Source organism: Podarcis pityusensis (genome assembly GCF_964106645.2).
Source record: "Podarcis pityusensis genome assembly, chromosome: 4".
Lineage (NCBI taxonomy): Eukaryota > Metazoa > Chordata > Lepidosauria > Squamata > Lacertidae > Podarcis > Podarcis pityusensis.
The window spans coordinates 50,546,074-50,825,408 of record NC_138027.1 but is presented as its reverse complement, the minus strand read 5'-3'; the positions used below and the strand labels follow the sequence as shown (position 1 = coordinate 50,825,408).

General features: G+C 41.9%; 5 protein-coding genes and 3 long non-coding RNA genes across 21 annotated transcripts; 3 read left to right on the top strand and 5 right to left on the bottom strand.

Moving 5' to 3' along the window:
• Positions 1-36,766: 36,766 nt before the first annotated feature.
• Positions 36,767-38,503, bottom strand: LOC308476212. The gene is made up of 2 exons (XR_013985803.1): positions 38,309-38,503; positions 36,767-36,833 (listed from the first exon to the last, which is right to left on the bottom strand). It is a non-coding gene; the product is annotated as an uncharacterized lncRNA (long non-coding RNA).
• Positions 38,504-45,991: 7,488 nt separating this feature from the next.
• Positions 45,992-199,939, top strand: APP (amyloid beta precursor protein). 4 transcript variants are annotated; one of them, XM_081003684.1, is made up of 17 exons: positions 45,993-46,231; positions 84,774-84,941; positions 109,114-109,243; positions 127,880-127,992; positions 129,771-129,964; positions 134,630-134,832; positions 142,865-143,032; positions 151,739-151,872; positions 164,249-164,323; positions 165,644-165,802; positions 171,796-171,924; positions 175,193-175,292; positions 182,731-182,952; positions 186,692-186,745; positions 192,393-192,493; positions 195,265-195,411; positions 198,662-199,939. In XM_081003684.1, the coding sequence occupies exons 1-17, from the start codon at positions 46,172-46,174 to the stop codon at positions 198,761-198,763; spliced, it is 2,259 nt and encodes a 752-aa protein (XP_080859810.1). In that variant the 5' UTR covers positions 45,993-46,171; the 3' UTR covers positions 198,764-199,939. The 4 variants fall into 4 exon arrangements, with proteins under 4 accessions (XP_080859811.1, XP_080859813.1, XP_080859810.1 ...); XM_081003685.1 differs by lacking the exon at positions 186,692-186,745 and having other exon boundaries at positions 45,992-46,231; XM_081003686.1 differs by lacking the exon at positions 142,865-143,032.
• LOC308476208 lies at positions 59,387-67,881 on the bottom strand. Of its 2 annotated transcripts, XR_013985798.1 has the most exons (5): positions 67,706-67,881; positions 66,181-66,296; positions 64,804-64,931; positions 60,421-60,579; positions 59,387-60,008 (listed from the first exon to the last, which is right to left on the bottom strand). It is a non-coding gene; the product is annotated as an uncharacterized lncRNA (long non-coding RNA). The 2 variants fall into 2 exon arrangements; XR_013985799.1 differs by lacking the exon at positions 64,804-64,931 and having other exon boundaries at positions 59,391-60,008.
• LOC308476210 lies at positions 128,154-134,097 on the bottom strand. Its single transcript, XR_013985801.1, has 2 exons — positions 133,997-134,097; positions 128,154-128,670 (listed from the first exon to the last, which is right to left on the bottom strand). It is a non-coding gene; the product is annotated as an uncharacterized lncRNA (long non-coding RNA).
• Positions 199,940-203,545: 3,606 nt separating the features above from the next.
• On the bottom strand, positions 203,546-219,764 carry GABPA (GA binding protein transcription factor subunit alpha). Of its 5 annotated transcripts, none has more exons than XM_081003689.1 (10): positions 219,594-219,764; positions 217,518-217,618; positions 215,708-215,852; positions 214,533-214,617; positions 212,769-213,014; positions 211,170-211,364; positions 210,484-210,540; positions 208,206-208,346; positions 207,364-207,556; positions 203,546-206,194 (listed from the first exon to the last, which is right to left on the bottom strand). In XM_081003689.1, the coding sequence occupies exons 2-10, from the start codon at positions 217,592-217,594 to the stop codon at positions 205,966-205,968; spliced, it is 1,368 nt and encodes a 455-aa protein (XP_080859815.1). In that variant the 5' UTR covers positions 217,595-217,618; positions 219,594-219,764; the 3' UTR covers positions 203,546-205,965. The 5 variants fall into 5 exon arrangements, with proteins under 5 accessions (XP_080859815.1, XP_080859818.1, XP_080859816.1 ...); XM_081003692.1 differs by lacking the exon at positions 219,594-219,764 and adding an exon at positions 218,937-219,484; XM_081003690.1 differs by lacking the exon at positions 219,594-219,764 and adding an exon at positions 218,910-219,483.
• A 159-nt stretch (positions 219,765-219,923) lies between these two features.
• ATP5PF (ATP synthase peripheral stalk subunit F6) lies at positions 219,924-226,001 on the top strand. 4 transcript variants are annotated; one of them, XM_081003701.1, is made up of 4 exons: positions 219,924-220,048; positions 221,875-222,066; positions 224,698-224,822; positions 225,852-226,001. In XM_081003701.1, exons 2-4 carry the CDS (start codon positions 221,897-221,899, stop codon positions 225,878-225,880), a joined length of 324 nt encoding a protein of 107 aa, XP_080859827.1. In that variant the 5' UTR covers positions 219,924-220,048; positions 221,875-221,896; the 3' UTR covers positions 225,881-226,001. The 4 variants fall into 4 exon arrangements, with proteins under 4 accessions (XP_080859827.1, XP_080859829.1, XP_080859826.1 ...); XM_081003703.1 differs by lacking the exon at positions 219,924-220,048 and adding an exon at positions 220,109-220,271; XM_081003700.1 differs by lacking the exon at positions 219,924-220,048 and adding an exon at positions 220,110-220,344.
• A 2,031-nt stretch (positions 226,002-228,032) lies between these two features.
• On the bottom strand, positions 228,033-254,873 carry JAM2 (junctional adhesion molecule 2). Of its 3 annotated transcripts, none has more exons than XM_081003697.1 (10): positions 254,629-254,866; positions 245,346-245,411; positions 240,510-240,620; positions 238,827-238,979; positions 237,882-238,087; positions 236,650-236,752; positions 235,812-235,919; positions 232,644-232,659; positions 230,954-230,981; positions 228,033-229,674 (listed from the first exon to the last, which is right to left on the bottom strand). In XM_081003697.1, the coding sequence occupies exons 1-10, from the start codon at positions 254,681-254,683 to the stop codon at positions 229,642-229,644; spliced, it is 879 nt and encodes a 292-aa protein (XP_080859823.1). In that variant the 5' UTR covers positions 254,684-254,866; the 3' UTR covers positions 228,033-229,641. The 3 variants fall into 3 exon arrangements, with proteins under 3 accessions (XP_080859823.1, XP_080859822.1, XP_080859821.1); XM_081003696.1 differs by having other exon boundaries at positions 230,954-230,984; positions 254,629-254,857; XM_081003695.1 differs by lacking the exon at positions 228,033-229,674 and having other exon boundaries at positions 229,688-230,981; positions 254,629-254,873.
• A 7,803-nt stretch (positions 254,874-262,676) lies between these two features.
• MRPL39 (mitochondrial ribosomal protein L39) lies at positions 262,677-275,228 on the top strand. The gene is made up of 10 exons (XM_081003694.1): positions 262,677-262,835; positions 264,293-264,499; positions 266,012-266,151; positions 267,030-267,129; positions 268,027-268,094; positions 270,615-270,727; positions 271,742-271,807; positions 272,809-272,962; positions 274,476-274,523; positions 275,103-275,228. The coding sequence occupies exons 1-10, from the start codon at positions 262,787-262,789 to the stop codon at positions 275,166-275,168; spliced, it is 1,011 nt and encodes a 336-aa protein (XP_080859820.1). The 5' UTR covers positions 262,677-262,786; the 3' UTR covers positions 275,169-275,228.
• The last annotated feature ends 4,107 nt before the right edge of the window (positions 275,229-279,335 follow it).

Genomic DNA, 279,335 nt, shown 5'->3' with positions numbered 1-279,335 from the left:
AAGTCAGACAGTTGTCAAGGAAATAAACATCTAACGGGAGGGTGCTCCTGACAGTGGGCACAACTACCAAGAAGGTCCTCTGTCTGGTTCCCTGCAACAACTTCTTGCAGTGAGGGAACTGCCAGAAGAAGTGTTTGGATTTGATATCCCACCTTTCACTCCCTTTAAGGAGTCTCAAAGCGGCTAACAATCTCCTTTCCCTTCCTCCCCCACAACAAACATTCTGTGAGGTGAGTGGAGCTGAGAGACTTCAGAGAAGTGTGACAAGCCCAAGGTCACCCAACAGCTGCATGTGAAGGAGCGGGGACACAAACCCGGTTCCCCAGATTATGAGACTACGGCTCTTAACCACTACACCACAGAAGGCCCTCAGTGTCTGGGTTGAACAATGCAGGTGGAGATGCTCTTTTGGGTATACAGGGCTGAAGCCATTTATATGTTCAGATCATCATAATATATGTTCATGTTTTATGCACTCTTAATATTTATGCCTCATTTTTTTATCAATGCATTCTTCTAAATAATAGCCTGTTATTATGAGTTGTTGTTCTAGCACAGTTAACACTGGTGTAAGTCACAATTGGTGACCTTGATCTTTCTAACTACTAGACAGTTGAGGAAGGGGGGACTACTCATTTGTTCTCTGGTACAGAGCCACTTCCTTTGTTACCTTAAAGGTCCATACTTAGAGGGCTGTTATCATGAAACTTGTCTGACCATTCTAGCAAACGAGTCCTTGCTGGATACAGGAATTGGAAGGGTCTTGGATATACAGCCTGCTCCCCCTCTCCACTCAGCACTGTGGAAGAAAATAGTGTGGCAAGAGGTTGATTATTTTTAACAGAATCTGCAATGGATCTTTGGTGAGGTAGACTTCAGTGAATTCAAAGTTCCCTCTCCTGAAATCACTTCAGCATTTCCTTCCATCACCATCAGAGTATGGTAAAGGAAGAAATCCTTGGGGAAGGGCCATAGCTCAGTGATAGAGTAGATTCTTTTATGCAGAAAGTCCTTGCTTCAATTCCTGGTATCACCAGGTAGGGCTAGGAAAGACTCCTGTCTGAAGTCTTGGAGAGCCAGTCAGCATGGACAACATGTGATGGACCAATGGTCTGGCTCTGTATAAAGCAGCTTCCAGTGTTCCTATCTGACCATGTTCAAAATAATGAGCAATCTAGCTTTACGGCACAAGACAATGACACAGGAAGTCCTTCCTCAGAACCCCACATGGGACAAATCTTCAGTTCATTGTTGTTGTTATTGTTTTACTATGTTCAGTTATAAAACTCTGAGTCACTTCAGAAATATGTTTAACAAGCAGTGACAGAGTGGCTCTCCTTTTGCCTTTTTTCATTGTCCCTCAGAGGTCACTGTTTCAAAACAAGCAGCTTGTAGATAAGAGTCCTGTAAAAAAACAAAGCAACACAATCCTGCCTTGTCTTGACTATGCATTTCCCTCGTGGCTACTGTGCCTTATCGCCTCTTCTTGTCACATTATATTGCTTTGTGCATGATATATATTCTAATTGACAGTGAGAAACATGCATTGCAATCTTACCGAAATGGCTGTTTATGGCTGCTGGTGGATGGGAGCCATAACTTGAGGTTGCATCGTTTAGTTGCTGAAGTATGAATAATTTACATTGAACATAATTCCTTTTTATGGGTCCTATTCATTAGGGGAAATTCAGTCAAAAAGCACACTCCTTTTTATGTTATTTGCTTTGAGGTAGGACTAAGCAATCCTTATGTGATTCTGGGCTTTTAGGAAGCCCTTTAATAGACACCATGGGGTTAGATCCTTAACAAATGGAAGTAAATATAGACTGTAAGAACATGCACAGAGGCACAACATATCTTAAGAGATCTTGAATTTAAAAGGCACCTTGATACTTTAAGCTCCCTTCTTTTTTTTAAGAGAGTCTCTTACAGTACTTGCAGATAGCTCATAAGGTTCCAGAGCTTGGGGAATGACCGGGGGCAGCAAGACAGGTCCAAGAGCAAAATATATAGCCACAGAAGTTGTCTGTTTGCTTATAACATTTCTATCCAGTCCTAGGAGTACATGGGTTTCCCTGGATCCATTTCTATTCTCAAAACAATCCTGTGAGGTAGGCTTAGGCTGAGATATACCATAGTAAGTGGCCCAATGATACCCATTGTGGAAGTAATGGAAGAAATGCAAGAATTGTCTGTCACCCATTTTGTTGCCTGCCGGCTACATGGAACAGTCAGCAGGAACCTGCTTGAGAAACTTTTTGAAAATGTGGAGGTGGGGGAGGAAGAAATGAGAATCTTCCCATTGCTGCTGTGTTGGTTTTGCTGCCTGCAAAACCAGTGGCCACCATTCTCTCACTATTAAAAAAAATGGGATATCCCAGTTTTTCTGGGACACTTGCAGCATATGATAATAGCCAAGATTTAACAGGGTCTGGAAAAGAATAAAGTTTTTCAAAAATCTTTTGTTATAAAAAAAATGGCTGGAATGGGTCCATGATAGTGCCTGCTTTTAAATTGAGACTTCAAAATAATGCTATGATGGGAAGCTGGGACACTGACATCTCTCCAGGGTGTAAGATGTGTATATTTATGCCTTTGATTTCCTAATGGACACCCTGTCAGGTCATTTACAATATGGATGAATCATATGTGAATATTTTATTTTATTTTGTCTTACCTACAAGGCAACCAGACAAAGCAGCCCAAAGCTTACTGAATACAGCATTCTAAAAGTGAGGTTTGCATTCTGTCACTTTGTGGCTTATTTACAGGGGGAGGAAGAGGAGAACTCCTGTGTTGCATTCAGGCAGAAAGAATTAACTTTAAGTACAACCAGTCTCCAGGCTTCCTCTGCTAGTAGAACCTAGGGATTTGATTCAGCTCTGTATGGGAGCTGAATAAGGCCAACTGGGGTGATCTGGTGTGGTATGTTGGTCATCTCCTAAATCAAAGCATGATGTCAATTAACACATACACACCAAAATCAATCAGGTATATTTCTAGGTCCATAGGCTTTTCAAGAAGTGAGACTGTCACCTGTGGAGCATTGATGAGCATTAAATTCTTATTTTATTTATGTTAAAGCACAGCAACATAGATTTTTTTTTAAAAAAAATTAAGTTTCCTTTTAATTTTTTTACATCCTTGTTGCTCTGTTTTAGCTGCACACACAAAACTCTTCAGAGCTCTTCATTACCTGCAAATAAATCTGCAAAATTTTCTTTCACAATCTGTTTTTATACCTTGCTATATGCTAAAGCCGTGGTCCATTATAACATTAACAAAGTGTCTTTCAAATGCCCCTCATTTTTTAATACAAAAAATAATCTTTATTGATCTATTCAGGTAGCACTTAGTCAATGTACACATTCAAAACAGAAAAAGCTTAATACTTTTAGTTATGTTTAGTCTTTCCCCATTCATGGTTACTTGTCTCGGCTTTTGAAAGGAATTGTACATTTCATCTGCCATTTCTTTCATGCAACACATATTAATTGCAGAATAGAAATGAAAGTATACCGTTGGCACCTTGATCAAATGAACAAAATGTGGATATTTAATAATGCATCTGTAATAATCATTATGCCACTAGAGCCTTTCCCTTTGGGACTGCCCACAATAACTCAATACAGCACTCTTGTGGGCAGACATAATTGCAGATTGCTTGCTGAGCTCTGCCCTGGGCCACATAATCTGTTTGTTTAGAAGCTGCCCTCTGTCTTCTCAGCTGTGATGCAGGAAAGCCTTAATAATACGACTTGAATTTCCTTTATTATGCCTCTCTAATAATTAATATTGCATTAGCACAATGTGGGACTGGCTGCTTATTTAGAACAGTATCTTATCATGCTTTCAGGGGATAAGACAGCATGCCATTTCAAATGCTCCGATCAGTGCTTACAGCCTGCCACTTTCATTGCCATATTACGATGGCTGCTTGGAATGAGGAAACTTGAGTACATAGTTGTTGCTGTTTTCCATCCTTCTCGCCAGAGAAATGTAAATGTGAAAAGGGAACAGAAATTATTTCAGCCATTATACTTTCTAAAGAAGAACTGGGGATTACGGAACATGTAATGTTTTCCCTCTATATGTATGCTCCCTCTTTGCAAAGGGACAGTTTTTGATCAGTGTCTTTGCTGAAGTGGCTGAACTACTGTACTTTAGATTCTGAGAAGCTTTAGATCTCAGAATCTAAAGCACAGAATCTCAGCTTTAAATGTTTTTTTTTTTTAATCCAATCTGTGTAGAGCTTGTTTTAGACCATCCACCTGGGCATGATACCCAGATTAGCACAATGAGTCTTGATTCATAAATGGTTCCAACATCTAGGTTTCCCAAAAGGTGGAGCAAGGAAGTGTACCTTATACTCATGCACCTTCTCTTAGGATGCCCAGAACCTCGAGTATGAACTACTATGGCATATGGAGTTAGATGCCACCCATGTGATCTCCTGCCTCTTTTTTGCAGCACACAGATTGTGTCAACTGGGCTTATGTGTAATTGGAGATACAGTGGAAGCTTGAGGCTTGTCCCTTCACACACATCCACTTGTAAGAAACCAGACTGAATTGAAACTGTGATGTCATGCATGCACATTTCCCTGCCACACATAATACATGGAGCTGAAGTGAGGTTGCATCTGATGGCCCTGCCCCCAATATTCTAGGCATTCAGGACTGGTGAAAAAGGGGTCTATGCACATCTAACACACTGCCCCATTCATGCTAATACACTAACCTCCACAGTTGATTACTTCATGCTTCCTGGTTGCATAATTTAAACTGACAGACAAGGATGCCAGCGAATCAGTCATGTATGAAGTCTGTCAGCTTGTTCATTCTCTACTTCATCTCTCTTGCCTGTGACTCTCCTCCTGTTATTATTTACTATGTATTTTGTCATATTTATATTGTAATTTTATGTTGAGAACCGCCCTGAGATCTGAGGATGAAAGGCGGTATACAAATTTAATTAATATAAATAAATGTTTGTGGGGAACTTAGATGATGATGCATAAAAGCAAGCGTCATGGCACAATTTCAGAGCATTTCCTTGCCACTTATTGCAAAAAGTCCAGTCTTTGAGGGCAATTGGCTTTTTGCACAACACCTCCCAATTTAATTGTGCCTCTGAATTTGCCAATATTTGATTGAATTCCAACCAAATTAGCAACAGCCCTGGGAGTGCCCTATGTTTTTCTTAATTCCTGCGAGACTTTATAAATCACATGGAGAATGAGTTGTCAGGGTACTGCTTTGCGCTAATCCTGCTTTATGTCCTAGCATCCTAGGTAACTGCCAGTTTTCATGATCCCCCTCCTTTCATATTTAGCTAACACTGCCCCATATGCAGATACATATCCCTCCACTATCTATGTCATTTATATTTTCCCAGTGTTTTTCAAGTTGGGGTTTTTAAAAGTAAGCATTTTTGTTATTTTTGCATGTTGCTATGCAGATATGACAAGCACTCCTAAAAGCCAAACTTGCAAATGTAGATTCACGAAATACTAAATATGCACAGGATATAGAGTTTGTAATATTTTATTAATGGCCATGAGATAAAACATCATTCTTCTGACTGGTGGATACAAATGATGCTGACCACATGATGCTGCCCTTGAAAGTACTTTTTAATGTTTCTTCTGCCTTCGGGTTATAACAATTGAAAGAACATTGGGGGGGGAGGGGGCATGGGTATTTCGTCCTTTGCCTGTTTAAGCTGGGTCTGACTGAATCAGGAATACAGCTTGTGAAGCTGTGAATAAAGGGAAGGTCATCTCTCAGAGGAAGCGGTAAGAAGATAGCCAAGATCTTTGTAAAAAACAAAACGAACAGAAAACCCAGATGATGAAAACCTAGTTCATACTAGCATTAAGATAAAAGATTTGGCCGGGATTCACTGTTTTGGGGTCACCAGTGCAAGGGCTTTTGCTCTAGCATAAGGACAAATAAAGGTTGTGAAATATGAAAGGCAGCACAACTGTTGCGCTAATGGGACCTTGTGCAACAGGAAGTACTGGGACCACAGAAGCAAGCTGTTGGACAACTGGTGATGAGAACCACAGTGGCTTCCTGTGGTTTCTCTTGCGCATAGTCATCCACTAGTGCAACTAATACACTGCTAAGCAATTTTAAATTAGTGTGACTTTGAATTCTTCCCTTTGTTTTCAATCTCTGGTTGTCCATATTTTCCAAAGCATTAATAGATATTATTTGGTCAGGTGCAAGACAATAGGCTTCTACTGTAGTCCTTGCTCAATTGTTATTGACATCCATCTATCTCAAGAGACAGTGGAGTGTGCCCCCAGGGTCAAGTCAAATTGCTGCATTAGCAGCACCGAAGTGGGGCACAAGCCTGGGCATTATGTATGGAAGGTCTGAACTGCCCAGATGACAAGACCCCCCTCTCAGTCTTGCTGATGTGGTACAAAGGAAAGCAGAGTAATATGTTGGGCACCAGCTTGGCTGCAAGAGTTGCTGGAAGGAGGTGTACAAGGCGCCATCCAACCATCTTGGGGACACCAATCCAGATTTGTTTATTCTTTATCCTTTTTTTTTCTCCCAGAGATATCCTGCAAGGCAGCTGGGGTTTAGGATCAGAGTTTTCCTTCTCCTGGATGAGCTGCTTTCTCAGGTTGACCAAGCCATCTGCCCCTCACTTTCCTTTACAGCATGTGCAGAAACTGCCTCCTTGACTGTTGGACCCACCATTGGTCTCATCCGCTCAATCCACTGGAGATCTCTTCTCATGCAGGGAAAGCCCCTAACTCACTGAGACTTTGAGACCCAGAGGCTACCCTCACCTGGTTTAGCCAGCCAGTTGAAGCCATTTCTAGGGTTTGGCCATTTTTGCATGCTGACAGCTTCCAGGAAATCTGAGTACAGGGTGTAGCCCAAAGGCGGACAAACTACCTTAGAAGGATGACAATGTATCTCCCTCCTCAAATACCTCCTATGATTTAACAAATCACATAGTCAAATAGTCTTCTCTTTAAGACCAAGATGCAGATAGTAAACACAATAAGTAAAACTGAATGGTCTACTGTTTAAATAGCAGGTGTGGGGGGATTTTTGGAAATGTAAGTGAAAATTTAATTTCTGCTTCTGTTTTGTGTGTGATCCTGATTGATGCTAAGCACATCAGTTAGTTACAATGGCTTTTTGTCTGAAAAAGTAGGACAAAAAACATTTATTTTGACATAACCTTTGGCACTCAAAGAATGCCTTTTTGAAATGACATTGTAAATGCACAGATAAGTTGCATAAATAAGAAAATGTTTTTCACATAATGTTTCCAGAGATGGAATTACAAACCACCTACAAGATCATTTCGGAAAGCCCACCTGGAGGCACACCAAAAATAGACCTGTAACTGCCCATTCTGCTCCTCCACCTTTGTGGAGAAGTAAAATATTAAGTTGTGTAAAGCTAGATACTGTCTTACCCTGAAGCAAAACTATACATATAAAGCTGCTCACCTGCTGACTCACTCAGAGGGCAGGTATTAAAATTATTGCACTATTTCTCTAACATATAGAAATATGAAATTTGGCATTCACATGGTGCAAGATACTAGGATGACTTATTATGTGTAATGGTAAAAAAGGGAATATCTATAAACCAGCCTTGAAACCTATGTGTGCATAAGATTGCTGTGTTAAACTGATATTCCAACAGAGCTGGGTAGACCCCTCTACCACAAAATCAGTGTGACACACATTTTCCCATCTCTTCAATAGAAGCCTCATCCCTGCTGGTGCACAAAGGACTGCTGATGCTGGTCCTCTACCATCAGTGCTTGGATGATGGAGAGAGAGAAATGCTTCTTAGATGTATGTCAAGAGTAGATCAGGGGCTGCATTGAAACCAAGCCCTCTCATTCAAATCAACACCTCAGTGGAGAAAAGTGTTCCTGCTACATAAGGTGGTATACTTCATTTCCCTACATCCATGCACACACAAACAACTTCATTGCGTTAGCTTCTTTTGGACATATAACAAATAGATCTTCCAGTAGAATAGTCTTCAAAATAGCCACAATAATTTCCAAGGTAAACTTCTGCTTTGGAACCAAACAGGTTTTTAAAATGACTTGGAGCCAATTAGAGATTTTTGTCAAACAAATGTTCAATATATTTATTTTAAGAAGCATGAAGCTCTAAAGTTAATACCAAAATAAGATCAATAGAGAGTATTTTTGGATTTAGGACATGTGGCATCCTTCCAAATAGTTTTGCTGTCAGAGAGAGAATAATATTTGCAAATTCTTCTCAAGTGTACACTTAAGGTAATTCATTTGTTAGAACTGGCCATAAACTGCCCGTAGGCTTTACTTGTGAACCACAAATTCTAAATCAGTCCAAAGCGTAATCGCCCAGATACTGTTTTTTGTATGAACTACAATGGCTGTTTACCCAGTCATGGGGTGAGCGGCTGTTGCAGCTCATCGTGGCAGGTTCAGATACCAAGGGAGCAATGCTGGGGCTAGGCGGACAGCAGCTGGGGAACCCCCAGGCCAGCAGCTTGGATTGGCAGGCTTTCCTACCATCCAACTATTTGAATCCTGGCTCATCCAGCTGGGGTGAGTGGGTGAGGCTTGGGAGTGGACTGGAGTGAAGCAGGCTTCACTCTGGTCTGCCTCCAGCCTGTAGACTAGAGTGGAAAAGTAAGCACCCCCTTATCATGCCCTACCTGCCTTTCCCATTTTTGCCAGTACCAATTCATCTTCGTATGCCATCCTTTTCTGTAGAAGTTCTGCACATACTAAATCTAGCATCGCAAGGCTCTTGAAGGGAAAGGAGAGGCAATGACTCTCTGCACAGAAACATGAATTTCTGTAGCTAGAGTTGGTAAGGACTTTATGGAGAGAGATGATGCAGCAAGGCTCTTCCATCTACCTTTCTCTGGGAAAATGCAGGATCTTTAATAAACGTTATTTAAGATACTGACTTCCGACCCATGCTTATGTTTGGTCTCACCAGGTTTAAATTCTCCTAAATGGGCATTTAGGAAGAAAAGGGTATTGAAATCCTCTGCAAATCATCCTGGTGGAACAAGAAAATGATTGCTGGTGACAACCTTGGCTCAAAATGTGAACTTACCTGTTCTCCAGACCACTATCATCGCATTGCCTTAATGTTCTGACAATCAAATAGAACTAGGCCTTCAATTACTTCCATGCACCATTAAACATAAATTAAAACCTTGATTTTTCCATGTTGCTTAAAAGCACATTGAATGCCTTTGGCGATAGAAGGGTAGGCAGATTGTTAACAATATTTGATGTGAACCTGCTAGACATCATCAGTGGCAGGGCTTGAATTTGAGAGTGGGGAGGATCTGGAGCCTTAATAAAACCCACTGGCCTCTTTTCCATGCCCCCCCCCCAATTTAGCAAAACCATGCCTCCCTTGTCACCTTTGGAAAACAGCTTAAAAGAGCTGCCATAAAAAAATCAGAACACAAATATGTGGGCTGTACATTATCCTGTGATTGAAACATTGCACTGTTGGTCACTAAGGATATATTTCTTTTTCATAGCACAAAATAGAGAATTATACCCAAACGGGTGGTGAAGGACTGCTGTTTTGCTTTTTAACTAGGGTTTTGTGTTTTGGGGGTTTTTTTGTCTTGTAACACTTTCCCCATTTATTAAAAAAAAAATTTTTTTACTGCAAATGCCATAACAAGGCCTGTTCAATAGGTGGATAGAAAGCCAACATAACCTGTCAAGCTGAGAGGGCAAAGACAGTCAACACCGTCTTGCTGCCCTGTCTAGCTCCAGAACACAATGATCCAAAACAACGAAAGCAGTCTCTGTGCCAAACCTCCCGTCTCCTATATCTCAGTGCCAACTCATCACAAGCCTCTTGGAGGAATGGCTGGTGTGGTGAGTTAGAGCCACAGATCATCTGCCTCACCCAGAACCAGCATTGCTACAGCTTAGCAGGGAAGAGCTAAGGGAAGGCAGGGTGGTGATGAGGTCAGAGTTAGCACATTGGACACTACTGGATTTCAGTCCATCAGACTGCGTATTCCTTGTACCATGGCACATATATGGAATTTCCAGTGTAGCAAAGATCCCGGTGGGAGGAAACTGTTTCAGAAACAGAAATGTCTGGCAACTGGCTCAAAGGTAAGAATGACCGTTTGCCTGCATCTCCCTCCTAATCAGTTGACAATGGGGGAAGGGGGGCAGGTACCACATATGATTAATGTAACAATGGGAAGGACCATAGCTCAGCAATGGAGTGTATGCAGGTCCCAAGTTCAAGGTAGAAGGTAATATGCAAGACCTTTGTGTCACAGGCTGCAGAACTGCTGTTGATCAGCATAGGCAATACTTGCCTTCATGGGTATGACCTGGTATCAAACAGCTTCTTAAGCTCTATGACAGAGGGAGAAGTTAAAAAGAAGATGGTGAACCAATGGCCCTCCAGATGTTGATGAACTACAACTCCCATCACCCCTGAATATTGACAATGGCAGCTGGGTCTTATGGGAGTTGGAGTCCAACAACAGTTGAAGGGTCACAGGCTCCTGACCTCTTGGTTAAAAGTGGTACTAAATCTTTCTGAGTTTGCATTCAGCTAAACGTCTCTTGTTAAGCTTAATAACTTTGAACTGACTTTTATATTTTTAAGACCAGGGGACCTACTTTCACATAGGAAAAAAAAAATCAAAGGAAACTTTTGCCATCTGCAGTCCCAGTTTGATAGCTGCTAATAGCAGGCATTTGAGCACATAGAAACTGTTTCTTTAATTCTCACCAACGTTATGGTATGCATTTCGTAATTCCTTGGTCTAGCAGCTATGACTGGAATGACTGCTTAATTGCCTTACGGAAAATATGAAGTCTGGCCTTCTGTTTCGGAAGCAAAGACTAAAATAAAATGGTCTCTGAGCTCTTAAACATTATGAGATAGTCAATGTAACACTCTGAAGTCTTAAGCAAATATCTGCCAAGATCACAAAAGCTCCTCATTAAAATATATGGAATTATTGTTATTGACTTGTTGCTGTGGAAAGTGTTCGCTCTGCTGCATCGGCAGGTAATAATGAAACCATTAAAACAAACTTTGTAGTCAGAACTTAGCACTAAATATTTAAGTGTTTGCTCTCAGGAGTAACTAGGATCTGTGTTTCAGTTTGGAAATATAAATTGATCTTGAAAAAAGAAGTCAGATGCTATTTCCTTTGTCATGCATGCCCCAAGGGAGATGCTGCTGCCTTCTCTTTATGGGCTATTTTCTAGATTACCATATGTTTGCTCCCTTCTATGACACAACTTGCTTGGTTGCCTGACCAGATGTCAGATAGCCAGATGTGTGTATAATTGCAGAGAGCAATGACGTTCACGTAGCTTATCTATAATACAATTACACATGTTTACTTACTAGTATACCCAGTAGTATAATACAATAGCACATGCTTACTTGCACACTTGTGTGCTTACACATAAGGACTGATACCTGTCACTGATAGAAATAAAACATCCAATTAACTCATGCAATAATTTCCTTAAATCTAGCAATAAGTTTTATCTACTCTCTGTGTAAAACTGCCAATGCATGTCAGACACAGCATTTTCAATCCTGCCAGGACATAAACATAATCCAAAGGGATACCCTGAAATCTTTATTGGAGTTGTACAGAAGGTAAAACACTGAACCTAGATAATGGGAAAGTAAGCCTATATTTGGGAAGATTTAACGCTTCTGAATGTTTTGTCACTTTAATTCCTCAACTGGGATTCACACCTATTAAAAATGGAGAACAGGTTTTCTTTGCTAGAGAGTGCATACTTTGATATCTAGCCCTCTGAAACAATAAACACATGGGCTGGTTAGCTCACACTGTCCTTCTTCCTAAGCAGTGGTCCAGCTGGAGTGGTTTCCAGGATCCAAGTCTGGACCCCACAGCCAAGGAGACCTCAAATGACTGCCCACCAGATACAATGACACTGGTACATAATGGGGGGGGGGCTTGTGGTGAGCAGTGTGTTGCTTAGAATTTTAGAGCTAGAGTTGATCAACATATTGGTTGATAAGCAAAATGAATTGATATAGCCTTTCACAACTTACCAAGCTTGCTCTGTGGATTTAGGGTTCAGTCTTCTTTCTAAATAGCTACAGTGTACTGATGATCCCAAAGCAAACATTCCAAATTGTTTATTTTATTTGCTAAATTTGTATATCACCCTACATCCAAAGATCACATGGTGGTTCACGACATAAACATGCAACATGAGAACACAAAATACAAAATACCAAAAAAACCACCCAACCGCAATATATTATCTAAAGCTAGACAACATTTTCCTGAAGCACCCTTAATGAATCAAAATGGAATGAGTAAGTGAAATGTGTGGTATTATTGTAAAATCTTAATCTCAATTTGGTGCAAGCTCACAGAAGAAATTCTTCCTCAAAGAAATGCTGCATGACATTGAAAAATGGAAATTACTAAAATAATCTTAAAAGCTGCAATCTCAGAGTATTAAGTTTATGCAAGGGGATGAAAGAAGATGATCCATGTAATGGCTTCCCTGCCCTGCTGGAATCTTTCCCTGAGAAAATTGAATCCACTGTTGCAAAGAGCTGGAGTCTTTTCTGTTTTGTTTAAATCTGTATCCTCTAAAGTACCAGTCATCACCTAAAATCGGCTTTCATAGACTCTAGTTAAAGGTTTTCCTTTGCAAGACAGTCTACTTTATGTTCAAGCTCTCAAGAGAGCAAACAGGCCTCATGCTCCTCCTTTTTAGGAAAACAAAATGCATGTATTTTTCTCCTAATTTATATCCCAAACAACACAGACCAGAAACTGAAATGTCAAATATAAGCCTCTTGATTTCATTAGATTAACGATCACCTTTTGTTTATTTCAAATATGACTAAAGGCTGTTTCTTGCTGCTGTCAGAATCAGATGAGCCTTGCCGACTGAGGGGGACAGCCAGCAACATTCCTGGAGATGATTGGTGCTGGAAAGGAAGGGTTCAGCAGGTCCCCAAGGTCCCTCGAACCTGGCTCAGTAGTATATGGGCAGCCAATGTGGACGGTGTAACAATAGAGCTGCAGGTTAGCATTCTGCACCAGTTGGAGTCTCCAGACAAGCTCCAAGGGCAGCTTCAAAGATTGCATGGTAGTAGTCCAGCCTCGGGGTTACTAGCACCTGGACTACAGTGGTTAGGCTGCACCTGTCCAGGAACAGCTATAGCTGGCAAGCCAGACAAAGCCAGTAAAAGGCATGCCATTGGCCTCTAGTGAAAAAGTGGTATCCAGGAATACCCCCAAGCTCCATCCTTGCTCCTTCAGAGGAGTGTGACCCTGTCTAAAACAGGCTAATCTCCCAGACATGGAAGTGACCAACCCAAAGAGCCCTTGTTTCCCAGGATTCAAGCACAATTTATTGTCCCTCATCCAATCCACCACTGAATTCGGATACCAGGCTGGCTTTATGCTTATGTTGAGACTCAGCTACATTAGTTATCTGTGATGGTGAGCTGCGCTCAGCACTGGTGATGTCACAGAACTGTGGCAGTTTAAATAATAAAAACAGTGGCTTGGCACAAGCACATGTTTGTTGATCCAGAGGTTTGGTTTTCTATTGCGCAAAAGTTGAGTGCTCAAGAAAGTCTAGTGTAGGAGAGCGATGCGACACTTAGTCCATTGACATGAAGGTGGCCCATGTTTGCTGAATAATCTCCCCCCCCCCAATGTTTGTTAACGTTTTCAAGATACATTCAAGATACCATCAGAAGGAATTAGTTGATCAATCAGGAAGAATTAGTTGACCAATATAGTTCCCAACACAAAATTGATTCATTGGAAAAATCCATACTGAGCCAATACTCTTTAGGAAAATTAGGTTTTCATGGATCACTTTGAGATGCATTTATTCCAGTTCATTGTCCAACACATACTGGTAAAAATCAATTCACAAATACTGTTATTGGAGAATAGCCTTGCCCAGATGTTATAAATCACTATGTGTGTGTGAGCATGCAGAAAATATAATAAAAACGGCTTTTAAAAGCCCTGTTAAAAACCACAGAATGTGAATTTGAAAAACAATTCAAAATGGACATCCAAGGCCTATTCGTCCTATTTGTCCATCTTGGAAAAGCTTGTCAGAACAAAAATGTCTTCAGTTGTTTCCAGAATGTGCAAATAGTAAATTAGGAAAGTTGGGGCCATTACTGTCACATCTCCTAACTTCCCACTGGTCATAGGAGTCAACTCCTAGGGACCGAGGGGGCTTTGCCGCCGCCCCCCATAAAATCTTTGATGGGCATTTACATTCAAAGGGTGTGCCTGCACCACATTATGTGATCGATTATGAGGGGCGGGGCTTACCTGCTCCCCATCCCCAGTATTTTATTCAAGTTGGCACCTCTGCCACTGTTTGCACTTTAGGGGGAGTCAGAAGCCGGGAGCCTACTCTACACACTTGAGTTCCCCACGACAATACAGTGGTACCTTGGTTTCCAAACATCTCCACTGACGAACATTTCGGTTTTCGAATGCCGTAAACCCGGAAGTAAATGCTTCGGTTTTCAAACACGCCTCGGAAGTTGAACATGCCACGTGGCTTCCACTGAGTGCAAGATCCTGAGGCCTGGCTGTTAGCTATTGAGTTTTCAGTTTTCGAACGTTTAAGAACTTGAACAGTCTTCCAGAACAGATTACGTTTGAAAATCGAGGTACCACTGTAATTTGGAATTGTGTGCAATGCAGATTCCAAGTCATCAGAGGGCGCTGTGGATGACAGGCAACCTCCCCTCTTCAGTGTGTGGGCAGTGGGAAGATGGGGGCAGCAGCCATGACCCCACTTTCCACTTCACACAGTTGTAATCTTGTGATTTAGGACCCTTGAATAGGGCAGAAGTGATAGATGTGAGAAAACAATAAAGGCAGGGGAAGAGAAGAGAGAGAGAAAACACAGAAAGGTTGCCTGGATTTGGACATCTGGCCAAATAGACTGAATAATTAAAACCATTATTATTGTAGCAATCCTCATTGGAGTCATATGGAAAACTCTGCCCTTCATAATCCATTGTGCAAACCTATAAGGAGTATTAACCCATGTTTTATGGGGGGAGCTGGGAAATATATATCATGCAACCATTCCACTCCCACAGTTATCTTGCTTTATGGTTTTGGGCTGAGAGATAAAACATACATTTCAAGAAACCATGTTTTTCTGTTCCAAACAGTAAGCAATCTTTTGGTAGAAGCATTTTCTAGTCCATTTGATAACAGGATAGAAGCAGAGTTCTTCCAATAATCATTTTAGCGGAAAGATTTCATGCTAGCAAGTGAGATTTTCAACTTGCTTTAGTTTATGGAAGGTAACTGTAGAGCACTTCAAATAGATTACATGGATGTAGTCCTACTAAGTCTGTTTATTCAAAAGCAAGACCCACTGAATTCAACAGGACTTACTCCCTGGTAAATGTATTTTGTATCACAGCCAAGTCGCTGGCTTTTCCAGTTAAAGCAACACACAAATTCCCCCAGCCCTGCCTTATGATTAGCATTTTCCAAGACATACATGTTGTTTCTATGTGTAAAAAAGCATTACTGCTAGTCATCTGACAGACTTAATAATGCCCTGTGGTTGCTTAGGCAATGTGTTCTTATACAGTGGTACCTCAGGTTACATACGCTTCAGGTTACATACGCTTCAGGTTACAGACTCCGCTAACCCAGAACTATTAAGAACTAACCCAGAACTATTAAGAACTTTGCTTCAGGATGAGAACAGAAATCGTGCTCCGGTGGTGCAGCAGCAGGAGGAGGCCCCATTAGCTAAAGTGGTGCTTCAGGTTAAGAACAGTTTCAGGTTAAGAACAGACCTCCGGAACGAATTAAGTACTTAACCTGAGGTACCACTGTATTCTTGAAAGTTTTTACATTTCCAAGATAATCGGTACCAAACTAAATGTGATGTGAAATTCTGCATTTCTGATGGTTTGGGTTTTGAAAGAGGGGAGTTGGTTGAGTTCCTGGAAAATAGCCTTAGAAGGCTGCATTTCAGTGTGAAAGAATTGTGGGAGGGGAATTGCTTAATTCTTTCCCTTCTGGCCATTTGTCTGGTAAAACTGCCGCCTCTCAGCTGATTTCTCAGCAATGGGGAAAAGGTATGGAGATGACAGAAGATCACAGAGAATCTAGAGTGCAAGGACTCAGCTACACAGCTGCAAATAAAACGTTTTAAATGTGTTGTAAAGTGCAATATACGAATGTGGCACAAGATGGCGACAATGAGCTATGCAAAATTCAATGCATTTTTCAAAACATTTTTTTAAAAAAGCATTTTCATAGCGTTTTTTATATTTGTGTAGATTCCACCCAAGAGATAAATGTAGATCTCTTTTTTGTGTGGCATCTTTCCATGGCAACAGGGAAAAGGTTATTGCTTCTTCTATTTGGCAGCAATAATTTCAGGCCCAGAAACCCTAACTAAGCATCACTTATAGTATATCTCAATGTGGGGAAATAAGTCAGGGAAACCTTGCAAGTCACCTTTGCAGCCAAAAAAAAATCAATAGTAAGACACCAAGATTAATGACTGTACTTAATCAGACAAAAATAAAATATATGAAATTCAGAAAACAATTCAAGCATTGACCTTTAGAATCTCACAGTTTTAAGAAGTTCTAGGTAGTTGTCCCCGTGTTCACATTACATTTGCACATATTTTGATTCACACACAGGAATTAACATGCAAGGGTGCAGTTGTATGTTTTAAATGTGAAGGGAGAGATAGGCCTGAGGCAACAGAGACATATTTAACAGATCTTGACCTTGGCATAGGACGTGAACATTTGGTTTTAACAGGAGCAAAAACTAACTCCAGGTGGCCAAAACAGTAAGAAAAAACTTATGGCTGGGATGGGAAGAAATTTGATTCCATTTGCATTTAAAGGTGAGCATATCTAATTCACACTTTGCAAAAGCATATGTGAACCAAAACACAGCTATCCTTCAAAATTCATGCTTCAACAAATTTTGTGGTGCAGTTCTGCAGCCACATAAGATACAAAAATGAATTATTTTAGGGGAAATTGCTGGAATCATTAAACAGCAGTCCTGCTGGCGAGCAGAAAGACCAAGGGCCCGCCCCCTAAACTGTCTTACTGAGGCATCTGATCAAGGCCTGTATTTTAAAATGAGCTTAAAGATATATTTGCAAATGTTTGTATGTTTCATGCCAGGCAGAAACCAGCTGGCTAAGTACTTTGGCAGTTGTTTATTTTCCTGTTCTCCTGAACAAGCCCCCCCCCCCCCCCCCCCGATTTATAGCAGTAGCAGGAGACAAGTTTCTCAAAGTTGTAAAAGGGAATTACAGGCTGGGAGCAAATGTTACACTGACCCTACATATTACAGAATACAATCAAGCTGCAAAAACACTAATTAAGAGTTGGTAAATAGTAAAATTTATTGTTTAACAGAAAATAATACCATGTGCCTCCCATCAGACTCTAGCCATATTTTCCTAAGCTTTAAGGTATACTGAGAGAGTTAAAGGGCAATAAATTTTGGGAAGAGCTAATGGGAAAAGCAGCTGGCTGGGAAAGGGGGGGGGAGAGGCTTCTTTTGAAGCTCTTTTTACTGAGTTCCTTTTTTACTTTGCAAAGGCCTTTTCTTCTAAAAAGCTATCTATGTTATGTATGAGATTTGTTGGCTTAATGTAATTATGCAAAGGATTTAGAAAGTAAGAAATGTTAGATTCTTATGTTAGATTCTTATTTCATTGATGGTGTGTGAGAATGTGAACCCAAGATCTCTGTTTAGACAGAATTTAATACCATGAGCCATTTGTTTTAGCCATTTGTTTTGGAATGCAGGGGCAACAGGGGCAAAAGGTGATCTGGTAATTAAGGTGCCTTATCGAGGCAAATGTAAGATATATGGCTACTTGTCTGCCATTTATGGATAGAAGGAAATATAGCTCTTTGTCTCCCATAAAAGGTAATAGGAAATGGGTGTATCTTTTATGATTGGTTCTAGCAAACAGCCAATAGGAATTTCAACCAGGCTGATTGGACAGAGGCAGCCAAAAGAGGAGCAAGGGGGCTGAGCTGAGGAAATATAAGTGCTGGCCATCAGGGCTGGAGGGGGCAGAGCTTTGGTAACCATATACCACTGTGCCTATCATTTATTTGTCTGACAAATTATTATTTTAATTTCTCTATTGCTGCGTTGAATATTTCATTCCAGCTAAGCGTTAACCACAAGCAGGGTGCTACATTACTTGGTGATCAAACTTGACATGGTGGCCCAGACCTCCTGGTTCATGGTTCTTGGTAGCTTTGCCCTTCATACAGTTTCCCACACGGGTGTTTCCAATGAAAATTCACACTTCAGTTCTCCAACTTAAATGACCGATCTTCTCTGAACTTTCTCCTAATGCTTCCTCAATAACACCTTCCCCCGCTCACCAAACCAGTGAGTTTTCTGACCATACCATTAGTCATACAACACAATTCTGCAGTAATTTTTATCCCACCACTGAGAATTTGTGTGGGTTTTTTTTTTTTAATTAAAGGTTTCATTAATATTAATGAAGGACACAGCACCAGGATTTTTGCCCTCAGGAAGACAAACTGACTATAAACGTTAACACAAGTGACCATTTATTGCAAACAGCGGTGTGGCTTTCCAATTACTTTCTCCTTCCTTTTGTTTGCTTATCCGTGGATTTATTTAACCACCTAGTTGGAAATAAGTCTCTGCAAATAACTATTTCATTTTACTTTATCAAAATGATACATATATTTAATATTAATAGACCTCTCTTTTCATTTATTTGGTTGTTTGAAAGAGAATGTGTGTCTTTCCTATCCATAAGTAAGTAGGCAAACTATTTCTGTCTTTTATACTGCAAACCTCTATAGTTACTCCCACTGAAATCAATTAGACTTAAGGGATCTGATTCCAAGACATCCTTAGTAGGAATGTACAGATTTCAACACACATAAGGAAACTTTTAAAAAAACTTTCATTCCAAAACTACAGGCTATCTCCTCTGTACACGGTGCATGAGGCTCCCCCCCCTTTTTTCTTAAGGCCCCTGGAGATTTGGGGTGGGTAGTCATTTCTGAAGTGTAGTTATATAGACAGCCCTGGTGGGTACCTGGAATTTGCCACACACTTATCTAGCTCATGTTCACTGTGTCACAGTGCTACAAGCAATTAGGTTCCATTAGCACAGGGACAGGGAACCTGTGCCCTCCTAGATGTCCAACTCCCATTAATCCCAGCCAGAATAACCAATGGTCAAAGATGGTGCCTAACAACATCTATAGGGCCACTACTTCCTCATCCCAGAACAAACACAGAAATGAGAGTTTAGTGTGCATAACATACAATCCTGCAGCATATTAGGGGCAATGGTTGCCTCCCCACTCCAAAAAAAAAATGCATGACGAAACTGTGTACCATTAGGGAAATTCACACAAAAATGCAAGCTGACTTTCATGTGGAGTTTTCAAATTGATACAGAAATGGGGCAAATTGTACATAAGATTGGAAAAATGAGAAACACAAACCATGGCTACTACTTTAACTTCCTTCTTCTCGCTGTGCCCTTTCCTATTACTTCCGTTTTTGTACAACACTGAACAACAACTGATATGGGCCCTACCCCTAGTTTCACTGCATTTCTGCCATTTAAAAGACAGCAGAAAATCTGCTAATACTCTCTCCTCCTTTTAGCAGGCTCTAGCAATGAAAATGCAATTTGGATACAGTCATTCAGTTCTGGCCTCATGCAGCTCTTAAAATGTATGAGACTTAATACTTTGGCAGGGGATGGGGGGGAGTAGCAGGAGAAAGTCTCCTGCTGCTATCTAACTTGAAAATGTGGCTGCAAGTTTTCCAGATAATAAAACCTTTACCAGCAGTCATGTCTCAGGTGATCGTGCTCAGTAGGCAATGAAGGCAGCACTCAGTTTGTTGATATTGTTACAAGCGATCTCAGTCTCTGAGCACTGAGATTCCAGGGGCCCAGGAGCTCACCCAGGGTTTGTGTTTCCTTTGGAAATGAGGCACAGCAGAGACTGTGGTGTCTTTCTGATATATGGTTTATTTACACATACAGTGGTGCCTCGCAAGACGAAATTAATCCATTCTGCGAGTCTCTTCGTCTTGCGGTTTTTTCGTCTTGCGAAGCACGGCTATTAGCGGCTTAGCGGCTATTAACGGCTTAGCGGCTTTAAGAAAAAGGAAACAAACTCGCAAGAACTCGCAAGATGTTTCGTCTTGCGAAGCAAGCCCATAGGGAAATTCGTCTTACGGAACGACTCAAAAAATGGAAAACTCTTTCGTCTAGCGAGTTTTTCGTCTTGCGAGGCATTCGTCTTGCGGGGCACCACTGTATATACAACATGAGCCTATGATGGAGGGTCTCACAGCATTGACACCCAAAGAGGTTCTTGCTTCTTCCATCATAGCAGCATTGGGTTTAAAAATTCACCAGCCATGGCTCAGCCTCTCTCCAGCTTGCTGCATTTTACAGACTGCAACTATTTTCCTCCAGCCCATATCATCCCCAACTGCAATCCTAAACTCTCCATTCTGCTTTAGTTCTGCTAACTATCTCAGATCTCAGGAATGGGCTCCACTCATTTGCCAGCTGCCACAGAGTCTGATGGCCCATTCCCCTGTCTTTGTTCTCTGTTAATGGGATGGCCCACCTCTCAGGCATCTTCTGAACACAGGAAGTTGAGTCCAGTTATTAAGATACATATATCTGACCTCCAGTTTAATTTTGCAAGCATTGGTTAAATTCTAACACTTACTAAATTCAGGAATTATGTGTGTCACTCTGGCACCCACAAACTCATAATAATATGAAGTTTGGAATGTAAGGTAATTTATCTCCTGCATCACATGATGCTCCTCCTTAAATCTGTTCATAGGCCTTGGCATGTAACCCAGGACCATGGTTTAGCCCAAACCATCCCCACCTCCCCATCACCTGATATTACATGACATCAGTCACAAAACAGGTAAAGCCAAGGTCAAAAGCAAGAATTCCTTTTGGAATTGAAGCCTAGGAAGATTTGGGCTTGAATTGCAAAGGAAGTATCTTTGGAACTCTGGCTTGAATTCTTTTAAATTTAAGCTGAGATTGCAAGGCACTTAGGAGTGCACTTAAAGTGGGCTTGCAGTTCTTCCTAGAGCTTGACAAGTTACAAGTGAATGGCCATACTCACCTGTAAAATTGCCCCATGGAGGATTGGCCACTTCTGGGTCTAGCCCTCTGTTGTTGTTTTGTTTTAATTTATTGCCTGCCTTTCAGCCCCAGGAAATCAAAAGAAATAGGGTGGGTCCTGAAAATATACATATTTGGTGTAAAAGATGAGAGTAAATAATAAAGTACTTGGCCTTGATGCAACTCAAGTTCTGTTACAAGGTACTGATCTTGACTTCATTATAGTTAAGGCTTGGATAAATGATAGTTAATAGTTAAGGCAGTAAAATAAATGATATTCTAAGTAGGATAAACAAAATAAACACAGGAGTAAAATCCTATTAAAGCAATATTAGGTAAAATAATGAAGTTTGGTCTAGAAAGTGTATTTCTTACAGTGATACTCCTGACAAAGAAAAAATCAATACAGTAATTTATCTGGAGTCTTATTTTAATTATTTAAGTTGCACAAAGCCCCACTTCTCATTTAGCTACTAAATAAAATGTGTTCAGAAGGCAATGAAACCAAACAAAAAATCCCAGTATAAGTGGGACTGAATTGTGTTGATTTAATATTGCTATCCAAAGATGTGTTCTGTTGCCTTCTTATATCTTTCTGGTCACAGGACATTTTATTCCATTTTTACTTCACATGTTCCACATACTCCCTAGAGAACCTTTCCCCCTTAAGGGGGAAGCCAAATCCTCATAGGATGTGAATGCTCTTCAATCCCTCCATCTAGGTTGGTTGGCATCTATCTTTCTCAGGAGACCCTGAAAGAGTGCACCTTCTGGCAGTCTATCCATCTAGGTGCAGGTTGCTTTGGTATATAAATAAAGCCATATATCATAGAGTACCTTTCCAAAGCTCTTGCCTGGCGTCTCCACCCCCATCCTTCATCCTGGACACTGAGGTCCTCCTCTGAGGGTCTTCTGCTGGTTCCCTCACTGCCAGACGCGAAGTTATAGGGAACCAGGCAGAGGGCCTTCTAGGTAGTGACACCCTCCCTATGGAACACAATCCCTTCAGATGTCAAGGAGATAAAGAACTATACAACTTTTAGAAGACACCTGAAGGCAGCCCTGTTTTGGGAAGGTTTAAATATTTGATGCTTTATTATGTTTCATATATGCTGTAAGATATTTAGAGTGGCTGGGGACCAAGTTCCCTTTGTGGAACAAAGTTATCTGCTGGAAACAAAAGGAAAAAGAGAACAATAATTGCAATACACATATTCAGACCAAACCTAAGGGTGATATGAGAAGTTGATGAATAGGGGTTTTCAGAGTTTTGAATAGCAGCTGTGAGGATCAACCAACATGGAACTTGAAAAGAAGAAATGGTTAATCCATTTGCTCCATGCCATTTTTGCAATTAAAATTCTCTCTCCAAACTTCTGCATGCCCCACAAGGGATGGGAAACATATGGGTATGTGGAACAAATAGCAGCTTGGGGTGTGTGTGACAATTTTAATGGTGGTCGCATGGGAGAATGGTTAACCTAATCTAACTTGGGCCACACACCACGGCTACTGTTAATACTTGTGGGAGATCCTGTTAGTAGATCTGTTGCATCATATTTAATTTGTTCATTATTCCTAACTTCTTTGCAAGTCCTTCGCAAGGGCTTAGGCAGAAGGAGATATAACAAATCAAGGGGAAGAATATATGCTTACCTTTTATTTTAAAAAATTATTGTGGCTTAAAAAATGCCTTAGAAAAGAAAAATAAGATATTTAGGTGATTCTCAAATATAATTTGTTTCTTCAAAAGATTCAGAAAGATAGACATCAATGATCTGAACTAGCTGAGAAATAATCAATACAGGGTTTCTTGATACCCCCGTCCCCCAGTTTTTGTGCCATGCTTTTTGTGTAGTAAACTCAAGCACCAAAGGTGGACTGCATGCACATAAGAAGTTGAAATACTCTTTCATTGGTGAATATTCTCCACTATCCCAAGCTAAATGAACCAAGAGGCCAACTCAGTGTAAAATAGCTTTCCATGCTCATATATCTTGTTATTGGACAACCAGAGCTACAGATTACCACATGATTGTGGCTCTTCTGCCCCATCTAACATTACTGGAAGAAACACAAGGGCTGCTTTGGGGATTGCTTGGTCTCCTAATTATTTGGTCAATTGCACAGATTATCTGAATGTAATGCAATTGAGCAGCTGTATACAAGTAGAGCCAGTGTGTGGGGGAAGACAAATCTACCCATATCCAGGAGGAAAAAAACTGCTTTTCCCAAAGGGAAAAGATAAGTAAACTTTTATTTATTTTTTATATTTACATACCACTTTTCAAGTGGACTCACAAAACAATTTACAATTATTCTCAATCTAGATAACTATATAATAAGATAGCATAGATAAACAACAAGGAAAAATGTTTTGAAAACTAAATCTATTGTCCCCTCAGTATATCTCTATCTATCTATCTATCTATCTATCTATCTATCTATACCCCACTTTTCCTTCAAGGAGCTCAAGGTGATGTGCATGTTTCCCCACTCTCCATTTTATCCTCACAATGATCCTGTGAGGTAGGTTAGGCTAAGTAACAGTGACTGGCTAGGGGGCACCCATTTATGACTGAGTGGGGATTTGAACCCTAGTCTCCCAGGTTCTACTTCTAACCACAAATTAGCTCTGTGGTGGCAGCTGAAAGGGAGAAGCGCACCTCAGTTGGGATGCTAGGAGCTAGATGATGGGCAGCTCTTCTGTCTCTCTCTCATCCCTTCACGGCTACATAGTTCCTAATTAGACTAGTGGAGGCAGTTGGATTAAGCCATGAAGATGGCTTCAAATTCTATTTCAGGAAGGAAAAGAACACTCAGGAGTCAAAACTGGCAATGCATTCTCAACATTTTCTTTAAGTACAGTGGTACCTTGGGTTAAGAACTTAATTCGTTCCGGAGGTCCGTTCTTAACCTGAAACTGTTCTTAACCTGAGGTACCACTTTAGCTAATGGGGCCTCCTGCTGCTCCGCCACCGTGCAATTTCTGTTCTCATCCTGAAGCAACGTTCTTAACCCGAGGTACTATTTCTGGGTTAGCGGAGTCTGTAACCTGAAGTGTTTGTAACCTAAGGTACCACTGTATAGGAAAGGTACAAAGAGATACTAGTATCAGAGGTGGAGCTAGCTGCTCCGGCACCCAGAACAGCACACGTGCTGTGTGCCCGGGGGCGGGGCCATGGGGGTGGGGCAAGCATCCCAGGGGGCACCGCCCACAGCTAGCATCCCAGGGGAGTGGAGCGAACCACTCATGGGGGTGGAGCAATCCCATGGCAGGCCGCTTCCCGGGGGGGGGGAGAGGGAGCCACGCCGCTTTGCCAGCAGCCTTCCTTACTTCCCTCTTCCTTTTGACAGCTCGGGAGAGGTCCCCCCCCCCAGGAAGCAGCCCGGGAGCGAGGGGCAATGGCACGCCACCCGCCCACAACTCCCAAGCCTCCCCTGAGCTGTCAAAACAAAGGGGGGAGGGGGGAAGTCTGCCGGCAAGGTGGCGCAGCTTTTCCCCTTCCCCAATGGCTTGGGGTAAGCTTGGGAGTCGCGGGTGGGCGGCACGCCAAATGTTACCCCCCTCAGTGATGACACCCAGGGCGGTCCGCCCCCACCACCCCTCTTCCTCAGCCGCTGCCTAGTATCCATTAGTGGGTGGCTGGGTGGGACGGAGGTGGTGATCTGGCCTCCAGTCTGTGTTGTCTGTTGCATTCCAGCATGGAGAGAGGGAGAGCCACGGCAAGGTCAGCACAAGACAAATGCACCCGCAGGTGACAAGAGGTCAGGTGAGAGTCACCATCTCAGCCTTGGTGTCCACTACTGCTTCAGTCTTCTCAGACCTATGAGCCATCTTTAGTTTCAAACATTATTTTGTGGACCCACTTCTTATTTTTACAGCTCAATTTGTATAGTCATAGTGCTGTGACCCAGTAGCTGGTCCTAAAGCACCAGCTGAAGTTCAGTGTTTTAGGTGAACAGTAAGTGCATCCAGTGTTCAGACTTTTATTCTACACATGGTGTGCTAATCATGTGCAAGCCAGCTCCAGCTCCAGAGGGCGGCAGTGTTGGGCATTTGGCGGTGCCCAAAGACCAGCAGAGGGCCCTCTGCTCAAGCAATGGTACCATTTCCAGTTTGCACAGAATATCCAAGAAGCAGTGCTTTTTTTTTCTTTAAAAAAATGTTTAGTGGTACTCTCATTTTCCTACTCGTATTGAAATGCTGCATCTCAATGAGGCCAAACTTAGATTCACAAAATGTTTAGGGGTATGTGTCCCCCTGCGTCCCCCCAGGAAAAAAGCACTGCTAAGAAGACTAGGGATGTGTTCACATGGGGGGTTTACTGTGCTAGTTTTATTGATTATAATGGTAGCACTTCTATTCTAATTTCTAAAGACCCTTTCACACTGCAATACCTGTTTTTTTACCACTAAACTTCTTCTTCAACTTCTTCTTCTTCTTCTTCTTCTTCTTCTTCTTCTTCTTCTTCTTCTTCTTCTCCTTCTCCTTCTCCTTCTCCTTCTCCTTCTTCTTTGATATCTCAGTGTGGTGCTGATAACACCTAGGTTGTGGGTTTTAATCCCCACACAGGACGTATTCCTGCATTGCAGAGGGTTGGGCCAGATGATCCTCAGGGTCCCTTCCAACTCTACAATTCTATGAGTCTACTTCGGGACAGGACATCTATGAAACATATGGAAGTAATTTTTATATATTAATTTTATATCCAGCTTTCCTTCCAACATAGCGCCTGGAAGCACTTACAGAGGTTTCCTTTGTTTTAGTTTTAATAAACGAGGTAAAAGGTGAGAGGTTGAGCCAGTGTACGTGGAAAGGCCTGATATCTATAGTGTTGAACTCTTGGTTTACTAGAGCAGTGAACTTCCATAAAATTTTAGCACTTGAATGGATGATTTGCTTATTTTACTCTGTATGCTAAATGAAAATAAAGGCTTGGTTTTAGAATCATGTGCTAATTGAATTGTGTTTTTATCTGCAGTAATAAAAGGTCCGTCTCGACTCAGTTTAAAATTATGACATGCCTCCAACATCTTGATTCAGAGTTGTCGGATACAGAAGTAAACATTCTTCAAAGTGAAAGGGAGATCTAGTATTTGAACCTTACACTGAATGCACAGAATAGTTGTTCTGAAAATTAAGGAATGCACATTCAAAATGAAATGAGAGCAAAATCATGTGCTTAAATTCCACTCACTGACTTAAGAAGCCATGCTACAGCATTACATTTTGAGACCTGAGACCAGGGACCAGTGTGCCTGGTAATGCTGAAGTAAGGGCAACCAATAGGAGACGGAGCGAGAGCCAATGTTTGGGAGAGCCAACTAATTCTAGTTTTGGCCTTATGCTCCTCCCTGCTGAATTCTACACAGCACCAAACTAACTGTAAGGAAGGAAGGAGGCAGGCAGGCAAGGAGGTAGGGGCTAGTTGAGGGCAGAATAGTCTTGGTGGGGCAGAACCCCATTGGTCCCAATGGACCAGCCTCCACTAATTTCACTGTAACATTTTGCTGTAATATTTGTGCCTTTTCTCAGCCACTTGTATTTTACAATCTCCTTAGAGGAAATGCTGGTTCATATTTTCTTTCTTTCTATCAACAAAAATAAGCAACATTTCCCTGTGTTTATCTCTCTGTGATCAGGCAGAAAACCAATAGTCACCTTCAAAAGATCTACATGTCAGAAGCTGACGGTAGCGTAATATGAACTCTCAACACACTTTGAACTTGTCTATTTGTCATGTTTTGAATAAGATGTTTGCCAAGTAATACCCTTGGACAACAATTCTCAGGGGGTTATTTTTATGCATGTCCCTTTTGTTCCCTTCATCTTTCCGATTGTCTTGAGATCAGGAACATGCTGCACTGTCCAGATGCTACTCCCCTCTTCTCATGCTGTTGTGTGGAGTTGGAATTTGATTTTGAGAGACTCTAACTGGGTATCAGAGTTTGATCACACTGGGCCCAGTACGGGCCTGATTGCTGCACCAGTTCCCAGCTGTAACAGCCTGCCCCCACCTTCCCCCCTGGCTGGCATGGGCCTGTGGGTGTGGTGGTAATTCTGCAGTTCCATTAAGGCCCATCCTTGGCTGACTGGGGTTTGGGTTGCAGTGCCAGCTTGATCTTGATGAGAACTAAGCAAAATATGCTCCAGTGGTTTTACATGCGGCACCCTGATATATGCATTTCATTATTCAGACCGTTAGTCTCAAAAATATTGCTGCATCTGTGAGTCATCTACTATGATGAAGCCTAGTTCCTTCCAGGACGCAATGAAATTAGTCTCTTACAAGCACAATATCATATTAACAGCACCACTTCTGAATTTTCTTTCTTTCTTTCTTTCTTTCTTTCTTTCTTTCTTTCTTTCTTTCTTGCAGGAATTAAGATTTAGAGCCGATTATTATCAAGGCAGAAGTATTTCTGCTCCTCCTCCTCCTCAATAGATGTTTTAATATTGTATTTTCAAGTAAGATACCACCTTCTCCATGGCAATATATTAGTACCTAAGGAAATACTGACTACTCATTCTCCAAGTGCGCAGGAGGAGAGTATGCACAGAACTAGCCACAAAATGGAACTCTTTTCTTAGAGATTCACTTGTACGTGAACCTAGTGGTGCAGATAGGTAACGTTAGACTCTTGATCTTACTGGAGGTCTCAATTTGGAGATGTGTATGACTTCCTTTACTTCAAAATGTGGCAAGACAGCTCTATTGTGCTTGGGGCCTTTCCTGCTCATTCAGCTGAGTGGTGCCTTGGATGTCTGCCCTAAAGTCCTGTCCTGGTGGCACTACTACTTGAGTCTAAACAATCTTGTAGCAGGTGGTCTGAGGTAGAGCTGTGATGGAGCAGGCAGGATCAGTGTGATTTGAACTCTTGTTGAGTTTTAAATTTTCTCATTGCACAGTGCAAAATCAGTGTCCTAAATTCAACTAACAAGAGCTACCCAAGAGAACATATTAATATGGATTGTTACACACCACCCCAATCTCTGAGTAGTGAGAAATTCCAGGGGTTCCAGGCACTTTTCCAGGGTTAGGTTTCATTGGAATGAGGGAAAGTGGAGACTGTGGCAGTTTTATTCACACACATATACAACCTGAGCCTAAGATGGAGCAGATCACAGCATTAGTGCCCCCAAAGGCATTGGAATCACACATTAATCAAGCATGGGCCTGCCTCTCAGCTTCTGCCTGCAGCCTGCTTCCAGCCCAGCTCTCTCTCACATACACCTTGCCATTGTCATCTAGGTCTCAGTCAGGTGAGGGTGGTGGTGAAAGGCCCACATAGTAGCCTGGGATTATGGTACTTAACCTTTGACCATACAGCCATTTTGCCTAAAGACAAGGTCAGTGCTTAGGTGGCATCTATGGCCATTATCTCACAAAGAAACTTGCCTGACGGGTTCAACAATGGAGTCCTCCAGTAGATTTTAATCCTTACTTGGGTACATGACTCCAAGACTTAGAGGGGCCTCGTGTAACGGAGGTGCTGTTTGTAAGGTGAAAAAAGCGGCCAGCTGGAAGAATGTTTAACGGCAAGTAAAGGATGTCAACTGGACTCTAAATAAGAAATGATGTGGCAATCTGAGGAAATGACGATGATCATATGTTCGGAACAGGAGCAGGAAACCTGATTTTAAGAAATTGTATTAAATTAATTTGGTTTGATTTGCAATACAGTAATTTGGAAAATTAATAAAAATAATTGGGGATAAAAGATGAGTTAGAGGGGCCTCAGGCACCAAGTGGACCGACCTTCCCCCCACCAAAACAAAACAACCAAAAAAACCCTCCAACTTACAACAATGAAACTGAACAGAATGAGCATTGGATGTTGTGTGAATTTCATTATCTCTGCACTGGACAAATTGGGAACTAACCTTGTAATGCGTCAAAGCAATCTGATTTTGTGCAAAGCAGAAGTCAACCCACTCTGCTTTTCTCCCCTTTTTATGGGCATCTCATCAACACTGGCAAGGAGAGATATTTCACTGTGAGCAAATCAAGCACATACTTCAGATGCTGATACTCCCCACCCACCACCCACCAGCTGTTGTGGTGAAATCCTGAACATTCAGTCTTCCTTGAGTTCACCTGGGAGACTAGGAATATTTTTTGATATTCAGAAGATGCCATATGTTTGCATTAATACAACTACAAATTATTCCTTCCTTGTTGATTTCAAGACATCCAAGGGAATACTGATTAATATTGCGAAATGTGAAGCATGTTCACTGTCTGAGGATGCTGCCGCCATTCTAAATAATTGCACACAAGGAAGCAGATTTGGAAGATAATTCATTAAAATTACCAGAAAAATCAAATAAGACAAATTCCATTTTGAATGTTCAAGAGGACACATCTTTTGGGATGCTGTTGAACATCTTCCAGTTATTGTGGGCATAAATGCAAATTGTGGATGCTGGATATTTCCTAAGAGGCCACAGCTATATTTTCCCCATTTATGCCTAACAACATAAATGGGGGGGGGGGGGATATTATAACTGCTTTGAGGTGGGGTTTTTTACAGTTGAGTGGTATATAAATTGTATTAAATAAATAAATAAATAAATAAACAAACAAGCCCAGCCCTGGAATGTGCCTTTCTACCCAGGAAATCTGTCCTTTGCTACCCCACCAAATTTCCCTTCCTTTGTCTCGAGGAGTCATCAAACATAGCTGGTAGACTGTTTAACTTGACAGGCCTAACCTAACCTCATAATGCCACTGGATAAACCACGTACTACAGTATTCCATTTAATGAAGTAAGCAGTTCCCTTAGGGGGGAAAGGGCAATTCATGATGAATACCAAAGTGGAAAACCTGATTTCTACGCCCTACCGCAACTTCCGCCCTCTGCAGCCTACTTGGTAAAGGGTAGAGGGGCATTTTAGGGATCGGCACAGATATAATTCTAGTCACAGGCTACTTGAAAAACAACTGCCCAGGGAACCACCTGGCTGCTGACAATGGCTCACCACATAGAGCAGCCTCCATAAAATGGTGTCTCTTGCAATTCCCTACACAGATGGTTGAATTTATGAACTGGTCCCTATCGATATCTTTCAGTGTGGATAGAAGTTTAGAGCAATTAAGTTATCTGTTTAACAGACAAGCCATGTGTCCATTGTGGTTAAAATGCATTAACTTAACATTAGAAATCAACACACCTTGCATTTTCTTGAATTTTAATTCTCATTTGCATTTCTACACAGCAATAATTAGATTTATGGCAAATCCACTGTGAGGCTCTCGTAACTATATTTGTATCTGCCTGTAAGGAGAAAGAGATATCACTCATGGTTATCACCAGATATTAATTTGATGGCAATTCTGTAGCGAAAAGGAATTTCCAGTATTCTCACTGAAGGTTTCAAAGTTCTTACCTGAAGTATTAAATGACCCCAAAATTGTCAGTTTTATTTTTAAATCAGAGCTGGAGCATTGTTCTGTGCAAACCAGTTATTATTTCACTGGATGTCTTTGTGATTTTTCCTCCCGCTTTGAAAACATTTCTTTTGGGGGGCCATGTGCTGGTTTGTTCAGATCTCTTTGCTTGTTTAATCATCTCAAAAGAATCTGAAGTCTGCTTATTTTTATAGCACTGAGGTGCTGGCTATTCTTAATACAACACATAAAAAGGCGTTTTGCACCCTTTTTGGCCATTGGCCTGTTTCCTTGTTTTTGCTGAGACACACTGCAAGCATTATGCTGTTCTTTGGCTAGAAAGCATGAAAACAGTTGGCTGGTAAATAAAGCTTGTTAGGCAAAGATATGCATGAATTTTGTGCCTGCCCATGCTGCCCCTTCCCTCCTCCTTTCTCAGTGTGCAGCAAAGTAAGTCCTCCTGCATGAATTTGTTCTGGACCCAGAACATATTATTTCCACATTCGGAACAAACCAGAATCTGAAATGAACCTCAACTTGTGCTTTCAGATTATTGTGTGTTCCTAATGTGTCAGTTGAGGTGACTCAGACACCGCCTTCTGTCACCAAAGAACCATTGCCTTCAGGGCATATCAATTTTGCCAAAATAATATGTCTGTTAATTTCACAGCATCTTGGAGCTTGTGCAAACATGGAAAGTCCTTAATACAACAAAAACTGAATCTTGTGTTGTTGCTGATTGAATTTATTATTGGTCAGACTTTTAAAAACCTCAGGTTGTTGAGCTTTTTCAATTGACTTGCCTGAGATCCCCCGAAACGTCAATTCCGCCTTTGAAATGTCCGGGAAAATCTGGGTGTTTGGCAGTCCTATTTTATCTTTTATGTTGGCTGTTGCCCATCTTGTCTTCTCTGAATCCCTTCATCCTGCCCTCTGCTACTCCTTAACTTTTTGTAACCCATACAAGATGCTGCTGTCAAGGTTACTTTACTCATCATTGTGACCATGTCATCATTCTCTGAAAAGCTCCACTCTTCTGTCACATCAAGTTACTGTTTCTGTCTCAGCCAGCAAAGGGGAATAATTTTGTTTATTCACACACAACAGCTACCGTCACTTGGCATGCTGTCTTCCTGATAGTTTTTTGTTGTTTGTTGTTGTTTCAAGAGGCTCTTTTGATGATTCATCATCTCATCATCAAGGCACTATATAAACCCAATTGTTTCACATTAATTGCAACATCATTGGGGTGCCACTAGCATTATTAGCTTGAGACATGAGTCCTTGCCTGACTTGGAATCACAATGATCTTAAGTACCGGTAGTGTGATAGTGAGAGTCTCAATACTTCTCTACCCTGATGCTTTTGCTGCATATTAATGCCTATTTAATGCACAGCATACCTGTGTGCATTCACAGCCAGGAACTGGTGCGGCTGCTCATTTATAGCACTAAAAGCTCTCCATATTCAAGATGAATTGTTTCCCTTGCTTGGTTGTTGCACAGTTTCATGTCTAATCATCTGAATGCTGTCATCTGATGGTTGTCACAATCATGCTGTTCCAGTATAGCAAACTACACAGCTATGAAACTGCTGTGAGGCATTCTAAAGCCACAATGTCAATCTAAGCTAGAACATATTAATCCAAACCTACAACGCATAGGATCTAGTCATGCAAAGTTGAAAACACACACAGAAGTGATCCTAGGAGGAAAGAGTGAAGAATGATTGAAAATCAAAGGGGTATGAGTGAGGGATAGGGGAGAAATTCAGTTTAGTTCACATTTTAATGAAATCTAATTTGCAGTTCCTGAAACAAGACACAAACTGAAGCGGAACTATCCTTCAAAATTCACTCTTCTCTGATTTTTTTGATGTAGTTCTCCAACCAAAACACGTGTATAGAAATTCATGTATTAGAGGAAAGTGTCCATTAAAATGGACTTATATGGACTTATAGATTACAAAATCTATCAATAAGGCAAAATTGCATGCAAGAATATGTATACTGTATTAGGGAAAATGGCACTAAAACACCGATTTTTATTTTTTAAAATCACACATTGATTGTGGAAATCTGGTCAATTGAATTTATGATTGAAAATATTAGAAGCTGATAGAAATTCAGTTGACAGCTTCATTCATCCTGAGTGTGAGCAAGATTCTCACTGATCTTACATCAACTTCCCTGGCTCCTAATCTATTTCGAGATCCAATTCAACATGTTCATGACCTTTAGAGCCCTGAATGGCTTAAGACTAAACTATCTCAATAATGACTTACTTCAATATAAACCTGATTTGGTTGTTAAGATCATCAGTGGAAGCATTTCCACAAGTCATGCTGCTATCTGAGGTGAGGTGGTGGCTTGTGACAGGTGACGCTTCCTCTTTGGGAGCTTGAACTGTTATGGGGGCCTCTCCGCATCCAGCAATCAGGCCTGGGTAACCACTGTTATCTTCTTCAATGGAGTTGTTCCATGACAGATCACCACATCTTTACAACATCTGTGCTACTTACTGTCAAACTTTGAAATTGTTTTATATATATAATATCAACAATCAATTTGAGTCATGCGACTCAAATTTGGTCTTCTAGAAGCAAAATGATTAAGCAATGTGGGCTAAAGTCACTTCTGGGCCCCTCTGAGATTAATTTAAGCTTCATTAGTTTCATAGCAGATCCGCCCGATTATACCTAAAAGAAGCCTGGAGATAATGGCCCCTATTGTAACCTGATACAGTGGTACCTTGGTTCTCGAACGTAATCCGTTCCAGAAGACCGTTCTATTTCCTAAATGTTCAGAAACCGAGGCGCAAAGGGCTGTCTGCAAATTCAACTGAGAAAATTGAAAAACACACAGCGGAAGCCGTTCAACTTCCAAGGTGTGTTTGAAAACGGAAGCATTTACTTCCGGGTTTTCGGTGTTCGGGTTCTGAAACGTTTGTCAACGGAGACATCTGGGAACTGAGGTACCACTCTAATAAAGTAACTACTATGATCAATTGTCATCCAACTTCCTGTCCCTAATAGTTATTAATCATTTATTTCCAAATACTTGCCAGTTTATGTTTCAAAAGTGCTTGGCAAAGTTGTTCTCTTCTGCATAAAAATAAGCCGGGACCAGGAATGCATAAAGGGCAGTAATAAATACAATATTATTTCTGATCAGCAATCATTATTTCCCTTTCAGACTTACTGACTTGTAAACAATGGATGCACTCATTTGAAAAGTAAGTACAGACCCTCCACTCTAACAGTGCAGCACCAAGAGCGATTCTCAGTGTGCATAATTGATTAATCTGCTTTTCTATTCTGAATTAATTTCTGGATGTGTTTTGATGTTCTGTTCCTGACTTTTAAAAGAGAGGGAATTAACAGGAAGTTGAAAGCAGCAGTGTAAACTGGTACGAGGGCAGTAGGCTTGCAATATTTCAAAAAGTAAAATTCCTGACACCCCCAACAGCTCACAGAATAAAATCAAGATATGAAATTACAAAACACCTAATAAAATAAAAACAGCAACCCAATACCCCCCCCCCACAAAACCCCCACACATTTTAAAAGGGCATAGGATGTAAATTGGATCAACCAATGGCCTGGTTAAAAAGGAACGTATTTGCCTGGCGCCTAAAGGTGTATAATGAAGGCACAGCCTCCCCTCCCCAAAAGCAAACAAACAGAAAATCAACACACACACACCCCCCCAGTGTCTCCAAGAGCCAATTCTTCTTCTACTACTAGCAGGGAAAGAAAGGGAGCTGCTTTGCTGATGTCCCCACCCCTCGCTTTGGGAGGGTGGGACTGAGGGGGTAAGTTCCTTTGGACCTGCTCTCAAGCAAGTAGCCACAGGCATCCTGTTCCTTTTTTAGCTGGGCTCCTCGCCTCCTGCTCTGCGTCCTGGAAAGGGAAGCAATTGTCCTCCTCGAGGCAGCAGCTGTGGCCGCTTCAAGAAGGTAACGCAGCGGCTCTTGAGCAGGGAGGAAGGTGGGGGCAGGATAACTGAGTTGTCTTTATTTTCCTCTCCGGGTGGCTGGTGGGCACTCAGGGCTGCTCTCGCCCTCTTGCCACCGTCCGCCACGCTTCTCTCTTCCTCCTCCTCAGTTGGGGCTGCTGAATGAGGGGAGGCACGAGCATGCTTTGGGTCTCCAATGGAAGGGTGGACATTCCTTCCGCTGCTCAGTGGGGGGCGGAGAGACAGAAAACCAGGGGGAAATCCTGGGTTGCCATATGTATGGGAAATTCCGGACATCTCTTATAATTCAAATTTTCCCTCAGGACGCCACTTTAGGTGACCAATTTCCTGACCTGTCCGGAATTTTCCAGATGTATGGCAAGCCTAGATAGATAAGCAGTTGCAGTGAGCTGGTGCTTCTGTCTAGACCAGTGGTTCTCAACCCTGTGTCCCCAGATGTTTTTTGGCCTACAACTCCCATGATCCCTAGCTCACAGGACCAGTGGTCAGGGATGATGGGAGTTGTAGGCCAAAAACATCTGGGGACACAAGGTTGAGAAAGGCTGGTCCTAGACCCTTCCTCTCACAACAGAGGAGAGGAGCCTACAGCTGAAAGCTATGTTGCCTGTATTCTATAAAGCTAGGATTGGCAGGTCAGGAGCATTCCAAGATCCTTGAGATTTGAGGGCCCAAACCCAAAAACTAGGGGCAGTTGGTGGTGATGTCACGGGGAAAGATTCCTAGTGATGTCATTGGGTGGGTCAATGAGACAGAGGTGAATAGGAAGAGAAGAATAGGGGAGGGGAGGGCATCCACTCCCTTAGCGTCTATCCTATAATTTGCATCCAGCTCCTGTCAGGCTAGAGTTTGCAAGCTGTGTGCATTTTCAATATATATTCTTTTAATTAAAGGCTTTCTTGCCCACCTGGAGATTCAAGTGCTCCACCTGCTATCTGGAAGAGGTGAGGAAAAGCTGGAGGCTTCAGATCAGACCTGGAGGTCTGGCAACCCTACACAAAGCCCACATTCAGGGCCCTATGCACATACTGTATAGTGAGGCAGCTGTATGTATACTGAGTAGGAGCATGGTGTTAGAGGACACAAAGCTGTGCGTGCTGCATGCACCCCTTAAAGCTAGCCTCCTGCCCTCAGATGGAGTAGAGAACATTGCCTGCCTCATCTCCCATTTGCAGTAAGATTTAGCTTCCAGTCTGGTTGGTTTCCACATGTGGACTGGTGGGGAAACCTGAGCTTAGGCTGTTAAGACTCTTTGTCTCAAACCAGCATCTTGATTTATCCCTGGAAAGCAATATGCAATCAGCATAGTTACCAGAACCATAATATAATATGCTTCCAATGCCAGTCATCTCAAGGAAATGGTCTGTCACATTCTGTACTAGCTGAAAATTCTGAACAATCATCCGCAGTAATGTACATGGAGTACATTGCAGCTGTCTAGTTGTGCAGTTATGAAGGTACAAATGACAATTGCTAGACAGGATTGCAGTGAGCGACGTATGTCAGGGAATCTCATGTCAATGGGAGTCTCTCTGCATGTTGCTGTGGTATGCAAAGCATACCAGGCCAATGCTGAAGGTCCATTAAAAGGCATGGGTGAGATCCTCATGGCCAAACTAGATATGATGTTGGTTATGTGAATGCAGGAAAGTCTGATCATCACTGATACCTTGAGGAGTGGGGCAGAGAAAGAGAAAATTTAACTTTCTCTGCCGTGGTCCAAAAGAAGAACTCTCTGTGAAGCTGCTATTTGCATTCTAACGAAAGCTCTCACTGACACCAATGGATGCTTCACTTGAAATGCAAATAGCAACTTTTCAGGGAGGAGATTTTTGTCAGGACTGTGGTAAAGAGAGAAATAGTTAAACTGTGCCTATCCAGCCCCACTCCACAATCCTGAGGCTACTTGGATATCACCAGGGCTGCTATTTACATAGGAAAAAATGTGCATGTCAATTGCATTCACCCAATTAATGTCACATCTACTTTGGCCCCTGTTGCTAGACATCAATAACAAGATTGACTTGCATGGAAAATAGTGTTTTACTTTTAATGCCTATTAAGATGCACAGATAATATTATATGTTTAAAGTACAAGATGATGCATTTATGTATCACATGTTTAACACAAGACATACCTTATAAAAGGCTTGCATAGTGCAGGACCAGATGCTGTTACTGGGCAGATTTTTATTACAGCTGGAGAGAGCAAGCTTTCCCATTGGCCTCATATGTGTCTGATGAAATAAAATGTAATGAGAACACTGCTTTATTAATCTGTGCACAACCAGGCTGCTGAAGAAACAGATCACTAGAATATCTGCCAAATGCAGTATTTTATTGGCACAAAGATCAATAAATCCAATGTGCTTTTCTTTTATGAAATTTTCATGAAAAGGAATAAATGAGCTATTTATGTCTACAGTATACATTTACGTCCTGCCATAGCTTAAGGTTACTTTCCCAGCCCTCTGAGATTATTATATTAACTAAGGTCTTCCCAAGTTTAGTAACAGGATTACGTTTCTAAGTTATAGCTCAGCCAATTGGCCATTATAGCACATAATGATTAAATCACAAAGGATCAAGATTCAAGCATAATGAAATATGGTCATTAATTATTATTATTATTAGTAGTAGTAGTAGTAGTAGTGACCAGTAAAAGCACCATAAAAGTCATCCACATAAGGTCACTTTGACAATATCAACGACTTCAGATAAGGTGCAAAATTTTCCACTCAGCTAGTTATGAAAGGTATCCTGTAACCTAGAAAGGCCAAACTGGTGAACCTAATCCAAAAACTAAGAAACCCCTTGATTTGACCTTCTAAAGAAGATACAGTTTATTTTGTTGCATCTTATCCAGAGGAACATGTGGGATGAACCATATCAATGTCGTCTCACCCTCTTGACTTGGTAATGACATGAGAAATTTTGAACATCCATTTTCCATATTTATTCATTTTATTAAAACATCTATGTTCTGCCCTTTTGGTGCAGAAACACCACTACATAGCAAAAGCACAACCAGTATCTCATATTGGAAAACCATGATGAATCTGGAATTATTGAGCAGGATGCCTCTAAGGACATGAAACTATGCATTAGTTTTCAGTACTAGAATTGAACTGTGGTCACAATCTTTTCACTTAAAATTCCACTTCTGGTTAGGGATGGGGAAGAAATTTGAGCCAGTTTGCATTTATAGGTGAATCTACCTAATTCACACATTCTGAAACAATGCATGTGAACAAAAACACAGCCAGCCTTTGAAATTCATATTTCTCTGAATTTTGCCAAGTAAGAGGTACAAAATGCATATACTAGGGTAGAGTTTTCATAAAAATGCATATTTTAAAGGAAATAACATAAAAATGCATTATATTAGGGGCAAACTGCTTTTGCAAAAACTTGTATATTGGGTAGACATGGACCAATATGTATTTTAGGAGGAATGCACACTAAAATGCTGCTAAATTTTGATGAGGACTTTAAAAAACATAATTTACAAACTGGTGTAGAAGCGTGGAGAACTGAAGGTTGTGGAAATGAAAAAGGCAGAGAAACTGAAATGCAGAAATTCACCATTCCCTACTCCTGGTTAGCTTTCTTCATTTCATCAGCCTAAATTTGATAGGAGGAGAATTGTTTTCCTGAACAATTGAGAGTCAGAACCTGTTGCCAATCTATAGCAAAACATCCACAGATCTACCTGTAGATCCCGGTCTACCTTCTGCCCACTCCTGAAGACATGAAGAACTATATGCACATTGTATTATTTGAGGCTATGACTATTTCAGCTTTTTCTGAAAGAGAACTTCTCTCTCTTGTTGCTATGACAACGTTACCTGTTTTTTCCCTACATTTCCTGGAACCAAACTATAAAGTTCTTTTGTAGAACTGAGGTCAGCATTCTCTGTTCTTTATACAGAACTCTATCCTTAATAAAAACAACTTTGATCCCCAAGCAAGAAAGTTTCATTTGTGGGATAAAGTACAGCATTGAGTTTTTCTCCATCCGTCGCAGTAAAGTTTGGAACACTTTACTCTTCCCAGTCCTCTGGCACCAAAGAGATAAATTGCTATTACCTGGTACGAGATTAGATTGATTTATAATTGCCATACTTCAAAATGCAGCACAATAAACTTGTGTTTTTTTATTTAAAGAAAAACTGTGTAGCGCTCCTGAAGTACAAGGCCGCTAAAACATCCTTTGTGGATGAGAAATAATAAGGGTATTATGGGTACATTTAAAATTAGTGGGAAATTGCTACTGGCTTCAATGAGATGTGGATTGCATTCTCTGTTGTTATAGCGTGTTTCCATTCTCTCAGTGCATTAGAAAAGGTGGATATGCATTTTCTTGTCCAATTATGAAGACGGGCTGAGAGCAGCTATTTGTCTGCTAACATGATATAACAGGTCTGTAATGCAGCAAGTCTCCACTTCGACTTCTTTTGAAAACAAATTATGCCTTCATTTGTCTGCCATGAATAAATGACATGCATACAACTGAATCTGGATGTGTATGTTATCCTGAAGATTCAGAGCACGCTGGGCTGTATTTAATCAACATGAATGCCCAGATTATAAAAGTTGCTAAACCAAGAGCAGAATGGCCTGCTGCTATATGGGGGTGGGTGCTTTCAACAGCCAGGACCAGCATCAGTCGGTAATAATATATAATAAATAATAATAATATATAATAAATAATAATAATAATAATAATAATAATAATAATTTATTTATACCCTGCTCATCTGGCTAGATTTCCCTAGCCACTCTGGGTGGCTTACAGCACATATAAAAAATTGTAAAACATCAGACATTAATAATAATAATAATAATAATAATAATAATAATAATTTTTATTTATACCCCGCCCTCCCCAGCCAAGACCGGGCTCAGGGCGGCTAACAACCAATAATAAAAACAAGTTGATTGAAATACAACTTAAAAATTTCCTGATACAGGGCTGCCTGTAGTAGGCATTGTCAGGTAACTGTCAAGGCAGGTGGCCCACTGTCAACCTCCAGAACATCCTGCTCTCCTCCTGGTTGCCACTGCCTGTCTGCTTCCCTCTCTGAACATGCAAGTGGAAACAAGGGAGAGGGGAATTGACTGGGCAACAGAGGTGAAGATGGTCCCATTCAGGGCATGTTGCCTAAGGTCCCTAAAACCTGGAGTCAGCCCTGGGAAGAACCACCCTCACCAGACGAATGGTGGCATGTCAAAAGACTGCACTGTACAGCAGAGAATTTGGTGGAGTGGGGATAGGCCAGGGCTCCGTCCAAGGCAGGATTCATTTACTGTGACATCCTAAAAGGCCAGCAAGACACATTGTTGATGAAAGCCTACTCTTGGATATGAAGCTCTGACAATAGCGGTTTTAATTCCAACTCTACAATTCTATGATTCTATGAAAAACAAAACAGCAGAATTATAAAATGGTGTTCCAGGTGTGCCCTGATCCACAAGCAAGATACCAAAGGAACCTCCCTCAGTGCAAGCTATGACAACAGCTTGTTTCTAGAGGCTTGGGGTGTAAGGCTGTAGTCCTGCAGATGTTTGCTCACAATTTCAACAAGTAGTAGTTGTGAGCAAGGGTGCATCTTTGAAATACCATATGTAAAAGAGTAAGAGCAACAGCCAGACTGGTTTAAAAATATCCTCCCACCCCCACCAGAACAGCAGTTGAAACCCAGCAACAAGTCAAGTCTCATAAGAAGGTTTTCCAAATGAGCTAACAAGCAAATAGGCTAAGTTTTCCAAAACAAATGCAAGAGACAAACAGGCAAACCACCCACCCGCCCATTCTTCAGGTTGGTTTTAGCTGCAATGGAGCAAGCAATAATATGCATTACTAAACTCAGAACACTATCTTCCCTGCTGTCCCCTATTTCCATTCATCAAGAAGGCCACCTTAGGATCACTGGAGGCTAATTTATTTGGGCAAATGGGGCATCTACCCCACCAAGCTGTTTGCTCTCGGCCAGTTTAAGAAGCCTACCTCTTTACTTACAGCCAGTCAAGGGATGGCCACTGGCTGTCAGCACCCATCTCAGTGCTGCCTTTGTATAATTCAGCAAGGATGAGGCCCTGTCATTGGCTCTCACTCCACCTACTGTTGGCCTGCCTGCCTTGCACCCTACCTATCCTATTGAACACCAGCCTCCACTGAAAGTTAGGATGGTCTCCAAGGTGCTGATGGCAACAAGCCCCTCTTTTGTCCCCTAAAGACCAGTGTAACTACTTCTGCATTGCCAAGAGAAAAACAAAATGGAGTAAAAAGACACAGAGAAGGACCTTCTAACTGCCCCTACAGTGGCAACAGCGTCAGGTCCAGTCCAAAGACAGTATTTCTTCTTTAGGTGCACAGAGGTATCCCTGCATGAATGAAAGGGGAGGAGTCTTCATTTGTGTAGGGAATAGCGGTGCTGGAAGCACCACCAAAACAGAGGCCCACCCACAACTTCCAGAAGAGTAGGCACTCCTGGAATTGTGCAGCTTGAGCCCAATAACTGATCTGATTGTAGAGCAGATCCAGCTCTGGTTCCTGGGCTAGAGTTATGACCACTAGCATCCTCATGCCAACACTGGGACCTTGCACTAAATTGTCTCAGTGAAGAAATTCATAGGATGGGAACATTTAAAAATATATATATTGGCCTCTTCCCTGTCATCAATGATCATAGAGCACTGACTTTCTACTGCCATACAATGATGTGACTAGAGCACTCTGGAAGTGCAGCAAGCCCTATCATGGCTATGTTTGCTGAAAACTTTTATTTCCCCTTACGCCTCGCCAAATTAGTCTGTCTTATTTCTGCAGCTTTGAATTCTTGTTAGTTTTATGGGGATTTTTTTTAAAACATTGCTCTATGATTTGTACTGTGTTTTCTATCCCGGCTTGGGTTTTCTTTTGCACAGTGTGGATTAGAAACTCTAGAATGAATGAATAACTAAATAGAAACTCACCCTTAGCTTAATGAGAGTAAACTATCTTCATTAGCAGAAGGAATGCATCATCATGTTCTTAAAATGACGCACAATGCAACTCTGCATATGTCAAGGTTGAAAAAGTATGTCTAAAGGTATTTTCAAGTGCCTCTAGGAAACAGGCACAGATACTCTATCTCGCTCCATCTATACACTCCATGGGAAGAAAGAGCCTTGGGAAGACATCAAAGGCACAACAAAGCCGATTAACTGAAACAGAAAAATCCAGCGTCTCTGAAAGATCTGAGCTCTTGTGCAGTATATGTTTTAACAGATGAGCAATCTTCCTTCAGTTACCATTTTATTCTTCCCTTTTACGGAAGCTTATCAGATCTCACTGCTTGATTCCCTCAAATCTATTCATCTTTAAGACATGCTGTTAAGAGTAGCAAGCAACTGAGAAGAACTGAGCTGGAGATACTGGGGTACTGGTTCTTCTATTGAATGTATAATGTGATCAGATATGGATAGGAAATGAGGCTAGCTATGTATCATGTATACCCAGACTGATCTCAAGGATCTGAGTGCGGGTTCCTTTGTAGCCAAAATGGCATTAACCATGCACAAGCAGGAAGTAACAGCTGGCTTGGGGGAACTACCAGATTTGCAGGTGCAATATTTTTGTGGGGCAAGGGCACCAGAAGTAGAGGGTGCAGGAGAGACCCAAGCACAGCTCAATAAAGACTTATCTTCCTCTGTGGCTACAGAATGCTGATTGATTGATTGGGCTGGCGGGGGGAGGGGCAGAAAAGTGAGTGGAAGGGAGAAGCAATGGAGTATTCAGAGCAGGCGAATTCCACACTGCAGCATTTTGTTGCATCTTCTACCAATACTTGCATAACTTTGCATATAGAGTGTAAGCAACCATCATGCTCTCAGAACATTCACATATTAGTTTAGAAAATGATGGCTCTGTTTCTGGCTAGCCAAATCAATCTACCAATTCATTTCGGAGATTTGCTGATAGGTGGCCACGGATCAGAACAGTCTATAAAATGTTACAAACTGGGAGGAATTTTAAAAGGAGCCCAGTGAGAGAGCCATGGTAAGACTTCTTGAAATCCTTGTAACATTTCAAACCTTAACAAGGGCTCCCATTGGTTGGGGTCCTAACTTATATTTTACATTATGGGAAAACCATTACAGACTGTAGCATGATGTCAGAAGATTCAGGACAGATGAAAGAAATCACTTCTTTACACAGTGCATAATTAAACTGTAAAATTTAATCCCACAAGATGGAGTGATGGCCACCAACTTGGGTGGCTTTTTAGAAGGATTAGACCAATTCATGGAGAATAAGACCATCAAGAGCTACTAGCAACAGAAGCCATGCTCTGCCTCCACTGTCAGAAGCAGAGCGCCCCTGAATACTATTTGCTGGAAATTACAAGTGCTGGGAGGGCAGCTGTACTCAAATCCTGCTTGTGGGTTTTTCACAGACATCTGGCTGGCCTTTGGGAGAACAGGATGTTGAGCTAGATAAGCCATTTGCCTGACTCAGCAGACTCGTCCTATGTTCTGACTTCCACATATTGTTCACGTGGAAAAGAAAGCACACCAGAGCCATTCTTAAAAGATTTCACAATCTACACTATCCATGGGCAACCTCACTTATGGGGCCACCTGGGCCCCTTTGTCCAGATCCCTTGATGGATGCTCAGACCACACTCCCTCCCCAAGCCATAGCTCTCATAGTCCCTGCTCCACGCTCTTGCCTGCCTGCAATGTGCCCTTGACCTGTGACCATGTCTCTTGCTTGCCTAGATGGAGGAAGCAGATACAGGTGTATAAATTCCTTCCTTCTGAATAGCAAGAATGTATCCTATGGTAAGAAGAGCCACATCTGTTGCACCATCCATTTTTGCCTCTGGCCACACCCATCACTGCCACGTCCCATGTTACTCAAGGCCATTGGAACGCATCCCTTGGGCTACCAAAGACTTCCCACCCCTGATTGAGGCAATGGAGATTTTGCATTTCTTACAAGTTCCTTCTGAGAACACTGCTGCTGACCGGACTATAAATATTTTAAACAAAGAACAAAATAACAAAAGCCAGAAATAGATACAAGTAAATAAATAAACAGATTTTAGTTTCTTTGGGGTTTTTTTAAACAATCAAGTGGTATATAAATTATATTAAATAAACAAAAGTCACTCATGAAAAAAACAGATTGTGCTCCTGCAAATATCTCTTGCACTTTGCTGCTGTTGTCTACTCCCTGGCTGTCTGTACTAGAGGCAAAATTACACAAGGCACAAGTGTGTGGTTGCATATGTACTGTAAATAATAGGTAAAGGACCCCTGGACAGTTAAGACCAGTCAAAGGAAACTATGGGGTGCGGTGCTCATCTCGCTTCAGGCCGAGGGAGCCTGCGTTTGTCCACAGATAGCTTTCCAGGTCATGCAGCCAGCATGACTAAACCGATTCTGGTGCATAGAGGACTGTGATGAGTGCCAGAGCGCAAAGAAACACCGTTTACCTTTCTGTGGCAGCAGTACCTATTTATCTACTTGCACTGGTATGCTTTTGAACTGCCAGCTTGGCAGAAGCTGGGGCAGAGAGCAATGGGAGCTCACCCCGTTGTGCGGACTCGATCTGCCGACCTTCCAATTGGCAAGCCCAAGAGGTTGTGGTTTAGACCACAGTGCCACCCGCCTTCCTACCTTTACCTATACTTACTGTAGCACACACTAAAACTGCACTAATACTTCTGGGTCTTGACTTCTGTGGCCTGCTTTTCAAGACGGCTGTAGCTGTCATTCTGCAAGATCAGACACAGCAGTCAAAGTCTTCTGGATACGTGAGAAATTCTCCTGGGGAATTAAATAGGATAACCTGCATCAAGCACTAAAATAAAAAAATCATACCCAGTAATTACATCTTGTCCTTTAAATACTCTTTCAAGTGAATAAAACATGACATTGACATGGTTCTAACACTTTTTGGCTGCATCTAGAGGGTTTTCACTTCAGAGACGGCAAACAATAGGGTTAATTAGAAACATCTAACTCTCAAAATGCTGTTCCACAAGTTCAAAGCACCATTTCCTCTTCCACATCAAATCCTGTCACTCCCACACATACAAGCATACGGATAGTGGCACAGATTTTCCTTAAGAAAGCTAGCTGTTAAAAAAAGTGGGGGGGGGGGGAATGGAAATATGGGGTAGGATGAAAGCCTTTCAAAGCAAACTATCTTGAAGAAATTGCATCCACTGCAACAACGCACATGCTGCAGGGTTTACCGGTATATTGTGGCATGCCACTCCAATCTCTGAGCGGTGATTCCAGGGGTTCCAGGCACTTACCCAGAGATCCATTGCCCTGGAATGAGGGGCAGAGGAGACTGTGGTGTCTTTATAGTATATGGTTTATCTACACATATGTACAATCTGAGCCTATGATGGAGGGGCTCACAGCATTAACAGCCCAGAAGGTCTTGCTTCTCCCACAGCCACAGCCTTGGATTCAAACAGAAATCAAGCATAGCTCTTACTCTCTGGCTTCTGCTTGCTTCTAGCCAAGCTCTCTCACACATTCTTGGCTTTTATCCATCTCGCCACCAGCCAGGTGAGGGAGGGGGCCCACCTCCATGTCCTCTGGCAGAGAGGAAATGCCTTTCTTCTATTAACGACCCATACTTAGGGGGCACTGTGTCCCTTGCCTGGCTACATGAACAATGAGATCATACATTTGACTTGCTGGATCCAGAGGTTTAGAAGGGCAGCGGGCATCATACAGTCTAACCCCACCCCACCCACGGCCGTAGCCAGGATTTTTGTTAGGGGGCAGGCTTTTGTTGGGAGGGGGCAGAACCTCAGATTTGTATTGATTTGGGGGGCAGTTCCCCCTGGGTTACTCCCATGACCCCACCCCCCAAAAACTCACAGCAATATTATTGTTACATTATTTCCTTTATTTATTTCCCAAGATTTATACCCCGCATGCCTGTAACCAAACCTCAACCGCATCTTACTCACAAAACGCTACCCCCCGCCATGTCCAACAAGAAAACAGACCACCTGGAAACCTGCAAAAGGCAGGAGAGACGCCAGGTCTGGACGCGAATCGACAGACAAGCTGCGTGGCTTCTAAAAATAGTTTTTTAAAAAAATAACCAAGGGAGAGCGAGGGATGAAACGGCCTTATCGGCGTTCCCGCCCCACCCAGACAGCCATCAGACAGCCACCGGGGCTCCTGCGCCCCTCCTTCGGCTTCCTTCCTTCCTCCCCCCGCCCCACATTCGCTCCCATTATTATCGCAGGCGCCTCGGGGGTGCGCGCGTGTGTGTTTGTGTGCGTGCGCGGAGGGCGGTTGTAGTTGCGCGGCGCTTCCGCTAGGGGTCTCTGCGGAGGGCCGGCCTTGCTGCCGCCGCCGCTGCTTTGGGTGGGCTGGGATATCATCAGCTGACTCGCCTTTTCCTCGGCGGAGCTCGGCTGGTGCCGCTGCTGCAGCTCCCTTCCATTCCTCAGCAGCGCAGAGGCGGGGACGAGGAAGCCGAGCCGCCGGCTGGATTTCGCCGCTCTCCCTTCTCCAGCGGGAGCTTCCGCTCCTTCCCCCGCCAACCGCGATGCTGCCGCATTTAGCCGGGCTGCTGCTCGCGGCCTCGTGGCTCGCCGACGCTTTGGAGGTAAGGCGGGCGCCGGGGGTGGGTGGGAGACACGGCATAATGAAGGGGCGCGGGGGTGGGGCTGCCCTCCCGGTTGCTGCTGCTGCCCTCCGGGATCTGTGCTCCGTGGGAGGGGGCCCGGCGAGGGGGCGTCCCCGGCCCCCCGCCTGGACGGGGGTCTTTCTCTCTCCCCGCCTGAACAATGGGCTCCGTCGAGAGGTGGGGCGGGGATGTGGGACGCGCCGACTTGGAGCCTTCTTGGAGGGAGGGGGTGCCCGGGTCGTGAGCCTCCTCGGTGCTGAATTTCGCGACCGACAGTCTCCGGGAAGCTGGGAGGAGGAGGAGGGCGCCGCCGCCCCCTCCCTCCCTCGAGGTGCGCCGTCTTGGCGATCCGCCTGCCGAGTGTTTGGCTTTGGCAGAGCCGCGATCGCGTCGCTTGGCCGCTGCGTGGCTTTTGTTGCCTTCCTGGAGAGAGAGATCCGGGTTGTCCGGTGTGGCGGACCTGGGGGTGGAGAACCGAACCGGGAAGATTGGGGGGAGGAGGAGGAGGAGGAGAGAGAGACCCACCGCTGGGAAGATCGGGAGAGGAGACGGCAGGCATCCTGCTGCTTTCCCGCCTCTCCTGGTAGCCAAGCCTCGTTTTTCTTCCTCCTCATCCTCTTTCTCTGCGCTCCAGTGCGGAAAACAAACGGCAGGCAGGCGGTTAAGGGCCATCCGTCTACCCAGCCGTCCATAGGGGAGAAGGGGGGGGTCAAGTTTTTGGATCAGGTGCCTCTGAGTAACTTGAGAGCGGACGGCGGCTCCTGCGGAATAGCCGCCCCGTTTGCACAAGGGAGCCCACCGCTTCCTAAAAAAGAAAGCAGAAGACAGCCTCCCCGCCCCGTCTGTTCCCACAACTGGCACGACCTGCTTCTGGGAGCGAGCACCTTCCACTCTCCCCCGTTTCATTGATCCGAGAGCTCCTTGCAGACTTTGTTTGGATTCGAGAGAGAGAGAGGGGTGGGTGTGTTTGTGTGTGTCCTGGGGGGTGGTGACTTCTCTCTCCCCCCACCCGCCGTTTTGCGGGAGGAAATCGCCTTGGCCGCGCGTGTTTTTCAGAGGCACCTCCACGCGTTACAAGGAGGGGGGTGGATTCCTCTTAGGATGGGCGTTTAGGGAGCCGATGGAAAGGAAATGGGTTGGCGGGGAAGATTAAGAGCAAGAAGATGGCGCCTCTGCAGTGCAGCAAGGCAGCGCTGTAATAATGCGAGCTGCAGCCTGGAGCAACCCTCTCACCGCTAGGTGTTGGAAACAACTCTCCCTTCCCATTCATCTCACTGCCCGTCAGGCAGCCACGGCTGGGTGCGACGTACTGGAGCCTGGGCACACGACTGGGCAGTGTAAAGGGGAGGGGGGGAGCTCTTCCCCTTCTTCCTTAAACTGGGGTCTGCCTTGTGCTTGGCTTGGCTGTCTGCTTTTCTTCTACTTGCGCTTTCAGAAATAATCTGTTAGGTCCAGATATCATTCAGTGGTCGAGGCTGCGGTTTTGACCAGCCTGCTCCCCTCTTATTTTAAAGGTGGGGGAGATTAGGGGAGTGGCAGAAGACGCTCTAAATATGCCACACCTCTTTTGGAGACTGTTGGGCAAAGAATCTAGGATTTAATTTTTTGTTCATTAAAAATAATGTGCAAATCTCTGTATACGACAGTCCTGAAGAGATAGGGAAAAGAAAAATACATTCACATAGAGTAAGGAGGAATACTGTTGCCTTTTTTTTTGGCAGGGAGGGATGTTAGCCATTATCTCTTGATCTTCTTTGCTTGTTTTTGCAAACCTTATTCCAGGCTAGCTGCCTCTCCTTCCTTGCAATTCACAGTGCAGTTCTGTCTGCTTCTGCTCAGAAGTGAGTCTCCTAGGGTTCGATTGGACTTACTCTCAGGGTGTAGTCTGTAATCCTATGCTACGCAAGCCAAGTCCAAGTGAAATTATTGAGACTTGCGGTGGAATCCTAAACGTGCCTACTCCTAAGTAAGTCCCACTGAGTTCAGTGAGGCAAGGATTGCATCCTCAGTTCTGAGTCATTGTAAGAGTATTGTCTGTTTGCTTAATTAGAAGCATTTCTAAACTGCTTAATTCTTAGAATTTCTCAGTGCCACACAGAAATGGAACATTAAAAACAATAAAATATACCCTAAAAACAGATACTGTGCAGCATAAAAAACCTTATCTTAAAGCAGGAATTCAGTACTAGCAGGGCCCACTCTTATGGGTTAGGGAAAGCCTGTGCAAACTGATGGATGATACTTCACTTGTGTGGAGTGGGTGGAACATCTAGACAAAATGCAATCTGCAAAAGAGCAGCTAGGCAGAAATCCACTGATCCCTTTTTTTAGCATTGGAGTCATAGCCTCATGTGTCACCTTTAAGATAGGAATGCCTTCAAGCATCTTCTGAATGCTATTTTTTTAAGGCGGGATGAGTTGCCTGCCTTTTCCAGGAGGAGTGCAATCCACCCCCAGGGCAACATGAGCAGTCACTGCAAGTCATTTGCCTAAACCTGCTTTCACAAACCTACAGTGAACCAGGCTTAAGTCAAGTCACTAAGCCACCAGAATAGTTCACAATTCAAATGTTTGTCTTACTCATAGAGTTGTAGGGTTGTAAGGCACCCTGAGGGTCATCTACTCCAACCCTCTCAAATAAATCGTATCCTTTGCAGAGTGTGTTTTATTTATTTAATTTACTGACTCCAAAGTAGGATCAATGCCATGCAGCAAAGTGCCACTTACCCTGCCGCAGTGCAAGCCACCTTTGTAAAAAGGACAAAATGGCGACTAGACTTTCTGTTTTTGTACCCATAGCCTAAGTTCCAGGAGCCATGTGGTGAATAGCTTTTCTATCCTAGTTTCTAGCACTGATTCTAGTCCAGGTCCTGTTCTTCCAGGACCCTGAAGCACAACAGCACTTTCCTCCACCTGTGGTTTTAGCAAATGGTATTCAGAAGTCACACTGCCTCCAAACAGTGAAGGTGGAACACAATATCAGGCTTTGAAAGCCTTATCCTTCATGAATCTGCTCCTCAAATCTAAGTTGGTGGCTGGTTGTGAGACACCCCCCGCCCAGCACAAAGGTGTGCTGGTGGGTTAGGTTACAGTGTCAGTCCCTGCTGGCCTCAGAAACAGAGAGAACTGTTTTTTGCCTGCCAGGGAGAACCCTATTTTTACCTGCCCCGGGATAAGCAGCTATTTACAATAAGGTTACCAGATTTTTTTCAATGAATCTGGGGACACTTTAAATAACTAAATACTACATGTTTGGGACACTACACGATGGCAGTGGCAGAGGGGTGGCTGCCACCTTGACCTCAACTGCTACATTTCCCCTTCCTCTGAGGCTTCTGTCTCCTTTCTCCATGAGCCTGGGCAGCCCCTGAGTTGTTGGTTCTTCAGTGGTGGTGGTGGTGGGGAAGCGGTGTGCAGTGGGTCAGGCATGGGAGGTGGAGAAGGAGGGCCGAGAGTGGCTGCAGCGAGGCCATCGGAGCAGCCCCAATCCCATTCCTACTTGTGTGCAAGCAGGAGGGGGTGGGGATCCCTCAGTTGGGAAGGGAGAGATCCCCGCCCCCTTCCTGCTTGTATGCAAGTAGGAGTTGGGAGGCTGCTCCGATAGGCAGCATGAAGCTTCCCTTCACAGCTTAGTTGCTGGGGTCAGAGAAGATGGAGGCAGCCCTGAAGCTGCATCTTAGAGCCCCTGCACTACCATCATATGGGGACTTCCGAGCAGCTCCTGAAGCCAGCCAGAGCCAACTGCTCCAGGCTGCTGAGATTGCGTTTCCCGGGGACATTAGATGAAATCCGGGGACATTCCGGGCATGGAATTTGTCCGGGGACTTATTCGCAAATCTGGGGACTGTCCCTGGGAAACGGGGATGCCTAGTAAGCCTAGTTTCCTTCATATATGACAGAGCCCATCTCTGGCATGTAAGGTCTGGCCCCAAGCATAACACTCTGTTGTACCTTGGTTCAAACTGAACCCTCAGCAATATTGTTACCCCTTTTCCATGGGTGGGTAGGAATTAAGACAAAGGACACATCAGTCCCTCTCATGGTGAACTTGATGCCCTTGTACCGAGAGAAATGGAGCAAAAATAATGCCATTTTGAAACAAAATCAGGCTCAAGGAAGCTCAGAGGTTTGCAGAAGTACCAGAGAAAAAAGTGAATTGGCTGGTTTGACCCTTTGACAGCTTATAGGATCCTGGAGGAAGGCATGGCTATCTGGATGTCAACTGGGACACAAGTAGTCCTGTTGGAGGAGGGTTTGGGAGTCTGTGTCCCTCTGGATATTATTGGACAACTCCCATCAGGACAGAAGGTAGCACAGCTACTGGTCAGGGATGATGGGAGATGTATTATTATTACTATTATTAGTATTACAATTTGTTACCCCCCTTCACCCCAGGCTCCAAGAGCGGCTCACAACAATTAAAACACAACATTGTACTACAACAACATCTGGAGAGCCACACCTTCCCCGCGGGAGAATTTACATTGCAATGTATTGTTGCGCATCCCACTTGCTTTTCGTTTTATAAAATGAAACCATCCTGCTGTACTGAACTAATTTACATGGCCTTGTTCTGAAGAATGTCAGATTCATTAGGATAGGATTGGTGTTGTGATGAACAATATTCTCTACAGTTGCAAAGCCGCCTCTGCTTTCAGTTATGGCCTTGGATAGATTTTCTTTTCACTCTCTCCCCCCACCCTCTGGCATCATTTGCTGCAAATTGTCAGATTTCAGTGTTAACCCATTTGGACATAATTAAATTGTCTTTGTGAAGCTCATTTTATAAAACAAAATTATGTGCTGAAGATGTTAATTACAGCCTTAACTGAAGATTTATTATTTCTATTGAATGTTGAAATCATTCCAAGGCTAATGTTTACAAAGGAAATTGTAACTCTTAGAATGTAAGCTTGTAGAAAATAAAGATGCTTATTTAATTTCCAAACCTGAGGCTTGAGTATGGGACTTTTGTATAGGTATTGCTGAGTGCTTTCTTTCAGCCAAAATAAAATGTATTGTCTGTGGAAGCTGCTCAGGTTTGAGTTTTGGTGAGACTCAGGATAAGGGATAAAGACCTTGTGGGCCTCCAGATTTTAATGGATTACAAATTCCCTACCTTGTTTGAAATTTGCCACTTGACATCTCCACCATCCAGTGGTGCATGCCTGGATCTTGCCTGTTTTCACATCCTGTAGAATTCTATGCGTTATATTTTATCTGCACAATCAGAATGAATTTCAGGAACCAACAAGTTGTACTGAAAAAATAAGACTTTTGAGCTGTCTGGCTCCCAAATGGCAACTAGGCCTTGCATTTTGGCGACTGTGACCCTGGTTTAAGGAGACATTTGGCACCTAGCTTATAAATCTGAGTTTCTAACACTGCTTCCCTAGCTCCCAGCCAGCATGGCCAGTGGTCAGGGATGATATGAGCTGTAGTCCAACAACGTATGGGGAGCTGCAGGTTCCCTCCAGTGACTGAGAGTAGCTTGCTGCAGGAATGCCTCTTAAAATGCCTTTGGTGTTCATACAAGATATGTTATGCAGTGGTGTGCATTAGGTGATTATTTTTAAGATGCAGGATAGAATGATTTAAGTCACCAAGAGATAAAGGCCTTGGCCATTCTTTCTGCTACTCATGTGCCTGCACTTTATTTCCCAAATAAAATGTTTCTCGCTTATATGGTATAAGTATTCAAACATGTTGACTAAGTAGAACTTTCGTACTAGCTAGCGGAGTGTTCTTTGTTACACATTTAAACAAACTGAATACATGACCATATTTCTTACAGTTTTATGAAATGGTGCCTTGTACTTTGCTTATTAAATAGGAAAGTTACAGGTTGACACAACAAATAAACTTGGCTACAGACGTGAAGTGCATCAGTTTTATTTGATCAGCAACAATAGCTGTAGTATAGCAATATTTTGCCTGTTGGGTGTTTAATGTTTTTTTGATGAGCCTGATGGTTTTAAAATTGTAATATAAAACCAGACTCAATATCCAAATATGCAGCTAGTCATCAGTATTGTGACTGTGTGCAACTGTTTGTGTCCAAATGATACACTTTCTTTTGTTTACTACAAAATTGGTGGTTTCTATTTTCAGCTTTTAATTTTTCCTGCTTCTCGGATGTCAGAAACTAAAATACATGTTCTTTGGTAGTATAGGGTTGCAGAAGTCCAAAGTGTGCTATTTCTAGCACTGGGTATGTTTGCTGGCAGAATGCTAAATACAGTTTTTTGTGGTCTAAAACTAAAATCCCATGGCCAACAATCAGGAATTTGTACTCCTTTCTCTTACCCTTTTATATGTGACTTCCTACTCCAGTTCATTTTTATATATCCCAGGTCACAAAGGCTATAGTTACTGACCTGAACTGACCTGAACGTTTCAGCAAACTAAGCAGGAAGCAGGAGGAAGTTGCATGTGAGGGGAAGAGGGAACAGACAAACCTTTGCTTGTTTCCAATTTTGCAAACCATGGTTTGGACGATTGCTTAAATAGAGCCCATAACATAGCCATAATCCTCAGGACAGCTTGGTTGTATTCAGCAGAACTGACTGATTTAAAGATGGACCAGAGACATTGCTGGTTTGTTTTTACTTCTTGTTCAGCATGTGCAAAAGTCACTCTTCCCTATCTTTCACTATCTGTTCCTAATTGTATAATTTGCACTCTGAATAATCTTGCCATCTATGGGTCTTGATCTTAAGTTGACTCTGAGGACCTGTGTATGTGGTCATGTTCCTCATAGTATTCCCCATGAAATACTTTGCGTACGTTTACTACTGCCTCAGGTTGCAGGACTATATCGTTAACATCTGAGGACATGTTGATACAGGTCTATGTTATGTGGTCATCAGTTGTGGTTTCCTTGATTCCTATTTGCCCTGACTGAAGCCTGGTGCCCAGACCCTGATTCCACATGTTGATATCCCAGACCCCAGAGGTCAGGCGTAGGCTGAGAATCTGCTGTGTGTTTGGGAACTAGCTGTCTGTGCCAGTCAAGTCTGTGTGGTGACTTGTTAACATTCAGAGATGGCAGTGTGATTCATTGGTTACGTTCAAAGGCTGGGTAGCCAGTGCTCAGCTTATTTCTTTTCTTCAGAACAATACCTAGAAAAAAGAGTTTTGTATAACATTAAAATCCACATCCTTGATTTTTAAGATAAATTGGCCTAATAAAGGCATTGTCCCACTAATTCCGAGTCTGTTTTTGCATAGTTACTAAAAAAATAATGGCAATCTCCTTTCATGGTCTGAAATATTTGAGCTGCCAAAGTGATTGATTAAAACAAATTCAGACCCTGCTTGGTTCAAACCTGCAGGCATGACCTGTCTTAAGTGACCCATAAGGCTGTATTCCACCTGCTGTTTGGTGTCTTCCAACGCCCCTTCTAATTAAATACTGAGAATGTAGGATTGCCATTAATTTCCAAAGCTTCAAAAGAGGGACTCTTGGGAGCTGGGTTAATGTGTCCGACGACAGTTTTACATGCTCCCTGTTGGTGGTCTGATTGCAGACGAAGAGTGATAACTCAGTGATAGAGCATGTGCTTTGCATGCAGAAGCTCTTAGGTTCAATCTCCCTGGAGAGTTGAGAATGATCCTGGTCTAAATGAAACCTTCTCAGATGTTGCCCTCCCCACATTGTTAGAAGCCTTGTTATCCTTGACCATTGACTGTGCTAACTGAGGCTGATGGGAACCATGTATTCCTTGGAAAGAAAGGTGGGAGATAAATACAGTGAATAAGCTCTTCTGCTTACTTTCTTAAGAAAGCTGGAGGGGCCAGCCAGATGGAGATGTCAGTTGCCAACCTGGCATCCAGAGATCTCCATGTAGTTGCAGTTGGACCCGCACCAGTCGAAAAATGTGCCTGGCTTATCTTGAACACTGCTGGGACTCAGGGTTCAAATCCCCACTTGGGCATCTAGGTGACCTTGGGCCAGTCACTGCCCCTCAGCCTAACCTACTGCTCAGGGTTGTGGTAGGGATTGAATAAGGAGGGGAGAACCATAAATACCCTCTGGAGCTCCTGGGGCGGAGGGAAATTGCTGGGATAGAAATGCAGATAAAAATAAATAACCTTAGAGGTCCCAGGGAAGAAGGGAATGATATGAGAAATCTGCCCTACCATCCTTGGCAATGCTGTAAGATTGTGTTGAAGCACTGTTGGGAATGGCAAAGTGTTTTGGTTCAGCCCTGCCAGTTGTGCACTGTAATGTTGATTTTGGGGAGCGAAAAGTGTTCTGAAGAAAGGCAAGTCCCTTTCCTGTTGGGAGAGTCTCATGCTTCCTGCTGGAAGTGAGCCGGGTGACGCATGGCACAGCTGATGCCAGGCCTGGGCTTGTCCCAGTAAATGCATTTGGAATGATGGGGGCCGCTCGTGAAGCACCAGATCTGGGGAAGCTGAAACACCATGCACAGTCTTCAGAGTTGGAGCCATCTGACCACTCACTGGGTTTTATGGAGCTGTTAATACTCTGGGATAAGCATGCAGTCCTTTTAAAAACAAGGCATTCTGCCATGCTGGTCATAAAGAAACTCCTGAGGAAAATGTTTGTATAGTAGAGATAGTGAGTTTCTATATTGGCTTCAGTGTTATGCAATACTTTTAAATTGTTAAAATATCTTGAATGGGTACTTCCTTTTATTGGCCCTCTCCTGCTTAGTAGCAGTGTCCACTTACCAGTTATACATGAATATATGATATGAAGATAACTCGGTAAAGCATGAGACTCAATCTCACGGTTGTGGGTTTGAGCCCCATGCTGGGCAAAATGTCCCTGCATTGCAGGACTAAATGACCTACATGGTCCCTTCCAGCTCTACAGTTTTGTGTGTCTATGATTTTATGATTTGCCTAAGAGGACCGCTGTAGTTAGTTGGTTGGTTCTCTCGAATGTGGAGCAATTTCTGTATGCGTATTTTGAAAGGGCTTATGGATTGTTTGTTTCAAACCTCCATAGTCATAGCATGTGTGTTATGGATTCTTAAGTGTTTGGATAACTAGCTGTTTTGCATTTGTTAAATATTATTTATCTGAAGCTTTTGTTGGTCCCTTTGCTGTTAGCTTTGCTTGATTTTCTTTTGCTTATTTTCTTCTCCTGGGCCTGGTTCACACATGGAACAGAATCAGGTTGGTTGGGCGGACATGCTGGGTCAATTCATAAAGGGCTCCCAGCATAAAAAATATATACTTATCTGTAAGTAGAAACTTCGAACAACAAGGAGTGGCTGCTTTGTCTCTAATGTGCTAGTTTATACTTGTAGGCAGTTTTATGCAAGGGGGCATTAATGCCCCCTTTCACTTGGAATTGGAACAGTCTATATTATCACCTTTGAATTCTACAAGGTTGGACAGATTCATTGATGATGCAAAATGGAACGTTCAGTGTTTCAGTCTCCAAATACTGGTCGCGGACAGTGTTAGAAACTGGGAAATTGTTAATGCATGTTTTAATTTGCTGTTTACAATAAAAATATTTGTACCATACTTCAGTTTTCAAAACACTGTACTCTTTATTGTTAAACTCCTTAACATATAGTTTATCCTTAACATATACTTTGAGGCTTCATAGTACATACATTTCAGTAATTCTTGAGTTTAGCCCAGCACAAAAAATGGTACCCAGACCTGTTGAGGTGCTCACAAATGGAGAATTTTTAGGTGCAAATGCGCCTGCCCCCCTGCTAATTTCGAAGCCTTGTTGCTGAGTCAATCACAAGGGCATGGTTGTTGTCTTCACAATCTGTTTGTGGGCTTCTTAAAAACCACAGACTATTCACTTTTAGCAATAATGCAGCTGGACACTCTTGTAGAACTTTTACATTGAATTTTTGTATGCAAATAGCTCATGATAGCAATAACGGATTGCTAAAGATTTGCTTCTTTCTGTATTAATTCCTTATTTACTTCATTCTGTTGCAATTGCTATAACTATAAATATAATTGGAGGAACAGCTTGTGTGGATTCCACCCAGAGCTATATTTATATTTTAGTTAAATGTGTTACTGGGTCTTTAAAAGAAAATAGAATAAAGTATTGGGCAGAGTAAATTACCCAAGAGTGCATATCTTAATTTGGGATTTGAATGCAAATCATTTTGACTCTTCAATTTACACTTTCTAGCATTCTAAAGAAATACAATTACTTTGAATAGATTTGTATGAACCACATAACTGGCAAAAGTTGAAAATTTCTCAGACAAGGATCAAGAAAAATAGTTAAATACTCAGAATCAGAAAAGTTGCTTTGTCAGAGGCTTAGTGATTTTTACCTTGCAAAGGTTTGTTGGTTTTTTATCTTGACATGGAATATTTCTAATGCATATAGTTGTTACACAATTCTCAAAGTATCAGCAGCATTGCTGCAGTCATTCCCTTGATGTATGGATAGCTTGTGATAATTAGTTGTGTACTCCACATATCATAACCTAAGTTCCAACTGGTTGGGGTTTATAATAGATAGCAGTTCTGAACATCACCGCATATGGTAACGAAACATGCAGTTTTTTAGCACGCGTGTGCACACTAAGGAACAAAGAATTGTATTGACCGCTTTGCCATGTGAACATCTACTTTGAATTAAAAATCATTGGCAGGTTATATATGTACATTCATGTGTTCTAGAACTGAACATCTTCTTGAAATGTTTATTGTGAAATTAAGAAACCAGAATGTTCATATAGTCTTTACCAAAAGCAGATCTGGTGTACTGGTAGATCTATGGGCAGCCTGCAGTAGATTTATGATGTACAATTGTATAGCAGCAGCGGCCTGCTTATTATACTCCTGAAATGAAGAAAGCTTGGAGTAACAAAACATGTGGGGTCTGTTTTTTTTAATAGCACACATGAGTGGAAATTTCTGTGGGAAGACTGTATGCTCTGCTCAGTTCTTGTACTAAAGAAATATTCCCCAGCTTGGAATTCTTTAATGGTGGTTGCACTGATCCCTGATTGATGGATCTTGGGGTTTGAATAAAAGTAGATCCCACAAGCAAGAAGTCTTCCCACCTCTGGAACTATGTAGAAGGGATGAGGAACCTGTGGCCCATCAGAGGTTGTGGGACTACAACTACCATCATCCCTGACCATTGGCCATGCAGGGTGGGGCTGATGGGAATTGGAGCCCAATGCATCTGGGGACCGCAGGTTCAGTGCCCACCCCCCACATCATAGTCTTTATCAAGCTGGCCCTCATCTCAGCTGTTGATGTTACAACTGAGGTTGAGACGAGACAAGTTGTACTTTGGGAAGAATGCAGAGATATACCATTGCCTTGAACTACTGTGACTTTATTCTAATAGAGAACGGCCAACGAGGAAATGTCTCATACCACAGTTAGAGTTGTTTTTGTAAGAGAGTGTGACATAAACAGCACTTCTTGTTTGTCTGATCTGAACGCGCTCCCAACATATCTAACCTTGTTTACTCTATAATCGCTAAACTGTCTTGTCACCTTACATGCTGAAGTTATCCTTAGGCTAGTTCTGTTTTCAGCCGATCTGTACTCAGATGCTATATGTAGTTTTGCAGCCTAAATTGTCTTGATAGTAAGGTTTCGTTAGAGTCTAAAGCCACCGCACCTTCTGTCAAATCCATTATTTCCGTATTAGTGGCTCCTGCCTCCTGTTCAAAGAAAAGAATTCCATCTCTAATTGAATATCTGTTCTTGATTATTCCGGTAGCCAACTTCTGGTAGCATGAACAGGAATGAGGGTTGTGGAGGGTGTGAGGTATAGGCGCCTTTCTTTTGAAGTTCTCCGTAAAATGATCTCTGTGTTAAGTCTTATTGAATAGAGGAGGAGTTGAGCTGAGGATACACAGAGAGGGCTTTGTAAATGGTAGACTGTTAGAGTAAAGCAGCTGGCTTGGCCAAGGAGGGCAAGTATTGCCACACACAGGCAAGAATAATTCAAATTATTAAATGTTAAGCTGTTGATACAGAAAGAGACCACGCAGATGTGCGGCTCTTGGGAATCAAAAGGGGGGGGGAGCTATCGTGTCACAAATGACTTGTTTGGAGTTCTTCTGCCTCAATTCAATGAAGAAGCTTCCTGCCTAACCACGATGCAAGCACCATATGGCTCCTTCTGTGGAAAGCCTGGGCTGAGAGATGTTTGGCATGCGGGGGCCAGATGGACTTTGAACTCTACTGCTGAGCCTCTTGGATTTGCCAGTCGGAAGGTCGGCAGTTCAAATCCCCGCGATGAGCTCCCGTTGCTGTGTCACAGCTCTTGCCAACCTAGCAGTTCGAAAGCACGCCTGTGCAAGTAGATAAATAGGTACCTCTCCGGCGGGAAGGTAAACACCATTTTCGTGCGCTCTGGCTTTTATCACAGAAGCCGTTGTGCCAGAAGCGGTTTAGTCATGCTGGCCACATGACCCAGAAAGATGTCTGTGGACAAACACCAGCTCCCTCGGCCTAAAAGTGAGATGAGCGCAACCCCATAGTCGCCTTTGACTAGACTTAGCCATCCAGGGGTCCTTTACCTTTTTTTTTTTTTTACACATCTGGAGCCAACATTTTGTCCAAGCACAGCTTTCAAGGGGGACCTGGGCAGAGACCCTTCGGTCTAGTAGTTGGGGGAACGTCATTGAGTCTCTGCAAGTGGTGGTGGGGGGGGCAGGTGTAGCTGAAATAACTGGATTTTCCCCACCCTGTATTTTAGGTTATTTAAGTCAGCGGGACAGAAAAGCAGAACTATTGCCCTCATGGTTTGTTGTTTATTTTTGCTTCTTGCTTTGTTTCTAGCGGTTTGCTTCTCCTTTCTCCTGCATGACAAGAGGCTGAAACAGCCTTTCCGCAACCGGGTCCCTTCCACATGTTTTGGCCGTCAACTTCTCTCAGCCCCAGTGAGCATAGCTAGGGACAGGCTGGGTTTAAAAGGTTCTTGTGAAAGAGGAGCATCGAGACTGAGTGGCAATCGCTTTCATGCAAGTGGCCAAAAATGAGTGAGTTGTTTGCTATGGCAACCAAATTTGTTTCAGTGTGTGCCTCTGCCTCCTCCTCCCCCCCCCCCCCCATGCTCTGGAGCCCCAGTATGACCAAGAAACCTAAGAGCAAACTGCTGTTTTGCCCCCTCCCTCATCTTTCTTTCTGTTTATAGTGGAGTGTCTAGAGGACATTACCATCTTGAATAGTGTTAAGTGTCTGTGAGGGAATATTTCCAGATGCTTTGAGTTCCAGGCATCTTATCCCACGGCATAACTTGGCATTAGGAGACCGTCTCAGTTGACAAAGTGGCTTCTGAATGGAGCAGTTGAATGCTGAGGGGGAAGTGGGGGTGTGAGGACGCAAGACTGTAGAATAGAACAGTATTGTGGTTTTTTTAGGGTTTTTGAGGGATCTCTCTCCCTTTATCTGTTAAAGCGGTTTGAGTTGCCTCTGGGGAATGTTTGGCCAGCCCTGGAATGCTGGTTCTTTTGAAATTTGGGCTTCAATCTCAGGGTAATGTTGTGTAACTTAATATTCCTTTATAATTGTATCGACATAAGAACATGGCAGAGAGCTGCTTACAGATTTTCGAAAACCTTTTAGTGCTATGATCGTTTTAAATGAACTCCTTTATTACGAATACTGTGAACATAATGCAGCCATTGATTCCTTTGCTGCTGCAATGCATTTCTCAATTTTGCCGGTGCTATTGTCCGTCAGGTGGAGGGCTCAGAAACTGGCTAAAGGTCCAAAGCTATTAGAGCTGCTTCGACAGGGAATGTAGGGAGATTTGTCGTCTTCTTACCTGGGAGGCAGACAAAGAGAGCAAAGGACTCAGAGTAATAAAGCATTTGCCCCAGATGTGCATTGCTGGAAACTTGTTATTTGATGTTATTTGGAAGCATGTTTTTAATAAATGCCCTCCACTGGAAGCAGAACTGTGCTTTGCAGGGGGAAACAAATACATAACGTGACCATATGGCTGGTTTGCACAGCTTTGTTTTGTTACCTACCGATGCCTCAAGGTGCCATTTTATTTGAAAGCTGCAGCGTTGAAAGAAAAGTCCCCTGCAGTTTATGCACCTGCTCAGCTCTTAGCAGTCAGGCATCTTCCTTTTTTTTTTTTTTTTGGCATTTTCAGGTCAGATGCAGAGCTAGCAAAGACTGTGTTTCTCTTCTGCTCCCCCCATCTCCCCCCCCCCAAGCTCTTAACTCACATATAAATTCTCCTGGCGGTAAAATTACATTCCACTCCTTGTATGTACAATTGCTGCTTTCCCAAACTTAATAACTGCTCTTGAGTAGATTCCTCCTCCAGAAGAAAAAGGTTTCAGTGTTGTTACAGATGGTGCAGACCGGTAATTAGATGGTGTTATCTTGAAGAGGGAGAAAAATACAATTTGTAAGTCAGTGCTAATTATGTTTATAGGAAATACATGCATATATATATCCTATATATGCGCTGATTCTTTATGTTCTGGCATTTTAAATTTTGGCATCCAAGAATGCTCTCCACTTCTTAAAATCAGAAATAAGCACTGTCTAATCTGAGAGCAATTTAGCTGTTCTCCAGCCCACCCTCCCACCTCCTATCCTGGCTCCTGTAGTCATGTAGGTGGAGCAGGAGGTGCTGTGGTGAAATGTGCTTGCTTTATTTATATAAGAGTATTTACATGACACCATTTATGTGAGGTAACATCAACGTTGTTTACAGAAATAAAACATCATTTAAAAATAGTACAAGACGATCACTAGAACAGCTTTTTAAAATGAAATGAAGTCCTTCCTTAGGGAGAGGTGCCTTGTCAGTCTGGCTTGTTATGTACAGTCCCATTGAAATGATTGCGACAGGTTAGCCCATGGCTAAGCTAAGTTTGAGTCCTGAGCAGAGCAATCGTGTGGGGCTGGCGAGAACTGGTTCGGTTCCACTGGCGTGCCAAGCTCTGTTGGCTCCCTCTGGCCAGAGTGGAAGGTGCAATGGCAGCTCCATGCTGGTGTAGCTAAAGGGCCTGGAGATTTGGATCCACAACCCAGAAATGCCCCATTCTCTACCACTGGCAGGCAAACTGTCTGCATTAGCTTTCCATCCACCTGGTCACAGATCAGACCTTTGCTGCAGCTGAGTCCCACCCCCCCCCCATTGCACTTCTGGTGCAGTCCAGCAGAAAGGCACCTATTCACCCCCCCTTCCCCAGCCATCAGCATGGCAGAGAGGGGCATTGTTGCACACGTAGCCTGAATCCAACGCGTATGTAATTTACTGCCCTGAGTGATAATTATTTAGGGCTTTGGTCCTAGTGCATATATCACATTTCAGTTGTTCATTATTGAATAGGGGAAGTGTATTCACATAAACGAAGAGATTCCAGTGTTCGGTTCACATAGAGCCATTTATTCAGCTATTTTTAAGCAGGGGCTGTGCTCTCACAGTTAAGTGTGCATTGGAAAAGAGATGTTTGTTGCTTTGTGGCTAAGATAACAGGTTCTCGGTTTAGCAGTTTCTGGATGGGTGTCCCAGTGATATCTTTGGGTGTGCAGTCTTCGGTCTCCCTTCGTGCTTTCATTGAATTCTGAACTCAGCGAGTCAGGGCATAGCTGAGGTAATAGCAGGGTGTTATTTTCATAGCCATTTATCCTGTGTGGAAAACTAGTGTGCTAAGAATGCTGCTCCCCTGCGTCTGGTCATACCATTCCCTGTCATGTCACTTAGGTCCTGTATTAGTTTCTTCACCCTGCGCCGTATCCGTAGATAGATATGATTTCTGTACTCCCTCCGAAAATACCCCTTCCATCAGTGAGAATACAAGATGTGTGAAATGGTTTTAAAACTTCAATGTTGAATTCACTTTGACAACCGATGCATAAGTTATAATGTGCAGACTGTACTTCTGAAGTGACTGAATACCTACCAAAATCCACAGTCTTGTGGAATGACTTGGCAGGCATACAAGAGTGACTTAATATTGTGTTGTAGGAGGCGAATTCTTAGAACAGCGTCTATGCTTGGACAGCCGCATGGGTTCTCCCTCTGTCTTGAGACAGCTGACAAGGGAAAGTGTAGGAATTCTTTGATTTAATACTCATTTCCCTTGTTTTGATCCTATTTTGACTTGAATATTATTGTGTGCTATGTTTTATGCAGAACAAAGGTAGGTCACCTCTCAAAACTAAGTGTTTGTATGTAGAAGATCAGCAGTTATACATGTTTAAAGCAGGCAGTAAAAGAAAATTTGGAAATACATTAGACTAACAGTTTCCTTTTATTGGCTAATATCAACCACAATTTGTGGGGCAGTTTGCACAGTGATATTCAAATCTTGCAGTACACACTGCCCACCAGGGATTTAATATTTAGGAATTTGAATCCAGCTCAGTGCATCTCAATGGACACTTCTTCTTTTGATGTCTAATTTCTTCAGGAGCATATTGGTACTAAAGACAAATGGGCATTTCCGGTTCTCAGAGGTAGGGATGGAGAGGATAGAGGTAACCAGTGCTTATTTTCTGGGGGGGGGGGGGACTCAGGGGTACACATACCCCTAAACATTTTGTGAATCTAAGTTTGGCCTCATTGTGGGGCAGTATTTCAATATGAGTAGGAAAACGAGAGTAGCCCTAAACATTTTTTTAAAAGAAAAAAAAGCACTGGAGGTAACAAGTATTATCTACAACTCACCAAACTGTAATCCAGGGATTGTTTAATTTTTTGGGGGGGGGGGGGGCAGGGTGCTATAACAGACATAATGCCATACAACTGATGAAAACTTTGTAGTTTAGGCAAAACAGAAGAGTTGCCAACTAAAAATGCCATAAAACTGCTTGGGGCTGCAACCTTCCATCCCCATTGCCAGAAGCCATCTTGGCTTTCTGGCAAATTATGAATTGGGAAACATTTTTGAAAATGCTCCAGTAGTCCTAACTTGATTGGGATCTGATCTAGCATGTTTATTTGACAGAACTTTGCAGGGTGGAACAACTGTCAGCAGGGCCTCCTCTGTATCAGCACCTTGGGGGTGAGGTGCTCCTTCAGTTATTTGAGGTCCAAGTTGTTTAGGAATTTGTCGGTGTGAATTGATGCAGGCTGCGGTTATCAAGGCAGTGTTTAATGTCATCTGTTTAATCTAGTCCGGTAATGCAGAATAACTCACAATGCCTCTTTTCAGCAAGGCAACTCTGTGCTGAACCCTTGCATTTATAGTATTTTTCTGTGGCTGCTGTGTTCCATGCTGGGAAGCTTGCAGACCTCTTGGTGAACTCTGCATGGCTGTGTCCATATCAGATGTTGAGTTGTGTGATATTCTACTACTCACATCCTGTAGCTTGTTCCAAATATTTTGATGCCCATTTGATACCGGTAGGTTTAGCAGCTGCTCTCGTTAGTTTTGTTTGTGATAGATTACATTGAAAACTTGAAGTGGCGTGCAGTTTTCACAGAGGTGTTTTTTCCCTCTTCCTCCTTCCCCCATGCAGCATGCTTAGACATATTGGATTTGATCTGCACTTTAAAAAACAAAAAAGAGCGTACTGTGTTACTTTGAGCTTTCAGCTTATGAATAGCATATTCCTGTGTTAAATTAAGTGAATAGCTGAGTCCACAATTCACACACTGTCACTGGAGGAGTTTCATCATTTCAAAGCCGTTTTGCACATACACAACAAAAGGAGACTTGCTTATTATATTTTGCCATTCTGTGAGTGAGGTTCTCCCTTTCCATTACTTTGTTAAGAACGTAACCAGCATGAACCCCCCTCCCCCCACAGCTCTGACCATGTCTCTGACTACTGAAAACCAAGGCCAATGAAAGGCCATTGTGTGAAATAGTTCTGGTTTTAAGCAGTCAAATGTGAGGCAGGAGGAGGTAGGCAGAATGGGCTCACCTGTCCAAATAGCTCATCTCCCCACTCCCAAGTCTTCCAAGTTAGAATGGAAAATTCTCAGTGGGTCACTAATGGCTTTGATTGCAGCAAGGATACAAACTTATCAACCTGCTGTCTTATACTGAATCAAACTATTGATCCACCTATCTAAAAATTGTCACGCTAGGGTTCCCCAAACTTGGGTCTCCAGCTGTTTTTGGACTACAGTTCCCATCTTCCCGTCCAACAACGGCTAGTGACCCAAGTTTAGGAAACCCTGGCTTACACTGTTTGGAAGTGGTTCTTCAGGGTCTCAGGTGGAGCTCTTTGCCAGGCTTGCTGTCTGAGGTTGTGTTTTTTTTGGGGGGGGGGGTTGAGCAGGGGTTACAAACCTGTGGCTCTCCAGATGTTGTTGGACTCCAACTCTGTTAGCCCCAGCCAGCACAGGATGATAGGAGCTCAACATCTGGTTAGCCTGCTTTAAATACTGGGTTTGAACCCAGGCAGAGCCTATGTTATCCTTCTATTTGAGCTATGAACTCTGGAAGCATGCCAGGCTGCAGAATGACCAGGAAGAACCTTTACTGTATTCTCTCCTTTATAAGTTAAATTGAAGTGGAATTTTGGGTACTAGTCACTCATCTGAGCTAACTAATATTGTACTGTATTGTGACTGTTTTTTAAGCCTCTTCAGTGATCTTTGAGAAAGATAGGACAATAGAGAAGCTGAAAGGGCCTCTTACTTCCCTCTGGAAACAGTAAGCGTATTGTGGCCGAGGAAATATTTTGTTTCACTCAGTCTCACTCTTGAAAGCAGCAGAACTGAATTGCAATAGTAAAATGTCTCCAGAATGCATCCATGTAATCTGGTCTGTTGGAGGAAGGTGGGGAAAACTTGTATTACTTTTCAAAACAAGTCTCCCATCCCCACTTTGAAAAAGAAAAATGAGAGCAAAAGGACTCGACAGCACCCCCACCCCCCAATATTGACTTGCTAATATTTTGGAAGTTTCAAATAATAATAATAATTTAATAATAATTTATTATTTGTACCCCGCCCATCTGGCTGGGTTTCCCCAGCCACTCTGGGCGGCTTCCATAGAAACCAAAAAACACTAAAATACCACACATTAAAAACTTCCCTGAACAGGGCTGCCTTAAGATGTCTTCTGAATGTCAGGTAGTTGTTTATCACTTTGACATCTGGTGGGAGGGCGTTCCACAGGGTGGGCGCCACTACCGAGAAGGCCCTCTGCCTGGTTCCCTGTAAGTTTGCTTCTCGCAATGAGGGAACCGCCAGAAGGCCCTCGGCGCTGGACCTCAGCGTCCGGGCAGAACGATGGGGGTGGAGACGCTCCTTTAGATATACTGGACCGAGGCCGTTTAGGGCTTTAAAGGTCAACACCAGCATTTTGAATTGTGCTCGGAAACGTACTGGGAGCCAATGTAGGTCTTTCAAGACCAGTGTTAAGTGGTCTCGGCGGCCGCCCCCAGTCACCAGTCTAGCTGCCGCATTCTGAATTAGTTGTAGTTTCCGAGTCACCTTCAAAGGTAGCCCCACGTAGAGCGCATTGCAGTAGTCCAAGCGGGAGATAACTAGAGCATGCACCACTCTGGCGAGACAGTCAGCGGGCAGGTAGGGTCTCAGCCTGCGTACCAGGTGGAGTTGGTAGACAGCTGCCCTGGATACAGAATTGACCTGCGCCTCCATGGACAGCTGTGAGTCCAAAATGACTCCCAGGCTGCACACCTGGTCCTTCAGGGGCAAAGTTACCCCATTCAGGACCAGGGAGTCCTCCACACCAGCCCGCCCCCTATCCCCCAAAAACAGTACTTCTGTCTTGTCAGGATTCAACTTCAATTCAAATGTGTTGAGCTTTGTCTTGAGTTTCCTGGTAAATTTAATGGGTAATTTTGAGGTTGCATCAGAAAATATTTCAGTGCACTAGGACAGGAGTGGGAAACCTTTGGCCTGCCAGAATCATAATTGTAGTGTTGGAAGTGATTCCAAGGGTCATCTAGTCCAACCCTCTGCAATGCAGGAATTTCGGCTAAAGCATCCATGACAGATGGCCATTCATCCTCTGCTTAAAAACCTCCAATGAAGGAGAGTCCACCACCTTCTGAGGGAGTCCGCTCCACTGTTGAGCAGCTCTAACTGTTAAAAAGTTCTTCGTGATGTTTAGTCAGAATCTCCATTCTTGTGTCTTGAATCCATTGGTTCGAGTCCTAGCGTCTGGAGCAGGAAAAAAACAAGTTTCCATGTGGCAGTCCTTGAGCTACTTGAAGATGGCTATCATATCTTCACTCGCTCTCCTCTTTTCTAGGCTAAACGTACCCAAACTGTCGCTTAACTACAACTCCCATCGGCCCCAGCAAGCATGTACAGTGGTACCTCAGGTTACATACGCTTCAGGTTACAGACTCCGCTAACCCAGAAATAGTGCTTCAGGTTAAGAACTTTGCTTCAGGATAAGATCAGAAATCGGGCTCCGGCGGCATGGCGGCAGCAGGAGGCCCCATTAGTTAAAGTGGTGCTTCAGGTTAAGAACAGTTTCAGGTTAAGAACGGACCTCTGGAACGAATTAAATACTTAACCTGAGGTACCACTGTACTATGTCTGGGGTGATGGGAGCAGTAGTTCAGCAACATCTGTGGGAAACAAATTGGATTCCCACCCATGATAGTTATGTAGCTTTTCTTTAAACTTTCTTTTGGTGAACAAAGCAGAAGGCCTTGAAACCGCAAGCTCGCATAATGCTCTTTTTAAAGCAGTTGAATGGGATTTCTAATTTGACTGAAGCAGCAGTGCTTGGGGAGGAATAGTTTAATATGCTACACTATTTTTCATGATACTCATTGTAGGTGGCTAATCTGTGGCTGTTCACATGTTGAACAGAGCAGGTGAAGATGACTTAGACAGGAATTCTGTACACCTTGACCCAAGAGTAACTTCTGTTGAACTCAGTGGGGCTTGCTTCTGAGTAGACATGTATAGGCTTGCAGCGTGGGTAATTTTATTTTCCTTTTAGCAAACAATGATGAAAGAACAGCTTATAGACAGAAGAGTCCTGGGAAAGGATGAGGATTTTAAGATGTTTTTGATGCCGAAGGGAGAAGCTAATGGTGGATAGAGGAAGATGAGCTCATGTTTCATATTTGTAATAATTTTGGTAAATACACTTTGCTGCAACTTTATTAATAAATTCATATTTGTTTATCTGAGTGTTTATTTTTTTATGTAATAGTTGCATGCCATGTGCTTTAATGTAAAGAAAGATGTATCTTTGTTCAAACGTCACCAAGAAAAGGAGTTGACTTGAAAATAAGGATGTTATTGCAGGGATAGTCAATCTGAAGATGTATGTATGTATGTAAGTAAAACAATTAGGGATTAGAGAGAATTCAGTATTATAGGAGTGGGGAGCCTGTGGCCCTTTAGGCAATGCTGGACTACAAATCACATTATCCCTGACCATGGGCCATGCTGGCTTTGGTTGATGGGAATTGTAGTCTAACACCACCTGGAGGGATACACTCCCCCCACCATACTGGAGGCAATACTTTGACCTGAGGAAACAAAGTTTGTTTGTTTTTGTATTCACTTGTTCTGAATTTTTAAAAAATGAATGTATGAAAGGTGACGTTTTCTGTTTTTTGTAACAGCAGCCTTAAGCAGTTGGGGCAGAGGGAAGAGGAACTGTAGATTTATTTCTCTACCCTCAATCTCTCTCTCTCTCTCTCCTTCACATCAGTTTGAAGAATTTGTGCTTTTATATGACCGTTATTGGAAACTGTCATTCTGAGGAAGAACTGGTGCAGAATATCGTATCAACTTGTCTGTGCTTGAAATATTGGTATGTTGATAGTAAATGGTGTTATGGTGCTCCAGAGGGCTAGACTGTTTTGACAGTTTTCTTTTTGAATGAAAAGAACAAACGTATTAAGTCGATTTAAGTGAGTAATTTGCCCAATGCATGTCTTGGCAATCAAAATGAAGTCTAAACAAGCAATGAACCTTATGACATGAAAAGAATGTTTTTGTAAGCAGCACAACTGGGTCATGATCTTCCCCATTTTGGTTTTACCTTGTATGTTTTGGGCTACAACTCCCATCTCTCCTGACCAAGGGGCACAGTTGCTGAGCGATAGGGGTTGGAGAAGGGTGCCCTATCTAGTACAGTGGTACCTCGGGTTACATACGCTTCAGGTTACATACGCTTCAGGTTACACACTCCGCTAACCCAGAAATAGTGCTTCAGGTTAAGAACAGTTTCAGGTTAAGAACGGACGTCCGGAACGAATTAAGTACTTAACCCGAGGTACCACTGTAATAAAATATCCTCCAGTCATGAGTATTGCTTGGATTTGAAATGAAAACATTATTTAGTGCTTTACTTTAAGACTCTTCCTTCCTATTTTGTCTGCTTGGAGGTTCTTGCCAGACAACAGTGGCTGATCTACAATCTTGTTCATGTTTACTTAGAAGTAAGTTGCACTGTGATCAATGGGGCTTATTCCTAGTAAGTATGTATACACAGTTGTCAGGTCTATAAATGGCTTGCTTCTCATATAGTTTATGAAGAAATTACTGGCCATCAATTTTAGTTGCTTTGTTCTTTCACAAATGGAAGTAGGTAGAGGGAAGTTTTTAATGTTTGATCTTTTATCATGTTTTTAATATTCTGTTGGGAGCCACCCAGAGTGGCTGGGGAAACCCTGCCAGATGGGTGGCATGGAAATGTTGCTGCTGTTTTCATTTTCTCATTTTCGTAGAGTGCATACACACTTTGTTTCCACCTTATTCCGGACTAACAATGCCTCTTTGCTTCATGCAGTTACTGTTGTGTATTATAATATCAATGTCCATGGTTGAGACAGTGAAAGATCAGGGAAAAAACATTTTTAGCTACAGCATGAAAAAGTAATTAAAAAGAGGGAATATTCACCTGTGGTGATGCATATCTTTGAGTTTGGAATTCTCTAGCTAGTTTGTACATTGTACAGTGTCTGTACAAGCAGGTATACACTCAGTGTTCACATTCAGACAAGCCTTCAAGCACTCTTTTTGGGGATTGTGGTGATTGCTGTGCTCATGTGTTCCCTATTTCTCCTTTCCTTCTTATTTCTCACAAAGGACTTAATTCCCCTTCTTGTTGAGCCCAAGCCACAGTTCACCATGATTGACACGCTGTGTTTGAGTGATCCCCCCCAAAGCTGGATTGTAAAACAAGAACAAAACATGGTTTGCCTTCCTGACTGGGCTGGATGGCACAAATCTCTGTGTTGCTATATTTCAAACAGGATGTCAGGACTGGAGCCTTTTGCATGTGAATAGGAGGGGATGGGTAGAGGCCATCTGTTAACAGGTTCTACATCCTTGGCTTAGAAAATCACCTGAAATGCAGCCTCTGTGATTTAGAGTTCAGTAATGTTTTGGACAGTTTTGCATTGGCAATTTTTTTGAGGTCCCAGAGAGTGATTTAATTTTGCATGTTTATTTTATTTGTGTTTCCTAAGCAAACCAATGAAGCTGAAACTGCCAAGCTCGTCTGATTGTGTGTTAGCAGTTGGCATACACTTATCGTTGCTAAAGAGCTTATGCAATGGAGATTTTGTTCCTATGGAAGAATTCAGCATTGGAATTTTACCTGGGAAAGTGTTCTCTCCCCCATTGTTTGAATCTGTGCGGCGTTGGTGAGCTCCCATTGCTCTGCCTCAGCTTCTGCCAACCTAGCAGTTCAGAAGCATGCCAGGGCAAGTAGATAAATAGGTGCTGCAGTGGTGGGAAGGTAAACGGCATTTCCACGTGCTCCATGCATTCATCACGGTGTCCCGTTGTGCCAGAAGCAGTTTAGTCATGCTGGCCACGTGACCCGGAAATCTGTCTGTGGACAAACGCCGGCTCCCTTGGCCTGAAGTGCTGCACCCCATAGTTGCCTTTTGCTGGACTTAACCATCCTTGGGTCCTTTACCTTTTTTACCCTGATAGAGATGGAAACTTAGATTGCTTTTGAATGTGGAAAAGAATGTCGGATAACCTGAAATGAAATGGATGGATGGATTCAAAAATGGCACGAGCCCCTCTGCTTACAGTTTCTCTCCACCAGCTCATCATTAGTGAGTGATGCTCTGGCTGCTGCACTCTTGCTGTGTGGTGTCATTAGGGTTTTTTGGAATTCTACATAATGAAACATGAACTGCTGGAGACAAAATGGACTAGACATTTCCTTCCTGGCTGATAGTGGAATTCATGACCCCTTTCGCAATGTGACTGCATCTCATTAGGTCCTAATAAGAAAACAAAAAAAAGGGTATATATCAGGGAACTGTGGAGGGTTCTATTTATAATTTTGCTGCCAGAATGCCACAGCTGAACACTTTCACACAAATGAGCTGTGGTGTATGTATTATGCAGCTTTTCATGAACATACAAATCTCCTTCAAAAACAGCTTGTCATTAATCTCTGCTGTGAATCCTTTCCACCTGTCTGTCTTTGCTGTTCCAGCATATAATTGGGGGAAAAACCAATGTGTGGTTAATGGCACTATCTCAGACAAAGCCCACTTTCTCCCTAAGTCTGCAATCCCATTTTCACTTTTCTGGGAAGAAGCCTCATTAAGAGGACTAACTTCTGAGTAGATGTGCATCAGATTGCCTTGTCCTCACATGATGTCTCTGACTTGAGAAATAGTGGCTGAAATAGAAGTCTAACAAATAAGTGCCCTAGGGCAGGAATGTTGAAGGACAGGAATGAGAAAACTGTGACCCTCCAAACATTGCTGGACTCCAACTTCCATTGGTCGTATCTACCATGTCCAGTGGTCAGAAATGAAGGGAATTGAAAAAAAGGTGCTTTTTTTCTTCCTCCCTGGTCATAAAAAAACAAAGTGTTTTACAGTGAGAGAACAAAAACATACAAGAAAAACCATATTTAAAAACAGAAAACAGACGTCAGTTAACCATGGTGGAAAGATGTATTCCTAATTGCCTGGTGAAATATAAAAGTTTAGTGCTAACATGCAGAATTGCTAAATTTTAATTGTTGCTGACAATTCGGTGGTGTTGAAAAAGTAACTGAGCAAAATCCTCTAAAGTTAAGTACTCTTACATTGTTTTAATTTCAGTAGGAAACTTATGCCCATATGTTTAACATTCCCACTGAAACCAGTGATTCCTAAAAGGACTAAACTTTGCTTGGTTCATGCTCCGTTGTTTTAAAAAATAAAGGGAAATTAATCTAACCTCTTTATGATATATTTCTTTTAATTAAACCCCAATGGAAGAAAGCTGTACTCTGTAATAAAATGAAGTTAAACTTTTGCTTTCACAACTGCTAACAGATTATTGATCTTCACTTTGACAAGCTCATTCTCCTAAAGTTCTCTTCTTAAGCTTAATATTTGGTTCCTGGGAATATTCACTTGACTACTTGCAAAGGACCGTCTCTGTAATTTTATGCAAAGAGGGATAGACACCTAGTAATTTATTCCTGTCTTACACTTCTTAAGTAGAAAAAGGCAAGCTTTCTCTATTTTTCATTCAAGTTAGTGTGTGTCATGTTAGCTAGAAGTCTTCTGAGAAGAAATCTTAGCTTCGCTACTTTTTTTGTGCAAATTCCCAAGATTACGTTTCTATTCTTTGCTCTCTTTCAGGCTAACAATTCCAACTCTTGGAAATACTTTTTTCTCTTTCCTACACACCAAATGCTTCTTCTTTTCAAGCTATGTTTGGGTATTTCTAGTTCTGGAATCGGGGGAAGGTAGCTAGGATAGGGAGGGAGGGAGGGAGGGAGGGAGGGAGGGAGGGATAGCATTTTGTAGGGGAAAGTGATTAAAGGGATTTCCCCCCTCTTCTTAAAATAGTGGAACTTGGGGTTATCAGATGAAACTGATCGGCACAAATTTCAGGAAAAACAAAACAAAGGAAATACATATTCACAATGTGGCCTGTTTGTGCAATTATGCAAGGCTACGTAAAGCCATGAATAAACATTGGGGTTGACAGGTCCTCCTGTTGCTCCTCTTCTCACCTTTCCTATCATGCTTGGAGAAAGCTTGTATTAAACCAGAGTTCTCTGTTACGTCTGAACCAGGGAACTCTGACTTGATACGAGCCAGGATCTTTCACTGAAGCCAGTGTGTGACAGGAAAGGGAAGGACAAGAACAGAGCATTCTGTTCCAAAGCTTGTTAATGGCTTCCTGATGCCTCAAATATTGTCCAGACCTTTTGTAATTTAATTTATGGAATTGAATGTCACAAGGTGTCATGGTGGACATTGGTTAGATTGCTTTTAAGGGGAGCTGGACAAATTCAGGGAAAAGGCATCCTTCAATAACTATTAGCCATGATGGCTGTATGGAGCCTCCATGTTCATAGGCAGTAATGTCACTGAATAGTAGATGTTTGGGAACAGCAACAAGCAAGAGCTCTTGCCATCAGGTGGGCTTCCCATAGACTCCTGAATGACCAGTGTGAGTGACAGGGCTCTTGTAGATACACTGCTTGTCTCCAGATAGACAGACACTGCATAATATATGCAGTTGATTGTATGTGCATGCCTGCGCATGATTGCATATTGTCTGCATGAGAAAAGGTTAGCATGAACCAGGCTGCACCCACAGAATTAACTGGCAGTCTGCCACATAAATATGACTGCAAACAATTCTATCTATATATCTTTGCTATCTCTCCCCCCCCCCAATTTTAAAAATATATCTACCTATAAACTTTTAATCTGTCTGTCTGTCTATACATCTGTGACAAAATTGCCTTCTATTATGGCTGCTGAATAAGGTAAAGGTAAAGGGACCCCGGCTGTAAGGTCCACTCGCAGACGACTCTGGGGTTGCGGCGCTCATCTTGCTTTACTGGCCGAGGGAGCCGGCGTACAGCTTCCGGGTCATGTGGCCAGCATGACTAAGCCTCTTCTGGTGAACCAGAGCAGCGCACGGAAACGCCGTTTACCTTCCCCCCGGAGCGGTACCTATTTATCTACATGCACTTTGATGTGCTTTTGGACTGCTAGGTTGGCAGGAGCAGGGGCCGAGCAGCGGGAGCTCACCCTGTTGCAGGGATTCAAATTGCTGACCTTCTGATCACCAAGCCCTAGGCTCTGTGGTTTAGGCCACAGTGCCACCCACATCCTTCTAATACCCAAATGTTCACGATCAAATCCTGTTTGGCGGAAAGGCAAGCAAGTCCCAGTGATACTTATCATCAGCTAGCGGTTCACAGAGGCGCTCTGAGAAGGTGTGGTTTATTTCCCTGTGCCATGTCTTATTTGTTTCCCCAGCAGAGAGTGAGTAAACCCAGGTGCCTGAAACATGATGGCCCCTGCTGGGTATTCCAGGACTTGTAGGAGCTTCAAGATTTGGATCAGGGGTCAGCAGACTTTTTCAGCAGGGGGCTGGTCCACTGTCCCTCAGACCTTGTGGGGGGCCGGTCTGTATTTTGGAAAAAAAATGAACGAATTCCTATGCCCCACAAATAACCCAGAGATGCATTTTAAATAAAAGCACACATTCTACTCATGTAAAAACACCAGGCAGGTCCCACGAATCACCCAGAGATGCATTTTAAATCAAAGGACACATTCTACTCATGTAAAAACACGCTAATTCCCGGACCATCCACGGGCTGGATTAAGAAGGCGATTGGGCCAGATCCGGCCCCCGGGCCTTAGTTTGCCTATCCATGATTTGGATTGTTTCTTTGTGTTGTTTTTCCCTTCCGACTACAAGCAGTCAGATGAGGGAAATAGTCCCCAGCCATCTGCCACTGAATGGCCTGTCATGCGAATTGGTTTCTTTGTATATCTGCCAGCTAAATTGAGTTGCCATGTATCAAAAGACCTTTGAGCTACTGTGCTCGAAATTGTTTTGTTCCTTTAAACTAGCCTGCGCTTTGAAGTGCTCGTTTGTGTATCCCCTTCAGATAACTTTGCTTCCTAGCTACCCGGTTTGAGATTTCTGCCTTGAGGCATATGGTCACATCTCTAACTAGTGAGAGGATTTCTTCAATCCATTATATTCTTGTGTTTTCTTTTCAGTGTGAGGCTTTTGTGCTTACAGCAGATAACCTCTGTGTTATGCCTGCATGTTTATAGTAGCTGTTTAAACATTAAATACTGCTTTATGATCTCAGGTGAAACGAGGAGTCCACTGCTCCTGTGATTATTGTTGTTCTCAACACTGTTGTTGTATGTGACACTGTACTCCTGATGAGAAACTTGTGTAACCCTTGGTGAGAATTGTTCTAATGCCACACAACTTAGCAGGAAGAGAAAGCACCTTGTAATTGCATAATCAACTGCCTTTCTTTTTAGTGGGATTGAATTTTTGAGCATGAGAGAAACCAGTGTTTGTTTTAGGGTGTGGCTAAAACTGGTTTCTTGCCCACCACCATGGCTGCTGAATAAGGCACAGGCCCCTTCTCATACCCAAAGGTTATTCATTAAATCTTGTTTAGCAGGAAAATATTAAACGCTGCCTGACAGAAAGATGGAAAAGTGCTGGTGATGCTTATCACCAGATGGCCACTTCCCAGATCTGCAAAAATAACAGCCATCTCCCCCTCTCCCCACTTCCTTGAAAGTGTTTGCAGACTCTCTGGCAAATGTGAACTGGAAGATAATTGGCTGAAAGGTGCCAGCTACCAGTCAAATGCACTGTGACTGAAAGCCCATGAATGGGGACTGACCACCTATGCTACTCATGAGGAGACCAGACACTGGCTTTAAAGTACAGTGGTACCTCGGGTTACATACGCTTCAGGTTACGTAACCTCAGGTTACAGACTCCACTAACCCAGAAATATTACTTCGGATTAAGAACTTTGCTTCAGGATGAGAACAGAAATTGTGCTCCGGCGGCAGCAGGAGGCCCCATTAGCTAAAGTGGTGCTTCAGGTTAAGAACAGTTTCAGGTTAAGAACGGACCTCCGGAACGAATTAAGTACTTAACACGAGGTACCACTGTAGTAAGATCAGGATACAAAGACTTGAGCTAAAGAGCCCCTTTTATTTTCAATATTCTGCTTTGTCCCTTTGTTCTCTTCCTTGCCTTCTTTATTCCTAATAAACATTGCACAATTGAACAATTGAGTCTTGCATGCATTCTTGCCAAACTCACAATGCCCCCTGCCTTGAGCCTCAGCCACTTGGTTAATAGAAATATAGGATTGCAGTTGATAGGAAAAAGCAGGTTGCTGTGATCTCTGGAAGAGACGACGTATAATTATGGAGTTTGTAAACCTCACAGTAGCTTTTTTCAGGTAGAAGAGGGTTGATTGCTGAGCTATACAGGTGCAGCCCTATAATTTTGACTCTTTTCTGTTGAAGAAAAGAACTCTTAGCTGATAATAACTTTCTCTTAATGGGAACAAACAAAAGATCACCTGGTGCAGTGAAGATGGAAATGATCTGCCTCGCCTACCCCACTGATGCATGATTTTGCCTTTCTTCAAAGAGTCATTGTCCCTCTTGGTTGGGTTTTTATTTCTTTCGGGTAGGTGGGTTGCCATGCAAGCTTTTTTTGGTGGTTTCCTTTTATATATTCTAACTCTGTAGCTTTCTGAGGTACGGTCATATTCAGTTCCTGTGGGCTTTACACCTTCTTGCTTCAGCTGGTTTGAGGTACATCAGATGACAATTATTTTGTGGATGGAAACAGCATGGTGTGATTTGGAATGCATTTTTAAAAGGGCGTATTTGGGTTGAAACGATTGACATAAGGGCATCTGGAGTGCTTTGTGTGCTAATTTGAACCTCACTGTGTTGTGGCAAGTTCTTTTGAAATCCCTAGGATTTACAGCTTGCAATGAATTTATTGGAGGAAATTTGATTTGCCAGTTGGATCTTTTTAGGGCTAGTGCTAATACAGTCATACCTCGGGATAAATACGCTTCAGGTTGAGCGCTTTTGGGTTGCACTCCGTGGTGACCTGGAAGTAACGGAGCTCGTTACTTCTGAGTTTTGCCTCTCACGCATGTGCAGACGGTCAAAATGACGGCATACGCAGAAGCGGCGAAACGCGACACGCGCAGATGCGCTGTCATGTCTTACGTTCTGTTCGGAATGCAAACGGGGCTCCGGAACGGATCCCATTCGCATCCCGAGGTACCACTGTAGAAGGCTCATGAAGGCATAATGTCCACAAACCCTTAACGAGGGACAAAATATGATAAAGAGTCTGGGCTGCCAGATTGTGCGTTCCCACTCCTCTTATACATGGGAATTTGCACATGGCTTCCTCCAGAGATTCTTGGGAACTGTAATCTACTCCACACAGAACTACAATTCCCAGCACCCTTAGCAGTTCCAAGGATTCTTTGAGGGAAGCCATGTGTGTTTCATGTGCTTTAAATGTATGGTGTGACCCCAGTGCTCCTAAAATAAAAGCTTTGATGCATTTTCTGCTTATTAGTGCCACAGATTAAATAAATTGATTAAATAAATGAAATTGAGCTTTGATATACCTCCTTTTAAAACTGCATCAATTTGTATATAATCGCTGGTATATAACACCAAGGAAATTAGTGATAATGTACAAAAATAATTCAGACCGATGTTGGAAATGTAAGGAGGCGGTGGGTCGATGTACCATGTCTGGTGGACCTACAAAAGAATGAGGGAATTTTGGGATTCAGTCTATAACGAGGTGAAAAAGATGTTTAAAATTTCATTCCCCCCCAACCCCTGAGGCATTTCTTTTAGGTATTATTGGGAGGGAGATTCCAAGAAATTTAAAGAAATTATTTATGTACGCTACCACGGCAGCGAGAGTTTTGATTGCACAGAATTGGAAAAGTGAGATGATGCCATCAAAAAAAGAATGGCTGATTAAACTGATGGATAAACTGACAGGACAGAAAAGGGATCAAGTGAAACAAAAATTTAGTAAAGATTGGCATATATTTAAACAATTCCTGAAAGACCACTGCGGATAATTAAATTTTTTGACTTGTTTAGATTAACTCTTGTAATGAGAAACATCAACAAGTAGCAAAAAAATGGTTACCAATAAACTAGATTTATTATGATATACATTCAGCCAAGAACTCTAAAGGACCCAAGAAAGAAGGGGAGGGAAGTCAGAAGTGATTAGAATATTAATGAGTCGAATGATTAAGAATATATCTTGGTTCTTCTTTATTATGATTTAGAAACACATGTATATCAACAAGAAACTGAAACTTTATACTGTGATCTTACATTAAGAAAGCATCTCTGTTGTTAAAAACCAATAAAGATGAATTGCACAAAAACTGCACCAATTTGTATGTGACTAAAACAGTAGTTTTTCTTGTGCACCGCCCCGAAATCTTCCGATGAAGGGTGGTAAATAAATTTAATAATAATAATAATTTTTCCCCACATCAAGCCCTGAGTTTGAACACTGGTTAGCATTCACTATGGTTAGAGTTCTGGTTGAGCCAGTGTTACTTCTTAATCATTGTTAAGGCATTACAGGTTTCATTGGCTCTGTGGCATTGTCATGAAGCCAAATTTTGGTGAGGCTAATGTTTCCTGTCTTACTCTGGTGCCTGGGAATGTGGCAGCACAAGTGCCAACAGGGCCATGAACAGGCAGCAAAGAAAGTAAACATACACTTATTTAATTGATTCAACCTTTTGCTCCTTACCCAGCCTGTGTCCTCCTTTAAAGCTGACACTTTGCTTGGCATCCTTTGGCTCATCCATTGACACAACTGAACTTCATCTCTCTGGGCGTGGGGCATACATTTTATTTGTAGCAATTGCACATCTTCAAATCTTACTAGAGTTAGGGGGTCAAAACATAAAGCAACTGTTTTTCATTTAATACTTTCAAGTTTGGTAAGATGTGTTTTTAAACCTTGTCCCACATCCTACACTAATACATATTGGATTTGCCCTAAGCGAGTGCCATTCCAAGGTGTGAGTGTGATTTTCTTATAATAGGACAGACATGCAAATTAATTCTGTTGTGTGCTTGGTTTTATCAAATGGCTTTGCAGGAAAACCTCTGCAAGGCTCTCTGATAAGCAGAATAAATTAATCGTGAGAGAGAGAGAAAGAGTGAAAACGAACAGTGGCATTTTTAGTTTAGGTAAAGTATTGGTGGTTCAGGAAATTGTAAGCTGGTCTGTGAAATACTATAGATAATGCAAGGAAGAGGCAAGGTAAGTCCCCCTCTTTTCTGCTCCTCAACTTCCTCACATGTAAGAAATAATATGTGAGAGAGATAAAGGATGCATGGGGTGGGAAGCTTGGGAGAGGGGTTTAATATGGAGGGATTGACAGGTTGGTGAGAGTGGACTTAGCGGGGCATAAGCCCTTAGCAATTAAACAAGATACACATTATCTAGTCATTTTTTAAAACAGCTTTTTATTATAAAAAGAGAAATTTACACTCATAAGAAATGTAACGAGCTAAAAGTATTTACAAACAAAATATAAGATCTTATAAAAACTGCAAGTATGATGTATTTGATATAACCGTAATAAAACCCTAAACTAATATTGCAGCAAAGAAAAACACACATTAAGGCTTGATTTTTATATTGAGATGTGTTATAAAAATTAATAAACACACATTTTCAATGGATCTGTCTGTTTTTCTTGATCAGCTGCTAGAAAAACAAGTTAACTGGATTAACAATGTAGCATCCCATGTTTTTTCCATAGCCAGTCTACAATTGTGGGAATTTGTGGGGATACTTAGTCTTGCAATCCACGTGGTAGTACTTCTGATGATTCAGAGATGTGTAAAGTTTCTTGGTTAAAGAAAGTTATCTTTAGAAGTGATGGATGACACACGCTGAGGGATTATTTGCACGAAACCAAACAATACTGAGGCTTCAGAAAGCCCCAGAATATGCATAAAATTGCATCCGTGTTTATTTAAAGTTGCATGACTTAATGCTGTGGCTTTCAACCAAATGGTTTACCATTTGCAAACTTTCTGTTTCACCACTGCCACCATAAGCCCATGCCCTACTTTTTAAAAAAAACAACCAAAAAACCCCACACCCCTGGTTGTTACTGCTGCTGTTTCTTCCTCCCACCGCCTGGCTCTGAATTAAACTTTGTTGTTGTTTAGTCATTTAGTCGTGTTCGACTCTTCGTGACCCCATGGACCAGAGCATGCCAGGCAGTCCACTGCCTCCCGCAGTTTGGTCAGACTCATGTTTGTAGCTTCGAGAACACTGTCCAACCATCTCGTCCTCTATCGTCCCCTTCTTCTTGTGGCCTCAATCTTTCCCAACATCAGGGTCTTTTCCAGGGAGTCTTCTCTTCTCATGAGGTGGCCAAAGTATTGGAGCCTCAGCTTCACGATCTGTCCTTCCAGTGAGCACTCAGGGCTAATTTCCTTAAGAATGGATGCGTTTGATCTTCTTGCAGTCCATGGGACTCTCAAGAGTTTCCTCCAGCACCATAATTAAACTAGAGGCTCCAAACTAGAGTCCAAACTGAATTAAACTAGAGGCTCCAAAACATGGAGATACCTGAATAAACCCACTTCGCCTAAACATTTGGCAATGCTTGATAGATTCTTTTATAGACATACTGTATAGCATGGGTGGCCGCACAGGGAGGAAGTAATCACCCATTTGCATCTCTCTGTGGGTGCTTGGAAGTGGAGGGTGTGGCCATGCTCAGTCTCAGAAGACAGGTTGACCGCATGAGAAAGCTTCAAGTACCTACTGCAGGGAAGGGGGAACCTGTGACCCTTCAGATGCTATTGGACTCCAGCTTCCATCAGCACCAAGCAGCATGTTGAGTGGCGGGGAATTATGGAAGGTGTAATCCAGCAACATGTGGAAGGTCACAAATATTCTTCTGAGGAACTTTGCTTCAGAACTCTTACCTTGGGGACACTGGGATTCAGAATGGACTAGGTGCAAACAAAGTGGTAAGTAGGATGATACAGAAGGTCACAGGGTCAATCCCTAACATCTCCAGGTAGGGCTGGGAGAGAACTCTGGTCTGAAACCCTGGAGAGTAGCTGCTAGTCAGTGTGTAAACTGGTGGTCTGCCTTTGTATAAGGGGGCTTTCTATGTTTCTATGACTGCTATATGCTGTGTTTGTCTGGTGACCCTTTTAACTGATATTCAGGTAAGACACAGGTTTCCAAGCTTGTAGTGTTCTGGGGTGACAGATTTGAACTGTCGGAGAGAGGAGAGGACACCCCACAGAAATGTTTAGTTATCTGAGAACCACATTTTAAATATAACGTAAATCACCCACAATGGTAACCAATGGAGCTTCTTTAGCGCCTCATTTGGTGCTTTGGGGAAAACTCAGAAGTAGTACCTCCTATCCTTGTTGCAAGAATCAGATGACCTTTTCAAGGATTCCTTCCCTTTTACATTGCTGTCAGCATTTGGACATCAAGTGTTTTAGGGTTTTCAGGAGTAAAATGTTTCACCTTGACTAACTTTTCCCAAAGGTTCTTCGCTTTTCTGCTTCTTTAATTCTCAAGGGTCAGGTGACCGCTCAACACTGTGGTAGTCCTGTTAAATTTAATAGGGCTATATTAAGTGATCCATGATTAATCCCGTTTAAGGTAATGCTGCATATTGTATGCAGCAGGCAGAGTGCAAATTGATTCTCTGCTAAATAAATATGATCTGAGTCTGTATAAACTTTCATTAGAGGTGAATATCTACAGCCTGTGTTGGAATGATTAACTTTTAGCAACCTTGCACAGTAAGGGTGAGACTAACAATATGTGAAGGTGAGTTTTTCCACTGGGCCATCCTCTGTCCTATGAGTGAACAAGCTCCTAAAATATCGCCGGAGTGGTACCTATTTATCTACTTGTACTTTGACGTGCTTTCGAACTGCTAGGTTGGCAGGAGCTGGGACCGAGTAATGGGAGCTCACCCCGTCGCGGGGATTCGAACTGCCGACCTTCTGATCGGCAAACCCTAGGCTCAGTGGTTTCGACCACAGCGCCACCCGCGTCCCTTATATCTATCCATAACTATATGCATATCTTACTCTTAATCGTAAATTAGAACAGCTCTCTGTAGCTGCCATGTTCATCTAATTTATATACAGTAACTCTTTTGGGATAATCAGCACAAGAGCAGAGGGAGGAGGTTGGGTAGACAGTTTTGACTGCACACATCATGGTAAACCATTGTTAACGCTTCTCTGCAAATGTTGAGATCTCTCCAGCTTTTCTGCTCTAGTGAGAGCAACAATCCCTGGCTTAGCATTCTGTCTAACTGTGCCTTGTGGTTTGTTTCACTCCAAGCTAACCCAAGATTGGGAAGCCAACAATAAACCTTGGCTTTGCATTGTGGTTTGTTTGGAGGGCAATAACCCATGATGTCCAGTTCAGATGTCAGGCTGAGTCAGGAATCTTGGTTTGTTGCTCCTCTTCGTGCTGGGGGAGAAGCTAAGTGGAATCCATATGAGAAAATCAGTGCTTAGATTATTTAGATGGCAATCGTATACCACTTGGAATAAATACTAATGAATTCAGTGGCAGTTACTACTGAGTAGACATGTAAAGCATTGTACAGTTATTCTGCACTTTTATGCATGTTCCCCCAGCAGCAAGTCTCAATTTACTTCAGAGTAAATTGGGCTATTAGCCATTAAAGATTTAGTCATTGACTTAGTTATTAAATAGTCCATCGTCCATAATCATGGCAATATCATATTTTCTTTCCACTCCCTGGTTTATTGAATTATTAAGACAAGTCATGAGCACATTGAGACTTCTTCATAGCACTGGAGTTGACAGGCGTTTGCTAATTAAGCCTTCAGCATATTTAGTATTCCACATTACTTATTTGTTGAAGACAGTTTAATGTTTCTTGTCATATGGAGTTGTGGATGCAATTAAGGGACACTTTAAACAGTAAGAAAAGTTTAGATCATAATCATGATTAATATAGATGTATAATTTCCACAGTTGATGTGTTTTCTTATGCGACTCTTGTGTATTGGACAGGCAGCTAATGAATTTCCTATATTTACAGCTGTTGGTAGCAGATGTCAGTGTAACATTTCTGTTCTAATGAATTTAGGGCATCAGGCAGCACATTCTCATTCAGCATTTCTGTGTGATGCTGAAGAAAATACATTGGTTACTACCTTCAAAGGACTCCCAAATGTCATCCCTTCTGATGAACTGACAAAATAAACTAGAACAGTTTTCTCACATGCATGTCACATCTAAGTTGTGCTAAATGTGATATAAATTGAGCTGAGTTTGTGGTGCGTATGTGTTTATTGTACACTCTGTGTTTATGAGTACACTGTTGCTCGTGGTTTACCGTGATGTGTGTTTATTTGGTAGGCTTTCTCTTGGTTTATAAGAGACCTCCAAATTTTATTCTTTCCTTATGGCAGCATATTTCTGACTGAAATCTTTTCACCAGCCCTTGATTAAAAATTGGCAAGGCTGTTGAAAACCTAATGCGGTTTTGGGTATGTGGATTTTGGACTATGATATGATAGTTGTTCCATCCAGCCCTTGTCTGGGAAAACTGTCTTAAGTTGCCCAGGATGCTGCATGTTTTTGCCTTTATATGCTAAACTCATTCACGTGACTATTCTTTTACTCTTCTAACATATTCAGATGTTCTCTCTAAAGTTACATGGAACATCTTCCATGAGACATCCTAGCTTTCTCCTGGAAATGGATATTCTTTGACATACTGATGTATAACACATGTTCCCATTGTATTTATGCCAGTTGCAGTCAGAATCATTGTGGTTTCACGTATCTGCTGATGCTGTCACTTCAAGCAAATGAGTCTACTGTTACATGGCTTTATTGTTGCTCACTAAGCATCTTGAGGCTAATTTGATTTTTGAAGAGGATTAATATTAAGTTACCAAAAGCCTTTGTGTCAGATGGCAGCTCCTTTTAAGGCACCTGAAAGCAGATGCTGCTTTCTAAGATCCTTTGAAGATGTGACCAGTTTTAATAATCTGAGTGAATGTTGTCTGAGCCACCTGAACTGATTCATCCAAAAAAATGTAAGATATATGGAAACGTGGGGTTAGGTGGAATGAATGTGTTTTTTAGAGATGAAAATGTAAACAAAGCGATCTGTACCATCAGATAATATGTAAGGCTGTCCTAGCAAAGTGAGTGTGAAAAGTTATAACTAGTGGGTGAACTAGCTTGACCTTGCTGCTCTCCTCCTTGCACACCTTCAGAGTCTCTGCAGAGGATCTGGGGTGGGTGGGTGATTTCGAAGGTGTGTAGGGGTCTGCTGGAAGAAGAGGGGAGAAGGAGAAGGAGGTCAAGGCCTATTGCACAAGCATAAGTAAGTTCTGCTCATGCACAGACACAGCATAAGTCAAGTGTGTAAAAAAATGCGGCTATGGAAAGTTGGAAGCACGTGTTTCCTGTTCACATCACAAACTGATCCCATCAGATTTGCATGGACTTTGAAGCATTTTTATTCCTTCCTGACTTCTGAAGGAGGAATGCTGTTGTGATTGTAACTGCTCACATGTGAGAATAGCTGTGCAGACAGCTGTACTTGAAGTTGTGCAGTGGTATACCTGGGCCTGTATTCTATTTTTCACTGTTTGCTGTCAGTGGTGCACCCAAAATATAAGAAAGAACTTCTTTCCTGCTACCTGAGATTTTTAATTGGAGATATCAGGAACTGAAGTTGAGACCTTCTACATTCAAGTTGCATTCTTTGCCTTGGAACTGTGTAGTTCATAGAAACAGCAGCAGTGACTTTATGCTGAGTCAGATGAGTTTGCTCCATCTAGCTCAGTATTATCTTCACAGACTGGAAGTGACTTTCCTGGGCTTCTGATACAGGACATCCTCAGCCCCAACCTGGAGATGCTGAGGATGGAAAAACCTTTGATTCCCAAAGCAAATGCTCTACCACTGAGCTATGCCTCTTCCCTTCATGCCAAATATATGAAGGTTGTAGAACATGTATTGCATTGCATTTGAGAAAACATTCAGATGTGTTCAGGTGCTGAAAGCCTGTGAGTTTTTCCTTTCCAACCCTGAATAATGAGCACAAATTCTGCTAGCAGTACATTTCAAGGTCACTAAGCTCCTAGGCTTCCAAGATGCTTTTGCATATTCAGCGTATTCTACCTACACTTTGGTTTCAAAGTGCAGGCCAAAACATCAGCTGCTGTATCTGGAAAAAACTATCTGTGCATTTGGGAGTTCCTGGTAAAAAAAGAGCAGGCATCTCCCATTGCTATGTGAAGGCACAGGTAAGCTTTTTACTCAGTGTCAGCCAGCATGACAAATGGGTCTTGGAGAGGAGTAATACTGTCTTTTGGCTAGGAAACAACTGGCTATAGGTGCGGCCCTTCCCTATAGTATTGTAACTGCTAAGATACTGATAGCACCTTCCCAGGCGCTCTTTCTGTGCTTCTCCCTATGACACCAGAGTCAGCTGCTTGCCTTCTGAAATCTCTGGGTGACTGCCATATGCATATGAGTGGGTGGGTTCACAGCCAGATCCATGCTTTCTCTAGTCGCCATGTCACAAAAGGCCTATTGACAACAGCTGTAGCCCAAGCTGAGTAAATCTGAAATGCATGCTTTGCCAGCCTTAATGTGTGAAGTGATGCTTTGTTTTATGCTTTTTGAACTTTTGCAGGTGCTCTTAAGTGTGCATGTCTGTGCACACGCACGAACACAGAGAGAGGTTTGTTACTTTAGGTTGTTGTGGTTTCAATAATGAAGTAATACTGTCTGCCTTTTCTGTTTTAGGTGCCTACTGATGGAAATGCTGGCCTGTTGGCGGAGCCCCAAGTGGCCATGTTCTGTGGCAAGCTGAATATGCATATGAATGTTCAGAACGGAAAATGGGAATCTGACCCTTCTGGAACCAAGAGCTGCATTGCGACAAAAGAAGGGATTTTGCAGTACTGTCAGCATGTAAGTTTCTGCCTGAACATAAATAGTTTTTAACAACCACCAAGAATGCAAATCTTTCAGCTTCAAAGTGGAATCTTCTGTCATCTACTCTCCCCCCTCCCAATCCTCTGGATTGTCTTGTCCTTTTGTTCAGTTTAATGAAGGTTTCTCTAGCTTTCAAGTTGTGGCCAGTGAGTTCTGCCTGAAGCTAACAAAAGGCATTCAGTCTGTTCAGGCTAATAGTTTGCACAGCTCTCCTCAGGATAAGGAGTGTGCTTGTTTAATCAAGACCCTAGTTCATAAGTTGCTCCTCATGTCATAACAGGACGCAGTGTCAAGTCCTAGTTTGTTGCTTTCTCCCTTACAAAGAGCTTTGTGTTGGTTTTCTACAGCATGTTTGCCTTGCAAAGCAGGCCAAGAAAAATAATGGTTTATCATCCATATGTTCCTGCATTGCAGGGGGTTGGACTAGATTTCCCTCAGGGTCCCTTCCAACTCTCTAATTCTGTGATTCTATATCCTGTTAGAGCCCAGGTGGTTGATAATTTGGTTGTGGCAGTGAAGCAACAAAGGATGGATTTAGTCACTTTGACAGTTAGTTTTCATATGAAGGACTGTGATTTCCCAGTATAAGTATTAATAGCTATTTTGGTTTGTAATTGAATTTTGGAAATGAGTGATTTTTCCACAAGTCATTGTTTTAAGCCTCATCTTTTTTGTACTGCACGGCCAACCTCCTTCATGCTCTGTGTTGTTGTTGTTGTTGTTGTTGTTGTTGTTGTTGTTGTTTCTTTTCTATGTTTATGAAATTGTGTAAAAAGTTTGCGGACTTCTAAACAGAACCTTTCTTAAAAGTAATGGTAAGGCACCAATGAGGTTGAGAACCTATGTACAAATTATGGTAACATAACCAATCATCTGATGCTTTCCCTTGAATGGGCAGAAGTGAGCACAAGGGGGAAAAGGCAAAAACCGAGCTTAAGTTATGAGATGATAGGTAAGAGGGACTTTAATGAACTCCACAAGCATCATCCCCCAAGACTTCTCAGTTTTAACCACATTGTGGCCTTATAGCTGTATGAGTACAACACAAAAAAACTAAGGTTTTTAATTCATGGCAGTAGCATTACATTTAGTTGGCACAGTGCAAAAGCATAGTGTGTATATGTGTCAGGCAGGTTTGTGGCAGTAATGATTAGAAAGCCCTAGGAAATCCACTTCTTTTTCTGGTCTTTTCTGCTTCTGTCCATGGGGAACTGAAATCATGCATTCTTAACGTAGGCTTAAGTAAGAAAGGTACATCTCCTAAATTCAGCTACAAGCAATTCTCAGCAGGAGTGAATGGCAATGTGGTGGGCAATTTGTCTACAGCAGCCAAACAATGAATTATGAACAATGTTGTGAGAAATGGATAGTAGCTATACCAGTTTTTGCATCCCAGAGAGCCACATTCACACTAGACCTTTAAAGCACTAAGCAACCTCTTCAAATAGCCATGGCTCCCCCCCCCCCCCGCCCCGGCCAAATTCTCAGAGCTGTAGTTAGATAAAGGTGCTAGAGTTGTTAGAGGCCCCCTATTCCATTCACAACTACAATTCCCATAGTTCCCTGTGAAGAGGGATTGGTTGTTAGTATACTCTTGGAATTGTACCTTTTGGGAGGGGAATAGGGTCTGCTAGCAACTCTCAGCAACCTTTGCAGACAGTTAAAGAAGAAGAAAATAGTTTTTGTTGTAGATATGTTACATACTTTTAAAAATTAAATTTTGGTTTATAAGTATTTTTATACATAAAAATGGTTGGCACTGTAGCCTAACATCATTTGGATAGCCACAGATTCCCTATGCCTGCTGCAGATGGAACAGGCAACTATGTCTTAATTTGTGTCTTGCTTGTATGTTTCTGTAGTCAAAAGGTGTGAAAATCATAAATATGTTTAAAATGAAGTCCCAGATTATGGAACGATACTTTAAATTATATATATATATTGCTTTTCATTTAAGAATCACAAAGCCAGTGACCTGGTTTGCACACAATACTAAGCCAAGCATTTATTCCTCCCCTAGCCCTGCTGCTGCCCCTGGGTCTGAGGCTCCCCTTCCTTGATTTAAGGCTTTTGCAAATCTGTTTAAGAACTTTAAGCCTGGCCTGGAGGCGCACCAGTAGCTCGTGCAGCTCATTTAAGAGATGTGCCAGATGTGCGTGATAACATTCTCCATCCTGCACCATAGGAAGCTTCTGGACCAGCTGCAGTGATTGAGGGGAGGGCTCTGCCTCTGTGCATAGTCCCCTAAAAAGTAAAACTACCGTATTTTTCGCACCATAGGACACAGTTTTTCCGTCTTAAAAACTAAGGGAAAAAGTCTGTGCATCCTATGGAGCGAATGCAGGGGGGGGGGCAGGCAGGAAAAGCCCCCAAGAGCCACACACAAGCTTTGTGCGGCTCTTGCGGGTTTTTCCCGCAAGAGGGAGGGAGGGAGAAGGGACTGACGCGGTCAGTCAGTCCCTTCTCCCTCCTCTAGAAAAGCCTTGCGCAATCTCTCCAGCCGCGGGGAGGCTGTGCAAGGCTAAAGAGGAAGCCCGGGCAGCGAGCGCGATCCATCCCCTCGCTGCCCGGGCTTCCTCCTTAGCCTTGCGCGCCTCTCCAGCCACGGGAGGCTGAGCAAGGCTAAAGAGGAAGCCCAGGCAGCGAGCGCGATCCATCCCCTCGCTGCCCGGGCTTCCTCCTTAGCCTTTCGCCTCTCCAGTCGCGGGAGGCTGTGCAAGGCTAAAGAAGCCAACCTTTTAAAAATCTCTCGATCTCTACCTCTTTTTCTTTTTTCGTCTTTTCTCCACCCCCTTCTTTTCCTCTGGATCAGTGTTTTTATCTAGATTAACATTTTAGTTGGGGGGGGGGGGAATATTATAAAAAAGGAAACTTTGCAGCTTTTATTTTAGTATACAATAAAAACAGATTAAACAAAACACAAAAGAAGGAAATAGCACAGAAGAAGAAGAGAAAAGAATAGGGAAAGCCATTTACCAGAGGTAGATCTTAACCCTTGCCTCACCTGGGAGCTTCTCTGGGCAGGAATTCCCTCGGCTTAAGTGGGGTGGGGGGAGAGTGGCAGGTAGGGGGGTATCTTCCTAGACACTGAAGCCACATGTCTCTCCAATGAAAATTGGGAGTGGGCATTGTGTGAAGTGGCTGTGGATCTCCTGCCGCAGACGTGTAGGACTGTATAGAGTTGGGAGGGCCACCCAAGGGTCATCTAGCCCAGCCCCCTCACAATGTAGGAATTACAGCTAAAGAACACCAGGCAGATGGTCCCCCAACTGCTGCTTAAAAGCCTCTTGTGATGGAGACCCCCAACACCTTCCAAGGTCATAGAATTGCAGGGTTGGAAGGGAACCCCAGGAGTCATCTAGTCCAGCCCCGGTGGACAGCGGGCACGATCCATCCCGTTGCACAAGGCTAAAGATGCTGCTTAAGGCTAAAGAGGAAGCCAAGTCAGTGAGCGGGATGGATCCCGCTCGCTGTCTTGGCTTCTTTGCTCTTTGGGGCTGGGGGGGGGGAACCCAGGCTTCCCCCGCAGCCCTGAGAAGCTCTGGGAGAAGCGGACAGGCTGCACGCAGCCTGTCCCTTGCTCTTTGGGGCTGGGGGGGGATAATATTTTTTCCCTTGATTTCCCCCTCTAATCCCCCCTCTAGGTGCGTCCTGTGGTCCGGTGCGTCCAATAGAGCAAAAAATACGGTACATTTGAAGTAAAATAAAAGGACCCCTGGACGGTTACGTCCAGCCAAAGGTGATTATGGGGTGCGGCGCTCATCTCGCTTTCAGGCCGAGGGAGCCGGTGTTTGTCCACAGAAAGCTTTCTAGGTCATGTGGCCAGCATGACTAAACCGCTTCTGGAACAAAGGAACACCTTGACAGAAGCCAGAGCGCACGGAAACACCGTTTACCTTCCCGCTGCCTATTTATCTGCCGTATATACTCGAATATAAGCAGAGGCACCTCATTTTACCACAGAAAACTGGGAAAACTTATTGACTCGAGTATAAGCCGGTTCACCACACCAAAGGCTGGTGGCGGCAGAGGTGGAGGAAGAACAAGCAGCCCAAAGGGCTGCTTTTGGGCTGCTCGTTCCTCCGCCGCTGCCGCTGACAGCGGCAAAAGCGGAGGAGGAAGGAGCAGCCCGAAAGGACCATCACTCGAGTATAAGCCGAGGGGGGCTTTTTCAGCATAAAAAATGTGCTGGAAAAGTCGGCTTATACTCGAGTATATATGGTACTTGCACTGGCATGCTATTGAACTGCTAGGTTGGCAGGAGCTGGGACAGAGCAACAGGAGCTCACTCCATTGCAGGGATTCAAACCACTGGCCTTCCAAGAGGCTCAGTTTTTTAGACCACAGCGCCATTTACTGAAACATAGCACATGGTGTATTATTTGCTGTTTATTTTGTATGTAATTGGAGACAGCTGATTGAACATGGAAACTGATGGGTGCTTCTACTGAAAAGAATAGGAAGCCGGGAGCCTAAATGACAACATCAAAAAACCCACACTGATACCAACAAACAGGAACATTAAGGCAACCTATGTCTTCTTGTTCATTGCTTGACGCACATCATACATGCTTTGTATTCTGGAAAGTGGCGGGAGGGAGGGAGGAATGTTATATCCTGTCCCAGTTTTGTCCTTTTCATTCTGCCAATTATTATCTAGCTAGCAGGACTGTGCTGCAGATCAGAGATGGGGACATTTGTGCAAGTTTTCAAATTTCCTGTTAGCAGGGAGCGTGATAGCGTCAAAGCAGATGAGTAACTGTAGGCATAAAATGTATCTCCCGCCCCCAACTTTGTATTAACAAACAAAATCATCCCTCCTCACCTCAGTCACAATAATTTCTCACCAAGTCTCATCTCCTTTCTGTGACACGGATGGCTGCTGCTAATATAAATGAAAGATTGGCCAGACAGGCAGGTAGTGATTGTTTTCAGAGTGTCTATACCTTGCCCACACAAAGGTTGTTGGAGAAGATCGACTCATATGGCTCTGGGGGCCTCAGTATGTACAGCTCCGCATACCCAAAACTGCAATTCTAACTCTGCCAGTAGTTAACTCCATTGAAATGCATAGAATTTGCTTCTGAATAGGTATGGTTAGGATTGTGCTGTTAATAGACCAAGTAATAGTGGAATCTTAGATGTGTTTACTAAAAAGTAAGCATCATTAAGTTTAGTAGTGTATACGCCCAGCTGAATGGGCATGCACCAAACATGAAATTCCTGGCTGGTAATGGTTTTTTTACCATCTCTCTTTGTGCAGATCAGAACAGATTGAAGACATTATGCTCTATATTCTGTATTTTTGTAACTCGCTTGGGTATAGATTTTTTTTTTTTCCATTTCTGAATTTTCTAGGTCAGTCAGACAATTTTTTAATTAGATGATTGCTGGCCTGTGTAGTCAGGTTTGTTTCCTGTAGGGTAGGTTCATATGCACTAGCGGCAAGAAAGGTATGTGCTACTTTTCTGATCCCCCAAAAGTATAGAGAACAAGCAGATGGACAGACGAAGCAATATACAGTGGAACCTCGGGCTACATACGCTTCAGGTTACAGACTCCACTAACCCAGAAATAATACCTCAGGTTAAGAACTTTGCTTCAGGATGAGAACAGAAATCGCCCGGCGGTGGCGCAGCAGTAGCAGGAGGCCCCATTAGGTAAAGTGGTGCTTCAGGTTAAGAACAGTTTCAGGTTAAGAACAGACCTCCGGAACGAATTAAGTACGTAACCAGAGGTACCACTGTATGGTAGATGTCCATCAGCTATAAACAATTTGTGGCAGATATTATACTTAGAGTAAACCCACTGAAATCGGTCTGCTCTGAGTATAGCTTAGTTAGACATCGCCCAATAAAAGTGGACAGACTTGCTCAGAAGTACCTCCAATTAAGTTCGGGGGGGTAGGGTGAAATATACCGGGGGTAGCCATATAGTCTGTTGCAGCAATTGCAGCAGAGTGTTTTGGAGCGCTTGAAGACTAACAAAGCACTGATGGCCTAAGCTTTCATTTGCCACAACACATTTCACATTTAAAGCAATTAGAGGCATATAAATGCCCTGAGCATTGTGAGAAGGAGAAAATGTATTACACATACGTACATATGCATTAGGTGAGGTCAAAAAATCAAGCAATGCAACGCATAGCAGCGAGTGTTTCCCAGCACTAGGCAGAGTACAAATGCATGGAGAATCCAGTGGAAGAGCATTTCAACCTCACACCTTAAACTTGCCATACTTCTAAGCAAAGTGAAGCCACAGAATTGGAATTGATTATAGCAAATTAAGGGCTGTGGAATCAGGGTCTTGACAAATCCTTTGAATGCCTACATTACTAAAGAAAGCAATTACCCCTCCTTAGGTGTGTGATCTATACAATTGGTCTTGCTGTGCTTATTCATCAACAACCCCAGCTGAGAATAAGTCATGCCCAAAGCTGATTGTATCATGCTCATATGAACGCATTCTGTATTTATTTGTGTTGCTAGGATCACTTCCCTTTATACTGAGCCCAGACCATTGCTAGCTCTGAACTGTCTGCTGACTGGAATTTCTGACAGAGGTCTTTCTCAGCCTTAGCAGGACGTCACTTCTTGTGATGAATAAAGAAGTTGGTGAATATAGAAGCAGCTAGGCAGTAACAAACTCCAGTAAAGTGAATAATATATACCGTATTTTTCGTCCTATAGGGCGCACTGGCCCATAGGGCACATCTCATTTTTAGGGGGGGGAATGAATAAAAAAAAATTATTCCCCCCCCCAGCCGCGGGGCTGGGGCGGGGGAAGCCCAAGCTTACCCCAACCCCAGCCCCCAGAACAGGCTGCTATCCGCAAGCCTTGCGAGCCCGGGGTGAGTTCCCCCGGGCGCGCAGGGCTTGTGGACACCTGCGCGAAGCACAGGGCATCCTCTGGAGGGCGCCCAGTGCTCCGGGCTGCAGGCTGCCACCCGCAAGACTTCTGCACCCAGGGAAACTCCCCCCGGGTGTGCAAGGCTTGCGGACACCTGCGCGAAGCACGGGGTGTCCTCCGGAGGGCGCCCCGTGCTCCGGGCTGCAGGCTGCCGCCCGCAAACCTTGCGCGCCCGGGGGAACTCCCCCCGGGTGCGCAAGGCTTGCGGATAGCTTCCTGAAGCCTGGAGAGCGAGAGGGGTTGGTGCACACCGACGCCTCTCGCTCTCCAGGCTTCAGCGAAAGCCTGCATTCGCCCCATAGGACGCACACACATTTCCCCTTCATTTTTGGAGGGGGAAAAGTGCTTCCTATAGGGCGAAAAATACGGTATATATAAAATTTTGTCTAGTTGGAAGCTTGTTAGCTTGAGACTCATTTGTATACAGTGAAACCATAGTTTAGGACTTTCCGATACACATTGTGGGTTAATAAAGCACTGTCTGAACCCTGGAATACTCCGTTGTGATGTTTAGTTGATTGGAATATGTAATCGTTATAGCTTGTGCACCCTGAGGCATACTGTTCTGTTAAGGAAGCAAAACATGTAGAAGGGTAGTGACTTATATCACCACTTTTCTGATATTAGTAATCAAATTGCATCGGTGCATAGATGCTTAAAGCATTTCAGCTGCTGCCTTGTAAATTAAAAAACCTTAATACTGTATAATCTTAGAACTTATTTCTTCTTCCTGGCTCATTGAGATTAAACCAGTTACTCTCTAAACCATTAGTTCTCCAAAATGTGGGTCAGAATCCAAAGAGCTACCTCCGGCATGCCTAAGATAAATGAGCTTATAAATGGGTTTATACTTTAGAGGTCAGTTGTCAGAATGTGTGATTCCAAATGCACATTCTTAATGCGGTACATGTGTTTAGAAATCTTTGAGCAGTGTTTAAGAGCTGAAATTAAGACAGAATGTCAAGTTGATGTTAACCATGAACGTCAACATATTTCCCATCAAGACCGGGACTCCGAGCAAACTGTTAATGAATATGACAGCAACACTTAATTGCTTCAGGGATTCCAGACTCTTCACAGTTTGGATTAAAACACAACTTGAGATTTTGAGAGGCTGTGGTAAAACGATAGCTCATGGATTAAGTGACTGTCCACAGTGACTGTTTGCCCTCAGGCAGTTCTGTCTGACTGCACAGCCTGCAGTTTCTTGCAATGGATCCTAAGAGTTGTTGAAGCAATCTTGCATGTCCTGTGTTAATGCTTTGCCTTAGACAGATCAGTACAAGGGAACTGTAAGAGTGAGTCTCTACATGAACGGGACTGGGTTTGGATGGATTGTTGGAGGAGATCCAGAGAAAGTCGTATACTAAGTCAGAGTTGGTTGCAAATATGAGTTGGGAACTGGGTAAGTAGCCCAGTCAAGGTGACAAAATCAGAAGTAACTGAGCTTGCAGCCAAGTCAGTTATCTGAGTCCAGTAAAAACTGGGATCAGGACCAAAAGCTTTGTGGAAAGAAGTGGCAGGGAATGCTAACTGGGCAGCACAGAACAAGAACTCAAGGTGAGGTGAACAGTTAGGAGAAGATCAGGCATGGCCTGGGAACCAGTATAATGCAATGGCTGGAGTGCTAGAAAGATATGAACTCAAATTGCCACTCAGCAGTGAAACTCTTGGGGTGACCTTGGGCCAGTTACTATTTCTCAATCTACGTTTACTTTGTTTTTATATGTACTTTAAGCCGCCCAATGTGGGTGGGGAAACCCAGCCAGACGGACAGGGTATAAATAATAAAATTATTATTAATCTATCTCACAGGATTGTGTGAATTAAAACAAGGAATCATTCACACCATCCTGAGCTCTTCAAGGAAGGATGGGACACATGTGAACAAGTTTTATCTGGATCAGGGTCTGGTCACATGCTGAGTCCAATACAGATGTGTGTGGTTAAACCCAAATATTGTGACCCAGATGTGTTTAACACTGGTCTTAGCAGAGATTGGGACCAGAGGGAGTTGTCAAACCCTGAGGGATAGCCTGAGGTTGCAACTCTAGAAGGCAGAGTCTCCCTTTTGGTGGGAGGTTGCAGAATTAGGGGATGTATTACCCACCAACTTCTACACAACTCTGGACTCTTCACCATCCTCCACCAGGACCAGAGACAATTATGGACTCAGGATCAAATCCAGTCCTAGGAGGCTTACTTTGGTCAGAATCAAGTATACACTTCCAGAGTTAACAATACATTACTTCTCGTAAATGAGCCAGCATAGCTGCTAGAGGACTGCAAAAATGTGTGTACCAGGCTTTTTAGACTTATCTACCTGAGTACTATCTGAAATCAAAGGGGCACATTGGTTGCCAGATGTGAAATAAATTTTCAGCTCTCCTGCCCCACTAATAGAGAGACAGTCCATTTGGCAGCACGGAAGAGATAAGAGCTAATCGATGTTCTGGATCATGACCAAGCTATGCCCTTGGAAGGATGTGGGTTAGTAGGTCCGACTGTAAAACCATTCAGTTCCTGCCTAGTGGTTGCTGGTGCAACACCTTTTTATGCCCATCCTCTTTTGTTGCATTCTTTGGCTGGACAGCTCCCCTGCTCTTTTGGCCCACTTTGCCTATGATTTTCTCTTGCCAGGGTGGATAACTCTGTGCATTTCATGTTAGGTTATTTGCAACAGAAGACAAATACAGAATACAGCCTTGGTTTTGAATTTATCGATGCATTTTTTAATTATTTGGATCACCATTTCAAAGTCTGAGTGTTGCTACGTCTTGAAGCTTCATATTTTTTGATGTTAGACTCTAAAGTAGCTTTCAGAAGCAGGGGAAATCACAGCTGTTTCTGTTGCCTAGGTGACACTTTAAACTGAATCCAACTTCTTAGATTAGTGAATTGCCTTCGGCAACTTCTGTAGTAAAACCAGGATTGCATAAATTAATTAGATTATTATTATTATTATTATTATTATTATTATTAAAGAGCTCCCAGGCTTGTGCAGTTGTGACAGCTCACACAAGGCCCAGAGGGGAACGTTGACAAAAAGTAGGTCATTGTATAAAATGGTGATTTTGGAACAGCTGTTGAATTATCAAGTGACTGTTCTCTCTTTAGATGAAGATCTACCAAACGTCATTTAGGAGAGGGATATTTTAACTTCACTAACTTCTAACTTGATATATCAATAGTATGTGCTTTGAGGTTTGTTTGTTTTTAGGCTAAATACAGTGGTTCCTCAGGTTACATACGCTTCAGGTTACAGACTCCGCTAACCCAGAAATATTACCTTGGGTTAAGAACTTTGCTTTAGGATGAGAACAGAAATCGTGCAGCAGTGGCGCAGCGGCAGCAGGAGGACCCATTAGCTAAAGTGGTGCTTCAGGTTAAGAACGGACCTCCGGAACGAATTAAGCACTTAACCCGACTGTACATCTTGAATACTACACAGAATATATCTATTCACACAAAGGATATAATTCATAGATTGCAATAAATATCTGAGGGAAATGTAAAGGTAGCAGAAATGTAGAGAAAAAGTAGGAGAGAAAGTAAGTATGTGAAACTGCATGAAAATTATATATTGTTGTTGTTTAGTCGTTTAGTCATGTCTGACTCTTCGTGACCCCATGGACCAGAGCACGCCAGGCACTTCTGTCTTCCACTGCCTCCCGCAGTTTGGTCAGACTCATGTTTGTAGCTTCGAGAACACTGTCCAACCATCTCGTCCTCTGTCGTCCCCTTCTTCTTGTGCCCTCAATCTTTCCCAACATCAGGGTCTTTTCCAGGGAGTCTTCTCTTCTCATGAGGTGGCCAAAGTACTGGAGCCTCAGCTTCACAATCTGTCCTTCCAGTGAGCACTCAGGGCTGATTTCCTTAAGAATGGATACGTTTGATCTTCTTGCAGTCCATGGGACTCTCAAGAGTCTCCTCCAGCACCATAGTTCAAAAGCATCAATTCTTTGGCGATCAACCTTCTTTATGGTCCAGCTTTCACTTCCATACATCACTACTGGGAAAACCATGGCTTTAACTATATGGACCTTTGTTGGCAAGGTGATGTCTCTGCTTTTTAAGATGCTGTCTAGGTTTGCCATCGCCTTTCTCCCAAGGAGCAGGCGTCTTTTAATTTCGTGACTACTGTCACCATCTGCAGTGATCAGGGAGCCCAAGAAAGTAAAATCTCTCACTGCCTCCATTTCTTCCCCTTCTATTTGCCAGGAGGTGATGGGACCAGTGGCCATGATCTTCGTTTTTTTGATGTTGAGCTTCAGACCATATTTTGCGCTCTCCTCTTTCATCCATCCCCTCTAGGTATTTCAAGGGAGTCTTCACTGCTGAGGTGATAGTCAGCATCTTGCACCCATAGACCCTAGTGATCTTTATTATTTTAAAGAAATTGTTTTCACTGATAGAAGGTGCAGCATGCATTTTAACTTTTCTCCCTCTCCAGGAATAGGACATAGATGGGAAACCTGCAGTCATACATATCTTGCTGAACTTCCATGAGCCCCAGCCAGTATGGCCAATAGGCAGGGATGGTGGGAATTGTAATCCAATAATATCTGGAGGCTGCAGATTCCATATTCCTGAGATAGGTTTCCTCTTCTCAGCTAGAGATACATTAAAATCCCAGTATAATATTTTTAGATATTACAGTGTTTTTATTTATGTATGGTATTTAAAATAAAATCTACAATTTACAATGCAATTAATTAGTTTAAGTAATTAATCCAATCTGTTTGTTAAGTGTTATTTGTTTGCAAACTGTGGTTTAGGGAAACAGGCTAACTTCATACCATGGTTTCTGATTTCTTTTAACCAGGTGTGGCCCAATTTTTTTCCTTTTCAAAAAATGTCCCCCACCCCCCAACTGACTATTTTCATATGCATCCTGTTATGCTACACACAGAGAGATTGTGGCCTTCAAAACTACCACCATATTACTATTTTTCAAATATTGTTTTATTTATTGGCCTTTCCTGTTGGCCCAATAGGTTGTGATGCCACAAGCTGTTTTGTGACAGCCTTCCACCCAAACCTTTAAAATGTTCTCCTTCTTTCTTTCTTTTTTTAAATGGCCACACCCACTTAGACATGAGGGTTGACCATGGATCAGTGTGTCCCTGTATAAGAAAAAGGTTAGCCACTCCTACCATGAAGAACTATAGCTCACATTAGCCATTGTTACTCTGAGCTCAGATATATTCTGCCGGGGAGAGGGGGAACACGTGTGCTTAAGAACTGTGCACATAGTATTAAACTACGGTTTAACATTATGTGCAGAGTCAGCCGTGGGGTAATCAAATTCTGATTGGGAGACAGGGTGTTAAGACTTAGTAAATGCATAAAGTGTATTAGGAAGTAAAAGTGAAGGAAAAAATGGAAGGTTATTTGTTTCTTGTAAATAATTTTCTTTTTCCCCGTTATTAGATGAGCAATTTATTTTTATGAAAACAAGAAAGTGAGAAAATGTTCATATGGTTAACATATTAATAGAAAGCGGTGCATATGATGGTGCTTAGGAGGAGTTTAAAGTAAAATTGCATATGGAGTTAGAAGGAAAAGATCCCAATTTTCCTGCTTTCTGAGGGCTGGCATCCTCAAATAAACAGACTGATTAATTGAACAGCTGTGTTCCGGACTGGCAAGAGAGGGAAGTTGAGAGAGAGAGAGAGAGAGAGAGAGAGAGAGAGAGTGAGTTTCCGTAAAGGCCTAAAGGAAGTTATCATGATATCAAGTGGCTGAGGCAATCTCAAGTTAGGAAATGCCTGTATCAATAAAACTTTATACATTTCACAGAGCTGATTCCAAGACTGTGCTTGCAAAAAACCCACAAAAAGCAAGTTTTGAATCTGTTGGGTACCTTGATTTCATTTCCATTTAAAGTCTTTGTTGCTCCTTTCTTCTTGTAGTGATAGAGTAGAAAACATTCTAGGTTTTAGAATAGCAGATGAATAATTTTTTTAAAAAGTTCAAAATATATAATTGTTCTTCATGATTGTTTGAATTCAGGGATCAAAAGCAGTTTATGATTCCTTGTGGTTATACTAAATTACTAAATGTACCGTAATTTAAAAGCAACGTTAAAACTTGCTCACATTCTTGCTTCTTTGTGCTGATGATGTATCAGTGAAGGGAAAAGGTAGAGAGAGAGAGAGAGAGAGAGAGAGAGAGAGAAACATTTTGCTTTGATTTGTTTAGGTTGATTTGTTTAGGTTACTCAGCATAGTGTTCCGTTGTGCTAGAGGCTGTTTATTCATGCTGGCCACATTACCTGGAAAGCTGTCTGCGGACAAATGCCAGCTCCCTCGACCTGAAAGCGAGATGAGCGCCACAACCTCATAGTCGCCTTTGAGTGGACTTAACCGCCCAGGGGTCCTTTAGCTTTACCTTTTACTGAAACAATGCCCCTGCCATGCTCTAGCCACCATGTATCTCCTCTCCCAGCATGCTTATCCAGCATGGCATGGTGCAGGTGCTGTTGGGAGCCGGGAAGCTGCTGTGCCACAACACCTTGCACCCAGCCCGGCACTGCGTTGCAGCTGTTGTAACATGGCGAGTGCCTGTTGTTACTCAGAGTTGGTTCAGTCAGTCTCTTCTCTGCCTCCAGAGAATGAAGTTCCTGGCCATAGAGGCAGCCGTCCAGTTGGTGAGAGTTGGCTAAGTCTTTGTTGGAGCGGGAGTCAGAGGGTTGGGTTTTGGTCCCATCACAAGGACATGCCCTCCTTTCCATAGGAGTGCTCACTTGCAAGCACTGACTTCCCACTTGGGACAAGAACTGAACACCTGCTTGGTTTCACCCCAATCTTTAAAAGCAGAGCGGGGGGACGGGAGCATGTCAAATGTTGTGAGTCAGTGTTAGAAACTGGAATAGAAAAGCCAGGAGCCAAATGGGTTGTGGGACATGGGTTGTGGGAGCCAAAACAGAATGTCTAGTCGCCATTGGGTGTGTGTGGCAACACTTTTTATTTATTATTTTGATAAGCATGAACTAATACTATCATTTTGATAAGCAATTCACATAAGAGAGCCAGTGTGGTGTGGTGATTAAGAGCGGTAGTCTCGTAATCTAGGGAACCGGGTTCGCGTCTCCGCTCCTCCACATGCAGCTGCTGGGTGAACTTGGGCTAGTCATACTTCTGTGAAGTCTCTCAGCCCCACTCACCTCACAGAGTGTTTGTTGTGGGGGAGGAAGGGAAAGGAGACTGTTAGCCGCTTTGAGACTCATTCGGGTAATGATAAAGCGGGATATCAAATCCAAACTCTTCTTCTCTTCTTAAGTGACACATTGTTAATATCACATTTTTAGCAGAAATTGTTAATGCATGTTTAACAAAAAATATTGCTACCATACCAGTTTTCAACACACTCTACTCTTTATTGTTAAACTCCTTAACATATTGTCTATCCTTAATCTAAACTTCAAAGCATACACATTTCTGTAATCCTTGAGTGTCAGTTAGGCACCAAAAATGGCGCCCAGACTTTTGGAGGTGCTTGCAAATGGAGAATCTTTAGTCGCAAAGTGTGCCTTGCGCCCTTCTAATTTTGAACCGTGGTTGGGACTTATGGCTAGCCATGTTTCCTAGAGGTCTACTTATGAACCATTGAATTATGTATCCTGTAGTTAGAGCTGATGAGACAGTGCTGATTTTATCACTAAAGCTTTTGGGATTTGCCAAGCCAAGAGTTCGAGTCTTTTAGCCAAATGTCTTGGGCCAACCCAATCCCATTGACTGTTCTCTAAGTAAACAGGGATTTTATTTTATTACAAACTGTGATCGTGATGACCTAATGTCACTGAGGTTGAAATGCCTTATGGGAACCTTTGTTTCCCAAGATCTGTGCTGCTGGTATTTGATTAAGTTGAGAAACTCAAAACTGCTTTTCTGTTGTAGACTTGCACAAAGCCTCATTTCTATGCCCTGTCAGAAGAAATTAGGAGGCTAGTCATTGAAACAAAATAGAACAGAAGGGTTCTTTATACTCTGTGCTTTCTCTTGTCATTATGCAACATTTGTTCAAAGTAGGCTAGTTCTGCTATTGGTCCTAGTAAAAAATACATTACCCAACAGTATCTAGAGGCCATTTCTGCACTGAAACTAGTTCAGGAATTCTTCGTTTAGACAATGTGTGGATTGATACATAAACTAATTGCTAAGCTTTGATGGAAGAAGACATAAAAAGATGGTTTTTTTAAAAAATGTGTTCGTCAGGAAGACCGTCAGGGGAAAATGTCAATCAGCATTTTTTTGTAAGAATATTTTGCTGTTTATAATAGAAGGTTGACTTTATTAAATTACGATGGGCAAGTACAAGTGAAGTGGTATGTAATAAGGCCCTCTGATATTGTTGGAGAATCTGTACATAGCAGATAGCGGTTGTGGTGTTCTCATGAAGGCCTGAGAAATAGGACATGGGGAGGGGAGAGAAGCAGTCTACATAGGAGGGAAGGAGGCAATCTGATGTAACCTTTTAAAATGGAAATAGTAGGTTAAAATGCATTTTTGTTAGGAATTTTTACATGGAAAATTTGTTTCTAATAATTCCTCTCCCTGCCTCCAAAAATATTGTGTTTTGATCATTTTTTAATCTCATGAAACTTTTCGTGCAACAAAATTCAAAGAATTTAAACAGCTGAAGCTGTCTTACATTGTAACATACAGATGTTTCTAGCAGTCATCCAGGTTTCACTTTCTTTCCTTTTTTGTGGCCCAAAAAGACTTCAGCAAAGTGAAAATGCTTTTCAAACCAGAGAGGTTCTCACTCAGGATGGTTGAGGCTGCAGACAAGGTTAATTGGACCTTTCATAGATGTGTGCAAAAGCCGCTTATAACTCTCATTTTAATTGAAATATGTATTTTTTTGTTTTTATTATTTGCATTATGTTTTATTTTAGATGTGTATGTTTTAATTATTGTGTTATTAACCTTTGTTCTTTTTAAACTGGTCTGTGACTCTATAATAAACAATTGATTGAAGTGGCTTGTAAATTCATAGGAGCACTGAGGATTCCCACCACTTTAAATTAGAAATAGAAAACTGGCACCTTGAGAGCTTAATTTACTTATTTTTATGACCTCCATCTTAGTTTCAAAACTTGAAGACTCTCCTCTTATTTTGCAGTTTAGCAATTCATTCCATTTGTGAGGCAAAACAAGCAAATTTCACAGTGGCTGAGGTGCTTTGGGGGGAAAGGAAAAAAAGAACACCCCACTTTCTTGCAACAAAATGAAATGTTAGAATCCTGAGTTGGCAGCATGTTCCATACCTCTTCAGACTGCAGGTGAAGGATGCCAGTTTTTATCAGTCTTCCACGTCTTTAAAAAGTTTGCTAGTTTAAATCAAAACATTATCAACTGACTTGTTGGGTACAGGCTCTGTGAGCAACCATCCCTTATCTGCTAGCTTTTCTGAGAACTCACACTCACCCCATTTACTTTACGCTGATGTTATACAATCCATTCTGTTACTCCCATTCAGATGGATGTAGACATGAGGCCTCAGAGTGAGGGGCTAAGGTGCCTAATAAAGTTACACTACTCAGATCTCTTGATTGGTACAGTGAAGAGGAAAGGTTCTGAAGATCTCTGACTTTACCCAGAGTATCACTCCCACTTGAGTTGGGCCATAGGCAATGTGGTTGACTCTTGAGCAGGGGTAGGCAACCTAAGGCGCGTCGGCCAGATGCGGCCAAATCGTCTTCTCAGTCCGGCCCATGGACGGTCCAGGAATCAGCGTGTTTTTACATGAGAAGAATGTGTCCTTTTATTTAAAATGCATCTCTGGGTTATTTGTGGGGCATAGGAATTTGTTCATTCCCCCCCCCCCCAAAAAAAAATATAGTCCAGCCCACTACATGGTCTGAGGGACAGTGGACCAGCCCATGGTTGAAAAAGGTTGCTGACCCCTGCTGTTGAGCCTTTCTTCATTACATAAGCCCTTTTTAGATTGGCTTCCAACCACCACCTAGAGTAAAATCCTTTCCACTTTCAATACTTACTGTTAAATCCACGTAAGCTAGTTTGAGTGATGAGGGTCAACACTGGGTTTGTGCAATCCCCATGTGGGCGAGGATTTGCTGAGAGCATTTGGGGTACCTGTTAAAATTCCTTCACTGAGAAGCACTTATGGTTAGATAGATTAGCTGCCAACATCCTTATAATTTGCAATTCTGCTGTGCTTATCTTTCTTTCAATTCACCAGTGGTTTCTATAAAGCTGTAATAGATTTGGACCCACTTCTGTGCTGTCCTACTGGAATACTAGTGAGTGCCAAGTGACTATAGCTCCCTTCAGCAATTACTGGGAGGGGAAATGTTCTGCTGGCATTCTCAATGCAGATGCATCACAGAGGCTTTCCCAGTAATTGTGTGATCCCCCTTTCAAGTGATTTGCATATGAAGGGGGCTCATGGAATCTCTAAATTAAGAAGGAAGTGACAAAACAAAGCCGGGACTCTGGAACCTTTCATAGAGAGGGAGATCAGGCTTGGAAGTGCCTGTGTGTGGCCATCTCTTAAACAAGGCAGAATTTGTGATCTTTATGTTGCACTCTGAGGAAAACCTGCAAGGTAAAGACAATCAGAACAAGGTATTTGCTGTCTTACTCCTGCTCATTTGAGTTATCAGACCACCAAAAGTCTCATTTCCTCACAGTATCGCAATAGGCACACTTCTGAAAGGAGAAATATTGGTGTGAACCAGTGTAGAGATGATAAAGCAGGCTAGCTGAAGTGCAGCCCTGGAAATTGCTGAAGGCTGTCTCTGGGTGTAGTCTCAGGGCCCAGTTTAAGCTGATGTTCTGGTGTATATGATCAGGAGTTTGCATATATGAACTTGTCCCTAGAACTCATATGAAGAAACTTCAGGCCCATGAAATGCATCTCATTTCTTTGATGAAGGACTTAAAAAGTACAGGACCCTAACTGTGCAGTCTTCTTAATTGTGTGAGAAGCCTCCAGAAGAGGAGGCTCTCTCCTTCAGACAGTCACTGTCACCTTCCTGGAGGGCTCTAAACTGTTGGAGGGGGTGGGGTTTGGCCGCACAGCCTTGCTTCTCCTTTGTGTTTACATGTGAGGAGATTTGAATACCAGAATAGAGCTTGTGGTTTTCTCCTTTTTAACTACAAGTCTTTCTGTCTGTAGAGAACTTTCCCTTCAAGCTCTGGTTGAAGTTTCGCCAATCTGAGTGTCTTTGAAGAAGTGCCCTGGATGATGTTTTCATGAGCAATTTTCTTAACATTTGGGAAGTGTCTGAAAAAAGCCGCCTCTTTGCAGCTGCGCTTACCAGCCAATTTATTGGGGCAATAAAAAGCACTGGTAATCCAAATTACAGATATGTAGGAATCATAAGTCTGCTCCACGAAAACCTTGAGATGTTACGAATTTGTGTTTGGTTGTTTTATTTCCATTTACTGTTCTTTTAACTAAGCCTTCATTGGCGGAGACTTAGAAATACGAGAGGGAAGATGTTGAATTTTCAGAATTCAAGCAGTGGTGACTGCTGTTACTGCAAAAACTGCTTGCTTGTAGCAATTGTATATTTATGAATCTCCACTACCATTTTTATCACTCTTTCCCAGGAGAAAAGGCCCGAGTTTGAGGTGGGGGACACTAGGAATAAAATGCATAAGGGACTAAGAACATCCTGAAAGAACACAGAGTTTTCTAAAGGCCATGCTAGTGTGTGTGGTTGTATATGTGAAAGTGGCATGGGTGTATGAGGGTGAATGGAGGTGAGGTTGAGTAGCTTTGGGCCTGCTCACCGCTGTCATGTGGCCCCTCAAAAATTACCCATGAAGCTATGATCGCCACTCGTATTTAGGCCTGGGTGATGTATTGATATATCACCCAGGACTGGTATGAGGGGCAGACCGCAATGGTGATTTCATTCAGCGGTATATTGCTAGTGAAACTGCCACTGCTCCTGAGTCCCCCCAGTGCAGTGAGGGGAAAACAAACTGCAGCTGGGGACAGAGGGACTCAGAGCCACTGCATTTTCACCAGCGATATACTGCTGAGTGAAACCGCCATTGCTGTCTGCCCCTCATGCAGAGGGAGAATCAAGCTGCGTCGGCCAGGTGCCAATACAGCTTTTTCCTCTCTCCTTTTCTTTAAAGTGCTTGGCTCGTCTCAGCCAAGCAGTTTTATGGAGCCCCCAACCCTCCACCAGCTCGCATGAACCAGCGTCAGGGTGGGGGCTCCGTTCAATTGTAACCGCTCTTGGCTGAGGAAGCTTCAATCCTTCTCCCGCTTGCATCCGAGCAGGATCTGAATCCGGGCTCCCTCAGCAGAGGGGAGGGCTTCGTGCTCCCCAGCTGAGAAGCCCCAATCCTCCTGACAGCATGCAAGCAGGAGAAGGATTTGGGCTCCCTCAGCTGGGGAGCAGGAGGCTCAGCGGGTAGAGTCTTGCGGGGGGGGGGTCTTTGTGCTCCCTGGCTGAGAGGACGGTGCCAGCGAAGGCGAAGGGAGCCCTGACTCCGGAACCTGTTAGGTTCCGTCACGGTGCTACCTCCATCTTTGGGCATGCGAGGGAGAGCAAGCGGCCTCTTTGTCACAAGAAAAGGAGGCCGCTTGTCCACCCTCATACCTTGCTGGTGAAAGGAGCCTTGCAAACAGAGCCTGTCAGGCTCCGTCACAGAGCTGCCTCCATCTTGGGGAGTGGAGGGCTAGTTCAGCTAGAGGGTGGGAGCCTTTGCACCCCTCACCTGCAAGGCACTGGGGTGAAAACACCTCAGCTCCTGTGCGATGAGAGCTGAAGCAGTCTCACCCAGGGCCTCACAGGCTGGGGCCAATGCCGCTCTTTTCAACGTCGCAGGATATCGCCAAACTGTTTGGCTGGTGATATACCGCGATGTTGAAAACCTAGTATCGCCCAGCCCTATTCATATTCAACATGTTATGGCTGTGATGTGGTGACTCATGAGAACAATATATCTGTTGTGACGCTGTCATTCCACTTCTGTTAAACAGTGTTGCTTACCACACTGATCCCTTTTGTTGCTTGGATAGCTTCTGTGTCTGCCAAGGATATTTGTGGGTGGCATTGTTGTAATACATAGTGAAGAACCCATCATACAGCCATTTTAAGCTAGATGAGGGGTGGACTTTCAGCACTAAATAAGGGATATATGTTAAATGTCTGCCACTTGACATTCTGTGCTTAAGTCAAGATGGAAGATGAGGAAGCACTGTCTTCATTTGCTTTAATAGAGTGAAATAAGATGGTTGTGCCTACAGAGATGGCAGGACAGTATGATCTCAGTATGCATCAGGTGATGGGAGACTGTGTGGGCCAAAAATGTTAAGTTAATAAAGAAAAGATTGTTTTTTAAAATGACCTTGATAAAATACTTTGGTCACGTAATAAGACAAGAAGGTAGTACAGGCAGAAAATTAAGCCTGTTCCAAACTCACAAGATAGACATGATGGAGTAGAATGTTCAGTTGCTTTCTGTAGGAGATGCTGTTGTCCTAAGAACCTCAAAGCTGGCTGGCTGGCTGGAAGAGACCTTTATTCATTGAACTGCCACTTTTCAATACATGCGAAGAGATCCTTCTATATAGTCATATGTAGCTCAGGGATGGAGAACCTACTTCCTAATTAGGTCCTAATTTCACCCATGAGGCCATTTTCCCCAAACCATGCCCACCTGTGTGACATCAAGTGTGGGGCAGGTGGCAACTCGTCTGCCAAGGACCGGTTGGGAGCATTAAATTGCTTCTGGCTGTTCCTCAGCATGGGTGTCATTGCAATGTTAGGGGATTGACAGGTAGGAGGTCCTGTTCCCCATCCCTGGTGTAGCTGCATCAAATGACCCATGTAAGATGCAGGAATAACCTTGCTTGCCAGCACAAGGCAAAGAATATATACTGTAGGTGACATAGGTAAGGTTTACTTCCAGTCGTGTTGACCTCTGATTTTGCCAGTTATGGTCATCTTGACTCAGGTTCTATTTTAATTCATTAATTTAGAATTATTTGTGTTGGAGGAAATGAGCCTCAGGGTCATATCCCATTTCCTCCTCCTCATGCATGTGGCTTCTACCTGCCTCTCATCTGTTGTGTTTAATACTGGTGCCAGCATAACCATGGTTAGGAATTCAGGATAGCAGGGGAATTTTCATGCAAGATGGAGGGAGTCTGTGTGCTCACAGCCTTCTCTCACCTAGGTTTAAGATCTTCTGGAATATGCACTCTTGTTTCCTTAGTATTATTACACAGCTTTTAAAACTGGCAGCTAAACCTTCTCATGATGGGCCTTACTATTTGTGAACAGGATTTTTTAAAAGTGCTGCCATGACATCATGAGTTTCAGAAATATTACATCATACAGACTTCTGATTCATGCTAGTTTAAATGGTGAATGCTAGAACCAAGCAGTGCATCAGTGGTCTACAGGGATTTGTTAACAGAGTAGTAATCTTTCAAGCACTTTACTGTCTGCTGTAGGAAAATGCAGCCCCTATGCTGCTCTTAAGAGATTGCACCTCGGAGAGAATTTTATTTTTTTCGAAATCACAACAGCTGCTTCAACATCTGGGAGATGAGTTGTATCTGGAATATACAAAAAATGATCCTGCTGCTGTGGAATAATTGACTTGCTTGACTAGCTACCCAAGCTAGATTTTAGAGTTGTGGAGTGTATGGCAAACACACACACATAGGCACACATTGAAAACAACAACTACTTCTTCTGTGGGGAGTTTAACCCTGCCTTAGTTATAATATATTGAATGATTTACCCTGTGAATCTGTGCCATAAATTTTCTATTTCCATGCTACACAAGAAGTTTGGATTAGAATTAGAATCTGCTCTCCATCCCATAAATGTTCATTCAGTGGGTGGTGGGAGAAGGTTACTCCAACAGCATACAGCAGGTAGACCTGTGATTTACAGGGAAATGGAATATATTCCCTTCATCTGTTTTGTTCAATCTGCAACATGGAGCCTGTCTTTGTTTTGTTTTTCTACATCAGTCAATGGTAAAAGGTGACATGGGGGGAGGGAAATTTAATTCTAATAGCCAAAGTCAGCTATATGTATACAGAGTGGAAAATACATTTAAGCACATAACGCTGGTTCTTTATGAGATCTTGGGTAACCCCCTCCTCCCCAAGGCGTGCAAATAAAAATGGCAGAATGCGTATATTTTACTGCATCTTAAAGTAGGTGTGTCTGTGTGATTGATGATACATTGTTGTGTATGGAAAATGAGTAATAGGAGAAGGAACTGTAATAAAGCATATGCTGAAAAATTAAAATTGGGCATTTCCCATTTCAGAAATTAAGTACATGGAAGGTATGTGGAGTCCAAGCAATTTAGGGCTTCACAGATTAATAGCAGCCACTTGAATTGTGCTTGGAACACTACAAAGAAGCAAATTCAGGCTCCATAATTCACTTCTGTCAACAGCTGGCATGCTGTATTTTTCACTAGCTGTATCTTCCAAACATTCTTCAAATTTTTGGTAAGAAAATCTTTTTAAAAAATTATTGTTCCCGGTAATCTTCCTTCTAACAAAACCTGTTCATTTTGTGCACAAAATCAGGGGAAACATTTTTCCCCTGAAGTATTCTGTATAGATTTCTAGTCCTTTAAAACCATTCCTTGACCACTGAAACAGATGGACAGTATGTAATCTCTATCATCAAAGTGCACCTTCGATCCAGTGCCAATACCACAGTAGGTGAGGGCATACTACTCTTTATTGAGTGGTGATTAATTGTGATGAGCTTGTAACCAACCACTTGATAAGCCACTCCTACAGCCCAGTTCTTTGGGATTTGATATGGTGGTCCGCTGTTATTGTTGTTGTTTATTGAATTTATATACCGCCCTATACCTGGAGGTCTCAGGGCGGTTCACAGAATAAATATCTTGGATATGCGCATGAAGGTTTGACTCCCAGCCTGACTTCTGATGCTCATGTTGGTTCCTCCTATGTGACCCTACTGCATCCACATGGCTTCTGCCTTCTTGTTTGCTAGTCCCACTGGAGAGTTTCTTATTTTTGTAGTTATTAAACCAAGACATGGGATGAAGAAAGGAAGAGATGTATTACGCTGGTTAATAATTTTGATTGTGGAGGGAAGATGAATTGATTCTGCTGTGAATAATGTTGCTTTCCTTGGATATGTGAAACACGACTGACTGCCTTTGTGGTTTTGGAAATATATTTATTGGACTTTTATGAACGCACAAGCTGTAAACATAATGGATCATTCTTACAGAAAACTACAAGAAATCAGTATCATTAATGTATGGACATGGTCATTACAACAAGATGGTACAAGGAATTAGGTATCTAAATCTGGGGACAAAATTTATTTAGCCATAAATTAACATTTAATTGAGGAGGTATATGATTATTTTCTTTGTTGCATGTAAAATGTATGTAAATTCAATAAAATGACTGCCCCTGTGTTTAGAAACAAGAACAGTGGTACCTCGCAAGACGAATGCCTCGCAAGACGAAAGAGTTTTTCGTTTTTTGAGTTGCTTCGCAAGACGAATTTCCCTATGGGCTTGCTTCGCAAGACAAAAAACGAAAATGTCTTGCAAGTTTGTTTCCTTTTTCTTAAAACCGTTAATACCCTATGGGAAACCGTGCTTCGCAAGACGAAAAATTCGCAAGACGAAAAAACTCGCAGAACGAATTAATTTCGTCTTGCGAGGCACCACTGTACCGGAAAATCGCCCCTGCAAACATAGCTCCATAACTCCCTGCTTGCAAAATGCACTGTGGATAGGCTGGTGTGTTCTAGAATGTTAATAAGTTTTCACAAACCTCAGTAATGATGCCCCGCTCCACCTCTTTCCCCCTTTTCTTCTTAATGTAACACTAATGTCTCAACAAATGAAATTGATCTGCGGAAAATGTAACTTGAAAAAGGAGACGCTGCGCATATGCATTTATAAACCAAGGAATTTTTAATAAAAATATGTTAACGAAACAAAACTATGCCACCTCCAGCTCCAAATACACATTTATTCATTCATTTCCTGCATTCAGTGACTCCTGCATGAATTTTTATCTAATCTTCCTTTGAAAATAATCAAGAAAAAGAGGTTCCAAAATTTTAGGCAGTGTTTGCACTGAGGAACTAAGTTAGGAAATGTTTTTCAGCATTCTATTCTAAATAAATATGCATCCCTGTAAATAATAATAATAATAATAATAATAATGTTTCTCTTATTTCAATTAACTGTGCTCTTTGCATTTTGATTAATAGGTTTACCCTGAGCTGCAAATTACCAATGTTGTTGAAGCCAATCAACCTGTAACAATCCAGAACTGGTGCAAGCGGGGATGGAAACAATGCAGAAGTCACCCTCACATTGTAGTTCCATATAGGTGCTTAGGTGAGTATTTTCAAATACTTCGTGAATATTTTCTATGAGCTTTAACTGCATATATCCTTCTCCACAAACACTCCCCTGTCCCGCTTTTCCACTGAGCAAGCTATAGTTTATGTAATAACACCAGGGATTTTCTTTTTCTTTTAAGTGTTGCATTTCGGAAAAATAATAATTAAATTGCATAGTGTGTAGACTAGTGGTATTTACTCCTAAACAAACCAGCAAGAAAATCTCTGAGACACAATGTTCTCACTACCTCCCTGTGCAGTTAATCTGGGGAAGGATTGAGGCAGAATCAAGCATTTCTAGTTAGTTTCCGTTTCAGGTAGGAACCATTTAAACTTTTGCTTAACTTTTTACATAGATATCAGTGGGCCTTAAAGGTGTTAAACTCTGGCTGGATTGCGTGTATGTCATATATGCATTTTGAGGTTTGTATATTTGCCTTAATTCCAGCTTTCCTTTTATTTTTAGTCTACAGAGGTTATAACCTAGCTGTGATTATAAAAGAAAACCCTAACCGTGTTAGTTCTCAAGTGTTCCTGGTGTGTGCCTTTTCTAAAAATCCCTTTGCATATGGACCAATTGCCTTGTGGCATTCCTGTTTTTGTAAAGGCATTCCTCAGTCACATTTCAGACTTAACTTTCAATAGTCTTTCAGGTCATTTTAGCTCTATATCCTACCTCCACAGAATGCATTAGGCTGAGGATTTATTTGTTCAGAGCATTCTGCCATTTCCCCCTCAAAGCAGCTTAAAATAAATCGTGCATATAAATAAACTGTAAGCGATAACTATACTATTCTTGACTCTAAAAAAAATCACAAGCACAAAACTTCCACTGTCTCCCTATCACCAAAATTGGTGACTGAATTTGATCACCTTTCCTTGCACTGTAACATGATTGGTGGAACTGACTAAACCAAAGTGGAATGTCATGGTGTGATATGTGTGTGGCAATAATAGTTTTGTACCTGTGTTGCAAAGTGGCAATTAAAATTGAAGAAATGGTAGAATATTATTGCAAGAGGGGCTAACCTTTCTGGCATGTGTTTATCTGAGTATATGATTGTGATTAGTGTGTGTTCAGACTGGGGACTCAGCTATACAGCTGCAAATAAAACGTTTTGAATGTGTTGTACAAATGCGACACTAGATGGCAACTGTAAGCTATGCCAAATTCAATGTATTTTTCAAAACTTTTTTTTTTTAAAGCATTATCACAGCGTTTTTTCTATGTATGTAGAATCCACCTGGATATGCCCTTTCCATAGTGGGGAATATAAAACTTACACAGTATTATCAGAAATAACAAAACATCATCGTGGGGAACTGTTTCTTACTGGCAGTGATGTCACAGGCATTGGTCAATATGGTCCTGCAGCACCCAAATGGATGCATTCCACCAACACAATCTATAGGAATGGATATGTGAGCTTGTGGGAGGATTTTATTTCCCCAGCCAGTCAATATTGTGGTTTGTATGCCGTAAGAAATCGTAACACTCATTGACACAGGAACTGTGTGACTGTGTGACTAAAGACAATTGTATGGAAATATAGTATCTCTTTCTAGGGTGAATCTCTATGCTAGGTTTGCTTTTTTCCTTTTGCTTTTTTCTTTGGTCGAAGAAACGGCAGGAGTTACAGTTTGTTTTCTGAAATTCTATGGGGAGGTTCGTGGAACTGGGCTCCATGTAGGTTCAGTGAAAAGGTTACCTCCCCAGAATGAGCAAATGCACTGAGAAGCAGCCTTTCTCATTGTCCTGGTCATCTTGAAATGATGGAGTTTACACCTTCAGCATCTTCATGTAGCTTAGGGCTCCTGTCCTCTTATCTTCTGATTGTGTCAGTACTATGTAACTTAATATATTGTGAGTGACAACTCACAATGCAGTGCGGCATTTCCAGCTTCTTTTCAGGTTTACCTTCAGAGCTGTCTGTTGAAACGAGCACACGTGTTGCTTATGCTGTGGTGCAGATGGATCTCCGTCGTCTTTCTGCAGTGACTCTGCTTACCTTCTCCCTAATAAACTGGAAGCCCATGAGCATGGCATCACACCATTCCTAAGGTTTATATCCAGGAAACTGAGAAACAGTCCCACATTGATTCTAATGTAACAAAAGCTTTAGGCTCTGACTTGGGAAAGGTGTAGCACGGTGACAAATGGGAAATTCATTGACCTCCTCAGTCATTGAACAATCTACATGGAAGTTAGCCCTAGTGATCTCCCTTGGCATTTGCTTCAAAGAGAATGTGTTTAGGGCTAAAGGTTTATATTGAGAGTGAAAAGAAACCCAGGAACTGTTAATGGTTATGTAGATTTTGAAAAGACTTTGTCAAGACATTCGTTTTGTTTTGTTTAGAAACTGTTTTAAGGAAACAGTTTGAAAATAGCACTTAAGATCTTGTTTCTCTCCCATTAAGAGGGATGCACATTTCTCTGTATGGAGTTCTAAGAAGTACTTTCATAGCCATGATGCATTAGATCAGGGGTCAGCAACCTTTTTCAGCCGTGGGTTGGTCCACCATCCCTCAGACTATGTGGTGGGCTGGACTATATTTTGAAAAAAATATATGAATGAATTCCTATGTCCCACAAATAACCCAGAGATGCATTTTAAATAAAAGCACACATTCTACTCATGTAAAAACACCAGGCAGGCCCCACAAATAACCCAGAGATGCATTTTAAATTAAAGGACACATACTACTCATGTAAAAACACACTGATTCCTGGACCATCTGTGGGCCAGATTGAGAAGGCGATTGGGCCGCATCCGGCCCATGGGCCTTAGGTTGCCTACCCCTGCATTAGATAATGTCCCAGGGCTTGGACATGGGGAAACTAGATTCCAAGCCCCATTCAGCTATGGAGTGCAATGAATTGCCTTGAACAAGTTGCAATATTTTCAGCCTAATTTGACAGGTAGGCTTGTTGTGAGATTAATTGCTGCAGTTTTATGTGCAATAAATTGTAAGACTTTTGCTTGCCATGGTCTTAGTTCACAGTATTTCATCTCTCACGTTGCTTTGTTTTTCAGCTTCTAGAAAATGTGAGATGGAAAGTAGTGGATGTAAGTTGATGCCTGGAGGAGTCAGTTGTCTTGTGGGTTATATGATTTTGAGAGTAGTAAGTTATCAGGAATAAAAATCATATGTGTGCAAATGGGGCTACTCTCTACTTATAGAATGGTTATGCCCCGCTCGCTTCATTCTTTTGTCTTGCTCATCAATCACCAATTACATCATTTACCTCCCAACTGCTTGCCTGAAAATTGAAAGGAAGATACCTTTCCCCTCTTCATCGCTATAGAGGTTCCTTTTCTAGTGTGGTTAAATGATCAGCTTCTGGTTGTGTCCAGGTTCTTGACTCAACAGCAAGTCCCTGAAATTCAGGTTGTGGCGCACAGCTAGGAAGTCTCTTTGGAAAAGGAAGACACCCCCACTTGATGCTTCCATGGAATGTCTATAGGTCATAGGCTGCTAGGTCCATGCTGTGACTGTAGCGCAGCAGTACAGAATGGTGAGATGGTGGATAACTTTTATAGAAGAAGATGAACTTTAGGAATGTAATGATATTGTTGAAAGCACAGTGCTTGCTTGACTTTATGGAGCAATTTAATGAAAGTTTAGTTAGTGGGCATGCTTGTGAGGGTTCTTAGGCACATTACCCACCATCAAAATTAGTTCTTCAGCTACATTTACATTTTAGTTCAAGAGCTGCTGAAGTTCATTCAGTCCATTTATGCAGTTAGATGCTTGGCTTTTTCACAGGGGTGAGAATTACTATTTGACTAGCAGACGTATGTCTGCTCTCATGCCAGAGAATATCCATGATCCATTTTTGTGCTGGCCTTCAGCATTGCCCTTTTGGGATTTGTTGCAGAGAAGCCCTTCAACACTTGACTGATTCCTTAGCTCTTTTCCTTAGTGAAATGGCTTATACAGTATGACAGGCATCTTGCACGGAGCAAAAGATCCAGCAATATCGATTGAGTTTATTAGATTACAGGTTTTGCTTCGAGTTAATGGGGCTAGAGTGTGGAAAGTAGAAATTCTTTAAACAAACCTGTAATCTGTGAAAACTGTACACTAATTCTGTGACTATTTTGCATTTATAAGAGATCCTGATTTATATCAGTGAAGAGAAATGCCAGTTTTGCGTTGCTTTACACCTGGAAGCAGTGGGTAGAATTCCATGTCATGTTATTACAATTGTTCTGTCAGTTCTGTCACTTCAATATCCTCTCTCTTGCCCCTGCACATTGTTATGGGGGTTCTCCTGAACCTCTCTCCCCTCCCCAAGCCAATTTGGGAGGGTGGTAGTGGGGGGTGGGGAAGTCCCATTGTGCTGGGTGGTAGGGCAACTGTTAAGTTGAATTCGACACAGTGTTAAAATAGTCTTGTCTAACAAGACTTTCCTGATATAATAGAATGGGTGGCATGCAGTAATTGTGTTCTGTTTGTGCGACAGACACTTCAACAATGGGACTTTCCCTCCCTTCTCTCCCCCAGACCCTCTGCAATGGAAAGTTGGGGAGCCCTCAAGCAGATTTGGAGGGAAGGTGGAATTACAGGCAGAAAGGAAAATCCCATTGCATCAACTAGCATAACCTTTGATCTCACTTGTAATCTTTAATATTTTCTTTCAAAGAATAGTATCTTTCTCATGAACCTGACATCACAGTCAGACCATATTGATTTACTCCAAGGTACATGGGTGTAAGCTTGGAGCCTAAATCTCTTGTAGATATTTCTCTAAATTGAATAATGAATTTAGAAACTGCACTAGTAGGATCCCAATCGTTTAGTAAGAAATAGGTACTTGTGGTATCTTGTTTTTTGTGTCCAATATTTAGCTTTAGCTGCAGCTAAAAGGTGAGAGATTATTTCTCTTTCTTCCCTTATTTATAGATAAAATCAGTTATGGTTTTAAAATATGCCATTCATACAAGCGGCAATGTTGTCAAAATTGCTAGTACTGTAAAATGTCAGGTCATTTCACATGATGAATGTATTTCACTTTCATCTGATTCAAAGACAGAACTAGCTCTACGCTAGATACTCTCTAAAGGTTACCCCATTAATCTTTTCATTCAATATCCAAGTTTCAGAATGGTTTTTGCTGCCATCTCCTTTATTACACGGGGGTATGGGTGGGGCTAGTCCTCACATGTAGTATCAGTATGAGGATGGTCATTAATGAGTAGCTTAGGAAAACACTTATTCACCTTTGAAGTTCAAATCACCTACTAAGTATTAACATGTCTGTGTTGTAATGTTTTGAAATGTTAATTTCCTAATTGGGACAAATGAAGTGTAATGCCAAATGTGGAAGCATTTCTGTAGCTTTGCTGAAGAACCTTGTAATATTTACATGTAAAGATTCCATTGATTGAAATGGAACTGCCAGCCTTCCAAGTAAATTTACCTGGGATCAAATACCTAAAAATGGGCAGCAACTTTAATATGTGCTCTGGGCATAAAAAAGCACAGGTGTAAACAAAAAATAAATAAATCCACATTGAGGATATTCCATTTAAGGGTTGTCCATGCAACTCAGATGTGGCTATTGCTAGCTTGTTTCTTGATGCAGTTATTGGCTTTTCTCCTTAGTTGGAGTCGCCTCTCTCCTTTCAAATGAGCTTTCCCTCTGAAGAGCCATACATCCGGATAGTAGCTTTCCTATCTACTGCCTGATCGATGAGACAAGATTAACTAATTGTGTCTCAGAATTTTAATGTCACTGTGGATTTAGCTTATCGTGCTCTCATAAATTGGTTCTGTCTCCACTTAGCTGTGTGATTGAGAGAGACAAGCCTTACAGAGCTCCATTTTGCTTTTAAATAAAGAATGCATTAAGTCTCGGCATGGTCAACAGAACTACATTTAAGTTATGGGATAACCTAGTATTGGTAGTGGACACAGCGCTGGTGCAATGAGATGATGGCAGTGGGGGCATGCCAGAGTGGTGGGCAGCATTAGCCAACCCATGGCAGGGGGCCTACAGGAATGACCCAGAAGGTTCATAATCACTTTTCCTCAGCTATTGACAAGATGGAGGTCCACAAGTTTCTGTCCTTTGAAGTTTTTCAGATTCTCTGACCAGATGGTCTCTTCAGACAAACTGCATCTGATATGGTCCTTTCACTGTCTGGTATGATGTAACATGCACACCAGCAGATGGCTTTGTCAAAACTCTTGCTGCAGATAGAAAGGAAGAAAGCTAAATTGGCAGCCTTCTTCTCATGTTTCCAAATGTAGCACCTATAATAGGTGTTCTTTTTGTCTCATTCATATCAGTGGGGCTTTAATATAAAAGTGCTTCTGAACTGTACACTTAGGTTCAATGGAACTTAAGATGAAACTACTTGGGCCCAGATTCTTGGTTCTATGACTGCTAATGCAAGAGCTGTTGCACTAGAGTAAGAGTAATGGGTCTCCAGGCTGAAATCCAGTGCAACAGTTGTACTAGCAGAAGCTGGCTGTGCAACAGGTTGTATCATGGCTGCAACATACCTGTTGTGCAACCAGTCACAGAAACCACGCTGGCTTCCTGTCCCTTCTCTTGTCATAGCTATCAACCATCCCTTATTTGGTGGGAAACTCCCTTATCCCAGCACCGTTTCCCACTGCTGTCCCAGATTGATGATGTCCCTTAAATTTCTTGGGTTTCATGCTCGCCCGGCTCAGGGGGGAAGCAGTGGCTCGGGGTCCTCCGCCTCAAGAGAGCGAGAGAGAGCGCGTGCATGAGCTGCCACGTCTCCGTTTCTCCCTTTTCCCCCTCAGGGGCGCGTCGTGAGGAGACGGGTAGCGGCAGGCGGGCAGGCAGCCCCTCTCTTGCGAGACTTCCGCTGTGCTGCCAGGGGAAGCCGGAGGTGGCAGCAGCAGCGGCTGAGGAGGCGGCCTGAGGGAGGAGGAAGAAGAGGGGAAGGGGAGGGACGCAGAAAGGCGGCGCTTCAGCGGCTGCCATGGCGCCGCAACTACCTCATGCCGGACTCGCAGGCAGCGTGGGCGAGAGTCTCTCTCCCTCCCTCCCTCTCTCTCGGGTGGGGAAGGGCCGATGGAACTCCTCACGCCAGGACGACGGCAGCCCCGACGTGCTGCTTAGCATACCCTCCAACCAGTGCAGCATCTTAATGTAGTGATTTCCCCCTCTGCATCCCTTTCATAACTCTAGTTTTATAAATCATTAGTCCATCCATAGTTCAAATTTTTGCTACAAGTTTTCTGTCAATCCTACCAATGTATGTAACTCTTTACAATAGCTTTTCAAATAAATTATAAGCTTTCCCCATTCTGCCTGTAAGCTTTGCCATCTCAATGTCATTCATCAGTTTTGTCTGCCACTCGTCTTTGGTTGGAATTGTAAACCCTTAGGATCATCTAGTCCAACCCCCTGCAAAACACAGTCAGTCGCAGCAAAAGCTGCTTGGCTCCATGAGTGGCGGATTTCTGTATAAGCTAAAGCCAAAATCCCTTATTTTGGCTGCTGATCCCTTTTTTTTTTTGAGGCTGTTTTCAATCTGTAAATTGACAGCTATGTCTCTTGTGCAACCGGCACACTGCTAAGGGGCTTTAACTTAGCATGACGTTGAATCCCTCCCATTACATTAAATGCATGGCTTATAGTTGCACCTTGAGAAGAACAATAGCAGCAGCCATGTGGAGCAAGGTGGTGATAATTGGGACTGTGGTAGGGCTGGAGAAAAGGCTGAACTTTCCAACCTAATGGAAATTGTCCCATCGTATCCTTGTGCGAAAAGAGAAGCTGTTGTTGGCCCCAGTTAACACCTCCTTCCATCCAATTGGAGGAGGCAATTTTTAAAAATCAGGATCATAGTGCCAAAGGCATTAACCCCGTACCACGCCCCCCCCCCAAGTTAGTGGCTCCTGTTTTTAAAAGATGCAGGTGCAAACTATGCATTTAAACACAGTGAAATTTTGGACACCATATTTTCTGTATTACTTGCTTTCCCTTTTTCAGTTTTATAGAAAGCCTGGCTGTTTGTGCTCTTGACCTTCAAAAGTCGACACATTCAGCCTCCAAGCACCAGTTCATTAATGTCGATTTGCAGGAATTTAGCTCTTCCTGGTCAGAAGTTAGGATTACGATCAAATATTTGAAACCGTCCGTTCCATTTTCATTATGACAAAAGATTTCTCAGATGGCTCTTTGTGCCTTGCTGTAGTAGCAATAGAAAAAGCTAATGTTTTATGCTTAGCAGCTCTTGTTGTTGAAACACTTGGAGAGAGAGAAAAGAGCGGAGAACTAATGGAATGGTTTTGTGCAGGACTGCATTATGTGAAATGACACATTTTGGAATCTGGCAATTCTTAGTAGATTTCCATAAAGCAGCACAATGATGACACCTGCCAGCTTTCAGCTGATATGATCGCTTAGCTCAGAACATCTCCCCAGGGAAGGTTACAGCACTTGGTTGACGTGAAAACGTGCAATATTTTTACAAGATGGATATGTTGACGTTTGAAGGTCAAGCATACAATAACACTTCTTTTTCATTCATCCACATGTAACATTCTCAGCACAGGTTCTAGGGTATGTTTTTGCAGCGGTGACAGGTGTGCTTCTACAGAAAGGGTATATTCCTAGTGTCATGGCTGGTTGGGGTGTTAGTCATTGTATCTGGGTTATAGAGCCAGTCAGAAAACTAGAGATGCAATAGGAACTAGAGCGTGTGAGAGAACTATTTGTTAAATTGCGCAGTTGTTTGCACGAAACCGAGCTGTATGACCAGTAATATTTCTTTTTAGGCTCATGCAGTATTAGCATTTCTTACTGGGAATCTATAAAATGGGATAAGATAATAATTATGTAAATAAGATAGACCTGGAAAAAATTGCAAGATCCAGATTGCTAGATTTCAGCTGCAGCTGAAGGGCCACGTAGCCCATCACTGGTTTAGTGTGGAAAAAGGAAATGGTGTAACATCGGACTGGAGAAAATGGAGTAGATGGTTTGTTAAATTTCCATTCCATCTCAATATTGGTGGCATGGTTGGAGCTTCAAGAGAGAAGTAGAGAACAAGATAATTATTTCAAAGTAAGATGCAATTAATCATGTACGAATCATTTACGCAAGTGGTATCAGAGCTGCAAAATCTCAGTGTTCAGTTTTGTTTCTGCATTAACTGCAGAATATACATTAATGGCAAAATCAACCTTTTTATGAGTAAGCAACTACCTTTGCACAAAAATACTGATGTCAGGAGAGTTCCTTCCTCACAAAAAATTCAAACCTTAAAATGTAAAGCAGTATTTGTGTGTTGCTCATTGTGTTGTGAGTCAACAGGATAGCAATATAGTATACCTGGTGGTTGCAGTTGGACACAACGCTAAGCCAAAAACTAATAAAGCAAATTGGCTTAAGCAAGTTAGTGAAAAGCAGATAGAAGGGGCAACCTGTGCAAAGTCCAGAGAGCAGAAAAACTACATGTTACTCTTAATGCATAGCATGTAGCTACATCTCATGTTTTCTTTTAATTTCATGTGAGTTGGGGAGGGGAGTGATTGTCATCAGATCCCAGTTTGTAGAAAGGGGAGGTTCACCCCTTCTCAGTTGTGATCCCCCTCAATTTGCAACTACAAGACTTAAAAAAAACCTTTCCATTGGCACCAGTAGAATCTAAGCAGTCAGACAGGTTCACGTGGAAGATTGTGGTCCTTGTTAGTTTGACTTTGAGCAAATACTGTGTACAGTTCGTGTTTGGGAAGGTTTACATTTACAGAAGGGTAGAACTTCTTGTGTAACAGGTTCCAGGAAAGGCCTCGATGTGTGTACAAAATACAGTTCTTAAAGCCTTCACCAGCCTCTATGCCTCCCAGATGTTTTGAACTGCAACTTCCATCAGCCCCAGCATAGTGAGAGACCGGCTTAAAACAATGCAAAACTATGGAACACCAAGCACTAGGTGAAGGAATTTCCAAGTGCTTCAAAGAATGTTAAGTGCAAGCTGAGCAGCTGTTTGTTCCTATCTCTTTCTTGATCTTCCTGTTCAAGGTTCCCTAGGCTCAGTGGGAATGCAGTTTCCGCCAGCCCTCCCCTTGGGAATGTAGTATGAACTGTTCAATTCCGCAGCAGCTGCTAAATGCTAGGATTGCTTCTTCAGTTGTTGGGCAGATGTGATTAGTGACATGGTCTGGATGATTAGTAAGGTGAAGATTCTCATCAACTGGAGCTGGGCTGTGTAATTTTAGACCTGTTTCTATTGGGGTTTTTTTTTTTTAAAAAAAAAATACCACTAAACAGTATCATGTTGCAGGTACCTCTTCAAGCATCTATTTTAGAATGAAGCAGTATAAAAGAGAGAAATCCTGTGTTATCAGGGGCATGGATCACAGTGATTACAGCAGTGGTTCTCAAAGGGTGTGGCACACCACACTGGTGTGGCAGGAGAGGATGGCAAGTGTGGTGGGAAGATTCTAGAACAATCAAAGAAACATTTAAACATTTCAGTGTAATATATAGCATAATATAGCATCATTTTTTTTCTTTGCAAAATATGGATAAGGATCTTTTCAGAATGAGAGCAAGAGCATCAAGTGATACTGAGGACAATCCTAGTTGTTATTTCCAAAGTATTTATTATCAATAAAAAAATTGGTGTGGCCCAGAGTAAATAGTTTGAGAACCACTGGTCTACAGCTAGGTGATTATATACTCCAATTCCTCAAAAATAAGTCATGTTCTTTAGCTGTTAATTTCTGCTCTGCCTAAGATTGCACGATATGTTCTATGCATAATATGCACGCATTTTGGGAATATGCATGTATATTTCAGGCTGACTTAATATTGATGTCTGGGTATAAGAATTAAGCTTCCTTTTTAAGGCAGCAGAATAAAAGGCAACAAAAACACAAGCAAGGTGCTAATTTCATAGCTCACTGACTTCCATTTTAACACAGTACCTTTTGGGAATACTAAAGGAAAAGATGCTCTAAAATACTACTCTTTGTTTATGGGATTAATACGATTAGGATAGTTCTTAAAAGGTAATGTGATCCTATGTTTTTCTACCGGTGGTTTGGACGGAGCAATTAGTTGAATTGACATTCGTAGAAGGAACTTTCAGGCTTTGTTATATACTTCAGTTTCATCAGTATGCATCTCAGATTGTTTCTGTCAGTGTCCCTAGAGAATCATCTTACTCAAGGCAAATGTTGTATGTGTTGTTCTGTGTTCCCATTATAACAATTTTGCTACAGTATGTGAGCCAGATGCAGATGTGTCAACTAAGATAGGCAAGTACAGTGGCTTTCTGGTCTGCGACAGGTGTTATTTGCTTAGCACTATAATCTTAACACATTTGTCTTCAGCTACCACTGCTGTGAATGGCTGCTGTACTGACTCTGCATACACTTTAAGCTCTAATTGAATTGTTACAATTTTGCACATCTTCACCATTTCCACAGTCAGCAACTTTTTATTCCTTCTACACCTACCGTATTTTTCGCCCCATAGGACGCACCGGCCCATAGGACGCACCAAGTTTTTTTGGGGGGAAATAAAGCAAAAAATTTTTATTTCCCCCCAGGCGCTTGCGGGGCCGGCAGCGGGGAGAAGCGCTCTTCTCCCCGCCGCCCGCCTGCAGACCAGGTCCGGGGACAGCGGGAAGACGCGCTGCGCCTCCCAGCTGTCCCCGGAGCTTGCGGGGCAGGCGGCAAGGAGAAACGCTTTTCTCCCCACCGCCCGCCTGCAGACCAGGTCCGGGGACAGCGGGAAGACGCGCTGCGCCTCCCAGCTGTCCCCGGAGCTTGCGGGGCAGGCGGCAAGGAGAAACGCTTTTCTCCCCACCGCCCGCCTGCAGACCAGGTCCGGGGACAGCGGGAAGACGCGCTGCGCCTCCCAGCTGTCCCCGGAGCTTGCGGGGGAGGCGGCGGGGAGAAGCGCTCTTCTCCCCGCCGCCCGCCTGCAGACCAGGTCCAGGGACAGCGGGAAGACGCGCTGCGCCTCCCAGCTGTCCCCGGAGCTTGCGGGGCAGGCGGCGGGGAGAAGCGCTCTTGACATATGCATATACAACAGACCAATCTCTTATCCAGCCCCACACACCTTTCTGTTCATTTTTGCATTGCTCAGTAGCATTGTGGGTGTAGTTGGCATAGGCCTCATTTGGACATAACACAAACCATTTGTTTTAACCATGGCTTGTTGGACAAGCAGGATTTGTCTTCCAGATGAGCAAAGAAACTGCAGGTTGTTTCAAACCAATGTTCATTTGTTGTCTCCCCTCCCACCCTGTTTGTTGTCCATAAACAAACCACAATGTTCCAGGCTAGGTTCCAGCAATATAAAAAATCCGATATTAAAATCAGTTTATGCACTTGTGTTTCCTTTGAGAAACATTTTTTTATTGGACAAGTTTTCAGTCACCTTGCTTTGGAACGATAGGTGCTGAGTAACCCAGTTCCTCTATCACAAAGGCTTTTCAGCTATACCATAAGCTATTTTTAAAAGCCTCCTTCCATCATGTAATGTTAACAAAGGGCCAACAGCTTATGGTTTTGGAAGTGCAGGTTAAAATAGTGTAACTGTGCTTGAGTCATAGCATGCTTTCAGTTCTTCTGATGAAAAAGAAACAGTAAGGTGACCTGACAAAGATGTTTCTTTACTGGCTGTGCCTAGTCTTTTTAGGGATGCTGTTCTACCCATTGGCCTGGTAGGATTCCAACTGTGTTGGTACTTGTCTCCTGAGCCAACCAAAACAACTTTTGGGGAAAGATTGAAGTGTCTTCATAAGCTTAGAGGACCCTTGTGCTGCTTGATGGAAGAAACACTTAGTGCTTGCACACTTTCTGACAGATTTAATAATATCCATTTATGAATTTTGGTGCTCCAGAAAATAAATGTTTAGGATGTTTGTTACATATTGATTTACTATCAGTAGCCATGGTGATGTGGTTCTCTTGCTGCACCCATTAATCCAAAGTTGCAGGGCACGTAAACACCTAGACTTGAAACGCCAGCCGTGAAGGAATAAAATACTGGGAAAAGGTTTTTATTCAAAACCTGAATAAGCAACAAGAAAATGATACAGTACTTCAAGGGAATTTTAGATGGGCATCTGCAAATGTAACGAAGCATGTTAAAGAAGCTTTTCCTAAGCAAATGCATCCCCCATATTTATATGCATGATGAGTAAGATTTGAATAACACTTAGTGTGTCTGGAAAAATAATGTGTTTTCATTAATATTCGGCAGCCACCTCCGCTCTGTTTTTGATGCCTGCTAAAAAGGTTTCTGTTTATGCAAGCCTACCTAGGCATGTAATTTCTATTATGTATACTGGTTTTTAAATGCTTCTTGTTTTATATATTTTGATAATTTTATTATGTTAGCTTTCCCCCCATAAAGTCTATTTATTTTACTGGTGTTTCCTTATAAATATTTTATACCATTTAATGTAAGCTGCTTAGAAATTATTATTCTGTGCTGAATACGTGGTCTATACATTTTGTTAAATATAAATAAATAAGATGTAACCAGACAGAAAAGCAGCAACATTTGCTGAATTCTTCTATATTTAAAACTTCAATGTTTAGATTAGTCTAAATAAGCAAGATCAACCTAGAAAACACAGCCATTTTAAACAGTGCTAAGAGTCTATTTTATGAATAGGATACATTTAGATTTCTGCTTTAATTACTATATATAGCAATATGCAAACAGCATTCAGTTGTTTCTGTTTTAAATTGCTAAGTGATCCATGTGGCTGCTTATAATATTTTCCTGTGTATCTTAATTACGTTTCATGTTTTTGTCAATTTAGCTAATTTGAAAGAAATGTATATTGTTGAATTATGCATTAAAATGGATCCAGTGGTGTATATGGGGCCTGACAACATTATCTACAGTTGACTGGCTACATGTCCTTTAATATCATTAATATTGTCTCTGAGCGTCTTCTAAAATAAACACTGAGTCAAAAGCATACTTCCAACCACATGTATCCTTTGAAAGAAAGTCTTGCAGGCGAGTCCATGCCAAAAGTGTTACATCCTTCCCACAAAAAAACCCAGATGTTTGGAGGTGGAGGGATTCCTTCTGCTTCAGGAAAGGAGTGCTGCTTTATCCTTCCTTTTCAGTTACATGCTTCAGGGCAAAGAGCAGAAAGAGTCCCAGCCTATTTTTAAAAATGCAATAAAAACCAGCAAACGCTCTTCAAAATGGCCACTCTTTGGTTCAAGCTGTGGTGAACTGGAGAGCACAGAGTTACAGTGGTACCTCTGGATGTGAACGGGATCCATTCTGGAGCCCGGTTCGCATCCTGAAGCGAACACAACCCGCGTCTGCGTGGATCGTGATTCGCCACTTCCGCGCATGCGTGTGATGTCATTTTGAGCATCTGCGCATGCGTGAGCGGCGAAACCCGGAAGTAACACCTTCCGTTACTTCCGGTTGCTGCGGAGCGTAACCTGAAAATGTTCAACCTGAAGCATATTTAACCCAAGGTATGACTGTATACCTTAACTCTCTGGCCAGCTTCCCAGTTCTTTCCATAGAGCTCATAACCTATGTAGAATTAATATCAATCCCATTGTTTTAAGTAGCTTACTATGGTAACCTTAATATTCTCTTACAGATATTAATATTCTCTTACTATGGCAACCTTAATATTCTCTTAATATTCTAGAACAAAAGCCAGCTCCAGAATCCATAGGGAGCCACAAGTTGCCTAAATTTGGCAGTGTGAATGACCCTAAGGTGCTGGTTTATAATTAAAAAGTGAATTTGGTTTAATAAATTGGGCAATGCATTTATTTTTATTTATTAAAATTATTATAGATTGCGCTTTCCTGTAAACTTTTGTAGAGCAGTATGAAATTTAATAGTGAATTGCAGGTCCTCAATGAGGGCTGAAAAACTGAGCCTCAATCTTGGCAAGACGAAGGCTGTGTGGGTGTGTGGTTGTATCCAGGTAGCTGGTAAGCTGCTTGCCTGAGCGGCAGGGAGTCACACTCTCTCCGCATAGCTAAGGGTGCTTCTGGGCCCAGCTCTTGTCATTGGAAGAACAAGTATTCTTGGTGGCCCAGTGTGCCTTTTATCAGCCAGGGGTGATAAGGACAGCGATAGCCATTCCTGGATAGCTTGACCACAGTTGTCCATGCAATAACAGAAACAACAACAATTTTATTATTTGTACCTCGCCCATCCGATTGGGTTGTTCCAGCCACTCTGGGCAGCTTCCAGCATATACAAAAATGTAATAAAATATTAAACATTAAAAACTTCACTGTACAGGGCTGCCTTCCAATGTCTTCTAAAGGTTGTATAGTTACTTATCTCTTTGACGTCTGGCGCGACTACCGAGAAGACCGTCTACCTGGTTCCCTGTAGCTTCACTTCTCACAGTGAGGGAGCTGCCAAAAGCCTCTCGGTGCTGTATCTCAGTGTCCGGGCTGGAAAGATGAGGGTGAAGATGCTCCTTCAAATATACAGATCATCAGTAACCTCAAAGTGGGATTGGTATGAACATAAAAGTACTATAGTTCCCAAGGCACAAAATAATTGCGCTTGAGTGTTTGGAAAATGTAACAAAACCTCTGAAGCTCTTTTAGTTTACTTGAAACATTATATATTTGCTTTTAGCTTATTTGTTGTCTAATGGCAGGAAAGTATTGTAAAATATATTTCTGTCAGCATGTGCCCACAAGAGAAGCTTGTCAGGTTACAGATGGCATAGTCAGCCCTGAAAAGCATAATATGCTAGCGGCTTTAGGGAGAAATGCTTCTGAACTCCTCACAGCCAAGCTGATAGAGATGAGAGAAGCAGGAGCTGACAAACCCAAGGCTGCTTCTTGTAATGTTAAACCGTAGTTAAGCCTTATGTCTTAATCAGGCCTTTGTTGAGAAACAGTGGCCTGACGAAGTCATTGATTGCTAGCAGTTATAGGACTACTTATAGAAAATGGGAATGCCTCTTAGCAGAGAGAACGTTTTTGTTAATGGTTTTACAAGACCACTTATTTTATACCTAAATCAATAAGTTGATTCTGATGTAATTCCCTATCATTACAAGTCAACACTTCAAAACAAATGAATTTTGATCTTATTCAGCTGTCAATAACTAGGACTCCAATCCAAACACAACCTGAAGTACATAGAAGCACACTGATGATCGTAAAATAATAAAATGCCCTGCATAATCAGTTGGTGCTGTGGTACGGAATACAAAGACTTTTGGGTTAAACACAACTTTTATTCAGGCAGAATAGAATGCTGCATGTAAAAAATTCACAAGGCTGGCTAGATACAAATGAAAAATGAAACTATCTGCCACCCATGTGTCACATCCGCATGCAAAATCAGGAGTTTGGGAGATCAGATGCTAACTTGCTGTATCATATGCTCCAGACGAGTTAAAGGAGAAGTTGGTTGTGATGCAGATATTTAAGCAATCAGAATTGAGACTAAGAATATAAAAATGCAATGCCAAGAACTGCAGACAGGCCAAACAGTGGTTAGTTTAAACTATGATGACTTGGAACAAGTCAGGACCAAACCCAAAAGGTTTAAAACTAATTTCATAAGAACAAATAATGGTTAATTTAAACAGGAAGTGGATGCTTTTAATCTCCTCCTCTGGAGTGTACAAAAGTCGAAGGACAGATAATAATGGAAGAATTTTTATTTTTATTTTATCTTGTGACCATGCCAGAGAGGAGGAAAAACTGAGTTCACAAAGTTCTAAATGGTAGGTTAATACTGCATCAAATGAGGCCAGTGTGACTAGGTGGAAATGAATATAGTTGAAATCAGAATGTGGCATCCTACACAATATGAATAACAGGTGTATGTAACGCTGCATAAAGAGGTGTGGATTACAGTTATGTCATGTTCTTACTGCCTAACCTCAAATGCTCGTGTAGATAGTGTTTTTTCTTCCTCTTCATGTAAACTTTCTATAAGCCTGTTTCTTCACCATTTATCACTTGGATAATTAAGTTGGCTCACAAACGCCAAACTTGCCAGAGAATGACAGCAGTTGTCAGGTAATAAATCATACTGCTTATCAATGAATAATCTCTACAACCGCAAAGCAAAGTAAACATTTCTTCCCAGGTGATATATTGGCATTGTTATAGTTAAGTATGTGGATCTCTTTTGGCCATTTAAAAGTGCAGTGCTCAAGAGAGGGCTTCACTCTTACCACACTCTGGAGCTGGGAGCCATACTTTCGCACTGAAGTGTTTCTTGTTGTGCAGTAGACAGTAAATGTGTCTCCACCCCCATCCAGCCCAGACACTGAGGTCCAGTTCCAAGGGCCTTCTGGCGGTTCCCTCGCTGCGAGAAGTGAGGTTACAGGGAACCAGGCAGAGGTAGTGACACCTGCCCTGTGGAATGCCCTCCCAGCAGATGTCAAGGCAATAAGCAACTATTTTACTTTTAAAAGACAACAGAAGGCGGCCCTGTTTAGGGAAGTTTTTAATGTTTGCTGCTGTATTATTTTTAATATTCGGTTGGAAGCTGCCCAGAGTGGCTGGGGAAACTCAGCCAGATGGACGGGGTATAAATAATAAATTATTATTAATTATTATAAATGGTTCTTGTTCATTATTATAAATGGTTCATCAAGAAACATACTGATGAGAGCTAAATCATATCAGTCTCCTGTTAGGGTCCGTGCTGTGTGTTCCAGTGTTCCTGGTGATGGAAAGAGAGTTCTGCTCACAGAATAACCCCTCCCCTTTCATGAGCAGAACTTAGCCCATCAATTGTAGAAGCAATTTGTTTTGGTCCATCTCAATGTTTGTTTGAAAGTGCTCCTGCAAGCCTTTTTCATGACAAGAAAAGTACTAAATTAAGATGCTTAGAATTGACTACCCTTTCATAAAACCAGTTATAGGCAAACCCGTATCCTGGGTTTTTATAATTTACCCATTTTGCTAAAATTTTATTGCTTAGTTCCATTTGAAATGGTTTTACATGTTTTTATAATGGATTTATTTTTATAATTGTTCATTTTATTATTCTAACTTGTTCTGGGTCCTTTTGATGGCAGGCGGGTGAGAAATCTTATAAAGAAATGAACATCTGACTTGGCATTAGACAATATGAGTTTTCCCATCATTTTGACTCCTGTATTAATCAGATTGTATTTTCATCATTTTTAATGTATAGTGAAAGGGATGACTTCAGCCAGCTAATCTTAAAGTAGGGATATTGGATCCACCATCCATTAGGGCTGTATATTCCACTGTGTTCTGGTCACACAAGGTCAAAAGAACCAAATTTGATAACCTGAAAGTAACAGTTTTCATTTTAGAACAGTCAAATTTCTTACCCTTTGGGCACAAAGATAAGCGAGTTGGGGATGTTTCAGAAGTGAGGCTTGTAAGTACTGGCACTGCAGAAGCGAAAGAGATACCATGCCATTAGATTTGTGTATTTAAAGTACAGGCACTATGCAATAATATCACAAATTGAAATCTACTTAATTCAGTGAGGATTTATTTTTTATTTTTTAAATCTGGCTGTTAATTAAGGTGTGAGTTGGCCCACAGGGAACATTTTCTTCCCAGTATCAGTTTGTAAGATGTCTGCTTGTAAGCTGTTGCTCTGAAAAGCATCCATTCAAGGTGATAATAAAATGAAGATGTCACGTAATTTTTCTTTCAGTTGGAGAATTCGTGAGTGATGCTCTTCTGGTGCCAGATAAGTGCAAATTCCTTCACCAGGAAAGGATGGATATATGTGAAACTCACCTGCACTGGCACACAGTAGCTAAGGAGGTATGTTTATAATCAGTACCTTGAAGATTATTTGAAGCTTCTTATGAATAAAAATAAGTGCAATAAGGTATTGTGGGAAAAAGGGGAATGTGTGGTTATATTCCTATCTATTGTTTTATAAGCCTGTGGGCATAGCTGAGTGTTCATCTTTATTGCCTGAAGCCTTAATTGGGAGCCAAATATTTTAATTTTTCAGTTATATTCCATGTCAGATTTTAGTGGCTTTGACAAACACTTGGAAAATCTTACGGAAAATAAAATCACAGTTCAGTGCTACCAGCTTAGAACAGTTGCCAAACAAATTGCAAAGGCCAGCAAAATACTCTGGGAACAACTTACACAAGACAAACAACAAAACATAATGTATTTCTGTGGCTCCTGTGTTCAGGTTCACTCTAAAGGTGCTGCAGCAGTAAATTATTACTGATGACCTACAGTCCATTTTTGAGAGTAATGGCACCTTGAAGGATATAACAGGCAGCCTACTGAGAGCTCTTGAAACTACTGCATGCTGCAAACAAATTGCAGAAGGGACAAGATCCTCGAGAAACCAACATATCAGTTATGCCCTTTGATTAGCATTGGCTACATCATTCTAACAATGCCATTTACAATATTCAAGGTTCTTGCATCTTCTCAGTGTTGTCCAGCTGTAGTCTACATAAGCCAGAGCAGTTTCTGTTCAAGAAAAACATTCTGTTTAAGAAAAACATCAGGCACAAAAAGAATAGGAATACAATCAATTTATGAAGGAACACATTTTAACCTACCTGGACATCAAGGACCTCAAAGTGGTTCTCTTCAAACAAATTAATTCAGGTGGAAAATGAGGTGGCAGAAGAAGAATAAATACAATAGGTAATTGTGTAATCTGATGTCTGAACAGGCACCATGGATTTTTTTTATGTTAAAAACATGGAGAACTTAAGAATAAGTAAATAAAACTGCTGTTCTTCTATGCTTGTTGCTTGTTTTCAACATCTGGAAAAGTGGACTGTGTAGTCTACTGTCTTAAACTAAAAAGTCCATTTTTAATGGACCAAACATCTTTTTTTTTAAACAAACAGACAAACCCACCACCCTTGATTCTACAAGTGAGAATACAACGGGGATTTTCAGTGATGATCCAAATTTGAATTCCACTCCTACCCACCTGATTTGTGTATATTTGCTGTTTGTAGTTCTTATCTAATTCTGTCAGTGAGAAATACTGCAGGTTTAAATCATGGAAGGGGAACTTTTAAACATCTTAAGGCCACTTTTCCCATTTTTAATTCCTTTCACAAGGGGGTGCTTTCTTTTTCTGTGAATATCTGAAGGCACATCCGTATATTTTGGAGAGTGCTGTCTCAGGTTGACTTCCAAGTGCTCTTGACTTCAAGATTATATCTGCAATGCACCATCTACTTGCTTAGAAGATACAAATGCAAAGTATGTCATATTCTGTGTGGTTTATCTGTAATCCTTTAACATGGGAATGTCGTCTTGATAAAACCTTTATATATTTGTATTCATTTACGCCTTGTGGTTCTCACTGAACGTCAGTGAAGTAAGAGTTACTTTCCACCGTTGCATGGAGCCACCACAATGTGGAGCAAATTCCTGGGCTTCTCTCTGATTATTGCTCTAAGGTTTGAATTGGTGCTAAGAGTTGAATTAACGCTAAGTGTACACGCTGAATCAATTTGTTAGCCATTCTCTAATAAATATTTTAAATAGCTTCTTTCTCGTGTAACCATATATTCTGTCTCCTCCCCCCCCCCCCATTTTGTTTTTAGTCCTGTAGCGAAAAGGGCATGAATCTGCATGACTACGGTATGCTGTTACCTTGTGGGATTGACAAGTTCCGGGGTGTGGAGTTTGTTTGCTGCCCGGTAGCAGACGAAAGTGACAACATAGATTCAGCTGACGCTGAAGAAGATGACTCTGATGTTTGGTGGGGAGGAGCCGATGCAGATTATGCAGATGGCAGGTAAGGCCGCTACTCCTGCCATTATTAGGCAGTTTATTAAGCCAAGATGTTCTTTTGAAGAAAAGGTTTGCATGAGAAACTTCAGCAGAGGAATCCTTTGCTGAAAGTCTTTGACTGAAAGATTGTGATCTTTTAATTACAAACATGCAGCTCAGTCCACAGCATGTTTACTTGGAAGTAAGTAGATTGTTCAGTGGAACTGGCAAGGCATAGAATTCTTGTCTTTAAGTGAATTTTGAACTGTATTCATGTTGCTGGTGTAATGTTTGAAGTGACTTAGTTTTACGTTGTTGCCTCATGCCAAGTGATCAGAAGTTTGGAGAAGGGGTAATCGATTCTAGATACAACCTTACTACTTCCAGCTCAATAGCTGAAAGCATCTATCTGTTTCTTAGAGAGTCATTGCATCTTATTTATTTCTATTTATTTCATAAAATTTATACACTACTTGATTGTAATAAACCCCCTCAAAGCAGTTTACAAAAAAACCTATCACTTTTTGCTGTCTGATTTAAAATATATTCCAATTACAGTCATACCTTGGGTTGAATGTGCTTTGGGATGAGCACGTTCGAGTTGCGCTCCACGGCAACCCTGAAGTAGTGGAGCGCATTACTTCCATGTTTCGTCGCTTTTGCATGCGCAGACGCTCAAAATGACATCATGCGCATGCGCAGAAGCGCCAAAACGTGACCTGCAGATGCGCAGACACAGGTTACGTTTGCTTCTAGATCCCGTTTGCAACTAGAGGCACCACTGTACTAAGATGCAAAAATCTTTCTCATCCTGACAGCTAACTTAGAAAAAAGAACTTTGAAGGAACATACTGCTTTAGGATTTATTTTTTGTTAAGCTGACAGTTTTTTTAAAAAAAAATAACACAGATTCTAACCTTTGTTCATAATGGAATGTTAAACTACAATTCATTAGGGTTGAGTTTTAGCTTCAGTACAGTGAATTGTCATTAGCCAGACAAATGTGCTCAAGCTCTTAAATTTGACATTTTGTTTGTGTTTGATCTGCACATTTGGAGAATTTGTTTCAGGGTTTGGAAACAGAAGTTGGGCTTGAATTGAGGAATGGTAAAGGGCTTTGATTTCCTGTGCTGTGCTATATTCTTCTGAACATGCTGTTAGAGAGGAGTTGCTTGGCTATATTATATGGCTCTTTCAGTGTGACGTAGCACAAGGGATGTTGTGATGGTAGTTTATTTATTAAAGATACTAAAAGGAATGCTCTCGTGGAATGTTCATAAGAACGTTACCTTGATTTGTGTCTATGCTTCATCATCTCAGAGGTTGAAAAATAGACTTTTACTCAAGTGTGGACTTTATATTTGCACTGCAGTCCTCAGTCATAGCAAGATATTTTAAGAGATCTGAGTTTTATGTCCTGTCTGGTGTTAGATGTTTGATGTTATATTTAACAGTGTTTAGCTCTGATGGCTTGATACTTAAGATAATGTTTACCTCATGTCCTTCAATCTTGCTATCGTTTGCTTTACACTCCCACTAGAAAATTATATTTGCAGACTGGGGAAAGTTCTGGAAAGAGTTATCAGAATGATTGGGGAAGGTTTCATTTCTGGAAATATAAATTCCTCAGTCATAAATTCCTCACGGTGTGTTTGTAGAGACGAACAGGAACTCCTTCCCACCCCAATCTCAGGAGAAAAGTTGAAGCTCTGATGAGTGAATTAAGTCACCTGACATAGCAACCTCTGATGATTTTCAAAACTGGCCTAATCCATTTATAGACCCCTCTTGGTAATTTAATAGACCATATAATTCATTTTACGTAGCTCCCTGCTGCTATAGTTATTCCCCTCCTTTTTTCTTTGGCTTTCAAATTCAGTGCCAGGAAAACAGAGAAGTGCAAGTTACTGGATCCCTCAGCAAGAGTGGGGGCAAGCATGGCCAGCTCTGCTCACCTCTTGTTGCTGCTTTCTGGCTTCCTGTGCCATTTGGAACCCTAAAAAGATCAGCATTGATCTTGCATATTTCGGTTGCTTAGAAGTTTGTGTGGTATGAGAAGTGGGAACGGTTTTATTGCAGGCTAGCAAATGAGGCCCATAAGTTGCATCTAGGCTGCTCAGACTTTTCCTCCAGTGTGTGCAACCCCACATCCCCACAGTCTCCAGTTTACTCACAGGCTAAGCAATCCTGAGGTGATTGTGAGGGAAGACTTCTATGAAGCAAAAAGATCCTCACAAAAACAAAACTGGATAGTCAAGCTGGATAGGGTCCATTGTCATTACATTGCTGATACTTGAGATTCCTTCTTATTTCCCCTCAAGAATGAGGAGAGCATTTGCCCCGTGCATCATTTAATACGTTTAATAGGCTTTGGAAAACGAATTACTAGCACAGGCAGGTTGAGCCAGTTTACTGTAAACTAGATGTGGTTGCCTGCGACTCTTAATCCAAGCTGTGATTATTATCTGCTGGAGAGTGAATACTTAGGAATATCTGCCAAAGGAATTTATCTCCAGATGAAGCACTTAACAGAGCAATTGAAACCCCCAATCTGCCTTGGTGGAGGGGATTTGGAGTTGACTCCGCCAGTAGAGGGTCTTTGCCACCACAGAGATCCCACTGTACCTGCTGAAAGCATGAAAAACACCGGTGAAAGCTACCAGCCAGTGTGAACCCCCCCCCCCAACAAAAAACCCCACAGGGCATTCCTGGGTTGGAACTGTACTGGTTTATGTATGTACGGGAAGTAGCTGTTGCCATAGCTAAGAAATCTCATAAAAGAAGGATGCCCACTTTTGTTTACTTCAAGAGAAGAGGTGCCACCATGTAAGTTTAGGTTAGTATTCTCCCGTATGAATGCTCACTGCTGCGCCATTTAAGGACCAATAGATTTACCTCTAATGGATTATGTCCTGTGCCATTATGCATTTGAGAGTATATCTGAATAAGCTGCTTTTGAAAGGAAGCACGCAAAGATGCTATATTTGGAGTAGTCCTCTCCAGTTTTTCTAAATGCACAAATGTTAACTGAGTAAACAAGAAGATAATGTGTTATTTCAGATGGACATAAGCTGACAGATAACATAGACACATCAGTGGACTTAGAGATGCACTTAATGGCTTGGGTAATACAATTACCCTAAAGAGAGCCCTGGGATGATGGGCATTAGGAATCTTGGAAAACCTGGTAATGCTTCCTGTATATTTGTCTAGGTGTCTCTTCCCTTCAGACCCACCCCCTTTTTAAAAATGATCGAGCAGTTGTATCTAAAAGCCCATCTTCTGTTTCAATATAAATAATATTTATAGATTAACTGGATTTTGTATGCTAAAAATGCAAACATTCTGGCTTCCTGGCTTAGTGGCAAGTCAGCGCTGTTTCCTTAAGAGCAGGTGCCTGTTCTAGCCCTATTGTTGCCAGCCAGGGCAGATAATAGTGAGGCAGATAGACCAATGGTCAGCTTCCTTCTTAATTCTGAATGATTTTTTTTCTCCATTGTGGCCTTATATGAGATCATATAATTCCCATCCCCCTCTCTCACTTCCATAACTACTGGCTTATTATTTATGGTACTGATGTCTACCTTCTGTGTTATCTATTTCTAGTGCTTTGTGGGTTGCAAAACCTGACCCTTTTGTGGGTGGGTCTGGGCTCTCTTAATAAGTGTGCCTCTACTTAGTGACAATGGTGAAGTTCAAAATACAGTTCAGCTTTGTCCAGCTAGTCATGTTCAGGTGTATGTCAAAGCAAGTGTGTTTTACCCCCAAAGTTATTTTCCACCTGGAATCATGATTCTGCTTGCTAACATAGCAGCATACTTATAATGTTTAGTTCATTTTTTGGCCCAAACCTATTTTGCTGTTGTTGTTTTTGCTGATTTGGATATGAAAGTATAAAGAACCCATGACCCTCCAGATGTTATCTCACTATCTCTGTCATGCTGTCCAGGCCTGATGTAAGTTGGAGCCCAATAGCCTCCTGAAGGTTGTAGGTTCCCCATTTCTGATGTAGCACTGTCCTCCTTTTCCCAATTTAGCTCAATGATAGAACATCTGCCTTGTACGCAGAGGTTCCAGGCTTCATCCTTGGTGTCTGCAGGTAGGGCTGGGAAAAACTCCTATCTGAATTCCTGGCGAACTGCTGCCAGTTAAAGTAGACAATACACAGTTAGATGGTCCCAATGTTCCTCCATTCTGTTTACATACCTTCCTATGCTGAAATTGCCTGTAAAAGACATGAGTACAACAAACACAGGTTGGTTGTATGGCATGAGCAGGATTTTTACATGAGAACAATTTAACAGAACCCCAACTGCAAAGCATTTGCCTGGCTCATTTAGTTAGTTAGAAACAAATTCACTTTTGTGAATACCATTTTATGTAATTTTCATTGTGTGTAGCACAATGAACTTTCTGACCTGGCCAGATGTTTTCCAAATGTCCAGCCTCCCCAAACACAAAGCAGTGATTTCCAAACCTTAAGCAGAGGTCATAAAGTCAGCCATGCAATGGGAGGTCACGTAGTCTAGCATGGCTATTATTACACATTAAGTTCTTTTCTCAGTGTAGAAAAGTTCTTTTCTTTTCTCAGTGATCAGTTTAATAAAGGCTGTATCTGCATAAAGCTGTGAATTAATTGCTTTAAAAAACATATTGTGAGGAGTTTAACAGAATCCATTGCTGTTTGCAGTTATGACAAGATAGCAGAAGAACAGTTGACAGAGGAAGAGGACATTACAGATGTGGAGGATGAAAATGCTGATGACGACGATGAAGATGGCGATGAAGCTGAAGAAGAGGCAGATGATCAGTTTCAGGAAGCCACCGAACGAACAACCAGTATCGCCACCACCACTACCACAACTACAGAGTCTGTAGAAGAGGTTGTTCGAGGTAAGCTGTTATTTATAGAGCATGAGGTCTAAGGAACTGATCTTCACAGTGTGCATATGCCCATTACTGCAAAAAATGTTCCAAACAGCAAAATATTCCAAGTTGCTATACCAATCATGCTTTTCCATTGTGATTTGCCAAATTTGTGCGCTACTCCCCACCCCCTTTTGCTCCCCTCAGACTCCCAGTAACAACCTAAATCATGTTTTGATGATTGTCATCTCTGTGCGCATGGATAAAAAGTGATTTAAAATAGATGTGAACTTTTAATTTAAAATAGTGTCAACCATGCGGTGAACAGTTTTAGTAAGGTATGCGATGGGAAAGGATGCATGTCAGGAGGGGGTTTGCTTGCTGGGTCATCAGCTTAGATTAAGAATGAAAAATGTTCTTGGGGGTAACAAAAATAGATTGGTGGTTTAATGACTCTCCCCCCCCCCTTTCTTAAGCTATCATCATTGAGAAGCCAGAAGATGGTACAAATTTAGATTTACAGGATATAGTGAGAAACAAGTATAGGAAACAAGAATGGCCGCGGTATTTATTTTGTTAGCAGAATATGTATAGCACTTAATTGTAAATAAATAAATAAATAAATCTTTGGGGATTTACACTTCATAGGATGCTTAGAAAGGTGAAAAAGCATGGATATTTTCCACAACAGAATAACCTATTCTGCGTTCTGGATACTGAGTATTTATGAGAGAGGGATGAACACATATGTAGAAATGAGAGCTTTCAGTACAGTGGTACCTCGCAAGACGAATGCCTCGCAAGACGGAAAACTCGCAAAACGAAAGGGTTTTGGGTTTTTTTAGTTGCTTCGCAAGACTATTTTCCCCATGGGCTTGCTTCGCAAGACGGAAAGGCTTGCAAGTTTGTTTCCTTTTTCTTAAAACCGTTAATACAGTTGCAACTTGACTTCGAGGAGCAACTCATAGCACGCGGTGTGGTAGCCTTTTTTGAGGTTTTTGAAGACTTTGGTGATTTTTGAAGCTTTTCCAAAGCTTTTCCCACACCGTGCTTCGCAAGACGAAAAAAACCGCAAGACGAAAAAACTCGCGGAACGAATTAATTTCGTCTTGCAAGGCACCACTGTACTATTATTATTTTATTACACATTTATCTCTTTCCTTTCCTTAGAGTAGCTCAGGTGTGGGGACCCTTTGCCCCCCCCCCGATCCTGCAGATGTTGCTGAACTACAGCTTGTATTTGGCCATGCTTGCTGAGACAGATGGGACTTGTGTTTTAGCAACATCTTGAGGGCGAAAGCACACCAGAGAGAGCTCAAGGCAGCATACAGATTCCTCCCCTCCTTCCTTTTCCTAGTTGGCTTTAACCATGATTTCTCTTTGCACCTGCATCAATGGTAATCATGGTTCGTGCTACCTAAGAACCTAAGTGTTTTAGTTGCTTTTGAATATGTTTCCTATAGATGTTTTGCTATGTTGTGTATTATTACATTGTACTGCATTGTTATTAACTGCCTTGAGTACATAATTGGAGAAGAGCAGAGATACAAATTGGCATGACAAATAAATTACCAGGTTCCATAGTGTTGTCAAACAAGATTCAAGACTGAAGTTAGCATCGATGCAGGTGTGCTGATAAATCACAACTAGTGCTGAGAAAGGAAGGAGGCGATAGATCCATTCTGGGGAATGGAGGAAGACATTTCTGAGACTGGTCTATTCCCAGTCACTTAGCCAAGGTTTTGAGCTTAGCAACATTACCTCTGCACTAGGCCAATTAAATAAAGCAGTGATGGGAAAGTAACTTACAACAAGTATGCTTTGAATGGAGGAGATCCTAATTGCATTTTAGTTGAAATGTGGAAAAACGATCAAATAAGTATTACTTATTCAGACCTCTTTTATTACTTCTATGTGTATTGAACCATCTGGTGGCTAGCAGAACATTCCATGGAACTCCTCATTTGCTTTGTTGGTGGATATATATTTTTATCCTACTTTTAAACTCCAAATGCAGCAAAACTGTTTTTGGCCAGTGATCAGGCTAAGGACCTGACATAAACAAAAATATATTCCATTAGGACAGATGCAGATCTCCCGCAAAAGGACATTCAGCACCTTGGGGGTCAAAACAGAGAAAATGCTTTCCCTCATTCCCATCAAAAAGTTGTTTTAGAGAGTGGAAAACACAGTTGTATGTGTCTCCCATACAGTCTCTCTTCCTTTGCTCAGTCAATGAATCTGGGTCTGAGCTTGTCTTCCTCGACAGAGTGGAGAAGATAGGCTGGATATTGAAGAAGGAAAGTGCTCACAGGCCTCTCTTTCTCCACATGGAAGCACCAAGAGAGGAGGGGGAAACAAATTATTGTTCAAATGGAGATCACTCTGCATGCCATAACTGCTGCACTCACGCAGGGAAAGATTGTAGCCAGTATATTTTTCTTCATTGTAATTTCTCCTCATATTTAATAAGCAGGAGCCAAACCTCTTCTTGCTAGAATGGAACACACACAAAATGCTTCCATTTTCAGGAGTATTGCAGTTTAAATCCTGCCTGGAGAATGACAGGTGGCAGCCTGTTATTTCTTGCCCGTCAGCAAACATATTATATGAAAGGTGTGTTCTTAACAGCTGTTCTGCTTCAGTAAAGCAGGGATGGTGGTGGAGGAGGAGGAGAGAATGGCTTCACGTAAGAATGTTTTCCTGGGAGACTAGTAGTACAACTCTTCATTTCTATAAGCATCGTCATGAGACAAGCGTATATCTGTTTTTAGAGGCTCTCAATAGCATCGGGGGACTGAGTCTCTGCTGCTAATGCATTGGTTTTCTTTTAGGTTTGTACGTTTAGCTAGCATTCAGTCTGCACAGGTGCTATTACTCGTGAGCTGCAGGTTGCTGATTTCTTTCCTATGGCAGATAACACAGTTGCCCACAGCCCTTGTCACTCCCTCAGAAGCCTTTTCAAGGACCTGAAAGTGACAAGGCAAGAAGTCCTAGAGAAATGATAAGCAAGGAAGCAGAGGTGCATGCTGAGAAACAGTGTTCTCGCCACAGATCTAAGTCATATTGGCATGACATTTCCAGAGACGATCTCTTTTCCCCATGCGTTCACAGATAGGTTTGCAAGGAAGAAAAATGACAGGAAGAGTCCTCAGAAGATTAGACATTTTTTAATACTGAATGACCATCTTTCATACTGATTCTAGGGCTATTTATTGTACTTTTGCCTACCTGTGTTCTGATCACACTTTAATCACCAGCTATTATAAAAGGTCTGCTGTGTGTCACAGCTGCTTTGTTAGATGTCATGTCACTTTGGTATTAGGAATATTGATGAGAGAAAAAAGTGAATGCCATTTTATAAGGTCTGGCTGAAGCTGAGCAATGTGTCTTGGTGCAGCCATTTCCTGAGTTCTTTTGTTCTTTCGTGATAGTTGTTACTCAGATGCTTCCATATATATATATATATATATATATATATATATATATATATATGGAGAATAGATTTTTTAAGCTTAATTCTCACCTAAAGGGAGATACTGAAAGGAAGCTACAGGACATCCAGCTGTCTTGTAAACACAACAGCCTGTAAGCAACCATTTTGCAGCTACCGGAGACTTCACAAAGGTCTGAGTCATGTATTTGTATTTACTGGGCTATCCTTGATTAATGCCACTAGTCCTGTAGATCTGTCATTTTTAATTCACCTGTTGGTGCTTATATATATGGTATTTTGATATTTGTGAATTATTCTTTATTCTCACTACTGTAAATATAGTTCTATATACTCTCCTTTTTTTTACTATCATTCTTTTGTCCTTGTATGACTGTTGGGAACATTAGGAAATGGAGATTGTCAGAGCAAATGGGATTGCTGTTAGAAGTTCTATGCAGTTTGACTTGGAAGGTCATTTCTGTTGCTTGTTTTTATATACAGTGGTACCTCAGGTTAAGTACTTAATTCGTTCCGGAGGTCCGTTCTTAACCTGAAACTGTTCTTAACCTGAAGCACCACTTTAGCTAATGGGGCCTCCAGCTGCTGCTGTGCCGCTGCCAAAGCACGATTTCTGTTCTTATCCTGAAGCAAAGTTCTTAACCCGAGGTACTATTTCTGGGCTAGCGGAGTCTGTAACCTGAAGCGTATGTAACCTGAGGTACCACTGTAGTGCCATCAGTTTACAGGGCACTTTACAGAGTAGCAGCAACAATTGGTCCGTATCCCAAGTGGCTTACATAAAGACACTGGTATTTCCATCAAACTTGAGGGAGAGATTTCACTTACCATCTTAAAGTTTGACATGGGCAGAACTGGATCCATGTATTTTTAAAAAAACAGGGTGTATACAATCCATTAACAAGAGAGCAGTTTATGAATGTAATGCTCCTGGCCATTAAATTATGTAAGTCTGACGATTTAGATAAAATAAAGAACCTTGAAGTAGTGCTCTTTCCTTTGTGCAGTGCAGGCGGTACTCATTTTAGGCACATCCACTCGACACATGGTTGTGGACGTGCGAGTCCTTTTGGACCCAGAAGAGAGCAGGATGCACACCAACAATGCTCGCAGGGGCTGGGAGCAGAACCCCCCATGCAAAGCATTTGCTGCCTGGAGCTATTTGATCCCTCGATTTGAAATGAATATTTCAGGAAAATAAAACAGGAGTTCTTAAAATATAATATACTAACTAGGAGGCCATGGGTGATAGCCAAAGTGAGTCATACAAACAGATTGATTGAAAGTATGATTTAATTGGATGTTGCCCTATATATTCCAGGTGCACTATATTAACTGCTAAATTCATGTCCTAATTATTCTTTTTCGCTGAATTAAAAATAAACATTTGGAAGTGAAATTTAATTTTAATTATGTGTGGGTACAGATTACAGTTTTAAGGTATTTACCATCGTAGAAATAATTGTTCTATTGGACTGGAGTCGAAACGAATAATTTAATTTTCCTTCCTGTAACAGCCTGCTGGGAGAATATTGCCATGGTGTAGCTAATGCCTAAGCTTTATTCTTAAAAATGTGTGCCAGCTTCACAGCTGTCTCCAGATAAATTCGAAAATGCCTCTTGTGTAATTAGCTTTTGTCTTTGGGTATTAAAATAAGTATTTGGCTTCTGATTCTAAGTGTATTTTTAGAAAAAATAATTTTCTTCTTGGTAAAATTAAACTTGGAAGTTCTGTTCAGGGAATATGTCTGAAATTCTATATCCACTTACCTAGAGGAAACCTAGAGCTTAGGGAGGCTTACATCAGAGTAGACATGTATAGGATTGTGCTCTAAATTATACACAGTACAGTCTTGTGCTTTTTTGCTTAAAGGTAACTCCTGCTGAGTTCAAACCGACTTACTCTAAGGTAACTGTCTGTATTATACACCATATAAAATTCCTGCACAGTCAGGTACTAGCTTGCCAACTTAAAGAGACTTGGGCTTATATATTTTCAAAACTGTTGTGTGGTTCTGCTAAGACATCTACATTTTTTTGTCCTCTTGTGTTGTACAGTTAGACATACGTAACACAAGGCCAATTGGATGTTCCAAATAAAGTATTCATAATATTCCGATGCCAATTCATTTGCAAAACCCCTAAGCAGTTTACACATAACAAAAATGTAAATATATATATATATATATATATATATATATATAGATATAGATACAATTTTCTAACCAAAGAAACAAAGGAATTAAACAGAAATCTGTCAATAAAACATTTCAGTAAAATATCAGTAAATAAAACATCAGAGCAGTGTGATGGTTCTTATGACCAGATGTAGACACAGTTGCTCTACAAAATGCAGTCTATCAAGTACAGTACCCGATATACCCTAAAGTGCCAAAGGTGCCACATACCATTTAGGGCTGAATATTTCAATATTAATTTTATTTATTGACTCTGTCTTTTCCACCTTTCTTTCAAGGGAGTCCATGGCAGCAAACATCAAAAAAGTAAAAACACCACCACCAACCACACAATTAAAAACCAAAACATCTAAAAATACTAAGAATGTCTAAAAACATGCAAGATACTCAGATACCCTCACAGCTAATAATCTCAGGGTTGTTAGGAACAGTCATAAAACACTTGAGTGAACAGGAATGTTTTTAAATTCTTCCTGAAAGTTAATAATGAGGGAGACAGATGCAGTTCACTAAAGAGGACATTCCAGAAGTGTGAAATGGCCACAGAGAAGGCCCCGTCATGGTTCTGTGCCAATTGGGCAACACCAGAAAAAGGTGGCATAACATTACTGCTTTTATATGAGATGCACACAAGTGTTCTGTGTTTTCCTAGTATTTGTAGCAGTGAGCCAAGAACCTTGACATAATAAACCATCCATTAATAAACCAACCATTAGGAGGGGGATAGGTTAGTGTTGTGTCTGAACCTGGGGTTGCGTTTATTCTGCCTTAACAAGCTTTCTAAGCCAACAATAGATCATAGTTTAAGGCGAAACAAGCCACCCTCCTGGATTTGGATGCAACTCTTAAGCTATCCCCTTCCTAAATTGTTTGCCGACTCAGCCGGGAAGCAGTAATTGGGTTTAACCTTAGGCCAAGGTTCTTTGCTTATTGTTACATGTGAACTTGACCACATACAATCTTACCAGGCACAGTAGCCCTTCACCATTGGTCCCAGTTGATGTGAGCTGATTTGCCAAGATAATCTTCAGAGTACTGGAGGAATGTGGAAGGACTTGGCTTATAGTGTAAAGATGTTTGTAATTTTGCAAAAATGTAAGATCAAATGCATTTTGTATGGGGTAAGATAAATATCCTAGGTGAAAAGTGCGTTGAAAGTCTCAGCAACCATTTGTAACTGGGGAGGGAAATTTGGCTTATTTACAGTTTAAGTGATTTGAAAGACATTCTGGCTAGCAGGTTGATTATGACATAGAAACATGCAGTGCTAGGATGGAATAATAACAAAATTATGCTCCTAAAAATGTTCAGGATAAAGATCATGGCAAACTCTGCTTCCATGAGGAAAGGAGAAAGGAATGACAACCGAAGAACTGCCATTTTATGTTCTGCAGGTTTACAAAGGAGTATGTGTATCTATCTATCTATCTATCTATCTATATGTATATACCGTATTTTTTGCTCTATAAGACTCACTTTTTCCCTCCTAAAAAGTATGGGGAAATGTGTGTGCGTCTTATGGAGCGAATGCAGGCTGCGCAGCTATCACAGAAGCCAGAACAGCAAGAGGGATTGCTGCTTTCACTGTGCAGTGATCCCTCTTGCTGTTCTGGCTTCTGAGATTCAGAATATTTTTTTTCTTGTTTTCCTCCTCCAAAAACTAGGTGCGTCTTGTGGTCAGGTGCGTCTTATAGAGCGAAAAATACGGTATATATTTCCTGTTTGGAACATTATTGGTAAAGGGCTACAGATATGTACACTGATGCATAATGGGATTCTAAGATAAGCATATAGATTTTTATTTTTATTTTTTACATTTTTAGTTCAGAGGCAGATATAGTAGCTAACCTATATAACAAAATCTATTTAAGCTTGTAGATATGTGATGTGTTCCATTAGGACATGGCCCCCTGTCATACACAAAAGCATACAAAATTGGATACCTCTTGTTTCAAGGGTCGTTATTGAGAATGGGACTATATTGGGAGTAACTTCAGCTGTCCTGCCTTCATCGGTGTATCAGTCCTTTCGGCATAGGGATAAATAGCTTTCACTGTACTTCAATTTTGTCTTCTGAGGGGTGATTTTATAATGTGGCAATGCATGAGCATTTCCAAAGTAAATAGTGTACAGTTCAGGTCCTCCCTGATGGGCTTTCAGCGCTCTACTGAGACAAGAACCAATAGCTTGAATGGTTTGAATCCGATTTGAATTGTGGGACTAAAAGCAGTTGGTTTTTGAATGATGTAACAGACATGTAGGGAGACACCTAGCAGATTAACCTCTTCCTAGGGTAATTCCTGGTCTCCTAGGGCTATGTATATAACTACAAATAAAGGTATGTAGAAGAGCATTGACAATTCCACTTTCACGCTAAATATAGTTCCTCCACATCTCCTATAATTAGAGGTGTGCTCTGAACAAGCTGAGACTGGTCCTTGCCGCTCAATGATCTCCCGCTGGTACTTTGATGTGACTGAAGGAAAATGTGCACCATTCTTTTACGGCGGATGCGGTGGAAACCGAAACAACTTTGACACTGAGGAATACTGCATGGCAGTCTGTGGCAGCGTCAGTAAGTGGACCTCTCCAGCCTGTGGCAGTCTCTCTCTCTCTTTTCTATCTTGTGCCACTTTGGCTCTGCTGCTTAATTCCCCTGGGAGTTGGCCTTTACCACCACTAACCGTACATCCCTCTGTCAGCTTCTCTTAATTGCTCACATCTTGTAGAGTGTGTTTGGCCATTAGTACGTGTGTCTCTCTCTTTCTATTCAAGCTTGACAATTGGCGACTTTTGTTTTCCCATCTGTGACTTGTTATAGGCACAAGGTAATGGAAGCAGGGAGATGAGGCACGTGGAATGAGAGTCTCTGCTGTAGGACTTGCTTTAGAAATGCATTTGCTCGTGTGTGTCTGTGCCTTTGTTCTCATGTACGTACAATGCATGATGAAAACAGAAACAGCCCACAAGCCTGTAAAGCTGCCTTTGGTTGTTTTATAATTGTTTGATGTCCTCTTTTGGGAAAACACTAGACATGCATCAGAATGCCAGGATGCATATATTCACATTATGAACAATAACAACAAAATGGTTCCAGTGGAAAAAGTTACTCAGTTTGCTTATATCTTTCCTTTTCCTTTTATAAAACAGATCTTTATCTCTCCCCCCCCCCCCAGTGGTGATAAGGAAAGAGTCTGTTTCACACATGTGTGTACATTGTTTTGGGAACAGGCCTCTGGTTCATGGAATTCTCCCTCACCTCTCTTTCAATACAGTCACAAGGAAGAGATTGGAAACTTCCACTACTTCTTTTGATTACCCATAGTTTAGTATGTTGCCCAAACCGTAAACTGTTGTAAGTCTTTGGTTTCCAGAAACATCAAGGATTCATTAGCTATAGTGTGCTTTGTTGGACTATTTGTGCTAACTTTTCAGATCATCTGGACTGCTTTATTCTTTGGAAAGTTGTATGTCCCATTTTTCAACACAGTCTTCTGTTGACACCATCCTTCCCCCACCCCAATTTCTAGCAGAGGTCTCAAATTGTTCAAATATTGACCATTAGGGTGGCTCTGGCAAAGATCTGTCCAAAGATGTAAACCAAAGGTCCTAGGATATATTTTAAAAAATATTTGTATGAGACAAAAGGAAAAAACCCAACAGGAAATTTGTACAAGATTAAAACAAACAAAAATGTACATTTGAGAATATATTTAAGATAGCTACACAGCAGACGTCATATAGTATTGTGGAGAGATTGATTAAAAATTGATAGTTTTTATAGTTATAAAAGCCGAAAAACTGAACTGTGGTCTGAACCAAATAAGGTATATAATAGCTTTGATGTAACCGTCCTATTGTCTCAGCTCTGCCTCATAGAATTCCCATGGGCAGGGGGACCTGAAGAGAGAGAGCAAATCGAATTTCATAAACATATGATACAATTCCAGCCTTTTCTTCTCAACATGAAATATAGGCTGCTTCTCTTTCTCTCTTGTCTTCTATCTAGCAAGGGATATTTCACCTCATTTTCATCTGAGATAACTTTAAAGGTTAAGGCTTCTCACTTTTATACTAAAATACGTCACACTACTTCACGCCTTCTGTGACAAAGGAAAGCCTGATAAGTTGCCCCCTCAGGTAGACTCTCTGAAGAGACTCCAAATCTTGAAGCACATCAAATTAAATTCAACCAAACCAGTTTTCATTAAGAAAATGAGTTATAGTTGCACTATTGGGTCAAATCTGAGCAGAAACTAGAGAGATAATTCAAACATGCATCAGTCATCCAATCTGTAGTATGAACTGGTAACATTCAAGACCGGCTGCACCAATTAATGTTTTTTCAAATGTGAATTTGCCCTGAATCTCAAAGGTCCATTTACTGGAGCCGATGTATGACAGACTGAATTCTTGGTTTCCAAGACACTGGATTAACGAAAGAACCCGCAGTTGCTTCCTTGTCAGCTCAACATACTTCCTTCTCCCTTGGGAAGAAGAAGACCTAGAAACCAGTACAGTTTCAGACAGTTTCTCACCTCGGATGCTTATTCAGCATAGTGTTCCTGAGTGAGATAGTAACCATTTAATCAAGAACACACCATCATACATCATAAACTTTATATCAGAGTAAAATGATGATTGAAGGAAAACCACCCCTCATGCAATCTTGACGTACTGTGCTCAACACTAGAGACCCCACAGTGCATCTCACCACTTTCAGAAGCATAATTGGTTGGGGTGTAAGACAGCGCCTTTTCTAATGTGGCACCCATGTTGTAGAACTTCCTTGAACTTTTTGATTGACACCCTGTCTTTTAAGCGTCTGGTGAGTGGCTAGGACCTTTTTATTTTGCTAATCTTTTAATGTGGATAAAAATTTTGTATCCTAATTTTCATGAGGAATATCTCTCCTCCCCCCCCCCCCCGATTTTATTGTTTGAAATTGATTCTAGTCATTTGAATTGTATTTACTATGCAGTATTTATTTTATTACCTTTTTGCATTTAGTTTATATAAAGAAAAGCAAGATGTACACAAACAATATAACTTTTTCATAATTTTAATTTTGTTTCTCTAGTCTTGTTGAAATTAGCTAGCCATCAGGCATTAGAAATGCTAAGCACGGTTTATTTTAGCAAACAAATGAGATAATGTCAGACCTGGGTGGATAACAGTGAACTTACTTTAAATATTACCTTGCATGCATGCATAGAATCCACTTAACCTTTAGTTTCTCCCCCACCCCCTCCAGTAGAATTTAGAGTTGAGGAAATCTCAATACTATATTTCAGGGTGGATTTCCCCCCCACAACTGTTAAAGCACAGCATAATTAAAGATATCTTAAAAAGAAGTGCATGCTGTGCACTTTAAGTGTGATTAATTGTATGGGTAATACATTGTTGTTTTTTGTGTGTGTTAATAACATTGCAATTATGAAAGGGGTTGGGTTAACCTAGAACATGGCTCGATGCCAATAATAGGGTTTACACACACTCAAATATTTGCCTTTAAATCTGTAATCCCAATGTTTATGAATTGCCTGGATTGCTGTGCGGTCTGGAGTAGCTGCTGTTTTAAAAAAGCAAATCTACACACACATCCTTTAATCTCACAGGATTTATTCTGTTGGATCCTAGCCCATGTATTTGTATTGTGGAAAAATGATTTATTGTTGAATTTCATTTCACTCTCAAATTGGCAGAATATATCAGATTAGGACAGGCTTCCTCAACTTTGGCCCTCCAGATGTTTTTGGCCTACAACTCCCATGATCCCTAGCTAGCAGGAACAGTGTGAGGTATGATGGGAATTGTAGTCACAAAACATCTGGAGGGCCGAGGTTGAGGAAGCCTGGATTAGGGGCTCTCCGCTGGAGGCGGGTTCATCAGGATGAATGGGGCACTGCCCCACCAACTTCAGCCAGCCCCCCCCCCCTTCCCGTCTTTCTGCTTTCTCTCTTGGCCCTGCTTGCCAGCTTCCTTCTCCTCCATCTCAGTGCTGCCCTTGTAGAATTGCATTTGCACATCACAGTAAACCATTGTTTATTGTGAAGGAAACAAGTCACAGTAAGACTCAGGCTCACACCCTCTCCTCCAGCACGTCCACAAGCAGGACTTCGGAAGCCTTCACTTCTATTTTTGATGAACTGTAGTCAATTTTGTCCAAACTCAACAAACCTTAGTTCTTCTTGACTTTGTTTAAAACAAGACAACTTTAAACAATTGTTATAAAGATGGCTTACTTCAAGAAACCATAGTTAAGTTAAACCACTATTTATAAGTTTTGGACCTTATGCTAAATGTTGGTTAATCAAAAATTGAATTAAAAGCTTTTGAAGGAGGGGGAGAGCAGCCTGGAAATGCAGCTTATTCCCTTCATTCTAACAATGTCCCAAATGCATCTGCTGTCTTTAAGAACTGGCAAGCAACATAAGAGTGTTGAACACATCACCTCTTGTGTACTGATGGAGTGAGGAACTGGCACTGCTTCTTGGCCAAATCAAGGTGTATCCTGGCTAGTGATTTCACAGACAGCTTCCTAATTCTCTCTTTGCAGTTAATTTTCAGCAAAACCAGGTTTGCATTCTGCTTTAGTTTTGTTCCTCCGAGAATCCAACCAAGCCAGTTTTTGTTGCTTTATTGGCACCATCCAGTTCCAGAGAAATCAAGAAACTATTTAAAAGAAAATGTTCCTTATCTCTAGTGCTCGGATGTTTTCCTCAAGCTGCCAGAAAATGAAACACAATTTTTTGGGGATTTTGCCAGTCTCATTAGTGAGTTGAGTGGTTTAGCAATATCTTAAAATTTGTTGGCATTAACCATTTTATAGCTGATAGTGGAATAGTCTAGACAGTATTCTTGCTTGGAAATATTAGGTTTGTATAACAGTTTCTTTTGAAATTGCAGGTGCATTGTTTTAAAGAGTAATTACCCTCTCCAACAGTGTGCTTATGAGTGTGTTCTCCTTACCCAGAAGTGCTACAGAGGCCAAAAGCTTTAAACATTTTATTATATGAAGTTTCAGCAGTAATAATAATAAGAAGAAGAAGTAACTCTTTTGGTTCATACACATAGTTTTAAGAGAACAGGGAAGAAAAGAGTAAGAGACTTGAATTTTGAAAACCTAGGTTCAGAGTTCAAGATCACAGGATTGTCTTTGAAATATACCGTCCCTACTTTTGTTTCCCAGGAAAAGATTGTAACAAGCAAACAGTAATGATTATATATCAGTGTTATTTTGACAAATACAATCATAAAGCACTTTGAGTATTGTTTATCTGTTGAAAATGGACTCTTCAACTGTAGTAGTTAAACTAGCATTTAGTTGTGCTAAAATATCTTTTATTGAGAGGCTTGAAGGTTAAGCCTCATACTACAGCATTTAATTCTAGTCCTCACATTTCTGCAGTGGACTAGTGCCATGGCAGTGGCAGAACGAGGAACTGTAATTAATCCACAGAGTAGTAAATCCTTTTGCTGCAATGATTCAAGTGCATGTCAGTTTGAAATTGCCCCGTGGTGTGTGAGTTGATATTGATCCCTGGATGCAGGTGACAAAAAGTACTCAGTCAAGCCAATTTACAACTAGCTAGGTGCCGTGGAGCGGCTGAGAATAAAAATTACGCTGGACTTATCTGCATTAAAATACTGTTCCATCACCCTTAAAATGGAAAGCGTAGTAAAGTCAAAAAGCGAGACAGACATATGAGCTAGTCTGAGGTTAAACTAGCAATTTAATCCAGTTTTTAAAAAGGAGGTGGACAGAAGTAACATACGTTTGTTTGTTTTGCTTCTTTTGGCTTTTACATAGGGCATAAACATGCTCATTTTTACAGCAAGAATGTATTGTGTTGTGTTTGGAATGTATTCACAGAATTGATGTTGCTTCCTCTTAAGATTTACATAACGTAGCTCCCCCCCCCCCCCCGCCCAACTACAATCAATGTCATGCAATAAGAAAACGTTATGTATTTAACGTGCTCTATCTGTACTAAAAATCCAGCACATGTCCCAAATTGGAGCTTCCTTAGCATCTTCGTGCTAAGTAGGATGCAGAATTAATGCTAGCATGTAAGCTAAGAAAACAGTCAGGGAAAGAAAGCTTTGAAAGAAATGCTATTGTGTGAGGCTGCTGAATTTCAGGGCTTCCCTGTTCTTGCAGTTCAACTGCTCTGTTGGTTTGACTCCAGGTGAGCTTGTTCATCTAGCCCTACTTCTGAAGGGCATAATGCAGATGTGCACATCCTGTGCTCTGTGAATAGTTGGGGGTGTGGGGCGTGCATGCCTCAGGACACACATTGTCCAATCCAATTTTCAGTTTGCCTTTAGCTGATAATTTTAGGGATGCTAAATTGGGAGTGGAGAACCCATGAACTTCCATTTGCTTTGGACTCCCATCAACCTCAGTCAGCAGTCAGGGGAGATGAAAGTTGTAATCCATCGACATCTAGAGGGCCACAGGTTCCTAATCCCTAATCTGAAGGACAGAATAAATTTACTGGGTATCAAACCAGATTCACCTTGTAAAGGACAACTATGCGAACCAGTTCTTGGTGATGTGAAATATATGTTTATTCTGAGACAGTAGTGTAGGGTGGTGTTGGTGCTCCAACTGGTATTAGCCCCACCTGTCAGGGATGATGGGAGTTGTAGTCAAATAACGTATGGAGGGTCACCTGCTTCCCATCCCTGTGCTAAACTGTCTTCCATCCAGCCAACCCTCCAGCCCCACATCCCACATATAGTCACTGGAACATTTCACTTCAGACAGTCTTTGGTGCTGGAAGTGAGCTCATACGGAAGAAAGACATTTGTGGGAGTAGGAGAGCAGGCCACTTGGAAGCAAGCCTGCCTCCTCCTCCTCCTCCTCTTCCTCCTCCTTCTTCTATGGCCCTGTATTCACCTCCTTAAATGTGAATGGGGAAGCACAAAAGTCAAGCAATCTGATCTGCTGCTGACACATCTTGTTTGTCTCTTATTTTTTCCTTGTCAGGGCTACATTGCTCTCTGGCACAGCTATGCAATATGTTGCCTAAAGTGAACAGCAGTTGCCCCAGGCAGCAGTCAAGTATTGAACTGCACCAGTCCTTCCATCTTGTTACCATACAGTAGTGTCCTGGGGTCAACTGCCTCTACCTCCCCAACCCCCACCCCCGGTGCAGCTGTACTTACAGTGTGCTCTATTTTCAGGGATGATAGTGGAGCAGCCAGCTTCTATTAATTAAAAAAAGTTTGAAATTTAAAAGTCAGTAAATGACATGACTGCCAAATGGAAAGCATTGCATCACGAGTTTCGCAAGCACTAACCGCTGAGTGCCTAAGATTGCTGTGCAAACACTTCTCATTGCAACTTCTTTTTTTCCTTCTTCCTTTTTTTTTTTTTTTTTGTCAAGGGGACTTAATATTTTTCCGGGTGCAAAGTACTGTAGTCTGGATGTCAGCAAAATGTGATAGCTTTGCCTCAGATGTGCTTTCTTTTGAAGAAGCCATCTGCATTCCCCAGTGGGATGAGCCAGGGCTATGCATTTATCTCTCAGAAATCAGTTTGGAAACAGGTTCTTTTGTCTTGTGGGAAAATATTAGCAGTATAAATTGGACATGCCTCAAATCGATGTGGTTTGCTTTGTGCAACATACAGAAATTTGCCATTGCTGGACACGGCTACAGCTTGTGCAGTCCCACTTGTTCAATTAGTATTGGTACCATTCCTAACATAGACTCTCTCTATGCTGAAACTAGCTGTTTGTCTAACAGGGAACTCATAACCTTTCTGTCAACAGTTGCAGGATACAACACCTGCGTCGCCATCCTACCTATAATAGTGACAGTAGAGAGATGTTTCTGTGAACTTCTCTATTGTTGATAGGTAATTTGGGTGGCACTTTCTGCAGATAATTTTGAGTCTTTCTAAAGAAAGAGCCATCACACAAGTAGTTGTACCTTAAATCTTTGGTAATGATTGTCTTCGAAACTAAAACTGTGAAGTTGTACTCAAATATGCATGCTCACAAGAATGTACACTTTGCTAATTTGTGTATGTCCTATGCCTTCAGAGGTTCTCAAAAATGGTCATATATGGGTTGTGCCACATACAACTATCTAACAGCTTCTGCAGAAACACTGAAATGTGAAATATTTAGCATCTTTCAGTTTGGAAATGCATTTTTAAAATTGATTGTCGAATGCATTTCATGTTCATTTCTTATATTTGGAAAGTTTACTCCTCCATCAGTTCTTGAAAATTCAGAATGCTGTAAAAGGGCTTAAAATGCACTTTGAGTTTTGGATAAACAATAATATAGGGAAATAAAATTCCAGGGAAGACACTTTGAGTGCTTATCTGCATGTGTACACATTTCAATTTCATGTTTAAATAAGCTTTTGATTTTTTAATCTGTATTTTGGGAAATTATTGTAGTGTAGTGGTAGTCAGGAACATATTTTTCCCTGCAGAAACTCTCAGGTTTAGTACTCCAGTTGAAAGGGTTAGGTAGCAGGGAAATTTAAAGACCTTTCCTGGGAGCATAGGTAGCCTATAAGGCAGCTTTGGCTGTTCCTAATTCCACTTAAAGCAAAAATTAAACCCCAAATTATTAGCAGTGAAATTTGGCATTTGACCATTAGGAATTGTTAATGTCAGTCATATAATGAGAAGCAGAAGTGTGTGGCCTTTTTCTGGAAGTTAGAAATTTGTGGAGTTGCATACAGTATATCAAATCTTTGTTAGTACACTACTTCCGTCTCCCAGTAAAATAAAAAACATAGACCCAAAGTATATCTCAGCAATTCTAACATGATGATAAAAATGGTTAGGTGTATAGAACAGTCAGAAAATGCAAATGTGTTGTTGGAAGTTATGTATAAGAAAAGGGTTTTGTAGAACAGAGTTGTAATATGCTCCCTCTGGAGATGTTTTTGAAATATGTGCATGTGCGTTGGGGCACATGTTTGTTTTCAAAACACAGTACTGTACTTAGTTTTAAAATCCTTGCCTCTTCTGATTATTTATATATTTTACATGAACTGGAATAACTTGAATTTTTGCATGCTTTCTTAATTCCTAATGTGGGCAAAATCTTTTATCTGTGTGGGGTTCCCCCCCCCCCCCACTGCCATGAAGCAAAATCTTCTCTTTATGAACCATCCTCTTTTTATATTCCTCTAGTAGCTAGTTGCTTTAAATAGTTGCCGTATATTGGAAGTGTACAGATGCTTCTATATTTCACTTTTAAAGTGAACCTTTTGCCTCTTTATTCCTTTTGTAAATCCCCATCCGTAGTTCCCACCACAGCTGCCAGCACTCCTGATGCTGTTGACAAGTACTTGGAGACACCTGGTGATGAGAATGAGCATTCCCATTTCCAAAAAGCAAAAGAGAGGCTTGAAGCCAAGCACCGTGAAAGAATGTCTCAGGTGAGCTGCAAGTTGGTGTTATAAACTGATCTTCCTATTGGAGCTTGATATCCTTTCTCCTCCCTAAAATGGGTCAGAAGACCTCTCCTTGCATAATTTACTGCACAGGTTTTTGTTGTTGTTGACAGTCAGTCTGCTGACATGCAGTGAAAGAAAAGTGGTACATATTAGACTTGCATTTTTCATAGAACCAATTTGGGTGGGTGGGCAGGAATTATATTATGGTTCTGTGCAAAGTGCAGTGAGACATTTGGAGCTGAAAGGATGTTTGGGTGGGTGGGTAGGGAGACATGCAACAATGCCCTCTAATGTTTTTGTGACTGTATTTCATTGCCTGCGCACTTTCTCCACACATTGCATAATTTTATTCACCTGTTTCCACTCACCTTTTCTCTCAACTGAAAAGCCCCATTTTAGCCTTTCCTCAAAGGGGAATTGGTTTGTCCCATTGATCATCTTGGTTGTCCTCTTCTGAAACATTTACAGCTCTAATGTTATGTATGTGTGCACTGCCATTCTAGGAAAGGGGTGAGGAGATCCTGATTGTTATGGCTTTGTGGCGGTGGGTTTTCAAATCTTCATATAGAGTTTTGTTTTTGTTTTTAATCCTCATTGAAAGTGTCAGTAAAACCCTATCATGCACACTGATTTCACCTTATCAGTTTCTTAAGTTTTTTAATCCTAGGACATATAAGCTTGCCTGCTTTGTAGCTTCTTTTAACATGTCCTCGTACAAATTCATTCCAGACAGCTGTCTCTGTGGTCTGAAGCAAATAGCTCTCTTCTTCTCAGGACTGGCCGTGTAGCAACTGTCCAGGTGTAGGCAGAATACCCAGTCTCTTGGCAGTCATACCATAACACTTGCTTAGGTTTTACAGTGTTCTTCATATAACTAATACAGACATTTGGGGGTTTTGTTTTGCTTTTTTGAGAATTACCTCATGGTTGGCAGGTGTTTTCCATATGCCCTTTCCCTCAGACATATCAGAACTGCTGATAATCGTAAAACTCGCTGTGTAGAACACCTACTCAGGATAAAATCTAAAATCTCCTTTTTGAAGTACAATGGGGTTGGTGTGATTAGAATATGCCTTGATAATAATGGATGGCATATGTTGTCTCTTCTCCCCATCCATTTCCCTGCATTATATCATGCTGTGTGTCCTGAATTCTGAGAACAGTTTGACTTTGAAATGGCTGCCTTCTTTAAATCTCAGCCCAGAAGTTGTCATTTTCTCGGCATGAAACAGCCAAGTCTTTGAAGTATCATAAATCTGTATGGCTGTGATAGCTTTGTATTTTCAATGAAGGAGAATAGCTTTATAAGCACTTATAGGACAACTTCATGGTTCTTGGGGAGCCCTTCTTCAATGAATGCATGTTAATCTAGTGATTTTTATTCTTGTTTCTATCACTTGGGTCTGTCTATCCCCCACAGATGATTTTTTGAAAAAATAGATTATTTCTAAATCCGTGACCTTCAAAAAACGAAAACCCAAAATGTATTTATTTTTCCTTTTCTTGTGACACTTATGTATGTGGATGGTGTCTGGCAGAAGCTGATGAATTTTTCTGACCTGCTAGAGTAAATAGACCATTCAGATTTAAATGATGACAAAAACATAGCCTGCTAAAATAACAGCTTGGGCCAGTGTCTTATTTTTTTTAAAGATAATCATGCTATTCAAGTTCTGCAAGGTATTTATCATCCCTGCACCAGAGTGAACTCTGGGCCTCCCAATTTGCATCTCTTCAGACCAGCCTCATGACCTGCCATTTTATAATCTCACCTTCCTCATACTTAAAATGTTTGAGGAGCAGATGAGAGATGTTGAAAACTTGCTCAAGCTGAATACTGTCTTATCACATTGGCAATACAGTGGTACCTCAGGTAAAGTACTTAATTCGTTCCAGAGGTCCGTTCTTAACCTGAAACTGTTCTTAACCAGAAGCACCACTTTAGCTAATGGGGCCTCCCGCTGCTGCCTCGCTACCACCACACGATTTCTGTTCTCCTCCTGAAGCAAAGTTGTTCGCTAGTTTTATTGCTTTATTGTTGGCGCCCAGCCACGCTTCCCCTGGGCGTTTCTGCAACTTCTGTTTAAGCAGTGTGGTCATAAAGCAATTAGCAGAGTTACACAGCGGTCGTGTGTCGAAAGAGCAGTAAATCAGTCCCAAACGTTTCTTCTGTCCTAATATCTCTTTATTGGCACAAAAATAGCGTATTTACAAACTCCAACTTCCATCTGAGTTAAGCTGCATCTTCTCTCTCTGCTTGCAGCGTCTTAACAGACTGCTTTCGATTTCCACTCAGTACACAGCATTCCAAGCTGCTTTCGTCACGTCCTGGCTTACTTCCCTTGTAAGCGCCTCCTCTCAGGCTCGAGGCATAGAAGGTTAACCCTTCACTACACCCAACACCCCCTCTTGTCTCGCGCCTGAGGGGTGAATCGACCCTTGGTCGTCCCAAACCCAGACCTTCGCAAAACTCCCCATGTCTTTGGAAGGAGAGTGGCTTCGTGAACCCATCCGCTAGCTTCTTGGCAGAGGGACAGTACTTCAGCGCAACTAATCCCTCCTGAACACTCTGGCACACATTCTGGAAGCGAATGTCTAGGTGTTTAGTCCTAGCCTTGAACTGGCCTGACTCTGCCAAACGCAGGCATGGTTGATTGTCCTCGAAAACACGTATCGGCAGACAATCCACTTCGCAGAGTTCCTGCACTAAACAAGCATAGAACTCTACTTCTCTGCATACCTCTGAAAGAGCACTGAACTCAGCCTCAGTCGATGAGAGCGCTATAAGACTTTGCTTCTTGGACCTCCATCCAACTACTGAGTTCCCAAACTTCACCACTAGGCCAGACACAGACTTGCGATCCTCAAGATTATCCCAATCCAAGTCCACATAACAAGTCAGTTTGACTTCTCCTTGTGCTGGTAACCTAAGACAAAAGTCTTTGGTTTCCTGCAAATACCTCAGAACTCTCTTGATGCCATTCCAGGCTTGCATACTAGGGTTTGAAGCTTCCCTGCTGAGCAGATTGACAGCAAACACTATATCAGGTCTGCTCCACTGGGACAGGTACAATAAACTCCCTAGGGCTGACTGAAACACTTCGGCATTTTCGAACGCAGCGCGTTCTACTTGCTGGCTGTCCTTCACAAAACTAGTCTCCATAGGACTTCTCACTCCTGCACAATCACTCATCCTGAACTTCTGAAGCAGTTGCTCAATTTTGCCTCTCTGGCTGAGCAAGAAACTTCCATCCTGTGCTCGGTCAACATTGACACCTAGATAGGTTTTGACAGCGCCAAGCTGTTTAAGCTTGAACCGTTTACCTAGCTCTCTGGCAAACTTCTCTGCCTGTTCACCTGTCTCTGAGAAGTATAACAAATCATCAACCCAAATCTGCACATACTCTTGTGTTGCACCTGGTCCTCTCAAATAAAAGCAACTATCAGCAACACTTCTTCTGAAACCTAGCTCTTCTAAGGCTTCATTCAGGCACATGTTCCAGTTTCTAGCAGATTGATGTAATCCATAGATAGATTTGTGCAATCTCCACACGACACCCTGTCTCAAGTTCTCAAACCCCGGAGGAGGAATCATGTACAGCTCCTCCTGGAGATCTGAGTTTAGGTAGGCAACATCCACATCAAAGTGGTTTACCTTCCAGCCTCTCTGTGCTGCACAAGCTAAAAGCGTTCTCAGAGTCTCCGCTCGTGACGTTGGCGAATACACCTCCGTGAAGTGCATTCCCTTTCTCTGAGTGAATCCTCGAGCAACTAATCTAGCTTTATACTTGGCTCTCCAGCGTCAGTGGGTTTCAGACGGTAAACCCACCTGCAACTCACTGCCTGCTTGCCTGGTGGCAACTCTGTGAGTGAGAACACACCTAGATCTTTCATGGACTTCATCTCTTTGTCCATTGCCCTGTGCCACTTACCTGCTTCTTCCTCAGGTAAACTCTGAATATCCTCGAAGGATTCAGGTTCACATCTGGCAGAACCTACCCAGACGCCTGACGCGTCGTACCTATCAGGAGGCCTCCTTGCCCTCGCTGATCTCCTTAGTGTGAATCCTGGTGACCCTGCTGCTTCACTGGGCCCAGCTAAATCATCCTCAACTTCAGTGTCTTCCCCCTCTGACCTGCAGCGCCTCTTGGGCCTTACAGCTGGTCCAGCAGGTGAGGAAGGCTCACTCTTTGGCTCAGACTTTACACTTGCCTGAGGTGTTCTAGGTTCCCCCCTCTGAGGGATCCTGAGCTGTCCCTGCCTTGGACTCTGTCCCTGTGGTGGACCCTGTTGCTCTGGACCATGGTCCCCAGCACCAAGTTCCTCTTCCTCCTCAATGTCTGAGTCATAGAACGGCTGTGGAATCACGTCTGGATTAGCGTGTAAACGTTTCCACCCGGCTTGCTCACAGAACTCAGCACTATTGCTGATAACCAACCTAGACTGGTTTCCACTTGGGTACGCAAACCGCCAGGCCTTTGAGCCAGGCTCATACCCTACAAAGATCATTCTTTTAGATCTTGGCTCACCTTTCTTGTGTAGAGCCTTTGGAATAAGCACCCAGGCCTCACAACCAAACACACGAAGGTAGTGTACCTTAGGCTTCTTTCCATGCAGCAAGAAATAAGGTGTATTTCCAACACTAGAGTTGTACACTATTCTGCGTATGAACCACAAATCTCCAGGCCTCAGACCAATATTTCTGGGGTAGCCTTCGTCCCACAGGATCGCAGACACAGCTTCCTCCACCGTCCTGTTCTTTCTCTCTGTGATTCCATTCTGTTGCGGAGAGTAAGGAGTGGTCAATCTATGGCTAATCCCCTTCTCCCTAAAGAAATCCTGTAAAGCAGAACCAGTGAATTCAGAACCTCTGTCACTTTGAAAGCCACGCACTTTGGTGGAAAAGGTTACCTCAACTGCGGTGATCCAATCCCTGATCATTTTAGCCGCCTCCCCTTTCTCAGAGAGAAGGTCCAAGCAGACCTCGAAAAATCATCAACCAGAAGCAGAGAGTACTTTGATCCCCCCAGTGACTCAACTGGCATGGGTCCACACAAATCTGCATGAATTAACTCAAAGGGTTGTGTGGTCTGTCTCTCTGACTTTGGATAGGAGCATGTCACAATTTTCACCTGTTTACATGCATTGCAATCTAAAAATTTGTCATAAGTATTAAATTTGCACCCTTGTGTCAGCTCTGGTGCTTTCTTAAGATAGCCCCAATTCAGATGGGCGAAGCGTCTGTGCCAAATATGAGAACAACCATGGTGGGGCGCTACATTCACACATTGCCCCTTCGCATCTCCGGTGTCATCCTCTCCTGTAGAAAAAGGCACATTTACAACAAACAAATTGCCTTTAGACTGCACTGTGTACACGTGTTTCCCATCCTTGGAAAATTCACATTTGGTACCTGCAAAAGACACATGATAACCATCAGCGAGTAAATCATGTACACTTAACAAACAGTTAAACCGGGCACCGCAAAACCTTTGACTTCATGCTTAAGAAAAGGACAGAAGAAAAAGCCTGTCTCTGTTAGCCTTCTTCTACTTCCATCCGCGATCGTCACAAATCTTTCAGTTTTTACTGTCCTGCAATTTCTTAAAAGACCACTAGATGGCACTAGTGTATTTGTCGCTCCAGAGTCTATGATGATAGTACGAAAGTCTTGTTGTTGACATTCCTGGGTCGCCATGGCAACAATCTCCTCGCTACCCCCCCTCCTTGGGGCTTCTGAAGATGTCCTCTCTGGTTGTCATGGCAACAGACTCCCCCCGGCAGGGAGACTTGCCCACGACCTTCACAGCTTCCGTAGATGCAACTCTCTCAGTTGCCTTGGAGACCGGACTTCTCCCGGCGTTCTCACGCAGCTCCTCCTGATAGCCGCCTGCTATCAGCAAACTTCCCAGCTGCGCGACCTTGAAGCCTCTAGTTGGATTCAGCTTTGCACGGCTAGGCTCCAGCCCTTAGTGTAAACAACTCTTGGCAGCTTTTGGAGAAAGAGGCGCCTCTGAGCTTTCACTGCTCACTGCCCCCCCACTACTCACGGGGCCTCCAGAACGTTTTCCTGCACCCCCTCTGGTGGGTAAAGGGCTCCCAACTCTTGGCCTCTCTCCTGGCTCCTCACACAGACACGTTGCAGCATCTATACAGCTCCCAGGCTCAGCAAAAGCACCAGCAGCATCGCCAGCAACAGCAACAGTCCGTTCGCCCCCCTGTGGGGGCTCCCAGCTCCTCCCAGCTGTGTGTTGGCTCTCAAGAATGTGGCCGGCGCCATCTTGCCTCTCCATTTCGGATGCCCTTGCTTCCCACCCCAGCTACACAAGCCTCTCGGAGTGCTAGCCAAGCGGCCTCTGGCCTTTTTGCACCCAGGACAACTGGCACTAGATGAGCATCCACATTTTCTGCCAAAAAAAGCAAGCACACACTTCTCCATTTCACTTTGCACTGCAGCCTTCTCAGCCTCTGCTTTCCCAGCTGCATGCTGTGGGGACTGGACTACATCCCAGAGCTGCTCCCCCACCAGCAAAAGTTCCATTTGGAACTCCACTGTAGCCAATTTTGGCTATTCAGTTTCTGACACGGCAGTTTAAACTCAAAGCCATGTCCTTGGGGCTGTGCCATGCCTCCCTTCTCCCTTCTGTGGCGTTTGCAGTACTCACTCATTTCTGCCAACTGGATGTTCTGGAAAGACCTGGCATCGCAGCTCCTTTGCTCCGTCAGCCTCCTCCGATATGCTCTTTGAAGTCTTGGCAGTCGATCAAACTGACGTCCAGCAAATAAAGCTTCAAAGCCCTTTCTCACACGCTTCGCGTTGACCGTCCATAACCTGTTCGTTAGTTTTATTGCTTTATTGTTGGCGCCCAGCCACGCTTCCCCTGGGCGTTTCTGCAACTTCTGTTTAAGCAGTGTGGTCATAAAGCAATTAGCAGAGTTACACAGCGGTCGTGTGTCGAAAGAGCAGTAAATCAGTCCCAAATGTTTCTTCTGTCCTAATATCTCTTTATTGGCACAAAAATAGCGTATTTACAAACTCCAACTTCCATCTGAGTTAAGCTGCATCTTCTCTCTCTGCTTGCAGCGTCTTAACAGACTGCTTTCGATTTCCACTCAGTACACAGCATTCCAAGCTGCTTTCGTCACGTCCTGGCTTACTTCCCTTGTAAGCGCCTCCTCTCAGGCTCGAGGCATAGAAGGTTAACCCTTCACTACACCCAACAAAAGTTCTTAACCTGAGGTACTATTTCTGGGTTAGCGAAGTCTGTAACCTAAAGTGTATGTAACCCGAGGTACCACTGTAATGCTAATTTCCACAGAGTGTGTTAGCCATGTGCACTTTAGATACAAGGTTGGTTAAAAAGACAAAAGGAAAAACCTATTGTGTGAAGAATTGTACTTAAAGCAACAGTACATAAAGTATTTGCAAGCAAAACTGGTGGGTGTGAATGCAAATATCATAATTCATGGTAAAGGAAAAAATTAAGGTTGAACTATATGTTAAGCTTAATTTCATAGCATTCAGCTCATCTTTTGTTTTTGTTTTTTAAAAATTATAGCCGCAAGGGAATGATTCTTATTAGATTCACAGCAAGGAAGGGAAGGGAGATTTGTCCCTTCCTTGCCCAGACACACACCACAAAAATTGGGGGTGCACAGCTATGAGGCTTAGTTTTAAAAGTACCCATTGGCACCAGTGACATTTAGCTGTGTGTGTTGTGCCTGGGCTGGTTGTGGCAAACAGCACACACTGCGAGCCCAGTTATCCACCCCCACCCGCAGTGTCTGTAATTAATGTAACAAAAACAAAAGATGTAGTTGTGTGGATTCTTAGTTCAGGACTCCCCCATTTTGGAGGCATAGCTAATAAACTAACAAAGCTACCACAAAATAGCAGGTTCACTGAAGAAAAAAATTCCAGCGCTTACAGCCTCCGTTCCAGAAGAACAGGCAAAATATTTGTACCCCCTTTTAAGCAGGCAACCTCCCCATTCCCTTCCAAAATTACACACTCTCACACTATAATCTATCTATATCTATCTATCGTCTATCTATCTACAGTGGTGCCTCGCAAGACGAAATTAATTCGTTCCGCGAGTTTTTTCATCTAGCAAATTTTTCGTCTTGCGAAGCACGAAATCCCATAGGAATGCATTGAAATCCAATTAATGCGTTCCTATGGTCAAAAAAAGTCCAAACAAAGCCAAATTTGGTACAACAAGAGTTTATTAAGTGCTCTTTAAAGTCACACATACTGTAAAAAGCATTTCAAAAATTGAAGGAACAATAAATTAAGTTTCTAAACATGACAGGAAAAACATTTAAAAATCAAAAAAGGGTACATTACATTTTCTAAGATTCTGGGGGACCACTCGAAGAAGGTTCCTCTTCCACTCTTCGCTTCTTGCTTAAGAACCTGTCCATGGTCTGCTGCTTCATCCGCCTTTTCAGCACCTCCCTGAAAGACGACATGACCCTTGTATCAAAACTGTTCGCAAGGTCACGTGTCACGTGCTTGTCAGGGTGGTTCCGCTCTGCAAAAGCCTGCACATCCTTCCACTTCAGGCAAATGCCCCTCAGTTCTTTGGAGGACAGCCGTTCCTCAGTTTCTTCCCCCTCTTCCAGCGAGGCCTGCTCCTGCGCAGCCTCTGCCTGCAGTTCGACCAGCTCCTGGGTGGTCAGCTCGTGGTCGTGCTCCTCTACCAGCTTGCTGACGTCCTCCTCTGTGACCTCCAGGCCCATGGCCCTCCCCAAGGCAACAATGTCCTGCACCACTGTTGACTCTGGTGCATCAGAGTCACTTGGTGCCACACAGTCCGGCCACAGGCTGCGCCAAGCGCAATTCAAATTTCTCTGGCTGATCCCTTTCCAGGCCGTGGTGATCATCTTCAAGCAGGTGACGATGTCGAAGTGGTCCTTCCAGAATTCCCGCAGGGTGATGGTGGTGCAATCAGTCACCTCGAAGCATCGCCTGAAAAGCTCCTTGGTGTAGAGTTTTTTGAAATTGGTGATGACCTGCTGATCCATCGGCTGGAGCAGTGGCGTGGTGTTAGGCGGCAGGAACATGATGTTGATGAAGCTGAACTCCTCCAACAAGTCCTCCTCAAGGCCTTTAGGATGAGCAGGAGCATTGTCCATCAGAAGCAAAGCCTTCAGAGGCAGGTCGTTGTCCAGCAGGTACTGTTTGACAGCAGGGCCAAAAGCAAGATTGACCCAGTCCACAAACAGCACACGTGTGACCCAAGCCTTGCTGTTGGATCGCCACATGACACTCAGCTGCTCCTTGTCGACCTTGTGTTTCTTGAAGGCCCGTGGGTTCTCCGAGTGGTACACCAGCAGGGGCTTGATCTTCAGGTCGCCGCTTGCGTTGGCACAGAAGAGCAGGGTCAGACGGTCCTTCATGGGCTTGTGGCCAGGCAACTTTGCCTCCTCCTGAGTGATTAAAGTCCTTTTGGGCATCCTCTTCCAAAACAGCCCAGTCTCGTCGCAGTTGAAGACCTGCTGTGGAACGTAGCCCTCCGTCTTCACAACCTCCAGGAACTCCAAGGCAAAGTCTTCAGCCGCAGGAACATCAGAACTGGCAGCCTCTCCATGCCTGACCACGCTGTGGATTCCGGATCTCGTCTTGAACCGGTCAAACCAGCCTCTGCTTGCCTTGAAGACTTTTGGCTCGCCTGAGGTTCCTGGCTGTTCCCGGACGAGGTCTGTGTGCAAGGCCTTGGCCTTCTCACAAATCACAGCCTCAGTCACTGTGTCCCCTGCACGCTGCTTCTCTTCTATCCAGATGAGGAGCAACTTCTCGACCTCCTCCAAAACAGCTGGGCGGTTCTTCACGATCCTGGTGACTCCCTTGGCTGCATCAGTCTCAAGGATCTTCTCCCTCATCTTCAGGATGGTGCCGATGGTCGATGGGTTCCTGCCGTACTCCCTGGCGAGGTCCGTCACACGCATTCCACCGTCGTGCTTCCGGATGATCTCCTCCTTCATTTCCAGCGTCACCATCTCCTTCTTCCTCTCGCCGGCCTCTGCAGCAGCAGTCTTCTTGGGTCCCATGGCAGCACAGCTCCTAGCTTCGTAAACTCAGAAAAAGAAAAAAAAATCAGTGATTCAGACCCAAAAAATTCAAAAGCACCCAGCCACCCACCACACATTCAAACCCTGAACCAAGTCCTTGAATTCCAAGCACCCAACCCAAAATCCAAAAACCCCAAAAAAAGTTTTAAAAGTTTAACTTAACTTACGAAATGGCTGCAAATCACCAAAGTCTTCAAAATCCTCAAATGGCTGCAAAAGAAGTTTTGGAAAAGCTTTAAAAATCACCAAAGTCTTCAAAAACCTCAACTGTTCCCCCAGCCACCCACCCACCACACAGAAATTGCAAACCCCTCCCCAACTGTTGCAAACCCCTCCCCAACTGCTCCCCCAGCCACCCACCGCACAGAAATTCAAACTCAGAAATTTTTTTTTGAAAAAAAAACAACATGGCCCAATGGTCACAGAAAATCATAAAAATGCAGAAAAAAACCACACAAACTCCCAGATTCTTGCAAACCCCTCCTGAACTGTCCCCCCAGCCACCCACCACACAGAAATTCAAACTCAGAAATTTTTTTTGAAAAAAAACAACATGGCCCAATGGTCACAGAAAATCATAAAAATTCAAAAAAAACCCCACACAAACTCCCAGATTCTTGCAAACCCCTCCTGAACTGTCCCCCCAGCCACCCACCACACAGAAATTCAAACTCAGAATTTTTTTTTTTTGAAAAAAAACAACATGGCCCAATGGTCACAGAAAATCATAAAAATTAAAAAAAAAAAAACCACACAAGCTCCCAGATTCTTGCAAACCCCTCCTGAACTGTCCCCCCAGCCACCCACCACACAGAAATTCAAACCCAGAATTTTTTTTTTTTTAAAAAGAAAGTGCCCCAATGGTCACAGAAAATCATAAAAATGCAGAAAAAAACCACACAAGCTCCCAGATTCTTGCAAACCTCTCCCCAACACCAAGTCCTTGAATTCCAAACACCCCAACCCAAAATCCAAAAACCCCCCAAAAAAGTTTTAAAAGTTTAACTTACCAAAGAGCTGCAAAAGAAGTTTTGGAAAAGCTTCAAAAATCACCAAAGTCCTCAAAAACCTCAGAAAAGGCTACCACACCGCGTGCAATGTGTTGCTCCTCGAAGTCAAGTCGCAACTGCACCTCTTCCAGCAATGCACCCTGGGTATTAACAGTTTTACGAAAAAGGAAACAAACTTGCAAGACGTTTTCGTCTTGCGAAGCAAGCCCATAGGGAAATTCATCTTGCGAAGCGCATCGAAAAACGGAAAACCCTTTCGTCTAGCGAGTTTTCCGTCTTGCGAGGCATTCGTCTTGCGGGGCACCACTGTATCTATCTATCTATCTCTCTCTATCATTTATCTACTTATCTACACACACACACACACACACACACACACACTCACATACACAAAAAATAAAGCTACAGCGGACCCACAGTCTCAGTATTCTTTCCCCTATGCCTTGGCTGCTTTTGAGCTTTCTTTTTTATATTTAAAAAGTGTGTTAGATGAAATCACAGATCACACAGATATTTAAATTAATGCTATAGATTCAATAATGTTCAAGGTACTTTGGTCTTTAAGCAGGGGATGAACATATTTAGGGAATGAAGAACCTGATCTCTTAATATATGGTTTCACAAATCATCTGCCTTCTGTGTTTCATAATCCCTGAGCATAATATGTAATACAATCTGCTCACTAATTCATATAACTCTTCAGTTTCTGCCCCCTCAAAAAAGAAAAGGCCTGTTGTGAAGAACCTTAAAATTCAGAGCGCTAATTGTGGGAAAGAGTTTTAGAAGTGTGTTATTTTGCTTGTTAGTTTGATCTTAGCCGTATGCTATTGTTGCAGAAAAACTAAAACACTTCACAGCAAGTGATATATTGAAGGGAAACTCAATTTTTGCCCATTTGTTTTCCAGCTTTCCATTTAAAACCTGACTTATTTTCATATTGGTCATAGTTAGCTTGGTGGAGTGGACAGAGTAGCAGGGTTGAAACCTGTCCTTGAGAGCCAGTGTATACATTACATTTAGTTTTGTTGCTCTGGGCTCATTATTGGGAGGATACATGAGCTAATAATTAAAAATTTATACTCTAAAACAATGCTGCATTTTTGTAAAAATAAAAATCAGGTGCCTGTAATCATAAATTGATAAAAGTGTGGGTGCCAGCACAAAATAGCTTTGTTGGATTAATTTTATTTTTTTCAACCACCCAAGGATCTCAAATCACCTTCTGAGTATGAACCTAATACAATTTGCTCGTTTTGTATTTTATGTCTGGGCAGGTCATGAGGGAATGGGAGGAGGCAGAACACCAAGCAAAGAATTTGCCAAAGGCTGATAAAAAGGCAGTCATCCAGGTAAGGAGAAAAAGGAATGTTCCATACCAATTAGGGTTGCAAAATAAAAATAAATGTGTAGCAAAACTGAGTTCCATTGTGTACCTTGAGGTTTGAAAATGTAGGGTTACTTGTTCTGTCTTGTGAATTTGGAGATCACTCCCCCAACACAATGTGGAATCTGCCTTCACAAGTCTAGGTGGCTTAAATCCTGGTTATACGATACCAATACAGCTGATAGTCCTTTTGAGAAAAAGAGATGGATACTGCTACATCTTCTCCATGTAATTTGAAAAATGTGTGAGTCAGGACTTCCATGTTCAGTCATGCTGCAGCCCTGTCAGTGCAATTTGCCACATCTTTGTAGTTTGAAGGAAGCATGGGTGGAGGCTCCTTGTGATCTTAACATGGATGCTTTACATATTCTTTGAATTCTGTGATGAAGATGATATGGTACCCATCACCTGTGAGGCGTAGCTGTGAAGAAGTCTGAGCTTAACCACTGTGCATACAAAACTCTATGTGCCTGTTGGGTATTTGGGTTCCAAACTTAAGATCAGGGCGAGAATCTGTACAGTGACACCGATGGGGCCTTAACACTGAACTAACTCTTTCTCTCTCTCTCTCTCTCTCTCTCTCTCTCTCTCTCACACACACACACACACAGAGCTGCATGGTTTTATTTTTATATATTGCTGCCACAACACAGCAACACACCTCAGTTCCCATCCAGAAGGAGTACCATCACTTATCCACTGCTAAAACAGCTGCCCAATGGGGTGGCAGTGAGTGGCAACACAGTCAGGTCAGGCCTGTGAGGGGTTGAGCTGAACCCTTGTCAGTGCCTGACATGTCCAGCTACTGGTGCCAAGCATGCTTAAGACGTAACTGAGTGTTCATTGGGACCTCTTCGGTTTTTTTGCTTCCTTCCTTGCTTGTTTGTTTTAAAAACCCTTCAGTTTAAAATTACCTGCTTTTTTTGAAAGGAAAGGAAAAAGATATCTGTGCTTTTTGATCATTAGCTTGGTGAAGAATGGGTTTTCTTTCCTTGATTATGCACACTCAAGCAATTTTTATGTTGTTGGCTGTCCAAGTGGAAACTAAGCCACATCACTGGATCATGCGGAAATGTCATTTCCATGATTTTTAGAGAGTGGGAAAGATTGGCAGCACCCGATAATAAGAAATGCAGGAAACGCTAAATGCCAGAAGCTCCCAGTTTATTCAGTGCAATTTCGAGTCAGTTTAAAAATGGGATATTTTAGAATCCGTTGGGTGGCATCTGCTGGTTTCAAGTTTCAGGTTGCTGTCTTGTGACAACTTGTGTTTCTTCTACAACAGCACTTCCAAGAGAAGGTGGAATCGTTGGAACAAGAAGCTGCAAATGAGAGACAGCAGCTAGTGGAGACTCACATGGCACGAGTTGAAGCCATGCTCAATGACCGTCGCCGTGTTGCTCTGGAGAACTACATCACTGCTTTGCAGGCTGTCCCTCCCAAAGTAAGCAAAATAAGGATTGGCATAAGCATAGGTCAGCAGCCCAGTCCTGTGCATGTTTGTTTGGAAGTAAGTTCCACTGAGTCCAAGTGAGGCTTAGTCTCCACCTAAGCGAATCCAAGCACACTTGTGTGAGAAAAGCCCATTGAACCCACTGAGACTTAAGTTTGAGTAAACATGCTTGGGATTATAAGTACACCTGGTACTTCTGTATGGAGTTGAGAGCCTTCTCTTACGTTCTCTTAAAGATCTCTTAAAAGTCACCAGAGATCACATAATGGTACCATTCCTTTAAACATACGGCAAGGATTTAAAAGTTCAGTGCTATTGCTGTTGGGAAATCACTAGAATATATTGTCCAAAATACAGTATGTGCTACAAATCAACCTTGTTTTCTTTTCCCTCATATGACATGGTATGAATGTGACTGCAATCATTTCCTGTGCCAGCTCGCTACATGTTTCACACAGTTTTGTAAAAGTGCTACGGGGGTTGAACCCGAGGGTTAAATCAATCTTAACCAGTGTTTGTGACAAGTGGCGCAACTTTTGACTATTCTGCCAGTGTGTGCTCTCGTCATACCTGTGAGGACAATCCTGATACCAACTGAGCTTTCTTATTTGGTTTGAAAGTTTTGTTAATAGTCCACTGAGCCCCCCAGGAATTTTCAAGTGGTGTGCAAATGAAAAAGTCGAGAAAAGCTGATCTTACCCAGCGACATGATGAACCAGTATAGAACTGTTTTAGGATGGAGCATACCAACTGCTGTACCCAAACTACATGTGACTTGATGTTGCATTCTTATGCTCCTTTCCTCCCATCTGTAGTGCTGATGGAATCACCTTCTAAAGATACTGTTACACCTGGAAATTTGCACCCTTTGGTGTTAATTGGGAGGGCTGCCCTCAGGCCCATGGTGAGATAAGGAAAGGGTCATGACTGGACACCACCACCCCCAAGTCGCTTTTTCCAGATTAAAATAATAATGCAACAACCTGGCATTGTACATTTAGCACCCATGGTGTTGCAAAGCCTGACATGCTAGTTTTGTGGGTACATAGCACAAGCACAGATATTTAGGATAGAAATAAAAGAGTTGCAGAGTGGAATACTCGTGCACTGTCAGAACCAAACAGTTTAATGTAGAGAGGCAAGAACTTAAATATATTTTCAAAATTATTCTGCATTTTCTGAAGATACATTAGGCTATAGAAGGAGAGGAAGAAATATGTAGGTAGAAGTTATAGGCCCACAAAGATGTGGGGGTTTGGGGGGGTATTATTGCTATTTATAGTGTATTTAGGTGAGAATTACAATTCTGTCTGATGTGAGACTGGCAAGAAATTTGTCAGTCTCGGTAATCAATAATTTAGGATACCCATCACAATTGATGAGCATACTGTATAATGTGTGTAAACAAGGAAAATCAGAATTGTAAAAACGAATATGTCTTCTGACAAAGATTAATAAGATGAGTGAAAATAATGTCTGTATAGATGGGAAGTTATTTTATAGAGCTCAGACAGCCCCTGCTGGTTTCTATGAGTAATGTTTCCCCCCAGTTGTTTAGTTCACACAGACACACAACACACAGGAGGTATAGCGACAAACCATATCTGGAATGTGGATTTTTGCATGAGCTTATAAATATTTAAAACACAATATTGATCCAATAATTATAGTTGTTGCATACTTAATCTTCGATAGAGGCTGATGCAGTTATCCATTTTGGAGAATAAGAGATCCAAAATAGCTTAGTATATTTAAAATACTTCTCTTTCAGCAGTCATGGTCTCCCAGGTGGTTGCATCCTACCTGCCTTCCATCATTGGACCCAAGGTGGGATAAATAGGGTTCCCAACCAGTTTCATAGAATTGTAGAATTGGAAATGACCACAAGGGTCATCTATTCCAACCCCCTGCAATGCATCCATGGCAGGCAGCCATCCAACCTTCTTTCCCATCCCAGCTCTGAATAGATCAAGACTTGCTTATTTTCAGCAAGGTTGTTGCACTATGCACATTCAGCTACATTGTGGAGAGCTGGATCCTGCTATTAGTGTGTTCTTTCCAGCCTTTAAAAATTAACACAGAACTCTTCTGCAGCCAGATGGAAAGGCAGCTGGTGGGGTTGCTATTAAATGCATTTTATTTCACCAGGCCGCAAAGACTGTTAACCACAAAGGTCAATGACTCGAACAAAGGTATTGGTGTTGTGTAATTCTTGCAATGAGTACAAGTGCTAGCATCAGTAGTTAACCTTATCAGTAGTTAACCTTATCTTTGTACTTGAGAAACTGTACTCTAATTCAGTTTTCCCAAGTCTAGTGCCTTCCAGGAATGTTGAACTACAGTTCCCATTATCCATGGCCATTGGACAGGTGGGCTGTGGCGGATAGCTGTGGGAGTCCAAAACATTTGGAGGGCAGCAGGTTGGGAAAAGAACATAATGAGTTTACAGTGGTACCTCGTTTTAAGAACAGTTCTGTTTACAAACGATTTGGTTTATGAACTCTGCAAAACTGGTCCCGGTTTGCAAACTTTACCTCAGCCTAGGAACGGAATCCGATCAGTGGAAGGGCACTGGCGGTGGGAGGCCCCACTAGGGAAAGTGCACCTCGGTTTAAGAACGGTTTCAGTTTAAGAACGGACTTCCAGAACAGATTAAGTTCGTAAACCGAGGTACCACTGTACAGTGGTACCTCGGGTTACATACACTTCAGGTTACATACGTTTCAGGTTACACACTCTGCTAAGCCTGAAATAGTTCTTCAGATTAAGAACTTTGCTTCAGGATAAGAACAGAAATTTGGCTCTGGCGGAGCAGCAGCAGCAGGAGGCCCCATTAGCTAAAGTGGTGCTTCAGGTTAAGAACAGTTTCAGGTTAAGAACGGACCTCCGGAACGAATTAAGTACTTAACCCGAGGTCCCACTGTACAGAAAATATATTACAGTGGAACCTCGGTTGTCGAATGTAATCCGTTCTGGAAGACCGTTCGACAACCGAGGTGCAATGGGCGGTCGGCAGTTTCACTGGAGCAAATGGAGAAACACGCCTCGGAAGCCATTTGACTTCTGAAGTGCATTCAAAAACGGAAGCATTTACTTCCGGGTTTTTGGCGTTCGGGTTCTGAATCGTTCGGCTTCCAAGAAAAACCAAGGTTCCATTGTATCCACAAGTTATCCTGAGAAAAGAACCACTTAATCTTCTATACTACAAATGGATATCAGGTTTTGGAGAGGTTGCCGTCTTATCTTCCAAATCCTTACTTTAACCTTAATACTACCAATGCAATTTGCAAAGATCAAAGAGGACTAAGCATTTGTTACTTTGCAAGGTAAATCTCAAAATTTATAAAGTGATCCTAGAACCGTGATTTTAAATTATAGGTGCAGCTCTGTATGAATCCAACACATCTCTATACATATTCCTGTATGATGTGAGCTTCCTCCTTGGCATCCTAAATTCCATAGCTGCAAGTTAAAATCAAATGTTTACATTGCACACAATCCAAATCCTAGTATTCACTGAGAATAACTAGGAAAACTGACAATTAATTACCTATCTTGTAAATTACAGATTTGTTTAGATTAGTATTATTTCCTCTTTGTGGGAAGTAATATTCTGTAGAACTAGAAACTTACGTGAAATACGTTCCTTAGTAATGAAAGCGGCAGAAGAGGACTCTTGAAAAATGTTGAATTTGAGTGATCTCATTCATAAATAAACCTTGAGAAACTGAATTTTGGGTTGCTTTTACACACAGAAGTTCCTCTGCTTTCTTGGAACTTTGAATTGCTAATTGCCCACCCAGTCTGGTTATATGTAAGCGCAGTCAGTTCTGTTTTCAAGAATCTTATCTGCCCATGAGAGACATCAGTACAGCTTAAAATTCCATGCTATTGCCCAAATTAAACTTCTTTTAAAAATGTACTGAACAGTTTTTGTTTTGACAAAACTACAGTTGTTGTCCTTCATTCCAAGGAAAATGCATGGTATTGCAGCTTGTGGCATTGTGCTGCTGCTGTGAACTAACCTAGAAAATCAACCTGGATGGTGTGAGTTATTTGCTGTGCCCAAAGCAATGACTTTTACCATGTAATTCTGTCTATTAAATGCCTTTATTTGTCTGTAACAAAGCTCTCAGAGCTGCTTAGAGTAAAGCATTGTAGATCAAACAGTAGCACATCTAACATTGCACATGTAAATAACTGGTGCTTATTCAAAAAAAGGAGTAATTGTATTACTTAATGCAGTTATGCAGCACAGAAAGCAGTGGAAACTGAACGTGCTGGAGGATATGACAGGACAGAGCTGAGAATACTTGACTAGATGCTATCCTAAAGGCTTTTTAGATATCAACATGGAACAGACATTTTATTTTAATTTACAAAATAATTCTGTCAAATACATTCCAGCTGTTGTATCCAGCTGCAAGATTTGGATTATTAATATTTTATATGTATTGGGTGGAATTCAGCATTACTCAAATAACTCAAATGTGAAATTGCTTATTTTCTAACTGAAATATGCAACTTGTCGCTAAGATCAACTTCCATACCTGAAGACTGGAAAGTGGACAATGTAAAACCAGTTTTTTAAAAAAAGAATTTATAAATTGTTCAGGATCATTAAAACAAAAAGAGATTATGAAGAGCTCCCAAAGGACCTCGCTCAACTGAATGAATGGGCAGTAAAATGGCAAATGCAATTCAGTGTAAACAAGTATAAAGTGATGCATGTTGCGGCGAGCGGGGATCTTAATTTTAAACATATACATTCATGGAGTCTGCATTGGTGGTCAGTGACCAGGAGTGAGACATTTGGGTCAAAATAGAAAGCTCAGTGAAGATGTCAACCCAGTATGGGGCAGCTGTGAAAAAGTCAAAGGAACTGAAAATAAACTGCTGATATCATAATCCTGTTTAACAAATCAGTGGTGTGACTTTTGGGGACTTTTTTATTTTAGAGAAAAGGCAAGTAAGAGGTGGCATGATAAAGGCTTATAAAATTATGCATGGCATAGAGCAAGTGAGAGAGAAATGTTTTTCTCCCTGTCTCATAAGACTAGAGCTCTTGGTCATCCTGTGAAGCTGAAATATGTTAGAAGATTCAGGAAATTACTGCTGCATGCAGTGTATAGTTAAGCTATCGAACTCACTTACATGGGAGGCCACGAAGGCCACAAACCTGGATGGCTTTAAAAGAGGATTGGACTAATTCATGGAAGATAAAGGCTATCAGTGGCTACTAGCTATTATGGTTGTGCTCTGCTTCCACTCTTCAGAGGTAGTATGCCTCTAAATGCCAGTTGCTGGGAATTATTATTATTATTATTATTATTATTATTATTATTTCTATACCACTTTATATTTTAAAGAACAAATCTCAAAGAAGTTTACAACACATTAAAACATCAGATGAAACAACCCAGAATACAACAAATTCAAGCTCCAAGGAAAATATTTCAGATCCCTTCTCTTGACATTTTGCAAGTGGACCCACGCCAGTTGCAAAACGCGCCTGGTGCCTAGCTAATTTCTAACACTGCAGATGACCTAAAAATATATATATTTCCCAGTTCACAAAAGCTTCCCTACTTGGTCACCTCAATCACAACTATTCCGGTAAATAATTTTTGCCCTCTCTAAGCAGTATACAAAAAAGAAGCAACAAAGACAGCTTAAAACATTATAAAAATACAGTTACATATAAAAATGTTACATTAACGCAAAGTTACCAATATATATATAAATACGTGAGAAGAGTGCTGTTGTGCTCAAGTCCTGCTTGCCTGTTTCCCACAGGGATCTGTTTGGCCACTGCGAGAAGACAGTGCAGGTCTAGGGGGACCATTGGTCTAATTCAGCAGGCTGAGTGTCCTTAGCGCTTAGAATTTAGGCTTTACATGTTCCTTAGAGATGACTTTGAATCACACTCTGCTCTGAGGTCTGTGAATTATGTATGTGGGTTTGTTTGATTTTTGTTTCCGCAGCCTCGACACGTGTTTAACATGCTGAAGAAGTACGTGCGTGCTGAGCAGAAAGATAGGCAGCACACCCTCAAGCACTTTGAGCACGTCCGTATGGTGGATCCCAAAAAAGCCGCCCAGATCAGATCTCAGGTAACATGTCCATCAGAGACCCCCAACTTTTATTAGTTGCAGATAGGTAGCCGTGTTGGTCTGCCATAGTCAAAATAAAAAAATCCTTCCAGTAGCACCTTTAAGACCAACTAAGTTAGTTCTTGGTATGAGCTTTCGTGTGCTTGCACACGAAAGCTCATACCAAGAACTAACTTAGTTGGTCTTAAAGGTGCTACTGGAAGGATTTTTTTATTTTTATTAGTTGCTCATGCTGATTTCTTAAGACTGATAAATTTCTTAAGACTGATGCTGATTTCTTAAGACTGATAAATTTCTTAAGACTGATAAATTAAAAAGCAGGGCATTAAAAAAAAAAAGTTTGCAAAGCTTGCAATCGATTAATGTCAACTAGTAACCCTCTTTGCATGATGATACCTGCCAAATCTTTGATACTCTCTGTCTGGTAGTAGGATCATGGGGTTTTTATAACAATTTTTAAGAGGTCAGGCTTTGTACATAGATTTTGTAGTACAGGTAACTTGCAACTTACACGGGGGTGACCTTCCTGGCCATTGTGTGTGTTAGCAAAATTGTGTAAAGCCAGGAACCAGGTCCTCAAGATGGAGGGCTGGTTACCCAGCTTTGCGAAGGAGGTACAAGGGCTCTGGCAGGATCTTAAGAGTCCCTGCCTCCTTCCCAAAAGCCTGGCACCTCCTTACTAGGCACCACCTTCTCAAAGCCAGGTATGCCCACAGCCACAGCTTTGCACTGGTGTTGGTGGTGGTGGGATAAATAAATGGAGAGTGGGTTTGCTTGTTCCCACCCATGCATAGCTGCTATTGCATAGGTAAAATAAGTGTAAGTTGCGAGTTACCTGCACACTGCTCTGCATTCAATTTCTCTGACTATATATATATTTGTATATGTCCCTATATTGTGCAACAGTTTTCCTTGATTCATTATTGTGACACCTCTCGGCACCACTTATGAATATATGTGGCCCATCCCAGTAATTATTGCATTGTAATGGTATTCTCATGAGGCATCCCATTTTACAGGACACCCCATTTTAGAGGCATTTCCATGGGGAAATCTAGGAGCAGTTCAGCATTCTGATCCCCTCTGGGTCGATTTAGACATTTCTGGCAGGCTGCCAAAAATCCCAGGCTATGCATATTAAAGCAATAATCGTTTGATGCATGTTGCCCCATCGGTGAACTGGTCGGATGCAAAAATGTGTTGCCACTAGCCTATCTGTTTACCATTCAGTTATCTCTGCAGCCAAGGACACCTCTATACTGCTGAGAGAATTCTTTTCTTTCCATTTGTAATTTCTTATTAGATGCTTCCTAACAGGGAGTTTTCTAGACTGTGTGCCAAAGAGCCAGTGTGGTGTAGTGGTTAAGAGCGGTAGACTCCTAATCTGGGGAACCGGGTTCACGTCTCCGCTCCTCCACATGCAGCTGCTGGGTGACCTTGGGCCAGTCACACTTCTTTGAAGTCTCTCAGCCCCACTCACCTCACAGGGTGTTTGTTGTGGGGGAGGAAGGGAAAGGAGAATGTTAGCCGCTTTGAGACTCCTGAAGGGGAGTGAAAGGCGGGATATCAAATCCAAACTCTTCTTCTTCTTCTTCTTAATAATACCCTCGCACATTTATGCAGGAGTAAAAACTGGCAAAGGAAATATAGAAGAATTAAAATAGCAGACAGCGTCTGAAAATTCTTAAGAACTTCTGCTTCAATCTCTAGAATCCGTGAAACTGAAAAACACTTTAAAGTTTAAGAAAAATAACCATGGGAGCATAGGATTCTGCCAACATGGAATCACCTGAAGTTTCAGTCTCGGCAAACTTGTCAGTCACTAGTAGGGAAGATAAAACTCTGGGTTGGATCCAGTAATGTGTGAGTTGACTTCCACTAGTGCAGTGGGACTTTACATCCCTCTTTGCACCCACTGCAGCCACCCCCCAAAAAAATCTGCTCTGGAAGCTCTCCTAATCCTCTGGAGCAGATTTTGATGGTGTGTGGGGAGGAGGAGAGGGATAAAGTCCCGCCGTACAAGCAGAAGTTCATTCTGCTCTTGCAAGGAAAGCACTGGTGGTGACTGTCTTTTCTTGGTTAAAATTGTCTTGCTGCTTCCTGTTTATCTGGGAACATTCCCTTTATCCTTTTCACCTTCCCTTCAGTCCCCAGAGCAAGGCAGGCAGATCCAGCCCATGCAAGTGATTGTTCCTTTTGAACATGGATTAGGAATTCCTTCACCTGCCTGTTCCCAACCTTGTGCGCCATGCTGACGTTGGTTTTTGTAGGCAATTTTAATGAGAGTTAATCCTCACTGACATGGGTGGGAACAGCTACAAAGCATACCACTGAAGACATCTGCCTCAGAACCGTACCTCTTTGTGACATGGATGACAGGAGTGAATTACTTAGTGACTTCCTAATGGATTTTCAACTACAAAATCAATAAGGTTGACAGGACCGCAAATTGTCTTGTTCTCTGAAAATATAGAGTTGCAGTGGCAATGCCTGCATTTTGATGGAGTTTCTGTGTGTTGTGGGTTCTCGGGTCTGGGAAGTGAGGAGACAACCTGTTCTGGATGATGTGGCACTCCCAATGAGAGACTGGGTTAGTAGTTTGCAGGTGCTCTTTGGCCTGCTATTGACCCTTGAGATCCAGGTGGCTCCGCTGGCTTATTTCCAGCTCACGCTGGTTCATCAACGATGGCCCTTCCTGGATAGAGTGTGCTTGGCTGCAGTGATCCTTGCTCTAATAACCTGAAGACTGGGCTATCATAACACACTCTATGTGGGGCTGGGCTTGAAGACAGTTTGGAAGATGCAACTTGTGCAGAATGCAGCCACCAGGGTGCTGGTTAGCACTCCTAGCCACGTACATATTACACCAGTTTTTAAAGACCTGCATATTCAAGGTGCTTATGCTGACCTGAAGAACTATTTGATCCCTAAATATCTGAAGGAGCATCTCCCATATGGACCTGTCAGGTGTTGAGCAAGGGAGGCGCTGTTGGCAGTTGCAATGCCATGTGGAGTTCATGGGGCAGTGGTAAGTGGTAGAATGGTCAACCTCTGAGTTTCATCTGGTTTGTCACTTGTATACATTTTGATGTCTGATCAAGGCACACCTTTATTGCACAGACCTTTTGGAGTGGAAGATGCTACATAGTTTAATCACATTGAAAAATATGCAACTTGCCCTGGGGACTGCATGGTGATTCATTGGCCTTGACACATGACTGCAAACTGATTTTGTTTTTTGTGGGGGGTTTTTTCAAAAATTCTTTAGGTTATGACACACCTACGTGTGACATATGAACGCATGAACCAGTCTCTTTCCTTGCTTTACAATGTGCCAGCGGTTGCTGAGGAGATTCAGGATGAAGTCGGTAAGTTGCTTTACTTTTTGCTCGGTGATCTGTTGTCCTGAAAATAGTTTGGCTGTTAATTTTCATTTGTAGCAGGTGGGTGGCGGGGAGAGGAGGATGAGTTAAAAACTACTTGGTCCTTTAGTATTAAGAGTGGATGGTAGCTTTCACATTAAAATGGTGATAAAAGTCTGTGAGTGGGGAAAAATTAATGCAACACATTCTCTGCCGGGTTTGCTGGGAGGGAATCTATGTGGAAAGAGAAATAACTGCTATCTGTGTAACCACCCTGAATGGGTGGTGCTTTGAAATCAGGAATGCTTTTGCTATATTTCTTCTCTAAGTATGCAAAACTCTTAAAGTGAACTGGGTTCTGCTGTGGACAGAAAAGTGGTACACATTTTTAATTATTTAATGGATTTCTAGACCACCATTCAGGGTATCTGCCCTCTTGAGTTGGGTTACAACACCTCACTAAAGTGCAACATTAAAATTTTTAAAACAGCCATAAAAAACTATTTGTAGCTTAAAAGAATTACAACAGATGAAAGGGTTTTTTTTTTAATATAAAACTATATTAATGAAGAGCTGGTGCTTGAAATGACTTATTTCCCTCCTTCATTCCAGTCTACTTTCTTTTTTTGTGTAACTTGCCTTTTAGATTGCAAACCTTATTGTTGATCATTTGTAAGCCGCTCAGAGAGTGGGATAAAATACATTAAATAAGTGATGGTAATAAGCTACCCTTCAACAGGACCTAATCCCTTATAGTCAAATGTTAGACAGTTCTTAGCAAATGTTGTATGAATTAGGCTTTCATTTCAAAATATGCAAATGGATTTCCAAAGGCATTTCCATACTTTAGGGCAGCTCATTTTTGGCAATAAGCAATACTATGTTATTAATGAATGACTGGGATATATGATTTCTGTACTTAAGTGATGGTTGGAACTACTATGAACATCTGTCTTGCATCTGGTTGCTGAGTATATTTGTCTCAACAGATGCTGGGTTTCGCTCCATTACTCAGCTCTTCATACAATTGCTATCCAAACTGTATGTTTGTTACTGCAGCTTAAACACTTCAATGGTGGTTGTTTCTTTGGTGATCCTGCTAAACGTTGGGGTCCCCCCTTTTTAAAGTATTTAAAATATCATCTAGTTAAAGCTGAAGTCACCACAAGCAAAATTTAAAATTATGTTTGTATAAAATTAGGGGAGAGTTGGTAGCAAAAGAACAATGTGAGCAGTTCATTAATATATATTAACAGAAACAGTTTCAGTAACATCCCTCAACCTGGGGTCTTTCAGATGTCTTGGGCTGCCAATCCCATTGATGCCAGCTAGCTATGCCCAGTAGTCAGGGATGATGGGAACTGCAGTCCCCCCCAAAACATCTGAAGGATGCCGGGTTGGGGAATGCTGATTTATGTTGTCCCAGCTATCATACTTAATTTGAGCTGGGAGAATGATCTGCTATTCAAGAATCAGAATTATCCCCAAATGCTTGAGAGCAGTGTGGTCACAGACAAGAGAAAGTTATCAGAATTATTGCATACTACTAATGCTAATAAATAGTCAAGAGTTAATTTTTCTCGAATAAACTCAACTGATCTGAAATTTAGGGGTGGTTGTCTCTGACTGCTGCAGAGTCAATTTTCTTTCAGGTTGGTAAAAAGTGCAGGAAGAGGCAGTGTGTTCAAATCAGGACAAAAGGAGGGCATGTTGGCAGAACTGGTGCAAGCAATGGGAGATGTGCACTTTGAGGGATGTTCACCTCAGAAAAGAGGCTAGAAAATGCAAACATTTAAAAATATTTAGACTGGTTTGAATCCATTGACTTAAAAACATTCACAGAAGGAAGTTTTCCTACTCCCTGCATTCCCACTCATGCCCTCAAACTTATTCTGAGGATCAGGAAGCTCTCCTGATCAGTGTTGGATGGTCATGGGGGAGGTTATGCCATAAGACAATCTCTCTAAATCAGGCATGGATCTAAAGTTAGCTTAAGGAAGTTCATGGAAGGAAAGCATTTCATCTTTTCCTCCCCACACTCCATTTCCACGTTGCTCAAGAAGACCTGCTGATGCTCTGGAGAAGCTTCTCAGGGGTACAGGTGAACTTTTTCTGTTCTTTTCTTTCCTGAACTTTCTCAGGTGAATTTATTTTAGGATCCAAGCAATTGATTTTTCTTGGTGACGTTTTTATATCACACATTACCTACATAGGATGATTTTATTTTATTAAATCTATTCTGACATTATAGAAGACTGAAGTGTTGGTATACTTACAAATTCTACTGTGTGAGATGATGAATGACTCTGCCCTTTGGAAATTACCTGAACATATTCAGAAAAGATTTCTGCTGCAGATGCCATATCTGTGAAGGAGTAAAAACACAGCAAACAAACCAAAATGTGTGTTCAGCCCACGGATTGTATCTTTCTTTAAAAGTGCTTTGGGAAGTTTATGTTACATAAGAGCAAGAGCAGAGGAATAATGTTGACATGAACCTGTTCATTTTAAGCAGGAGTGGCTAACCTCTAACCCCCATATATGGCTTGACAGCTGTTACCATCATCCTGACCGTTCTGACTGCAGCTGATGGGAATTGCAATCTGGAGGGCATGCAATTATTATTATTGTTATTATTACCCCACCCATCTGGCTGGGTTTCCCCAGCCACTCTGGGTGGTTTGCAACAAAATACAGTGGTGCCCCGCAAGACAAATGCCTCGCAAGACGGAAAACCCGCTAGACGAAAGGGTTTACCGTTTTTCAATGCACTTCGCAAGACAAATTTCCCTATGGGCTTGCTTCGCAAGACGAAAATGTCTTGCGAGTCTTGAGGTTTTTTTTCGCTCCCCCCCCCCTTTTTCTAAGCCGCTAAGCCTTTAATAGCCTTTTAGCAGCTAAGCCGCTAAGCCTTTAATAGCCGCTAAACCGCTAATAGCGCTAATCCGCTAAGCCACTAATAGGGTTGCTTCGCAAGACGAAAAAACCGCTAGACGAAGATACTCGCGGAACGGATTAATTTCGTCTTGCGAGGCACCACTGTATAAAAAATACAATAAATCATCAGACATTAAAAACTTCCCTAACAGTGCAAGTTAGGCACCCTGATCTGACTTTCCAATTTTCTCTGGAGTTGGGCTACTTCGCATGAGTGATGAGAGGCTCAAGATATGAGAAAGGCTCAACCAAATGTTCAGGGAAATGCATAACAGCGTGCCAGGCTATACTTCTTATAAGCGGCTTATTCAAGCCTGGTTGTGGGATTTTGGAGAACCTGGAACCATTTCTGAAATGAACATCCTAGTATTGTACCTTCTAGGCAGAGCAGGGCAGAGCAGGCCTACCAGCTGTTTTAGCCATTTCTAAACCTCCCTTTTGTCTTGCTCAACTCCCTGGCAGTAAAAGTACAGGTAAAATAAATAGTTTATCTGCATTGACCCAGATAAACAGATATGCACACGAAAATACACACGCTTTCCTCCCTCTCCTAAATCCTGTTTTCTTGGACTGACAGTCTGTCAGCACAGGATTTGCAGGTACCCCTGCATAGCTGCTTTCAAGAGACTCTAGGTTCTTGTGGACCACCTTGACCAAGAGGGAGACTTCTTCCTAGAAAACTGGAGCCAGACTTCTTTAAAAGGAATAAAGAAAGACATGGAAATGGTAGCCTTTGTAGCCAGTGGCAGTTTCATCAAAATAAGGTGGTGGAAAGGCTGCAGTCTGAGGTAGTAAACCAGTTTTCTCTGTGAATTTGGTCAGTAGCAAGTCTTTTCTTTAGCTCAGCATGTCTCAGGATTTTAATAACATGAACTGGTTATGAGATGATAAAGGTGCCTAGAAGGGGAAATTGGTGTGTCTAAATAAGACCATCAGGTGAAAATTCTAAACAATCTTGAAGAGTGCAGACCGTGTCGGATGGATTTATAACGGAATGAGGAATAAGTTAGTGGAGCATTGTGTAGCAAGCTTTGAAGTGGAGCTGGTGAAAAGGTATCTGTCTCAATTTGGAGATCCCTGCAAACGCAAGCTCCATGTACCACCTTATTTACATATTGGTTCCTGAAATGCCACTTTGTCCTGGTTTAAAAAGGTATTGCCTGTTGGGTTAACTGGGTAGGCAAATGCCGGGGTGAAAAGTGCTAATTAAAACACCGTGATGAATGCACAGAAAAGCTCTGGATCATTACCAATGCCTTTTAAAAACAATTAAGAAATGTGGAAATGTGGTAAGTACAAGATTCAAGAATGTAAGAGAGTTAGGTTGCAATCTTACACCCTATGCGCCTGGGAATGACCTTGATTTGAACTCCAGGAGCATTAGTTTCTGAACAGACCAGGATAGGATTGTACTGTTCGTATAGAAACATATTTTGTCTTGAAATTGGGAAGCTACTTTGGTCTCTGACATTCTAGGAAGCATCTTAAATAGATAAGAATTGCAAAATTAAAAGCTTATTTTGAAATATAATAGTCAGAAGCATGTGCAGCCAAGAAAGCACCAAGAACTTAATTATGGCGTAGTTCAAATAATTTCTGCTCATTTCAGCTTATCACTAAATGGATTATAAAACAATCCATTCCTTGGGTGTTCTTGCTGACAGGATTTATTTTTCAGCTTCTTCCTGTATCCCTTTTCACTGCTTAGCTACCTACATAATGAAATGTTACAGTGATATCCCAGCTAGCTAGGCATGCACGTAGTGCAGCATCTATCCCAATTTAGAAAATGAAGGGAGCGCTGGCATTGATGCTAAATGTGAATGTGTGCTGCTGGTTTGGGCCAGCCCTGGGGTCACTGGATGCCAGTGAGAAATTTGATCCTTCCATGTGTTCCTTGCAACAAAGCTGGATAATGCAGAGACAAGTGAATTGCCCAGGAGGATATGTCTGTCTTTGTCAATGCCTGTGATAATCACAGCGCATCGAGCCAACACATGCTATGGTTCATATTGGGTCACGCTTGTGACTGGCAATCCACACAGCTGACTTAATATCATTTGCTCATTGATAGATGTTTGCCCTGTGGATATACTATCTGCACTGTAGTTTCGCAGTGGAAATCAGTTACAGATAGGTAGCCGTGTTGGTCTGCCATAGTCAAAATAAAAAAAATCCTTCCAGTAGCACCTTTAAGACCAACTAAGTTAGTTCTTGGTATGAGCTTTCGTGTGCAAGCACACTTCTTCAGATACACTGAAACAGAAGTTGCCAGATCCTTCTATATAGTGAGAAGGTGGGGAGGGGTATTACTCAGAAGGGTGGTGGGAATGGGAGATTGGCAGATAGCTGGGATGAGCCTGGGATGAGCCTGTCGTCAGCAGGCTCATCCCAGCTATCTGCCAATCTCCCATTCCCACCACCCTTCTGAGTAATACCCCTCCCCACCTTCTCACTATATAGAAGGATCTGGCAACTTCTGTTTCAGTGTATCTGAAGAAGTGTGCTTGCACACGAAAGCTCATACCAAGAACTAACTTAGTTGGTCTTAAAGGTGCTACTGAGTGGAAATCAGGAAAGTAATAAAATCTAGAATTTGGAGAGGAGGCGCGCTCTCTCTCTCTCTCTCTCTCTCTGTGTGTGTGTGTATGTGTGATGTGTGTATGTTTGGCTCAGATTCAGATAAACAGTTTGTGCTTCCAGGTGCCAGTCCGATGCGTCCTGCTAGTGCAACAGGACTTTTGGCCCTCCCTGCCCCCAAAAAATGCCTCCCCCAATTTTGCTCCAGAGTGTTGGGAGAACCCCAGAACAGCATGGGGGAAGGGGGGGGAGAGATTGTTCATCTGTCAAGCTGAAATGCTTACACTAATGAAACGAACATAATATTGCATCGTTGAATTCCTCCCTATGTAAGTTTGCATATTTAAAGGTGATGAGGAAATAGGAATGCACAGAACCGCAAGTGTAGCTTCATTAACGAAAAGTGAATTATTGCAGGGTCCAATGCTTGTACACAGTTCATTTAGTTATGTAAAATATTTTCGCCCCACTCTTCAACTGAGAAGGCTCTCTGAGCAGCTTGCAAAAATCAATAATATGACAGCCTCTGGCCTCAGGCTTACAATCTACAAGACATGGAATACAAAGCAACAAAGAGTGGGGGCTGGAGGGGGGGGAAGCATGCTAAAAAGCACCAGTGCTTAAAGCTACATCTCTTACAAAGACCAGCTGAGTTGGAAACAGTTGCCTGATGATATGGTTGCAGCTAGGTCAGTTTTGGGGAGGGATTCTACTGGCGGGGCCTGCCTAGTACATTTTGCTGCTATGGGCAAAATGCCCTGCCCCTGCCCTCCCAGTTGGGCTCCATGCCCTCTTGCCCTCCTTGCTCTTAAGAGCAGGGATTTCCAAGAAGACCTCCCAATGTATGGCTGCCTTATTTCAGAGAGACAGAACTCCCACTGGGACTCTCCAGTAGAGAGATATATTTTTTTTCTCCCTCTGAGGGAGCAGAGAACTCTGGGGGGGTGGGGGGGGGGGAATGAGATGGCTTCAGATTCCATTTCAGAGCTTCAGTATTTTAAAAGTATGCCAGTACTAGCAATACAATTGTTAACATTTCAAGGGCTGTCTCAAAACACTTCCTAAAGGTGAGGATGTTTTGTTTTTTTAATCCACCAATAAACTGGCACTAATGAATGGATTTTATGCTTTCATGTTGTAATTGGTAGCCTGCACTCACTGGAAGTGGGAATACCTGGAACTGACTGACATTATCAGTACAGGGGGTGGAAAATGTGCACACTGCTCCTGTCTACCAACAGCCATTAGCAAACGGCTACCAAATAAAATCTCAGGCCTCCCATTCTCAGATAACTTCGGAATACCTTCTAGCAATTCAGTCTTATGAATGTCTACTTAGAAGCAAACTCTACTATGTTCAATGGGGCTTACTCCCTGGTAAATGTGTATAAGATTTCCTCCTTACCTGGGAATTCAGTGAGACGTACTCTTGGGTAGGCAGACATGCATACGACTGTACAGTAAATTGCTGAATTTGGAGTAAAGGATCTTGCAGAGTCTCCCATTTGAAAATTATGCCGAAGTTGTAACAGTGTGGTTTTTCAAAATGGAGAGCTGCAAGTAAGGGTGGAAGTGGAGGAGTCTAGATCTGCCACCTACGCAGTGTGCTTCACCCTGCTTCATCAAAAGGCCGTCTGTGTTGACTGGAGTCTCAGCAGAGCCAATGGAATAGCCCTGTTTCCTTTCTCTCTTCTGCTCTGCAGCTTTACTGCAAGGTACCACAGATATGTCCTTTGTCTTTCTCTCTTTCCCTCCCTACCTCCAATGATGCTGTGGTCATCAGCCTCTCTGTTTCTGTTTTGCAAACTAAGTTTTAAACCATTTCTGCATTCTCCCAATTGTGATAATTTACCAGTTAGGGCCAAGTGAGTGCTTAGAGTCTCCTGAAGTGTATTAATTGCTGGTTTCTCATTTCTTTTTCCTCCAGATGAACTGCTTCAAAAAGTGCAAAACTACTCAGATGATATCTTGGCAAATATGATCAGTGAGCCCAGAATCAGCTATGGAAATGATGCCCTCATGCCTTCCTTGACAGAGACTAAAACAACAGTTGAACTCCTTCCAGTCGATGGGGAAATCAGCCTAGATGACTTTCAGCCATGGCACCCCTTTGCAGTCGATTCAGTCCCAGCCAACACTGAAAACGAAGGTAATGTAAGATGACTTAAGAGTTTCTTGGATGGAGATGGTGTGGGATTGTAGATGGATGTATTATGAGAAGGTCTTGGCCTCTCTGACGAAAGCAAAGAATGGTTCATTCTGAGTGGTGAAAGGTCTGCCAGAAGCACTTGCCTTTCTTTTACTTTTGATAGACTGCAAATGCATTGAGATTCAGAAGTTCACGTACTGCCTTGAAACAGAGAAGCTGTCAAAATTTAAGTGAGATGTCTGCCCCCACTAAAAAATTAATGTGGCGAACTTGTAGGAATTGGAAGCAAGTCAAAATAATAATGTCTAATTAAAAGGGGTGCTTTGAGCTGTTAATGAGTGAGAGCTACTGCCATGGAGACTCTGTGGAAGTAGAATGTTGGGAATGTGTTACATCTAACGAGGTCATTATCAGTAGTCTTATTTCAAAACTACTGCTCTTAAAGATTCTTGGATAAGTGATCAATACTGTTATATTCCTCCAAAGATTCCCCCCTCCCAAATAGCTAGGAAAACATTGTGGTCTTTGTTGAACTTGCCATATGTACACTTTCCTCTGTGTAAAGTAACAGGTAAAGTTGATAAATGGATAAACTTAATAATAATCAATTTTCTGGAAAGTCAGCTTTTATTTGGGTCTAGCCATATCAGAATCCTTTTTTTAAAAGGCAATCTTCTTGTTTTTAAGTGTCAAAAGGAATTCATCCAAGTAAAATGTGTACATCAGAAAGATCTGCAAGATTAATGTGGGGAAAATGTGTTAACCTGTTATGTCTTTTTTGTTATTCCCCTAAGCAACATATATAAGAATATATGGCACTATACTGTATTTGATTTATTTGTTGCTACTGAGACTCACAGGTAACTTCTGGATTAATGATGGCATAGAAGGTTGATGATTGCCTTACTGTGACATTTAAAAACTTCATATGCAGTTCCTGGTGCAAAAATGACATCAGTTACAGAAATTTGGCACTTCTTGAAAATTGTAATACAGTGTAGAAAGGAAGTGAAATGGTTTATGCTATTGTGAACTTTCCCTCCCTTCTCCCTGCAACCCCCCCCCCCCAAATCTGCTCAATAGCACTAGTAGAAGTCCTTGTGCAACCAGGAGGACTTTGCTGGATACAGCTCAACACTACACAACAATAAAAAAAATAAAAAGTAGCACAGTCAGTTGGGAGATTCTCCTTCAGAACAACCAGTGAAAATAGGCATTGTGTGACAGATCAGCTGTGCAGTGAGAAACTCCCATTTATTTTATTGTGGATTGTGCTGAATTCATGAGTTATATTCATTTTTTGATCTAACAGACTTTAGGGCAAACCTGGGTACATAAACTTGATATTAGAAACCTGTGGCTTCACATTGCATTTGCCTGGTAAAGCTCAATAGGAAAAATAGCTTGCCACCCCCACTTAAAGAATATTTAAGAGATTCAGATTGTATCCAAAAACTTTCTAACTTAGTCTAGAGGGCCCTTTTCTTCCTCTGCTTTCCTGACAGCTGCCCCTGTTTTACCTTTCCACTTCATTGGTGTGCATTCAGCAGTGCTACAGAGGTTACCTTTGCACATTCAAGAGAAAACCTTCATTTGGTCCTCTTAATGCAATACACAAATGTTGTTTTGCTGCCTGAATAAATAAGTGTCATAAATGCAGAACTTGCAGCAACTTCACTGTTTGTTTTGTTTTGTTTTGTTTTGTTTTGTTTTGTTTTGTTTTCAGAGGTACACATTAAGATGCTTTAAGTGAACACCAAACTAAAAATGTGAAGTTTGAATGCGACCAACATATGCTTGCATGAATAGTATTGTATAGAGTATCCCTGAGTGCCAGTGCAGTATATTAGAGTGTCAGACTAGAACCTGGGAAACCCACTTCGCCATGAAACTTACTGGCTGACCTTGGGCAAGTCACTGCCTCTCAGACTCACCTGCCTCACAGGGTTTCCATGAGGATAAAATGTGGAAGATGAGTTATGTATGCCACCTTGAGCTTCTCGGAGGAAAGGTGCAATAAAATGGAAATTAGTCTGTCTATAAAACATAGATGCAGTCACCAAGGGCTGGTTGGCTGCAGATCTATCCTTAGTGTACACTATAAGGCAACCTGGGCTTTGACTCTGTGCTGTTTATGAAATAGCCTTCACTGCATTCTACTAATGGAAGCTTAGCATTCCTTCAGCATTTCTGGCTCCTGCATATGTCGGTTTGAGAGACTGTGTCTCCTCTAGCATGGAAAAGGGACAAGGAGTATCATGTTTTTGAGTTTTTCTCATTATGCAGCTGTGGGGTGTTCTGCTTGGATTGAATGAGTGTGTGACAGGTTAGCTGGTAAGTCCACCTGCTTCCACAAACATAAATCACTGCTAAGCATGTTGTGAGGGGGTGTGAGGAAATCCATGCAGATTGTCTTACTCATGTCAGAGGGTTGTGGCTTTTCAGGAGGATCATTATTTTAGAAAATCTAGTTACAATACCTAGCATACAAAGATCTGTGTTGGCAATACCTTTTGTACTTGGATATGTTCATTGGATAAGTGGCTTTCCTTCCAACATGGCATTCAAAGTGGTGGTGATATTTGTTTTGAAATATGATTCTTCCATGTGTTGTTGTGTGTCGTTCCCCACCCCCACCCCAATTTTGTGTATTTATTTGAATGAATATGCTATACCTAAACTGGATAACAACCTGCTTTTCGAAATAAAGTTTAAGAAACTTAGTGAAATTAATTTAATTTCAAAAACTTTACTCAGTGCCTAGTTAAATAAAGAGTCTTATTCTCATTCAAAACACAGTCAGGAAAAAAATCCAGGAAAGAGAGATTCAGTAGTAAGATGCAGCCAACAATGAGAATCCCTATTACAATATCTTGGCTCATAGATGGTGTACAGAAGGTACTGCTGGCAAAGTTATGGTTGATGTTCAGATACGCTCAGACTCATGGCTTTCTGCATCAGCAGCTAGAGTCCTGCATTCTGTCATCTGTCAGTATTTGTATTCCACTTTCTGGAGACTTCCAGGTGAAGTTTTGTACCATATTAGAGAGCAATGTGCTTCTGCAGAATTGGTCTCTTCCATTTGTCACGCAATTCCTCAAAGCTTGTTTCAGGGAACATGCACTTAATATTAAAGAATAAAGCATTTCTACAATTCAGAAGTTCCCTGTCCTTTTCATCTGCTTTTTTAAGACACAAAACGCTGTGACTATATAAGAGATAAATGTTTATCCCCTAAGTTTCCCTCAGTTATTTTGAGAGAAGCCAGACTGCCGCATAACTTGCCTTTAAAGTTATAGTGTTCAGTGGTGTTTAAAATGTAACCATTCTTCTAAAGGAGAAGGGGAAGGACGGGGTTAAGAGATGAGAAGCAGCCCATTTTTGCGTGATATTTATGTTACAGAGTTCTAAGCAAAAGGTAGGTGGAGTTTTCAAGGACTGAAGAAGACTTTCTTCTTCTCCAATAGATGGAGACTCTGTTTGTGGTTTGTGATATGTAAAGTAACCAGAAATGGATGGACGTGATAGTTCCTGTCCCTTTACTTTCATTTCCAGGATTAATTTAAAGCAGATCTTTTCCAACTGTTGGCTTATGTTACTTTGTTTATGGCATATAACTTTCCTGCACTGTCCCAGGCAAAACCAAAGGCAACTTATTTTGGAAGCTTTTGTTTATTTTTATTTTTTTATTTGCTCTTTTTCTTTCCTATTTGTTTATTTCTTGGCTGCACGTGCCCAGTTGAGCCAGTTGATGCCCGCCCAGCTGCAGACAGAGGACTCACCACACGACCAGGTATATAATTTGCATGGCTTTTACCTAACCTGTGTTTGCCCTGCATGTTCATCTTTGGCTTCAGCTGAATGAATCACCTTTTCTTTGTAATACTCCTCTGCTGAGCTCCTGCGTCTTCTCATAGACATGATTTAGAACTCAGTAACTTCCTGCCAACTCTTGAATGAGGTCATTTTGCTGAAACATGTCTGCCTGACCCATAAAATAATAAGTTATTCCAAGAATATGCTGGAATTAAAAGAGAAGCGGTTAGATGATTTGTGAACTCCTTTTCCCATTTATATATATTTTCCTTGTAACTTGAACATCAGGCAGTGCCATGGGGGCATTCAAAGTGTGTGTGTGTGTGTGTTGTGTGATATATCTTTCTGCATGAAAAATAAATACTTTGTTTTGGAAATTGAAAATGTTAAAGTCATCAAATATATGAGCTCTAGGTAAAGAGCCAGGCAATGGTAACTTTTAATTTTGGGGGCTTCATTGCAGTATATTTAGTTCAGAATGGTGGGGGGGGGGAGGGCGAGCCCAATGACTTCTAACAAAGATAATGAATGCATTCTCCTTCAGAAGTGCTTTAACAATGTCTAGACAGGTTTCTAGATATAGACATTACAGTAACCTTGCTGGCTGGTAGAAATACAAGTATCTGTAATGCCCCAATCTAGTGTGCATATTCAGAGTGCATATAATAGTTATTCTCATCAGCAAGCCCAGTTTGCACATTACACTAAGCCCAAGCCATAGCTTAGCAAGATCAAGCAAGCAAATAACCAAGGTTTGTTCATGGTTTGTTTGGGGGAGAATAACCCTGAATCCACGTTTGGCCATAATGCTAAACTAGATCGTGGCTGAGATCTGGGTAGTGTGGCACATGCAGGACTTGTTTTCGATCTGGGTTCCCACATGATTGCTTGTTCTTGCCAAATTTGGCTTGTCGTAACATGCAAATGAAGGGACGCAGGTGGCGCTGTGGGTTAAACCACAGAGCCTAGGACTTGCCGATCAGAAGGTCGGCGGTTCGAATCCCCACAACAGGGTGAGCTCCCGTTGCTCGGTCCCTGCTCCTGCCATCCTAGCAGTTTGAAAGCACATCAAAGTGCAAGTAGATAAATAGGTACCACTCCGACGGGAAGGTAAACGGCGTTTCTGTGCGCTGCTCTGGTTCGCCAGAAGCGGCTTAGTCATGCTGGCCACATGACCAGGAAGCTGCACGCTGGCTCCCTCGGCCAATAAAGCGAGATGAGCGCCGCAACCCCAGAGTCAGCCACGACTGGACCTAATGGTTAGGGGTCCCTTTACCTTTACCTAACATGCAAATGACGCCTCACCCTTTATTCTTGTGAGTAATGGAGACTGTAATCTGCACTAGTGAGTGTGTCTAGGGAATTAGTGGGTGGTAGATATTCTGTACCATGTAACATAGGGCGCAGAGGAGTTTCTTTTGTATTGAATTAATGCTAGAACAACACATTCACTCACAAGACACTATGAAATGGCAAGTTCAATTATATGTACCATGCCTTTCCCCAGACATCTGTACGGAATCACATTTTGTTGTTGTTGTTGTTGGGACCATAAGCAAAAGAAATGTCACCAGTTGTTTTCCCAGATTTCGGAAGCAACAACAAATTAATGTACAACGCTAAAGTCTAAATAAGCACACTCCAAAGATTAGCCTCCATCTGCCAAAAGGGCAATCAATTTGCAGCTCTCTGCTCAGTGTTTTCTCTCATTACTTGTGCAATGACACATCATATTTCTGGTTTGTAGCTCACTGTCACCTGTCCTGCACCGGAGTGCTCAGAAAGGCTTCATTAAATGTAATGGCATCCTTAGGAGACAGGGAATCTCTGTCTACTCAGTTGTCTGGTTACATGACTTGCCAGGCCTTGCTTTTATCACAAAGACCAAGTCTTGCTTATCACCAAAATTACATCACTCTAGAACAGAAGTAGCTTATTAGCCTTTCTAAATAGAACCTGATAAATCACAGAATGCCTGAGTTACTTGCCTATTCAATTGATGACACTACACACGTGGAAAAACAAGTGATGTTACTATTGCCTATCTAAAATGCAGCTTAGTGATTATGCTTTTGCCTCTGCACCCACTTCTTGCCTTTAGTCATCATCACATATGTCAAAGGAATCTATTCTTGTCTCTCTCTTTCCCCAAAGTTTTGTGTGCGAAGAAATAGAGCATTATGACATAGCATCCATACAGTCATCTGTCTAGCAGAAAGAAATGCCTTGCCTTGTAGATGATAGTGGGCTGTTTTGATACTGTGTTTTCCTACCCAAAGGTCTCCTGTACATTATGAATTTTAACTTATTACTGCTGGATTATTATTTTTGTCCTGCAAACCAGTGCTAAGAAAATGTATGCTTGCAAGCACAGTACAGTTCATTACAGTTCATGACTCTGTAGTAATCCTTAAGGTGGCCCAATACTATGAAGCGGACAGGTCTTCTGCACCTTAACAAAGGAATTTCAGCTGGTATAGCTTACATGACCAGCTACACCTGCTGAAATCCCCCTCCATATGACTTATTAAAGGTACAGGAGCCCTGTTTGTCTTCTGCATCTGGCCACACTAGTCATTCTACCAGAGGTTCCTGCAGATTTAGCATAATGGGAAAGAGCACATTGCAGTTAACTCAGTGCCACTTGCAAAGAGAATAATCCAAAACCGTTCCAATTCTTGCTTCACAATGTGGTTTCAGATTAAGTCCAGCAGCCACAGTCACATTTAGTTCACAGGCCTTCCTCACAAAAACCCGGCTAATTAATGCTTTTATAGTAAAAATTCTGAAATTGCTGCTCTCTTGCAATTGATTGCTAGTGGTGGCAACCCCTTTAATCTATCTGGCTCATATCGTATTTTATTAATAGGAAGGAAAAGAAAGATTTGGTTGATGTGTCAACATAAGGACATTTTCCAGCTTCTGTTTCAAGGGAAACCTCCATTGGAGCCATAGGGGCTCCCCTTGAAATGTAAATAGTTTGAGAGGGAGATGTGTGAGAATCATTGCAAGGTGGGAAAAGAGTTCAACTTCCCTAACCTGTTGTCCAGAGACTGCTGATAACAAAAAAATGCCATGCAATTAATGTATTATCATTTGGTGTGCTAGTTACACAGGGAGTACACTTGTAGAAGCAAGAACCCCTCTAATATAGTGTAATCACTCTGATGTAATGTCCAAAGAGGACAGTGGTCCCAAGGTTAGATCTGTGTGCTTCAGAGTTAATCTGTGGCATCTGGATCTCACTGTGCAGCTACGCAGTTAGAGTTAAATAATTCAGCAAATCAATTCTTCCTGGTGTTAAAACCAGTGGGTTCCTCATGCAAGAATAAAACGGAAAGTGCGATATTTTGCAGGTTTGCCATCCTTTTCACATTCCGAAATAAAAGTGCTAGGTTATGAAAGCATATTAGGGCATAGCTAGTTTCCATGAAGAGTTTGCGTGACATATGTTTAGCAGTTGTACTGATTCATACCAAAGAGAGAAATGGGCTGTGTGTGTGTTTTTCTCCTCTCTTGGGCTTTGTCCAAACCTTCATTTATGGAAGTTGGCTGGCTTCCATAATTCACAGTAGCATGCCAGTAGCAAGATGCCTGCATATTTGGCTACCATTTTGTAACTTAAGTCTAAAGCACTTTATGCGCAAACAACATACGGCATTCCAGTGTCTGGAATGATTAATTGCTTTTTGTGAGATACGCACATAACAAGCTGCCCGTGTGACAAGCCCATAGTATGCCTTATGGAAAGAGACCTAGGAGATTGCATTTGAGAGAGTGGAATTAAAATTTCAGAGATTTCATAGGAATCTTACTGAAATTTTTAGCTTCCAAATTTTGTTTGGAAGCTCTGCTATTTACAGTCTCAAGGATTTACACTTTTCCAGAAAGAGTTGTACTCTTAAATCATGCAAGCTTTTCTTAGAAAAAATTACAGTCCTAGATGCATGATTGTATTACATATAGCTAAATTGTTCAGAAAGATGAACATATATGCACTTCAGCCAATTTTCAGTACTGTTATCAAATATGCCAATTTTATAGCACAATGACTTCGATAATTTGTGGGGCTGAAATATTTTTCAGTGATCTTGTATTATTTGCTATAACTCGAAAGAGAATTTTTACAACAATTCAAAAGGATGTTTGGTTCAATTGACTAGTAGGGTGTCCCTTAAACTGTGAATGCCCAAAGACTGGCAGCAATCTGCCAGGAATTAAATTGGTATTAGTAGCCTGTGCTATGAATAACTACAGCTGGCAATTTTCAGATGCAGAAATTCTAGGCTAGATGAATTGCAGGTCTCATCCCAGTATGGTTGCTGTTTCGCCATTTACTTAGATAGTTTTGAGTGGGTGTCTACATTTTAGAAGTGAAGGGCAATATGTGTTGTCTTTCTATTAAGCAAACAGCCTTTGGCTGACTTGTGCAAGTATACCTGAGATAATGCGACTCAATTTTTTTAAAAAATATGAACTGCTTGCACATCTAGACTTCAGTGTGTATGCCACAAATACAGCTACAACAAAGGCAGGTTCTCAAACAAGCTGTGGGTGTGGATCTGACACTGATACACACCCCATTGCTGTCCTATATTTAGAAATGGGGCAGCCACAACTTGGTGCAGCAAGCATTTCTGCCATCACACTAGGCCTAGTAGGTGGGACCCTCTGTTTCCTTCTCCTTTGGCGCTTCCTAGATCTGGGTGATGGTGGAAGTGGCTCTGCCTCCTGAGAGGCAGCTGGGACTGGAGGAACATCCCCTTTGGGGAAGGCAGAGTGTGGGAGGCAGTGGAATAGGCACCATGGCAGTGTCAGAGAGAGGCTCTGACAGCTGTGGAGAGAGCTTGCGGTTCTCATCGCGGGCATGACTAAAACAGCAAAGATCTTCACTATCCAGCTGCCCCAGTCTTGGCAGAGACCCCCACATCCCACTCGGTTCTCCTGCATTTTCCTCACTCAGCCAGCCCATCATAAATATCCCCCTTTTTTTGCAAGCCACCCTACCCCTATTCATGATTGACTTGCACATAAGGCATAAGCCTGTGTAGTGGGGCTGTGCCCTAGCCCCACCCTTGGCATCAGATCATCTTCTTTCAACAACTCAGTTGCCGCAGCTCGTGAGTAGGGTCTTTAGGCACCTTGGACCCCTAATTGTACAGAGCCCCTGCATGTAAGCAAGACCTCCTTTGCAGACAACTACACAACATGCAGTTATTGAAAGAAGGCCTGATGGTGGGGTGGAATTGGAAGTGCAGCCCTGCCCCACATCTCTATGCTTCTGCCCTGTGCGGAAGTAGCACAGGAACAAGGCTGTGAAACAATTGCCATGCTTTGTTCTTTAAATAATCTTTTTCCCCCTTGGCTATCGATGAAAGTGCATTGCTTGTCTCTCAGTAAGTAGTAGAAAAATAGCAATTGCTTGGTTTTGTTCTTGCTCCCCACCCACCCCCTTTTTAAAAGTAGCATCTTCTTCCATTATCTCACCATGCACACTTTCATTAGAGGCTTCTTCATATGTGTGTCTTGCACTCATGATTGTTGGCAGCAGTGGCGGAGGGTACACATAGAGCTTATCAAAAACTGGCGCTTGTTTTTCTCTCTCTCTCTTTGGCCTGATATAGGCTCTGGATTGACCAATGTCAAAACAGAAGAGACTGCAGAGCTAAAGATGGATGCAGAGTACAGACATGATTCAGGATACGAAGTACATCATCAGAAACTGGTGAGTGCGCCCTCTTTCCTTAAACTGGATCCTGCTCTATTCTCCTTAAGACTAATTTTATTTTATGTTACTCTAACTTTGTTCATGAAAATAGCTTGGGGATGTTTCCAATTTCTGTGACTATTGAAATCCTTGTCCTTGGAACCCACAAGATCTTTCATTCACCAATAGTGAAATACTGTGCATATTCTTTTAACGCATTGGGCATCTGCTTATAAATAGCTGCAACTCAGGGGACGCCACTCCTTTATATGTGACTGGGGCAAAGCCACATATAAAGGGACGGATCTGTTGTCATCATCCCTAATTTGGCCTTTCAAGACAGGGTTTGTCAATCTAAAGGTATAATTTAGAAGAAGCTTTGAGTCCTGTTACATCTCAAGAACTGAGCAAGAAGTGGAAAGAGGGGAAAGGAATGCCAGAAACACAAAAGAAAGCAGGAGGAAAGGGGGGGGGGATTCCCTAAAATCCTTTGTTAGGGAGCCGGAAGAAAAAGGAAATGCTGCTGCTTTACTTCCGTAAATGGCAGTTCACAAAGATTTCCTTGTTCCACCTGCCCAGAGCTGTTCCCCATATCCAGAGCTGTCCTTTCTTACTTCTGGCTTCCCAATATATTATAACAACCAAGGAAGCACTTTGATCATTACATTTTTAAAAACAAAAATTAAGCCTATGAATATTGGTTTAACTTTTTTATTGGCACAAAATGAACTGATTTGACCTAAGCAATTTGAAACATTTCTTGTATAGCTGGAACTTGAACTAAAGCCAAATGTGAATCAACCCAGAATATATCCTGGTCATTCTCTGTGTCTGAAATGGCCTTCTTGTTTTCTTAAGGAATAAAGTGTACTGGAGTATTTGACTTCAGATACTGAAACTTGAAAGGTTTTCTTTTTGGAACGTATTCTTGAAGCTAAATGGTGCTGAAAATTAAAATTAGCGTGGGAATCCAATTTGCATTAGGGATAGATAATTGTTCCATGCAATAATAATAATAATAATAATAATAATAATAATAATCAGCTCTTAGATTCTGGGGATCAAAAATTCCCAGTGCTAGAAAAAAAAATCCAAAATGCATTAGCTCTCCTGTGTAAAATGCTAGCCTGCAAGGCTCACAAGTGTTAGCATGTTTATGAGTCATTTAAGGGAGGACTTGTTTTGAAAAGGCGTGGGGAGAGGAGGGAAAGTGTATTTCAGTTCATTTACTTCTATTTTATTCTCTTTTAATTATATGGGAGCTAGTATGCAATGGGGAACAACACTAAAAAGAGAATTTAAACCTGTTTCCTCCCCCTACTGTGCTGGGGTGTGTGTGCAATTCAAACAGAATGGCATTGTGCAGTTTTAAAAACAAACACTCTTCTTGAAGGCACAATACTGTTCAGTAACAACCCTCAATATGAATAAATTAATCTGTGTGTTTTTGTTTCTATTCTACACCAGTTTTGTTTTTGTTTTAATCATAGTGCAGGGTAGGGAGTAAGTAGAAGAATAGCACTGAAACCTAAATCTCTTATGAAATAAATAAAATAAAAATAAAAATTTGTCCAGTAGCACCTTGGAGACCAACCAAGTTTGTTCTAGGTCTAAATCTCTTATGATTATTGATAGGTCTGTGTTGTTGTTCTTTGGCAATCTGGTTAACCTTGCAGTTCAGTACCTGAGCTCAGCATACTCTCAGCACATTATAGGCTTATCTTTGGAACCAATTTTCTCTACTGTCATAGGTGCCTGTGGCTCCACAAGAGTGGCCCTCATCCTAATTGATGGTCACACAGTTGAGGGTTTTGTCAGATTGGGAAGTAGAAATTTCCTCACCAACTTCCTTAATGGTCCATCACCTTTGGACAGGATCCCGATGGTCTGTAATGAAGACTCTGGCAGTTGAGAATAGCCCTTGTTGACGTCTGTAGTGCCAGAAAAGAGGCTGACATAGGAGAAAGTTTTTGGATTCTTGTTCAGTCTCTTTTGGTGACTTTTGAGAGTGAACAGATTGAGTTCTTCATTGTGAGCCTGTGTGGGAAGAAGGCCTGGGGAGCTCCCTTCTTCGGACCTGGGCTCCTCCTACAATGCAGCTAGGGATGGACGGAGTCAACCATTTCAGTTTCCATATCTTAAGTTCACTTCTCCCTGCTTCCACATCAATTTGCAAAGCCTGGGTGAGAATTGGTGTGCATGTTGGCGTGCCCTTCTTCTAATAGACACATTTTTGCAAGCAGTTTCTCCTAATGTTATGTGTCTTGAATGTTGTTTAAACAGACACACTTGTTTTTCTTTACGTTTGCTCTGATATATGCTTCTTTGTATGCATTGCCTGGCTGGAGAACTGCATTACAAAATGGGGAGAAATGTGCATTTTGAAGGATAGATGGGTTTGGTTTGGTTTACGTATTGTTCCATGAGGTGCAAACCAGGTAGGTTCATATTAAAATGCAAGCTGAACAAATTTCTTTTCCCACTTCCCCGTCCACATCCTAATACCAGCTTTGTGGCTCCAGGTTATTCCAACTTCACCTGTGCATTTCTGTGTGTTGCAGATGAGATGCTAGCAGTTTCAGATTCTATTCTCCCATGTTACATGAAGAGAAACCGTAATACTAATTTACCTCTTAAATGGAAACAAAGTTTAGGTATTTTCTTGAGCACTGCTCAGAAACCATTGGATTGCCGAGAGAATTTTTCTTTTGTTTGGCAAGGTGTAAAATGCACAAGTAACAAGTTGCCTAACTCAGTAACTAACTTGCCATTTTTTAATTTTATTTTAGGTATTCTTTGCTGAAGATGTAGGTTCGAACAAAGGCGCCATCATTGGACTAATGGTGGGAGGTGTTGTCATTGCTACAGTAATTGTCATCACTTTGGTGATGCTAAAGAAGAAACAATATACCTCTATCCATCATGGTGTAGTGGAGGTAAGTGAAAGTTACTAATAATTATTATGTGAATGGACAATAGCAGCCAAACAGAGCTTATTCCCTTCTATGAAGTCAACTGGATTGCTCCATTTTCAGACTGGATTTTGTTTTCCAGTTGCAAAACCAGTTTGGCTTATGGAGGGGGTGGGGCGCAGGGGAAATAATACTGTGAGTCTGATTTCAAATTGTAATTATAAAATTATATCAAATGCTGCTGTGGTGACAGAACAGACTCCCCCTTTCTCTCCTTTTCCCTGTGGTCATCCATGTACCATGAAAATCTGCTCCAAAGAACTTGGGGGACTCTCTGAAGCAATTGTGGGGGGCACTGCAGTGGGTAGGATAGGAAGGGACAGTTCTGTAACATGACTGGAACTTTGCTCTCACAGCATTAGATACAAACATGAAGCCATAACTAGTTTTGTGGTGTGGTTTACATGGTCCCTGTTCCCAGGTCCCAAGGATATGCTGGAGAACTCTGTTGAGTGACATGCTAACTTTTGCATCTGCAGGGGGGAAAACATTAAGGGATGTTTAAATGGGAACAATTCAAGCAATTGGGCTGTAGACAGTCTCAAACCCCAGCTACAGCTAATGGGTTGAAAGCAGAATGTGACCGATCCATACCAAGTCTGTAGAGTGTTATGGATTATTTCATTATGAACTGATAGGTAAGGCAGAACAAGAGCTGAAGATTGTCAATATAGATTTGTTCAAGCTGCTGCTGAGCACATTCTTATGTAGGGGATTTGAGTGTAGCGCTGGGAAGCCGAGACATTCTCTAAGGACACCCAAAACTTGATGGATTGGAATGGCTAATATAGCTAGGCTGAGCATTCCTCTGCTTCTTGAAAAAGCTTAAAAGGGGTTAAAAAAACCCCACGTTCTATCAACGACAGGTTTTGGACCTTCTTCAAAATGTAAGAATTGTTCTCATTTTCCTAGTGTGGAAATGGGAGGGGTCAGGGGGTCAGTGGGGACATGGAGCCTTTTGTCTTAGGTAGAATACATTTTCTGGTTGTGCCAGAAGTGGTTGAGTCATGCTGGCCACATGACCCAGAAAGCTGTCTATGGACAAACACTAGCTCCCTCAGCCTGAAGCGAAATGAGCGCCGCAACCCCATAGTCACCTTTGACTGAACTTAACTGTCCAGGGATCTCTTATTACAAAATTTAAAAATAAAGCTGATAAAGGCATATGTAGAATACATAGCAGAAGTACAGATACCTGCTCTGTTTCAGCAGTTAGTGAGAGTATCAGTTGTGCTAAGTATGCAGAAATTACTTTCCCAGAGCAGGATTTTTTTTTTAATTAATGAACATTTGAAGCAGCTGTGGGGAACCTTTAGCCCTCCATATGTTGCTGGACTCTCATTCTTAACAGCCGGGAGCTGGCCAACGGCCAGGGATGATGGGAGTTGTTGTTCAGCAGCATCTGGAGGGCCAAAGGTTCCCCACACCTGATCTGAAGACTGCTGAGACGAATTTCGCATGATCGCAATGTCATTTTTTGTGAGCAATAAAAAGTAACCCTTGAGCAGTATATTCTCTGCAGTGCTTCACTATAACTGCTGCATTTTTTCTATGGACACCAAGAATGCCTATTCTAGTGGGAATGTATGCAAGTGACTAGAAATTAGACTTTTCTTAAGTTAAATGTTAGGAATTAATTGGTGGTGCCTTTTGGGCCATTTGCCGCATTTTTTTTTATATTGTTGCGATTTTGCTCTTTTATTACTTAATATGAATAAAGGTAAAGGGACCCCTGACCATTAGGTTCTGTCGTGACCGACTCTGGGGTTGTGGCGCTCATCTCGCTTTATTGGCCGAGGGAGCCGGCATACAGCTTCCCGGTCATGTGGCCAGCATAACTAAGCTGCTTCTGGCGAACTAGAGCAGTGCACGGAAACGCCGTTTACCTTCCTGCTGGAGCGGTACCTATTTAGCTACTTGCACTTTGATGTGCTTACGAACTGCTAGGTTGACAGGAGCAGGGACCGAGGAACGGGAGCTCACCCCGTCGCGGGGATTCGAACCGCCGACCTTCTGATCGGCAAGTCCTAGGCTCTGTGGTTTACCCCACAGCGCCACCCACGTCCCACTTAATATGAATACTATCCTTTTAAAACAAGTTTAATGAATCCAGTTCAAATGAATGAGACTCTTAATCTCAGGTTTGTGGGTTCAAGTCCCACATTGGGCAAAAGATTCCTGCACTGCAGGGTGTTGGACTAGAAGACCCTTGTGGTCTCTTCCAACTCTACAATCTGTGATTCTGTGAACCAAACTAACATAGTTGATAAGGTACCTCAGTTCAGCTGTAACATGCAGCATATAAATCATTTTATAAATAAAAAGATATGTTTAGAACAGAGAGTTTGCACCCACTCTTCTTCTGCATTTGTGAACATGCAAGGGGACAGCAGCATCAAGCCTGTTGGCAGCATGCATACACTCTTGGTGTGCTTCACACACGAAGGACTCCTCAAAACTTAACCCAGGCATAGGCAACTCGCCCTCCAGATGTTTTGAGACTACAATTCCCATCATCCCTGACCACTGGGCCTGTTAGCTAGGGATGATGGGAGTTGTAGTCCCAAAACATCTGGAGGGGCGAGTTTACCTATGCCTGACTTAACCTCAAGAAGAGCCCCTGCTGGATCATGGTAGAAGCCCATGAAGTCCAGTATCCTGTTCTCCCTCACATTGCCGTTTCACAATGGCACTGAGTGTGTAGCTCCCAGAATACACATCGGCATTGGTGTCTATTGCTAATCTGTGAGATTCTGTGACTGGGCACCATGGTATGTACAGTCAATGTACACACCTACTGCCTCTCCCCACCAAACACACACATCTAGAGTCTTTCAGCATGACTTGTGAAAGAGGTTGCTCCTGCAAACTGTCAGGACACTGATCCTCAGCAGAGACCCTGGTCTGCTGGCTTCGAAACATAGGAAGATTTTTGATACTGAGTCAGACAATTGGTCCATCTCTTTTCTACGATAACAGGCAGGGTTTCAGGCAGTGTTCTTTTCAGCCCTACCTAGAGATGCTGGGGAACCCAGGACGTTCTGCTTGCAAAGCAGATGCTTTACCACTGAGCTACAGCCACTGAGCTTCAAAGAGTTGACCAGGAGGTGTGGGAGGGGGGACAACCGTATTTCTTCCATTTACACTGTCAACGTGAGAGTTGTGTGCTGCCCGTGTGGGACCATGACTCTGGTCTTCCTTCTACCTACCTTAGGTGGATGCCGCAGTGACACCAGAGGAACGCCACCTGTCCAAGATGCAACAAAATGGCTACGAGAATCCAACCTACAAGTTCTTTGAACAGATGCAGAACTAGAACACCACAGCAGCCTCATGAGTTGGACAGCAAAATGATTGCTTCACTGCCCATTGGTGTTCAGTTAGAGAATAATGTGGAAACAAGCAAGAACGAACAAACACTTTGTTTTATTATTTACTCATTATCGCCTTTTGACAGCTGTGCTGTAACACAAGTAGATGCCTGAACTTGAATTATAAAATCAGTAATGTATTCTTCTCTCTCTTTACATTTCAGTCTTTACACTACATTATTAATGAATGTTTTTTGTGTACTGTAAAGTTTAGCTGTACTTAACTAGTGCATGAATAGCTTCTTTCCCAATTATTTATCATATAGCTCCTTTAGCCAGTTGTATATTATTCTTGTGATTTGTGAAGGGGGGAAATTAAGTCCTAATTGAAATATGCTTTAAGAATCGATGGGGGATGCTTTCTGTGTACGTGGGGTTGAGCTGCTTCTCTTTGCTGAGTTTTCCTTTTTCTGATCACTATGCATTTTAAGGTCAAAATGAATTTTTCTTCTTTCTTTTTTTAGAAAAGTATTCCAGATGAGTTGAAATTATTTTCCTCTGCAGTTGCATTTTATTGTACAGATTGTTGCTTCTGCTGTATTAGTGATGTAGAAATCATGGGAATACACGTTTGTTTCTTTGTGCCTGTTTTATGTGCACACCTTAGGCATTAAGGGGATGAACTTTCCTTTCCCATGTATCTTTTCATATTTTAAAAAAATAAAAGGAATCCTTGTTAATTGTGAGCACTTTTATAGGGGGGCGGGGGGAAGTGCCTGCTGGTTGAAAAATTAACAGGGATCCTACAAGCGTTTCTGCAGGATGATTGTACAGAATCATTGCTTATCAATTGATAGCTTTCTACACTGTGTTACATAAATAAATTACAAATAAAACCAATGGGCAAGAGTTTTATTTGAATGAAGAACTAAGTATTTTGGGGGTGACTTTAACAGTAACCATCAAATGTTCAAACATAGGGGGTTGGGTGGTGGTTGGTTTTTGTTCTTTTTCTTCCTTTCCAAGTAGACCTGATTCATAGATTTCCCATTTTGAATATAGTGGAACAAAACAGCGGTGGGTGAGAGGGCTGTTTGCTTGGGCATGCCTTCCCTCTAAAATGTCCTTTTTTTCAGTTTGTATAATAGTGTTTTAATGTAAATAAATACATTCCTGGAGGAGCTCCATTGTAGTGGTGTGAGTCTGTAGCAGTTACCTTGAATTTTCTGCTTGATGGTTTGTATAGGTTGTACATTCATTACAGAATTCAGTACTCCGGCTTCTCCAACAAGCGTAGAAACCAGGAAACTGTTCGCTGAATGGCACTCTTCTGTTAGAACTTGTGCAGCGCTATTGGTTTCCTATTGAAATTGGAAATGCAATGGCTTGTCCTACTGCTCAGTCAGGTCATTACCAGAATCTCAAACGCTGGTTGCTTTTCTAAGCACAAGGAACACTTGAGGAAAGAACAGGTTGGCTCATCAAATGGCAGGTCAACGTGCACCCCAGTCAACGTTTTAACAAGGTAGGAACAATTCTGATGGGGCTACCTTCTATAAAATGCGCTCCCTCTTCCACCTTAGACAGTTCCAACCCCCAGTTTCTATGACAGTGATAACATGCAAACTGACCTAGGAAAGATCCAGCTGCACAGACGTTGAGCTTAAAGTGGTGAGTTGCCATTTCACAGTGTCATGTTATTTCATTTTTTGTGACAAAATATGCAATCTGGTATAGAACTTGGCCTTCTTAAATTCTGTTTTCATTTGTTTAAACTTCCTAAGGGTGCAGGGAGATGAAAAGGCCTGGCAAGCGATTTCTGAATCTAAGCAAGCCAAATGGCTTTAGGTATGACTTTCAGCAAGGTCTTCGGAAGCCTGCTTCCCCACAAGCAGACCACAGTATAGAGGAAGTTTTTAATGTTTGATGCCTTACTGTGTTTTAATTTGTTGGAAGCCACCCAGAGTGGCTGAGGCAATACAGTCAGATGAGTGGGATATAAATTTGTTGTTGTTTGTTGTTAGAAGAAGAAGAAGAAGAAGAAGAAGAAGAAGAAGAAGAAGAAGAAGAAGAAGACTGTTCATTAGATGGGACCCTTGATCCACTTAAGTGTTAAGTGTTCAGGGCACTTTGACTCTCAGTCAGCCTGGTTTTTCAGCACACATATTGTAGCTACTATATATGGTAATTTTTATTTCAGCAAATCAAACCAAAAATTTAGAATAGTCAGTAAGTGCTTTTAGACATATGCATGCAACCTATAAGGGGCATGGTGTTTGTTCAATGATGCTACCTTGTGAATCTGAACACTACAAATATAATAATAATATTTTTTTATTTATACCCCGCCCTCCCCAGCCAAGGCCAGGCTCAGAGTGGCTTACAAGCAATAATAAAAACAAGATGAATGATTACAACTTAAAAACAAAAATAAAATACAACATTAAAATAATGGAACATTAAAATATAGCCTCATCGCAGGAGGAGAAGGAAAAGAAAAAAGAGAGGGAGGGAGGGAATCAAATTGGCTCCAAGCCAACGGCCAGGCGGAACAACTCTGTCTTACAGGCCCTGCGGAAAGAAATCAGATTCTGCAGGGCCCTGGTCTCATGAAGCAGAGCGTTCCACCAGGCCGGAGCCAGAGTTGAAAAGGCCCTGGCTCTGGTTGAAGCCAATCTAACTTCCTTAGAGCCTGGGACCACTAAGGTGTTGTTATTTATGGACCTTGAGGCTCTCCGTGGGGCATACCAGGAGAGGCGGTCCCGTAGGTACGAGGGTCCTAGGCCGTGAAGGGCTTTAAAGGTCAAAAGCAGCACCTTAAATCTGACCCTGTACTCCACCGGGAGCCAGTGCAGCTTGAAAAGCACTGGGTGAATATGCTCCCATGGCAGAGGCCCCATGAGGAGCCTCGCTGCAGCATTCTGTACCCGCTGGAGTTTCTGGGACAGCTTCAAAGGCAGCCCCGCGTAGAGCGAATTACAGTAGTCAAGCCTGGAGATGACCGTCGCATGGATCACTGTGGCCAGGTCAGGGCTGGAAAGGTAAGGGACCAACTGCTTGATGCGGCGAAGGTGGAAAAATGTCGTGTCCAAGTGGTATCTTTGGCATTAGTGGTGGCAAGAAAACACCCACATTTGGGTGATGGGTTTTTAAAAAAATATTCTTTTATACATTACTTAGTATTTTGGTAAGGATGTATTCTGAAACATGGAGGACCACAAACAGTAACTCCCTAGAAGACCCAAGTGACCAGGCTGGCATGTAAGGGATTAGGCAGTACTTGAGGAATCCCAGACACAAATTGTTAAGGCTCACCAAAAGGACTTTGGCAAGTGCTCCAGAAAGGTACCTTCACTGTCAAGTAGCTCTGCAATTAAAGAAATGTTGGACAATTTAGAAGCCAACCAATCATTAATGCCCTAGCTTAAGGCACCAGTAGTGCAGACATACACTGCAGATACAGGGTTTGCTGGATACTCATACTGGATCACCTGGGAAGAGACCTGGTCTGGGAAGAGGCCTGTCTGGTGAACAGTCTTTGAAATCACGCCTCCCCCGCCTGCCTCCCGGTCACGTTGATACCACTTCTGTGCATTTTGATAGGCAGAGTGGCATAAGATAAAACTTGAGCACATGTTGAGCTGAAAGCAGAAAGGACTATGTGGGGATTAACCTTGCATCCCTTGTCGGCACATCAGATCTAAGTACAGATTTCATTGGGGGAGGGGGACCAAATTCTGGATTTCTGAAGGATTTTTATTTGAAATCCACTTGTCTTTCACTCAAGGACAAAGCAGAAATGAATGCAACTTGCCAGTTTTCATCTTTAGGTTTCTGGGGTGTACCTCTGAACTACAACTCAACCAGTTACTAATGGACTGCATCCTTTGGCTGTTGCTGAGGCAGCTACCTGGTTTCATCGAGGCCGAAAGGAAGGCACAAGATGTTTAACAAAAATAGCTCAAATCTACAAGCTGCTTTGCAGAGCTGCCCCCACAGCCTATTATTTTATCCTGCTGCTTTTAAATACAACTCCTGTGAGTTTGGGATGCTGTAGGACTGAAAAAGTACCACTGATACATGCAGTGAAATAATCCAGCAAGAATAGAGGTTATTCTGCTGTTTTACAGGTACGCTTCCAGAATAGCCAAGATGGGCTCTGCTGGGGTTCAGAGCAACAGCAGAAGCAGATTAGAGCATTTGTGACAATATACATAAGACTGAAAAATAATGATGCTAACTCAGATAGTAAAAAGGTAAAGAAATCCAACTTCAGATATATTCGTTGTATACACAAACTGAAGCACTGTTGTCTTAGGAACTTTACCAATTTCCTTAGTGCCATTATTTTGCAAGAATTACCCATTACTATTATTACAAACACTGAAATTATGCTGAAGTTACACCGGGTGACATCCAGTGGCAGTTCATAGAATTTCAACCTGCACAATGGATTTTTTCTTCCTCCCTGTAGCCGTTTGTGTGACCCCAAAATCGGCTTCTTAGATTTGGGGGAATTCCCAGAGCAAATTTTGGGGCTTTATGGAAGTCTACCCAGATGAAGAAAGGAAAGCACCATTGTACAGCTTGACATTTGTTTCGCAATCAAGCAAAATGTCTACCAATGAATTTAAGAGATGAACAAACTGCAGAAATGCTGGAGTAATGATATTTTTTATCATTTGCATTTTCTCTTCCTTTTCTACTACATGTCACATCTACTAAATTTACTAAGAAAACACTGCAAAAAGTTATATACACTTTGTGAATGTACAGAAGACAAAACATTTTGTTGTGTAAAATTTTATTTTCTTACTTTACTATATTGACAATTTTATGCACAAATATTTTAGAGTAAAAATAGAAAATAATTGTTTTATGTAAAATTCAACACAAAAGAAATACATAATTAGCAGAATATGTGTCCTTAAAGAGTAAAAATGTATGCAAAAACCCCTCCATTTTACAAAAAATTGGGAATATACCTTCTATATTTTTCTTCTGACAGCCACACAATGCTATTTGACATACAATAATCCATACCTTACTGAAGACCTCGATTAGTCACAGATTGTCCCCACAATAAATCTGACACGTATGTACTGTTTTTAAAACACATCAGTACTCTATACATGGGGGAAATATTACAAGAAGTGCAGCAAACTTACAAAGGAAGTATAATGAAATTTTAAAATTCAGAAAACAAATCCAATGTATATATAATTAAAGGCCATGTGCCATGTTTACTAATATGGCTTATTCTGTTATGTGCAATTATGTGCATAGCTGAGAGTATATTTATGACAGCATTAATATATGTAATTTGTGGTCACCCTTGTCTATCCCAAGGTTTACCGGCGGCCTTCTTTTACAGGGAAAAATTAGATGCCTGTACACTTCAAACACATCTTAAAGAGATGCATATTAACTAGTAATGTAAGTTATGTTGCTTGTCTTCCTTAGCACTACATAAAATGTCCAAACCCTTATTTTTAGGAATGCAGCTTCTCTCCCCTCCCCTTCCCACCCCAGCTATGGACTAATGGCTCCAGTGATGCATAGGAGAGTTCAAAGTCTTGATATATGATTAAAGTGGGTTTTTTGAGAGAAAACATATTCTTAACCAGCTTGACTAACAGCATAAAATATTAGTGTAACTTAAACTGCAATCCTGTAATGTTAAATACAAGTCCCACTGGAGTCAATGGACTTAACCGGCCATCAGAAACATTAAATGTCACCCAAAGGTTTAAACACTTTCTTTGCCTAATGATGTTTAAATACCAGAATATCTTCTACGTTTCTAAGCAGTCTGAAAATAAGCAAATGAGTCGAGCTATAACTACAGCTACAATCTTACATTCCCAAGACTAAGCTACATTTTATGTTCAGTGCTTTTTACTGTAACCCTTTTTTTCAGCTCGTGAGTGATTTGCTCTTACAGATGAAGGCCCTGTTTAACATCTGCACTTTCACTGATTGTTAAGTGAAACCACAACTTCAAACAAGTTTGTTCTTCTAATTGTGATGATTCAACAAAAAGCCTACATTCAGAACAAAGGGATATTTATACCAAACAAAGGGAAGACGAAGAAAAATAGCATAAGCTCATCTAGATTTAATTTGGTTATCTTTTAAAAAATGTTATCAAATTAATTAACTATGAGTGATACACACCCTTTTCTTTCCAAAGCATCATAACAACAGCTTGGAAATTTAAGTAGTTTAAAGAAAACTGCATTTTTCTGTATCTTAATACAGAGGTCTATATAACATTGAGAAGTCAAACTTCTTTTCTTATCAATTTACCTGCAGATTACATTTTATTTCTCAACAGGTAGGGGCTTCTCTCTGTGATTAACTTAAGTCTTCAGATCAAAGTCAGCTACACTGCAAGTATAAGCAGAATCAGCTGATATACTCTGCAGTGTAGATTAAAACAAAGCAAAACCTATTCTTTGGATGAGAGACAGCATTTCAAGTTTTAATCTCGTAATAGGAAAAATGTGGAAAACTTTTTTGTGCCAGACATTAAGCTTAGCAATGTCTCTCAAGATAGTTAAGCACTTTCCCTCAAATACACGTTATCTACATATTTTATCAAAATACTCATAATTGGTTTTTGACCTTGCTGGACTTAAATTTGGATTTCTCTTCAGCAGTGATCTCCCAGTTCTGCCTATAGTACACTTCTTTTGCGATGAGAAATCATCTTAGGAGCATGGTACTTTTCGGTGTGTTTTTTACAGCCTGACATGCTTAGATAATGAGCATGGTTAAGAGTAGCTGCCTTACCTCTGGAAATGCATTGCTTTTAATTTGGTAGCTTAGAAATGGAAGTGCAGAGAACTAAATTCAAAATATTGACAGGTTTACACCGTGTAAATATGCTTCAATTTCTCGAAACGCTGGACAAATTGTGAGTATGGCATAACATGGCACCAACCAATTTTGAGCTCTCTTACCGATCCAGCAACTTGTCACATCATGTCTGTCTTCATGCTGAAGAATCTGGAGTGCCTTTAACATACATGAAATATATACCTTTACGTGAAAAAGATCCAAATTTATGGGAGTCTCAATTCTCCGTAGAAAAACCATGCATCATATTGAACTGCCAAGGAATGAAGTAGCTCCCATTTTAGGACCAGAAACTGCTCAATATACAAGAAAGGCCTCATGCTCCCAAGCTTTTAGGTCCTGGTACTCAGTTATCTTTTTCTGTTTGCAGAGATGCTGTAGCCAGTGCAACTGCTGTGACGGGTTGTGCAATACCATGGAGTTGCATCTTTGCCAGTTTCTTTTGTTCACACTCCGTGACCAACCGGTTCAACTCTGCTGCGCTGTACCCAATGAGAGTCTTCAAGTCACAGACAAATTTGTATACAAACCTCTTGCCTTGCACTTTGCAGATCATGTCTCCATCGTAGTAATACCTTCATTTAGAAAAAAGGGAACAAAAATTCCTTGAAAAAGTAACTGATGATAACTAACACGGATGATAACTATAAAATTTGATAAAGGGAAAAATAAGCTGCCTTTCTAACTTAAAGCATGCCCCTTGCCTCACATCTAACAAGATCTCGAAGGTGGCAAAATGTAAGGATGACTTTGCAGACCATCACAAACTTATTTTCCTTTTGTAGGCCCTGAATTACAGTGCAGCCTCAACTGTTTGAGAATGTCTATCTGCATGGAGGCTTCAGATGGACACTTGAGCCTACTTTCTTATCACTTAGAGAAACCAACAGTCAGTGCAAATGAGTCTTCTGATATATGCAGCCTTGCATACTTGTTTGCTCTATTTAACCTATGCAGCAGAAAGAATCTACTTTGCCACTGCTTCATGCATGAAACTGGGTCTTGTGGAGTTCAACACCACTGAATGCACAACAGAATCACCATGCTTGTGATAGGACAACATGGATACACATTCCCGAGACGGGCTGCATGTACATTGTCATTATAGTTTTGTGGAAAATAATAATGTGTATTCACCATTGGAAGCTGAGGGATTATGGGTTTTAGTTAAATTTTCAACATCTAGATATATAGCCTTATTACACTGAATAGCTGCCAATAGTTAAATTTTGCCTTCAGCTGACTTTCCTAGAGTATTTAGCTGGCTATAAAGCACAGTTAATATATGTGACAGCATGCAGTTAATTAAAGTTAATAGTTCACTGAAGTCCACACATGCAGAAGGGGAAGCCACTTTAAAGTATTGTCTAAATCAATATGATGAGCAGTATTCAATTTAATTAATTAATTAACTATTCTTCATAAATTGACACTGGACTTATGACAGACCAAAAGAAGTACCGTACTTCTTCACATAATGCATAGTTAACATAAAGAATTCGCTACCACAGGATGTGGATATGGCCATTAAAGTGTAAAAGGGAATTAGAAAATTCATGGAATGTAAATGGAACCAGAATATTCAAAAGCAGTGTACCTTAGAATACCACATGCCAGGGACAAACAACAGGAAAGCCATCACCTTCATGCTCTGTTTCTGAAGTTCCATGGGCAACTGGGGGTTACTGTTAGAATCAGACTCTGATCTGATCCAGTATAAGCAGTTCTTATGTTCTTAACTTACCGTAAAGCACGGCTGAGTTTCTCATAGTTCATAGTAGGTTTATTTTTACGTTGTCCCCATTTCTGTGCAACTAGCTCTGGTTGATTTAGTTTGAACTCTCCTTCATCGCCAACCCATGAAATGCAGTCTCGAGCATCTTTGTCAGTCAGAAGCTCAAGCAAAAATTGCCAGAGTTGGATCTGGCCATTGTTTCCTATTGAGAATGAAATGGTTAAAATGCAAATGTAAAACCATGTTTTTCATCTTATTATGAGCCTCACTTGTGAAATAGACTAAAATGTTTTAAGTGAATAAGCTTTCCAGTAAGCTAAACTCCTTGGGGTAAGACATTAAACATAAAATATATTCAAGAATAAAGTAAATATCCTGACTGATAATAACTTGAAAGCTTGCTTACATCGTGTTCCATTTTAATGGGTCCTATTACCCTACTATTGTAGAAAAATGACCCTTAACCTGAAGCAAATCTGCAATCAATACACTGGTGTATTAAAAACCTCATATCCCAACCTTTTTTAAAAAATAGCTTTATGGAGTTTGTATCTTTCATTAATGTAAATTTTAAAATCTATTTTTGTTGTGTCTATTCTCTCTGTTGCACAAGTTGGGCAGTATTTTATCTACCAGCTATGAAATCATTATTTTTTCTGTCTTGATGGTTCTCCCTCCAAGAGACTTCAGGTTGAGATAAATTATTTTAAGAAATAGAAACTTTGCTCATTCAAATAAAACTGACCTTTGTTCTTCTAAGATACTAACAAATTCTACAGTCTCTCTATGGACTGGAGTATTCATACTATATGGATACTTAAAATCTTTTGGTTTTAGTTAAAAGAAAATACCTGTTCTGTTCCCAGGTGAACTTCTATCTTCTCCAGAAATCCTTGGTGCTCTCTGCACTTTTGCTGTCTTTGCACTGCTGTTGATGACTTTAATAGTGGTTGGAGTAGCGGGCTGTACAGATGCTGGAATAATCTGCACAGCTACAGAGAAAACATAAGATTAAAAATGGGTATTAGATGCATAAGCAGAAATTCCCGTGTCAGACACCAAGACACAGGAACAGCCCAAGATATTATAGACATTTGACATGGAATATAATCATATGAGCTAGTTAAAGAACAGACGAACATGTAATAAAATATTACAAATGCTGGTGAATTTACAGTATGAGATCATTTTCTTAAACTTTAGCTCCAGTAATCTGCACTATACAGATGAAGGGATATTGAACTGGAGATAGAATAGTTTTAATATTTTCTCTGAAGAGTATACAAACAGCTTTATTCAGCCCTTCTATAACCAAAGACCAGATAACGTCCAACAGCATTATCAATAAGTCATCTGAAAAATGGTGTCATTGCCTGGCACTTGGAAATAAACATTTGTGATGGAGTTAGTTCCCTACAGAAATATGTCTAGAACACCAAAGTATTTTCATTTTTTATTATTATTAGTTACAATGCTGCATCAGAAACAGTGATTTTTGGCACAGCAAATCTTTCAGTTGGTCTGCATAATTAGGGAAACCAACCTCTGTATAATTAAAGAGTTTGTATTACACACAAAATGAATTTCTGAGTTGTGAAGTAGTGATGGCTTGTCAACTAGTCTGTAGAGGGGGAACCTTTGACTCATGGGCCAAATCAGGCCCACCTAGGTTCGTTATTGGGCCCATAAAGCTGGTATACCAAAGTCATGGCCACCTGCCTCATACAAAATCTAAGTTTGCAGTTGGTGCCAATCAGCACTGACTGAGAACCCTGCTGGGATAAGGGGTACTCAAAGAGTCTGCAGGCTCCAGCTTATCCCAAATGGAGTTAAGACAGTATCAATAAGCAAGCTTATTTCAGCAGGTATCATCCTCTGCAACCCAGCTTGAGTTCAAGTCTATTTGGAGGGAGGAGAGAGATAACTACAAAGATATATATAGGTGCCACAGCATGTAATTTATTACCATAGAGTATTCCTAAAAATTCTGGTTCTTTCTGCAGACCACTGAGCCTCCATGCAGGCACTCTTAAGAGCGTGCTCCTGATTCTTTCCTTTGAAACAGGGTCACCTGATATCATGTTGATGTCAGGTGATGTGATAGCAGTCAGCCCCAGTCACCTGTCAAAGTGTCCTGTGGAGGATGAGGGAGCATAGCATCTCACCTGCCAGCCAAATCCTATTCCCTACCCTAGTCTATACTATCATTTTTATATTTTTATTGAAAAGCTTGAGGGCTCTGCCACCACAAATCTGAAGTGTGCATCAATGTTACCCCAAATTTCGTGACTACTCTAATTTATGCAAATACCTTCTGATTTTGCATGTACAGTCACACCTTGGTTCTCGAACGGAATCCGTTCCAGAAGTCTGTTCAACTTCTGAAAACGTTTGAAAACCAATGCATGGCTTCCGACTGGCTGCGGAAGCCGCATCGGACGTTCAGGTTCCAAAGAACATTTGCAATCCGGAACACTCACTTCCGGCCAGCGTTTGGGAGCCAAAACGTTCAAGTCACAAGACGTTCAGCAACCAAGATATGACTGTATTCTGCTTCTACTAGCCAAGAGAAGCAAACAGGTGAGCTTGATACTGAAGCTTCTGAACCTTTTGTAGTGCCACTTCAATAAAACATTTGTTGCTCCTCGTTATTTGCTCCCAAACTAAGAAGAAAATAACAACTATCCAAAGTCTTTTCCAATAAAAGTAAAGAACTGTGGGTGAAAGCACCATAGAAATAATAACCTTACCAAACTCGCTCTGCCCAGGAGGACAGACCTTATTAGTTACTCTCTACTCCCAAATTGTTTGCACTCTCTTTTTAAAGTATCCCATGAGAAACGCCAGTAAGCTGCTGCTAGATAATCCAGGAATAATTTAATATTGAACTACTGCTCAATATTAAAGCCCCACAGCAGTGGGAATATACCTCGCAATAGACCTCCTGGTTCACTGGTCAGGTGCTAGTGCGAATGCACCGTTAGAGACAAATGTTCTTAATTTCAATTTGATTCCATCTTTAAAAGGTTAAAGATCACCTTCCAAGTTCGAGCATTTTTATATAGACTATGATACGACTCTGTTGAAAATACTATTTCTTTAAAATAAAATCATAGGATGACAACTTACGTTGATCAATAGTAACTGTAGCTATTTCTCCAGAGTGTTCTTGGCTAGCCAGCACATCTGGATACACAAGAAAAATATTAAATACTAAACTTTGGCAACATTTTCACTTGAAAAAATGAGGAAAGAACAAAGGAAAGTGCTAATTTTATAAAGAATATAAGAATTAGGAACATGCTTGAAGTCTAAAGGCCATGCAGGGAAAGGAAAAAAGAAATACACATCTATAAAATTTATAATGTTATTAGATTTATAGGCAATTCTGTATTTCACATTTCTTTCATATCTGGTAATTTTAAGTAATTACCTTCTGTTGCCTCATATATATTTTTAACTAAAAGAGGGGTAGGAAATATAGAAGCACTTAGATTCTAATAGAGACTGAAGAATTATTTAAATCTTTAAATTATCAGTAACTCTTCTCCTGATGCTAAGAATACTTGCATCTTGAGAAAACTAAACTGCTGTAGTGTTTAAATTATCTGTGTCTAGAAGCTGATACATACAGAACCCTTACAATTTGCATTGTGCTATGTGTACAGAGCCCTAAAGTGTCAGTAGCATTTTAAGTCATAGTGACTGAATGCATACATTACTTGGTAACTAGGACTGCCATGATGTAGACTTTTTATTTTAAAACTTTTATTTTTAAAAATCAAACAAGATACTTGTTGAGAAAACTCACATACATTTTCGAAGAAGTTCCAGGTGGCTCCAAAGGATTTCTCCCCGAGGGACCCTCTGGAAGAAGTCCTCTTGACTGAGGCTGCACAACTCTCTCCCAGGAATGCTAAGAGTATTGAGATCTATGTCTGTCATGCTGAACTCCTTCATCACCCATACTACCCAGTGCAGTACCTGGTCAGTTGACCACTGTACTGGATCTAGGAAAGAAGAGAAATATTCTACTTATTTTTCCCAATGTTGCAACAGGCTATGTTAGACCATCATCAGCATACACTCAAACAAAGTATTCTTAAAATGAACGTAAATGAATATAAAAGCCCAACAGATGGCAGGTTCATGCAGCTGAAGCAATAATAAAGAAAAGGAATTCTGATATATTATCTATGAAAATCTTACTTTCCAACTACTTTCAGATCTATACTTAACTAAGTATCAAGTTTTCAGAAAATAGCTTTATTATGACAACCATTTTCAGAGACATAGTGGTAACTCATGGACTTGTGTAGTCTTTTTTCAAAGATCCACGACTACATCATCATGTTGAACATATAAATTTATGGAGATGACTGATAGCTGCTAACTTCAGATGTCACAACAAAGCGCTTCCGACTGCTTCAGTCTCCCCTTTCCATGTGAAAGGAGGAAAATGTAAAGCTTCTTGGCATGGTTTTGAACAAATAGTGACATTAAACTTTCAAACTTCCTCTCCTTCTATATACAGGAAGAAAGGAGTAAACAACCCCAAGGCTCACACTTGCTTATCCTTGTAATGGTAAACTAAGATTTAGTGTTACATCTGAACCAGACCGCCAAGTCAATCCAGCTCTCTACTAGTGCTGTCTACTCTGAATGACATGAACTATCCAGTGCTTCAGTGATTGATTGATTGATTGATTGATTGATTACTAAATTTGTACACCACCATTCATCTGAAGATCACAGGGCAGTTCACAACATAAAAATGAGAACACAAAATACAAATCAACCAAAAACAAACCAATAACCCTGCTCCCACAAACATTTAAAAGGCCATAGAATGTTAATCAGCTAAACATCTGGTTTTAGAGAACTGTTTTCACCTGGTGCCTAAAGATATGTAATGAAGGTGCCAGGCAAGCCTCCTAGGGGAGAGCATTCCACAAATAAGGAGCCATGGCAGAAAAGGTCCACTCTTGTTTTCTGACCCTCCAGACCTCTCGTGGAGGAGGCACACAAAGGCGGCCTTAGATGATGATCACAAGGTTCAAACCAATCTCTCAAAGAAATGTTTAGCTACTACAGTTTGACAATTAGAAAATAATTATCTTTTCATAGCTTATTCCCCTTCCCTGAACCACTGCATACATCAGAGAAAATGCAAATCTAAACCTCAGCACAAGAGGTTATGAATTCCTCCTGCTTATATGGCATTCCCTTGGAAATGATGCTGAACTGACAACAAGAAACGTTCACAGTAGAAACTGAATGTGCACCATATTTATTCAACATCACTTTGTCATTATTACAAATCAGACATCTAAGCAGAACTATCTGCAAATGGAGGGGGAGATAGAGAAAAGAACCACAAAGATATACATGTGCCATTGTATATAATTTATTACCATAGGGTATTCCTAGACGTTCCTGCTCTTTTCGGTAGCCTTCTAATGCTGCAGCCCAACGAGTCACTTGTTCAGATGTTTCATCAGAGATGGTGGTAATATGTTTCGTTCCATCCAGCGTTATCACTTGAGCTTCTTCAACAAGGTGTGCCTCAGTTTCCGTATGGTGGGCATCTGGATCAATCACGACCTCAACAGTTTCTACTGGCTTTACAATTTCAAGGATGTTTAACTTTGGTTCTATTCCTGTACAGAGAAAGAGAATTGAGAAAAACACCACACAAAGTGCAAACTACACAAAGTGGAACAGAACAAATTAATCGTGTTCCAGTTCCTTATACAGTGGTGCCTCGCAAGACGAAATTAATCCGTTCCACGAGTCTCTTCGTCTTGTGAAGCACGGCTGTTAGCGGCTTAGCGGCTATTAGCGGCTATTAACGGCTTAGCGGCTATTAACGGCTTAGCGGCTTTAAGAAAAAGGAAACAAACTCGCAAGAACTCGCAAGACGTTTCGTCTTGCGAAGCAAGCCCATAGGGAAATTCGTCTTGCGGAACGACTCAAAAAACGCAAAACCCTTTCGTCTAGCGAGTTTTTCGTCTTGCGAGGCATTCGTTTTGCGGGGCACCACTGTATTGTATTGAATTGGAACACGATTAATTTGTTGTGTTCTGCTTCATACTGTTCTGATAAAAGGTTAACTATACAGTCCTGTTTTTATTATATTTTGCACATTGCCTTGGGACATATGTAGAAGGCAATTAATAAACAACAGCAATCATACATTAACCAGTGAGCAAATAATTTTATTTCAGAGCCCTTTTAAAAATTAAATCTTTATAAATGGCATTTTAACTTCAATTTTAAAGGCTTCATTCCAATATTGTGTCATCACTTTAACATTTAAAATTCTAAAAAATGCTATTCATTAATATTTTGTGAAATACAAACTCTGAATTCCCAGCTCACTAACTTTTACTTTATCTCATTTTCTACCCACTAGCTCCCAATATCGACTTTGACCTTATAGTTTCATCATTTAAAAAAATCATATGCAGGTTTAAGCATCAACATCTATATAATCAATAAGCTGTGCAAAAGCATTTGCAAGTCTACAAAGTCCTTCAAATCACTAAAAGGAAACCAATTTTCCAGATTAATCATTCTTACCTGCTCACTGACATGTATTACTATGAAAGTTTACCCTGTGTAGTAAGTTTACAATAACTATGCTGTAATGTGTATATTTTAGGGACACGGGTGGCGCTGTGGGCTAAACCACAGAGCCTAGGGCTTGCCGATCAGAAGGTCAGCGGTTCAAATCCCCGTGACGGGGTGAGCTCCCATTGCTCGGTCCCTGCTCCTGCCAATCTAGCAGTTCAAAAGCACAAGTAGATAAATAGGTACCGCTCCGCGGGAAGGTAAACGGCATTTCCGTGTGCTGCTCTGGTTCGCCAGAAGCGGTTTAGTCGTGCTGGCCACATGACCCGGAAGCTGTACGCCGGCTCCCTCGGCCAATAAAGCGAGATGAGCGCTGCAACCCCAGAGTCGGTCACGACTGGACTTAATGGTCAGGGGTCCCTTTACCTTTTTAATGTGTATATTTACATCCAACCATTGAGAAATAATATTTGAACAGAAAAAGCTATTACTGTAGGTCAGTAACAAGGGCTGCATACCAACCCTGCCACTAAATAGTACTGTTTTTAATATACATCTCCACCAGATGCAGGAAACATCATAAATCTACAGAATTAGTTTTTTACCTTGCCTTGATATTACTTGGACACTAAGCTGCACTGTTCCATCTGTCTTGACACCTTGATCAAAAAGACTACGATCTGGATCCAGCTTGATAAATAGAAATTCAAAGAAAGGTAGTCAACTTATTATTATGAGTTTGTTCACAACAATCAGGACAGGACAGTTGATGGGAGAACACCCTTGGGGGGATTTTCCAGGTGGATAGGGCTCCATGGTTTTCTTCAGTGGCCTTCCTCTCTCGTGGAATCCACACAACATCTGATAGGTCACCATAATGGTATGTAGCTATATCACATGTCCTTATCATACAGCACTTTTGAAACCACAGTGTTGAACATGCATCAAAGATATGATCTCCAGACTACAATAGCCTTTGTTTTGGGAGGCCTATTGAACACAATTGGAGGTATGCTCTGTAATATCTTCGATCATGCTTTGTTGTTCTAGACCACTCAGTTAATATTTCTGAGGATATGGCCTGTGTGTTTCCAGATAGCCGTTTCTTTCCTGCTCCTCAAACACACATATTATTTAACATTATATATATTTTTTGCAATTATCCATATAAAATTATATGGGGGGGGGGGGAAATCCCTAGAAAATTGCAAGGTTTTCTTTTACAGGCAGGGGCTAGTTTTGTCTCCTGGGAGACTGTGTGTTTTCAACAGCAAAGACAGGACTCGCCTTTCAAAACAGTTATTTAGGATAAACCAGTCTCTTTGCAGCTCTACTCTGACCTCTAGCATGTATCACCTAAAAGGCAGGCCAGCTTACTTGTTATAATTGAGCATTCCCATATTTGCTTATAAACCTGAATCTATTTTGTTTTCCTAAGTGAATTGTAGCTTGAATATGTTTATCTGGTTAGAACTTACCTACTCAAAAACTCTGATCTAAACAAATGTCTCAGTTGTTGAAAAATATGCTAGATATGATACAGAGGTAAAATTTTGTTGAGTTAAATGAAAAGGTGGCCACGTATCTATGTCCGTTTTACTCTTGACTGATGTGCATCCCCTGGCAGAGATAATTATATTCTATGCAATGTGTTCCAATCAATTAATATTGATAAATATATACAAGAATAAAACCGCCAATAGAAAATGTAGGCAGAAGATCAAAGGAGTACAGGCCATCCTTTATATTACAACTTTTAACTGTAATGCTTTTGCTATACCTGTATATCCTGTAGGCAGATTTCATGTGCTTCCAAAGAACATTGAAGTCTTGGTTCCAGTAGTTTCTTAAGATTTCCAACTGGTTCATTGATATCAATAGCCTGACTCACAAATTCTGCAGTGGTGTAAGTTTGCTCAACAATGCTGAAATGAAAGAGTTTAAAAGGGGTATTGTATTTGAACAAAAACTACTGTTAGAATGTGCTAGTGCTAAACATTCCAGTAAGAGACATGAACCTCATTTTGAAAGTTTTAAAATGGAACAACTTTTGAGTACATATCTGAAGCCGGATTTGAACTCCCTTAACTGCTCTGTGTGTTTTTCTGTAGTGATCTGAACTTGCACTGAACTGAAAATGCATTGGGACATAGAAACCATGACTATAGTGGGGAGTGGGAAGAATCTTACTGTTGATGCCAAGTTGCAATGACATCTAGGTCATTGTCATATCTGAATACTACCTGACTAATCATGCAATTAATGAAAAAATCCTAGGAAATCTGCTAATTTTTTAGCAGAGTACAACTGGGATCAAGATAATAGCTATGTAACAAAGATACACAAATGGAAAGATATCAAGGGAACTGCAAGACATGTATCACAAAGATTCCACAGGTTATAATGAAACAGGCCAAGGACCAAAAAATAATGGCAGTGATTAAGCAGGGTAAAGCCCCTAAACCTGACTTACAATTAATTGTATTTTAAGGTAAAGTAGTATACCCTTTAAGAAAAATATAGGTAGTATAACTGTAGGGAGGGAGATGCATCTGTCCATCTTTTCCCCCTCCAATCTTTGCCCACAAGCTTGTGAAACAGAAATATTATGCACAGTTATCTTGCAGTTTTTATAGAAATATGCATGCAGTAAATGTTTTCTTAAAAAACAAAATCTAATCACTATACAGCTGGAAAAAAGAAAGAAACAGAAAATGCTTTTAAAGTTGTGATTATTTATGCTCAGAGAGACTTCCAAGAGGTAGATTTTTTGGCCCTTGATCAAGTGGAGAAATTAGCTCAGTGGAGTAAGTGTTGAGACTTAATCTCATATGGAGGATGTTAAATGAGCAGGAGTTTTCAAATGGAAATTACTCCTTGTTTGGCTTCTTTTGGTGAAAGAAGAAAAAGTTTCCATCAGAAATAAAGGAAGTAGAAAATGGAGAAAAAGCAATCAGCACCTTGTTATCTGACATTCAACAAACTTGATTTTTTCCACTGTGGGTGAATTTTAACGTATAGAACCCAACGAAAGAAAAACGCTTTGGGTTACTGAAATACAGCTAGACACTTTCCGTGGACTCTTTATGGCAACATTCTATCCCAGGCGGGCTAATCTGATTCAGCCCAAGGGCTGCATTCACCCTTTGCCAACCTTTCATGGGCCACATGCCAGTGATGAAGATGGCCACCCAACACTCACATGAACATGCACAACGCCCCCCCCCCCCGCAGATCAGTTCAAGATGGGCATTACTGCTCCTCCCTGTTAGTTAAATGAACAATCTGATGACTGGGGAGCGGGTGATTTGCATCAATATCAGGGTGCTGGGATTTAAATATTTGCCTTCCCAGAAATGTCTTTATTAACTTTTTGATACCAAATTCAGCAGGGTTTGGGCAGAAAAATTTGCTTGGATGGATGCATTGGGCCCCCACAAACAGCAGATTAGCCACTGTTCTTCTACTGCAACACTCTAAACTGGATTTACAGTAAACACTCGGCTCTCTTTCCTGAATTTGAAATGCAGCTCCAAAAAACCCCAAAACAGCAATACATGCGTGCACTCCTATGGACTCAAATTATATACCTTTCTTCAGTGCACTCTTGTTTCTCTGTTCCATCAATTTCTATTTCTATCAGTTCTTCTGCTTCTCTTTTAGTCATGGCTGAAATGTTTCAAGAGGCAATCTGCAAAATAAAATGTGTCTGTTTGTTTTTACACATTACATACAAATAGAAATAACAGGTTCAAAATAAGTACACTTTATTCATTCATTTACTTTTCACTTGAAAATACGATCTATTGGTCAAGTGGGGTTTCTGCATAGGTGGTTTAGGGCACAATCCAAAGCCATAAATATGGAGCAAGATTTCAACTGGGTGCTGAGCTAATGGTTAAGACCACTAATATATCAAAATAACATTGTCATTAAAATTATTCTGATGTTTGGTAGCTTGTGGATTCATATCCTTTTTTTTAAAAAAAGGCTTATACAGTATAAAAGAGACGTCTCTTTTAAAATATTGCTTTTTCAACTTGCTGTAAATCTCAAATGCAGGCTAATCATTCGTTTCCTTTCATCTTTCCATTCCTCTGCTGAATTCAGAGGCAGGACATGCAACTTATGAATTATGAGTAATGTCTAGAAGTCAGCTTGAAGCATTTTCTGTCTGAAACACTGAAGTGATACACTATTTATCATTCGACTTTATATTATTAACTTTGCCACACCTGGATCTTTCTCCAAAGAAAACTGGAAAATATAACTTTCAAGAAGCTGAGGACTTTCAAGATGTTATTTCATTTAATATAAGTTGCTGCAAGATTTGGGGAAATGATTACAGTATGATTTAATTATAGCTAAAGTGGTAAAAACCTTCACACTTCGGGGCAAGAACACAGATATTCTTAATAAAGTAAGCAATTTGTCTCTAGTTATGCACACTGCTCTAATTGCCACTTCAAAACAAAAACAAAACACTATGATTATTTGTTCCTGGACCATCTCTTCCTGCAGTCACATAATCGCGGTTCCAAAGTAAACATAATGATGTCAAACTAAGGTATTGCTTAAAAAAGAGTAAAAACATTCCAATGTTAAAACACACCTACAGGTAAGTAAGCTCCTGTTTTATTGGTGGAACACTTTTCGAAGTGTGTATATACTAGTGCATACAGAACTGCACAGGGGCAAGGGGGATGCTGTATACTTCATAGCAGTATACAAGCCACTAATCAAGATATTTTCATTTGTTCCACAAATACAAATATTGCATCTCAGCAGGTGCCAGTACTGCCTGCTTCACTTAATGTAACAAAACATCTATGAAGAGACCTAATCCTAGAAACGCAGAGTTGGAAGGGACTCTAAGGATCCTCTAGTCCATCCCCCTGCAATGCAGGAATATGTAGCCGTCCCGTACATTATCATGCTCCAACCAACTGAGCTACATGATCTCCTGATCTAATCTCTGGTACCTTTTATTTGCATATTAAGGCACGCACAGAATAACCCTCGCTGTCGCATGTACACACTTCAGATACACATGGAGAGAGATAGATGAAGTTGTTGTTATGTTCCTTCGCTTTGAAATAACCCCTCCGACGTTTGACAGGAGGCCGAACGGCCGAGATGACCCCGCCAGGTTACACGGAGTGAGGGAAGGGGGCGGCGGCTGAGCGAGGCGGCGGGAAGGGTCCCGAAATGTCCGCCGGCTCCTCCCGCCGTCGCCGCCGGGCCCGTCTCTTTCCCAAGGGAGGCGATGGCGGCCTTGGACTCCGGCGGCCTCTTCCATAGCGGATGACGGGCAGGGCGAGCGGGGACGTCTCTCTTTCCCGCCCCGCCGTTTGAGAGGAGGCGAGGAAAGGGCGCCGCCGCGGTATCGATGGCGGCGAGGAGGCCCTTGAGGCGCGCAGGGCTCCATCCCGCCTCAGCCCAGGCCTTCCTCTCCCTTCCGCCCGCGGCGGCGCCTCCTTGTTGTTTGAACTCGGAACGGAAATGAGGCTCGCGCCGCGCGGGGCAGAAAACGGAAACAAAACACAAGAAGCGAGGAAGCCACGAGACCCCCCCTTCCCCCCCGGATACAGCGCGAGGCGCTTCCCTTTCCCCCCCGCCCTCCCTTTCCAGCCGCGCGCCCCGAAGTCTCGCGCCTCAGGACTTACCAGCCGCCGCCACCTCAGCCTCCGTCACAAAAAAAACAAAACGCAAAACCCCGCTAACCCGCCAAAGCAGGCGGAGCAGCGCCCGCCGCTTCCCCTCCCCGCGCCTTTTTTTTAAAGAAAAAAAAAACTTTCCAGCCGCGGCGGCTGGATCAGCCCCACCGGAGCCCCTCACGCCGCCCCTGCGGGAAGAAGGCCGCAGCGCGCTCACACTCGGGCAGAGAAGGCTGCGCGCGGGGCCCTGGCGGGGGAAAAGCGCACACACACACATACAATCCCCCCCTCCGCGTCGGGGCGAAAACTACAATTCCCGGCGTCCCTTGCGAAACTGCCGCCGCCTCCCGAGGAAAGCGCCTCAGTCAAACTCAAACTAGCTTTTGCTCTTTTCCCACCCGCCTACTTGAAGCCGGAAGTGAATCCATCCGTTTCCGGTGAAGCGGGGACGGGAAGCAAAGGAGGTACGTCGCTGTTTCTGAGGCGCTCCCCCCCCCCCCTTTCAACGGGCTTGCTTTCTCTTTTATGAAGGGCCGGTGCAAGGGAATCTGAGGCTTAAGTACGACGAGGCGGCCTAGAATTGTGTCGAAAGGCCGGGGGTTCAAAAGAGAAAACTCCCGAAGCTCTTTGCGCCTGTTGGAGGCGGGGCCGAGTCAGGCCCTCCCTGTGACTGCGGGCTCTGGCAAGGTGACCGCCGGTTCCTCTGCGGGGTTGAATCCGGACGGGAGAGAGCGCGGCGTTGAGGAGGCCAAGCGGGCGGGTGCGTTCGCGTGGGCCTTGCTGGTTCGCCTCAGTCGGTGTGAAACCGCCTTCGAGTTTAACCCTCGTTTAACCTCCTTTCCGGGCCTTTGAATTAGCAGGCTTCTGCGGTATCTCAGGAGGGGGAATGGTAGCATTTCCCCCGCGGTCAGAACTGTCCATTCGCTTTTGCGTTCCCTCCGGGCCCAATTTGAGAAAGGAGAAGCGGGTGGTGGATGGCTGAGTCTGGTTTCTCGTTCTTGTCATGGTCTGCATCCTATTAAGAGGACAGATGAACAGGCAAGGAAATGCAGCAGCAGAATCGGGATTGACAGTGCGCCCACACCCCTGTTCTAAAGTGGGCCATGTCAGATGCCCAACAAACGCTCCTGTTGCCCAACCTCTGCTTGAAGCTCTTGCTTGGTACTCTCTTTCTGCCCTAGTTTCCCACCTGCAACTGCCCCCAAACAACGCTATCCCTGAGAAGAACCAGAATGTCACTCTGCATGTTTCTAGACTGAGATGTTTACTTAAGCAAAGCTGTAGTTTGGGGGGGGGGGCTAGCCACTTTTTTTGCCCCAGGTGAAGCCTCCAGAGGGGTGCTATTAAGGCGTCCAGCCTCCGTGTGTATGCAAATGCATGGGGTGGGCGCCCCAACCTAAGTACCCTTAAGAAGCAGTTATGGAATTTTAAAGCATTTTTAAAGGTGTATTGTTTGAATCAAGAGAATGCAAGAAAAGAACTTCATAACTTCTATTGATCAATTGTTTTTAAAAGCTAAGAATGTTTCAGTTTAGCCATTAGAATAAGGAGTAGTGGTGGAAATGTTCCATTCAAATTAATGGGCATGGGGGAGCAGTCTGTTGGAAATTTAACTTTCCCCATTAACTTTGGCTGAATGAAGGTGGGGAACCTTGAGCTTGGGGAGCAGAGAGGTGTCAAATGAGGCCCATCTGGCCCCGAGTACTCTTTCCTAGCCATCACCCATCACTGGACCTGCTCCACACCCTTCTCAAATGGTTTTGGCTGGCTGGATTGTGTCCATGAATTAAGGAAACCTGATGTTTCTATTGTCATTGTTGGAATGTAGTGTGTTGTATTAGGTTAAGGGTTGCTTTTGTTGCTTTGCCCACTTATACTTCTAACTTTGCCCCCTTTTAACCTCTGCCTCACCCATCCTTGGAAGGTTGCCCATTTGGTAATGTGGCCCTCAGGCTGGTAAAGGTTCTATACCTCTGGACCATGTTATCTGTTATAGTGTCAAGCATCTTATAAATTCTTCATCAAATCTTATATGCTTCTTGTCACCAGATAGTTTCAGAAAGAAATATTGAAACATTAAACAAAAAATCAGTACACATTCCATTGCACCCCTGCCACAAAATGGTGCAGTGCTAACTTAGAATGCCCTGCGTCTGGTCGAAACTACTGTGGTGTCCCAATCAGCTGAAACTTGAAAGTGGGCTTCCCCAGTGGAACTCCAACTGTTGGGAGGTTCAGATAGGAATAGAAGTATGTAAGATGTAACTGATAGTTCCTTTTGTCTTTCTAGCTGAAACGTCTACAAATACATCATGATTCTCAAACAGCTCTTCAGGTTTTCTTCTGTTTTCCGTTCCGCAATCTCCTTCCACTTGCATAGAAACATCGGCTTTTCGGCCATTGCTTTTAATAAGGCAAAGGAACTTGATCCTGTGCAGAAACTCTTTTTGGACAAGATCAGAGAATATAACACAAAGAGCCAGTAAGTGAATGTAGTAAATGCAGAATTTCAAGGCTCCAGTCATTTGATTATCTTGTGGGCATTTTGATAATTTTCCATTTAATTTTTATATTGTTGAAGTTGGTTCTAGGACAGTACTTGACTCCCAGTAATAACAGCCTGCTATGAAATATATATGGATATAAATGTATTTCTTGCGTTAATTGTTTGCTTGTGGAAAGTAATCAAGTTCTGCAACATATGGTAACTGTTGAGTAAATTCATCTAAAGCTTTAAATCAGACACATAAATTAGACTTTTGAATAAGTTCTCAAAAGTTACTTGCCTGGTGGGAGCTAGTGGAGGAGCAATGGAGAGCTCTGTCTCTCCTCCAGCAGCCTGCAGTATTTCTATGCTGGGCACAGAGAATGGACAGAGCACTCCATTCCTCCTCCACATAATATACATCATATTAGGGCTGTAGCCTAAAAGTCCTTTAGTCCATAGCATGATATTGTAATTGATATCCCTTAGCAGCTCCTCCTACATTGAGTTGTACAGTGTCTTTTAAGCTGCCTCTAAAAATCTTTTAGAATGAAAGGTAGAGCATAAATCTTCTTAAATATATAAAAACAGACACCAGGAACCTCCAGGCAAGTGCCAGTTAGGACTGGCAGGGGTCCTAATTGACCATGACAATGCCGCCTGCAGTATTCGTAAATGTGAAGTTTGCTGCAGAGCAAGTAAGAATATGGGCGCAAAAGAACAACTGGCAGCTTAAAGTGAGCTTCCAGGGTTTTTTTGCATTCAGGACTTGTTGATCAGCTGCATTAGGGGCTCCATTTGAGGGCACTTGCTGTCAGTACTGAATGCAAACCCCTTTGAAGACATGCTTTCAGTGCCAACTGTCTGATCAGTGACACACTCAGCACCAAAGGGGCTCTCTGTGAGTCCCCCTTCATTTGTTTGCAGGCATGATTTGGATTCAACTTTGCACACAGCTTGTTATTTGAAGTTGTTACCTGACATATAATAAAAGCAACAGAATGCTATTTCCCACATAATGGTCTTGCATACCTAGCACAGTTGTTGCTATAGTCAGTCATAGCAACTGTTCATGGGATGCTGAAGTTATTCAACACTGAACAGTTGCTGTTCCACAAAGTTCACAAATTATTAGGTAAACAATAAAGTACAAATATGAAAGTTGTGCTGTCTGTATTATTGCTATAGGATTTAGTTTTCCCAGCTGCTTATATTTGCTTTTCTGCAGCTGTGCTAATATCAAAAGGAAGATTTGCTGGCTCCTGCCTCCTTTCCAGTTTGAGATTTCTTTGTTCTGTCTTTTAGACTTCAGTGACTTCCACAGAAGGGTGTTGGTAAATAGTTTCCATAACGCATGTAAACTGAATACAAACCCATGCCATTTTCTGGCATTTTTTAACATCAGTCACAATATTGGCCACCTTATAAAACTGTCATGCAACCAATTCTTAGATTTGATGTATATTTATATTTTGTGGCTCTGCAGATTCCTAACTTGCATCAGCCCCAACCAGCATGGCCAATGGTCAGGGACAATGGGAGTTGTAATCCCAACAACATCACACCCCTGATTTATATGTTCTTTGTGAAATTACTCCAAGACCGCATGATCCCCCTCCAATTTTATTTTCACAACCATTCTAGAAGGTAGACTAAAGTAGCTGTGTGTGTATATGATCAGTTCCTGGTCACCCAGTCAGCATAAGGGTTGAGTGGGATTTTCATTTAGGTCTCCTTGATGTAAGTCAGGGTGGCCCAACTTTTCATACCAAGTAGGGCACAAGCATACTTTAGCACAGAACCCGGGGGCTGCACATTCTTGTCATGTGGGGGCAGGGAATAAGAGCAAAATTTGACACAAACACACACCTCACGCTGCCTTCCCAAAGCTGAGAAAGCACTAGGTAGACTTTATGAAGGAAGAGAGAGGACTCTAGGATCCCGTCAGAGCCCTCACACCTCCTTCCCAAAGCCCAGCACCTCGCTTACCTTGCTTTGGGAAGGCAGCTCAAGGGCTGCAGCAGGTGTCACCCGAGGGCCATCCAAAAAGGCCTCAAGGGCCTCATGTTGGACCACCCTGATCTAAGTCAAATACTCTCACTTCTACACATTATTGCTGTCTCTCGCCTATGGAATCATGTCATTTTGTAATAACAGTTCTTAAAATTACTCTGTAACAAGTTATTGTAACTGTAACAAGGGTTATAATTCACGTAGTATGAAAACTCATTATAGGCATCACTGTACACTAAAGATCCTATACAGTGGTACCTCGGGTTACATACGCTTCAGGTTACATACGCTTCAGGTTACAGACTCCACTAACTCAGAAAAAGTACCTCAGGTTAAGAACTTTGCTTCAGGATGAGAACAGAAATCATGCTCCGGTGGCGCGGCGGCAGCAGGAGGCCCCATTAGCTAAAGTGGTGCTTCAAGGTTAAGAACAGTTTCAGGTTAAGAACAGACCTCCAGAATGAATTAAGTACTTAACCTGAGGCACCACTGTACTTGAATTGTTCTATTTGTGCTACAAGTTCTCTGTTTGCCAAGTGTTTGTAATTTATTTAGATTCTTTCCCCATCCGTCACTCTAGATATAACAAAGCTCAATTAACTCTTGCATTTGTAGGAAAACTGGTGGCCCTGTTGATGCTGGTCCAGAATATGAAAAAAGCTTGCATGAACAAATGGTCAAGCTCCAGCGGGTGTATGGTGGTGGAGATATGACCAAATTTCCAGAATTCAAATTTCAGGGTAAGCTTTTAAGTTTTATGACTCGTTTAGTAATGTAAAAACGTGAGAGTGGATAATTGAAATATTAGAAATGCCATGTTAAATAAAATAAGTGATTTAAAAAAACCTTTACTAACTGGTTGCAGTCAGTAACCGCAGATATTTTCACATATTTTTAAGCATACTTTTGTGGGATGGGACTTACAATATATATTCAGGATTGGCTTTTAGACATATTTCAGTAAACTAGTGAGAATGAGAGAGTGAGTGTGTAAATGGGCTCAAATGTTGTACCTGACATATATATGCATATATATATGTATGTTATAGCGATACATTCGTGTTCTTGTTCTCTACATAGTAATCTTAGCAGTCGGTTCTGTTTCCAGTAATAACGTTATGCATTCATACATTGTTTTTAAATTTGAGATCAACAAGCAAAAAGACAGTGTGACGTCTTTATTTTTAAACAATTTAGTTCCTATTGGTTTTCTGAGTTTATGCAGCTGGATGATTTTAATTATTAATTCCTTGAACCATTTGTATTTTAATTTTTTATCATTTCTTAACCTTTGGTATATTATATATTTTGTGTATTAAATTGTTGTTGTTGTTACATGTATATTTTAATATAAATAGATATTTTGGTTGATGTTGTTCCTCAGTATTGCATTAGTGTATATATTTACCCTGTGGGAAATGATGGCTGAAACAACAATAAACTATACATATACTCTCTATGCATCTCTTTGTAAAGCAGCTAATATTTACATGTAGTAGGAACTTGCCTTGGAAGCAAGTGTGGCTTTTGCACCATTTACACTGAAGTAGACTCTGTTCATCTTTGGAGAACCTGCATTTAAAAAGGAATAAGTGTTATGCTCCAAGAGTGCTGATGGGCCCTCTCCTCTCTTGCAGTTTTGTGTAGCTAAAGCTGCAGTTCTTAATTTCTGGCAAATTGACAATAGAATCAAGTTGTAAAACTATCTATTTAGAAAACTTCACTTTGAAAATAAACTGACACTTCCTTTCATTTTTCCTATATGACAGAGCCCAAATTTGAAGAGGAGCAGAAGTGATGTGATAGCAAGTACACAAGCAGCAGCAATGTGGCTGGAGGTGTTGAATAGGCCCACGGTTGTAATTTAAATAAACAGTTCAGTGTTCAAATGTGAATATTTGAATTCTGTTGAATGTAAATCTGTGCTTTGTTTGCTCATTGGAAAGACAGCTTCATTCCACTGTCCCTCACCTTGTTTTCCTCCAACAATCAGTCTGCATTCTCAGACTTCATTGGGCTGTTTGGGTTTTTCCTCCTTTAGGATTAGGCAGCAGACATAGTTGATGCCCAGTCTCAGCTGTGTTAAAATATTGCTTCTGCCCCTTTTAATATTATTTACTGCTTTTATCCCACTCTCAGACAATAACAGTCTCCCAAAGTGGCTCACTTCAATAAAAAGAGACTGTCCCTGTCATCAGGTTTACAAACTAAAAGAACACACACATGGAAAGGCGAGTGGGAGCAGGGAAAGGTAGAAGATAGTTTTCCAAGACCAGATGAAAGGGGTGAGCTGTAAGAGGGCACTTCTATCCAATTCAAGTCAGGTTGATCTTCTCTTGCTGGTGTTCTTGCTTGAAATGAAATTGGTAGCTCTTGTTTCTTTGACCAAGGGGATAAGGTCCCCTTGCTTTTGCAGGGCCGCTGGGTGGTTGGAGCTGAATATTCTTCAGTGGATGGAGGGCGAGTGCCTTGCAGCTCCTCCTCTGGCTAGTGGATAGGGCTAGGTGAGTCATCTTCTTACCATGATGCTATTCCTCATAGGCAGGGTGGGGGCAGCTTCCCAGGGGCCCTAGGTCTTCTGGCAAGTAGCAGAAGCCAGCATGCTTTCCTTCTGCTCTCCAGTCCCAAGGCTGTTCAAAAATAGCTTTAGTGTTTTTATTATCCTTTTTCTCCCATCATATTTTTCTAGCCATTCCATTCCCACCCCATTTTCAGCTTCTTTGTCAACAGTTGTATTCTTTTGGTATTGCTGCCGGGTTTTAGGAGGTGGGCTATCAAGGGTTTCATGCTTCCAAAAAACCTGGAGTTACAAGAAGAGGTACCAGCACATTCTGAGTATGTGGTTGTTTCCACTTGGTTACATAAGTGTTATCACTCAGTGAATTGAATTGAAATACAGGGTGATTCAATAATTAATTTCATTTAACACTGCTCATTTCTTTCATACAAGCAGAGTCAGGAGCCTGTCAATATAATACTGTAGATGGAAAATGTGGTCTATCAGACTATTGAATAGACTACATTTGTTAAAATAAAACTCCTCAAATAGTTGAAATAATATATAAAATGTTTTAAGTTAGTTTCTTTGCCTTTCATTGATTTACTGTTGACTGGCACCCTTATATAATATTTGCCTTTACTTAATGGATGCCATTGAAATGAGTAGGATTTGCTTCTAAGGAAATGTGTACAGGGTGGAGGGACACATGATTAATGGTAAATGTTTGCAACTTCATACTTGTTCTTGAAAGTTTGGTGGCATGCTTTTAAAAATAAATTAATAACTGAAAAGTCCACACCAACTGGTACGAGCAAATGTGCTTGAAAATAGTTGCTATATTGGGAAAGAAATTTGAAATAATTGAGTAGTTTACACAGGAAAATTGTGTAAATAGTACCTGAAGCTTTGGCCAACCTTTGACAATTAGTCATAGTCATGCGTATAATGCAGATAATTGATTACTTGGTTGATCAGAACTGACTGCATATTAATTTGAGATCTATACTTGGATCTAAGGTTTTCCTATACAAGGTTTTTATCCTTGAAACAAAAAGCATCACATTACACTATTAATGCTTGTAGGAAGCATGGGGAACCTGTGGACTTCTAGATGTTGCATTACCACAGCTCCCATCTATGCCCATTGGCCATGCTGTCTTGGGTCCATCAACAATCCAGCAACAACTAAAGCATCACAGGCTCCCCATCCCTAGCCTAGGAGCAGTAACCACATTTCTCACATCTCTAACAAGATACTTATAATATGGTGAGGCTAACAATGTCGACAGAACAAAGTTAGGGCATGAAATTATAGCCAGCTGTGAGGTTTAAGGTTCTTGGGTGGAGATGAGAATCCGGCTTAGGAATTTGTCTTGCTTTTTTTTTATTTAAGAAACCTAACATTCATACCCATGTTTTGTCTTAAGCATCAGTATCATGATCACACTAGTAACAAAGCATATGTGATTTATTTATAATACCATCCAAGAGATTTTTATAAAAAAAAAAACATTAAGGCATTCGTTAGCATTGAGTGGTGAAAAGGATTTCTTCTCAGGCAAAATGTACAGTCTTCAGAAAATAAATCATAAATAGGGTTTAAGGGGCGAAAAATGAGCAGTAGTAAGAATGCACTACACTTCAACAGACCTATACCTGCATAATTTTGTTATTGTTTAGATAGACTGAAAGAGTCAAGACATTTAAATAGTGGAGGCAAAAACGGCTTTGAACAATATTATTCTGATCTTGGCTGTGGAACCTATCATGTTCCACAAAAATTATGAGTAAAAAGCTCTTAAACTTCATAGCTCTTTATTTGATTGATTCATATATTGCCTTTCTGCCATTTAGGCCTTTAAAGTTAGCTTACATGCAGGCTGGAATAAAGTTGTTTATAGGGCAAGACATCACATGTAGATCTTCTACTCTAGAACAAGGAAAAATCCTCACTCACTCTACACATGATGTCTTTTGAGGTTCTACCTACCCTGGACCAGGATGCAGGAGTAGAGAAAATAAGGTCAACATGTCAAGACTGTTCCTACTGCACAGTTCTTCCCACAGCCCGCTTGCTGGTAGAATTATGCCCTTAACATTAACAAGTATGGTAGCAGTTGCAGTTGTCTTGACCTGCACAATGGAGAAAAGGACAAATCTTCCTTAGAGGCATCTATGCCCCAGCCCAAAATATTGGCCCTGAATAGTTAAATTATTTAAGTTACTAAATTTATATCCTGCCCTTCCCAAAGGAGCCAAGGGCAGTAATGACCAGATCAGGCTACTTACTCCTGACAGTTCTTCCTAGAGGGCTGGCTTCATATAATCCAGTATCTTGTTTCCCAAAGTCACCAGCCAGAGACCTCTAGGTAGCCCACAAGGAAGACATGAAGGCAATTGTCCTCTCCACTTACTCCCAGGCAACTGGCATCATAAAAGAATATATAGCCAATTATAACTCATATCATCCATGAGTTTGTATAGCTCCCTTTTAAAGACATCAAAACTGGTTGCGCTCAGCAAAACCCACAAGTTAGCTATGTATGGTGTAAAGAACTATTTCCTTTTCTCTGTTCAGACTCTCTGGTTACCTTCACTGGATGGCACAGAAGTTCTGGAGTTATGGGGGGGGGCGTACTTCAGCCACTTCCTCAACAATATTATAAATCTGTCACCTTTCCTCATAGAGGAGTTGTTCCAGTCCTTTGATCTTTTGGTTGCACCTTTTCTAGTTGCATGGTATCCTTTTGAGATGTGGCGACTAGAATTGTGCACTTCATCACCTCCTCTCCTATCCTTTTGGGGACATTACACAGTAAGAAACCCCTTACAATTGCGTAATCTACAACCACCAGGTTAGAAAAGCACTATCAAACTACGTTAAAACAACTTTTGACAATCGTGTGTCTTCAGCTTTTAGCAATAGTGCCTTGGCTTTGCCATTGGTTTATTTTTTGCATGTACCACTCTTTAATATTTATATAATAGAGTCCAAGCATCCCTTTGATATTTTGCTCCAGCAAATGCTCATTTGGTGTTCCTCAGAGGGTGGGTTTCTTTTAAATAACAAAGGACTTGGTGTGCTTGAAATCCTAAGGAACGGAAAGAAGAACTGTTGAGATAATTCAGATAGTTGCAGTAGAAGGTTTTGTACTAATATCCATTCACCACTAATAATTATGAAAGCACAAGGTGCAGACTCCAGCTATCCCTAACTATGGGCAATGTTGGCTGATGATGATGGGAATTGGAGTCCAAGACATCTGGAAGGTCCTATGCATTACATAAGGGGTAGCTAAGCCTGCGGCCCTCCAAATGTTGGACTACAACTTCCATCTGCATGGCTGATGGGAGCTGAAGTCCAGCAACATCTGCAGAACCACAAGTTACCCACCCCTGGTTTAGCAGTTTTCTGTGTCATCCATATTGTGAAAAGAACTCTACAAGCTGACTCATATGTGAAGCAAACACTCTTTAATCCATGCATCCCCACCTGAGCATGAGATCAGCTGAATAAATCTCAATGTGGACTGTATCCTAAGCTTGTTGCCATTTCAGTGGTTCTATGCTGTCACTATGATGGTAAAAAATAACTACAAAGCTTCCTCCATGTATACAGACTGATTCCCACTGAAGTCCCTCCGTCCCCTTGATCTTATATGTAGAAGGGAGTTTGGTGAAAACCATCCTATCTAGCCATCTCTCACAGGGTCATGCAGTGTGAAAAACTTTAGTATGGCTGACATCTACCACTGCTTTGTGTGTTAACACTGATCCTACAAGTTGTCAGGAGTGCGAGAAAACAACAGTATTTAATATGTAATCTGGGTAAGGCTATAGAAATTCATGAACTTGCCACTAGATGGAGACGCACCTTCCTGAGAGCTGGTATGTATTCAGTATGTAACAAGACTGCTGGAAATAGCCTCTTTCTACAAATGCTCCTTTCTATAACTACTGGTATGATGTATAGAGGAGCGTACAGCTGAGTAAGATGCCTACAGAAATAACCTGATGCATCTCTTGCTATTCTCTACCAGGTCAGATGGGACATTTTGCGGGGACATAATTCAAAACAACTTTCTGTAAATAGTAGCCAAGCATAGTTTTCTTCCCTAATATGCTAGCCAGCTTTTTACGGGACACTTTTATACTGAAGAACGTTCAAAGATAATTCCCTCCTTGCTCCCTGCATCTGAATTGATGCAGTCCAGTTTACCATGTTGTCTGGGTGAATAGCTGTGCTCTTAGCCGTTCTGTACTTTAGAGTTGTGGCATGAGAAAGTACATTATCTCCACCCTTCCTGAAGCAGACATAATGGGTGAATTAATCTTGCCAGTGCCACTACCGCATAGATACAGAATGCTCACCTTTTCACTGTTTGCAGCTTTGTTCTTCCTGCTAGCAAAACAAAAGTGGGAGAAAGTATACTGTTTTATCTGGGCATTTCATGCACATTACTTTTATATAGAGTTTTGTTTTCCATACATTCATGTTTCTACTGAATTTGCTTGGATTTTTATTTTTATTTTTTTAAAAAAGTTTGATTCAGTGCTTAGCGCAAGGAGTAGGGAACCTGTGGCTCTGCAGATGCTATTGGATTCCAACTCCCAGTACCCCCAGCCTGCATGGCCAATGGTTCAGGGACGGTGAGAGCATAGAGTCCCAACAAGAACTGGAGGGCCACAGGCTCCCCATCACTGGGAATTTGCCTGCATGTAAGAAGTCAATTAGGGACACGGGTGGCGCTGTGGGTTAAACCACAGAGCCTAGGACTTGCTGATCAGAAGGTCGGCAGTTCGAATCCCCATGATGAGGTGAGCTTCCATTGCTCGGTCCCTGCTCCTGCCAACCTAGCAGTTCGAAAGCACGTCAAAGTACAAGTAGATTCCCACCTCCAGTGGGAAGGTAAACGGCGTTTCCGTGCGCTGCTCTGGTTCGCCAGAAGTGGCTTAGTCATGCTGGCCACATGACCCGGAAGCTGTACGCCGGCTCCCTCGGCCAATAAAACAAGATGAGCGCCGCAACCCCTGAGTTGGTCACAACTGGACCTAATGGTCAGGGGTCCCTTTACCTTTACCAAGAAGTCAATCGTATTATTTCTAAATTTGGGGCTTAACGTTAAATTAATTTTTGTCTAACTGTTACAGAAGCAATACCCACAAGATCACATTATAAATCATATTATAATTGAATTAAACCCTATACTATTTTTTATTTAAACATAAGTAATTTTATCCAGATACGTCTGTTACATGGGTTTCAAAATATAGACAATATTGCTTTAGCAACCATGTAAAGTAGCTGTTTCACTGTGTTCTTATTAACAAAGAAAACATTGGCATATATACATATGAACTTTGAAAGAAATTGCCTTGTACATTTTCAGTGAGGGAAGTCCTGAATGTATACAGTGTTTTGTTCTACTGAGAATACACTCATTTAAATCTGATCCACTGGTTTCAGTGAGTCTGCTCAGAGAAAGGGGTTGGACTAGATGACCCTCAGGGTCCTTTTCAACTCTATGGTTCTATGGTGCAATCCTTTATAGGGAAGACTGTTCAAGGCCTCCTTATTGCTTCTTCAAATTAGTAGCCAATGGGCAACTGGAACCCTCTTAAAATATTAGCCAACTGAACCCAGCTTTAGGTATTATAGGCTAGGAAATGAAATGGCTTGGATCCAGATTTTGCTCCAGCTAGCAAAAGGGAGAAAGGGAGTTTTTTCCCCATACCCCCTACAGCCCCTTGTGCTTTCTGAGGAAATGCTTCAGGGAGTTGTAACAGGCAGACATACAAGCGAAACAGTGTGGGAGATGGCACTGGAGGGGGATTGGCAAAAGTTGCCTCCTCGCCCTCTACTGTCAGCTGGATCCTTCCATCCAGGATCAAAAATCACCTGTGGATGGAAGGAGAAGTTTGGATTCGACCCGATATGACTAATGCAAGGGATTCTGCACAATAGTGCAGAACTATTGATCCTTGGATCAACAGTTGCAACTATAGTCAATGTTTCAGCTGTTCAAAAGTGGCAAACAGAAAGGAAAATAAATATACTTACGCTGAAGAATGTGCTTCTGGGGGATAAAAAAACAGGAAAAGAAAGATAAGCAAGTGTCATTCTCCATACTTCACACTGCCTAACTGCACACTTTACACCAGTCTCTGGAACAACTGCCCTAAATATATTATCACATATTTCCTTCTAATCTTGCAGATATTTACTTTCAGACAAACATCAGGTTTTCCAGATATTCCCAATCAGATCACCCAGCTAAGTGTTAATAAAAGTTATATTTAAGACCATTTAAAGCAGGGTTTTTCCATACATTCACCCACCTTTTATGTAGCTTGGTTATGTTTTTCCTCCTTTCTCTGTGAGAAAGATGTGGTTAAATAATTTGAAGCTAATTATATTATGTGATCTGTAGTTTACATATGTAGTCAGATGTGGCCTTCTGACTAGATGTTCAATCACTACCTCCTGTGCCCCACTCACTAGATTGCTGCATGTGTGAACAAAATAAAGATTCTAAAACAATTCTTTGTAGACTATGCTGCACTCTATAAATGCTAGAAAGGAAGCCACGTCAGTTCATTATATATATAAAAAATTTCCACAGTATGTAGGGCAATACAAAATAATTTGTCAAGACAACTTACAAAATAAGTTGCCAAGAAATTCCTAAGTAATCATTTATTGCTAGATTACAAAGTAACATATAGTCAATAAATTACTACTTAATTATTTGGTCTAAGTGGGATCTGAAGATGCCTGACTTCTTCCTAATTGCTCCTAGGACAAAAATGGTCCTATCTTACAGCTCACTGTTCAGTTAGATGGTTATTTTGTCCCTCGTGGTTTACTGCAGAATAGGAACAAGCGTCAATTAGGTTTTCTGTGGATTGATGTTTGTTCCAATTCAGCTGTAAACAGCGGGTTTTCCTAGCGAAAGAAAAACTTCTCAGACCCATGCCTAGAAATCACGGGGCAAAGAGGAATGTGGATGAACCCTGATTCTGGGAAAATAAAACATTTACCGTATTTTAAAGATAGAAAGAAATATTTGGGGGACAGGGAGATGCACTCTCATTGTTACCCAGCAGAGGGAGCTGGCTAATCAAATTCAGCAGAAATTTCATATCAAAACTTGCCTCCAAAAATCTGCAACGCGATATAACAGGGCAGAAACCATGGTGTTTGAGCTTTTACTGAAATACTGTCTACATGTACTGACTGGCTTTTAGACAACTGAAATATATTTCGTTACGTATCGCAAATGAACCCACGAGAAACTGTCCTGTCTATTCTGTGTGCTGATGGCTTTTTACAATGGCTGTGGAAACGTACTAAACCTGACTCAGTTGCATTAAGCTCACCACATAAACAACTTCAGCAACAGCTGGGAGTCCCAGGCTTCAGTCCCACACTGTGCCAGTAACATCAGACACAGAGAACAGCAACCATTGTGGAAACAACAATTTCCTTTCCATGTGACTATTGTCAGGTAGAAATCTCTTTGCTGGGGAGCTGCATTGATCTCATTTCCCATGTGGATCTTCCATACGGTTATAAGCCAACTGGCATGAAGGAAGACCATGGGAATAGGTTGTTAGGATTTTACGTAGCCGATGCTGACTAGTGTGATTAGTATAAATCACATGAGATGTCTGAGAAGAGTTTGGGAAAGGAAGACTGTCTTATCTCTTCCGTCTGTGAGTGTTATTGGACTGTACTTTCGCTTTTGCTGTATGCTTTCTGTTTCTGCCAGAGTTTGGAGAGCACAGACGTGATTATGGATTCTCTGTATATATTGTGAATAAAGCGTAGTTTAGACCTACGGATGTTTCTATCTTCTTACTGTGTGATGCCAGAAGACTTGTGTGCACTTTTCATATATGAAGTGTCGCAGAGGGGTACTCTGGAGTGAAGGGACATGCCATTCCAGAGACGTGCCCACTGGGAGACACTCGGAGGTACTGGGGGTCTGCCGTCTCCCCCCCCCCCAAGGAGAATTTCCTAACAAAGGTGTCCCAGCCTGTTGCAGTGATGCCAGAACTGGCTGCAGGTATCCTGGCTTTAAATGGTACCTAAATTCAACACCATGTGAAAAATCCATCGAGGTAAAATTCTGCAGTCTAGTGTAGATTAAGATTTAGTGTACTTTAATCCATGTGACTGTTTGTTATTGAATGGCAGTCACAGGGGCAGCCTGTCCCATTTTGCCACCTGAGGCAAAATGGGAATGTGCCCCTCTTGTCCCCCTGCCGCTGTACCCCCCCCTCCAATTTCCATCGGTGGTGGAACACCACCCTGGCCAACACTTGGCAAAAGGAAAAGCATTCCACAATGCCTTGACACTCATCTTCTCCATCCCAGGGGCTGGGTGGACAAGTGGCAACACCAAGTACCAAAAGTGGTGGGGCAGATGGGACGCTGCCTTTTGTGCTTCTGCCACCTAAGGCAGCTGCTGCACCCTGCCTCATGGGTGGGCTGGCTCTAGGGAGTCAGCTAAGTTTTACTCAGAGTACAGTCACTGAAATTAATCAACATGACTAAGTTAGGAGCATTAATTTCGATAGGCCTACCCTGGATAAAACTTAGCTGAATCTCACCACAAACTGAACAGTTACAAATGTAAAATACCCAAGGTTGTTAAAAGTGGGGGGCGGGGTGTCAGAAAGCAATTCTAGATTTTCTGAGGGAAATTGCAATATTTAGACATTTTGCCACCAGCTTAAAGGTTTAAAAAAAATAGAGCCTTCCAATAAAGATTCAGAAGAAGATTGTATATCATAAGTTCTCTACCCACCCTCTAATAAAAACTGGGTTGAAAACAGAACATGCAACGCTGATTCCAACTCTCTGTTATTACAAGGGCAGCATCTTTTATTTACAGGAACTGTTCATTATCCATCCACATGGAAAAAACATTAGCTTTCAACGCAGACCAGAAGTACTGCTTTCTGGCAGCTGGTTCTGCTGTTATTTCCAAGACTAAAGTTGTCTTTCCTTTTATTTTCCTATCACCCCCTTTTCCTATCACCCCCTTCCATTATTTTCCTATCATCCCATTCCACCACCCTCCTTCCTATCACCCCCTTCCAAGTGTGCTAGCTCTGCTCCAAAACCACCTTTGCTTCTGCCAGCCCACAACCCCACACAGTTCACAAATATTTAAGCATGGGAACTTACTGATCAATCCGGGAAGGAAGAAGTTTCACTTACTTGAAAAGTAGCCCTTCTTTTGTGCATAATATACCCCGAGACCACAGGAAGCTATTATCAAAGCCACAATGACCACCGCAGCTATGATGCCACCTACATTAAGGTCATCTAGCATGGAAAGCAAAACAAATATAATTTCAAATTGGAGCTTGAGTATAGAAGGCAATATTCATTATATATATATATATATATATACACACACACACACACACACACACACCCTCAAATAGGGCATGGTAGAGCCCTGGGAAGAGCGATTGTTTGTTAAACTACAATAACTATGGCCAGATAATCACTCTACACAGCTGGTCCAGGAACTGAAGTTAATGAAAATATTATATGCTCCCTGCGTTTTCATCTGCAAAGGTGCATCTAAAGGCATTTCAAGTTGCAATCCTCACTACCCTGGATCCTTCTTTCTAAAAATGGTCCTGCACTGACCACTTGGATCCATGGTGGCCGCCATCTTGTGGCGTAGCTGGGGGAGACAGCGCCAGCTAAGCCAATCAGAGGCAGGGGTTTAGGGGCTGTGACCAGCCCACTCCTAGCCTATTTAAGGGAACGGTTTAGTTGCAGGCCGCCCTCTTGCCCCCCCCCCCCAGTATATTTTTTCAAGAAAACCTACTTTAAATTGTGGCAGTGTCCTGTAAAATGTATTTTTTTGCTTAAAATATTTTCTCTTTTTATTAATCATCCAAACTGGGCCTTTAAAGATGTGCCACATAACCGAGTTTGAAGTTGGAAGGTGAACTAACACATTTTAGTTTCCTAACTCTGTCTTGTAATTAAGACATTCTCATCTCAAGGTTGGTTGGTCACATTGGAATTTGACATTTACCAACTTGCATTCGCTTTACAGAACATTTCTGAGGCTGTCCAACTTTATTGTCAGCTTCACAGTAGTACTCTCCAGTGTCATTCTTTGAAACAGAATTGAATAGCTGGTAAAAAAAAAAAACAACAGAGAGAAAGAAGTAGAATATTCCAAAAAAAATGGGAATGAGCAGTCAAAACTGAGACAACATTTCTAGTACATTATGCCATTGCATTATTATTATTATTATCATTATCATCATCATCATCATCACCAACATCATCAATGCAGTGGATTTAGAATAGAGTCATACCTTGGAAGTCAAATGGAATCCGTTCCGGAAGTCCGTTCGACTTCCAAAATGTTTCAAAACCCAAGTGTGGCATCTGATTGGCTGCAGGAAGCTCCTGCAGCCAATCAGAAGCCCCGTCAGATGTTTGGCTTCCAAAATTGTTTGCAAACTGGAACAGTCACTTCCAGGTTTGTGTTGTTCAGGAGCCAAAATGTCCGAGAACTAAGCTGTTTGAAAATCAATGACTGTATTTCACAGTTTTCCAGAATGCAAAATGACTGTCCAGTCTGACAGTGACAACTGATCTAAGGGATGGGAGAGGGTGGCCAAAGCAGTGCCAGCGCACCAATATTTTTGGCCAAACTGCTTTCAACCTTTTTAGGGGGAGGAGAGAGAAATGAAACAGTTCTGAAAATTGGGGTGTAGCAGAAATAAGAGGTGTTCATGGAACAAACATCAGTTGGGTGTTCTGCAGATTGACATTTGTCTCAATTCAGCAGTAAACAGTGGGTTTTCCTGAGGAAAGCAGCGGTGCAAAAGAAAAACCTCTTGGACCCATGCTTAGAAATCACCAAACAGAAGTGTGGATGAGCCAATTCAGTTACTGCAGCAGACATTTGGTGAGATAAGTACGTATCTCCACTTTGTAAAATATATCCCATTTTCCTAACATTTTCTCATACTCATCAATCTATTTTATTATCCTATGGGTGAATCAGCAAAGTATCATGCTGGTTCTGAGCTATATATCAAAAGATATACAACGTGTAGGATGCAAGGTGATTGAAAGAGGTCCTATTTACTATATCTCTATGCAACTCTGAGGCAAAAAAAACCCAAAACCACACAGTAGGGTCCTGATACTATGTTGAATTTCCTCAGTACTACCACAGCAGAATGTTAAGCCTTTTCTTGGGCTAAGTAAAGTCCAATGATAAGTGGTATTGAGCAGAGGTTCACTAACCAGAGTTCCAGTTGTAGCATTCATGGTATAAGGAAGTCTCTCTTTTTTAATGCTCCGCAATGCTGGGCTTTCCGGCAGAAGAAGGCCATTCCTATACCATCTGTACTTTGACGCAGGAACACCATTGTTTTCTTTACAGCGTAGCTCCACTACTGTCCCTGTCATAGCTGAGCTGGGCACTTCACAAGCAGGAGGAGCTGGTGGGACTAGGAAATGACATGATCTGTTTCAAAGTAAAATATCTGAATGGCTAAACCTGCCTATTTGCTCACAAGTTGCTCTAATAAAGGCAGCTGGACTGAGTGGTTTATGCATCACATTGTATGCGTATTGTTCCTCGCCTCTGGCACTGTCCGACGGAAGTTTGATGTAAGCCAGTGTTCAAGATGTTTCAACAATGAATCAGCAAATGTAATATAATCTTTAGTTGTAAACAAAATACTGATCTGAGGTGCATTATGTCCAGACTTTCTCTTCCACAACTAGAGATAAAATATAATCGGTTGTATCAAACTAACATCTAAATACTACTCCTCAGAGTAGACCTACTGAAATCAATGAACCTAATCATGTATTTTCAGTGAGTCCACTCTGGATACAACCCCATTCATACATTTTAAATAATCTATTTCAGAATGTCTAAAATTAGTTCCCAGCTACTTATCTCTTTACAAAATGGTTGGCTTTAAAGTCTGGTTCATACCATTAATTTAACAAAAATTATCCCAGGCCCAATGGATGTGTACATTTCAGAAAACAATAAAATGATATAAAATGAAACATTATTTTTACAGAGGGTTTCTTTTAAAGACAACACACACACACACACACACACACACTGGATACTTTATTGTACCCCTTCTGTAATTGGGTGGCAAACAAAATGCAAGAAGAAATGTACTACTGAATAGTGTTACCTCAAAATAGCTTTGTTTAGATTCTTACCCAACACTAAGAGAGAGACTATAACTTCCCCTATTTGTTGTCCATGTTCCGTGGATGCACTAATTTCACAACGGTATTTCCCAGAATCCTTTCTAGTCACATTTTTAATGCGGATGCTTGATTGCACTCTTTCTCCTCGATTTTTAAAATCACCTGCAAAACAATCAAGACAGAGAGCAATGGCTAGAAAGGAACCTCCTCAAGTATGCTTTATAAATGTATAAAACAATTAGGGAAAAAAGACTGGTTTTCCAGAATACAATGCCAGTTTGGCTCTCTACCTGCCATTCCCCACGATATTTATTTTCTCCCGAAGACCCTTCCAACACTCCATTTCATGTGAGGTAGTTTATTAAGGGATTTGGTGTCTCAAACACATATTTTGCATGCAATTTTGATACACTGTAAGCTTTTATATGTTGCAGTAGAATGTTTTCAAATGAGAACTATCAGCCACTATCGGTCATACAGCTGTTAAAGACACAAGTACCCTGTTATCAATGCCATTATTAATCCAAATGAAGGCCTTTGTGGATGCCATGGCTCCCAGGCACTGAGTTGGCAACTCCTGCTATATATCCTAATCATATTACTCCTTTTCTGAGGGGAAATTGTTAGAGCAAAATAGCAGCTAGTGGCTGTCAGGACATATTTTGTGGTTGCTGCTACAGGGCTGTGACTGCTGGCAGTATCCCCCTTTAATTCCTCATCCCCCGATTTCCCACCCCATTCTCTCCCCCATACAGATGCTTAGAGCGTACTCAAAATGACACCACTGAAAGCAGAGGAGCCATTTTGTGCCAGACCTAATTTGTGACTTAAAGGCAGGTTCACACATGAGATGCATGCTTTTTCTCATTTCTCCCTCAAAACTGTTACAACAGCAGACAGCACTACAAGACAGAGTAAGCCAAGCTACAGATGGAATGGGATGCTTGAGTGTGGATGTTAGCTGTTTGAAGAAGGGTTAGTCAGGACAGTCAGGAACACGAATGGAAAATGGAGGAAAGCTACATATGTGCGACTTTGCCTTTCAAGTGTTTGAGCAACCCTTGAAACAAAGGATGGGAGATTTTCAGTGACACACAAGAACTCTACAACAGCAGAATGCAATATGTATGTTCTGTTAACTAGTTACTCCACACACAAACACACACACATACAGGGAATGTCACTTAATTAAATAAATCTTACGTCAGACAGTCAAATCAATTTTATTTGATTTATCTATTAAGAAATGTGCCTATGACTAAAAGGAACATGTGAACCAAACAGGCTATCCTCTTGTTCAGCAAAGCAGGCAGCAGCTATTTCTACAGTTGATTGTGATGTCACAATCATGGAAATGGCTGCTAGAGCTACAAGTTCAATCCATGAGACTCGGGTTCAAATGCCCATTCAGCTTTGAAGCTTGCTGGGTGACCTTGGGCCAGCTGGTAACTCCTAGCTTAACTTAACTCACAGGGTTGAGCGAAGATAAAATGGAAGGAAATAACAATGTACGTCATCTTGACCTTCTTGGGAGGAGAATTGGATAAAACAGTAAAAAATAAATCCATGTACACTGTACATCCTGTGATTTCTCCATGCAACCCTGAACATGGGAACATTTCACATGCAGGACACAAGCCCTCAGCAGCACAGTAAACACACACACAAATATAAATGTAAGCATTTTCTTACCAACAAAGGAACCTTCAAAGTAGACAAATGTAACTCCAGTTTTGGTAATTTTTTTCCATTCTACTCTTGTAGTTTCCTTCCCTTCATTGTGTTTACAGCTTAGAAATGCCTCTGTAGAGGGAAAAATACGTCATTGTTTCTGCTTTGAGTTGGAATACACTACAAACAACTGGCACACTTTCAGAACTAACTTTTGTAGAATGACTCTACAGATTAACAGTCCATATACATTTTGTGTGTGTACACTGGGGTACAGAATGCACAAGCTTCTCATCATGCACAAAATGTGCACCCATTCAGGATTTTGGTGCATAACTCTTAAGATATCTGGACCCAAGCCTTTCGGATTCTGCAGGTAGCATGGGAATTTTACAGAAAGAAATCCATATACAGTGGGTTACATATGCTTCAGGTTACATACGCTTCAGGTTACAGACTCCGCTAACCCAGAAATAGTACCTCGGGTTAAGAACTTTGCTTCAGGATGAGAACAGAAATTGTGCTCCGGCGGCGTGGCAGCAGCGGGAGGCCCCATTAGCTAAAGTGGTGCTTCAGGTTAAGAACAGTTTCAGGTCAAGAACGGACCTCCGGAACGAATTAAGTACTTAACCTGAGGTACCACTGTATAAACACAACATGTGGGATGAGAGGCGCCCCTAAGTTTACAGTAGTACAAAAATAAATCCAAAGAAGCGAAGCAATTGCTAAACATCAGAAAAGCTAAACATCAAGCACACTAAACAAGTTGTGAATCATCAAGCATTTTACAGTCTTCATCTTTCTCACTAAGACCATAATGATTATTCCTCTCTAAAGGCTGATTGATACTCAAGAAGCAAGGAATTTGAAGGAATTCATTGGCAGCAGGGCTGGCCCATCCATGAGGCAAGGTGAGGCAATCACCTCAGGTAGCAGCAGAATCGACAGCAGCAGATCTGGCCTTCAAGAAAAGGATCACATGTAGATCTTTATTCACCCCTTGTTCCTAATACGCAGCTTCACTCCCGACTTCTTCCCAGGCAAGGAAGGGGCGCTATTTTGTGCTTCACCTCAGGAACCAAAATGTCTTGGGTCAGCCCTGATTAGCTGTGTTCACACATGATGGTAAACCATGGTTAATGTGTAATGTGAACATGCAGACAGCTCCCACTTTGCTCCCTCTCCTAGCACAAGGAGGAGCAACAAACCACAATCCCTGGTTTAGGATTATGTCAGAACCAAGAATTGTAGTTTGTTTGACTCCAAACAAACTATGATGTGAAGCCAAGGTTCTTGGCTTCCTGGCTGTGGTTTATTAGTGTGGAAAAAACCCACAATGTCCCACAAAGGTAATTGTGGGAGATGACCTTGTTCCCAATAGTTTTTCCTCCCTGTTTATGCACACATGATGTGTGTGTACAGTGGCAGGTACCAGCAGTGACGGCAGATACCAGCAGTGGTCCGGCCTGGCTCCCTATAATTAAAGCCTAACTCCATGTACAGTCTCATTTCTTCATTCACGCCTACAACTTTCCATGTTGCAAATGTTCAAAGAATAAGAATGAAAGACATAATTACTGACTTTGCAATTATATATTCTGAGCATAAAAGCAGCTACAAGGTTAGGTGGTGAAATTGGCCAGCTAGTGTGTTATATTATTGATGCCTGCAAATTGTAGCAGGACACTTTATTCACACACGCACTGTTGTGGCCATTTTGGAAACTTTCTCAATCAATTAGATGTAACCCCATATTGCTCATGCAATGTGCATGTAAGCCCCATATTACTCCAACCAAAAGAACATTTGTTGCCTTTCAAAAGCATGTTAAAAGAAGTTCTAATGATGGGATCTTATCCCGCTCCAGGAAATCATAAACAACATTCACATGACAGACTTTCACAGCAAAACAGTGGAAATGCTTTTGTTTCCAAAGTTCTGATTGAGCGGAATAGGTGGTGTCTTTCCTGAAATGCCTGCATCAAGTAGTCTTTTCTTAATCTTTTATTATGCTTTTAAGAAAGAAAGTTACGAGACCACTGTGTTCTATTCCTACAAGTATTTTATTTGGCTGATTCTCATATTGCTAATATTATAGAATTAAAAACGAGAGGAGGGATATGGGATTTCAGAATTTCAAATCTGCACAGTGGGGAAGCTATTTTGCTCTTGTTCATGCAGCCTAATTTTAAAGACAAACCTTTTCAAAGATGGTTTCTCCCTGGCATTTCTCCAGGGGGGGAAAGGGTTCCTAAACTTTTGTATTTATAAGGGGAGAAAGATAAAAGCACAAAACTGTAGATGACAGGGGGATACACACACACACACACGAATGAATAGCTGACATGGGTGGTCACTCAAGAAGAAAAACAAAAATGCAAATCTGAGAAGGGTGTGGATGAGAGAATTGGCAATAAAGATAAAATGGAATGTGGATAAGGACAGATGGAAATATTTCTGAAAAAACAATAACAAATAGATCCAGAAAAGACAAAGAAAGAAACTGTCAAGAGGAAGTACAATGTCTAATGATTCATCTTCACTTCTGTTTGTAATATGATTTCTAGGAATAAGTCGGGGGGGGTTGTTTTGCTCCACCACTTTTCCCAGGAAAACCTGCAGTTTACTGCTGAATTGGAACAATCATCAATAGGGTTTTCTATGGATTGATGTTTGTTCTGATTCAGCAGTAAACAGTTGGTTTTCCCAGGGAAAGCAGCAGAATGGAAAAAAAACCTCATCAGACCTGTGTCTAGAAATCATGGGACAAACAGAAGAAAACATGGGACAAACGTTAAGTGTGGATTTACAGTAATATCTTTCAAATCAATCACAGCAAATGCAAAGCCACTAACTGAGAAAACGATCGGACTAACACTATTACTGACTCTTCCATAGAGGACCCATGTTCTTTATTTCACATCAGGTCGTCTATATTTGTTACAGTTGGCACACTGTACTAGTTCCCATTTTGTTCTGGCAAGGGGAAATGCTGTGGAAGGGGATAACAGCCTAAACGATGCCAAGTGACCTTTCTTGGCAGCCCACAGCAGAACAGCCAATAAAGATACTCAAACAAAACAAAACATGCAGAGAGATATACACACATGGGTGGGAAATGGGAAAAAAAATACAGAAAGAGAGAGCAAGAAAACATTTGTTCACAGATTAATTGTTAAAACAGACTCAAAGCACATGATTCTGACAATAACCCAAAGCTCTACAGGGTTGTGTACAGAGTTCCATGCATTGCAAGTACACATTCCCTTTATAGCTTCTTCTCGTTATATTAAAGGCACCTTGTGATTTTAGAGTCATCGCCTAGCTTTTCATATTGACCTCTCTGTCAACAAATCCATGCACATCTGCAATGGAGTCTGTCTATGATAGGTGGGGAACCTCAGACCTGCAGCCAAATATGACCCTCCACACCTCTGTATCTAGCCCATGGGATTCTCCTCAACTCACACACCCTCCCTAGCCACAGCCCAGGCCACACCCCTTGTCAGCCCTGCTTCACACCTTCCTTCACTGTTTTTGCTGGGCTAGAGTAAGTTCTTTAATTCTGGTTATGCCTCATGCTTGTAAAAATGGAGGACAGGGCGGGGGTGTGAGTGTGTGAAGAAGCTAGCCTACTGTACAAGTACAGAATTCACATTTGTCACTCTGTTCACTTTTGCCTCTGGCCCTGCCCATCACTGGCATCTGGCCCCTGGAAGGCTGCCCAGCAGGAAATGTGGCCCCCAAGTTGAAAAAGTTCCCCCATCCCTGCTGTGCATGTTGCAGACGATTCTGGAAGTGTTCCCAGGGGCACATTCCATTCACGAAGAGCAACAGCCAAGTCTGTACGGTTTTACCTTTACACTGCATGAATTGTGACCCTAAAGAACACTCACTGTGGCTGTGCACTGGCAGAGAATATTAATAGTATGTGTACAGAAGGCCTGGAGCCAAGCCTTCATATTTCCTACCCCCTAGGTTCACAGCTTGAGCCAGTTCTTTGTTTGTATTTCAAAAGTTTCAGAAACCGTAGGTCCTAAGCATTTGTTGTTGTTTAGTCGTTTAGTCGTCTCCGACTCTTCGTGACCCCATGGACCAGAGCACGCCAGGCACTCCTGTCTTCCACTGCCTCCCGCAGCTTGGTCAAACTCATGTTGGTAGCTTCAAGAACACTGTCCAACCATCTCATCCTCTCTTCTCCCCTTCTCCTTGTGCCATCAATCTTTCCCAACATTCAGGGTCTTTCCAGGGAGTCTTCTCTTCTCATGAGGTGGCCAAAGTATTGGAGCCTGAGCTTCAGGATCTGGTCCTAAGCATAGGTCCTTATAATTAATGCCCAATAATTAATGAATTTGGCCCTGTAAAATGCATTTGTGCCTCACTTTCTCTCACAGAAATGCAAATAATCCATTTACCAGTATTGTATATGTACAGACTGGCATTTCAACGCCAATGATATTATATAGACATTGCAAAAAACTTGAAACATCCATTTCACACCAAACACCTGTCTGGAAGCACCCACAGGTTTGTATATAACAATGTCACCCTGTTTATGAAAGGACTTCTGCTTATGCAACCAAAGTTCTTCCTGCTCTTCTTTCTCTGAGCCCGTCCCACGGCACAGGCACACAAAATCTGCTCCAGAGGCTTGGGAATAGAATAGATTTGGGGGCACTCAGTTGTGGGGGACAAATGGGATTACTTTTTTTATATATACAATCCAACTTCATTTTGTTGCTGCTGTATCCATTGCATCACTCCACTGCACTTTTATCAAACAGCCTTTTAAAATTCATCTAAGGACTTTCACTTATCCATTGATACAAGACGTACACAGTCATACACATACTGTACCCTCAAATTCGTTTGCTGTAACATCTTTCGTGTCTGTCTCTACGACGATTCCATACGCTTTATAATCTGAAATGAAAAAGAAAGCCTTTACATTGCAAAGTCCATTCACAATCAAGCAAATGTCCTCTGCAGTCATACAGTTGGGCTGTTTGCTTAAATCATGTTGCCTGCAAAGGAGATCAAACTAACTAGTTAATTTTTTTTAACCATGCATGTGCAAATGTATTTCAGAGTCCTTTTCTTCTTTTAATCTACAAGTGCAACTCTTATTTCTATACACCTGCATCAGTGCCAAATGTACACTGTATTTTAACTCTAGGTACAGTTCTGGATCATAGTATTTAAACATCAGATCAGATGAAATGTAAATTGCCCTTAAAAGAATCACTCGGGTTTCAGCTCAGCAACACCAGGGATAAGCAGTTTTTTGTACTGTTGCACTACAACATCCTTTCGCACAATTCTCAACATCAATACTTCAACCAGCCAAAGAAGGCAGAGGGAGGGGAAGGTTATAATTTTCATGTTATGACTATGGCTCAACAATGATTCTAAGTTGCGCAGCCAAGTTGTGCAACTGGAAATGATATTCTCTGGTCTTTTCAGGGAAGACTGATTATCCAATAGGGATGGTGAAAGTCTTGAGAACCTTTCAATTTAGGGGGCTGCATTTCAGATCCCTTCCATAAATATTACGATTCGCTCCCATTTACCATACCAAGTGTGGTGATTCCACATGGAATATTAATATAAGCACTCCCTCTAATGATACTCTGCATCTGAGTGTGCTAACAGCTCCGTTGGAGCCAGGCCAAGTTTGTTGCACTTCAGTCCCACTGAAACCAATCTGGGCTGCATGCATAAGGCTTTTTGAATACCAGCAATTCATCTAAAGCTTCTAAAGATGACTACACGTTTTCATCTAAAGTTATGAAGCCTTTTTCTGGCTACCCCTTCCCCACCATTTTTCTACTTTGATTTAAACTAATAAATAATCTAGGAAATGTGTGCATGTGTTTGTGCATTAAATAAAATGTGTGTTTCCACTATGCAATTTACAGTTAGTCTTACCACCGCTGCTATTAAATAATACAGGCAGTATAATTAGAGGGAAATAAATATACATATATTTCAAAAGTCAGCAATTTTTCTACTACTGTTCTTGCTAGTTGCTAGTAAGGACTGTTTCCCCACCCCCCCACCCCCCATTGAAATAGTTTACTGTTTGCCATTTTCAGGAGAAAAAACAAATGCATGCAAACTTTCACCTTTGTCTTCAGTTACTTTGGAAACATTTTTAGGAACTGTGAATGTGTTCCAGAATTCTGAACAGAGAAATTTATAAAAACGTTAACTGAAAGACTCCTTATACACATAACTGAGAATTAAATAACAAGAAAGCTCAGACAAAAGGTGAGGTGGGGAAATTTTGACTAGAACTTTTCAAAGCTAAAACAAATGTTTTTTGTGTGTGAATCCAGTAGGGCAGACCTCACATGAACCACCTTTCTGAATGCAATACATGCACATACAAAATCACATGTAAGTTAACACATTTTTTAATATATGTTTTAAAAAGCATCCTGGACCTGAGATGTATGTGCACTATTCTTGCAGGCTTGGACCTTTACCAGCACACATTATCAACCACTAGGATGGGGAAGAAATTCAGTTTGGTTTGGATTTTAATCTGGATCTAGCCAATTCTCACTTCCCAAAAGAGCAAGTAAACTGAAGCACAGCTATCCTTTGTAATTCACAGTCCTGCAAATTTTGCAATGCAGTTCATCAACCCCAAAAAAGTGTATTAAAAATGTGCATATCAGGGGAAAGCGTATATAAAATGCATTACATTAGTGAAACTGTCAAAGTAAAAGACACCCTATTAGGCAAAATTGCATGCAAAGTGTATATTAAGAGAAATATGCACTAAAATAAAGACATATTTTCAAGAGAATTAAAAAACAACCACCACCACCAACAACTGATGTAGGCATGTGGTGAACTGAATTTAAGATGGAACCGGGGGGGGGGGGGGGAGGTGAAATGAGAAACTGAGATTTCAAGACCCATCCAACCTCATTAACCGCTTGCTTTCAGTGGGAGTGCACTGAGTTCCTTGAGCACAATATTACTACATACATCTATGAATTAAGGACACAATTCAGTAACAGAAAACTTTGAAGATTCTGCACAAAGATCCTTTTTCTTCCCATAATGCTTTTGATTTATAAATTGAATAAATATTTTTCAGTTTCTTTTGGTAAGCATCAACAGGATAAAAATGCCCAAACTTAACTTTGAACCAGGCTTGAGATTTTTGCTGCCTCTTCTGTTTCTTGGCAATGAATAGGAAAATGGGGGTCAGGCGTCTTTAAAAAAGCTTAGTGTCTCACAAATAATCAACTTACACTGCTATTGTAAGAGCTGCACAGAGTTTATTTCCATAGCAACAAAGGTGTTGGAAACGCCGCCAATTTATGAAGCCTAAAAATGCAAATGTTGTCCAAATGGCTGCAAAATGAAAATGCTTCATGTCTTTATTTTTATTTTTATTTTTTTTACAGGAATGCAAGATCCACTAAGATTGCAAACCCTGTTGCACCTTTGTACAACAAATGTATCATGTGTGTGATAATTGTGTAGAGGAAAGAATTTTGTGTTGCTGCATGATGTGCTGGGGAAAGATACAGTGGCCAAAATTTCCTCACCTGTACAACTGCTACGGATAGAAGAACTACTTCCTCGTTTGACTACAGCCATCCTACACACTGCCAAGGTCGCTACACCTCCCAGGTACTTTGGGTGTGTGCGCGCGCATGCAGAATGCTACTTGTACAATCGGGTTTCCCTTTCCTCTCCCTTCTCTGCACAACCTCATAATCTGCTCTGGGGCAAGGAGTTCTCCAATTCCTTGGAGCAGATTTTGACGGTGCATGGGAAACTGAAGAAAAGGAGAGAAAAGTCCCATTAGGGTAGTCTGCTGTTATAGTGGAACAGTAGTATTTGATGACACCCTTTGCCTAGATTATGGAAGCCACCTGGGCCTCAGCACACAGGCTCTCTGGCTTCAGTACACAGTACACTGGACTCGGTACACGCTATACTGCTCAGACCATTGAAAACATCAAACCCAGAACAGCTTCTTCAGAGGCAGCAACCCACCAGATGTCTCTTCTACAGCTACGCCATGGAAGATGCTTTAACTAGAGCAGGGGTCAGCAAACTTTTTCAGCAGGGGGCTGGTGCACTGTCCCTCAGACCTTGTGGGGGGCCAGACTATGTTTTTTTTGGGGGGGGGGAATGAACAAATTCCTATGCCCCACAAATAACCCTGAGATGCATTTTGAATAAAAGCACACATTCTACTCGTGTAAAAACACCAGGCAGACCCCACAAATAACCCAGAGATGCATGTTAAATAAAAGGACACATTCTACTCATGTAAAAACACACTAATTCCTGGACCATCCGCAGGCTGGATTTAGAAGGCAATTGGGCCGGATCCGGCCCCCGGACCTTAGTTTGCCTACCCATGAACTAGAGCAAAGCCAGGCAACATGGGGCCCTTCAGATATTGTTGGTGCACTGGCAGCCAGTAATTTATCGATTCCAAAAGAGACTGCAGCCAAGCTGACTCTCAAAGCCTCGCTACATATCTTTAGGTGCCAGGCAAAAACATTCCTCTTTTTCCAGGCCTTTGGCTAATTAAACAATCTAGGGCCTTTTACACCGTGGGTATTGTTGTGTATTTGTTTGTTTGTTTGTTTGTTTATTGTATGTGCTTTTTGCATTTTTATATTGTAAACCATCCTGTGATCTTTGGATGAAGGGCAGTATAGAAATGTAATTAATAATAAAATAACTAAGCAACCAATATGTCACCCACTACATCAGCGATTGGGAACGTGTGGCCTGCCAAGCATTGTTGGAGCACAACTCCCATCAACCCGGACTATTGGGCCCTGCTGCCAACGTTTGAGGAAGCCACATTAGCTATCCTTGAACGAGACGTATGGGGGACTGAGCATTGGACTATGTGCTTACAAAGCATGTGATCCAGTGTGGAGCTACAGCTTGCCTTCCGCAGGCATTGCAGTGCCCTGAACTACTGTTGGAATCTAGAATTAAACCCTTAAAGTTTTACATAATAATGCAAAAACAATGTCATGTAATCTTACTTTTTTTTAAAAAAAAATAATTTAAAAACAGAAAGCAATCTTTGTATGATAAAGATCAACTGGCACTTTTTGTAGTAAGCTAACAATTGCAAACTTTCAACTCAAGCCTCTTGCCCTTATTTAGGTCTTTTTAAAAACAACTGTTTATACAAAAAGCAAACGCACACGGGGCAGATAGGATACAGATGACACAGAACAATGGCAAGGCAAACAGGAAAACGCACAGCAGCACGGCATTTTGCTCTGTGCCTCATTTGTTGGGTTAACGGTGCTACTTTTAAGTGGCCTCAACTGTTGCATTTTTCACTTCCCTTCTTTTATACAAAAGGAAGAGCCTGTCGCTGAAGGTGAATCTCTAAGGAAGCCTCCGTTGCTATGCAGCTCTCTGCTCCAAGCTCTTACAAAGGCAGTAAAGTAGAAAAACCATTCATGAATATTAGCACGCTGACCCAGGATCTTACAAAGAAGAAGAACCCCAACCTTCATGGCTTTTTTTTCTGCAGGGCTTTAGACTCAGGAAACTGCAGCAGATTGCATTACCTCAGCTTTGCAACAAAACTGGGCAATACAAAAAATGCTGAGAACTTTTCTTTGTTCAGATTCAGGATTAGTATTTAAGAGAGCCCATGAAGCTTCTCAACAAAGCAGAAGAGAATTGCCCTTTACAGTACTGTCAAATGAAGCAAGACTTATCCTGGCTTACCATTTATGTAGCACTTTTAACCATTATTATCATTACCATCATTGAAAAACCGGAGGTTGAGAGTTAACGGCTTGTCAGTGCAATGCAACCACGTCCCTGGCAACTACCAGCCTGGCTTTTCTGTAAATATGTGGCAGGATTTGAAAGTGTCCATCAAGTTGGTAGCATTCTTAAAAATAGTAGTAGCAAGTCCATTAATTTCTGTGATTCTCCAGTGGTTTGACTTCACCTTCGGAGGCACACTCCATTGAGACAGACGGATGCCAACAACAGCTCTGAGTAGAACTTAGCCGGATACAGCTCTAGGAGTTTCAAGTTTCACAGTGGATGCATTCCACTGTGGTGTCTTTATGATATATGGTTTAATTACGCACATATAAAACCAGTGCCTACTGTGGAGGTTTCAAACATCACATCCCAAGTGGACGCCAGCTTCTTCCAAAGGCAGCAGCATCATCCCTACCCTGCCACATCCCACCTGTTATGCGCTTGCTAACCTAAACCCTGGTCTTTGCATTCTTACACCTAGTTCTTTGATGCTTTGTTGTGCTAATGGATCATTACCCCCCAGGTTACTGCCTCAAACAAAACTAGCTTTGTATTGATTGCCTTGGATTAAAGAGGATGGCTGATACACAACTTCTGTACTTTGCCTAGGTTAATTGTCTCTCCACATACGCTAATTCCAGCGGATTAATAGCAGCTAACACACATCTTAAACACACACAGGTCTTGCTACTTCCCTGTTCCAACAGCCCAACATTAATTAAATTCTAACACCAACTTAATCCAGAATTCAGGGTGTCTTGCACCCATAGATTCATAACAGTACAATTTGAGCTTATAAACATTGGATAGCTCTGGAACAATTCTTTACTATACAAAGCTTAATTGAAATTAAAATCAGTTCCCAACACAATATCAAAGTAATTTGCATCTTGTGTGAAAAATGCTACGAGGAAGATATCTTTCATTGATAGGTGTAATCCTGATTTATGGAAGGATTTTGAGACAGGGAAAATGCAGACAGGGAACAACTTCTAAAATTATATTAAGCCATCAAAGCAGAAACATATCAAATCTTCCAATAATCACATCAATTTGAAATCACTACAGTGTACAAGTACAAAGTACCAAATCTTCCGGGAATTAAAGCTTAACAAGCATACTAGTCAGATATCCGACATATTTCAATACACATTGTTTTCACAGCTGTGTGGTTTGGCTTCACCTATCTGTGTTCAACACAGTTCTTGGGTGGGGCATTTTTCTCCACTTCCCCCCTCTTATCTTCATTGAAGTTATATTTATCAAGAGAAAACATAATCTTTGAGGGCATGCTTTTGATTGTTTTCATGCTTGCTACTTTTGCTTTCAGGGGCTCTGACAATCTTTTTTAAAGAAAAATAAAAACAAAACAACCCCCCCATATGTTTCATAACCCTCCTAAGAAAGGAATGAATGTTTTGATTCCTTAACCAGTTTGATGTGGATGTTTGAAGACGTTGTTATACCTTTAAAACATATCTTCAATATTTTCAGACCTAGGACCGACTTTTAACCCAAACATGCATTTGGGGACCCATTTCTTAATCTTTTACCATACATTTGCAGGGTGGTAGTGCTCCTGTTGCAACCCACCTTGGATCAGGCTGTGACCCACGAGTTGAAGACCAGTCCTTTGGGGCACTGTTGTTTGTTAATGGTTGCTGGGAATTGCTCTGTGAGGAGTAAATTACAGGGTCCATAATTCTGTGAGGGAAATAATGTGCTTTGAATGTGCTTTAATGTGCTGGTGCCAGGTTATTTTGAACCCTAGGCAAGACTAACTACATGCAACTCTCCCCCAAACGGCTAACTTCAATTTTCAAAAACAGGTTTCTTCTAGAAAATATGAAAAGCACAGAATCTGAAACTGCTGAATTTATTTTAAATTGCAAGATTAAGTATCACAACAATGCTTGATTATCTTTCTGAAACACAAAAGAAAATGCTTTAGCACACAAATCATTTTGAATAATCTTGTGAATTGCGATATAAAAATTTAAGTCTCTTAAAAGTTTCAGTTTCAGGCACATCAAAATCTCACTTTGTGCACCTTTCCTTTTGCAATTTTTTCCAACAATTCCTTTAGTAAAGATAAAGGGACCCCTGACCATTAAGTCCAGTCGTGGATGACTCTGGGGTTGCGGCACTCATCTTGCTTTACTGGCCAAGGGAGCCGTCGTTTGTCCACAGACAGCTTCTGGGTCATGTGGCCAGCATGACCAAGCCGCTTCTGGCAAACCAGAGCAGCGCACAGAAACGCCATTTACCTTCCCGCTGGAGCAGTACCTATTTATCTACAGTGGTACCTCAGGTTACATACGCTTCAGGTTACATACGTTTCAGGTTACAGACTCCGCTAACCCAAAAATAGTGCTTCAGGTTAAGAACTTTGCTTCAGGATGAGAACAGAAATCGTGCTCCGGCAGCACAGAGGCAGCAGGACGCCCCATTAGCTCAAGTGGTGCTCCAGGTTAAGAACAGTTTCAGGTTAAGAACAGACCTCCAGAACGAATTAAGTACTTAACCCAAGGTACCACTGTACTTGCACTTTGATGTGCTTTCGAACTACTAGGTTGGCAGGAGCTAGGACCAAGCAACGGGAGCTCACCCCCTCGCGGGGATTCAAACCGCCGACCTTCTGATCGGCAAGCCCAAGGCTCAGTGGTTTAGGTCAAGTAATAAATAATATAGTTGCCAAGCCCACGAGTCTCTTTTGTATTTCTTCACACAATATACAACCAATGTACAGCCCACTTGTTCAATGTATTTTACTTCCAAGTCAACTGCCTAAGGCACATTTATCAAACAGCAGGTTCCATTAAACTCTAGGTTTAGTCCCAAGTGAGATGTTTCGGTTCATGGTGCATGGCTGCAGAATCCTATACGTACTTGGGAGAAAGCACCACTGAACTCAGTGGAACTTCAGGTGTGCTTACTTTACAGTCTTAGAGTACAGTGAAGTTAGTTCCCCGGACCATGCTTTTCACAGCTTCCCCCCACTCCAGTTGTTCACACCTGGGCTTCAATTTGTGTGAACATGGATTTACAACCCAGCACTGAAAACGCTGTGAGTCCACAGTAATCAGTGGGGTGAATCCAGTCTTGTGTGTCACAGCTGCAATCTTCCATGGGAATAAGTCAGGCTTCCGCAACCTCGGCCCTCCAGATGTTTTGAGACTACAATTCCCATCATCCCTGACCACTGGTCCTGCTAGCTGGGGATCATGGAAGTTGTAGGCCAAAAACATTTGGAGGGCTGAGGCTGAGGCAGCCTGGAGTAAGTCTTATAGCCAGATCCTAGGCATGTTGCCTCAGAACTTAGTCCCACTGAGCTCAGGTGAGCCAACTAGCAAGTAAAAATGTACAGGATTTCCCCTCTCCTAAACAAAGTAGAAATCCCACTTAAAAATAAATCCAGATTTCTATGTCTCAAAACTGCTTAGCAAGGCTTTCAACCACTTTCAACACACACTTTAGACTAGGGCTGGGGAAACTGAGGCCCTTGCAACTCCCAACAGTCCTGACCACAGGTGATGTTGGCTGTGGCTCATGGGAGCTGGCGGACAAAAGCACTTGTGGAGAGCCCCTGCTCCCCATCTCTCAAATACCCCCAAACTCCTTCATAATAGCTATCTTTCCCCAGATTCCACGGGACTCATTCCACAGCAGGTGTGCACAGCAGTCTCCTTCCAACCAATTCTCATACAGGCTTAGAAGCAAGGCAAGTGTGAAGGGACACGCCCATGCACCTTCAACGCTTTGGGCAAATGAGCATCCTAAGATTGCAGCGTTCTCAATTAAAGCGCGCGTTGGGAATTGACACCAGCTGACCCCGGTGCCCTCCTGCGGCCCTGGCTGGTTAACAGACCCCCAGCAGGCGCCGCTCCGCTTTAAGCCTCGGCTTCCCCGCCGCGTGCGCCTGCCTCCTGGGGCGGCCAGCGCGTTTCCAGCCGGCCTCGCTAATCAAATCAAATCGAGCGGCGGCTGGGGCGGGGGAGGGCGAGCCCCGTCCTCTGCTTCGCGGCAGTACCGCCTAGTAGGAAGCGTCAGCCAGAAAGAGAAGACAGCCCAGAGAAGCCGGGAGAGGCGAGGTTGCTCTTCCCTACCAGGAGGAGGTGGACCTTTTGTAAGCGAAAAGAGAGGGAGCCACTTGCTGGCGTCGCTCCCTGGAAAAAACAACCAGATGCTCCTCGCAAGGAGGCGGCGGCGGCGGCGGCGAACTTGGCTGCGCGGCGGCGAGGAAGGACTTGGGGTTTTTCAGGCGAGCTGAGCGCCCTCTCCCCCCAGGAGAGAAAGAGGGAGAGCCGCTGCCCTACGGGGAAGGAGAGGCCAAGACAGAGAAGCGACTTACAGCCCAGGAAGCCCAAGTGCCAGAAGAGCAGCCAGAAGACGCGGCGGCTCGCCATCTTCGCAGCAACAGCTGGCTCGCCGCTTTTCCTTTCGCCCCCACGAGGGAAGGGGCCGGGGGCGGGGAAAGAGAGCCTGGCGACGCAGCTGGACGGGGTGGGGGGGGGTCGCGTTCTCCGGCTCCACCCTCCCTCCGCCCGGGCACCTCGAGCAGGGGAGGGGGACGGCGCCTCTCCCGTCGAGCCGGGGAGATGGGCAGGGGTTTCCGCTGGGTCCTAGGCGGAGAGGGACGGGCCCGAGCGGCTCAGCCTCCCCTGCCTCGCCCCTCTGCACATCGACGGACGTTTCCTTTAACTCCGAGGCAACTTCTCAGCAGAAGGGGCGGCCAGAAGCAGCCGAGGAGAGGGAAGGGATCGCGCTGCTTTTTGAAGGCGCTGGAGAGAGAGAGCTTTTTGCCTCTTTGCCGGGCAACAAGCCCGTACCAGATTTCCTTATTGCATCGACATGCCCCCCTTTTCTCGAAGGAGCTCGAGGTGGCGCACGTGGTTCTCCTGCTCCTTATTAAAGCTCCACAACAACCCTGCGAGGGAGGTTGGCTGAGAGGCAGTGACTGGCCCAGGGAGCTTCATGGCCGAGTGGGGATTTGAACCCTGGTCGCCGCCCATATCTTAGCCCGACACTCTTCACCGCTGCCCCACGCTGCGTCTAGCCTCCCATTCCACCGGGTATTACAGTTCTGTGGGGGCTTAATTTTTATCTAGCACATCTTCATTTATGTCGCTATAGCCCAGCTTTTCTCCAAGGTGGTGTACATGCTTTCTTCCTTTACATTTTTGCCTCACATCCCTGTGAGGTAGGCTGAAAGACGGTGACTGGCCAAAGGTCAGTCCCCCTTTTCTAAGGCCCATAAAAATATATTGAAACAAACGATCAGGAGCTCCCATTATCTCCTGTGCCCCTTCAGTTGTATCCCATTGTTTCCAGTGAGCATTCTTGCTGTTCCTCTTAGTACATCCCGCCAGGCAACCCTTTGATGGTCCACCTTGCATCAAAATGATCTCATACCCATTGCCCAGAACACCACCAGTTTCCTTTCGTGTGTGTGTGTGTGTGTGTGTGGTGCTTCAATAAAGAAAGCAAGAGTGGACTCCCTGGTCCTGGAAGACTGCGGCTGCAAGCCTAACCTCAGTCACCTAGCAGTAAGCTCCACTGACATCAATATGACTTACTTCTGAGTAGGCATGGTCAGGATTGCATCAGAAACGGGCTAGGGATTTTAACATGTCAGAAACACACTTCAGTTAACTCTCCAAACATCAGCTCTTGGGAGGCAGCTGTCCAGCTTTGCCATGTGCTGGCACTAGTGGAAGTGCACTGTGCTGCCTTGACTGATGGTGCTGGATTCAGTCCCGTGCTATATTAATGCAACATGAGAACATTTCTCATTTTAGGAGCATAAGAGCCTGCTGCATCATCGGGCCAATGGCCCATCTAGTTGAGCATCCTATTTCCATACTGGCCACCCAAGACGCCTGTTTGAAACCTGCAATAAGGGTTTGAACACAAGAGCATCCCCCCCCCTCCCCTGCAGTATGCAGCAACTGGTATTCAGAAGCATCGCTGCCTCCAGCTGTGGTAGTAGAGCAGAGCCATCCTGGCTAGTAACCATCAACAGCTTTCTCAATGAATTTGTCTGATCCTTTTTTAAAGCCATCCAAATTGGTGGCCATCACATACTGTAACAGTACAGTTGTCTTACAAGGCTCCTCCCAATGACTTGTTCATTGAGCATTCATCCTAATTTGCTTGCACAAAGCCTGAAGTTAGACTATATGTGGTCTTTATTGAGCATTCATCCTGAATTGCTTGCAGAGTGTTTGATTTGCTCATTCCCCACATTTTCATTCATTTCCTCAATACTTTTCTAAGTTTCTTTTCTAAAGTGAGTATGTTGTGCTAGAGAGCATGGATAGCCACCGTGGCATCCTCCAGATGTTGACAGATGCAACTTTCATCAGCCCCAGCCAGTAGTCAGGGATGATGGGAGTTGTAGTCCATCAGCATCTTGATGGCACCACATTGGTCACCCCTGTACTAGAGCAATAAAGTGCTTTAATCCATTTTAATCAATAATTTAATTATAAATAAGTTTCTATATTAATATTTTAACAACATAAGATATAAACAGGGTGGAATCCAACACTGCACAAACAGGGTTTTTCCTGTGCAATGGGAATTCATCTGCCTCTCCTTCAGCCTATGTGCTTCTGCACACCCTCAAAGCCTGCTCCGGAGGGCCATTGAAACACATACACAAAATCCCCAAACAATAATTATCCCTCTCTGCTGAAAGCAACTAATAAACCCCAGAACTTAAGAGAGAAAGGAAAACAGCCGTAACCTATTCATAGTGAGGAAAGAAAAGTTTTTCAGCTCAAGGCTTTGCTAAAGAATCAGGTTTTGGCAAAATGCCAAAAGCCATAAATTGTCTGCCACTTGAAAAAGATTTGGCCTGGATGAAAAATAAAGGAAATTCACTGCTATTGGGTGTTCCTGCACTAAATGATAACAAAAGAACAATGTTTGTTCTTCTCATTGGGGGCAATCTCTTCTCTGTCAAGGGCACTGTTCCCCTTCTCAGAGCCAAAACTGGGTTAGGCACCCCCTTTTATCTCCCCACCCAACCTCTTCACTTTCTCTCTTTTTGTCACTCCTTCCTCTCCAACTTTCTGCCACCCACTATTCTCTCCCTTTATGTTCTCTTCTCCCCTTGTTCTTCCCTCTTTGCCATATACATGGAATCAGGCCAAGGGTTGCATGAAATTGAGCCAGGGGCCACACGCTACCCACCTGCCTTCTATGGAGTAGGTGAGCCTTGACCGAGAGATTGGGGAGAAATTTGATTCAGTTCATATTTAAAGGTGAACCTGCCTATTTCACACGTTCCAAAACAATACATCAGTGAAAAGACAACCAACCATTCTTTGAAATTCACGCGTCTCCAAATTTGGCAATGCAGGTCTCTACAAAAATGCATGTGGTAAGTGTGCATGAAAATGTAAACATTCATGAAAAGAAGGTATAAAAATGCATGTTCAGGAAAGCTGCTTATATTTATTTAAATGTATACATTTGGAGAACTAGGCTCTTTATCACAGAAAGCCAGAGGCTAGGAAAGAACAGCAGAGGAGCAGCAAAAGAGAGCTGAGGCTATGATCCCTGATGGGTCTGTCCTGGTGCACCATGAGATATAACCTGGGGGTAGTGGTGAAAGGACACTATATAGGACGAGAGATACCACTGTCTGAATTTGTCCCCATAAAGATATTTACTTGTTGCCTTCTAACATCTGAGGTGCCATCTTCTTAACCCAGCATGGATCCAATGGATACTTGAAATGTTGAGCTATCTACTCCTGTTCCCGAGACCATAGACTAGCAAGCCATTCCTGCCCTAGCTACACATTAAAATATCAAACCATGCGATTTTGGTTCCTATTGTGGTCTCCATCATGTCATCAGTGGCTGGCTTTTGTTATGAGGTTAGTCAAATATGCCAACTGTGGTACCAGCCAAACTGATCAAAGGCTGTTGGAGCTTGGTCATTTTACAGATTGTATCTGGAGAATTTCTGCATATGAATCTAAGGTAAAAAGCAAATATAATGAACAACTGTTTGTGTATGCACATGAGAGGGAATGTCAAATTACCCCCCCCCCCCGCAAAAGTAAAAGTCTATGAAAAGAAAAAACAAGTTTTATTTTTTAATTAAAGAAATTCAAACCTCCAAACATTACAATTATTATAATATAATCCAAATATATAATGAAAACAAACTATTCAAAACAAACTCTTAACCATGAAAAAGGAAGTGAAACCAGGATAATTTGTACTATGGAATTAAGAGGTGCATGGCTAAAAGAAAGCACGCTGGGGGGAAAAATGAAACAATGTCTCTAACAACTATATCAATTTTTCTGCTGGTGTGGCTGTTTGTCTTTTGCCATTCAAGACGTTACATCTCTCCATCATCTTCAAAAAGGCCAATTTATAATTGCTCCACAGATGATTGCAGCTTTGTCCTTCTTAAAAAAAGCCCCTCAGTATTGTCCAGGACTTAAAATAAATGTTGACATGCAGTCAAAATTTCAAAAACAGTTCTATCTCATGGAAGTTGTGAAGAAGTGGTCTTTAGGGCAAGCATTGGCTTCCTTTGGCTCATGGCATGCAGTCAAATCACAAGGTGAAAAAAAGAGATAATGACTGAAAGGGTAATTTCCACAAAAAGAAAATGCTTGGGAATCCAAAACAGCTTCCAGCATCAAATTCAGATGATCAATAGAAACTCTGGATATCTTGCCCAGAAAAGAGTTAATCTTATTTGGGACTTTGGGACCTGATTCATGCTACTATCTTGGAGATGTTAACCCACCATATTGTGACTCTTCCATCTAATGCTTTGAAGGGAAATTCATATCATAACATTAATTTTTACTATTTTGCAGGACCTGGTAACTGTGTTACCATATGGAGACTTTTTCACAGGAGCCTTTTTGCCAGGTTATATATTGAGGTGCAGATCATTTGAAAATGCTTGTAAGAACCATCTTGGTCGACCTCCTTCAAATAAATGAAATTTACTTGTGGTTTTAACAATAATTATGGATTCTCAAAAGTGTATCCACATACCGTGAGGCTAATTCCTGTCACCCTCATTCCTCAACTTAACTTTTGAGCACTCTAGTATGCTGGTTCAATGTTTCAAGATTTGAGTCTGAGAAGGCAGGGATTCCTGTTCTGTCTATAGATGGGGCACATCCTCAACACGAGCCCACAAACAGCTGTCCAGAAGGTTTAGCTAACATTGCTAAGGAAGTTCTGCCCAAATGGTGCTCACATATGGACCTCACCCTGGATGAGAGGAGAAATGCTGAAGTATGGTGTAGTAAATCGGTGACAGCCTATACATACCAAGCTTGCAATTTTAACAAATAAAATGCATTCGGTTCTTACAATTGTTTGGGAGGAGCAGGCTCCATTTGGGTAACATCTAATTTTGTGCTTGTGCTAAAGTAGCAGCTTTTTTTCTTTCTTTTGCTGCTAGAGGGCTCCATTTTAGAAGTTGTTGCTGGTCTTAATTTCATTTCAGAAAAACACCTTAGAACACTTAAATGCTTTCATCAAGTTCCACTGAGCTTATCCTGCTTGTGACATCATACACGGCCTCAGAATTCCATGTTTGCTTTTAACCTAAGTTATCTCCATGCCAACAGCAGTGACCAGTAAACTTCTGAAACATAACCATCAGCCTGCCTTTCCAGCAACTGGGACATTTCCTTTTGCTTTTTTATATTAAAGCATGATGGAAGAGTTGTGTGTTGGCTGAAAGCATTTTATGGACATTTCATTTCTCAGCCCAACTCCAGCTGCTGTTGCTGCTGCTTTCTGTTTGGTATAAATAACAATCTCTAAGAGGACGATTATGAGAATCTATGAAATTGATCAGAGAGTGTGTCTGGATCAACTATTGTGAAGTTATGTGTTTTATGAGTGAGATAGTTAAGAAGATAGGCTTCTGCGCTAGCTAAGGAACAATGGATGCTTCCTAAAGGACTGAATTCCTGCTTCCTTAAGGATGGAGGCCATTTTTTTGTATTTTGTTTCTTTCTGATAATGAGGATACAGCCAGCAAGATTGGGTTACAAGCATATGTATGTGTGTGTGTAAATCTTGCTGACTGTATTCTCTCTCTCTCTCTCTCTCTCTCTCTCTCTCTCTCTCTGTGTGTGTGTGTGTATGTGTATCTATCTCCCCACCCTTTGCATCCTACTTTCCCTCTCCATTTCCCTCTCGCCTTTATCCTCCTCCTCCAATCTTCTTTCTGTCAGAGTCATCTAGGGACAAATGTCTATTAAGACCAGGCTGGGAAGAGACTATACCTATAAAGATGTGTCATTCATTCTTTTGGATAAAAGTTGGTAGATCCACTGCTGGATTAAGCTCTCTTCCTATTAATCATGGATAATGAGACCTTTCAAGTAGAGCTATATTTTTCTTCATCTCTTACAAAATTCCAGCCCCAACCAGATGAGTTTCCCCAGCCAATAATAAAACCCAATAAATAATAATAAACCCTATTATTATTATTATTATTATTACTCTGAGTATATCCCATTTGTGACATCATACAAGACTTTAGAATGCCATCTTTGATTTAGTCTAGGATATCTCCATGCCAACAGCACTGAGCAGGAAACCTTTGTAACTGGATAATGATCAGGCCAATTACCGGTATCTAGCATCTTCAATGTTTATTTTGGTCTCCTAAACTAAGGCTGTGCACATTTATTCCAGCTGCAATGTGCTCCCACCACTGGGGTTTGAAGCCAAGTACACATGTTAGCCACAATCCATATGTATCCTGTAGTTTCTTCAAACAATCCTGTAGTTTACTGTGTTTAGATGTGTTTTCCCTCAAACTAGCTTTCATCTGATCTGAAAACTTAAGCCACAGTTAAGCTGAAGTGTGTACATTTGAGACAGTCATTATGCATGAGATGACAGCTCCATTGGAATTTGGTGTAGGGCAACCAATCAGGTAATGCACATCGAGGGAAGAAATCCTCACCCCCCTATCTGGTATGTACAGCAATATTAAAAAGCAAATTTAAATGTTGTGTGGGTGGAGAGGGGATGACCTCATTGTCTTTTAAACTGCTAATGAGTACATTGCCTTTGTCTGACAGAGTTGTGTGCAATCTGAAAACCTGCTTCCAGTATTGAAAACTGTCCAGCACAGTTGATCCAATTAATGGTGTCATCTCACTTGCTGTGTGTGACAATGCAGAAGTCAGATGTAACTGCTTGAATTTACATTCTGATCTGAATATTTATTTTTACCCTTTCTAGTTGCTTCATGCTCTGGATAACATGGAAGTTTTCATATGTACAACTCTATGTACAAAGGTTTTGTCTTTGCAGACATTCACGCTATGTACAGTGGCAGACCTTGGGATCTCAAATTTCAGCAGTGCCTTGTGTGATGCCAAAATTCGGTGCTCCCCCACCAGTGCAGTGTTTTTTTTGGTGGTGGTGGTGGGGCACAAGGGGGCAGCTGTACAAACCAGTCAGTGCTGATGTAATATATGCCAGGGGTTGACTGAGTGCTGGGGGCACCAGTCACAAAATAGCTGTTGGGGAAAATGGCATTACACGAAATGGCTGCCATGGGGAGCTTGGCACAACACAAAACTAGAGACAGCTGCTCCTGATGCTCCTTGTGCTTACCATGGGATGTCAGCTATGTTCTGCTAGTCCTGGTTGTGCATGGAAAATCAATATTGTGGCGATATCCACAAGCACTGTCGCTGTTGAATAGCAATAGGCAGCATCCTCCAGTACCTGGAAAAGTGGCCACACCACACACTCCACACTCTCATATTTCACAGAAATGACTTAGATCTGGCACCCCCAATCTTTAGCCCTCCAGATGTTTCGGTCTACAATTTCCATCACCCCTGACCACTGGTCGTTAGCTAGGGATCATGGGAATTGTAGGCCAAAACATCTGGAGGGCTGCAGGTTGGGGATGCCTGACTTAGATGGTACCTGCCCATTTTGCCCTATAACTTTCTAGGGTTAGAGACATACTTTTTCTTTTTAAAGAAAGCTCAGCGTCAGTCTAGGGCACCTGAGGCATCCTTGAAAGCCTTTACGGGTGCCAAGGCGCCTGGTTGCTGGTGATCACTGTATGAATAGAGAAAGGGCCTGTTTGCAACCCCTCCGTCTCCTGGCTAGCTTCCTTGCAGCAGCTGCACAGCGGACAGAAATCAAATAGGCATAGTAGCTCTGCCCACTGCTGCACCTCTTGCATTTCTGCCTGTCCAGCTGCAGCTGTCAAAACGGGCTGAAAGAATCGCTCGAGCAGGCGAGAGAGGAGCAGGCGCCTCAGTCCGCTCCTTCCAAATCCATAGACCATGAGGGGCCGTTTCACGCGCGCCCTCCGCCTCCAGAAGCTGCGCGGGGGGGGGGGGGGGAGCCGTAACGAGCCGCGCTGGGAAAGAGAGGCGGAACCTTTGTTTCGCAGCAGCTGTTTCCCGGAAGGCGACGACTGTTGGTGCTCCGCTTGCGCCGGGCTTCGAGGGGCGAAGGATCCGCCTGGCGATGGCTTCTCTTTGGAGGAGCCGCGGAGTGTGGCGAGGCTGCAGCCGGAGTGAGTGCGCCAGGGAATGGCTGGGTCAGGCTGGCGGGTGTGGGGAGAGAAACCTTCCCATTCCCCATTGATTTGCACGGCCCATTTCAGCACGTGGGGAGCTGCAGTGCTTTGCTTTCCCAAGTGAAGGAATGGTGGTTTCCCACCCACCCATTTGCCCTTCGAAAGCATGATTTATTTATTTTTTGCACGCTGGGGCCTGCTTGTATCTTGAATTTTTAAGCCAAATGAGGTAGGCGCCTCATATATTCCAAGCTGAACCCTGTAGGTTCATAACGAGTTCAGAGGCTGTGAGCTTTGGATCCAGTTTTGCTCTTTGTGGGTGGCGCCGTGGTCCTTCCTCCCTCTCTCTCTCTCTCTCTCTCTCTCTCTCTCTCTCCAGAGATATTGCAGCTTGGTAAACCTTATGCTTTGCTAAGTTTCAATAGGGCGAATAGGAAGTCTAATTTGTGATTAGGGCAGTGTGTGCTGCTGGGATATGGCACTTTTTGATGTGCTCTTGTGCAGTATACAGAAGCTTTGTGCTGTGAGCAGGGCCCATCCGTTTTGTATGTTCTGAATAATTTGACTGGCATATATATTAGTGGACAGATAATAGTGGCACCCTAAACATTTACAGGGACACACCTGCCTTTTTAAAAAATGCCTTTTGTTTTGTGTGCAAGTGGGAGGAGGAAAAACACTGTGATTATTCCATCCCACAACTTTTAAAGGGTTTGCCATAACTCCTGCACCATTTTTTGGACTTTGAAATGTATTTTATGTATTTTTTCCAAAGAGCTCAAGCTACTTCTCCCTTCCCAATTATGCTCACAACAGCCCTGTATGGTAGGTTAGGTTGTGCAGTGTGTCTTGCCCATGGTCACCAAATGAGCTTCATGATGTGAGTGAGGATTCAAAACTAGTTCTCCCCAGTACTAGTTCAATGCTGTAACCACTACACTATGATGAAAATTTCCTCCCTTCCTTCAGTTACAGCAGTGAACATATTAATAGTAATTTCCTGTACAACACTGGTACCCCTCTCCCTAATGTAGCATGTGGTGATAAGGCTATTAAGCTGGATCAAGTTAGTTCTAGCTATGAAAATATGGATGTGTGGAAAGGCCCCTGAATACTGGCACAGCAGTATTGCTTTTAGATCCAACTTGTTGGTAAGGTCTAATAGAATTGGTTATTTAAAGAACATGTTTGAACTTCTGAATATATGAAGTACTTTTTTCTTATGCTGATTATTCATTATAGATATTGATGGTGAGTAATGAACTTACCTAATAGTTTCAAAACTTGTCAACGTCTTGTTTACTGCAACATTTTTTGATAATATAGAAGTTAGCTACTATTCCATTTACCGTAGATCCTTAGAGCTTGCTTCCAAGGAACTGTTCTGGAATGGGATTGTTTTGTTTACTAAAATGAAGCAATATGCTGTTTGATGAGACTTCTTTTATTTCCAGGGCTTGTTTCAACAGCTCCCGCTCCTCAACTCTCAGTAGCTGAGATTGCTCAGATGCGCAGTGAGCTCTTCACAAAAGAGAAAGAGAGACAATTGTCACTTTATCCACGAATTGAGAAGATTGAAGTTAAATATGTTGGCAAACCTAATCCAGGCACTTTTTTAATAATGAACAAAGGGCTTTCCACTCCTTACACTTGTGCTATGCGTAAGTACTTTCAAATGGAGGGCTGTAGTTATTTCACCCTTAAGCCAAATGGCAAATCAAAACCACACTTTTTAAAAGACGGAAAGTGCATCAGCTAATCTTATATGAAGAAGAATGTCCTTGTGATAAATGTTCCTTTTTTTAGTAAATCTAGTTCACTGTTCCAAAGGTAGTACAATCAGGTCCATTACCCAGTTGCTCCTGTATCCCATTCAGAAATCTCTCCCTCCATAGGTTACTCCCATCCCTTTATATTTTATCATCTATTAATGGGGCCTAGCAATCTGGTATGTTGAGAGTAGAGGTCCCCCCCCTTTCATGGGCCCCCATTCCTTTAGGAGTAACCTGCCAATGGAAGACAGAGCCACTCTTTCTGTCTCTCACTTTCAGGTGTTCAGTCTTTCTCTCCTGCATCCTATTCTTCCCTGCCCAACAGGTTGCTTGCATGGGGAGGCAGACTGCTCTTCCAAGGACTTGTAAAGGGAAGTTCTCTTTCTGCACATAACTGTGGCATTATGGGAGAAGTATTGCTTCTTTTCTGTGGCATTCTGGGAAGTCTCTCTTATAATCTTTTCTCTGCTTCTGCACACACTGTACAAACCTGTTCTAAACACCAAGACATTCCTTCATTCCTCAGTCCATCTTAAGTTCATGAACAAACAATATGACCTGTTCTTAATGCACAGCTGACCACATCTAAGGAACTCGATTATTATATTCTTTCATGTTATGATCAATCATTAGTAATTGTTTTAGTCATGCTATATCAATCTTTAGTTATAATTTAATTAGGAGGCTTCATGCCTGTCTAGTTCCAGCTCCGTTTCCCAGCCTTTAATCTATTGGTGATTAATGTTTATATGTAATTCCCGCCTTGTACCTATGTTAACCAATCAGCAACAAGTTGCTTTGTGTTTGTATCAACCAATCAGCCACAAGCACACCTGTGGCAATGTTTGTAATATTCAATAAAAGAGAGTTCCCGGGGCTTGCCCCGGCAGACGCCTCTCATATGACACCTGCCACTCGTCTGTCGTGAATTCATTCCAACAGACTTGAATGATCCCTTCCAGGTGGTTTTCGAAATTAGGCTGAGGTCCAGTGGTTTTCCACCCTTTTTAATTTCCATCATTGTTAGTTCCACCTTTCCCTGGCCATCAAAAGGATGCCTGCCTGATTTTTAATTTCACATCTATCAGGAATTCCTAACAAGCTAAGAAGGAGAAGTATGCTCCATCCATCCAATTTCTTTACAACACTCTACAAGATGATCTAAAAAAAATAAATAGGCTGACTAGGTCCTCTCTTTTCTCTTCTGTTATCCCAAATGGTTTTGAGCTCTGATAGTGTCTGACAGTGAAGGCTGAGCAACAGCTGGTCCATGGAGAATGCCGCTGCTGCTCACTCTTTTTTAATTGATGGTTTATTGTCTGGCTGATTATTGTAAACAAAGTACAACTATACTATCACTGTTATTTTGCTGTACTTTTTGTACTTTTTCTCCTTTCCTAGATTTAAGTGAATGGCACAGTAAGAGATCCATACTTGCCCTTGTAGATGGACAAATCTGGGATATGTACAGGCCTTTGACTCGCTCCTGTGAAATTCAGTTTCTTACTTTCAAAAGTGAGGATCCGGAGGAGGTTAACAAAGTATGTTTGTACCATTTTTCTTCACAGTGTTTTCTTCCCTTTGAGTTGAAGCTTTTTTTGAATAAAACCTAAGGAAGAGAAGGATTTGGATCTTGTGTGTTGAATACAAGCACAAAGATGAGGGCAGAAAATAATTGGTACATAGTCATACATGGTTACTCTTTATCATTCAGAATATTTAGCTTCCTGGTTTTCTTCTATTTTTAAATCACACACTTCTGTAGTACATTTATATCTCTTTCCACATAACTGCATAAGCAATACCACTCTTGTTTATAGTAGAACAGTAGGAAATGCAGGACAATAAGGGTTGAATCCAGAATAGCTCTATTTTACTCTGAAAGAGGAAGGCAGGGAAGGAAACTCCCCCAATTTCTCCTTTACCCTGTGTGTCCTGGAAAGCTCTCCAGAAAATTGTGAGACCCTCTGGAATAGTGTGGGAAGCAGGTTGAGGAGACAGGAAAAAGGAGGAATCATTGACGATCACTTACTCCTTTTCCTCTATCAGAGAGTCTCTGTTGGATCTTGGTGCTTTCCAAAAATGGAAAGAGTCTGGCCATTCCTGTAATGGGAAATCCGGATCCTACCATATAGCAAACAATTTCTGGAAAGATTTTGTATGTGTGGCTCTGTTCTAGAGGGCTTCATATCTTTCAACAATTACTAGTCCTACACAGTACATGAAAATGGAGGACAGCTCCACTCCTCACATTTCCACTTCTCTACCACAAGCAAACTTTATGTCAGAAGTGAGGTGGAGAGATAACCATGAATATTATTGCATCTTTTGAGACTATTATGCTCTGTTTTCACTTGAACTGAACTGTCTTGGCATGATGTTAGAATAAATAAAGTTTGTTTGAAATCCTTTGTTGCAGGCCTATTGGCGCTCTTGTGCTATGATGCTGGGGTGTGTTTTAGAACAGGCCTTTAAAGATGAATACCCAGTCACTCTTGTTAGGGCTCCGGAAGTGCCAGGTAAATGTTTTGCTGTTGCAAACTTTTATTGTTCTTGAAAGTTGATGAATTGTATATTGGAACACATGTAGAAGGTTCTTTAATTAAAGGTCTGCTTAATTTATGCATTTCAAAAGCTCTGGTAATTTAGGGTAATTCTAATCTCGTATTAGTGGACTTCCCCATCCTCTCCTCAGCCCTGTAGTGGCCCCTTGCCCTGTGTGAGGAGATTGGGGAAAGAGAAAACCTGTTTTTCAGATGGATCAAATAATTTTTATCTGTTTGCCTCATTAATGGCCATTGCCATATCTTGTAGCAGACAATTCTATAAGTTAGTTAAAAGTTGAATGATAAAACACTACTTAGCTGTTTGGAATCTATTGTTAGTCAACTTCATGGAATCTCAGTGTAACTTACCTCTGATAAAAATTGTAGAAAACCTAAAAGGTCTGAGCAGATAAAAATGCTTTCACCTTTGCCGAAAAGAGAACAGCATAGACACTGGGAGACCCTCCCTGAACCTTCCTTAAAAAGGGACTTCCAAAGATGAAGTGCAAGTGTAAACCCTTTTCTCCAGTCACCAGAAGGTGGTGAAACCCAGAGCAGGGCATCAGAGGTTGACCTTAATAGCTACCCAGGTTTTATTTATCTTTCCTGTAGAGAAAATGCCCCACCCCTTATGGTCATTGTGGTTGCTCTCCTCTTTTCCTACTCTAGTCTATTGCTACCCTTTTTAGACGGTGCAACCATAATCATACCCAATATTCCACATTGGCTGCACCATAAACATGTATATGAGCATTCCGATACTGTAGGAAGCCCCATATGTTGGCTCCCATTAGGATTGCAAAATAGGTTTAGTTCAGACTTAACTTCAAAAATTACTCATTTTCTTTTGGATCTTGACTTGCCATGCAGTGATATCTGGAGCTTTTTGCTACGATGTAATCTTGGACAGCAGGCTGGACGACTGGAAACCAACTGCTGTAAGTATGATGATTCACTAGACATGTTCCAGTGTACTCTTTATTTGGGGGATAATTGGTTATTCAATGTTACAAAATACAGGGAAATTTTCACCAAACACAGATCTACTTGCCGGCAAATACTGTCCAGTAGATGTTGACTAGGATGTATCCAACATTGCCTGTTCCCGAGCAGAAGAGAGTTCTACTTGTGCATCGGGATTTCCTCTTCCTCTCCTTTCCTCTTCTTCATGCCCTTAAAATCTGCTCCAGAGGAGTATGGGACCCTCTGAAACAAATCTTGGGGGCACATAGGATGCTTGAAGACGGAGGAGAGGAAGAGGTGAGAGGAAAGCTGCTTATGCATTGTTGGAGTCCACCCTGAGTTGGCTCCCACCAGCAAAGATGACTCTTGCCTATTTCCTTCTTCCATCCCTTGTCTCTCATCCCCTGAAAATCTGTTCCAAAGGTTCCAAAGCAATATGAGAGATAGCACAGAAGGTTGCAGGATGGAAGGAGAAATAGGTGGAAAATGCTTATTTCTCTTCAGCGCATGGGGTCTTCTATTGGATCTCAGTACCATCCATGAATTTCAGAAGCTCTTCTGTTCACAGAAGTCTCCTTAAGATCCAAGCCATAGCACTGCATTCAGGCTTGGAGTCACATCTTGGGGAAATTTAGGTCTGCACTGGCAAAACTTTATTTAGGATAGTCCTTTTCCAGCATACCTGTTATTGACTGAGCAAAACAAGGCATCTGGAATTACTCAAGCGTTTGTATTATATGGTGTAAGGCAGGGGTATGCAACCTAAGGCCCGTGGGCTGGATGCGGCCCAATCGCCTTCTAAATCCGGCCTGTGGTCCGGGAATCAGTGTGTTTTTACATGAGTAGAATGTGTCCTTTTATTTAAAATGCATTTCTAGGTTATTTGTGGGGCATAGGAATTCGTTCATCCCCCCCCCCCCCAAATATAGCCCAGCCCACCACATGGTCTGAGGGACGGTGCACTGGCCCACGGCTGAAAAAGGTTGCTGACCCCTGGTGTAATGATAGCAGTATATTGTGTACAGGAATATATAGGGTATATTCCTGTATACAAGGGTAGCAGTATATTATGTACAGTATATTGTGTACAGGGTGTTGTGTTTGTGCATGTACAGGAAGTGTGTGTATGTATATGTAAGAAAACACAAGTGGACTGGTTGGATGCTAAAATGCAATCTTTCCCCAACCTCCAGGCAGTTTAGACTACAAGTCTCATCATCTCTGGCCATTGAGCATAGAGGCTGGGACTGAAGGCAGTTGGAGTAAGCTGAGGAATAGGGAGGCTCATCTATTCCTGTTACTGCTCTGGTATTTTCTCTAATTAGTGATAACCCTGTGGATAGCTCAGTCAGTAGAGCATGAAATTTAAAATCTCAGGGTCGTGGGTTCAAGCCCCATGTTGGAAAGAAGATTCCTGCATTGCAGGGGGTTGGACTAGATAACCCTTGTGGTCCCTTCCAATTCTATGATTCTAAGCATTAAAAGAAATGGATTTTTAGACCATTTCCGCTAAATAAATGTGGAAACGAAAAGGTCTCCAGATAAAGATCAAAATAGCTATGCCTCATTTTGTAGTGTGCACAGTAAAAATGATTCTCTAGAAATGATTCCTCCCCTTTTATTTGTATTAGTTTCAACAGTGAAAATGAGAATTAATTAACTACAAATTAGTAATAGAGAAGGTCTATTACAGAGCTTTCTGAACTGTCGTGTCACGACACGTTTGTGTCGGCTGCAGTGTGTAGGTGTGTCGTGCGAACGCTCCTGCGCTCCTCCTGGGGCTGGAAAGGGGGTAGTTTAACCTCCAGTTTGCTAGTAAAACTGAATTACCATGTCACAAAATGATGCATATCTAAAATGTATGTCACCAAAATGAAGCGTTTGGAAAGCTCTGGTCTCTTATTTAATCCGTAAATGCAGTTTCAGGCTGGTTCCAAAGTAACTACTATTCGCCTTACTTGGAAGTAAAGTAGTGAGAGCACTTTTCATGGGTGGCTGTAAAACTAAAGAAGCTAAATAATGGTCTGCCCATGGCTTCAAATCTGTTGTCATACTACATTTTCAGCCATACTGATATCAAAGTGCTCTCTGCATCCTCCAAGAGTGATAACTGATGCTTTCAATGGGCACCTCCCAGGAACTGCAGGACTGCAGGGTTAAATTTATTAGACTTTCCCCATTAACCTAAATTTGTTCCATGCATCTCCACCCAGTCTATGGTGGGGGTGGGGGAATGAAACATTACAATAAGGAAAAATCACCAGGAACAGTTAATATTTACTATCTGTTGTCTCTATATTGCATTGTCTTGCCTTACTCCAAGGCTGAGCATAGGCAAGACTTATCCTAATTGGTTTGGCCTTGGAAAATCCACTGGAGGATGAGGGCTAATCCTTACATAGCATGGATTTCAGTCATCTGAGCTAACTTGCATTCTGTATTTCTTGCTTGTCTTGTTGATCTGTGTATACATACATTTTCTCTTCTTTTCCAAGGAAAGTCTCCATTCTCTTACAAAAGACGTTAACAAACTAATTCATAAAGACCTTCCATTTGAAATGCTGGATGTTGATGCAAAAGTGGCGCTTGAAATTTTTCAACATAACAAGTCAGTATTACTATATTTTGTTTAATAGCACATGTTGTTTAAAAGCAGGCCACCTGTATCTTCTGCTGAAATTGTGTATTGTTTTCTACGAGATAAGTTTTATATATAATTTAAATGAGTTTTAAAGCTGATCCAATTGGTTACATTAAACAATTACAGTGGTACCTTGGTTTACGAACTTAATCCGTTCCGGAAGTACGTTCTTAAACCGAAACGGTTCTTAAACCGAGGCATGCTTTCCCTAATGAGGCCTCCTGCCGCCAGTGCCCTTCCACCATTCGGATTCTGTTCTTTGACTGAGGTAAAGTTCTCAAACCGGGACACTACTTCCGGTTTTGTGGAGTTCATAAACTGAATTGTTCGTAAACAGGACTGTTCTTAAACCGAGGTACCACTGTAATGTTAATTTTCAGCTACTAAGGTACTGACCTGAAGTTTTTCATCATTTTTGCCAGTAGATGGCACTACAGTTGCTGGTAATTAAAGGAATGTGGAACAAGTCAGATCAACCAAGCAGCCATATATGTTATGCATACCTGTGAGAGAGCTTACATATGTAACTTATTTTTTTGCTGTGTAGTAGATAGTCTAAATTAATCTACTACAAAGAGTGTTAATGAATATAAGTAAAGGGAGATGTGTTGTCTAAGAGAAACAATGTGCTGAAGCCTGAACATATAGGCATCTATAATGCTAGAATATTGTGGAGCTTGAAATGTATCTGAGTTAACTTCACTGTCACTGTTTGTTGTGGATTTGAGTAGTTAACAGGAGGAAGCCGTCTCCTACTGCTTACCCAGGACTGGCGGACTGTAAGAAAGATGCTCTTTTGGCAATTTCTTGAGAAGAACTCCTTGGAAAGAGGGCGGTTGAACCTAGTAGTTAGGAAGGAAAAATATAAGGTTATGAATATGCAAAGAAGTGTGGCATAATGTGTATTCTTCCAGTTTGGTTATGATCTTCCACTTTATACCTTGTGATGTTGAGTTATGAGCCTCTTTTCTGGTTCTGTAGGTACAAAAGGGAGTTAATTGAACAGCAAGCTTCACAGAACTCTGAAAGAATAGTAAAATTGCACAGGTGAGCAAAATCTTGTTTGCCTTTGTTTCATAACTAGGATTACATATAAATATAGACAGAGAGCGCGCAGAGACAGAGAGGATTCCTTGTAACTGTGAGCTACCTGTCATCAAGTCACAAAAATGATTTGAACTTCCCCAGATACAATGAAGGTAAAAATAGGCAACTTGTTTAACAGTGTTCAGTTGTATTCTAGTCATGGGGTGAGACTGTGGGGATATTTTACATTGAAGAGCAGCATAGAAATGAATCACATTTTAAATGTGTTTGTATGTAATACAGTGGTACCTCGGGTTAAGAACTTAATTCGTTCTGGAGGTCTGTTCTTAACCTGAAACTGTTCTTAACCTGAAGCACCACTTTAGCTAATGGGGCCTCCCGCTGCCACCATACCACCACCGCGTGATTTCTGTTCTCTTCCTGAAGCAAAGTTCTTAACCTGAGGTACTATTTCTGGGTTAGCGGAGTCTGTAACCTGAAGCGTCTGTAACCTGAAGCGTATGTAACCCGAGGTACCACTGTATTCAGTACTTGTGAGCTGGATCTAGAGTTCCAAGAGCAGAGTTCTGCTTACAGGATAGGGAGCTCTCGGGCTTTGACTTCTTCTGCCTAGAATGTTCAAAATGCCTTAAACTGACTTTTAAAAATCAAACTGCTACATGTCAGTTGTCCTATTTACTAGATTCCATAGGCTAGGTTTATTATGGTGTTACCACAATAATCTGGTACCTTCCCTTTTGGGGTCCCAAAAGATGCATCTCCTCTGTCAATGCAGGTGACACAGATAATAGCACATTTACTTCTTGGTTCCTCCTATAAACAGCTTCACCTATAAACAACATCAGGTTTTCTAAAAGAACAGTTCTGAAATCTACTGACTATTGGTGCATCGCATTGGCAGGACTTTTGTTTTGCAGTAAATGAGACAAATGTTTGGTGGAAATACACTTAAAAATAATAATTAAAGTTATTAATCTTTCTTTGTTTTTGCTTTCAATCAGGTTAGGTGACTTTGTAGACATTAGCGAAGGTCCACAGATTCCCAGAACCAGCCTATGTCACCAGTATGAGGTGACAGCTGCTCATAATGTTCCAAGCGCTGATTCTGAGCTTATGCGGAGATTCCAGGGTCTCTCTGTTCCAATTTACTTAAAGGTAAGTCATCAATTTGCTTATAGATATTTGTGATTGAAGTAAGGAACATAAAAGATGCTTGTTATGTGGATGTGTCTGTCTTACTTTTTTTCCATGATCAGGGCTTCAGTATAAGGTGCGTTAGTAGCTTCAGTTATCCCGTTAGACATGAGATATAGCACTTGTAGTTCCAATGTGTAGTTTCACTACTCTTTTTTGTAGAATAAGTAGAAACTCATTCATTAGAAACCTGTAAATTATAAATGGCACGAAGAGGAGGAAACCAAAAATTGGTTATACAGCAGTCATAGAAGTGTTGTTTCCCCCCCACTGTTGTGGAATTACAAATCCCATCATCCCTGACTTTTGGCTGTGCTGGCTGGGGCTGATGGAAGTCCAACAACATTGGAGCATCCCGCCCCCATTAAATGGCTTGATTTTTTGAGTTTTGCCATAGGGAGCCTTCTTATGTTAATTACATTTCTTTTTAACTTAATTGTTAGGTTTTTGTTCTTTTTTTTAAGGGAAAGGCTGGGTGCAAATGTTATTTAATTAATTAAAGAACAGCTTGAATCACTTTCAGTATATAAATATAAATTTGACGTAGAAGACCATCTGTTCCTTTTAATGAAGAACAAAAAGCAGCACAGCCTCTTTAAGGTTCCTAACCTAGATGCCCTCTGCAGCAGATTTTGGGCGGGGGGCGGGCAGGGAGGGTATGAGCAGAGAAGAAGGGGAAGTCCTGTCACACAATTGAAATTCTGTTTATGTGATGTTGGATGCTTCCCTAAAGGGGTCTGTTTCCACTTCTCCCAACCAGACCATTTAATACTATTTGTTGGTTGTCCATTTGCAACAGTAATTAGATCTTTCTTGTATAGCGTAGAGAACAACCTTGTTAAAGGTGTTAAACAGCATGTGTGTGTTGGATCAGTGCTCCCTTCGCAGTTTTTGTCAAGAGCTGAAATAAATCTCTCTGTACATACTTAAATAAATTTGTTACAAGCATGTGCTTGCATTTAGGAATCATTTTATGTCCACACACAAACACACACAAGTTGTTTCTATTTATTTGGGGTTTTTAAAAACTCAGTTTACAAAGTCGCTTACAAGAAAAGGTAGCATGATGCAGTTGATACAGATATTTGAAAAAAATTGATACTCTTATTCTGGCACTTAAAGTTAACTTGTTGCTTACTTTCCTTTTTTACATTATATTTTACTAATAAACAAAATAAACCAAATACAAACAGTATAAAGAAATACTGTTACATTTTAAGTTTTATCTTGCTAAATCATACTGGAGAAAGCCATTGAAATCAGTGGGCTTAATTTAGTCATGGCTAACTAGTCCACTGATTACAGTGAGCCAGCTAAGAGTATGACTAAGTTGGATAAAACCCTCTTGAGTAGTTATTGTGAAACTGTAGTGATGGAAGTTCTTGTCAGAGTAGTTGTTGTCATAGGCCATTAAAGTAGACATGGTAAGACATCTGTTTGGCTATATACTTGACTGCACCCTTTCACATTCCAGCTTCATCACACAATATGGCACAGGTTGCGGGAAAGGTCTCGAAACCTAGTAAGTCTAGTTGCATTATTATTATTATTATTATTATTATTGTAATTTGAATTATTGACATGCTGTCTTTGGGTATTTAATGTTTTATTTCTTAGAGGGCTAAGGATCAAATGTATACAAAAATGCAAATTTTAAATTATCAGTTTTACATGATCCATATTAGCCCATCTGTTGAAAGTTTTGCTGCTTATTTGTACAACTTCAAAAAGTATGGGAACTTTGCTTTGCAATCCCAATTTGCATATGTAACTAAAACAGAACTGTAATTTCCTCCAATATGGTATGTATTAATAGAACAGTTTTCAGTGAGAAAGTGTTAATGCCTTAAGACGGAGGAAATTAGCATTTCCCAGGGGAGGTAAAAGCTATGCTGTATCTTTGCCATTCATACATCAGATACCACAGTTTTGTTGAGAAATCTCCATGTTGAGAAAAGAGTGGCTGCTAATAGACAGGTTGTTTAATATGAGCGCAGTGTTTCTTCACTTGCTCTAAATGAAGGAGCAAGAAGACTTGGAGCTGGTGCAAGTAGCATATGAGAATATATGCTTCCAGTAAATTATTTACTGTGTTTTGCAGATCAGTGAAGACAAAATGAAAGAAGCAAAAGATGAAAATGAAATCTCAAATACTGAATCGGTCTAAGTCTTTCTAATTTGCACATGGGAAAAACTTGTCAACATTAAATTGTGTTTTCTTTGTAAAGTACCATTTCATTATTCAATCAATCCCCCAAAGAGGACTTCTGACCGTAGGTTTTCATGGACTTGGACAAAAAAGCATTTGTTGGCCCTTGCTCCTACTTCATCAAATCAGAAGTAAGGTGTAAAGATAAAAACATCAGTGAAAGTTTTATGGATGGGAAAGTTCACTGGATAGTTGAGTTGGTTAGAGCACAGTGCTGATAATGCCATGGTTGCAAGTTCAGTCCCCATATAGGATAGCTGCATATTCCTGCATGGTAGAAGGTTGGACTTGATGATCCTCAGTGTCCCTTCAAACTCTACAGTTTTATAAGTCTATGTGTTGGCATATGTGTTGGCATACCTGCAAGCTTCCACTAAATTATGCCAACAGGATTGTTGCAACAGGAATTGGGAAAGTTGGTTTTAAATCCAGTTAGATAATGATGTCCCCTCTCATCTATAATGTCTGTCCATAGTCTGAGCACATTTTACAGTTGATATGTACTGGGTTATGTACGTATTTTATATTACCATGGGATATGAAGCCCTGAAGCATCACCACCAAAGGAGGGCTACAAGAGTGACATTAAACCATACATTCTTTGGTGTGGTAACCTGGAGACTTAAAATTCTGCATCAGGAATTGTGTTGCATGAGTTCAAATTCAGTTCATGGTAGATGTTGCTGCTACAGTGCTGTCATGGTGGATGTGTTCTCTACAAGTCAATTAAACATACACATGTTACAGTGTTTTAAATAAACCTGAAGGACACATTCAGATCCAGATGGAGAAAATTAGTCAAAGAAATGATAAGACTGGAACACAGATCAGTCTTTCAAAAGTGCAGAGGGCAATGATGTAACCTGTCGCAGCAGTAGAGTGTATTTTGAGCAGCCCCTGCCCCCAGTCTTCAGTAAGACTGACCTTTACCTCCATTTCCATATAATGGCAGATGATGACTGACTCCAGCCCCAGCCATCATGGCCAATGGTCAAGGATGATGAGAGCTGTGATTTAGCAATATCCAGAAGAGCACAGGTTCTTCATTCTTGTGTACAGAATTGGCAAACTGAGTTATCACTTTCAGCCCTTGATATCCCTCAAAATAGAATCCATGCTAGCAGGACAGAGGGAGATGTCTGCCTGAGGTTTTGAAGAGCTCATGCTGGCCATTGACTCACATGGTAAAAATCAGCTCTCTTTATAGATGCAGACCAACTTTCACTTGTACCACACACAGTTGCTTTCCCAGTCATGTTCTCATCTTTCCCTACATACTATTGACTAATCAGCAGTAGGTGATCCCTCTTGTCTGCCTCCTTGTATCGTGGCAGCATCTATACATCAGATGCATGGCTGGCACCATTTGTTGAGGGGAGGACTAACCACCTAGCCCCTTTGCCCTCCTTACTGAGGAAGGTGACTGGTTGTGAGGTTGAATTAAAATTTTGGGGATCATTGAGGTAGACAACTCACTGCATCTCCTGCTGCTCAGACTGTCCTGTTTTGAACATACCAGAGCAGTTTTCCATTCATGGGTGTGTATGTGAGAACTTGTTGTAGTTGCACATGTACTGTAGATGCACACATCTGCAGCAAGCCTTGGCTTACTCTGAAATCTGCTGCACTAATTTCAATACCCAAAGCCCACCTTCATTTCCATAGTGGTGGGCTGCTGGGTCTAGGGTGTAAAGTTTCTGGAAACTTTGAAACAGTTGAAGGGGAAAAACTGGGTTTATTTAGGGGGTGGATGACAGAAATGGAAATCTTGCAATATGCAATTACTCCCCCCCCCCCCGAGCCAGCTCTGCAGCTATCACATGATGGCAAGAAATGTGTTTTGAGCCTTTTCACTATGTCAGCCTGGGAGCTGGTGTAGCAAAAAGGCATTTTTCTTCCACTCCCACCCAGGCTGATTTGAACAGGGGCTGCGAATGCAGTGGTCACTATGCTGCTCCATTAAGCCCAGCCACTTGGATTGTCTCTTTAATTTTTTCCACAATTGGATGGAAGTATATATTCATGGAGAAGATGGAAAAATATGAGTGAGTGAGTGAGATGCAGAGGCTGTATTTGAATATCATGTTGCAGGAACAATATATTTGGCAAGCTCCCGAGATTACTCTCCTGTATCATATACCTTTTAAAGTTACGTATCTTACAGTATTTGAAAGAACTTCCCTAGCATCAAATCCTAAGATACTTGTTTACTAATCCAGACAAACTCGGTATCAATGCTGTTTCTCTGCCCTTGCCCCACAGATGTGATATCTGCTTTGTAAACACATGGGCTACAGGTAGCTGTGCTTGTATTGTGCCCTGTTGTGGGTATCCACTTCTGCCTCGGGGTGATGTCCAATCGTCTTAGGACATTGATACTGTCAACAGTGCTTATGCATACTGTTCTATTGTAGAGGAGTATGGCAGCTGCAGTGTTCACATGTTCGTATTCAGTAGCTCTATATACCAGTGGCCAACCAGATTCCTATGGGAATCCTGAAACCAAGACCTGTGTGCAACAACACTCTCCCCCCTTACATTTTCCTGCAACTGGTATTAAGAAGCATAAAGCCTCTGACACTGAAGGTGGGACATAGCTATCATGGCTAGTAGCCATTGATAGTTTGATCCAGTTGGAGTGTCCGCAGCAGGCCCAAGAGAGTAACCCCACCTAGACTGCATTGCAATAGTGAAATCTTGAGGTTACCCATGTATTAATCACAGTGGCCAGTCCAAGAATGGCTGTAGCTGATAAAAGGTACTCCTAACCACGGAGGCTAACTGAGACCCCAGTAACAAAAGATGGAACCTGGATCACCTCCAAACTCCAAACCTGTTCTTTCAGAGGGCATGCAAATTCATCCAGAACAGACAGTTGATCAATCTTCCACCTACTGGAACCACCCACTCACAGTGCCTCCATCTTCCCAGGGGTTAAGCTCAGTTTATTGACCCTCATCCAATCCACCGCTGCACCCAGACAACAGTCCAGATCATGCACAGCTTCTCCTGACTGAGATGTTATGGTCAGTTAGAGCTGTGAGCATACTGATGACTTCACTTCTACACTCCTAATGACTGCACCTTGTGGCTTCATGTAGATACTGAACAGCACTGGAGACCAGATCGTGGCCAGACGCTCTCTAGCACAAGGACCAAGGGGTTGAAACCATCTCCCATTGCTGTTGTCTGGGCATGACTATGTGGGTAGGAACAAAACCACTGAAGAACAGTGACTCCAATACCCATCCCACAGAGCTGGTCCATGAGTATACCATGGTCAGTAGTATCAAAAGCCACAGAGGCTGAGAAGCAGAGATGTATTCCCCCTGTCCCGCTTTCGATTCAAGACTCAAAGTCATGTCTGAGCCTGGATTGAACCAGATCTCAATACTCCATGTCCTTCAGGAACTTCTGCAGCTGCCCAGCCACCATTCTCTCCACCCAACTTACCAAAGGAGGGGGTAATTGCAGCTTGTTAAAAACCATATGGTACAGTGTGAGTTTCTTCAAGAGTTGATATACTATTGCCTGTTCAAGTACAGCAGGCGCCACTCCATTGCACAAAGACACATTCACCACATCATGGATCCACCTGGTCAATGCCATCTCCCAACCTGAACTACTTTTCACCAGCCAGGATGGACCGTGGTCAAGAAAGGAGGAAGCCAGTTGCATGATTGCAAGATTATTGGAGTGTGTGTGTCTTAAGTGCTGTGGAAATGCAATGGGGAATATCTCTGTGGTTACACTAGTGCTTGAAATCCACTTCCAAGCATGAGGCAAAATGAAAGATGCCCAGTCACATGACTTGAAAATAAAACCCACACTTTATCAAATGAATAGAAAAAGTCATAGTCACTTGTGCGTGTCCGTGGTCGTAATAAAAGATTTATTGAGAAAGTGGTTTCATTCTGTTGTGGGGAAACACAAACATTTTAGCAAACAAACCTGTATGTGAAGTAGTTATTTTATGTCTTCCCAGCATCAAGGTGGCCCACAGTGGCTGCTTCTTGCTTTCCTTCCACCAGTGGCAGATGTTTTTCCATCTCAGTTCTGGAAATAAGCACCACACACCACTAATGCTAACACGTAGGAGTCAGTTAGAAATAAAATAAACCCCTA

Bases quoted from the DNA above. Each gene is read 5' to 3' on its own strand.
- MRPL39 (XM_081003694.1), top strand. From the start codon at position 262,787: ATGGCTTCTCTTTGGAGGAGCCGCGGAGTGTGGCGAGGCTGCAGCCGG. The intron at 270,728-271,741 runs GTCAGTATTACT...CTGGTTCTGTAG, and splicing joins GAAATTTTTCAACATAACAA to GTACAAAAGGGAGTTAATTG. The intron at 274,524-275,102 runs GTAAGTCTAGTT...TGTGTTTTGCAG, and splicing joins GGGAAAGGTCTCGAAACCTA to ATCAGTGAAGACAAAATGAA.
- ATP5PF (XM_081003701.1), top strand. From the start codon at position 221,897: ATGATTCTCAAACAGCTCTTCAGGTTTTCTTCTGTTTTCCGTTCCGCA. The intron at 222,067-224,697 runs GTAAGTGAATGT...TTGCATTTGTAG, and splicing joins GAATATAACACAAAGAGCCA to GAAAACTGGTGGCCCTGTTG. The intron at 224,823-225,851 runs GTAAGCTTTTAA...CCTATATGACAG, and splicing joins TCCAGAATTCAAATTTCAGG to AGCCCAAATTTGAAGAGGAG.
- JAM2 (XM_081003695.1), bottom strand. From the start codon at position 254,683: ATGGCGAGCCGCCGCGTCTTCTGGCTGCTCTTCTGGCACTTGGGCTTC. The intron at 240,621-245,345 runs GTACAGTATGTG...TTCCCTCTACAG, and splicing joins TACAGCAAACGAATTTGAGG to AGGCATTTCTAAGCTGTAAA. The intron at 238,980-240,509 runs GTAAGAAAATGC...ATTGTTTTGCAG, and splicing joins CTTTGAAGGTTCCTTTGTTG to GTGATTTTAAAAATCGAGGA.
- GABPA (XM_081003689.1), bottom strand. From the start codon at position 217,594: ATGACTAAAAGAGAAGCAGAAGAACTGATAGAAATAGAAATTGATGGA. The intron at 214,618-215,707 runs GTATAGCAAAAG...CTATTTATCAAG, and splicing joins TCTGCCTACAGGATATACAG to CTGGATCCAGATCGTAGTCT. The intron at 210,541-211,169 runs GTATGTGAGTTT...TTGTGTATCCAG, and splicing joins CCTGGAACTTCTTCGAAAAT to ATGTGCTGGCTAGCCAAGAA.
- APP (XM_081003684.1), top strand. From the start codon at position 46,172: ATGCTGCCGCATTTAGCCGGGCTGCTGCTCGCGGCCTCGTGGCTCGCC. The intron at 182,953-186,691 runs GTAATGTAAGAT...GCACGTGCCCAG, and splicing joins AGCCAACACTGAAAACGAAG to TTGAGCCAGTTGATGCCCGC. The intron at 195,412-198,661 runs GTAAGTGAAAGT...TACCTACCTTAG, and splicing joins TCCATCATGGTGTAGTGGAG to GTGGATGCCGCAGTGACACC.